At 45.5% G+C, this 276,825-nt stretch overlaps 3 protein-coding genes, 3 long non-coding RNA genes, 1 other non-coding gene and 1 pseudogene across 12 annotated transcripts; 1 reads left to right on the top strand and 7 right to left on the bottom strand.

Moving 5' to 3' along the window:
* The first annotated feature begins 31,483 nt into the window (after positions 1–31,483).
* Positions 31,484–46,853, top strand: LOC105493548 (basic leucine zipper ATF-like transcription factor 3). Of its 4 annotated transcripts, none has more exons than XM_071080266.1 (4): positions 31,484–31,946; positions 34,983–35,087; positions 45,811–45,852; positions 46,342–46,853. In XM_071080266.1, the coding sequence occupies exons 1-4, from the start codon at positions 31,797–31,799 to the stop codon at positions 46,528–46,530; spliced, it is 486 nt and encodes a 161-aa protein (XP_070936367.1). In that variant the 5' UTR covers positions 31,484–31,796; the 3' UTR covers positions 46,531–46,853. The 4 variants fall into 4 exon arrangements, with proteins under 4 accessions (XP_070936367.1, XP_011759575.1, XP_070936387.1 ...); XM_071080286.1 differs by lacking the exon at positions 31,484–31,946 and adding an exon at positions 32,175–32,311; XM_011761273.3 differs by lacking the exon at positions 45,811–45,852 and having other exon boundaries at positions 31,529–31,946.
* On the bottom strand, positions 39,598–39,701 carry LOC112428862 (U6 spliceosomal RNA). The gene has a single exon (XR_003020929.1). It is a non-coding gene; the product is annotated as a U6 spliceosomal RNA (small nuclear RNA).
* Positions 46,854–79,809: 32,956 nt separating the features above from the next.
* LOC105493745 (riboflavin kinase pseudogene) lies at positions 79,810–83,508 on the bottom strand (annotated as a pseudogene).
* Positions 83,509–97,488: 13,980 nt separating this feature from the next.
* On the bottom strand, positions 97,489–101,410 carry LOC139358697 (uncharacterized). Its single transcript, XR_011613985.1, has 3 exons — positions 101,140–101,410; positions 100,475–100,627; positions 97,489–98,421 (listed from the first exon to the last, which is right to left on the bottom strand). It is a non-coding gene; the product is annotated as an uncharacterized lncRNA (long non-coding RNA).
* Positions 101,411–102,946: 1,536 nt separating this feature from the next.
* On the bottom strand, positions 102,947–105,255 carry GARIN4 (golgi associated RAB2 interactor family member 4). The gene has a single exon (XM_011761277.3). It carries the CDS (start codon positions 104,840–104,842, stop codon positions 103,058–103,060), a length of 1,785 nt encoding a protein of 594 aa, XP_011759579.2. The 5' UTR covers positions 104,843–105,255; the 3' UTR covers positions 102,947–103,057.
* Positions 105,256–108,928: 3,673 nt separating this feature from the next.
* On the bottom strand, positions 108,929–162,741 carry LOC105493551 (activating transcription factor 3). Of its 3 annotated transcripts, none has more exons than XM_011761279.3 (4): positions 162,617–162,741; positions 114,433–114,676; positions 111,467–111,574; positions 108,929–110,348 (listed from the first exon to the last, which is right to left on the bottom strand). In XM_011761279.3, the coding sequence occupies exons 2-4, from the start codon at positions 114,670–114,672 to the stop codon at positions 110,151–110,153; spliced, it is 546 nt and encodes a 181-aa protein (XP_011759581.1). In that variant the 5' UTR covers positions 114,673–114,676; positions 162,617–162,741; the 3' UTR covers positions 108,929–110,150. The 3 variants fall into 3 exon arrangements, with proteins under 3 accessions (XP_011759581.1, XP_011759580.1, XP_011759582.1); XM_011761278.3 differs by lacking the exon at positions 162,617–162,741 and adding an exon at positions 120,657–120,898; XM_011761280.3 differs by lacking the exon at positions 162,617–162,741 and adding an exon at positions 115,629–120,007.
* Positions 162,742–166,684: 3,943 nt separating this feature from the next.
* Positions 166,685–168,950, bottom strand: LOC139356615 (uncharacterized). The gene is made up of 2 exons (XR_011608715.1): positions 167,254–168,950; positions 166,685–166,803 (listed from the first exon to the last, which is right to left on the bottom strand). It is a non-coding gene; the product is annotated as an uncharacterized lncRNA (long non-coding RNA).
* Positions 168,951–171,854: 2,904 nt separating this feature from the next.
* LOC105493552 (uncharacterized) lies at positions 171,855–222,332 on the bottom strand. The gene is made up of 4 exons (XR_011613963.1): positions 221,715–222,332; positions 179,653–179,725; positions 174,005–174,041; positions 171,855–172,233 (listed from the first exon to the last, which is right to left on the bottom strand). It is a non-coding gene; the product is annotated as an uncharacterized lncRNA (long non-coding RNA).
* Positions 222,333–276,825: the final 54,493 nt, after the last annotated feature.

The following is a 276,825-nucleotide window of genomic DNA, read 5'->3' as shown; positions in this document are numbered from 1 at the left end:
AGTGGGCCAGGGACTGATAACTTTTGATAGAAACCTTATAGATTTGCTTTTTTAAATTAAGTGCATATGGTAATTAAGGGAAAATAAATTTGGTTTTAAAATCATTGTAGGACTGTCTCACAAATACAAGTTAACATGAATGACCTACTCACTATCTTTCACTCTTCATATCATTGAGAATTAGGAGACAAATCTTCCCCTAGAACCTTTCTCAGGGTTTCAGTTTTTCAGGGTTTCAGGTTTTTCAGGGTTTCAGAAGCTTTCTCAGGGTTTCAACACAGGCGCGTGCCACCGTGCCTGGCTAGTTTATTTTTTTTTAGAGATGTGGTCTCGCCATATTGCCCCAGCTGGTCTTGAATTCCTGCGCTCAAACCATCCTCCCGCCTCAGCTTCCCAAAGTGCTGGGATTACAGGAATGAGCCACTGCACCTGGCCTATCACAGTATATTTCAGATAAGACTTCTTTTTTTTTTTGAGACGGAGTCTCGCTCTGTCGCCCAGGCTGGAGTGCAGTGGCCGGATCTCAGCTCACTGCAAGCTCCGCCTCCCGGGTTCACGCCATTCTCCTGCCTCAGTCTCCCGAGTAGCTGGGACTACAGGCGCCCGCCACCTCGCCCGGCTAGTTTTTTGCATTTTTTAGTAGAGACGGGGTTTCACCGTGTTAGCCAGGATGGTCTCGATCTCCTGACCTCGTGATCCGCCCGTCTCGGCCTCCCAAAGTGCTGGGATTACAGGCTTGAGCCACCGCGCCCGGCCAAGACTTCTATTCTCTGTTTTTGGCTGATAATTCTAGTTTTGCTTTCTTTGGGGTTTTTTTTTTTTTCTTTCCTCCCCTCTGACCATTTGTTTTGCAAATAGATTATATTATGAAAGCCTCTGTTTACAAAACTGAAGAAAACAATCTCTCTCTAGAGAACCACTGACGGGGGTTCTTGGGGATTTTATATGAAAGGATTTGAGAAAAGTAATGTTATATTCATTTGATGCTTCAGGGGTGAAGAATCCCTTGTAATTCATTGCTGTGTCTCTACATTGCTTGTACTCTGCCCATGGGATCCCCACTAATATTAGTTGAATGAATGAGTTCATATTGCAAATTTCTAACTTGTCAGTTTCACTGGATCACAGTCTCACACATTAATGGATTGTGGCATTTACATTAGTTAATTGAACTTAGAAGGTGAGTGTGGGGAGGGGAGAGGTAAAAACCTGAGGACAGATCACTGGGAAACTGACCTGAATTAGGACTCCAGAGTCTCCAGGCTACTAGAAGTAGGTCTAATTCCCATACCCCTGCAAGACATAAGAGCAGAGGATGGCATTGACATCCCTCAGTGATGTCACAGTGCTAGCAGGTATGGTTGCCTTCTGATCACCTTTTCCTTTGGTCACATCCTCTGGCTTCTGGGTGGCCTGGGATAGCTAGAGAAGAAAACTCGACTTCTCCCTGCAGGCCTTCTGCTCCAGCTGACTCCTGTGCCTGTGTAAAAGACTGGGCATTTGTATCATCACCTTGACTAGCCTTACTCAGAGAATGGCTCCAATGCCTTTGGGCTTATACTGAGTTGCAGATTTTAAGACCTCCCTTGGTGCCCATTCATGTGGCTTTGTGACCCACATCTTCTACAATGATGGCAGTAGAGTTCTTTTGTCCAGTTATGCACCTGATGCCACCTCGATGGGAATGCCACCCTCTATGCAACTCTTCACCAGTCCATAAATACCTGAGACTTGAGCATTTAATTCTTCTTTTTTTTTTTTTTTTTTTTGAGTCTGTGTCACCCAGCCTGGAGTGTAGTAGAGCGATCTCAGCTCACTGCACCCTCCATTTCCCGGGTTCAAGAGATTCTCGTGCCTCAACCTCCCGAGTAGCTGGGATTACAGGTGTGCGCTACCACACCTGGATAATATTTGTATTTTTAATACAGATGAGGTTTTGCTATGTTGGCCAGGCTGGTCTTGAACTCCTGACCTCAGGTGATCCACTCGCCCTGGCCTCCCAAAGTGCTGGGATTACAGGCGTGAGCTGCCACGCCCAGCCCATTTCATTCTAAAAAAAAAAAAAAAAAAAAAAATTCCTTCTGGAGGTTTAGTTTCTCCACAAGGCAGCTTCTGGTTACCTGCCCCCTCAGGGTCCTTGCTGGCTGGGTCACCCCAGCAACCCCTTCATCCACGCATCACTGCCCTTTGCAACACCAGCTGATTACATTGCTTTTTCCATGTTCCAGCTGTTTTTCTTTTGAGCCATCTCCACCAGAAGAGCAGATAGGAAAAAGGAAAACAGAGGAGGCCTTGAACTTGGTATCTTGCTTCATTTCCTTCTCTGACAAAAATTTGATGAAGAAAAGGTTAAAATAAGTGTTCGAATTCTCTCTGACTTGTCATATCTGTCTATGCCCTGTGTGCCTGCCTCTGATCCTGAGGAAGTGTAGAAATGAGGGGATGACACTGGCAGAATAATAAAAATGAGCAAAGTTGTAGGCCACCCATGCTCCAGGTCCCACACACCCCAGCCCCAGAGCCTCAGGATCTTTCCCAGCCATGTAAAATTATTTTTCATAGCCACACCTTTTATTACACAGATACTCAATGAATCTAAATACTGTGCTTAGAGTTGTGTGGATGTACACCTGTAAACCAAGGCACAGATGCTGCCCACAAGCAATTTGCCATCAGTTACGGGAGCCCTCAGTAGCATCTAGGGATCCATTAGAGGGAAAAGAGGGAGCTGAGGAAGAGGCTAGGAGCCCAAGCAAACCTGCATTTCTGCTCCTAGAGGGAACCTGAGAGTGAAACTCATGGGTTTGGAAACTTCTGTGGAATTAGCTGCTTGCAAGAAATGATTTTGTCTGGTTTTAGAAACTATGATGGAACACTAAGATATTCCTGTAATTGACTGGCAAGTTTTAACACTTACTGCAATTTATTTCTGTTGTAAGCCCAACCTGAGAATTCTTCCTTTAAAAAAAAATTTCAGATTGACAAATGACTGCTTCTTTAGAAATCCTCCTACTAAAATTACTCCTCATTTCTTTTTCTTTCATATTCAAAGGGAATAAACTTTCAAACACACAAATAAACACTGCTTGTTGCCAGAGTGGTGGACTCTGTGGCCTTGCCACCCCCAGCACTCCCAGTCTTGCCTTCCTGCAAACACTAGACTTAATTTTCTCTGCGCTGAGGGCCCTCCTTGAGTCAGAGTGAGAGGAAACAGAGAAGGGAGAAACTGTGAAATATGGCAACAAAGGGGACCGTGATCAGATTTATCCCCAATGTTGTCTGTGAAGGTATTCCATTCTCCAGAGATCTCATCAAATGGTATATGTGATGTGCAGATAAGCCTGTGGTTCCTTTCACTCATCAGATCAGAGCCTCAGAATTCTCAGAAACCATTTTTTTTCTAACACAAAACTCCTTTTCTCATTTATATCCCTCTGTAAATCTGATTTGAAAAAATCGTTTGAACAAACCCACAATGTCAGATTTGTTCCAGCTATATGAGCTCACGATTCATCTACTCTTGGTAGTTCAACATAAAAGGTTACCCAAAGAAAAGGAAGAGATTGAGTAAAGCCACAACTGTAATAGTGTCCCAGATTGAGTAAAAGGCCATTAATAAATAGCGTGAATTGTAGAAGTGTTTAAAACAGCATATTTTAAAAACAGGCATATAAAGAATCCACTTTATGCCTGGAATTGTACAAAAATACTTTAAATAAATGTTTATGTATATAATGTTATCAACTTATTTGCTGAAGGTAATAGCAATATAATACCAGTAGTTACCATGTATTGAGTGCTTACTACATGCCATGATCATGCTAAAAGCTTCACGTGCATCATCTCTTTTAATCCTCAAGGCAATCCATGAATTAAGGGCTATTATCATGCCCATTTCATGAGAAAGAGGTGGAGATGAGAAGGGAAGTGCCTGGCCACCTTCCCAATGGTCCATAGACCGTGTAGATTAGAGCGAGGCCTTCTGACCGCAAGCTCTGCTTCCACCTTCTCTCTGTGGTTCACAGCAAAGGCCTCGTCCAGAGTCTCAGACGCCCTCGCCACTACACCACAGCGACCTCGCTGGTTCTTCTTACGTTTTTTCAATGACACATAGCGACAGAGAGTATCAACAAACATTTTAAAATTTCCCAGCAGTTAATGAATAGTGAATATTACCAGGTAATACCAGCATCTAAGAAAGTTCCCAAAGTTGTTTAAAGCAATTTATTATCTTAATGAGGTTAAATATGAACTTTTGCTGTTAATTTCTTGGGAAATATAAATCATCATAGCTAGTCATTCTTTCATAGTGGGAAGTTAACAGTCCTGACTGTTCAGGATTATAATTATAATAAATTCTGAATTGGTGATGTGTGAATTTAAGAAGGTTACAAAACAACTTCCAGACAACTGAGTCATACAGTTTTTGAGAGAAGTATGTGCCACATGTTTAATTCATTGTCTTTTCTCTCCAGTGGCATAGTTACGATATTAACCTAAATTGCAAAAGGAATCGTTTTAGTTAACTGCTGCTTGAAATTGTATCACTTTTCCAAATTTAGATAGTGTCTGTTACAAGGAGAATGTTTTGGAAACATTAACTTCACTGGTATTTATTTCCCTGGTTAAGGGAGCTTCCTGACCTTCCTGCCATGTACGTAGCACCGTGGCTCACTGCCCCTCAGTAATTTGGAAGGGGATCCTGGACCCTGCCTGGAACAAAGGATTGTGAAACAGCTCTGAGTCTCAAGGCAAGTCTTGAAAGCCATGTATAGTTTTCAGAAAAAGAGATTTTCTAAATTCCATTCACCCCCATTTAACACATTAGGAGCCAGGCCTGGTGGACTAGCTCTAGGGGCAGTCTAGGAGAGAAGGGGATGGGGGAACCTTCATCCCTTCTGCCTCTGGTGAACTGCGCAAGAAGAAGAGGATGAAGCTGGGTGACCCAGAGCCTGCCCTCCCTCTCTGGACAGTCATCTCTAAGGCCGGAGTAGACTGGACTGGAGGGTCTCTGAGAGGACACAGCCAGGAAGCACACTGTCTCCGTGCTCTGCACCCACCCTGAAGAGACAGGACAGGAAAGTCCATGCTGTGCTGGTGTCCATCAGAGGGAGGGACACCATTCAGCCCCTGGGACCGGCCTCGGCTCTGTTGTTGCACAGAAGGCATTTGGAGATCCCCACGTGCCACGTGGAGGATTGTGGGAGGAGCCCACCGAAGTGGCCGGCAGTCTCTCCCGGACACCATGGAGAGTGACCCAAACATCCTGTATTTGAGGGCTGCAGAGTGGCTCACCGGTCTGGACATTGAAGAGGAGCCAACTTCAGGGGTAACGCAGTGCCGCTGGGAGCTGAGATGAGCCAGGCGGTCGGTGGGGGACACAAGCCCAGAGCAAATTCAATAAACTAGCCACAGAGGTTATCATCAGATGTGCCCAGAGACAAGGTGGACAGGGGCATTTTGCTATGGAGACCAGAGGGCCAGAGAGAGTACAGGTACCTGGGTAGATGGCTCCAGCACCTCTTCTTCTCCCTACACCCATATGCCATCTTGATAAAGAGCAGGGAAATCTGAAAAATACCAAGTCTTCCAATAGAGACAGTGTTACCTCCCAAAAACTGTTTGAATAATTGGCTTGAACTGGATTTTCTGAACTGAACTAATGCTATTGTTTTGTGGGTTTTTTTCTTCCTACTGAGTAGAGTAGTCATTTATGGGGGACATCTGATCCTTTCATTTTTTTCCAGAGAGTTAACCACCTGTTCTGACACCATTTATTGAATAGTACCTCTTTCACTCCACTGATGTGAGAGGCCACATTTTTCATCTAATAAAATCGAATATATATTTACATCTATTCCTAGCTTGTTCTTTTCATATGCTCATACCGTGCTGCTTTAACTTGTATAGCATCATGATAGATTTATTTTTTCTTAGGACTATCTTCCTCCACTTGTTATTACTATTTTTCCATAAAGTTCCTGGCTACTTTGGCTTATTTATTTCCCTATATGAACTTTAATATCAGCTTGCCTGAGATGCCAAGGATATCCTGTTGGTAATTTTGGGGGATTGCATTAATTTCATAGTTTATTTTAGGGAAGATGGACTTGGTAATTCTTATCTAAGAACTTGATATGGGCTAGGGTTTTTTTTTTTTTTTTTTTTTTTTTGTACAGGCGAGGTCTCACTGTGTTGTACAGGCCGATCTCGAACTCCTGGGCTCAAATGATCCTCCGGTCTTGGCCTGCCAAAATGCCTAGGATTACAGGTGTGAGCCACCACACCTGGCCTCTGCTTGATTTTAAATGTCTAAACATGTATTCTATTAAAGTATCTTGAAACTGCTTTGGAAGATCATATATTCCTTGCCTGTCTTCAGAAGTGATGAGATGTTTAAGTTACCAGTTGCTCGTATTTAAAAAAAAAAAAAAACAACCCCAAACTAGTGGCTTAAAACAACCAAATGGCTATTTGCCCACAATTCTACAATCTGAACTGGGCTTAGCTGGATGGTCTGCTGGTCTTGCTGGTGTTCACTCACGTGTCTGTATTCAGTTGGGTTGGCTGGAGACTGGGTTCTTTGGGATACTGGAATGTCTGAGCTTCTCTCCCTTTCCCTGTAGTCTTAGGGCCACTCCCTTTCAGAGTGGACTCCCCACATGATTTCTGCAGCAGAGTAGCAGGTCTTTGCTCATGGTAGCTAAGGGATCTCAAAATCATAAAAGCAGAAACTGCCAGCTCTTCTTGGCCTTACCCCTGGAATTGGCACAACACCACTTCTACTGTATCCTGTTAATTAAAGCAGATCACAGCCAGCTCAGATTCAAGAGGGGTAGGGGACTACATAAGGGTATAAATACTTAGAGAAATAGTTCAGTGTGGGCCACCAAATTGGTGGTCCACTACAATAATCTTAAAAATTTCAGCCGGGCACAGTGTCTCATGCCTGTAATCCTAGCACTTTGGGAGGCTGAGGTGGGTGGATAACTTGAGCTCAGGTGTCTGAGACTAGCCTGGGCAACATGGTGAGACCCAATTTCTACTAAAAATACAAAAAAAAAAAAAAAATGGCTGGGTGTGGTGGTGTACACCTGTGGTCCCAGTCACTTGGGAGGGAGGATCACTTGAGCTGGCAGGTGGGGTGGGGGAGTGGGGGGAGTGGAGGTTGCAGTGAGCCAAGATCACACCACTGCACTGCAGCCCGGGTGACTTTTATATATAGATGTGTTATATGAAATTTGCCTGAAATCACTTACTTTACAAATGACATAAAGTTCTAGCTCTTGGGAGCTTGGTAAAAATAAAATTTCTCAAAGAAAAATTCAATGGTCACTACATCTCCAGTACCTAACAGTGCTTGGTTCATAGAAGGCTCTCAATAAACATTTGTTGAATGAATACAACTGAAGGATCTGGCTAATGTTGCACATATAAGCAGCACCACTGGAAATATAGAACAGGTTCTGAAGGCAAAGTCTGAGCAATTACTTATAAAGTCACACCTGTGGCAACAGCCTTTGCTGCTGATATGTTGGGGTCATTTGCACATTAAGCTGGTCACCATCCTACTTCTCAGAAGTCATCATCTGTGAGTACATTTTTCCTGAGAGTCTAAAAACACGCGTTAAACTAACAAATAAATTGCAGCATTTATGTTCTGTGAAAACAGAAAAGGAGTTATTTAAGGAGAGTGGTTAGTGTAGAAGGAAGCCAGGAAGTTTCATTGTTCTTCTTAGTCAGGGAAGACTTCCTGGAAGAAGTAGTTTCAGGAACCCTGAGAATGATAAGAGAAGATAGGGGTTGATTGGGGGTGTTCTCAGCAAGTGGTATGAGCTTAAATAAAACGTCAGAGGCACAAGAGCAAGATGAATAACAGGGGAGGGGTGAATAACTTTCCAAAGAATAAAGGGCCAATTTTGGAAGGTGTTTGACAGACTAGTCCAGGCACTTTCTGCAAAAGTAAAGGCCTTGAGTTCCTCTGCAAAGGTTGAATATTGAGGAGCCTGAGCTCTCAAAAGAAGATCGTTTTGGCCCCATCACTCCACTGCTAGGGCTCCCTCCCACTCTGGCTTCCCAGTTACTTCTGGAGAGATTCCACGTGAGGCACAGAGTGAGCACGGCTGTATTTCATAGGTTCACCGGCACTGGGGTGCAGCAATACACAGTCTCAATGCCATCACACTTAAAAGTGGCTTCCTTAGAAAGAAACGAGCAAATGAGGAGTCCACTTGAGTGAGTCCCTCTACCTAGATGCTCCCTTCCAAGCTGAGTAAAAGCTGCCCCTAAGAAGCCTGAGCTCCTTGAGGAACATAATCCGCAGGACACGCTCCCTGTTAGGGAACACATTGCCTGGGGTCTCTGGGGTCTGTCATACGGTCTCTGGGACCATCCCTCTGTGACCAGGTGCATATATGGAGAAGTGGCTAGGAACTGGGCAGCAAGCCAGCATTATTTTCCCTGCTGCATCCACCACTACTGAGTAACCAGCAAATTCCTGGAACTGCTTTTACTGTTTTTTTGTGACTGTTATTGGGAACCACACTCATGAGTCATACAACCAGTAAGACTTACCAAATATTTGCCATAAGCAGAATCCTAAGCCAGGTCCCAAGAGGGCCCACATAAAGTCAGAAATGAAAGGAAGCCCCCAAAGTTATCTGATCCAGCTTCCTGCTTTCAGGTAGGTGAATGTCAATAAAGTGAGCTAGTTGTTAGAAGAAATATGCCTTGCGCTCAGCCTCTCAGAAGGTTCAAGGGATGCCCCAAAGTGGTAAAACAATTGGAGAATGAGACTCACATGCCAAGAGGAAAGACACTGAATTGATTCACCCCTGAGGAGAGCAGGTTAAGGTATGGTAGTTTAGTTCTGTAGAAAAATCATAGGCAGAGCTCGAGGCCAGTGCTTCTCTGCCTCTGTTGGGGAAAGAACAAGAGGAAATGGGTTTGAAGAACAATGTGTGGGACCAAAAATAAACACAAAGAACTGCCAATCATCAGTGTTGTTAAGTTCTAGAACGCTGAAAGCAGTGCAGAGTCCTTCATTAAAAGAAAAACAGAAACCAAACCTCAGGTATACTCTTGCCTAGACACAAACCAAAAAAGATTTAGGACAATCTCTCTAAGATCTATGTTATTAGCAGTTGTCTCTGGGTAAACGGATTATTGGTGGTAACAATAACTTAATTATTTTAACTATTAATTAAATGTATAATAATTTATTATTAATGATCAATAATTATCATTGCTGTTTTCTAAATTTTTAAATTTTCTGTAATGTCCCTTTTTATAATAAGATGAGAATCTCTGTTTTTAGGAATCTCTTCTAGTCTTCTGTGACTTAAAAATTTATGATTTAATTTTTAATAAAGTCTGGAATTGCCTGGTATGTAAAATTGTACCCATGCAAAATATAAAAATTCATGGCTACATTTATATATAGATATGTTGTATGAAACTTGCCTGATATCACTTACTTTAAAAAATGACATAACATTCGAGCTCTTGGGAACTTTGTAAATAATAATAATAAAATAATAATGATATAAAGGTGTATTTAGACTTATTCTTTGTAAATCCCTTTATATGATGCAGACCACTGAAATTATCAGCTAACAATAATTACTCCAAAATCTGCCATGAGCTAACTAGCTTGAAGATACAGAAGTTCAAAATTCAGTGGAGTGTTGCCCACTTTGACTCACAATAAAAGTCAGACTTTGTTTTTGAGACAGAGTTTTGCTCTTGTTGCCCAGGCTGGCGTACAATGGCGTGATCTCGGCTTACCGCAACCTCTGCCTCCCGGGTTCAAGCGATTCTCCTGCCTCAGCCTCCTGAGTAGCTGGGATTATAGGCGTGCGCCACCACGCCTGGCTAACTTTGTATTTTTAGTAGAAACGAGGTTTCTCCACGTTGGTCAGGCTGGTCTCAAACTCCCGACCTCAGGTGATCCGCCTGCCTCGGCCTCCCCAGAGTGCTGGGATTACAGGCGTGAGCCGCGGCACCTGGCCAAAAGCCAGATTTTTAAAATAGCTTTTTTGAAATGCTCAACACCACTAATCATCAGAGAAATGCAAATCAAAACCATGATGAGATACCATCTCATACCAGTAAGAATGGCTATTATTAAAGTAAAAACAACCAGATTTTGGTGAGGTTTCATGGAAAAGGAAATGCTTATACACTGTTGATGGGAATGCAAATTAGTACTGCTCCCATGGAAAGCAGTTTGGAGATTTCTCAAAAAACTAAAAGTAGAATTAGCATTCAACCCAGCAATCCATTACTGGGAATATACCCAAAGGAAAATAAGCTATTCTGTCAGAAAGCTATCTGTATTCATATGTTTACCACAGCACTATTCACAATAGCAAAGACATGGAATCAACCTAGGTGCCCATTAATGGTGGATTGGATATTGAAAATGTGCTACATACACACCACGGATTACTATACAGCCATAAAAAAGAATGAAATCACATCCTTTACAGCAACCTTTACAGCAACATGGATGCAACTGGAGGCCTTTATCCTAAGCAATTTAATGCAGAAACCCAAAATCAAACGAATTACCATGTTCTTACTTATAAGTGGGAGATGAACATTGGGTACACATGGACACAATAAACCCTGGGGATTCCAAAAGGAGTAGGGGAGGGAGGGGGAATGGGCTGAAAAACTACCTATCATGTACTATGTTCACTACTTGGGGGATGGGATTCTTAGAAACCCAAACCTCAGCATCATACAATTTACTCATGTAACAAAGCTGCACACATACCCCCGAATCTAAAATAAATAAATACACATATAAAATACATTTTTTCAGTTGTTTTGCTACTGATAGTTCATCTCCCACATCTAATTGACATGTATGTGGAAATCACTTCACAGCATGAGTTTATCAGCATTCTGAATAATTTATTCCTCCAGTCTATCATATTAGTAATATTTCTGCTGAACAAGTTGGCAGTTTGCCCGATACAACACTTTTGGTGGATACAGTCATTTGAGATGGAATTTTAACAATGTTCACTACATGAGTTAGAATATTAACAAAAGAAGCCAGGCAGCACAGTGGCTCACGCCTGTAATCCCAACACTTTGGGAGGCCGGGGCAGGCAGATCACCTGAGGTCATCAGAAGTTCGAAACCAGCCTGGCCAACATGGCAAAACCCCGTCTCTACTAAAAATACAAAACTTAGCAGGGCATGGTGGTACACACCTGTAATCCCAGCTGCCTGGGAGGCTGAGGCAGGAGAATCACTTGAACCCTGAAGGCGGAGGTTGCTGTGAGCCGAGATTGCACCACTGCACTCCAGCCTGGGCGACAGAGTGAGATTCCATCTTAAAAAAAAAAAAAAAAAAAAAAAAAAAAAAGAATATTAATAAAGGAGAGGCACTTTGCCTACAAGCCAATAAAATAGATATAAAGTAACAATAAGACACTTCTGTTCTGAATCACTGAGACCACCCAGTGGTTTCCTAGATGTGTGCATTATGATACCAAACCATGCAGTCATTATACTACAGATGTTCTATAATCAGTTGTTAAGAGGAATAAGGCAATCACTTCCAGTTGGAATGATCAAGAAAGTCTCCATAGAGGGAGCATTTGAGCCACATTTAAAGCACAAATGGGATTTTGGTTGACAGCATTGTAGTCAAAGAAAACGACATGGCCAAAAGTGTGGAGGCAGGAACAAGCTGAGCTGGGAAACAGGGAGGCACTGACACAGCTGGATTAGGTAAATTTAAAGTGTGCCATATACAACTTAAAAGTCAGCCTAAAGTTTTGGATTGTATTTGTCACAATATGGGGAATAATTGAAGGGTTTTGACCTAAGTATGTGTCTAATTGCTTGTAGTACTGTCCCAGATAGAGATACACAAGAAGAATTACCCATCTCTATTCAGATCCATTGGCAGAGGTCACTACATATGTAAAAACAAGAACAAAAACAAAACAAAAACAGGAAAAAAAATAAGGAAAAATAAAGCAATACATTTGAATAATTATTAGGTTGGTACAAAGTAATGTGGCTTTTGCCATTACTTTCATGGCAAAAACCGCAATTACTTTTGCATTAACCTCGTATCATTGGTAAAGTATCAATGATATATTTTTAAAAGTACAATTAGGGATAAAAATATAATTTGATAACCAATCTCACCAGAACTCAAGGAAATGCAAATTAAGATCACAATAAGATAAGATTTTATACTTCCTAGATGGGCAAAAATGAAGAAATCTGACAATGGTTGATAGAACCACTAAACAAAAAAACCAGCAAGTCTATAGATCTCAGCAACATCATCAACAAACAGGATCAAATCTATATTTATAGAACACCCAATGACAGAAGAATACACATTCATTTCAAGTACCCGTGAAATATATACCAAAATAGACTATATCCTGGGCCATAAAACAAACCTCAATAAATTAAAAGAATTGGAATCATACGGAGTGTATTCTCTGACCACAATGGAATGAAACTAGAAATCAATAACAGAAAGGTAAGAGGATAACAAGATAACACTCTTCTAAATAATCCATGGGTCAAATAGGAAGTTTCAAAAGAAACTTCTTTTTTTTTTTTTTTTTTGAGACAGAGTCTCGCTCTGCTGCCCAGGCTGGAGTGCAGTGGCCAGATCTCAGCTCACTGCAAGCTCTGCTTCCTGGGTTTACGCCATTCTCCTGCCTCAGCCTCCCGAGTAGCATATGCCACCTCGCCCGGCTAGTTTTTTGTATTTTTTAGTAGAGACGGGGTTTCACCGTGTTAGCCAGGATGGTCTCGATCTCCTGACCTCATGATCCGCCCGTCTCGGCCTCCCAAAGTGCTGGGATTACAGGTGTGAGCCACCGCGCCTGGCCTATGCACTTTTCTTCATAGTTAACATTATCACTGGTGTTGTCACTTTTATTTTTTTCTGAAAATATCTCTTTTAGAGTCCTACATAGTCTTTTCCTTTTTTTTTTTTTTTTAAGACGGAGTTTCGCTCTTGTTGTCCAGGCTGGAGTGCGATGGCGCAATCTTGGCTCTCTGCAACCTCTGCCTCCTGGGTTCAAGCAATTCTCCAGTCTCAGCCTCTGGAGTAGCTGGAATTATAGGCATGTGCCACCTCGCCCGGCTAGTTTTTTGTATTTTTTAGTAGAGACGGAGTTTCACCGTGTTAGCCAGGATGGTCTCGATCTCCTGACCTCGTGATCCGCCCGCCTCGGCCTCCCAAAGTGCTGGGATTACAGGCTTGAGCCACCGCGCCGGGCGAAACTTCTTATAAAATACCTTGAAGTAAATGGAAATGAAAGCACAATATATCAAAATTTGTGCTACAGCAGTGCCAGAGGGAAATTTATAGCACAAAATGTTTCAAAACATTCACCATAAGAACCTAGAAAAAGAAGAGCAAAATAAGCCCAAAGCAAGCAGAAATAAGAAAATCATGTTAAAAGCAGAAAGCAATGACGTTGGTAAAAAATAAATAAATAAAGCAAACCACTGAAACAAAGAGTTGATTCTTTGAAAAGATCAATGAAACCTCTAACAAGATCAACAAGGAAAAAAAGAAGACAAAGGACACTAATATCAACAATGAAACAGGGACTATCACTAGAGAACTTGCAGATAAGAAAAGGATAATAAAAGAATACTAAGGACAATGAAACACACATAGATTTGACACCTTAGATCAAATGGACCAATTCCTTGAAAAACACAAACTATCACAACTCACCTAATATGAAATAATTTTAATAGTCCTATTACAGCTAAAGGATTTGGGCAATATATAGAATTCAGCAGTACATATATATTAAAAAAAAAAAAAAACTGGCTGGGCATGGTGGCTCACACTGTAATCCCAGCACTTTGGGAGGCCGAGGTGGGTGGATCACCTGAGGTTGGGAGTTCGAGACCAGCCTGACCAACATGGAGAAATCTCATCTCTACTAAAAACAAAATACAAAATTAGCCAGGCATGGTGGCGCATGCCTGAAATCCCAGCTACGCGGGAGGCTGAGGCCGGAGAATCGCTTGAACTTGAGAGGCAGAGGTTGCAGTGAGCCGAGATCTCACCATTGTACTCCAACCTGGGCAACAACAGCGAAACTCCATCTCAAAAAAAAAATAAAACAGAAAAACAATTTATAACCAAGCAGAGTTTATTCCAGCAATGGAAGTCTGGTTCAATTTTTGAAAATCAGTGTAATCTACCATATTAATAGGCCAGAGAGGAAAAATCACATGATCATATCAATTGATACAGAAAAAGCATTTGAAAACAAAATCAACAATGATTCATGATAAAAATTCCCAGAAAAGTAGGAATACAGGGGGAACTTCCTCAATTTGATAAAGGACAGCTACAAAAACCCCCACAGCTAATATTATTATACTTAATGATAACAGATGGAATGCTTTCCCGTCTAAGATCGGGAACAAGGCAAAAATGTCCACTCTCAGAAGTTTTATACAACATTGTGCTGGAATTTCTAGTTGGTGAAATAAGGAAAGAAAATAAAAGAAAAAGTATATAGATCAGAAAGGAAGAACTGAAACTGTCCTATTTGCAGAAGACATGATTGGCTATACAGAAAATCCCAAGGAATGCACCAAAAACTCCTAGAACTTACAAATGAGTTTAGCAAGGTCACAGGACATAAGATACACCTACAAAAATCAGTTGTATCTCTCTATACTAGCAATGAACATGTGGACACAGAAATAAAAATACAATACCATTTGCAATCACTCAACAAAAAGTGGTTGGGTGTAAATCTAACAAAACATGTATAGGACTTAACATGCTGAAAGCTACAAAACATTGATGAAGGATGTCTAAGATATAAATAAAGAGGAGACACAACATGTCCATGGATGGAAGACTCAATCTGGCCAATTTGCTCCAGATTTAGACACATGTTTAAAGTAATTTCTATCAAAATCCCAGTAAGTAAAATCCCAAAATATATACACACAAGATTATTTTAAAATGTATATGGAAAGCCAAAGGAATTAGAATAGCTAAAACAACCTTGAAAAAGAAGAAAGTAGAGGGAATCAGTCTATCCAATTTCAAGACTTCTTATATAGCTATAATAATGAAGACTGTGGGATATTGGCAGAGAGGTAGACACACAGATCAAGAACACACAGAATAGTGAACCCAGTAGACTCACACAAATATGGCCAGCTGAGTTTTGTCAATGGGGCAAAAGCAATTCAAGGAGGAAAGATAAGTCTTTTCAACAAATGGTACTAGAACAATTAAGCATCCATGGGTAAAAGAAACAAACAACTGGCCAGGTGTGGTGGCTCATGCCTGTAATTCCAGCACTTTGGGAGACTGAGGCAGGTAGATTCCTTGAGGTCAGGAGTTCAAGACCAGCCTGGCCAAAATGGCAAAACCCCGTTTCTACTAAAAAAACAAAAATTAGCCATGTGTGGTGGTGCATTCTTGTAATCCCAGCTACTTGGGAGGCTGAGGCATGAGAATTTCTTGAACCCAAGAGGCGGAGGTTGCAGTTTGAGCCTAAATCAGACCACTGCACTCCAGCCTGGGCAACAGAGTGAGACCCTGTCTCAAAACAAAACAAAACAAAAAAACCAAAACAAAACAGTAAGGAACATCCACCTAAGTCTCATGCTTTATGGAAAAATTAACATGGGTCACACAATTAAATATCAAATGTATAACCGAAACATTTAGAAAAAATGGAGAAAATCTTCAGGATCTAGGGCTAAGCAAAGAGTTCTTAAACTTGACACCAAAAGCATCATTCATTTTTAAAAATTGATAAATGGGATTCTTTAAAATTAAAGAGTTTGGTTTTTGAAAGATGTTGTTAAAAGGGTAAAACGATAAGCTATAAAGTGGGAGAAAATATTTGCAAACCATATATCTGACAAAGGATTAGTATCTTGAATATATAAAGAACTCTTGGCTAGGCATGGTGGCTCATGCCTGTAATCCCAGCACTTTGGGAGGCCAAGGCGGGAGGATTATTTGAACCCAGGAGTTCAAATAGTGAGACTCTATCTCTACAAGAAGTAAAACAAACCAAAACAAAATTAGCCAGGAGTGGTGGCACACAGCTATAGTCCCAGCTACTTGGGAAGCCGAGGTGGGAGGATCACATAAGCCCAGGAGACTGCGGCTACAGCAAGCCGTGATTGCACCACTGCACTCCAGCCTGGGCAAAAGAATGAGACCTTGAAAAAAGCAAGCCTCTCAGAACTCTAAACTGCAAAACAGCAAGCAACATAATTATAAAATGCACAACAGACATAAGCATTTCACAAAAGAGCATATATGGATGGCAAATAAACACATGAAAAGATGTTCAACATTAGTAGTCAATAGGAAAATGCAATTTAGAACCATAGTAAGATGTTATTACACACCTATCAGAATGAATAAAATAAAAAATCATGACACTATCAAATGCTGGAGAGCATGTAGAGAAATTGTATCACTCACATATTGCTGGTGGGAATTAAAAATATACAGCCACTCTGGAAAACACATTGGCAGTTTCTTAGAAAACTAAATGTTCAACTAACAAGTGTCCCAGCAGTTGCACTCTTGGGCATTTATCCCAGAGAAATGAAGACTTATGTTTACACAAAACTCTGTACACAAATTTTTTTCGAGACAGAGTTTCACTGTGTTGCCCAGGCTGAAGTGCAGTGGTATGATCATGGCTCACTGAAATCACCTCCTAGGATCAAGCAATCCTCCTGCCTCAGCCTCCTGAGTAGGGTCTACAGACACGCACCACCATGCTTGGCTAATTTATTTATTTATTTAGTAGAGACAAGGTCTCACTATATTGTCCAGGCTGGTCTAGAGCTCCTGAGCTCATGAAATCTTCCTACCTTGGCCTCCCAGAGTGCTGGGACTTACAAACATGAGCCACCATGCCCAGATACACATGTTTATAGCAGTTTTATTTGTAATAGCCAAGGACTAGGAAACAGCCCAGATGTCCTTGACAAGGTTAAACAAACTTTGGTATATCCATGCCATATATGGAATACTACTCAGCAACAAAAAAGGAGCAAACTATTGATACAGGCAACAACTTCCGTGAAATCTTCAGAGAATTGTGAAGAAAGGCCAATCTCAAAAGGTTATGTGCTGTAGGATTACATTTGTATCATGTTCTTGAATGACAAAATTACAGAAATGGAGAACAGATTTGTGGTCACCAGGGGTAAAGGAGCGGGTAGGCAAAGCATGAGCAGGAAGCGGTTGTGACTAAGAAAGGGCAACAGGAGAGATCCTTGTGGTGATGGAAACGTTTTGTGTCTCGGTTGTATCAATGTCAATATCCTTTCTGATTGTGATGTCATACGGAACACAGGTTTGCAAGATTTTACCATTGGGGGAAACTGAGTATAGGGCATGTGGGATTTCAGTGCAAGAGAATCTACAAGTATGTCAAAATAAAAAAGTTTAATTTTTAAAAAGTGACAAAAGTATAAACACAAAATTTAGGATAGTCAGATGGGGGAAAAGGCGCTGGAATAGTGAAGAGAACAGAGATAAATAAAAGGGATTGTCGGTGTTCTGATTCTTGGATTAGGTGATGGGTTTAGAGATGTCTGTTATATTATTAACAAGCAAATGAGTAATAAATAAACACAAGAAGTACATTCATGAAACAACGATGTCAGAGTATCAGGAACCAAGGATAAAGGTTAATTCAATTTTGCCTACATGAGGTCTATTAGAGGGAAATAACAAACTGGCTCTGCTTTTTTTGAAAAGAAGACTGAGATGCTAATTTATTTATTTTTTCCCTGAGACAGAGTCTCTGTTGCCCAGGCTGGAGTGCAGTGGCGTGATCATTTTCTCCAACTCCTGGGCTCAAGCGATCCCCTGCCTCAGCCTCCCAAGTAGCAGAGACTACAGGTGTGTGCCAATTTTTTGTAGAGATGGGGTCTCACCATGTTGCATGGCTGATCACAAATTACTGGGCTCAAGCAATTCTCCTGCCTGAGCCTCTCCAAGTGCTGGGATTACAAGCGTGAACCACTGGCCTAAGGCTCTTTCTGCCCTAAACTATCAAAGAGCACGGGCTATTGTTAAGAAAGAAAAGAGATTTCTTGAAACAGCCCCAGTCATCCACTTTGAGTGTTAGGAGGACCACCAAAGTTGTTAGTGTCTTTCTAAGAAAATCTGCTGCCCGTAGAAGTCATTCGTGGTTTTATTCACTCAGCAGATGTGTGACCAGAATTGTGAACTCAGCTCTGTGCCAGGCACAAGAAGTTGGAAATGGATCCAAGGAAATGCAAATTAGTTGTAGGTGGTAGTAGGTCCTACTGGAAATGAGTGAAATTATTTTTTTAATTACATCACAAATGACACGTATCTTATTCATAGTTTAAAACAGAATTAATGAGCAACCTCTTCAGATACTACACTACTATAATTCCTATGGTGTGACATCATTTAGGGCTTCAGTAGAAACCAGCATTGCACGACTTTAGCAAAAACACGTTTTTGCTAGGCACCTCTCCCTTAGAAACAAAATTGGGGGAAATAAGAACAAATAAGTTATTGCTGCGTGCGGTGGCTCATGCCTGTAATCCCAGCACCTTGGGAGGCCGAAGAGGGTGGATCTCCTGAGGCCAGGAATTCGAGATCAGCCTGGCCAACACGGCAAAACGCTGTCTCTACCAAAAATACAAAAATTAGCCAGGCGTGGTGGCATGCCCCTGTAATCCCAGCAACTCAGGAAGCTGAGGTACAAGAATCACTTGAACCTGGGAGGCAGGGGCTGCAGTGAGCCGAGATCCCACCATTGCACTCTAGCCTGGGCGACAGAGCAAGACTCTGTGTCAAAAACAATATAATGATAATTTCTTAATTTTTGAAGTATGCCACCATGATGCATGTAGAAATCATTAAACATTCTCATGTGTACTTTGATAGTATGTGCTGAACCTCTTTTTGGGGTAACTCTTCTACTAATCCAAATGTTATTTACTGCAACATGACTATGTATTCATTACTGACCAATTAAAACTTTATTAAGTGCATGCTCTGCCTGAGTTTGAATCTCAGCCCAGTCACTTCTCTGGGTAACCTGGGCAAGTTTCTTAAATTGTCTGTGCTTCAATGCCATCATTTCTAGTGCTGGTTATTACCACAGCTAGCACTGGGTTGGGAGGGGCCAGCTTAATGAAGACATTGCTTTTTCCTCATATGGTTTGTAATCTGGGAGGAGGAGACAGATTTGTAAATGAGGAGTGTGTGTGTGTGTGTGTGTGTGTGTGTGTGTGTGTGTGTGTGTATATATAAAAATAAAAAGTATAAAATCTGGAAGGATGCACACCAAATTAATGACCAGGATTGAAAGTGATTATCATAGCTGGGCACGATGGCTCACCCCTGTAATCCCAGCACTTTGGGAGGCCGAGGCAGGCTAATCCCTTGAGGCCAGGAGTTCGAGACCAGCCTGGCCAACATGGTGAAACCCCGTCTCTACTAGAAATACAAAAATTTAGCCGGGCTTGGTGGCGGGCGCCTGTAGTCCCAGCTACTCAGGAGGTTGAGGCATGAGAATCGCTTGAACCCGGGAGGCAGAGGTTGCAGTGAGCTGAGATTGCACCACTGCACTCCAGCCTGGGCAACACAGTGAGGCTCCATCTCAAAAAAAGAAAAGAAAGTGCTGATCACTTTCAATTTATCTGTAATAAATTCCATTTTATTCTGGGAATGCATTAATATATTTATTTTTAAAAAATGCTTTCTGTACTTGTTTCCTTCACATATATTTCTTATTAAATAAAAACAAAAATTTTAAAACTTTACAACAAAGTATAGTGGAAAAAAGAAATATGTGGTTAATTCTATCTGATTGTCAAGGAAAAGCTTTCTGGAGGGAGAAATGTTGAAGCTACTTCTTCTTGAAGGAGGAGTACATGTTCATGAAGCCGACTGAGTTAGGGGTCGGGAAGGGATAAGCGCAGAGAAAAGAAGAGGGACCGAGAAAAACAAAAGCCATAGAGAGTAGAGACATCTTGGTGTGGTCTGGAGGTTCCCAAGCAGTCGTTCTATTTCATGAGCATGAGGGTGAGGCGAGTCAGGGGAAGGGAAAGTCTCTAGAGAAAGCCCTGGAGGCCAAGCAGAGCTGCTGGGCTACATCCTGGCGACAAAGGGGGAGCCATGGAAAGGTTTTAAACTCTGGAGTCACATGACAAATTTGGGATGGTCCAGAGGCCCTTGAGAGCAGAAGGAAGGCCTGTCACAGGGCTGTTGCTGTGGCCCAGATGAAAGAAGGAAGGAAGGAAGGAAGGAAGGAAGGAAGGAAGGAAGGAAGGAAGGAAGGAAGGAAGGAAGGGAGGGAGGGAGGGAGGGAGGGAGGGAGGGAGGAAGGAAGGAAGGAAGGAAGGAGATGAAAGGAAGAGGAATACAGATGTTGTGAAGATAGAAGTGAAGATGGAAGATGGACTCACTGTGAAGCTACTAATGTTTAAGCTTCAGCCTACCCATCACTTAAAGCCACTTCCCAGGCCCTGGGACAAAAATTTTTTTTGCAAAATTTGCAAAAGAACGATACTTTGACTACAACGAATTAAGACTGCTGTCTCTTTCCACTCCAGCTTTCCCTTTGACATATATTCTTTCTGGGCAGGTGGCATGGGTGGCCATGGGCGTTTTTGAGAGAATGAAGGGGAGTTGAATTGGTATGCAGTGAGTTTGGGTTTCACTTGGGAGTAGAGTTGCTATTGCTAGGATACTGGTGAAAGCGAAGCTTCCAGGATACATACTCCTAATGAGAAGTGACAATGTGCTAGCAGCCCTCACTCTCAGCGCCTCCTCGGCCTCAGCATCCACTCTGGCGCTGCTTTAGGAGCCCTTCGGCCCGCCACGGCACCGTGGGAACCCCTCTCTGGGCTGGTTGAGGCCGGAGCCACCTCCCTCTGCTTACAGGTAGGTGTGGAGGGAGAGGAGCGGGTGGGAACCGGGGCTGCGCGCCGCGCTCGCGGGCCAGTGCGAGTTCCCTAGAGCGCGGGCTCCGCGGACCCCGCACACGGAGCCGCCAGCCGGTGCCGCTGGCCCAGGGCAGTGAGGGGCTTTCTGCAGCTGCTGGCCCGGGTGCGACACTCAGATTCTCGCTGGGTTTAGCTGCCTCCTAGCGGGCCAGGGCTTGGGACCCGCAGCCCGCCAAGTCTGAGCTCCTCCCTCTGTGGTGGGCTCCCACGCGGCCAGAGCCTCCCTGACGGGCGCCGCCCGTGGAGCCTGGTCCCATCGATAGCCCAAGGGCTGAGGAATGTAGGTGCCACTCGGGACTGGCGGGCAGCTCCGCCTGCAGCTCCAGTGCAGGAACCACTGGGTGAAACCAGCTGGGCTCCTGAACCTGATGGGGACTTGGAGAACTTTTATATCTAGCCGGAGGATTGTCTGTGCACCAATCAGCACTCTGTGTCTAGCTCAAGGATTGTAAATGCACCAATCAGCACTCTGTGTCTAGCTTAGGGTTTGTAAATACACCAATTGGTACTCTGTATCTAGCTAAGTCTGTATCTAGCTAACTAGCACTCTGTGACTGTGTGTCTAGCTCAAGGATTGTAAGTGCACCAATCAGCACTCTGTCAAAACGGACCAATCACCTCTCTGTAAAGTGGACCAATCAACTCTCTGTACAATGGACCAATCAGCAGGATGTGGGTAGGGCCAGATAAGGGAATAAAAGCAAGCTGCCGCCCTTGCACACCGTGGGATCTTTATTGTTTTGCTGTTTGCAATAGATTTTGTAGCTGCTCACTCTTTGGGTCAACACCGCCTTTATAAGTTGTAAGACTCACCTCGAGGGTGTGCAGCTTCACTCCTGAAGTCACCGAGACCACGAACCCACCAGAAGGAAGAAGCTCCAGACACATTTGAACATTTGAAGGAACAAACTGCAGACACACCATCTTTAAGAACTGTAACACTCACCGCAAGGGTCTGCAGCTTCATTCTTCAAGTCAGTGAGACTAAGAATCCACCAATTCTGGACACGCTGACACACTAAGCCAACTTACCTGGCATGGAGATGTTGAGGTGTAGGGCCAGAGATGATTGGACATGAACGTGTCATGCAGTGCCAAAGCCAGAAGTAAGCGGGCAGTGGAGGTTTGAAATATATGTGGTGGAAGTTAGCTGGTGGCAGAGGCTTCCAATAGCTACATGAAAATGTAGGATTGTGGTTTTTTTTGGTTTTTTTTTTTTTAAAAATGGAGTCTCGCTGTTGCGCAGGCTAGAGTACAGTGACACGGTCTCGGCTCACTGCAACCTTTGCCTCCCAGGTTCAAGCAACTCTCCTGCCTCAGCCTCCTGAGTAGCTGGAGTTACAGGCACCTGCCGCCATGCCCAGATAATTTTTGTATTTTTAGTAGAGACGGGGTTTTACCATGTTGACCAGGCTGGGCTCGAGCTCCTGACCTCAAGTAATCCACCTGCCTTGGCCTCCCATAGTGCTGGAATTACGGGCATGAGCCACCACGCCTGGTCTAGGCTTCTGTTCTCATGGAAGCCTAAATAGCAAAAAAGTTCTCAGTTGCCTGGGATACACTTGACAATGTAGCTGATACAATTATAAATGCATATACTTAAAAACATTTTATTTTTAGACAGGGTCTTGCTCTATCACCCAAGTTGGAGTGCAGTGGTGCAATCACGGCTCACTGCATCCTTGACCTCCTGGGCTCAGGTGATCCTCCTGCCTCAGCTTCCTGTGTAGCTGGGACCACAGTTGTGTGCCACACGACACCCGGGTAAGTTGTTGACTTTTTTTTTTTTTTTTTTTGGAGACATGTGGTCTCACTTTGTTGCCCAGACTGGTCTCTGAACTCCTGGGCTCAAGCAATCCTCCTGCCTCAACCTCCCAAAGTGTTGAGATTACAGGTGTGAGCCACTGTGACTGGCCTGCATATACTCTTTGATGGCAATCATAGAAAACAGCATTGATCAGAATTCCTGAATTTTGGTGAGTGAACAGCACCAGAGATTCTATCTCTGGGTAGAATCAATCACATGATTTATGTAATCTCGAATATCAAAAATACAATTTTAATCCCAAGAATTATCTTTCTATTCTCTCTATAAAAATAACTTTAAAAAGCATTGTTATGTGAAGAGGTGTTCAAAGAGTGCGCCGCCAAAAACAGACACAGTGGAGTGTGTTAACCATTAATGAAAAAAAAGTATGCAATCTTCTGGAATTTTATATTTGCAATATTTTGATAAGATTTGTTTTTTCATTCTACTTAACATTTGACTTGCATATCTAGATTTGAATGATTTTTCTTAAAGAGGCAGCCCTTAGTAGTATCAGCTTTAGGCCCCACAAAACCTGGCTCAGCCCCAGAGTAGGTGCTGTAGCTATAGAGACTTGAGTGTGGGGTCCGCAGAAAATGTGGCCATGCCCTCTGCCCCGGTGGTGGGCAGCCATTGGCACAGGTCCCTGGGATGGTGCATGAACAGGAACGTATTCGGTTTGATAATAAACTTAATGAGCATGCTGAGTCTGAGATGTCGGGATATCCCAGGAGAGGCCCAGGAGAAAGGTCGGTCTCCTTGGGGACAGGGAAGGAGAGGGAGGGAGGGTCAGAGGGAAAGAGAGAGAGGGAGAACACCAGAACTGAGAACCAGTCACTTAAACTTCCCAGTCTCTATTCCAGAACTTTCTATGGCCCAGGTAGAGTCACTTGCTGGCATCCCACCATGAATACCTTCTTTACTGTCTTCTTCCCCCCCGCACCCACTTTTTTCTCCTTCAGATTTTTCTTTTTTCCTTTATGCTTTTCCATAACCAATGCAATGCATAGAAGTAAGAGGATAATAACCTGACCTAATGTGATTAAGTGTTCTCCCCCAAGTCCCTCCCCCATTCTTTAGCAGAGGTGAGATGAACACCCAGGTTTGACTTGCTTTCTTCGTAGTCTCTCCTTTGTGAAAGTGGGAGAGAGAAGCCTGCTGAGAAGTTTGGATGGAGCAAATGTGATGCATTTTGGATTAGGCTGCAGAACTGAGAGAGTCAGCCTGGGTTGCCTGGCCCCTGGAAAATCCTGGGCTCCAGGGACACAGCCTCAGGGAGTCAATGTAGAACTTGCCTGTGGAAGTTGGATGGGGGCGGAGGGTGGGGAGGTCCCCATCGTGTATTTATCTGTTCCTGTTTTCTTCTTCTTCATCAAGATTCAACAAGTGATCTGAGAAACAAGTTGAGTTCTTCTGATCTTGAAATGTAGCCCACCTAAAAATGTTACCTAATTAGTAGGATTTTCACACAGTGCTGGCAGGACTCTTAATTCCAAGGCCATTTGGTAATATGTGTCCAATACCTTGAAAATACAAATATTCCTTATTCTCAGCAATTCTATTCCTAGTGATTAAACCTAATGCTTGCCTGGGTGTGGTGGCTCACTCCTGTAATCCTAACACTTTGGGAGGCTGAAGAGGTTGCATTCCTTGAGGTCAGTAGTTCGAGACCAGCCTCACTAACATGTCCAAACCCTGTCTCTACTAAAAATACAAAAATTAGCTGGGTGTGAAAGCGTGTGCTTGTGATCCCAGCTACTCGGGCAGCTGAGACAGGAGAATTGCTTGAACCCAGGACAGTGGAGGTTGCAGTGAGCCAAAATCATGCCACAGAACACCAGCCTGGGTGAGACTCCGTTTCAAAAAAATAAATCCCAGCACTTTGGGAGGCCAAGGCTGGCAGATCACAAGGTCAGGAGTTCAAGATCACCCTGGCGAATATGGTGAAACCCTGTCTACTAAAAATACAAAAGTTAGCCGGGCATGGTGGCAGGTGCCTGTAGTACCAGCTACTTGGGAGGCTGAGGCAGGAGAATCACTTGAACCTGGGAGGCAGAGGTTGCAGTGAGCAGAGGTTGTGCCACTGCACTCCAGCCTGGGCAACAGAGCGAGACTCCATCTCAAATAAATAAATAAATAAATAAATAAAATAATTTTTTAAAAACCCCTAAGGCCATAATCAGACAAGTGCAGACATATGTGAGTACAATGATATTAACAATGATGTTTCATCATATGTAAAAATTAAAAACAGAATAGTAAGGACTTAGACCATCTATGACATATCTCTGCTATGGAAACTGTGTATTTAAAATAATGACAGATGTATATTTATTGTCATGAAAAGATGCTCTATAACACTAAGTGAAAAAGCAGCTTAGAGTATGATTTCCTTTCTTTTATTGAGATGGAGTTTCGCTCTTGTTGCCCAGGCTGGAGTAAAATGGCGCGCGATCTCAGCTCTCCATAATCTTTGCCTCCCCAGTTCAAGCGATTCTCCTGCTTCAGCCTCCCGAGTAGCTGGGATTATAGGCACGTGCCACCATGACCAGCTAATTTTGTATTTTTAGTAGTGATGGGGTTTCTCCATGTTGGTCAGCTGGTCTCGAACTCCCGACTGCAGGTGATCCACCTGCCTCGGCCTCCCAAAGTGCTGGGATTACAGGCGTGAGCCATTGTGCCTGGCCTAGAGTATGCTTTCATGCATATAAGTACATATGTAGTATATACTTGCATAGAAAGAAGTGGGGGCCGGGCGCGGTGGCTCAAGCCTGTAATCCCAGCACTTTGGGAGGCCGAGATGGGCAGATCACGAGGTCAGGAGATCAAGACCATCCTGGCTAACACGGTGAAACCCCATCTCTACTAAAAAATATACAAAAAACTAGCCGGGCGAGGTGGCGGGCGCCTGTAGTCCCAGCTACTCGGGAGGCTGAGGCAGGAGAATGGCGTGAACCCGGGAGGCGGAGCTTGCAGTGAGCTGAGATCTGGCCACTGCACTCCAGCCTGGGCGACAGAGCGAGACTCCGTCTCAAAAAAAAAAAAAAAAAAAAAAAGTGGGAATGCAATAAAATATTAGCAGTTATCTCTGTGTGGATGCTTGGATTATGGAGAATCTTTTTCTTCTCTATGCTTTTCAATTGATTCTAGATTGTACTATTAGGTATGACCAAGTATAAAAATATGGACCCTTATGGCTCACATCTGTAATCCCAGCACTTTGGGAGGCCGAGACAGATGGATCATCTGAGGTTGGGAGTTCGAGACTAGCCTGACCAACATGGAGAAACCCCGTCTCTACTAAAAATACAAAATTAGCTGGGTGTGGTGGCTCATGCCTGTAATCCCAGCTACTTGGGAGGCTGAGACAGGAGAATCACTTGAACCTGCGAGGCGGAGGTTGTGGTGAGCCGAGATCACGACATTGCACTCCAGCCTGGGCAACAAGAGCAAAACTCCATCTCAAAAACAACAACAACAACAGACAAAAAGAATTGACAGATTTGGAAAAAACCTTTTTTTAATTTATGAGTTGTAACATTTCAGGGTATTTCATATTTTTCTTTTCCAGTGATTCATTTTAAATATTCTTAGAATTGATGACACTCACTAACCAATTTGTTATAAATGTCCTCATTGTGTTCGCATATTATGAGCTTGGTATTATCCTCATCAGTGTCAATATTTCAGCTGAGAGCAGTAATAATTGTAAGTATTTTCCCGTTGTGTTTATATGATCCATCCTTCCTCATTATCGAATCATCAAACAACCCAAAATCCTGTTCATTGCTTCCATTTGACATTTATCTTTTTCTCCGAATAAACCAGTGCTTCTAGTATAATCTGAAATGTTACAAATTGTTTATTAATATCAGACACATTTCTATTGATTTTAATTGTTTATCCTTAGCTCTTTCTTACATTTCATTAATTACATAGGTTTTTTCTTTCAGTTCTTTAACACACACATACATTTAGAGATGAAAAAGGATGGTGCTCTTCATATATGAACAAATGTTTCAAAACACATTTCCAATAGCGGTTAAAATTTCAAATATGCAACTCCAGATAACAAAAAAACCCTCTGGGTTTTTCAAAATGCAATTTGTAATCGTATAAGTTGTATTGTTGCTTTCATTCCCGACAGGAGATAATTTGGTTTTGACTAGATGCAAACAAGAAATGAATCTTCTGTTTAGAACTTAGCACGTATGTTGATTTGAAGGATTTTCACAGACTGCTTCTGGGGCTCCCCTCCACCACCTTGATACATATATGTCTGGTGCAGGGCAGTATAGGATATATTTATGTCTTAGTACAATAGATGTTGTCGAGTGAGTTAGCACAGTGGGCAGTTGGAATATTCCTGGTGGCCATACAAAATGTGTAGCAAACGTGACTGTATACAGGAGTTCCTGAAACCCACATACCCTACTATATTAACATATCTGATTAAACTTTCTTTTGCTGGGTCCCTCAAATGTCCATAGCCATTGCAATACCACTAGATATGAAGAGACTGGGGGATGTTGGGGTGAAAAACAGTGGCCTTCACAGCTTAGGGTTTAAATATCCTGTTTTTGCGAATTTTATTAAAACATATCACCATGTGGACACATTGCTACGGCCCCTTCTGAGCTGTCATGACAGAGGCCTGTGTAAGTGAGGTGTCCTGAAGCTTAAGCTCTTTAACTTCCTGGCAAATTTGCCTCGGCCTCCGCATTCCCAACATCTTCCAAGCCCCTATCCCAGCTATCCTGGATTATTGCTGTCATTTCCTGTTTCTTCCTTGCTCCTCTCAGTCTGTTCTTTGAGTGACCAAAGCAATCTCATAAAAAACTCGAGTCAGATCACGTCATACCTCAGCCCAAAGGCTTCCAGTGTTTTCCATCTCATGCCCAGTAAAAGCAAGTAGCCCAGGAGGCTCCGCAAGATCTGGCTCTTACCGCCTTTTTGACCTCATCTCTTGGCCTCCGCCCCTTCCTCACTCCGCTTCAGCCACGTGAGCCTCCTGCAGTTTCTGGAGTGGCCAGGCAGGCTTTCACAGGGCTTTTGCATTTGCTGTTGGTGCAGCCTGGACCGCTTCTTCCAGGTATCCAAAGGGCTCCCTCTCTCACCTCCTTCACAGAAGCCTGGCTGGACCTCCCTGTTCAAAAATGCATCTCTCCCCACACCTGGTCCCTATTCCCTGCTTTGTATTCTGCCATAAAATGTACCACCCTCTGACACACTACTAAATTTTTTTTATTGTCTGCCTTCCTCCGCTGAAACGAGAGCTCCGGGAGGTGTGGATGGTTTTTTGTCCACTGCTGTATCCCAGTGCCTAGAACAGGGCCTGACACGCAGTGGCTGACTTCTGGCAAACACAGCGGATTCTGCCTTCAGCGTTCTATTCTCCATCCCCACCAGCAGCCCACAGGACCACCTTCTAAGGAAGGGCAATGAGAGTACAATGACTGAAAGGCCAATTTTTCTAAAAGAGAAGAGCAAAGGTGAACTAGTGACAGTGTTTGCTAGCACTGGAGTGATGCATTTTTATCAAGAGCTGTCTTTTGTGAAGTGAATCACCAGAGGGTTTGGTCACTGAGCTATAAACCTCTGGCACCTCCTCCCCGCCTTCCCAAAGATGTAATCCAGGGTAATTGTGGTATTAATCAGAAATTGCCAAATCATATAATTTCTCTTCCCGGTTCAAGGAAAATAATACAAATGAAAAGAAAATAAAAGGTAGAAGAAAAGGAGACATTTGAAATGCTTATTCTTTATCTTTTCTTCATTTTTTTCTCCTTCTGACTAAAGAGAATAAAACAAACCAGAAAATATTACAGAAAAGCAAGGAAAAGTCTGTTATTAGAGCAAACGATCAGAGAAGTGCTGGCATTCTGGTGCGGTCAATGAGCTTAGTGCCATATAAATATATCACTTTTACATATGAAATGTTTTAAGATGCTAACAAAATAAAAACAATTTTTCAACAAGTACAGGTAAAAGAAATTATAATGTGAACATGCGAGAAAGGCTACCATCAGGGTACGTTTTCTTCCAATCTTATATGCATACATTCGTACATACTGTTCCTGTCATATATGTACTTTTTGTATCCTGATTTTTTTCTTCAGATCAAATAAACATTCCATGTGGCAAATTTGTCTGCATGTTTGTAATTTTTTTTTAAAGAGACAAGGTGTCACTCTTGCTCAGACGGGAGCGCAGTGGTGCAATCATGGCTCACTGCAGCCTTGAACTCCTGAACTCAAATGATCCTCCTACTTCAGCTTCTGGAGTAGCTGGGACTATAGGCGAGAGCCACTGCATCCAGCCTGCATGCTTGTAATTTTAAAGATACATAACATTCTATCCTGTGGCAATAACATGTTTTGTTTAGCCATCCAACTATAATTGGACATTTAGGTTGCTTACATTTTTCACTCTTAAAATGTTGTTATGAACTTTTAGTGCATATAGTATTTCTCTCCCTAGTATTTTCAATGATCTTCCTAGGATGATTTTCTGGTAGTAGGAAAATTGAGTCAAAAGTGATGACTCCTTTATGGTTCTTGAAAGTGAGAGTAAAACTGCGTTCCAGCAGGTTTGTGCCAGTTTACAATGAAGCCAGTGAAACGTGTGAGTACGAATTTCACCATACTCTCGCCAGCATTTGATATTACTACTTTTTATTTTGCTAATTTAAAAAGGATTCTTATTTTGATATGTATTTTCCTATGTCTATTTTCCTTGATGATTTCTTCTGCTGGGAAATGCCATTTCATGTCCCTTCTGCAATTTACCTTTGCGGGTTGTCTAAATACTCTTTATTTTTTTTTCATGGGCTGTATATTAACCCTTCCTCATATGCACTGTATTTATTCAATCTGTTTTACATTTCTGGTTATACTGTCATCTAAAACAATTTAGCACTTTTATACAGTTCAGATCTTATCAAGTCAATTTCTCCTATTACATGTGTTCTTTTAAAATCCTCTCGTCTTATCTCCACAACTTTATTTTATTTTATTTTATTTTATTTATTTGAGATAAGGTCTTACTCTGTTGCCCAGGCTGGAGTGCAGTGGTGCAATCATAGCTCATTGCAGCCTCAAACTCCTGAGCTTAAGTGATCCTCCTGCCTCAGGGTCCTGAGTAGCTGGGACTACAGGTGTGCACCACCACACTCCGCTAGTTGATTTCTTTTAATTTTTGGTAGAGATGGGGGTCTCACTATGTTGCCTATGCTTTGTGACTTAAAGAAGAATTTAATTCTGCTTTAGCTTTCTGATTTTCATTTCTGTATCTAGCTATTTAATCCATTCATTTTGATGTATGATCTTTACATTGATCTCTATCCTAAGTGCTAACTAGTTATCCAAGACTAAATATATTTGAAGAAACCCTTGTGTAACACAAGACAGTAGACTATGCCTATATAAAGAGTTCGTGTGTGCTGGGGCATGGTTCCAGGTTCCCTGGGAAGAGACAGGGAAGCAGCAGCCCCAAAGGACTTAAAATGTGATGTTCAGTGAGAAAAGTGGGTATGACTAGAATAAAGCATGGGAGTGCATGGGAATGTTCCCGAGGTGTTTCTACCTTGCCCTTTCCGTGCATAAACAACACTGGAGAATGAAATCACTTCCGAAAATGGTAACTCCTTGACCCAGAGGTTTTCCTAGCTCGGTAGAGTCCTTTTAGTGCTTCAGGAATGAGGGCTCTCAGCTGACCGAGTGCAATACATATACTGAGCACCCGTTGAGTGTATGTAGAGTGCTATGCTAAGCACCTTGTGTGGGTACCTTGTGGGATGCAAAATAGTCCTGGGGCAACCACGAGTTAAGCTGAGTGATGAAATAACGGAGATGAGAAGATTAATCCGAGCAGATAACCCAGCGTAGCCCTACGCTGGCTCTGCTGCGCAGCTTTGCTGGTGTGGAGTGAGTGTGGCTCTGCACCTCTAAAGGGCTGCGTCCACCCTCTGTCTTCCTCCCTACCTCTCAGTTGGCCGAAGCTTCTGATCACACAGACAAGAATCTCAGTTTGCTTTCTTGCCGCCAGGAAGCCAAGTTCACTCAAGCTCTCCCAAAGCTTTTGCAAGAGTGGGTCTTAAATCCTGGCGGGGGGCACGTGCACTCATTTAAGATTTAAAAAGGCATCGGAAATGCCTGTCCCCGATGCCCACTGCTGGCCACAAACCTGAAGACCCAAGCGACCACACTTGGTAGGCACTTCTGCCCTTCTGGTCTGGTTCCCACCCGCCCATCCCGAATCGCGGTTATTTTTCCCGGTGCTCACAGCATGCAGACCACAGCCTGTGGCCGCTAGTGTTTCCTTTGCTAGGACCACGTGTAATTGTCTTGGCTTCTCATCTTTTGACGGGCAGGCAGGTGGACAGGGACTTGCCCTATATCAACCGGGTCCCCAGTTTGGCAGGAGTGGATAAATCTTGAAAGAGAAAAAGGATCTGGGCCATTTAACCGTGGCATGGCAGCTCCAAATCCCCAAACGTGTCACTAGTGACGTCCCACGTGGCAGATTCGCTCTCAGGGAAGCCCGGCACCGTTTCTGTCCGGGACACCCTCCCCCTGCCCACCCTCCGCTCCCGGAATTCACCCTCGGGGCCGCCCCGCCTCGCGCCTCGCTCCCTCCCACAGCCCGGCGGACCGGGGACGAGAAGGGCAGGCGCTCCCTGCAGAGTCCCTGGGGCGCCCGTGGCTCGGGGTGCGCGGTGGGACTCGGTGAAGCCGGCGTCCTCGCCCCAGAGCCGCGGCTCCGGGGCCGCTGGAGGAGCCAGAGCGGCACCCAGATGACTGATCGCCGCGGAGAAAGTGCCCCGGGACTGTGACCCCCGCGCCGGGGGGCGGGCGCAGGGCGTGGCTGAGGCGCAGGAAGATGCCGCGATGGGACCGGGAAAAAACCACCGACCCCAAAACACCCACTGTGTTTCTCAACCTGAGTTCCCCGGTAGCGGCCGAAGGACCCCAAAGGCTGCATGGCGCCCCCCTGGCCCCCACCCACCGGGGCGTCGCTTCGCGTGGGTGGGCTTCGCGTTCCCTCTGGGGTTTCAGAGCCACCACGTGACTTCCACGAAGCGCGGGGCGCCGGCGGAAAGTCGCAGCAGGGGTGGATTTGGGACCCCGAGGTGCGGAGAGAGGGCGGGCAGAGGAGGAAACGAGGCGGGGGTGGGAGAAGGAGGGCGGGGCAGAAGTGGGACGGGAAGGACCGCTGCCGGGACTGGCGCGCTGGGACACCCGGCCCACGCGCGGAGGAGCTGGGAGAGCGGGAAGCCCGAGGGGGCGGGGCTGGCGCGGGGCCGTGGGTGCGGCACGAGGATGCCCGCGGCGGGACAGCGCCCGTAGGCAGCCCCGTGGGCAGGGCGCGCTGGCGGGCCGGGCCGGAGGAGCGCCCGGCATGTCGCAAGGGCTCCCGGCCGCCGGCAGCGTCCTGCAGAGGAGCGTCGCGGCGCCGGGGAACCAGCCGCAGCCGCAGCCGCAGCCGCAGCCGCAGGTAGAGGGCGGGAGGCTCAGGGAGGGTCGTGGGGTGCGGGGAACCGGCGCGCCGCGGGGGGCGAGGAGGTGGGTGCCGGAGTTCCGTGGTGGTGACTGCGGAGGTGCAGAGGTTGCTGGTGCGGCCGGAGACAAGCAGAGGTAAGGGCGTGGGGGTGTGGGGGGTGTGGGGGCGTGGGGGCGTGGGGGCATGGGGGCGAGCCAGGGACCCCGGCGTGCGCACAGTGTCCGCGGCGCCTGGAATGGCTCCTGCGTCAGCTCTTGCGCCCTCTGGGAGGAGAAGCCCGAGGGCGCCCACGCCTGGCTGGGCCGGGCATGGCCGGTGCTCCCCGGCACGTGGGCTCCGCACTGCCCTGGGGGCCGCCCCATCCTCGCGCAGCCAGCGGCTACCACCCCACCGCCCGTGCCTGTAGCCCCTCCGGGCTTCCCCGGGGGTGGGCTGCCGCGGGAATGAAGAACGCGGGACTGGTCAGCCTGGGCGGGGGGACCTACAAAGGGCCGACTCCGCCCCCAGCTGGTGGAAACCCTTTGCCCCTTCCCAGTCCGCTGTCCCCTAGCAACGTTTACAGCTGAGCACTCAGGAAACAGACCAGGCTGGCCACAGGGACGGCCATCTGGAAACTTTGCCTGGGTCTTGGCCACCTGCCTTACGACGAAGACTGGGTCTTTTCATCCTTACTCCCCACCTTCCCAATTCAGCGCTGGGCACATGTCATCAGGTGACGCTGGAGTGTCTCAGAGATCTGAGTTTGGGCTTCGGCTTTGCCACACACAGGCTGAGCAGCCTTGAGCAATTTGTTTAACCTCTCCGACCCTCCGTTTCCCCATCTGTAAAATGAATATAATAACATCGATCTCTCAGGATCTTTGAGATTGAATCAGATACGATTAATAACGTAATACTATCTCTAACTTTTGCTCACCTCTTTCTGTCTTGACTAAATGTTTTTGCTGCGTTGGCAGGTGTGATCATGGTGATGAGTCCAGTTTAGAGTCAGCTCCCCGAGGGCAGTATGCAGGCTGCTTTCTTGTGCTTTTTTCTGTGACTTTTTGATTACGGAGAGCAGAGGCATGAAAAGCACTATGCAGAATACATATTTTTTTAAGTAGGAACTTCAACAAAGGCAGGTAACTTCTTGAGGGCATACTGTGTGCTGGGAGCTTTAGGACAAAATCTCATTTCATCGTATCCCAATCCTAAGCATTAGGCTGTTAGCACTAAGTCTGCAGAGTTCACTGACCCTTTGTTTAGGGCTTGTATCCCCAGTGTCTGGGACAGTGTCTGGCACATGGTGGGTGCTCAGTTAATACGTATTGAAAGAATGAATGAATTATGTTTGCAATAAATGAGAAAACTGAAAATTTAGAGAATTTAAACCATTTACACAAGGCCATGTTGACACTAAGAGACAAAACTAGGATCGATGTGATTCTAAAGCTAAAGAGCTGTCTTCTAACCACATATTCCCCTGTAATGTTCTGGTTTTGTTTATCAAGACTTCTTTGCCTCTCTAGAAGACTGTATTTTCATACTTTGTCTCTGTTCCCTTAAGCTTCTATTTGCTATGTATGTTATTTATTCTTCTCTTTTTTATACCCTTATAAAAAATTCTTACCTGTAGTAACTTGGGAAGATGTGTGTCTTATTTGGAATACAGGACAAGATCAAATGATAACTGAAAATATCCATTTTTGTGTTATTAATATTTGCATCCATGAATATTAATAACTGAGTGGTTTTCCTGTATTTGTACCTCTTGGCTCTTAAACTCTGTAAGTGTGGTATTTTTCCCGCTTGGTGGTGTCTCCTCATGGGGTTCTAGAAAGCAAATACTGCTCTACTTTTTCATGTTTTCTATAGCTGATTGAAGTGTTTTTACCACGGTCGGTACATTTTCCTGCCTGCCTGTTTCATGATCACTCTTGAGGGATTTGACTGAATTTGGTTAAATCTTATGTATAGCTAACAGCTTTCAAGGCACATCAAAAATTTGCTTTCTGATTCACTCTGACTTCTGAAACAAAATGTCAGCCAAGCATTGTTCAAATGAGTACATTGTCAGTGGGGTTTAAGATCATTTGGTGTGTTGGTAGAGTTATGTGGTGCAATTAGTTATAAGTGTAATCATGATTTGCATGCAGCATCAAAAGTACCTTTCATGCGTGGTGGTGTAAGGACTGGCAAACAGCAAGTTCCAGATAGCAGATCTCTCCACCGCCCAACAGCAAGTTCCAGATAGCAGATCTCTCCACCGCCCCCTGCCCCGCCCAGCTTTCCAGTCTCAGATGGACAACATTGACACCACAGCTCTTCCAGGCACACGCCCTGTGGGCTAGAGGTTTATGAACGTTGGTTTGGAGACCAACAGACCTGAGTTCCACTTCCCACTCACCCACTTGGTGGCTGTAATACCTGGAGCAAGGTCCTTAACCCCTCTGAGTTTCTTATTCCTCATCTTTTAAACAGCAGTCACACCACACACTTCACACACTCACATGGTGAGTGCTCCTGGGCGAGGGGCTGTTGTGAGCCCATTGGTGTAGCAACTAGTGCTGCTGTCTACTGCAAAGCAAATGGTGAAGCTCTGTGAACAACGCTGAGTGACGAGACAGGGCAGAGAAGGGTAAGGCGAGGGGCCACGACATCACGCCCACCCGATGTTTTTCCCCAGAGCCCTGAGGATGATGACAGGAAAGTCCGAAGGAGAGAAAAAAACCGAGTTGCTGCTCAGAGAAGTCGGAAGAAGCAGACCCAGAAGGCTGACAAGCTCCATGAGGTGAGACCATGGTAGGGACAAGCCACCTGAGAGCCACACCACCTCTGCCCTTGCACGGGAGTGGGGGTGATGACATCACTGTTCTCTTTATCACAATTTCAGCAACACTCATATCTAATTTCTGCCAGGGTGTTCTCACTGTTTGCTCACACACATGTTCGTTCCTCCCTCATCTACCAGGTGCTTTTCATGCTCAAGTTTCTTTCATTATAAAACAAAACAAAGCCTCTTCTGGACCCTGATTCACTTTCAAGTTCTTGCACCATTTCTTTCCTTCCCTTACATCCTTGCTTCTTGTTTTGCATTTTTTTTTTTTCCTCCAAAGTAATCCTTTAACTTCCTTGCTTCTTAAAAAAGAGTAGTTACACCTGTTGTCTCTGTGTCCCCGGCTCCTGGTTATTCCCCAATCCTCTGTGATTTAATTTCTGCTACCTCCTCTCCACCTGACACACATATATGCGCACACAGACACACACATCCACACATGTACCCAACGTGCATATGTACACACACACACCCCCTACAGAAGCTGCTCCCACTGCAGCCACCTGTGCCCTGGCACTGCCTTATCAAGGACCCTCTTTCTGGTCTCATCATCCTTTACCTTGTTAGAACATTTGACACTTTGGACCCATCTCTTCTTAAAGCTTTCCCCTCTTTTGCTTCTAAAAGACCACATTTCCTAGTTTTCCTGATCTTCTTCACCAGTTTGAAACGAGTGTTTCAAACTCTGCCCTTTTTTTTTTTTCTCACTCTAGGAGACTTAATCTATTAATCTGCTCTCCCAGCATCAGCTCCCAACATTGATTACTCCAGGCAGGCCCTCTGTCCTGGATCCTAGACCCCATAACTTCAGCGTCTGCTGAGCTGTTTCCCCATGGGTCCACTGCAGGCTGCTGTGATGTACCACATCCATAAAAGAGTGTTATTATCCATTTACCCGGAGACTTTCTCTTCTCATTGTCTTCAAACTGTAGTTAATGGAGCGAACCATCTTTCTCATCACTCAAATCAGAAGCCTAGGATTTATCCTAAGCCATTCCTTTTCCCTCCACCCTCATGGGTACACCTTCGTAATCCTGCAGTTGGGACCTGGGGCTGCGCCATACCAGGAACTGGCCTCAAAAGCATCCGAGGATCTTTTTGATTGGAATGGGCCACCGTTCCAAGTTCTTGTCTTTGTCGGGGTTGGTGTGCATAATTAAAGATTTTAGTTTAGCTCTTTCCTGCCATACTTTCTTATTTTTTTGAGACAGGATCTTGCTCTGTTGCCCAGGCTGGAGTGCGATGGCATGATCATGGCTTGCTGCAGCCTCCGCCTCCCAGGCTCAAGCAATCTTCCCACCTCTGCCCTTAATTTTGTCTTTTGTTTTGTTTGTTTTGAGACAGAGTCTCACTCTGTTGCCCAGGCTGGAGTGCAGTGGCACAATCTCAGCTCACTGCAACCTCTGCCTCCTGGGTTCTAGAGATTCTCCTGCCTCAGCCTCCCGAATAGCTGGGACCACAGGTGCCCGCCACTACGCCCAGCTAATTTTTTGTATTTTTAGTAGAGACGGGGTTTCACCATGTTGGCCAGGCTGGTCTCGTACTCCTGACCTCATAATTCGCCCACCTCGGCCTCCCAAGTGCTGGGATTACAGGCATGAGCCACCGCGCCCGGCCATTTTTGTAGTTTTGTAGAGATGGGGTTTTGCCATGTTGCTCAGGGTAGTTTCAGACTCCTGGACTCAAGTGATCCACCTGCCTTGCCCTCACAAAGTGTTGGAATTACAGGCATGAGGCATTGTGCTAGGTCTCCTGCCATGCTTGTCTCAGCAAGGCCATTCTGGGGCACTGGCAACATGGAGACTCTGAGGTGTGTTGGGGAGAGGAGAGGAAAAGGGCAATCTTAAAACTCTAACAATGAACAAAGAACAAATTTAGAATGCACATACTCCACAGAGAGGTGACCTTCCGATATAAATTCACAGTGTGGCATGAATCATAAATGTCAGATTCTTTCCTGAAGTAAGAAGGCTGGGCCCTCGAAGGAGGCTAGGATCTCTAGACTAGTGTCATGGAAGGTCCCTCCCAGCCTTCATCCTGAAGAATTTCCACAGAAGAATGGTAATGCCCTTTGCCTCCTTTCTTTCTTTCCCCTTGCTCCTGAAGCAATTGTGATTCTAGCATCATGTTACCAAAATAGCCCCCAGAGGGGACCTGTGGCTCCCAGTTAGTGCATGGCCCTATATTCAGACCACATGTGCTGCTGGATGGCCAAGGCATTACTCCTGAAGAAGCTCCTAGTCCCAGCCAGGTGCATTAATATTTTTAAAAACTAGTTTTAAAAACATCAGTTTAAGTCTGGACTGAATATGTATCCAGAGGACAAGATCTTGGACAAGATCTTTCATGGAGCACGGTCAAGTAGATCCATTTCACAAATACCAAGCATTGCCATTGGGTCACAAAGAGAGGAGGAAGATCTCATGCTTTACCTGTCGGTGGGAAACCTGGAATTTCCCAAGGAAAGGATGTTAATTTCCTACTGCTGCTGAAACAAACTGTCACACATTGAGTGGTTTAACATTTACTATCTTACACTGTCTTACAGTTTTGGCAATCACACATCAGAAGTAGGTCACATTGGGTCAAAATGAAGATGGCAGCAGGGCTGCCTTCCTTCTGGAGGTTCTGGAGAAGATTCGTTTTCTTGCTTTTTCCAGCTTCCGGAGGCTTCAGTGTTCCTGGGCTTATGGTCTCCTTCCATCTTCAGAGCCAGCAATGGCCAGTCGCATCTTTCTCAGGCTGCGTTACTCTGGTGCTGTTTCCATTGTCACATCTTCTCTGACTCCCCGACACCCTCTTTCACTCACAAGGACCCTTAGGATTGCACTGGGTCTGCCTGGATAATCCAGGATAGTCTCCCCATCTCACGCTTCTTAATCACATCCGCATAGTCCCTTTAGTTATGTAAGGTGACATAGTCACAGGTTCAAGAGAGTAGAATGTAGACTTCTATGAGGGGTGGATCGATTATGCTGCCTACCACAGAAGGTAATGTAAATACAGAACTTTACCACAGTATCAAGAAGAGTACCTGCATGAAGCGTTGGTTCTCTCGAACTTTCTGTCACTGCTGCATTTGATAACCGAGTGAACCAGGTGCCTGGGAACTTCAGAGTGGTGCCACGTTTACCCCTATCTGATCCCTCTTGGAACTGTGGGGTGGAGACTCCTTCTGTAGGGTCCCTGGCCTGCTCTCCAACCCAGAGACTGTGTTGCATGACAGTCGTGCCAGCTGCCCTTTCCAGAAATGGGGCGGGTTGATCTGAAGCCCAGACCCTCCATGGAAGAGCACCCCCTTCCCCTCTCTCTCTGTGGGGCTGAAGGAATGGGTCAGGATTACACACCACTGGCAGATCACCTCAGCAAGGCCAGTTTTATTGAGAAACACAGGGTCAAAGAGGCTAGGACAGCGGCTCCACCTGTATACAGACCCCAGAGCTGTAGCCCTCACCTTAGCTTCACTATCTCCACACAAGTGTCACTGGTCACAAGTGGGTGTGAGGAAGCAGGCAACTGGCTTAGGAAAATGGAAATATATCCCAAACCTTCTGCAGAACCAGAGGAACATCATTTCTGAACTGAATCATTACTCACCATGTGAGTAATCCCTTCCCTGTTCCTTCTAGGAAAGCATTGTAACTGTAGGGATCATTGGATGATTAAATCTACTATTGGAGGCAAGGTATCTGGTTTAAAAATGGTGTAAAGAACCCTTTTGCCAAGCTCCAGTGAGTTGAGCACAGAGCACCTTGCACACTGCTTCTGGTCATGACAGCCCGTTAGGACCCCTGGACCTCTCAGGCCAATCTAGCATGGGGACACCATGCATAGGAACCTCCTCCTCAAATCTGGAGTGAGGCCAGCTCATTGGGAGACACCAGAGGGCCCAGAAAACAGCCACTGACAGCCACTGCCTGCTGCTCCCTGGAGACTGTGGTGCATCCAAAGGGCTTTCTTCATCTGTTCCTCTATACCACACTGCAGGGATTGCATTTCTGAATATCTCAAAGTAACTCAAGCTCTTTAGTTGCATTTCTTGCATATTGTGAGGGGGGATATTTGGAGCAAACGTGTTTAAAGTTTCCACTTTTTGGCCAGGCACAGTGTCTCATGCCTGTAATCCAAGCTCTTTGGGAGGCTGAGGTGGGTGGATCAACTGAGGCCAGGAGTTTAAGACCAGCCTGGCCAACATAGCGAAACCCCATCTCTACTAAAAATAGAAAAATTAGCCGGGTATGGTGGTGTGTGCCTGTAGTCCCAACTACTCGGGCGACTGAGGCAGGAGAATCGCTTGAACCTGGGAGGCAGAGGTTGCAGTGAGCCAAGATTGCGCCACTTCACTCCAGCCTGGGCAACAAGAGTTTCCACTTTTCTCTGCTCACCTCACTCACATACTCCACCTGCACTTGAGCCTCTGGTTTTTTGGGTTGTTTTTTACTCTTTCGTCTTCCTGGGTTTTTAAAAAAATATGGAACACTTTATGAATTTGCATGTTATCCTTGTGCAGGGGCCATGCTAATCCCGGTGTCATTCCAATTTTAGTGTATGTGCTGCTCAAGTGAGCACTTGAGCCTCTGTTGCCTCCAACGCCCTGAGAAACTTGCTCCAACTGCAGCTCTTAGGAGTTTTTCGGCCACCTCCCTCCCCTCCTTGTTCTCCATCTCCAAAGGCCTAGGAGTGTCCGTCAAGGCGAGACCTCTGTGGAGGGGAGGATGGAGAAAGAGGCTGCACAGGCCAAGCCAGAGAGGCAGCAGCTGGGGTTCCCCTTCACATAGAGTTTTCTGGGCAGTGGTTGCTGGCAGTTGGACTACGGTGATGAGAAGTGGTTCTTAACATGTGTCTGTAGACCTCAGAGTTCACTGTGGGCTTTCAAATCATCCCTCCAACCCGCTCACACCTCCCGTGGGGATTTCGACCTGCATTCATCTCTGAACACTAGGCGCATGCCAAAGTCCACACTGCCAAATGAGAACCAAAGTGAATAGGCAGGGTCTCCTCTCACCCAGGCTGAAGGGTGGCTCAGAAGTGGGTCAGACTGGTTCGACCAGACACCCCAAAGGTGTAAGACTGAGAAAGAATTTTGAGTCAGAAAAGGAAAGCAGCAGTGCCATCCTGAGGAGCCCCAAATGTCACAAACTGGTGAATGACTTGGGCAATGTGATTGTGTTGTGTAGTCGCCATGGTTTTTTCAGATATTGCATGTTCTAAGAGGAAGCTTCATGCCAGCACCCGTGTGGCTTAGAAACTGATTATGACACTCATTTGTACAGCCCTTGCTGGTAACAGTTTTTCTGCTGGGAAGTGCATCAGTGAAGGCTTGGGAGTAGACTTATTCTAAAGTACTGAGATCTTACAGCCTCTTACTTCTGGTAACCATCATGGGGAAATCTGGACCCAGGCCCTGCCAACCAAACGCAGAATTGTTGATGCTACAAGAGAGCTGCAGTGGACCTTGAAGTTAGGAGTCAGATCCCAAGTCTGTGTGACCTTGGAAAAGTCACTGTACCTCTCAGAGCTTTAGTTTTCTAATTTGTGAAATGGGGTCTGTGTGTGGCTGTGGCCTCCTGGTGGCCTGTTCCTACTTCTTTCCTTATCACCATAGTTGTCATCTCTGCTCCCTGGTACTCACTTTTTTACCAGTCCTTGATCCTTTCCTCAGCCTCAGAGGCACCCTGGACCCTGTGTATCCCTAGGCAGCCCCTTGATCCCAGTCACTTGCTCCTAGATGCCCAGAACAGGGTTTCTCAGCCTCAACACTGTTGATGCATGGGGCAGCATAATTCCTGGTTGTTGGGGGTCTGTCCTCTGTGCTGTTGGACGTTGAGCAGCATCCCTGTCCTCTAGCCACATGATGTAGTAGCACCCCCCACCAGCTGTGATAACCCAAACTGTCTCCATACACTGCCAGTGTCCCCTGATGACTGCCACAGTTGCCCTACTTGAGATCCACTGCCTTAGGCAGCTTCATTTCTGAGGCAGAACTGGGATCCACAGTGATTTCACCACCTCTAATTTTTAGGTGTCTGCTTTGAAACTGTCCCGGCAAATACCCAGAGAGGGAGTACAGCAACCTCAAACCCTCCTGTAGCAAAGGATTTGGAACTTGGCAGAATTAGAGCTAGACGGGTCATATGTTTGGAAATAATGAAGGGTTTAATGGTCTTTGCTTGCTTTTTGTTTGCGTTTACTCCAGGAATTTCTTCTGGGTGTGAGGTGGGTTTCATTTCTTCCCCCTTTTGCTGCTATTCGGTGTTCTCTGGCCTCTTCTTTCTTCCCTCCCAGCTCCTCTTTTTATTTTCATAGGACTGGTCTCACCTAAAGATTTTGACTTCTTCTCTTGTTATTCTCTCAGCTCAATAAAAGTCCCTCAGCCGGTTTATAAGTAAAGCTTAAATCCTGGAAGAGAAAGTCCCTGTGGAGAAGGCAGATGAGGGGCCCATGGGGCACCTGTGACGGGAAGCTCTGACGACTCTGAGCAGGGGTTGGGGGAGGGCAGGGGACCTCAGGGAAGCCTCAGGCCACAGGGCTGCGCACACGGCTTCCAGAGACAAAGCCGCGAAGCTCAGAGCCTCTTGCTGTGGAATTCAGTATATGTAGAAAGGCAGCTTGGAATATTCTACCAAAGGAAGAGGGCTTCTTGTCCTTTGGAATCTACTTAAAATGTTAGCATGTTGGAACTACTCAAACGTACTCCCCGTTTTACTGGAAAGTGAAGGCATTTCCAGCTGCAGGCTGGAGTGTCTGTGAGTGTGTTTATGTGAAAGTGAAGGTGTGGAGTGTGGATGTGAGTCTGTGAGTGTGTGTGACTGAGTGTGTGAGGTGTGTGTATGTGTGTATGACTGTGTGACTGTGTGACAGTGTGTGACTGTGTGTGTGTGTACATGTGTGAGAGTGTGTGTATGAGAGTGAATATGTGTTTGCAGACGTGTGTGAGTGTGTGGGTGTCTATGTGTGTGAGTGTGTGTGAGTGTGTATGTGTGCGAGAGTGTGAGTGTGTATGAAAGTGTGTGTGTTTGCGGACACATGTGTGACTCTGTGCGTGTGTGTGAGTGTGTATGAGTGTGTGAGTGTGTGTTTGCAGACGTGTGTGAGTGTGTGGGTGTCTGTGTGTGAGTGTGTGTGAGTGTGTATGTGTGCGAGAGTGTGTGTGTATGAAAGTGTGTGTGTTTGCGGACACGTGTGACTCTGTGCGTGTGTGTGAGTGTGTATGAGTGTGTGAGTGTGTGTTTGCAGACGTGTGTGAGTGTGTGGGTGTCTGTGTGTGAGTGTGTATGTGTGTGAGAGTGTGAGTGTGTATGAAAGTGTGTGTGTTTGCGGACACATGTGTGACTCTGTGCGTGTGTGTGAGTGTGTATGAGTGTGTGAGTGTGTATGAGTGTGTGAGTGTGTGTTTGCAGACGTGTGTGGGTATCTGTGTGTGAGTGTGTATGTGTGCGAGAGTGTGAGTGTGTATGAAAGTGTGTGTGTTTGCGGACACGTGTGACTCTGTGCGTGTGTGTGAGTGTGTATGAGTGTGTGAGTGTGTGTTTGCAGGCGTGTGTGTGTGGGTATCTGTGTGTGAGTGTGTATGTGTGCGAGAGTGTGAGTGTGTATGAAAGTGTGTGTGTTTGCGGACACATGTGTGACTCTGTGCGTGTGTGTGAGTGTGTATGAGTGTGTGAGTGTGTGTTTGCAGACGTGTGTGTGTGCTGCAGCTTTTCTCCTCCCTCTGCTGCCTGCAGGATTTCCTTGATGCCTCGGCTTCCATCCCATCCTCCCATCCAGATTCTCCCCTTGCCCATGGAGGGCTTGTTGCTGGGTTTGTAGACAGAATTCTGACTCCAGAACTAGAGCTTGTCAGAGGCCAGAGGAGGGCATGAGGGCTTGGGAGTGGGAGGCAGGGAGGAGGATGGAGGCAGAATGGGGCCGGTATACTGGTGAAGCCACATGGCCCCAGAACAGCCTGCTGCCCTGGAGAGTGCTCCAGAACACGCTGGGAGCCTTCCTGGGGAATGGCTCAGATAGACTCTACAGGCAGCCCCGCCAGACCCCTTGCTTCTGAAAGGGAGGAAGATGCCGAGAGTCCATTATAAAGGAAAGGGTGGAGTTAAAGAAAAAGCAGAGGATGAGGGCTGAGGAATCACTGAGCATGTGGATGCTGGTGGTGTGGTGCATCAGGCGGGGGTAGAGGAGAGGAGTGGCAGAAGTTCCTAGGTCCTTTACATTTCTGATCTTTGGGGAGAGACGTTACTTAATATGAGTGAGATTGAATATGAAACAAAATAGAATAGAACACATAATAAAAGATGTGGTTCCTGTAGGTACTGTGGTCAGGGAAGCCTTTCTGGAGGTGGTGGGCTTGAGCTGAACCCACGCAGAAAAGGAGGAAGGCAGTCCAGTTAAGGATAACTGCATGAGCAAAGGGGCAGATTGATAATTTGCATGTGTCTTTGGGGGCTATAAGATCAGATTTCTTTAGTGATACTCCCTTAAAATTACTACTCAGAGAGAAAGTGTGAAGAGTAACACAATTGGGCCCTGAGCTTGGGAAATGCATGGTGTGCATGATACAACAAAGCCTTACTATAAACTAGAAATGAATGAAAACATTTCAGCAAGATTTAAATGAGATTGCCAGCCTAGAGAGGGTCTCTATTGGCATGCCGTAGAGCTCTGCTATTGGCTATTTATTGTAGAACTTATTAATGACTTGGATGAAGAAAAGGAAGACTTGCGTGTTAAGTTAGTGGATGGCTTCAAGCTGTGTGCTATCATCATTCATGAGACAATGCAATTGAGATTCAAAAAGATTTTGCAATTTTGCTGGGCTGGAAGATGTCCAAATAAGGAATGAAATTCAGTGGAGATGGATGTAAAACCCTACCCTTAAGCCCTGTATCATCCATCATCATCCAAGGACAGACAAAGAAGCAGCACAGGCAGACAAATCTTGCATTTCTCTGCAGGCTCAGGGAGAATCCTCAGCAGCTTGGGCCCAGCACAGGAGAGGTCACTGCCACACATTTACCCTTGGCATGGTCTCCAGAACCATGCATTGCATCCTGGGAGCAACATTTTCTGAGATATTCTGGCAAATTGGAGTGTGTGTTGGTGAGGGTCCCCAGAAGGGCAAAGAAAAGCCTGATGCAAGGAACTCAGAGGACCTGAGACAACTGGGCTCAGAGAATACATAAAGGGAAGTGGTACAGGGCTGTATCCTAACATTTCAAGAAGTGCGATGTTGAAAAAAGCATTGGATCTACTAGGTTTGGTTATATTAAATAGAACCAAGCCCAATAGGTACATTTGAAAGGGGGAGAGTTTGGATCAGTACAAATAAGAGCTTTTTCTTTTCTTTTCCCTCCCTCCCTCCCTCCCTCCCTCCCTCTCTCCCTTCCTTCCTTCCTTCCTTCCTTCCTTCCTTCCTTCCTTCCTTCCTCTCTCTCTTCTTTCTTTCTTTCCTTTCTTTCTTTCTTTCTTTCCTTTCTTTCTTTCTTTTCTTTCTTTCTTTCCTTCCTTCCTTCCTTCCTTCCTTCCTTCCTCCCTCCCTCCCTCCCTCCCTCCCTTCCTCCCTCTTTCTTTCTTTCTTTCTTTCTTTCTTTCTTTCTTTCTTTCTTTCTTTCTTTCTTTCTTTTTCTTTCTTTCTTTCTTTCTTTCTCTCTCTCTCTCCTTCCTCCTTCCTTCCTTCCTTTCTTTCTTTCTTTCTTTCTTTCTTTCTTTCTTTCTTTCTTTCTTTCTTTCTCTCTCTCTCTCCTTCCTCCTTCCTTCCTTCCTTCCTTTCTTTCTTTCTTTCTTTCTTTCTTTCTTTCTTTCTTTCTTTCTTTCTTTCTTTCTTTCTTAATTTCTTTCCTTCCTTCCTTCCTTCCTTCCTTCCTTCCTTCCTTCCTTCCTTCCTTCCTTCCTTCCTTCCTTCCTTCCTTCCTTCTCTCTCTCTCTCTCTCTCTCTCTCTCTCTCTCTCTCTCTCTCTCTCTCTGTTACCCAGGCTGGAGTACAGTGCTGTAATCATGGCTTATTGCAGCCTCGAAATCCCAGGTTCAAGCAATCCTCCTGGCGGAGCCTCTCAAGTACCTGGGACTATAGGTGTGCATCACCATGCCTGGCTAATTTTTAAAAAAATTTTTTAGAGATAGGGTCCCACTGTGTTGTCCAGGCTGGTCTCAAACTCCTGGCCTTAAGTGATCCTCCCACCTTGACCTCCTAAAGTGCTGAGATTACAAGCATGAGTCACCATGCCCAGCAGAGAGGATTTTTCTTTTTTCTTTTTTTTTTTTTCTGAGACAGAGTCTCGCTCTGTCGCCCAGACTAAAGTGCAGTGGTGCGATCTCAGCTCACTGCAAGCTCCGCCTCCCGGGTTCACGCCATTCTCCTGCCTCAGCCTCCCGAGTAGCTGGGACTACAGGCGCCCGCCACCTTGCCCGGCTAATTTTTTGTATTTTTTAGTAGAGACGGGGTTTCACCGTGTTAGCCAGGATGATCTCAATCTCCTGACCTCATGATCCGCCCGTCTCGGCCTCCCAAAGTGCTGGGATTACAGGCTTGAGCCACCATGCTCGGCCCCTAAAGAAGATTTTTCTAGTAGAGCAGCCCAGAAATGACAGTCTGTCCATTGAGGGCAGGAGTGCCCAGAACAAGTTGGATATGGATGGTTTCTACATTGTGTGGATTGGGCTAAGGGTTCTCTCTGATCCCCTGCAGTTCTACGCCTCTGTAAACTCTGATGGAGAGGAAACTGAACAGGTGAGTGCTGGAGCAAAGCCAAGGCAAGGGATGTTTTCGTTTGTTTGTTAGTGCAATCAACAAACATTTGTTGTGTTCCAGGTACTGTTCTAGGTGCTGGGAGTATAGCTGTGAACCCAACAGAGATCTTCGGAAGCACATCAGCATTTGGGGGAACTAACTGCACAGGGGCATGAGGGAGCTTTTTGGAGTGATGGCAATATTCTGTGTATTGATCAACACAGGTGTATACATTTGTCAAAACTCACTGGATCATACTTAAAATAGATGCATTTTATTTTATGTAAGTTATACCTCAATAAATAGTTTCTCCCAGTGGGAGGGGAGAGACACTCATCAAATAGACAAATACCTGAATATCTGAGTGGTGGAGGGGACATGCGTAATGAGACAGCTTTCATGGGCAAGAGGCAAGCAGCGCAGCACAGGAGGACGGAGGAAGGGAACACCGCATCAGAAATGATGTTGCCCATTCTTTGTCTCCTCCAGGAATATGAGTGCCTGGAGCAAGAAAACACCATGCTGCGGAGAGAGATCGGAAAGCTGACAGAGGAGCTGAAGCACCTGACAGAGGCACTGAAGGAGCACGAGAAGATGTGTCCGCTGCTGCTCTGCCCCCTGAACTTTGTGCCAGTGCCTCCCCGGCCAGACCCCGTGGCCAGCTGCTTGCCCCGATGAAGCCGAGGACACTCCTCTGCCCAACAAGGAGGCTTGGTCATTTTCATACAGGGAGGAAGGGTTTCCCTTCACAATTGTATACAGGGGGCACCTGTGGCCAGGCCTCCTCCTGGGAGCTCCAGGACCAGCCAGCTGTGTCCCCTGCAGACTGGGCTCAGCACGGCATCCAACAGGCGCAAGACTCACAGAGCCCTTGTGCAGATCCAGCATGGAGGCCACCCTCAGGAATGACTTCTCATCCACCCTGGCAGCTATTAGGTTCTGCTGTTATGCAGAGCCATTTCCTCTAGAATTTGGATAATAAAGATGCTTATTGTCTCTCCCTTCTCCAGTTCTTGGAATTTAGAGGCACAATACACTTCCTTTTCCTGGAGAGGTCATCTTCTGTCTTCTCCGGGTGTTCTGTGGCGCATGGGTCTTGCTTCCCTGCCTGGCTACTCTCCCACAGCCACCTCCATGGCAGACAGGGGAGGTGGCTTTAGGGGGCTGTGTTGGAGCATAAACCAATGGGACTTCCTTGCCACTTCTAGGCCTTCAGAAGTCTTTGACCCAGCTGGGTCACAAAGGTACATGCTGGGTGTGACCCGTGTCTTTGTCATGCTCTGCACAGCCTTCCACCTTGGCCAACTCTCACACCCATGCTGGACTTGCGTTGGTTGGTTTTCTCAACTGCACCGTCCACTCCCAGGCCACCTTCTTGTTCTATAGTAGGTGTAGGATAGGGGAGAAACTTAGTATTAGTCTGAGTCACAGCTGAGTGGAGAAATTTGTCTCTTTATTTAAACAAATATTTGGGTAGATGAGAAGAGCAATTTCTTTTCAAAAAGCCCTGTCTGCCCGACTCGTCTTTTGGGAAGAGCAGAACCAAGCCAGGTTGAAGTTGGCCCCAGCAAGGAAAGCCAACCGGGAAGACACTTCCCATCCTCCAATTCTCTTTTTCCCTGGAAGAGAGGTGGTTCTGGAGGGTGGAGCCATTCCATCATAAAGGGAACAAGAAATGGGAACAGAAAGGAAAGTGCTTGGTTGTAAATGTAGATTAAAGAAGAAAATGTAGGTTAAAGAAGAAAAGAAACAAGAAAGAAATAGAAGGCAGCCCCCTCCCAGGGGTGAAGGACTTGCTGACTCTGGGCTACTCCTCTCAACGCCCCCTTTCCTAGGGAGAGTTCCCCTTCCTACTGGAGGCCTGCCTGGTCTCTAACACTCACAGGCCGAAGGCTGCAAACTTGCCCTTGTCAGGCGTGTTGGAAGGCTGCTATTAGCAAACAGAACTCATGCCTGCTGGGAGTTCAGGGGCAGAAAGCATGATGCAAGATTTTAGAACAAGAGACATTAAAATAATTCATTCTGACCCCTCCACTTTGCAGAGAAGGGGCTCAGGTGCAGCAAGGGGAAGAGATTGCTCAAGGTCCCCCATGGGTGAGCAGCAGAACAAGGCTGAGACCTCAGGTGGTCTCCCACCTGATCCTCTGTGAATTGAGTCAGGTTGATGCAACAAGGAGGTAAACTGAGTGTGGCTCAGCTAGTGTCGAAATGTGGCCTGTTTTTCCTTCTGCACGGTTCAGATGAGCACCCTGTCTGTGGTGGTGGACTTAGAGCCGGGGCCCCAGGGGTCTCTGCAGTGGTGAGTAGGAACATACGAAGTGTGTGCCTGGCACATGCAGGAGTTTTGCTGCTGCTGACTTTCAACTCCAGGAATTTGTGGCCCTGCAGGAGTCTCAGCCTGATCCTGCAGAACTTCCAAGTTCTTCAGGCTCGTGGTCCCCTCTGACTGACCCGACTTCCAAAATCCAGCTGTCCTGACTGTCCACTGACCTGCTCTGACCCTTGTGGTCATTGCTGTTCTACTGTATGCTCTCCTACTCCACTGCTAACTCCAGGGTGTCCAGGCCTGCTGGCCCCATTGGCCTGCTTATCCGTAAGCCCTATCCAGCCTGACTTCAGGTAATCCCCTGGCTCCACGTCATAATCATTAGTCCCCTAGCTTCCATTTGCTATGCACCCTCAAGGCCTTGCCATCCCCCAGCCCCTCTACTCTGGCTGGGAGGCTGGGGAGGAGAGGGTCCATGCAGGATGAGGCTAAGGACTATGTCCTGGAGGTGATGGTGCATCACTTCCCCACAGTTCAATGGCCAGAACTCGGTCACCTGGCCCCATCCAGCTACAAGGGAGGTCAGGAAATGAAATTTAGCAAAGCGCTCAGTAGGAGGAAGAACTGGGTTTGGTGAATATCTGTCAGGCTCTATCATAGGATCCAGCCTTTTCTCCCACCCCCTCACTGAAATTGCCTCCTTGGAGTTTACCAGTAAGCTCTGGTTAGTAAATCTAACGGTCACATCTCACGTCTTATTTTCCTTTACTTCCCAACAGCCTATGACAATGGCTTTTACCTTTGTTCTTTGTTCTACCTGCTTCTTCTTAGCCACCATCTATCTCTACGCTGATAACTTTCCCATTTGTATCCTGAGCCCAGTTATCTCTCTAGGGGGCAGCCCTGTGGATCCATCCAGCTGCCTGTTAGGTGTCTCTCAGAGGATGTTTCACGGCATATCCCACTCGATGACTCAACGTGGCCCAAGATACACTCATGATCTCATCGTCTTCCCCTCAAACATGCTTCTTAATCTGTTTTTACCTATTTAATCAAGGGTCCATCACCCACCTGGCTAGAAACCTATTGATTTCTCTATGTTCCCAAGCTAATCTACCAAGTCCTGTCCATTGTGTCTCCTAAATATCTCCCAGATCCAGCTGCTTTGCTGCAATATGTTAATTGCTTTATCTGTGATCGAGAACTTTATTCAAATTAGCCACTGAATCAGGCGTCCTCCTCCCTAGCTGCTGTGTTGAGCTTGAGGTTGAGCTTGAATTTTGGGAGGATCAAGACTGCCTCTACTTTCAATGTGAAAGCAATACATTTGGAAGAAGAGAACCAAAACTAAGGCAGTCCATGGTGCTGAGGGTCACGTCCCCTCTGAGATAACTGGAGACGGGACCAGAGTCCTGAAAAACAAATGTCCCCTGGGCTACTCCTACCTGAAAAAGTAAAACTTCTGCAGAGTATAAGCATGAGAAGGTGCTGTATTCTTCCAGGAGGGACTAGGGGAGTAGACAAGCTGCTGAGGACTGGATTTGCATGGTTCTATTTGTACTGCTGCTGGGCACCAGGCCTTGTGCTGGGCATCTGTATCTCAAGTCTCAGAGTGGCTGCCTGCTGGGTTTGGAAGGAAGGCAGCCTGAGAAAGGCCCCTTCGACATAGAAAGTGTCAGAGAGGGAGGAAGTCCTTCCTTCACACCCACACAGTCACACCACTTCCTGTCCGCAATCCCGCCCTATATTGCACCAGCCAGCCTTGAACCTTGGGGTTTCCATTCAGTAGTCAGGACCCAATTTTGACCCCAGATCTTGGTAAAGAATGATGACTCTAACAGACAGGAAAGCGAGAGTCCCAAAAGCCCCTCTCTTCTTTCCCACCAATGCTAGGGTCTCCGCCACCCGGGGGATATTTACTGACACAGGGCTGTGGGCTTTGCCCCAGCAAGAACTAGAAAAAAAAAAAAAAAAAAAAAAAAAAAAAAAAAAAAAAAAAAAAAAAAGGGAGGCCCCAGCTCTCAGTGAAACACCTTCCCTCTTTTGAGGTCCAAGAAGTCCTGGCAGGGTCATCCGTGCTGCATGAGGGAGGCTTGTAGAAGAGAGTCAGGGAGCAAAAAGAAAGAAGCAAGAATGCAGAGGAGGAAGGGAAAGAAAGAGGGATGGAAAAAGGAAGGAGGGAATGGGGATCATTGTTCTCTGAATCTAACTCATCCCTTCTCCTGGGGAGGTTTTGCTGAATCCACAAGAGGGTGTGCTGGAAGTTCCCCCACACTCCTGTAATGCTGCATAATTTCGGGTTTGAGGGTGTGGCCAACCAAGGCCCGAAAACTGCTGTGTGCTTGGAGTCATGGGAACTTTTCTGGAGTGCCCATTTGGAAATGGACCACCTTGATGAAAGTGTCCCACCTTGTCTGTGTGAGACAAAGGAGACAGGTGTGGTCAACACCACCACCATGGACATCATGGCCATTAGCGTGACCCACACCAAAAGTTTGTATTTAGCAGTGGTGGTGCGCTTGGCATGGTACGCTTGAAGGACTTGAACCCTAAGTCCAAGGCTATGTTCATTACAAACTGCCCCTTGAAATAGCTCACCTGCTCTCTTGGCTGTTCTAGCATCACTTTTTTCTGGTATGATATTCTTAAGAAGACCAGAAATATCATCACAGATCTGAACAAAGGCTACTAGACCAGAATTCTAACCACAGCTCTGAGGGAAAGTGCGAGGGAGAGTCCATTGTTTGCATTCTACCACACCATCCTGAAAGGCCAGAGATGGGCTCTGGAACTTCCCTGATTTCCCTTAATAACCTGCTGCTTATCTATTCATTTCTTCGTCAAGACTCATCTGGAACTGGGTTAAGTTTTCAGTTGCCTTGTGTAGGATATAAGCTTCTGCTGTGCTCTGAATTGGCCCCTGTGTTGTCTGAACTTGAGGGTGGCAGGTTGTTGGACAATGTGTAATCATTACTGTTGCCCAGAAGCCTGAGAGGAAGGACCATTTTCCAAGCATCCTCAGCTTTCACAGAGCTTCCTTAGGCTTTCCTTCATGCTAATGGCAAGACCAAAAAGTACCTTCCAGAATGTCACAAACCCAGAGAAGGCTCAATTCACCAGGCAGTACTTTCTGAAATTGAGAAAGCAAGAAAGTTTGAGAAACACCAATGGCGGCCAGCAACCTGAGGCTGAGAGTGGAAAGAATAAATGAAAGTACCTCCCAGAAGTTATTTAATTGTTACAACTAATTTGCAAATTACTAATAATTCCAAATTCCCATTTGGAATATGGAATCTTTATTAGTAATAAATTATTTATGCTAATCATAAATCATATTAATTATAAATATCTAAATATTAATCATTTATGCAAATTATAAATAATAACCATATTACTTTCAATAAACTAATTTTTATAAAAATAAAGGCTAATAATATAAAATAATTAAAATACTGATTAGTTATTCATTTACAAATTATTGTTCAAACAATGAAAGGTTAAGTCCCCATTGTGTACATCGTGGGGAAACAAGACACACAAGAGAAAGACACATCCCTCGCTCACATACACCTTAAAGGGCCCCCTTATCATACTGCTTCTGAAATGTCACCTCCAGACCTGTCTCATTTTGATTAGAGGAAATCTAATGCTTTCCCCATCTGTTCTGAACAGGGAACATGCCTACTGAGATTGTAAGCGACAGGTCAGAGAGTGTTTTCTTCATTCCTATATGCCTGGTTGCTTAGCACCATGCCTAGCACATGGTAAGCACTAAAAAAAAAAAATCTGGGTGACTGACTGACTGAATGGGTACTCCCTCCCTAGTTATCTTCATCCCAGTTAAGCCTTTACCCCTACTCCAACCCCTACAAAATCACTTTCATATTTGTGATATGAATTTCTCATTGTTGTTTCCCCATTTAAGAGCATGGACATAACCTACTTTCTTTGCTCCTAGAATTCATCATCGAGGTCAGTTTGCCTGTTGTAAATGTGGAGTTCCCACAAATTAGTGAAGACGTTGCTTAAGAAAGGCCTTGTAATAACAGTGATGAAAGTGACAATAGGCTGATGATGACGATGGAGATGTGAGACAGAAATAGACACAGGACACAAATCTCTTCAGTTGTTAACTTTAATTTCATTTAAATGCTGTAAATACAGTCATCACATTTCTATCTGTTCTACATCATTACCGTGTAAGTCCTTAATATTTGCTTAGGATTACTTCATTTATCATGTGTGCACAGAGGAGTTGGGTATACAAATCACCCGTGGTCCTGGCCAGAGGAGACAAACAGCAAGAGAATTTGACAGGCTGGCCATGTAGGGAAAATGTGCAAGAGGTAACTATGCATTGTCTAGAGGACACCCCTCAAGTTATCTGATAAGAGTCTTGCAGTGTCTTTGAGCTTTGACAACTCTGTCAATTGTAGCTGATTCATAACAATGCAAAGTCATTATCTATAGACATGCAAATTATGTCCTCCTGTAGATGATCAATTTATTTTCCTTCCTCTCCCTTGGAAAGACCAGATTGCCTCCATTTGCACATTCATGTTGATATTCCAAATCTGGAAACATGCCTGTTTTTCAGATTATCTTTTGAACTGGTTACAACCGCTTGGCTCCCTCATTGATTAATGATTTCCAATAAATAAAAGTCTTAACACTTGTATATTTCATATATAAATAAGAGCATGATTTTGCCTTTTTAAAAACATATTTTTAAACAGTGTCAAATGAAGCTAGTGTTTTTGGAAGATGTTTATTTATCCCCAAATGCACAGAGACACCGAGAAAGTCAGGGCATCGTGTATTGACTGTGTAATTTCCAAGGAGCAGAGAGTCCCTGGGCCACCTCACCTGTTCCGCTGTCCTGGGCTGCCTTATCCCGAAGTAGGCCCTCCTATCTGCTATTCCTCCCCCTCATTTCTGTCCAACTCCTAAGCACCTTTAGGGCACAGGCTAGACGCTGCTTCCTCAGAAGACTTCTGTGATCTCTGACAAATTTGCTTAGAGGCTTTTCCCATGTGCTTCCCTTGACTCTGAATCACAGCATGCATCCCATTATATTGGTTGGGTTTTTTTGTTTGTTTTGTTTTGTTTTGTTTTGTTTGAGACAGAGTCTTACTCTGTCACCAGGCTGGAGTGCAGTTGCACGATCTCAGCTCACTGCAACCTCCACCTCCTGGGTTCAAGCGATTCTCCTGCCTCAGCCTCCCAAGTAGGTGGGACTACAGGTGCGCGCCACCACGCCTGGCTAATTTTTGTATTTTTAGTAGAGACGGGGTTTCACCATGTTGGTCAGGCTGGTCTTGAACTTCTGACCTCAGATGATCCACTTGCCTCAGCCTCCCAAAATGCTGGGATTACAGGTGTGAGCCACCGCACCCGGCCATATTGTTGTTGTTTATTTAAGTAAATAAGTAAACAAATGACTGTGTCCTGATGTGAAAGATGCCACAGCATCTTGTATCCACCTCTTCCAGTGTCTGGTGTCTGACTTCAAGGAGAAAAACGCCTTGGGCCTCAGTGAAATCTTTGTGGTAGCATTTCCCTTTCCTCTTCCTCAGGGGACGCATCACCTTCTTTGTTTATTATGTATTTCCACATGCTTGGGAACCCTTACTAACCACCTGTTCCACCTTTTCTTTTTCTTATTTTTCTCTTTGTCGTTCTTGTTTCCCTCCTTTATCCTCTTTAAATAAACTGCAGAACACATATTCGAACATGTATTTGTAACCAAACACTTTCAAGGCAGCAAGATCCCAGTCTCTGTCTGTCCTCCCAGAGGCCAGGGACACTTCAGGGGCACAGTAAAGGAGCCAGCAACTCCCTGAGCTCGGCCTGTGAGTGACCTTGAAGCCAGTGTGAACAGGCCCTTCCCACCTGCAAAAGAAAACACTAGCATGTGCTCCTGTGAGGCATCTGACCCTGTAGAAACTAGGAAGGTAGAAAATTGTAGAAAACTAAGAGGCCCTCTGGGACCCAGAGCTGACTTAGCAAATCTGTGCACTTACCTGGACCAATTCTTTACATTGATAAGGAGAAAGATGACACATTTTAGAAATATCGGGACCCCCTTTCAAACCGGATTCCAGAAAGGCTCTGCGGTGCAGCCCCATTTCACCCCAGAGCTGTGCAAATGTGGTTGGTGGTCACTGAAGCTTCTTTGCCTCCAGCTTATTGGGTGAGAAAATATGGAATCCTGCATCTTTAAGAACTGAAACCATCTAGAAACAGGATTTGATACCCTATAGGAGACAGGAGACTTCCCTTTTGCTGTTCAAGTTTCATCTTCAGTTATCAGGAACTGAGCAGGGGGCACCAGGACTTGGAGCTACAGCAACACAGGTCTGTGAAGCTGCTGCTCTCTGGAGATGAATACTCTTGTTTCTTTTTTAATGTACCTCACCACCGTGAAAAGTACGTTTAAGAAAAGTCCCTGGTTGACTCTGCATGTCCCATGGGTTTGCTGGAAAAAGGAACATCAACTCTAGTCCCAGATGTTGGCCAGTCCCAGGCCTCCCTGGCACTCCCCTTGCCCAGCACTCCTCCTGTCTGCCTGGGGTTGAGCCACAGTCTGTGCTTGGTGGGAGGGCCAGCTGACTTACAGCAGAGTTGGGGGACTCTCTGTGGAAGGCCACAGTGTTCACTCAACTGAATGGTCCAGCCTACTCATTTGGCAGCCAAAGCAGTCGAGGCCTAAGATGCCAGCAGCATGCCTCCCAGGACACGCAGTGTGCGTAGGGGTGGGGATCCAAGAGTCCTGACTTCTGTGCTATGGTTTTTCTGTTATTCCTCTGAGTTACCCATGCCCCTGCTTTTACACAGGCTGTGTTCCAGTGTGGCTGTGTTGGTATCTTGCTTGCCCCTGACCCCACACACCTGGTCCATTCGCCACTCCTCTTTGCTCATGCTCCCCTGATCGCTGGCTTCCAATCACCATTAGCCAGTGGGAGGCACCAGTTGGAGACTGAGAGGTAAGGAGGGTGGTGATGGGGTGTATTTTTTGTCTGCGCTCCCTTGATTCAGAGGCTTGGCCTGGCAGTCGCTGCATTCTTCCAGGAGCCCAGCTCCTCCTCTATGGCTCCAGTCTCCACTGGGCCTCAGTAATACCATCCTGTGCCTCTGCCCCTTCTGGCCTCCATGTGGTAATAGCTTCCACTGTGGAGAGCTCCTGGGTGCCTCCACATCCCTGGTCAGCTCCCTAACCCGGCTGTCATCCCTGGAAATATCCCTTTATTAAAATCTCTTCAGTGGAACAATGTGAGTAGAATCCTGGAACTAGACTCCACGGGTCAAATTTGTTCCGGCATTCTAAACCGAGGGACAATTGTCTAGGGGCTAACAAAGTCTATGCTAAACAACACCACCATGGAGAAAATTGCTTTATAGTAGCTCAGAGCCCTAAGATTCAGCAGCTGTCCAACAAATGCTCAGAGCACACCTTTCTCAGCAGCAGGGTCTGCCCCATGGAGGCAAAATCTAAAGGGCAGCCGGGGTCAGCCTGTCTCCAGCTCTCTGCCTTGCTGGACCCACTTGGGGGGACTGAGTTTCTGAGCTCTCTGGAGGGTGTGTAGAGATCATTTTTCTCTCAACCTCTCTCTCATCCCCACTGCCATGCATAAAACTAATCTGCTTTCCATTTCCCAAATCCTGGAATATGAAATCATTATCCACCCAGCTGCCCAAGATGGAAACCAGAGTTAATTGGATTTTTTCTTCCACCAAGTCCAGTTGGTGTTCATATCCGTCCTCTCTTCCATCTGCTCTCCCTTCTCTGTCCCCACAGGCACCACCTTGTTTGAACCTGTAGTTCTCAATCAGGATCAAGCAGGGAGTTTGTTTTTTTTTTTCCCAAAATTCAGATGCTTACCTGAGCACCCAGATACCGGTGCTGTTCAGTCATCCCCTTTGAGGCGCCTCCCTTGAGTCACCTAATCAAGCTATTCTTTCTTCCTCTGCGCTATTGCAGAACCTCATGTGTGTCTCTGTCACAATCTTGGTCTTATTTTTTTCTATTTTAGATTCATTGTATTATTTTTAAAATTCTATCTAAATTTATATGTCAGAATCAGCTTGTCAACGTCTAAAACTCCAGCTGTTTTCACCCAGGATTGTGTGAATATAGATTCTATATTGAATCTATAGATCAATGTGGGGGAAACTGACATCCTGCTAATAGTGAGTCTTCACTATTCATAGACGGTGATACAGTTTTTCATGTATTTAAATATTCTTTAATTTTTCTCAGTGATTTTTTTTTTTTTTTGAGACAAGTTCTTGTTCTGCCACCCAGGTGGGATGGAGTGCAGTGGCATGATCTCCTAGGCTCAAGTGATTCTGTCGCCTCAGCCACTGGAGTAGCTAGGACTTCAGGTGTGCACCACCATGCCTGGCTAATTTTTGTATTTTTTATAGAGATGGGGTTTCACCTTGTTCGAGACCCAGGCTGGTCTTGAACTTCTGCGCTCAATCCATCCACCCACCCTGGCCTCCCAAAGTGCTGTGATTACAGGCATAAGTCACCATGCCCAGCCTCAGTTATGTTTTATAATCTTCAGTGTAGAAGTCTTACAAATCACTCATTAAACGTATCCCTAAATATTTCATGCTTTCCAAGGCTATTGTAAATGGGATTTATAAAATTTTAATTTTCAGTTGTTTGTTGCTAGTATATTCATTTTTGTATATTACCCTGGTATCCTTTAACCTTGCTGAATTCTCTTATTAATTATAGGATTGTGATTTTTTTTTTTTTTAGATTCCATAGGATTATCCATGTAGATAATCATTTTAACCTGTAATTAGAGAAAGTTTTACTTTTTCTTTCCTATCTTTTATGCCTTTTATTTCTTTTTGTTGCCTTAAACATTTCTAGGGGCTCCAGCACAATATTTCATAGATATGTTCAGAGCAGTTATCCTTTCATTGTTCCCTATCTTAGGGGAAAGCATTCAGTCTTTCACAATTATGTTGTTAGCTGTAATTTTTTTCAGATTCGCCCTTTGTCAAGTTGAAGAAGTTCCTGTCTATTCTTAGTTTGCTGAGAAGTTTTATCATACAGGAATATTAATTTTGTCAAATGCATCTTCTGCATCAATTGAGATGATTATTTGATTTTCTCTTTTATTCTGTGGAGAATTATTAATACATTGTTTTTTTTTTGTTGTTGTTGTTGAGATGAAGTCTCGCTATGTTACCTGGGCTGGAGTGCAGTGGCAGTTCACAGGCGTGATCATAGTGCACCACAGCTTCACACTCCTGGGCTCAAGTGATCTTCCTGCCTCAGCCTCTCAAGTAGCTGGGACTATAGACATTGATTGATTTGTTAATGCTGAGTCAACTTTTCATTTGGTCATGCATATTCATTTTATATATTGAGGATTCATTTTGCTAATATTTTGCTGAGAATTTTTGCATCTATGTTCATGAGGGATATTGGTCTGCAATGTTTTTCTTTTTCTTTTCTTTTTTTTTTTTTTTGAGACAGAATCTTGCTCTGAAGCCCAGGCTGGAGTGCAGTGGTGTGATCTCAGCTCACAGCAGCCTCTGCCTCCTGGGTTCCAGCTATTCTCCTGTCTTAGCCTCCTGGGTAGCTGGGATTACAGGTGCATGCCACCATGCCTGGCTAATTTTTGTATTTTCAGTAGAGACAGGGTTTCGCCATGTTGGCCAGGCTGGTCTCGAATGGACCTCAGGTGATCCACCCACCTCGGCTTCCAAAAGTGCTGGGATTACAGGCGTGAGCCACCGCCCCCAGCCTGTAATGTTTTTTTTTAAATGGTTTTTGTCAGATCTTAATATAAAGTTTTATTTTTTATGTTACAATTTAATTTTTGATTAAAAAATGCATAATTTAAAAATGTATTAAGGCTTATGGAACAATTAGAATTACTTTTAGCAACAAATAACAGAAAAATCCAAAATATTTGTGCTTAAACAAGATATGTATATATTTTCACATAAAAGCAGACTAAGAGGAAGAGAGCCAAGCTGGGAGGGCAGCTCCACTGTGTCATTAAAGGCCCAGGCTCATTTTCTTTTCTGTTCATCCTTAAGGTCACTACATATTCCAAGATGATTGCCAGAGCTCCATCCATCAGGTCCACATTCCAGGGCAACAGCAAGAGAAAGGAGAAGAAAAAGAAAAGGAAGTCTGCTCCTCACTTTTACAGAGGCTTTTCCAGAAGTCTCACATGACTTTTCTATTTATGCTTCATTGGACATCATTTTGTCATATGGCTACATCTAGTTGCAAGGAAGGCTGGGAAGTGTAATCTTTCAGCTGGGGATATTGCCCAGGATGCAGTTTCTAAGGAAGAAGGAGAGGATGGATGTGATATCATGCTGAGCAAAAGGAGCCAGGACACAAAAAGAGTACATAGTGTATGATTCTAATTCATAGTGACAGAAAATAAAATCTAACTTATAGTGACAGAAAACTCATCGTTGATTGCAGACCAGGATTGAATGAGACAAAGTACAAGGAAACTTTTTGGGATAATGGAAATGTTCTGTGTTTTGATTGTGGTGATGGTTATATGACTATATAAATTTGTGAAAATTCTTCCAAATGTATACTTAAAATAGATGCATTTTTGCATATAAACTATACCTCAATAAAGTTGATTTTTATAACTATGGAAAATCCCAATGCTGTAACATAACTACTCTTAAATTTTGTTCATTTTTAAGTCTTTTTAAAATTTGCTTATTTTTACCTAGTTGAAATTGGAATGCATGTACTGACTACGGATGTTTGCTTTTCTCACTTTACATCATAAAAATTTTTCATGCTGCCATATTAATCTTCATAACCATAATTTTTAAATGACTGTATAATCCTTTGGGAATTTAAAATGTAATATATACATTACATTTATATTTAAAAAAATCAAAAGTACCAAATAATACACTGTGAAAGTAATTCTTCTCCCAGGTCCGGCCTTTAAGACCCTTTACTTCATGGCTCATGACTGTAATCCCAGAACTTTGGGAGGCTGAGGTGGGTGGATCGCTTGAGCCTGGGAGTTCAAGACAAGCCTTGTCAACATGGTGAAACCTCGTCTCTACCAAAAATACAAAAACTAGCCGGGTGTGATGGCATGTAGTCCCAGCTACCTGGGAGGCTGAGGTGGGAGGATTGCTTGATCCAGGAAGTCGAAGCTGCAGTGATCCATGTTCATGCTCCTGCACTCCACCCTGGGTAACAGAGTGAGATCCCATCTAAAAAAAAAAAAAAAACCCTTAACTTAGAAGCAGTGGCTATTCCAGGTTCTAAGATATACAACCAGCAATATTCTGTGCACATAAAGACTATACATGAAGACCGTTTCCTCTTCTTTTAGGCACAAATGAGGTGATACTAGATACAGTTGGCCCTCTGTATCTGAGAATTCCACATCTGTGGATTCAACTAACTGTGAATTGATAATATTTTAAAAATCCAATATAATAATAAATAATACAAATAAAAAACAACATAGTATAACAACCACTACATAGCATTTACATTGTTTTGGGTATTATAAGTAATCTAGAGATGATTTAAAGTGTATGGAGGATGTGCATAGGTAATATTCAAATAGTATATATCATTTTATATAAGGGACTTGAGCACTTTCAGATTTTGGTATTCTTGCATTGTTCCTGAACCAATCCCATGTGGATAGGGAGGGACAACAGTATTTGCTTTCTCATGTAATGCATCCTGGACACTATCTCATGTTCACACATCGAGACAGGCCCTATTCTTTTTAACTACTGCCTAATACTCTATGGCATGGACATTCTATAATCTATTGAACCAATAATTGGTAAACATTTAGGGTTTTCCCAGTTCTTTTTCTGTTATACATGCCACAAGATGTAATATTGAAGTTTTGAATCAGCTACCAAGTTATAATAGATGCTGCTTTCTAAAGGAAGTGCTAGGCTGTATACAAAATTTACTACAAAAGAAGTTTAAGACCGGTTACCTGACTGTTGAAACCTCTCAGTTATACTGAAGATATAAAAGAGTGGAGACAGGAGAAGATTGCAAAGAGATTCATGAGGGCTTCCTCCTTCCCCTGAAGTCAAGAAAGGGGTATCCAACAGGTAGCTCAAGAAATGTCCTTGTTGCTCCTACTGATCTGGAGGCCAGCTGCCAGGGTTATGGTGTGTGAACCCACCCACTTGATCTGTTTTTGAGGCCAAACCCCAACAAGGTCTAGTACCAGCTGTCCTCAGAACACTGCCACTTGCTCAGAGAGAACCAGCCCTTCTAGCATCATTGGGAGCAAAGCAAAAACTCTGCAAGTCAAGTCATTGCCCATGAGGACAATATCCAACAGGTGCTTCTTGAACTTCAATGTGCATTGAAAGCACCTGGAGATCTTGCTAAACTGCAGCTCCCGGCCCAGGAGAATCAGGAACTGAAGAGTCTGCATTTCAATCAAGCTTCCAGGTGATGCCAATGCTGCTGGTCTGCAGACCAAACTTGGAACGTAGAGGACTTACAAATATATCCCAAATAATACATTCCAAAGCCAAAGTCACTTTATAAAAGCATTCTTTTGGGTTATCTCATTCATTCAGAATAATTGAGGTAGGGAAGATATTCTGAAAATTTGAAGAAGTAAATTATTTAAAAATTGTAAAACACAAGTGCCTTTATTTTATTTTTTTTGAAGGCTATATATTTTCATTGCATAGAGTGACAGAGGTTGACAAGAAGGGGGTTCTGTGAATCTACCTCAGTAAAGAGAAAAGAATTATTTGAAATTTCTAGGTCTGTTTTTTTACTAAACTCAAGACCCTCGAAACAACTTGAAAATGCCAAATTCTCTCCCACAGGCTAAAGTGCTACAGCTGATACTTCATGCTAATAGCCATTTTTAGGGTTTTTTTTTTTTTTAAGCTCTCCTTTATTGTGTTCTCATGTACACATCGAATAAATGAGCAAATAGTTGAGTTCCTTTGCTTATAGATTAGTTCCCTCATAAATGGCACAAAAGTAATCTTTGGTTCCATCACTAAGTTGTTACAAAGTCTGTGCGCTGTCCAGATGAATGACACTTTTCTAAGACCTGGGCCAGCCTGACACCAGTTTCCTTCCCACGCCCCACACCCCCAAGAATAAGCCAGGGTTGGGAGAGTGTGTTCTCCTGAACAAGGCTGAGCAATCATTCTTGCTGCCCCTGCAAAGACAGCTGGTAAGAGCCTGCTTATTATCACCTCCCCCTGCCTGTGTGGGGGTGCAAGTGGGTGAGGAGGGTTGGCAGGGAAGTGAAGAGGCTGCTTCTGGAACTTGCTAGGTAGATTACTGTGTGGCTTCTCCCTGAGTCATCAGGGCAGGGATGAGGCTGGAGGAGTGGGGTTTTCCTACCAGTATTTGAGTTTTCTTTAGGTGTGAGAGGACACAAATGGTTCAGGCAGCCAGGCCCACAGCTGCTGCCTCATTTGCATGATGATTTACATGGCTGAGGCTTGGACGCCCAAGGGTAGGCATTTTTCTAGGGTGTTTAGGCAGATTCATCCTTTATGCATATGTATGCAAGTTAGGAGTTGTTGGGGGTGAAGAAGGATCAGGGCACTCTGTTTTTGACTGTTTCCCCATTTCTGCATTTCCACCAGCAGTGCCAGCTGCTGATGTCATCCTAGCTGTGAAGCCCAGCATCGAACCAGAGCCTGCCTTACCAAGAGCTTTATGTGGGGCTCTTGGGGTTAGAGAGGAAGGACGTGAAGAGAACTAGTGAGCACAGCCTTGACTTTTGAGGAACTGACAGGCAGGAGCAGAAGCAAATACAGATCCTGAGAACCCTCATGAAGGAGCTTCTGTGCAAATGGGTGTAGAGGGCACAAGGGTGGTGACCACATAGAAAACTTGGGTGCTATAGCCTGGGGAAAAGCAGAGATGAATTCACTGTGGCCTCTAGGTCTCAATTTCCTCCTGCTACAGTAAGACTAATAATACCTACCTTGCTCTGTTGCTTTGAGGATTAAATAAGATCATGAATGTAAAATGCCTAGAACAGTGTCTGGCTCTAAGTGATATCTGTCATAATATTAATTATTATTAATAAGACGAAACCATAGAGCAACCAAGATCCTGTCTTGCATATCCTACTTCTTTGCTGCCTTTTCTATTGTGAGAAAAGCCTGCCTTGAGCGCCCTCACTCCTTCAAACCTTGGGTTTTCTTTGGGATCTGTAAATATCAACAAATGACTGGACAGACTGCAAGGTGCCATCTGTGGCCCCCAAACAGGACAGGCCAAGGGGTGACCGAGTAGCTCACTTGAGGGTAAAACCTGGGACTTCAGCCTCAGGGACAGCGTAACTTCCCACTCTGCAACCAGCAGGCTGTAATGAGTTGGGAAATTGGGGCTCCATGGGTAGAGTAAAAAGAATGCAGAACCAAACTACATTCAAATCTCGGCTCTGTCACCAGGCGTATAACTTTGAGCAAGTTGTTTAACCTCTTTGTACCTCGGTTTCTTGATCTGTTAAATGGGGATGATAATAGTACCTATTATCACACGCATAGGGATGTTGTGTGAATCAAAAGTGTTAACACATACAGTTGTCTCTCAGTACCTTCGGGGGATTGGTTTCTTTGGGTAAAGAGAACCCAAATACTGGCAGGAAAACCTCGCTCCTCCAACCTCATCCCTGCCCTGATGACTCAGGGAGAAACCACACAGTAACTTACCTAGCAGTCTCCATGGACATCAAAATCCAAAGATGCTCAAGTCCCTGATATCAAATGGCTTAGTATTTGCATTAACTTATGCACATCCTCCTGTTTACTTTAAATCAATACCAGATTACTTATAATTCCTAATACAATGTAAATGCTATGTGAATAATTGTTATACTTTATTGTTTAGGGAATAATGACAAGAAAAAATGTCTGTAGATATTCAGTACAGATGTTTTGTTTTTTAAAAATATTTTTTATCCACAGTTGGTTGAACCCACAGACATGGAAGGCTGAATGTATGAAGTACTTGGAACGGTACCTGGTCCAGAGTAAACGCAAGACAAATGATCAAATTTGGCTTTTGATAATTTTTGATTGGGGGGGGTGACTAGGGTGTGAAGGGTGTGTGGCCAGAGGACTGAGGACAGCTGGGTGGGCAGACGGAGACCTCCACTTGCCATGGTTTATGCGTCTTTAGGGAAGGAAAGGACAAAGATAGTGGCTGGGATGGAGAAGGACGCGCTTCTGCAAAGTCAAACAAAACTCCAAGGGACTCCCACTAATATCCTAGGAGCTTCCACAGGATATCAGGGCTCTGCCCAGGCCACCGTCTCCTCATCCCGCAGAGGGAGGATGGCTTCTGTCTGCGTGACCCTTCTGTGAACCACACCTGCCAGCTGCAGCCTGTGCCGCCCAGCCCCGCTGGCCTGCTCCTCCTCGGGTACATTGGTGCATGAACCTTGCCCTGGGGATGTCTGACTTCTCTACCACTATTTTGCCTTCTTTTCATTTCTGCTTTGCTTAAAAAAACTTGCTGAATGATTTGTATTAATATTTGTATAAGCCATCTTAAGTTATTCCTGGAATAGGCAGAGAAATAAAGAAATAAACCACCTAGTTCCTAGTGTTTTTAACTTTCTTAAAGTTTTTATAGCAGTGGTTTTCAAATTTATTTTTTTCAAAGGATCTCCCTTTTAAAAAATGAAATATTTTCTAGAAACCCTAACATATGTCAACAGCCTGATCAGGTTAAAGCAGGGAAAAAGACCTCAGCACCCACCCGCTGCTCACCCCCTGGCCACTCCCTGCCCGCCTTGCCTACCCCCTTGTCCCCCAGGGCGTCTTTATCAAGTCCTATCTCTGAGGGGCACTGTTTGTAAACCATGAGTCCCTTCCATGGAAACCACACTGCAATGTTTGGTATTTCATTTTGGTGCAAAAATAAGGAAGTGAGATGGTTTCCTATGACCTTTTGGACAATTTCCTAATTATTGCTGCTAAACAGCAATATCTATACCTGCTATATCTATGTCTGCTATATAGACATTAACTGCTAAAGAATGAATATTAGTTAACCTCTAACAGGAAATAACAAAAGCAAAAGTCCTGTTTACCTTTCTATTACAGAAGATAATCATTTGTGAGTTTAAGTAACAATTGAGCTTTAATTATCACTGACAGAATGAAAACAAGTAACAGCTAGATGCAGATCTTCAATGTGAAATACAAACAAAATACAATTCAAAAGTAGTTTAGAAACTGAGTTTTAACTAATAATCAGTACAACTTCTACATCAGCTACCCCCAGTCTCCACCAGTACAGGGAATTCTCCGTTCCTCAAATTGTCTCTACTCTCCCATCCTTTTGTGTTTAACCCTCTCCTCAAATCCCAGCTCCTTCATGAAGCCTCGTGTGATCTACCTAGTCCAAGCCCAGTGGCACTTTATTAAATACAGTCTGCTCTTAGGGTGTGGGCTGAGTCCCCTCACTGAGGGGGCTGACGTGGCATCTGGGCCACTTTCACACAGTGGTCAGCCCTGCCGAGCGCAGTGGACACCCAACCACTGCTCCTTCCATTCTCTCTCTCATTCTCCCTGGTACTCAAGACGGTGCCTGCTTCTGAAAGAGTTAAACTTTATATGACTGTGTTGGTAGAAAGACAAGTACGTTAAATTCTCTTTCAACATCAAGTTCATTTTTTTCTGATTTTAAAAGAAATTAAAATATTTACATAAGCCCCTAAAAGCATGACGGGCCCTTGGCGATGCTACTGTGCACGTAGATAAAGCTGCCACTTTACTAGCTATGTGGACTTGGGCAATTTACTTAACCACTCTGGGCTTTAGTTTTCTCATTTGTAAAATGGGGATAATGATAGTGCCCAATCCACAGAACTAAATGTCAGCTATGACTTGCCTGCATTGCAAAGTTAAAAATAGGGACACACAAAGGATAATATCTTCTTGATTTCTTTTTATGCTCTGATCCAATATCAAATTAGCTTTTCAACTTATTTTTGGCAAACATAAACTTCCTATTTCAAAGGAAAAGCACTAGAAAGAACAAATGAAACCAAACCAAAAGCTCTTCCGAGACATCCAAGGACTCTCGCCAAACTGCAACTTGATGAGTTCACAGTAAATGAATCAGAGACATATGGTTTAGATTCCCCACTCAAAGTCCTCAGAGGGAAACAGGAAGGCCAAGGACTCCAGAGAGCAGCTGGCCGTGTCATCCCCACTCTGCCAGCTGAGCAAGAGATTACGATGCCCTGGAGCCCCTCAGGCGTCTCCCGGATGGTCCTTTCCCCTGGGCTCAACTCACGTTTCTCATTTGACTCTGTCTTCCTCCGGAAAGAAGATGTCATCCAGGAACTCTAACTGGAAACCGGATAGTTACCAGGGCACCCAAAACCCAGTATTTGATTATTACTTCATCCTTGACCTTCATTCCATTCATTCCCAGCTGCAGACAGTAGGATTTCTAAGAAAGAGTTAAGAGGGTAGAGGTGATTGTTGTTTTCCAGGAACTCAGCTTGTTGCCAGAGAGAGGTCACACACTAGAATGTTCCCAGTGACCAGCAAGGGAACTCTGGAATGACTCATGTGAGGACCTGCACCAGGAAAGGGAGGGTTATGGCCTAAAACCACACCACCCCCCTCACTGTATCAAACTGCATCCTTTTCAGTGACAACTTCAGCCCCTGCCCTTCCCCCACCAGGAAGCCTTCCTAGATGAACCAGAAGCACTTTCTACCCCAAGCCACCCTCACACCTCCAACACTTCATTTGCATATGTGGTTAGCTTTTTAATGATATCAGAGCAATCTGTGAACAGCTTCAGCAGGGGGCCCTCTGACATAATTGAATAAATTGGATGTTAAAGATCTGATTGAGGCCAGGTGTGTTGGCTCACTCCTGTAATCCCAGTGCTTTGGGAGGCCTAGGAGGGAGGATTGATTGAGCCCAGGAGTTTGAGACCAGCTGCAGGCAACATGGCGAGATCCTCATCTCTAAAATACAAAATAAAAATTAGCCAGGTGTGGTGGCGGGCACCTGTAGTCCCAACTACTCAGAAGACTGAAGTGAGAGGATCGCTTGAGCCCCAGAGTTCGAGGCTACAGTGAGCTATGATTGTGCCACTGCACTCCAGCCTGGGCAACAGAGTGAGACCCTGTCTCAAAAATTTAAAAAATATATATATGACTGAGAGCCAGCTTGGTGAAGCCTTCAGAGCCAATGTGTCTGGCAGTCAGTCAACACACATGGAATGATTGCGCACTGGGGAACTGCAGTGCAAGACAGAGATGTGGAGGAAAGACCTGACTCTCAGAGATAGAAGAGTCAGGAAAGACACAAATAAAAACCCCAAAGAACTCCCAGACACAGACCTCTACAAATTGACTTGTTAACCTTTTGGACCCGATCACAGCGGAAGCAAGGGCTTCACACCATACGAACCTGGGTCAAGGCTAAGGTGTCGGGGCAGGTTCTTCTCCTCTGCTCAAGCAGGCTTTATGTGGCGCACACTCTCTCCAGGACACAAAACAAGCACCATATCCCCCCCACCCTGGCCCCCGTCATCCTCTCAGAAGGGGATCCCTGGCCTAGCAGAGAGCAAAAGGCTACAGCTCTCACCACTCAAAGCTGGGCACGACCCACCTCAAAGCTGGGCACGACCCGCCCCAAAGCAGAGAAGTGGAGGTGAGGACACTCGATAACTGCGCCAGCAGGGCTGTGCGTGAAGCCAGCACCTGAGAGAAGACAGGAGGGAGGCAGAATTGAAGCCAGAGGCTGTGGTTTGTGGTGGTCACTATGGCCCACTCTGATTACTATGCACCAGGCGAGAGCCTGTGCTGGGTGCTCCTGAGCATACAGATATGCAAGACACGGCCCTTGGGGGTGGGATGTCCTATAGGAGAAATTAGCCAAAAACACAAGGCTGCCTGCATTGAATGCCAAATGATGGACACACACCATGACTGTCAGAGGAAAAGAAATAATATTTACTGAATACTTACTATGTGTTAAAGCATCTCTAAATGGTTTAGATGTATTTAATTTTTCCAACAGCCCATGAAGCGATTGCTAGTATTATTTCCACTTTATGGATGAGAAAATTGAGGCTCAAAGAGTCCTAAAGAACTTGCTTGGTGTCACACAATTTTTCATGGTAGATCCAGATTTTCAACTCAAAATTCTACCTCTCCAAGTGCGCGCGCGCGGACCCACGCACATGCATGGTTTTCCTGGTGCGAGAGGACTTTGGGAAAGAGAGGTGACACCAGGCACAGGACTCTGGCTCCTACGCATAATTTATTTTTGACACATAGGGGGAACTTCGATGGCTGAGTTTTCAAGCAGAGGGATGTCTTCTAACGAAGAGTTCATTTTTGATGTTTAGTTGTGCAGTCGTTAAGTCTGCGAGTTGCGATGCTGCTTCAGTTGTGCTGTGGGAGAGCAGTGGCCCAGGACTGACCGGCAGGGCTGGGGAGGAGCCCACGGAAAGAGGAAGGGAGGGCAGGGGAGGGGAGAAGCAGCTGTCCCCGGGCTGCCTGGGAGTCACTGGGGAGTCCCAGCCCGCCCTTGGGCCTAGGGCTCCCCGATGGTGCCTCCACTCTTCGCAGGGCCAGGGGGCGAGGAAGGAGGAGGGAGGGAAGAGGAATCCCGGTGGGGAGTGGGAGAGCGTCCTCCGCGACCGCTTGGGTCCTCCGAGGGGCAGCCTCGGAGAGGGTGGCGGCAGCGCTCGGAGTCTCCTGGATCTCAGCGCCATCTCGTGGCTGCTGGCAGGTCTGCCTTGAGCCCTCTTGGCGCACACGGAAAACCGGAGCTCGTCCCATCAGCGGCAGGTGCTCTCCGGCCAGCAGTGAGCCCCAGGGGGCTTTCTCCTGCGTCAGGGAGCCAGGAGGGGAAGCGGGCATGGGTGCTGGGACCAGATTTGCCTGGCTCTGTGCTCCTGGGTAAGGACTGATTGTCAAGAGTGGGCCTCCAGTTCTACCCCAGGCCCTGAGGGCCTTGTCCTTTTGCTGGAAGCCCCCACCGTTCTCCCCTACTCCCTCCTGTCTTCTCAAAGGATAGCATAATGGAAGAAATAATCTTTCGAGTACGCAGGCCAGAACCCTGCCCCGTTGCTTATAAGTTGTTGTCCCCGCCTCTCTCTGGGTCACAACGGTGTCATCTGTTAAAGGGCATAATAACACCAGGAGGAGAATATATTGTAAAGCCTCTGGCACAGTGCCTTCAAGTAGTAGGAACTTAATCCATCCTTGAAGGCGACATCATCATCAGTGGTTACAACAGGTCTCAGTGTTGTGGACGCTCATGCTTAGCAGATGGTAGGTGCTCTGGGAATATTGCAAACGAGTAGCCACGCCTTCTTAGCTCCAGCCCAGGAATGGGACAGTCCTAGTGCTAGATGTTTGCCTAGTCCCATAGATGATAACAGTCCAGCTGGTCTTGCAAACCTAATAAAAATAGCTGTCTATTCTACCCATCAGCCCGGGAGAATGCTCCAGTGTCACTAGTGACTCCTGCTCCCACATCTGCCTGCAGGAAGCCCTCTTGGAACAAAAGTATCTCACTTCTAGGAGGCATCAAGGCAGTGAGGGGAGAGGGCAGTGGTGTGGGTTACATAGACCTGGGGCTCCCTTACCAGGTGAGGACCTGGGGCAGGCCACTAACCTCACCAAACCCCATGTTTGTCCTCTGTAAATCAGGGGTATGATTCTACTTCCCACCTCTTTAGGCTTTTATGGAATTAAAAGAGATTATTCATGTAAAACACTTAGCATAGTAGTTTTAGTGTGCATCAGCATCACCTGAGGATTTATTAAAACAAGAGTTGCTGGGCCCCACCTCAAGTTTCTGAAGCAGTAGGACCGTAGTGTGGCTCCATAATTTATTTGCACTTCTAATTTGCATCTTGGGGGATGTTGGTGCAATCTGTCCAGGAACCGGACTTTGAGAAGGACTAATCTAGCACATACTAGACCTTCAATGAATTTTTATTGTCATTCCCCACTTAAAAATCAAAAGAGAAAATGAGGACATACGAGGAAATGCAACCCAAATCCGGTCAAGTAAAACTATGAAACCCACATCTAGCTAGACATAAGAACAGTTCAATTTAACAAATGTTAGTTGAATGCCTTTTTCTATTTATTCCATGTATTTTGTTGGGCAGGGATTCACTCACATGCCCCATCTCTTTCGATGCTCATAACAATCTTGTGAAGTACATCATGATCTCCATTAGGAGGTGAGTGACTTGCTTACAGGCACACAGCTCTGGAAGGCAGAGCACAGTCTCAGTTGGAATCTGCTGACCCAGCTGGGCCCTTTGGAGTGCGTCTCAGACACCTCTGCATGCTGGTGGAGGCCGGCTGGGCTGATGTCAATCTGTCTCAGGTGCTGTCTTCTGAGGGCTTCTGTCTTGACTGACTTTCCTGGCCAAGCTCACTCTCTTAACCAGCTCACATTGCTTTGGGGTCAAGTGGGGATTGGTTTATCCTTGCCAGGCTCACTCGCTCTCTCTTCTCATCCACTGAACACTTGGTACTTTCAGAGCATGGCTCCTGGCAGAAGGATGCGGCCATCAGGGCCTGGGGTAGACTGAAGGCTCACCCTTGACAATCAGTCCTTATCCAGGACCTCTAGGTCTCAGGAAGAGTCCCCTTCTCCCCCATGCTGGGCATCTGAGAGGCCTCAGTAGCAAGCCACCTGGAGATGTGGGAGGAGCTGCCATCCTTCCCTACTCCGTGCCTCCTTTGCCTCTCCTAAGTGGGGTGAAGGAAGGGAAGTGCACTACACCTGGGTGGACTCTGGGACGCCAGGATTTTCTCTTTCAGTTTCCTCCTACAGAACCCAGATGGTTTGGGTATTTATGGTTGGTGGAACGAACATGGCCTTAAGAGCAAAATGACCTGATTTGAACCAATGCCAGGTCTCTGCTACCAAAATACTTGGTAGCCATTAGGAAGTCTCTTAATTTCTTTGTGTTAGTTTCATCAGCAAAAATAGGCACAGGAGGACTCGCCTTTCAAAACTGCTGTTTGGTTTGAGTGACATCTATGTGTTAACGTTGCTGGCACCTAACGAGCAGTGTCTTAGTCCGTGCAGGCTGCTGTAACGAAGTACCATAGAGTGGGTGGCTTACACACAACCGGAATTTGTTGCTCACTATCCTAGAGGCTGGGAAGCCCACAGTCAAGGTGCTGACAGATTCAGTGTTGGGTGAAGCCTGCCTTCTGGCTGTGTCCTCACATGGTAGAAAGGGTGAGAGGTCCCTCTTCGGCCTCTTTTATAAGGGCACTAATTCCATTCAAGAGTGCGCCACCATAATCACCTCCCAATGGCCTATGATTGGGAGTTAATCACCTTGATAAGGCCCCATCACCTAATACCATCATGTTGGGGTTAAGATCTCAACATATGAGTTTTTTGGGGGATGGGGGGGCACAAACATTCAGACCAGAACAAACACCAAATAACTCTATTTTCCTTCATTTGGTATTTACTAAGCACTTACTGTGAGCCTATCCGTGGGGGTACACAGGTGAGTAAGCCAAAGTCCTTGCCTGCTGGGAGCTTCTACCCCATACCCTTGGCCTGTGTGGACAATGAGGCAGGCCTGAGACCAGATCTCACTGGGGGAGTTGGGTGTAGGAGGCAAGGCTGCTGGTCTGGGGATGGGCGCTCAGGGTGTGAACTCTGCAGCCAGGGCGACTGAAGCTTGCTCTGGGCCTGCTGGACTTGATTCGCAGCTAATGGTTTTCACAGCTTTGCCTTGGAGGCATGGAGAGCCCCATGACTCACTGAAGCCTCCTCCACTCAGCAGGCTCTGCTCTGGCATCCTTCGTTACATGTCCATTTTCCCATTCATTCATTCATTCATTCATTCCACAAACATGTGTCAGGAACCCAAAGTGTGCTGGACCCTGGGGTCTGGAGTGTGGAAGACAGACTTGATGGGGAGGCTGAGCGGGGATTATACCCCCCACCCATCTTACCTCTCCTCACCAGGCCCTAAGAGGGGTTGGGGGTAAGGGAGTAGGAGCTTTTCTCCAAGTTCTCGAGGCTCATCTCATGGGGTTCAGGGAAGCCTGATGAAGGAGAAGTTTCTGAGGTTAATTGGGCTGGATGTGGCTCCAGAAGGGATATGGGATGAGGAAGGAGGAGGCATCGTGCTGGGGGACCAAGAGAGGAAGGTGCCACTGACACCTGGCTTGGAGGGAAAGGAAACCAATTTGGGTTCAGTGTAAGTGTTCCCTTGAATGTCTTTTATTTTAGAAGACGAAAAAAGAGTGAAGAGGCACAGAGTGGGGAACTGGTGGATAAAAGTGAGCACAGAGAGAGGGCGAATGCTTCCAAGGCCCTGCTCCCTCGAGCCCTCATGCCCTGTCCCTCTGTCTCCTCCACCTCTCTTCCTCCACAGGCCATCCTCTACTCTCTCGTCTCGTCAATGTCCCCCCTACCCTCCAGACTATGTCTGAAGCTCCCAAGGAATAACTGAAAAGTGCAGTGACCCCTAAACCTGCTCTCTCCCATCCCACTCCACCTCTGCATCCAGATTTTGCTTCAAAGTTCTGTCCCAAGACTTATATCCAGAAAAGAAGTCCTACTTAGAAAAACAAGCTGTCTTGATCAGAGGGTGGAAGGAGCAAACAGCCTCCTTCACACTGAGTTACGGGTTACTCTGCTAGTGAGCTTGTGAGCTGTTGTTAGTGGGTTGTCAATGCCAACTCCAAACCCCATTTACATCCTGGGGAATAGGGAAATTGCTCTTAGAGGTCTCGTTCAAGGTTAGCTGACAGATGGTGACAGTTGAGTGACTTGTCTAATGATACGCCATAAAGATTTGTTCTCTCCTCTTCCTTCTCGAATTTCCTTAGTGAGGTCCCAGCCATTCTTAAGAGCTCCCTTGTCATCTCTGTGGCCACAGACCAGCTTCTGACCTCTTCCCCAAGCACCAGGGCCTCATGGTGGTTAGGAGCTTTGGAGCCAGGGGCCTGGGTTCTTATTAGCTGTGGGGACTTGGGCAAATACTTAATCTCTTGGAGCTGTAATGTCCTCATCTGTAAGATGGGGATAAAAATATCTACCCTGGCCGGGCGCGGTGGCTCAAGCCTGTAATCCCAGCACTTTGGGAGGCCGAGGTGGGCGGATCACAAGGTCAGGAGATCGAGACCACAGTGAAACCCCGTCTCTACTAAAAATACAAAAAATTAGCCGGGCGCGGTGGCGGGCGCCTGTAGTCCCAGCTATTCAGGAGGCTGAGGCAGGAGAATGGCGTGAACCCAGGAGGCGGAGCTTGCAGTGAGCCGAGATCGCGCCACTGCACTCCAGCCTGGGCAACAGCGTGAGACTCCGTCTCAAAAAAAAAAAAAAAAAAAAAAAAAAAATCTACCCTTTGGGATGCTATGAGAATTAAATGGGATAATGCATGTGAAGGGCTTAGCATGGTGCCTGGTAGAGAGTAATCTCTTAATGTTTGTCAGCCAATACTAATGATGTAATAACATCTCCACTTGGATGACCTACAGGTACCTTGAACTCGGTATTTCTTCCCTATAAACCAGCTTCCTGGCCTCCGTTTCTAGTTCCCTGTGAGGGAACCAGCATTCTTCCTACAAGTCTTTGGGGACAAGGTCACCTGGATTCTACTTTGTGCCTTTCTTGTGACTTTTCTACCATTCCTTTATGGCCATGTTCAGTCCTTCATTATGTCTTCCCTGGAGTCCCTGATGCCAGTCTCTCCATTCAATCCTGTCCACATAGCCATCAGATTTGGCTTTTGGATTATGTCGCTCTCCTCTTTAAGAACCTTCAATGGCTCTCTAGTGTCCACTACCAAAGTAACCACATGCTTCTTACACTTCTCTCCACAATATGCCCCGATACACCTGACCACCCACCTCCATGCCCTTCCCCTTGCCCAGCTTTTCTCCCTGGAAGTTTACATAATTGTCTCCACGACCCTCTTGTTCTCCAGTATGTGCATCACCAGCAGGACAGACTTGCAGCACCTATTCTGGGTGAAAAAGAGAATCTTTTGGTGCTACCCTCAACCAACCTGGTCCTTTCTCCACTTGGATTCTTCTCAACATTGACCCTCTTGAAAGGATCATAAAAACTCACTTTAAGGCAATATATGAGGAGTTTTGTCTCCCAGGAAGGTTTGCATTGTATCTCTAATGGTGGAGTCTCAGGCACTGACTTCCCAGGTGAAGGAAGGGTGCTTTTGGGCTGGGGCCGCCTTCCTGAAACCTCTGAAGAAACAGCACACCAGCACCTCAGTCAGCCAGCTGCATCCAGGATCAATGTTGCCCCTAGATCTGGTTCACTCTTTTGAAGCTTTGTAAGGCCCAGAAGTGAATTCCTAGCCTTTCTTTGAGCTGTCTTTGTCCAGGCATAGCTGTAGGAAAAATTGTGAAGTGGCGTGAAAAAAGTGAAGGGTTTAGTGTAGTAAATTCTGCAATTTTTCTTTAAAAAAAAAAAACCACTGCATTTAAAAAAATAAAAATACTATGTCCTATTGAAGGTAAATGTATTTCTACATACACATATACACAAATATACTTAAGGGATAATTCAGTTGAGAGTCGTTATACATCTTTACCATAAAAATCCTTGGTTTACCCAAATTAATGTTTCTCCTGAAAATGAGAATTCTTGAATTACATTGGATTTGGGGGAACAACTACTAATCTATAGGATGTGAGCATCTGGTAGGTACCCAATATATTTTTTATACACCTGCATATAAAGTGCAAATACTCTGGGCTGGGCAACATGGTTTTCAGTTGCACGTGCGCACGCGCGTGCACGTGTGTGTGGTAATACATTCTTATGCATTCTATCCAAATGGTATTCTGAAACAATACTGTGGCTTTATTTGATGCACTTGTATTTTTTTCCCATTATGGTTGGTTTTGAATATACCCACAATTACTGTTGTCAAAGCAGTTCCCATTTCACTCTATAAATGTAGATTCATACAGTGGTGAAATTTATACAGTTGTGATTTCACAGTGATGAAAATCGACACTGAAGAGCTGTTTCAGCCCTGTTCATCTCACCTGCTGACTACAGGTGTACAGGAAGAATGCTGATTTCCTCTGTGCCAGCCTGGGCATGACTGGTTACCCAGACTGGGCTTCCAAGGCAAACTCCACTGGTTCTAGTTTGTAAACTGTAAATGGAAACGGCTTTACTTCCTTACATATACACTTTCTACATAAAGCCCTAAAAAGTGGAAAAAAAGAAAAAAGAAAAAAAGAAAGGGCATGAAACCAACCAGAAACTGCAAAAAGGACTCATCCATGAGAGGAAGAGGACGTTGCTGCCAGGCTAGTGGGGAAGCAGGAGATCCTAGAGACTCAGGGAGGCTGAAAAGTGGAACCCAGGGCAGAGGTTGGTGTGTGCCCACGTGCACACACACACATGCACACACTCAGGCATATAACAGGAGCCCTGATAGAAAGAGCTGGAAACACAACTCTGGCATCTTAGGTGTCTCAGCCCACAGCCTTGCCCAAGCCCAGCAGAGGCTCACTCTGCCCCTTCTTATTTGCCCCTTTGCCCATAATTCTCAGATGTCAGAATCCAGGCTCTATCCCTATGGCTCCCTGTGGAATGTCCTGGGCACCTCCTCAGGGTGTTGGGGAGACCACCATAGGGCAAGGCTCATCACAAGATAAGATTCAGGAGGCCTGGGTTCTCCCTCTGCTTCTGCCTCCATATCCGACTCAGATTCTTCTATTACAAAGAAACTCAAAGATCTCCCAGATCTCTTCCAGCTCCAACAGCAGATGATTATTTGGGAAAATAGTGAAATTCAGAGAATCAGTTTTTCAGAATGTTTTGGCTGCAAATAACAAAACACTTAGTATAAGATAACTAAATGACAAGGGCCGATTCATCACAGAAAATCCACAGTTCAGAGGGAGGTGATTCCAGGGTCATTGTGGTGGCTCTGAGAGATCAAGGACCCAGGCTCCCTCTGCCTTCTTTAGGGCTGCTGCTGCCTTCCTTCGTGGTGGCAAGATGGCTGCAGTGGCTCCAAGCTTTTCTTCTCATGTGGCAGCTTCTCAAGCAGGAAGACAATCAGTGAGGAAAGCCTTTCCCAGAAGCTTCCAGTGCTTCCCCTCAGGTCTCTTCGGCTAGAGCTGGGTCACAGGCCTAACCTTAGACCTGTCGCTGGACAAGGCGATAGCACTGACCAGTCATGGTCCCTATACTTGGGCCAGGTAGAGATATGAAGAAATAAAAACTTGGGGTTCTATTAGAAAGAAAGGACAGGGGAGCAGCCATTGGGTGACCAACAGTGCCTGCCATAATCAGGGGGAACGTGTTCAGGAGCAAGAAACCAAGAATATCTGGTTGTTGTAACCAGGAAGGACATTTATTGGAAGAAACGTGTGGTGTGAGTCTGGAGGAAACAGTCTGGAAAAAAACCAGGAAGCACAATAAATGCCTTTTAGCCGGAGTGGCTTGGTGTGGATTCCTCATCACAGTGAAAGAATTCTAGTGCTTCTGGGCTATGCGTCACTCATTCAAGATTGAAGTCTTGGCAGCAATACAGTATTGGCTCTGGCTGGGGTTCAGGCGTATGACCTGGATAGCTGAGTGCAGAGAGAAGGAGGGCTTGGCCTTTTTAGTCTCCGAAGTGGCCACCCACCAAGACCTTATATAAAAGATTTCCCTCCAATAGGAAAGAGAAGTTGGATACTACTCGGCCAAAACAAAGCCAGATGGCCCAACTAATATCCAGGAATTTGAAAAGCCCTTATTGAGCCTGTGGCCTGGGAAATGGGAAAGCAATGGCTGGACTGACTTATGGCCACCATGATTAATTACCAGGAAGCAATTCATGACTATATGCTTCATATGATTTTGCAAGTTTTATTAACAGCTGGGTAAGTTTACTTTGATTATAACATGACTATCTATGTCCACTAACTTTGTAGTGTGGCTAGTTGTTCACAATTTTAAGAATTATAAGAATAGAGTCGTTAAACAAAAAAAGACTTAGAAGGAACATTTAAAAAGTTACTTAGTCTCAGAGCTTGCCAGCTGGATACATCACACCTGAGTGAAGCTGTGGAAAGGCTCCGAGACACCAGAGCTGGAAACAATGCCCTCAGCTCCTGAACACGCTTGCGAGTCCCTGGAAGATCTGAGGTTCCTTTTTAAGCAGAAAGATAAGTAATGCCTTTTCACCTCAAAGTAAGGCCATTAAGCTCCAGATGATCCTCAATAAGGGACACCGTCCTCTCAATATTCAAGAATCACCTTCTACAGGGGCCTCTAGACTGCCCATTGTGGGATATGACCTAGGCGAAATCCTGCTTCTGTATTCTTTGGACTTGGCTCGATACCACTTTCAGCAACTCATGGAGCCAACTCAGCCTAGACAGTGAGAGGCTGAGACTCACAGAACCACCACCGCCCCTCGTCAGCAGGAAACAGTTACAGAAGACTGGACTTCACCCACTTTCCACCAAAGATTTGGGGTCTTGGACTCCTAAGGCAGGGGTAAATGTTACAGTAGGTAGCTAGTCAGGTATGAGCAGGGCAGGAGAAGGCTCCCCACCACACACACACCAAAGTGTTGGGCAACCATCAGGTGATGGCCAGGTGGTTGTTAACAGTTTGTTTAAAGTAATAATTGGTCACAGCTGGCGCCAGGGAACGGCAGACTCCTGCTAGATAGAAAACACCTGAAACTGATCAGCAGCTTCCCAATAAGATCCTGGAAGTATGCCAACAAATCAAACCCCCAAGTCAAGATGTCAAGCTGTGCACTTGGTTTCTTGAGTCGCCTGCTTGGCCCTCTTCCAAGTTGTACTTTCCTTCTCTCCTTTCCTGTTTTTCCTTACTGGCCTAAAGCTTTTAAAATAAACTTCCACTCCTGCTCTGAAAAAAAAATTGCTTAGTCAAAATTTATTTCAAGGCCTGAGAACATTCAGACTAATCAAAATGGCACTACTGTAACTTCTTTTTTTCTTTTTCTTTTATTTTTATTTTTTATTTTTTTGAGACAGAGTCTTGCTCTGTTGCCCAGGCTGGAGGGCAGTGGCGCGATCTCGGCTCACTGCAACCTCCACCTCCTGGGTTCAAGTGATTCTCCTGCCTCAGCCTCCTGAGTAGCTGGGATTATAGGTGCACGCAACCACACCCGGCTAATTTTTTGTAGCTTTAGTAGAGACAGGGTTTCACTATGTTAGCCAGGATGGTCTCAATCTCCTGACCTCGTGATCCGCCTGCATCGACCTCCCCAAGTGCTGGGATTACAGGCGTGAGCCATCGTGCCCAGCCTTGTAACTTCTTATAATAGATAATTAATATAAAACTTTGAAAAATGTAGATACAGTTAACTAACCTCTACTAACCTCTATGCACCACACCATTCCATCTTAAAAACAATGGCTGTTTAACAAAATGGAAGGTGACAACAAAGTATCAAAAAACATTCACACACTTAGAGAACATAATTAACAGCAAGCTAGTCAGACAAAACAAACACAAATGTTTTCACATTTTTCATGTTTATTTTTAACTTTGCTTCATAAAGTCACATATAATTGAGGCTTCTTTCAAGTATAGGATTTCTAATATTAAAAATAATATTTTCTACATAGCTCTATAAAGAAATGAAAAAAGCCACAAGCTGCATTGTTTACCATAAATTCATACACCAAAAAGTAAAACACAATCCAATTAAATTTATACATGTTTTCCTTTTGTCCAACAACTGTTTCAGATGTTTTTCTATGTACTTTCAAAATATTTTTATTAAAGTCAGTTCAAATTCATTTATGCAGATTAGGAAAAAAATGATCCATAGTGAATTATTTTAAAAATTACCTTCTATATACTTCTATCCCTCCACCAAACCAACCACCAAATCTATTACTAAAGTGAACAATAATGCAATATACTGTTTGAAGGGGCCCAACGCAATCTGTAATCTTAATTTTCTAAATATCCAAAGATTTCAACTTTCTGCCAATATCAACAAAAAGACTCAAGTGGCCAAAAATCACAGTCAGTAGGATGAAAAAAATCTACAGTATGAAGATTGTTTAACAAAACCTATGCCTTTCTCTCAGGCTACAAGCATTCTTAGACTAGCATTAAATTACATTGTGTGTATACAACTACACCGGTTTAGATTTGTCCTGGAACATATAGTTACATTAACAATAAATAATTTTATAAGTATTTTATAGTTTAATTGGCTCTTAGGCTAGAGGGAAAACAAGCAGTGTGTGTGTGTGTGTGTGTGTGTGTGTGTGTGTGTGTGTGTGTGTGTGAAGAAACTGGTACATATAAACGAACGGCTATGTGTTCCTTTAAATTTTTTTTTTTTATGTGTTCACTTAAATCTTGAGGAAACCTAAAGATGAAGTCTGTTGTATCTTTGTTTTTCCTAAAAAAGGAAAAAAAATCAAAGTCAAGAAAAATGTTAAAGTCTTACAGATATCTACAAGAATATCTACTCTGAAGAAGAAAGAAGTGTTATCCAACAAAAAGGAGATCTATAGATTAAAAAAAGTTTATCTTACTGTCTTAACAACAATAAAGATCTGCAGAGGGAGTCCAGACCACTTGGAACTGAGGCAGCTCTATACAGAAATGAAAATGGTGCAACGATGTGACTGCCCAGATAATGACTAAAGCCAGGTGCAGTGGCTCAGGCCTGTAATCCCAGCATTTTAAGAGGCTGAGGTGGGAGGATTGCTTGAGCCAAGAGTTTGAGACCAGCCTGGGCAACGTAGGGAGACCCTGTCTCTACAGAAAGATTTTAAAATTTAGCTGAGCGGCCGGGCGCGGTGGCTCAAGCCTGTAATCCCAGCACTTTGGGAGGCCGAGGCGGGCGGATCACAAGGTCAGGAGATCGAGACCACAGTGAAACCCCGTCTCTACTAAAAATACAAAAAATTAGCCGGGCGCGGTGGCGGGCACCTGTAGTCCCAGCTACTCGGGAGGCTGAGGCAGGAGAATGGCGGGAACCCGGGAGGCGGAGCTTGCAGTGAGCCGAGATCGCGCCACTGCACTCCAGCCTGGGCAACAGCGTGAGACTCCGTCTCAAAAAAAAAAAAAAAAAAAAAATTTAGCTGAGCACAGTGGCTTCCCCTGTAGTCCCAACTACTCAGGAGGCTGAGGTGAGAGAATTGCTTGAGCCCAGGAGGTCAAGGCTGCCATAAACCTGGATCACCATTGTACTCCAACCTGGGTGACAGGGCAAGACCCTGTGTCAATAAATAAATAAATGACAGAAAGAAAAAAAAAAGAAAATGACAAAAAACAAAATTTCACAAATGTCTTCATGCTTATAATAATATATTAATGCATCATATATCACAAATACAAAGTCTGGAGTTTTCCCCTTAGGCTTATAATAAACTATAAAATTCCTATTTAATGTATTTACTTTTATAAGTCTTCTCTGTTTAGGAGTATATGCTATACAAGTACATACATGCTGGGTTTTTGCCATGAGAACTATAGTTCTCATCTCAAATTAGTGACTTGCCTTTTAGCCCATACTTACATACATTTCATTTCCATTATAAGACACTTAATACCCTTCTAGTGGTACATTCTAATCAACATATTTTGAAAATCTTGATTTTTAAACAAAGCTTGTTATGTATTTAAATAAATGAAACCTGTTAATAATTTAACAGTTGAAGCACAAGATAGTAATTAAGTTGTTTTGTTTAAACTAGTTCACAGCTGCAGGAAAGTGTTTGATTTTACAACTATGACCGAGGTGAGACTGGACAGTTTTAAGCAGTGAAATACTAGAATACAGTGAATGAATAAATAAATAAGGTTTTTTTTAATCAGTGGCCATTCATTAGTTTGCTTTTAGGAACCTGGAAGAAATGGTCTTCTTTAAGTTTCAAATGTTCTGGTAAATGTAGGCGTTTCTTAGCTTCCTCAATATCACCTTGAACTGCTGAAAAAAGTGACCCTAAAGAATCAAAGTTCTTTCAGGTCTGAGGTAGCCAAGGATGGCCACATTGAAGATCTCGCCGCAGAAGTCCTCTTTGAAGATACCCACGATATGCCTTTCCATGGCCTTATTTGTGTTCTTAGAGTATGGGTTCCATCCTATCCTCATGACCATCTTATAGACATCTCCACTTCCAGCACTGGCCCAACCATAATAAATGCCAGTGCATGCATCAGCTGGAAGAGTACTACTTGTTCAGGAAAGTTCGCTGTGGCCATGCCCAGTGCTTGGATCCACAGCACCTGGCCTGGGCAGAAGTAGAGCAGGTGCCTCAGAATGCAGTCTGCTCGCTCGGGGCACGGGCTGTGGCCCAGTCCACGCGTTGCCCAGACCCCCGCACAAGGGGGTCCATCGGGGTACTGGGTGTGAACTCTGTGCTGGGGCAGACACCCACGACACGTGGTGGTGGGTGGGTCTCTCACGCCGCCGACCCCAGGAATAGTTTCTGAGGCAGCTGGACTAGGGAGTACTGTCATCTGCACCTGCTTCTCCCACACACTTCTCTGATGGAGGCCCCCAGGGACGACACTGATGGGAGCAGAGGCTTCTCAGGGATGATTTGGGGATGATTTGGATGGGGAAGGCAGAGAGAAGAAACAGGCGGTCTTGGATTATGCAAGTTCTACTGTATTGATGCAAAACTTCAATTCGTCTGCACCACCTCCATTTAAACTGAATCAAACACGTGTTCGCACAGCATCAGTTTCACTATGTCTGAGGCCCCAGACCCAGGTTGGGGAGAGGTTTGCCTAAGCATGCTGCAAGACCACGCACAGCCAGCGATGTGCAAGTGCACACCTGCACCCACACAGGCGAACACAGCCCAAACATGTGCAGGCGCACAGTGCCGTCTCTCGGCCGACAGACTTCGAAGGGAAGTGAAGTGGGACCCGAGCTGGGTGCCAGGCCAGTGAAAATCCTGAACTGGCTGCTCCTGGCTCTAGAGAGTGCAGATTCATAGGGTATGTTGAGGTGAATGCATGGGTTTTAATGTGTGCTAAGTGACCTCTTTGATGGAGATTTCAGGGTAAGGTTCAATCCTTACACTTCATGACAGCCCTGGCTCCCACCTCGGCCATCATCTTAGGACAAGTCAAACATCCTCTCCAACAACCACTACAATTCAGACACTTCAGATATTTAAGTTCTTCCCCTTGGTGCAAACAAACCCAGCAATGGCAGTTATTGCATCATCTAAAAAGAAACATTCTCTTCTCAATTAAACTCATTCTTGAGTATTCAAATCCAGTGACTAGGCAATTTTAATCATCTTCTCTAAAGCAAACAGAAATTTCCGCCAGATTATCAGGCCCACTTAACTTCCTGAAGCCAGTCCCTGAGGGAGCATCACCAAGTCTCCTACTTAGACCACCGGGCTTGAGGCAGCTCTGGACACCTTGAGCACAGTCAGGGAGAGTGGGAGAAGGGAGCAGAGGGACGCCACCTGCTCCTGCCATCTGGGTCCCTCTGCGTCTCAGTCCCCTTCAGCTGGAGCCCTCCCACTGCTCGCATACACCTCATACTCAGATTTCCAACTGAAATCCTCTTCCCCCTCTCTGGCCAGGCCACAGGCTCTTTCTTGTCTTGGTGAAGCCACAGGTGTGTGACAGCTTGGTCTCCATTTGCCCACCAAACCCAGCCTCCTCACCACTGGCCCCTCAAGTCCTGCTCTCCTCAAGACTTCTTTCCTGACTATCCTGCCCCCAGTCGACCCTGCACCCCAACCTTGCTCTCTTCTCCACCATCACTAAGGAAGGCTTTTCTTGCCTACCAGACAACAAGCTTCTTCCCCGGGCAATTTATTTTCCCTAGCTCAAAGGTTACTGTTCACCCTTGGTGTTTATTGACATGATTTCACTGAACTACAGATGTAGTATGTGTGGCAGCTGGGGTGTGGGGGAGAAACAAAGGTGGCCTATACCATCTACATGTGACATTCCTTTCAGTTTTCCTTCCCAGTTCGTTTGTTTCTTTGTTCTTGCATCAAACATTGCCCATTTATCATTTGTCTGGTATTGTGAAAGACATTGGGCATAAAATAAGATAGATAAGACACAATTTCTCCCCTCAGCCCCCAAGGGAGCTCAGAGTCTAGTAGGACAGTGGTTAGAGGTTCACAGCAGATAGCTACAATACAGTGTAGTGAGTACAGTGATAAGGGAGTGATGCAGAGGGGGTCCGAACCTGGGTGGGGAGGAGGCTCAGCTGAACGTTGAAGGATGAGTAGGCAATAGCCAGGGGAAGGTGGGGGCAGGGGAAGGGAGATCGAGGGATAGCGGTGTAGCAGGGAAAGGAAACTGTGGAAGGCACCATGACGTGTGCTGAGAACTGAGGGTAGTTTGGAGTTGCTGGAACTGAGGTTTGTGAGCGATGAGGCCAGAACTGCTCTAACTCTGGGGGGTGCCATATATACTGCAGTCGTCATCATAGGTAGCCCCTGTTGTGCACAAATTTTGTGGCTTTAGTCCATGGCCCTGAATGTGGCTGAGAGGTAAAGCTAAGCTTGGTGTTAAGGACTACAATCTGATAAGGACTGAAGAACTTGAACTTCAGCCTCATGCTATCCCCGGGTAACTGAGCCCCCACCATGCTGTGTCCCTCTGGGCACCCATATGCTGGTCTTTTCCTTCTCACCCCTTACTCCTTAGATCACAGGCTGTTAGAACTAGAAGAAACTTTAAATGCCATCAAAGGCAATCCCTTCTTTCAACAAATAAAATAACACTAAAGCAAATAAAGGCCCAGAAAAGGGATTGGTTTGCCAGAGGTCACATAGTCAGTGGTAAAATCTTCCAGGTCTGTTCTTCCCCCAGACCCACTTACCTACTGGCAATATCCCCAACATACACCCTGCCCCCCGCAACTTCTCTTGGTGTTTTCTTTCAGGCGTTTGGATGTGGCTGAGGCTGATTTGCCAAATCCCCTCCCTAAACCTTACAATTAATGAATTGGGGGTGGGTCCTGGCAGTTGGACAATGAGGCCCCTGGAGAGGTTTATTGGGGAACTGTAGGAAATGCATTTCCTTCCTGAGCAAACTTCCAGAAGTGCCAGGTGCTCCTGGATGTGTGGGAAGGACCTGCACACAGCCACTGGGTAGAAATTCTCAAAGGAAGTTTGGAAGAAGGGGAGCCTTGGGAGACACACAAATGTAAGGCAGCAGAGCTCCCATCTTTAACATTTCCCCTCACCCCTTTGGGAAAGACTGCCAGAGACACCTGTGCAGCCTGGTGTGTGGTCTGGGGTGACTGTAGAGAGGGGCAGTCAAAGGAAGAGAGACTTTCCTGTTGCCACCTACTTGGTAGTGTCATCGGGGTTGGGGTCGGGGGCAAACACTTGGAATTTCAGGCCATGATCAGGGAGGGAGCAGTGGTCCCCCCACTCCGCCCTCATGATGCTGGGAGGGCTGGAAGGAGCCTAGAATGCTCAGAAGCCCCTGGTGCCTGTGCAGCTGTAGGCCCGGGTTGCACATGTGTCAATTCTGTGTATCAACAGCAGGTGTTTATCCTCTCTTCCCCTATTTTCTCTCCCCTTGATGTCAGGCTGTCCCGTGACTTGTTTTGGCCAATGGAATATGAGAGCAACACTAGCAGGAGCTTTAAATGGGTTTGTGTTTTGGCTTCATCTCCTGAGCTTTCCGGGTTATGGGGAGAGCTTGTCCTGAGTGTCTGCTAGTTCCAGGACGAAGACCCACAGTCTGAAGCAGAGCCACAACATCCGACGTGCAGGCTATTGAATGAGAAATAAATACAATTGCCATCTGAGATTTCAGGGTTGTTTGTTAAGCAGCATGGTCAGAGCAAACCCTAGCATACAGTTATTTTGAGAAAGACTGAAAACACAAATGACCAGTGACTTAACACAAAAAGGTTTTCTTCTCTCATGTAAAAATCCAAAGGTAGGCCATCCAAGGAGTCACCAAGACCCAGGACCCTTCCAGCTTTCAGTTTCATCCTCTCCAGGTTGTGGCCTTCATCTTCATGATCCAAAGTGGAGTGAGTGATCAGAGTCCACATTCTAGCCAGCAGGAAGTAAGGTTGAGGGAGGGCAGAAGGACATGCCTGTCCCTTTAAGGAGACTTCCTAAAAGTTTTACACAGGGAGTAATTTTGAAAATATTTAACGACCAGTAAGGCGTGGGTTTCAGTTAATCAGAATGAACGCCAGCTATAAACAACAGGTACATCTCTACCTGGGCATGTGGGGTAACTACCAGCCCTGATCACATCTTTCCACTTACAGATCTCATTGGCAGATCTTAGTCACATGACCACACATAGCTTCAAGGAAGCCTGGGAAGCACAGTCTTTACTCCAGACAGCCTTGGATCCAAACACAAGTTGGAGGTTCTAGTATCGAGGGAGAAGGAGAAGGTATTTACAGTGGGACAGCTAGTGTCTCTGCTATGCAATTAAAGATACTTAGCAGATCTCTTGGTACAGGTCCATAAGCCCTTTCCACAATTTTAAAAAGAATTTTCCAAGTTTCTCTGAAAACTTTCATGAAAAAGTATTTTTCATAAATCATTAGTCAGCAGAATCTGACCTGATGTGTCTATTCAATTTGGGGCGAATATTCATACATTTGCTGCAGAAATATAATGTGTTTGATTATGAGGTACTATCCTGGATCCCCCTACATACATACAGTATGTATACACATACGCATATATGCATGTACACAGTATTACCTTTATAAAATCTAAAAAAAGCCTGAACTTGAAGCACGTTTGCAGGGTTTTGGATAAATCAGGTGATCATACATCCCAGTTTTACAATTGTAGTCCTGGTGAAATTATTGATAGCTCCCCCACCCCTCCTTTACACTTTCAAAATTGCCTGGTTTGCATGATAAATTATATGGTCAACCTGTGGATAAGGGATTGTGTATCTGTAAAAAGTTAAGCTCTCAATAAACGGCAGCAGTTATTACAATTCCCAAGTCGAGCTCTTATGGCCCCTGTGTATATACAAGAATATACTAAAAATTTTTAAGGTAGCCATTCAGTTCCTCACACCCAAACAGTACCCTCATCCCGATTTTGGCACCATTCTTTATGAATTGGCTTCCAAGACTGCGTGGCAGCCAACTTCATCCCAGTTGTCTCTTAGTGGTCACAGGCTTGGAAGTAGTGAGCACTAAATCAAGGCTGTTTTGTTGAAGCAGAAAAGGGACTAGCACATTTTGAATGTTGACAGGCTTTTCTTTCTTTATTTATGGTGAATTTAAAAATAGGCCTGGAGATGACTTTTCGCAGCTGAATTCTGCATTCATGGTATCCCCTTTCCACAGGAGAGATGTGGAGAACATCCGACTGGAAAGTCCGTTTCTTGATTTGAGGTTCTTCCCCCAGGTTCCACAGTCAGGAGCTCAACTCCTGGGACAGGCGCCAGTGTCTGTCTAAGCAGGGCCAGGCCTGAGCAGCACTGTAGATGGTCCCTTTCTGTTCCCTCCTCCCTGCATTCCCTCACCATCCCCGCTCGACTTACCCTCTTCCAATTTCCCACAGCAAAGCACAGTGTGATATTTCCCAAACTTGACTCATCTCCACTTGCATCTGGGGGTGTTGGAAAACACAGATTGCTGAGCCCTGCCCCCAGGAGAGTGATCGAGGAGGCTGGGGCCAAGGCCACGAATCTGTATTTTTAACTGTCCCCTTGGTGATTCTGAAGAGCACCCTAGATCAAGAAACACTGGGCTGGGCACGGCGGCTCATGCCTGTCATCCCAGCACTTTGGGAGGCCGAGGTGGGAGGATCACTTGAGGTCAGCAGTTCGAGACCAGTCTGGCCAACATGGTGAAACCCCGTCTCTACTAAAAATACAAAAATTAGCCAGGCATGGTGGTGCACACCTGTAATCCCAGCTACTTGGGAGGCTGAGGCACGAGAATCACTTGAGCCTGGGAGGTGCAGGTTGCAGTGAGCCGAGACCACGTCACTGCACTCCAGCCTGGTTGACAGAATGAGACTCCATCTCCAAAAACAAAAGAAAAAAGAAAAAAAAGAAACACTGGCATAGTGCAATGAGCAAGGGCTTTGGAATCAGACTGGAGTTCAAATCCAGCTTCTGCCACTGTGGTCATGGGCCATTACTAAGCTTCTCTGAGTCTCAGTTTGCCCATTTGTAAAAGATGAAAATTGAGGAAAAAAACAACAACAACTATATATAGTTGTTGTTATTGTTGTTTTGAAGGGTAGCATTTTGCTCTGTTGCCTGGGCTGGAGTGCAATGGTGTGATCAGCTCACTGCAACCTTAAACTCCTGGGCTTAAGTGATCTTCCCACTTTAGCCTCCCATGAGTAGCTAGGACTACAGGCACCTGCCACCGTGCCTAGATAATTTTTTAAATTGTCGTAGAGAGAGATTCTCACTATGTTGTCGAGGCTAGTCTTGAACTTCTGGCCTCAAGCAATCCTCCTGCCTCAGCCTCCCAAAGTGTTGGGATTATAGGTCTGAGGCACCACACTCAGCCAAAACAATGTATTTAAAGATCCTGAAAGCATAATTGGCAGATTAAAAGGACTCAATAAATATTAATTCCCCCCAAGTTCTGAATCACAATAAAGCATAATTGATTAATAAGACAGTTGTTGGTTACTCTTCCAGAGAGACCAGCCCAGCATTTAAAGGGGGAGGGACAAAGTGTTAAGACCAAGAATCAGTTCTCTCGCTGGGTACAGTGGCTCAGCACCCATAATCCAAGCATGTGGGGTTGCAGTGAGCTGTGTTTACACCACTGCACTCCAGCCTGGGCAACAGGCTGTCTCAAAAAAAAAAAAAAAAAAGAAGAAAAAAAATTAATTATTCCCTAGACTTTGGTGGAAATGTTTGAGGGGAACAGGAGAGATCTTCCTAGCCCCTGTAAATTATAAAGGATTTCATATATATATTTATATATTTAAGACAGAGTTTTGCTCTTGTTGCCCAGGCTGGAGTGCAATGGCATGACCTTGGCTCACTACAACCTCCACCTTCTAGGTTCAAGCAACTCTCCTGCCTCAGCCTCCAAAGTAGCTGGGATTACAGGTGCCTGCCACTACGCCTGGCTAATTTTTTTTGTATTTTTAGTAGAGACGGGGTTTCACCATGTTGGCCAGGCTGGTCTCTAACTCCTGATGTCAGGTGATCTGCCCGTCTCGGACTCCCAAAGTGCTGGGATTATAGGCATGAGCCATCTCGCTCAGCCGATTTCCTATCTTAATGGAAAAATTTTAAAACCTTTCCCCTTTATTTTTCCCTTCTTGCCAATAATCCTTTTCCTGTCCCTCATTTCAAAATCAGATTGGTCTGATTCTATCATGCCAAAACTACTGGCTAATTTTAGCTTATATTTGATAGAATGACAGCCTGTGGGGGGAAAGTTGATTAAGTCTGTTTCTTTTGTCATGATCATAGTATAGTCCCTATATGATATTTACTCAGCTCTCTTTGCCTTGGGGCAGGGATGACAGGATGCAATGGTGAGCTATCAATCACTGATAATGGCTTTGGTAGGCTTTCATGATGGCCACAACCATGTTCCATGTCCTGTAAATTCATAGCTCCACATCCATGGGATGGACCCACAGGTGGAAGTGGTTCTTGGAGGAAGGTGGTGGAGAGGACTCTTTTTGGCATGAATGCTGAAAGGCTTTCTCCAGCTCTCCAATAACAACAAAAGCAGTTTTGTCTCCCATGTTGTTGTATGCAGTCAACAAATATTTATCAGTTGCTTGTTTGATTTTATGTTTTTATATATGCAATTTCTCTAAAATCTTTAGGAATCTAAAGTTCTTGGTTCTAGGAATCTAGTTCTTGGTTATGGGAGAGGCATGGAGGGGGAGAGATGAAGTGTGAGATTAGATAACATTTTATAGTTTAACTTTTACATTTCTGCTATATTGTGTGGCTATATGGCTTAATGAGAAAAGATGGTCTTTGGAGTTTGACATGCTTGGTTTCAGATCTTGCCCCCACCATGCTATTATTGAGGATAAACTCTCAGTGGCATAACCCAGTGAAACTTTATCTCATCTAAGTCATAGTCTAGTGCAGGGAGCAGAGGGCAGGATGAAGGGTGCTCTGCTCCATGTAGTCATTCAGGGATCCAAACTCCTCCCGTCTTCATCACATGGCTCCATGGTACCCGGGGTCATCCAGATAGTGATGTGAAAAAGGGAAGTGGAAGCTCATCTGCAAAGTCTTTATGGGCCAGGCCTGAAAGTGGAAAAAATCACTTCTGTCCCCATTTCAGTGGCCAGAACTCAGTCATGTGGCCTGCCTAACTGCAAGAGAGCTAGGAAATGTAGTTGAGCATGTGTCTAAAAATGAAGAAAATGGATACTAATGAGCATTAAAAGGTTCTGCCACAGCTATTCATCAGCTTTGTGACCTTGAGCAAATGACTTCAACTTTCTTTTTTTTTTTTTTTTTTTTTTTGAGACGGAGTCTCATGCTGTTGCCCAGGCTGGAGTGCAGTGGCGCGATCTCGGCTCACTGCAAGCTCCGCCTCCCGGGTTCCCGCCATTCTCCTGCCTCAGCCTCCTGAGTAGCTGGGACTACAGGCGCCTGCCACCGCGCCCGGCTAATTTTTTGTATTTTTAGTAGAGACGGGGTTTCACTGTGGTCTCGATCTCCTGACCTTGTGATCCGCCCGCCTCGGCCTCCCAAAGTGCTGGGATTACAGGCTTGAGCCACTGCGCCCGGCCGACTTCAACTTTCTTAGCCTCAGTTCACTCATCTGTAAAATGGGAGTAATACAGATCTCATGGGACTGTTGTGAGACTTAGAGGAAATAGTATACATGACGTGCTTGATACCCAGTGCGTCCTTCCCATTTTAAATATACAGATAAGCAGTTTTTCCTTCCTCTGGGCAACTCCAAATATTGACTAGCTGAAAGTTGGCCTTCAGCAAACTTTTGTGTCATTAGGGGAATATGGATCAGTACCCACAGCTCCTATGCCCTGGGAGTAGAGGGTTGAGTTTGGGTGATCTCTCAGGGAGGCAGCAAGGTGGTCCCTGAATCTTGGGGGAGTTTGTCTTAAGGTCTTTTCGCAACATATGTGAAGGTTTTGCTGAGCTATTATCTGAATAACCAGGAACAGTGGTTCTCTAGTTACCTCAAGGAAAGTACCAAAACAAAATGATTTCCATGCAGCATCAAGCATTTATGTTAACAGAGTAAAAAAATCTGATGGAACTACTGGACTATTACAAAGACTTTGGAAGAATCTTTCCTTCTCTTGAGATCTTTAAGAAAAGGTCAGTTTCTTTTTTCTTTTTTTTTCTTTTTTCTTTTCTCCTTCCTTCCTTCCTTCTTCTGTTTCTTTCTTTCTCTTTCTTCTTTCTTTCTTTCCTCCCTCCCTCCCCCCCTCCCTCCCTCCCCCTCTCTTTCTTTCTTTCTTTCTTTCTTTCTTTCTTTCTTTCTTTCTTTCTTTCTTTCTTTCTTTCTTTCTTTCTTCTTTCTTTCTTTCTTTCTTTCTTTCTTTCTTTCTTTCTTTCTTTCTTTCTTTCTTTCTTTCTTTCTTTCTTTCTTTCTTTCTTTCTCTTTATTTCTTTCTCTTTTTTGACAGGGTTTGGCTGTGTTGCCCAGGCTGGAGTGCAGTGGTGTAACCTCAGTTCACTGCAACCTCTGCCTCCCAGGTTGAAGTGATCTTCTTGCCTCAGCATCCTGAGTAGCTGGGATGACAGGTGCCACCATGCCTGGCTAATTTGTTTGTGTTTTTGTAGACCGGGTTTTGCCATGTTGCCCCAGCTGGTCTCGAACTCCTGTGCTCAAGCGATCTGCCAAGTGCTAGGATTATAGGCATGAGCCACTGCTCCTGGCCAGAAGAGGTCAGTTTCTATATTTTGGGGCTGTTCAGCACATTTCTTTTTGGATCAGAAGAATGGGCTGAGGCTTCTGGGGCCACCTTCATCCCTCCTGTCCTTTCACGGAGTGGTCCTTTTCTCCCTTCTTCAAGAAATGAGGCACCTAAGCCTTTGTGGCTGAGTTGATCTGCCCCTTAGCCTCTGAGGCCTGCTTTATAGGAACCTCCAGAATGCCCAACCCCTGATCGGGTTCCAGAACAATGTCCTAGAACATACTGTGCACTCGATCAGCCATACCCAATGAGAGCCGAGTTCAAAAGGGACAGTGTAGGGAGATGCAAGGTGAGAGGAGAATAGTGAAGTGCTGTCATGGGAAGTAAGATATAAATAAAATGCCCCTGTTTCCAAAGAAGCAGTACAGCCCACAGGCTCTGTTCTCGGGCGTGCCGTGGAGCTAAACCAGAGCTCAGAGTCAAGACAGGAGAAAGAAGGCACAGGCTTGGCAGCCAGATGCTTTTTCTTCCTCTGCTTTCTGTTGGGTGGCTTAGAGGATGCACACGGAACCCAGACTATGCTCTTTCCTCTGAATGACTTCTGGCCACATCCCTCCCCGACCCCAAACTGAAAGCCATTCTATTTTAATATTTCTCTTGGGAAGTAGATTCCAAAATTTCCCTAAGTCTTCCTGTAAGAGGAGACTCTGATTTCCAGTAAATCCAGGGTCACATAGTTTTCTATATTCGTTTGCATTTGGTTTGCATAAATTAGCATGCTACCAAACGCTGGACTCTGAGTCAAAGCAAGCCAGGGAATTAATGCAAAAAGACTCAAGCTTCTGTGCCCCTAGGAAATGGCAGAGGAAGACAGCTTCAGCCTCAGAGCACACAGCACTGAGTTGTAAGAAACAGGTCTCATCATCCCTTTGGCCAGCAGATTTTCACCCTGGGCCCACTGAGAAGCCTGCCAGGGGGTCCTCTGTTGTCTGGACCCTGAGGCTTCCTCCTCAATGTGTTGGAGCCTAGGAGAGAGGATTAGAGTTATGCGGTAGTTGTGGGAGCTGTGTGTGATGGGATAGGAGTTGGGTGAGGAGGGATCCTCGGTTTTGGGTAAAGGCAAAAAGGCAAGGAAGCCAGGAAAAAGCAAGGAATTGGAATAAAGACAGAGTGTGGGAGAAAGGGAGTGAGCTGGGTACAGGGGTGGGAGCAGATGTAGAAGGAGGAGGACAGAGAGTCTGACTCAGGATTGAGACAACCCGTGGGAAGTGGACCCCTAGTGTAGAAACAGGAGAACCAGAAAGGAGAGGTAAGAGGGGGCAAGAGTCGGGGGAGTTAAGTAGAGGCAAACCAGCAGGCAAGCACTGCATGGTTAGTTGAGAATGGAAAGGGGACGTAGTGATCTAGGAAGTTTCTGTTTAAAGGCAGAGAGTGTATGGTCAGGCAGTTTCTCCAGGGGCTGTATCTATTTTCTTGTTTGTTTTTTGTTTGTTTGTTTGTTTTTGTTTGTTTGAGACAGAGTTTTGCTCTTGTTTCCTAGGCTAGAGTGCAGTGGTGCAGTCTCCACTCACCGCAACTTCTGCCTCCCGGGTTCAAGCAATTCTCCTGCCTCATTCTCTCGGGTAGCTGGGATCACAAGCATGTGCCACCACTCCCAGTTAATTTTGTATTTTTTTTTTTTTTTTGAGATGGAGTCTTGCTCTGTCGCCCAGGCTGGAGTGCAGTGGCGCGATCTTGGCTCACTGCGAGCTCTGCCTCCTGGGTTCACACCATTCTCCTGCCTCAGTCTCCCGAGTAGCTGGGACTACAGGCGCCCGCCACCAGGCCCAGCTAATTTTTTGTATTTTTAGTAGAGACAGGGTTTCACTATGTTAGCCAAGATGGTCTCGATCTCCTGACCTTGTGATCCGCCCGCCTCGGCCTTCCAAAGTGCTGGGATTACAGGCATGAGCCACCGCGCCTGGCCTGTTTCTATTTTCTTTTGCCAGACAGGTTATGTTAGACTGGGGTTTCTTGCTGGGGTCTGTCCTGGGACTGTCTGAGGTGTCACGAAGAGCCCACAGGTACAGATGACAGATTTGAAAGTGACTCCAGGCGCAGCAGATGACAGCAAGATGGGGCTCCAAGTTGTTTTTGTAGAAGTAACAAGCTGCTGCACTACCTACACATGTAACTCATTTTCCCCGTGGCCAAGACACTCCTGTGCCTGAGGGAAAGGCAATGTCTGCGGCAGAAACGGAGCTGTCCCCCAGCCAGGGGAGAGAGTGGCACCTGGTATGGTGCCCAGTGCTCTAAGGCATGGAGCTTATTGACTGCTGACTGTAGACCAGCCACTCACCACAGTGTAGGTTGGAAGCCTCCTAAGGCCATGCATTTTGCAGAGTCAGCCCATGGTGGGGCCAGGAGTGTGGGTTCCAGTGTCACCCCTTTGGGATTTAATCCTGGCTCCACCTCTGAGGGCCTTGGATAAGTTCTTGTAACTCCTCTATGCCTCAGTTTCCTCATCTGTAAAATAGGAACAATAATGCCTACTTCATAGAGTTGTGGGGAAAGAACCAAGCACAACAATCCCTGTAGAGTTCTTAGAAGAGTGGCTGGCAGAGAGGAAACACTCAGTACAGGCTATGATGACACACGGCAGCCCTGATAAGATGCAATAGAAAGATTGCAGAGGTTGGAGAGAAACACCGGATGGGCTCCCAATTGCTTGGCTCCGTGCCCGACGTGGCAGCTGCTCTTACAATTTCAACTTCAGTTGCTGCAGCCACGGCAGCAGGCTGTGTGGATGATGGCCAGGTTCAGGCTCTGGCCAACCACAGGTTGGGAAATGGCACTGTTAGCTCATGATGTTTCATCTGGTTTAATGATGTTTCTTCCTGTTTTAAGTTTTCCTTTCCTTTTTTAGGGGAGTATAAGGGAAAGAAATTGCCCCTTCCTTTCTTTGGAGAGAAGGAATCCATGAGCTGGAAGGAGGGACCCTGGCACGAAGAAAGGCACAGGCCCCTCCATAACTTGTTTCTACCACTCCCCTTGGAGGGCCCTTGGGGAGGGTTTGTTAGTCTTGAATCTGTGGCCAGGAGAAGCCAAAAATCCTTCGTGGGGTTTCTCCCTGTCCTAGGCCTCCTGTCAGAGCTAGCGGAGATCTGCTGGAAGGAGGCCAGGAGGAGGGGATGTATGGATGCCATCATGCCTGGATGGAGGACCAGAAGGTCTTTATAACAAATATAAAAAATATTTGTGGAGCTCCTAATATGTGGCAAACTGTGGTAGACCTGGATACCCAGAAACACGGCCACTCCCCTAAAGGAGGTTGCAGGCTATACTAATTAAAATAATTATTTCAGTACCTTCTTATCAACAGAGTCCTCCATGGAGACTATTTCTCCCCCTGCCCCAGGCACACAGAAGCCTTGAGGTTCTCACTGTGGCCCCACGGTGACAGCACACCCAGGTGGGACTCTCAGCTTATCACTGATTTGCAGAGCTGCTGTCTTGCGGCTAAAAGCAATGTGCTGGTGGATTAAAAAAAAAAGTTCTGAGAGGCTTCTTAGAAGGTCATTCTCCACATCATTAACTATTCAGATTCTGGAGCACAGTGCCAAACCCCTCTGTTTACCACAGCCTTGATCTTCCTCTCAAGATCCAGTCGCTAATGCTATGGGATGTCTGGTGGCCCCACTAGGGCTCCCCCAACCCCCACCTTGAGCCTTAGCTTCCGCCTGTTTGGAGCTGTTATCAGAGGAAACAGACTTGAACATGACGGAGTTGCTGCCTCTTGGGCCTGACCAGAGAGTTGTGTTTTCTTGGCCTATATCACCTCAGATTTATCCTCAGCCTGACCGCAGTCATTATCAGCTAAATTCACCATCTCTAGATGCCCAGATGATTTCAAAAGTGGCCTGTAGGCTGCCAGTTGGTGTTAGAGTTCAGAGAATCCCTGGACTTCAGCATTAGAAAGGAGCAGCTGCTGTGTCGGGGGTGTCAGGGGCTGGATGCAGGGGCTGTTGCACTGATCCCAACTTGCTCCATTCACAAGCCCCTCATCCATCTCTGAAGACTAGACCAAAGCCAGGGCTGGGGCAGGCCTCTCTGGGCACAGGGGCTTGTTAGCATTAGTTTCATTCCTTCACCAAGAGGCCTAAAGACATTGGAATGATGAGGCAATTAATGTGAAACGGAAACAAGCGGCTTTAGTTCCAGGCATTCGAAACCGAAAGGAAGCTGTTGACATTCTTTGAGACCCACTCTAGGCTATGCTTTATGCTGTGCTAGCCAGAACTCTGCTACTTACTTGAAGTAGGACCTTGGGAAAGTCCCTTCTCTAGGCCTCAACTTCCTCATATGTAAAAGTGCATCTGGGATTAGTCAAGCCCCTTCCAAGCCTGACATACTATGGGTCTAAGTATCTCAGTAATCTCTCTGTCACCCAGGGATCAAAGATTTACAGATGTGTAGGAGAGATGGGGAGGAACGGACTAAGACATGTCCTTATGAGTTTAGTTAACTAAAAGGTTTGGGGAAAGAAAGGGAAATAAGAAAATAAAGTGAAAAGGGGGAAGAAGGCAGAGTGTAAAAGAGGGAGCTAAGGAAAGTACAAAAGATAGAGATGTCTGCTGCAATTTCTCAGTACTCTTCAGATACATCCTGGCCAGGTTTACTTTCTTAGGGGGCAGGATAGATTGTGAGGGCGTGGAAAATGGTATTTTTTCTATGAGAGTCACAATAGTATTGCCATCCCACATGCTCTTATATGATGTGACCTTGCCATTTCTCTACCAAGATAAATGCAGTCTAGTTTCTCTCCCTTTAAATCTGAGCTGGCCTTAAGACTTGCATGAACAACAAAATGTGTTGTTATTCCAAGTGACTTCTGAGGCTTGGTCAGAAGCAGCTTTCCCTTAGTTACTTTAAGACGTTTGTTCTGAGGGAAGCCAATCTGACCACCTGAGGCCATTGTGCTGGAGAAACCACACATAGGCATTCCTGTTGACAATCCTAGCTGAACCCTGCCTTCTAATAATTTCCCTCAAGTCTTATCAAATAAGTGAATGAAGCTATCTTGGACCCTCCAGGCCAGCCCATGCTCCAGCTAAGTATTACTGATCAATTTCACTTTATACCACAGGGAGCAGAAGAATCACCTAGCTGAGCCCTACCCAAATTCCTGCTGTGTTTGTGCCTAGATTTTTTTTATAAAACTAAAAGTACTGGAACAGGATGGTAGGAGATTTTTTTTGTTCGTTTTTTAACGCTTGTTTCAAACAGCAATGAAAAATCCTTTAAAATGTATAAATAAGACTTTGAGGTTTTAGAGGTGTGAAATTTCAAAAGAAATCTGGAGGCCGGGTGCAGTGGCTCACACCTGTAATCCCAGCACTTTGGGAGGCGGGCAGATCACGAGGTTAGGAGATTGAGACCACGCTGGCTAACACAGTGAAACCCCGTCTCTACCAAAAATACAAAAAATTAGCTGGGCATGGTGGCAGGCACCTGTAGTCCCAGCTACTCATGAGGCTGGAGCTGGAGAATGGCATGAACCTGGGAGGAGGTGGAGCTTGCAGTGAGCCAAGATCGCACCACTGCACTCCAGCCTGGGCGACAGAGTAAGACTCCGTCTCAAAAAAAAAGAAATCTGGAAGCCAACTTTTCATTTGCCCACTAAGGACTTTAGTACAAAACTACCATCTTCTGTAGGTCATCATATCATTTTTGTTTTTGTTTGAGACAGAGCCTCACTCTGCCACCCAGATGGCAGTGCAGTGGCGCAATCTTGGTTCACTGCAACCTCCCCCTCCCAGGCTCAAACCATCCTCCCACCTCAGCCTCCCAAGTAGCCAGGAATGCAGGTATGCACTACCATGCCCAACTAATTTTTAAATTTTTTTTTAGTAGAGATGAGGTCTCACTGAAGCAGTGTTGTTGTCTGGGGTAAATACCTGGGTTCATAATCTGGAGCCAAGAAGATTAAGGACATGAACACACACGAGGAGTAAGTTTAGTAGCAGAGGTTTAATAGGCAAAAGAAAGAGAAAGGAGGGCCGGGCACAGTGGTTCACACCCCTAATCCCAACACCTTGGGAGGCCGAGGTAGGAAGATCACGAGGTCAGGAGATCGAGACCATCCTGGCTAACACAGTGAAACCCCGTCTCTACTAAAAATAGAAAATTAGCCAGGTGTGGTGGCGGCTGCCTGTAGTCCCAGCTACTCAGGAGGCTGAGGTAGGAGAATGGCATGAACCCGGGAGGCGGAACTTGCAGTAAGCCCAGATCGCGCCACTGCATTTCAGCCTGGGTGACAGAGCAAGACTCTGTCTCAAAAAAAAAAAGAAAGAAAGAGAAAGGAGAACAGCTCTCTCCCTTGTGAGAGAGAGGGCCTCCCAAAGGGGAAAACCCAGCCTGCAGTGGACTACACCTGATTTTATAGGCAGGCTTGAGAAGGCAGTGTCTGATTTATGTAGGGCTCACAGATTGGTTTGACCAGTATGATGTTTACATAGTATTGGGGGAATCTTATTATGTAAATGGGGTCTTTGCCTGGCTGGTGCTGTATTGTCTTCTCCTTACTGCACATGTGGTTTGACAAAGGGAAGGGAAGATGGAGCTGCCATTTTGAACATGCCTCGTCCCAGGTAGTTTTTTCCTGTTGGCACAACTGCTGGCATTCACCTGTACAAGCTTCTGGCTTGCTTGTCTATGTCTGCAGCTTGATTTTACAGGCTGCTCTTTGTAGAAAAAAAAAAAGAAACTATTTTGGGACTGCTTTTCATGAAAAGAAAAACCTTACCAAGGACTCGCAGTAAGAAGAAATTAAGCAATTTCTTCTTAACTCCTATATCATTACTATATTGCCCAGGCTGGTCTCAAATTCCTGGGCTCAAGTGATCCTCCAACCTCAGCCTCCCAAAGTGCTAGGATTACAGGCATGAGCCACTGTGCCGGGCCATATTGTATTTTTTTAAAGTACATTTTATCATGAAAAAGGGAGAAAAGGGACTACATCCTACCAGAATGGCTAAAATGAAAGAGATAAACACTATCAAATTTTGACAAAGATATGAAACAACCAGAGCTCTCATATATGCCAAGGGGCGGCGTAAAATGGCATAGACACTTTGGGAAATAGCTCGGTAGTATCCACTAAAGCCGAAAATATGCATATATTCAATTCCATTCTTAAGTATATACCCTACAAAAATTTATGAGCATTTTAACCAAAAGATCTGTGTACTAATGTCCATAGCAGTAATCTTTTCTTTTCTTTTTCTTTTTTTTTTTTTTCTCCAGTCAAGTGAGAAGCAGTGATGTTTTAGTATCCAAATGCCCATCAACAGCAGAATGAATAAATAAATTGTACCATATTCACACCATGGAATGTTGTACAGCAAACAGAATGAATGAACTATTACCAGAAAAGACATGGACAAATCTCATAAACATGATGGTGAGAGAAACCACAGTCAAAAAAGTACATTATTATGTGATTCCATTTATATGTAGTGGGAAAAGGAAGCAACATTAATTTATGGTGTTAGAAGTTAGGATAGTGGTTACCCCTAGGAGTAGTGACTGAAAGAGATCATGAGATGGTTACTGAGGGTGTGCCATGATGTTTTGTTTCTTTATCCGGGTGCTAACTGCCTGGGGTTGCTTACTTTGTGGAATACCATTGAGTGGTATGCTTCTGACCTGTGCACTGCTCTGCATGTGTGTCATACTTCAAAATAAAACAGTAAGATACAGGAGGAAGGACATAGTCTCAAAGGAAAGGACAGGTTGTTTTGTTTTGTTTTGTTTTGTTTTGAGACAGAGTCTTGTTCTGTTGCCCAGGCTGGAGTGCAGTGGCGGGATTTTGGCTCACTGCAACCTCTGCCTCCCAAATTCAGGCGATTCTCCTGCCTCAGCCTCCTGAGTAGCTGGGATTACAGGTGTGCACCACCAGACCAGTTAATTTTTGTATTTTCAGTAGAGACAGGATTTCACCATGTTGGCCAGGCTGGTCTTGAACTCCTGACCTCAGGTGATCCTCTTGCCTTAGCCTCCCAAAGTGCTGGGATTACAAACATGAGCTACCATGCCCGGCCAGAACAGGTCTTTAAAAAATATATTTAACTTTATGAAAAGTTTTATGAAAAATATACCATATTTGTCCACATTTTTCTCATCTCTCCTTGAACCAGTATAAATTGCTTTAAGACAGGGTTCTGGGGCTATGCCGATGTCAGTGGGAAGAGAAAACAGGGGTGACAAGATTGGCATCAACTGATGCTGTGAGGAACAGGCCAGCTCTTTAAGGAAGGTGCCTCTCAGCTGCTCCTGGCTTCTGCGCTCATAGTTCACACGCACTGTGTTGTGTGCATGTCTAGGAAGATGCTTCCCAACCCTTTGCAGACCATGGCATACGCAGAAAATGACAACATTGGAATGGCACACTGGCGTACCAGTTGGGGCTCCTTGCGGTCAATGCTGACTGGCCTCATCCTTCAGCCGCCCCCGGGAAGAGAGATCAATACATTGGCACATCTGTGGGAAAGCTCCCATTAGAGAGTGTGGGGAAGACATGGGCCTTCATGACACATTTCAGGTTCTCTAAACTGGCAAAGGGGAAGAGTCTGGGCTTCCTTTGACCTTTTGTTCTCGAAGAGCCCAGCTGTGCACACCCCTCACCCCTGCACTATAGCTCCCATTTGGGTAGTGAAAAATCCCAGGACTCAGGGGAGTTATGCAGCATTAGGGAATGGAGACCTGGAAAGCCATACGCTCCTCCTTGCTTTCCCGTGAGCCTCCTCTCTTCTTGCTGTCCCCTTTACAACCAACAGTCCCTGCAGGGGGAAGGCGCTCTGCTTTAGTCAGTTCCACCTCCCTTCCAGAGCTCATCCTCCTTCCAGCCTAATTTTCCTCACACTCTCATGCTTCTTCCCACTGCTCACCCCCCACCGCCGGCTCTCCTCCAGCACATCACACATTGCACCCAGGCACGCTGAGCTTGTCTGCCATCTGTGAACAGACCCATGTCGCCCAAGCCCTTCTCTTTCCCTGTCATGCCATAGCCTCTTCCAGGAGTGCTCAGCCTGCTGTTTCCGCTCAGACCTCCCCTCTCAGCAAAGCCTCCTTCTGCGTGCTGCCCGAGAGCCATCCCTACTTGGGTTTGTGTTACTGCTGTGTATGGCAGCATCTTCACAGTGCCTGATTTCCCATCTTGGCCCATCATAGGTGCTCAACAAGTGTTTCTCAAATGACCACCAGCCTGCAGAGGGACCCCGACACTAACTCCACCCCACCCTGACTCTTGGCAGTCACTCATTGTCCCCTTGATGGGAGCCCAGCCTCTCGGGGGACCTGTCTTGCGGCCATTCCACGCTCTGTCACCTCACTGCCAGGAGACTAGAGTCACACTGCCTGGATGAGACTCATCTTTACCAGCTCGCAGCTCTCCCGCTGCCTGCTCAGGGGTGGCCGCCAGCTGAGGGATTGAGCTGATTACAAGTGAATCAGCACCAGGCTGATAGTGGTGTGAAAAAGGGGAAGGGTGACTGTGTCTTAGCCTCAGTCCTGGCTCCCCTCCTTCTAGCCCTGACCTGCAGTAACAGCACATGGCCACCAGAGGCTCTACTGGGCGACTCATGCTCCGCGGAGAAGAGCTCAATGGGAGAGCATCTGACCCAGCTCCCAGCAGATGAGAAAGGAAGGAGTAGAGATTAGAGACCTCCTCTACTCTCAGAGGTCTCTAGAGCTGAAGCCCCGCAGCCCCACCCGGCTGCCTTATCCTTGTGTTTTGCCCCTCATGGGTCTAGAAGCTGTTTTCTCACACCTTAACATCTTCCTCCTTGCTTGCCATGAGCTCCTCTGCTTGCCGCCCCCTTTACAGAACAACAGTCATGGTAGAGGGAAGATGTCTCCACTTTTGTCAGTTCTGCCTCCTTTAGGAGAGTGTCAGGCCTAACCCATGTGTGCTCTGTCTTTCAGGGCATGGAAAAGCCAATTGTTCTGTTTCATCTTTTCAACACCTCTTGACCCTCTCCCCCGGTCTCCTAACAGCCAGCTAGGTTCAGGGCCTCCCATCTCTGGCCAGGATTAGTGCAATGGCTTTCTGAAGGGTCCCAGGCTCCAGGAAGCCCCTTGCCCATCAAGTCTCCACCCTGGAGCCAGACAGCCCTCACTGCCATCAGACATCAGCCTCCAGTGGCTCCTAAAGGCTGGACATCCACACAGCACCCCACGGCCCCAAGATCTGGCTACTTGATTTTCCTGCCCTGTGTCCCTCCTCTCCCCTGGCCCTCTACCCAACAATCGCCCCAATACACTGTGATGTTTCAAGTCTTTGTACTTTGCACACATTTTCCTCCGTGGCCTAATTCCCTCTCTCCACCCCTCACTCCACACCTCCTCTACCTTTACCCTTGCTCCCCATTCTTTCTTCACCTGGCACACAGTCCTACTTATCCTTCAAAACTGCCACTTCCTCTGTGAAGCCTTTCCTGACTCATGTCCCAAAATCCCTCCTCTGAACAAATCCTGTTCCCTAAACATGCATCTGTCATTGTATCCGTCACTCAGAGTTGCAATAATTACTCACACATATGCCTGTCCTGTGTCCTCCACCGGCTCTGTACCTCCATGTGGGACCCGTGGCCAGCACACGTCGGTGGTGCCCAAAAGCTGTTGCACTGGAGTTGTTCCCTCTGCCCCATCACCTCCCACCTTGAGCAAGTCCTTTAGACAACCTGATCTGCAAAATGGAGAGATGTGAGAATCAGAAGAGAACACGTAATTCAAGGGTGTTATAAACTGCTAAGGGCTGTACAAATGTTTGTATTGCATTTTTGTCTTCCAGACCAGTGTTTACCTACAGTTGCCTGTGTGGAAATCAGAAGATTAAAGGAATGCGATGTGATCTTTTTGTAATTTCCCCACTTGGGTCAAGGGAAAAGCTGGTCGAGAGTAAACCATTAATTCATCTGCCTGCAGGCCCCCCAATCTTCTCTAGAGTTCTGGGTTAATGATTCTGAGGTTGTTTTCCTCACAGAGCCAATTCATGTCTAATCTTTGGCATGTTCTCCCCTTTGTTAAGAATAACTTGACTCACTCCACTAATTCCTCATCTTGGGGTCAGGAGCCTTGTTTTGCAGAAGGAAATGGTGGCTGCGTGTAAGTCTTGGGCCTTCTTTCTTTTTCAACCCCCTTTCTTTCATAGATTCATGCCTACAATTCCCTCTATGGACAGAAGAGACCTCTCCTTACCTTCATAATGAAGTGTGTGACTTTTCTCAAAAGTAGCTTTAGGAATTAACTATGGAGGTCCAAGTAGCAAGGATGCTGTGACCTAACTGGTAACCACCTCATGTGTGGTTTAATTGCCTTTGGAATCCCAGCAGAAGAAATTTTCTGAAGATCTGGTATGGAGAAACCATTCTGGGCCTGGCTTTTAAGTGTTTTATTAGCAGCTGGGTGAGGACTGGGCTGCAAAGAGATACAGCCCCCATCAGAAGCGGTCCCTTGTGGGGAGCAAAGCCTGGAATTCCAGGAGGGAGGTCTGTTTCTAGCTGAGGCAGAGGCTGGGGAGCGAAGCCTGGGAGCCAGACATGGCTTAAGGGTGGTCTGGACACTCTTGAGATAAGGCCAACTAAGGACTCTGAGCTCACTGAAGTTCCAAAGCCAACTCACAGCAGCTCACCACCAGGCATCTCCCCTGCCCCCACATTCCCTCCTCTCAATCCAGGAATTTTGGTGCTCATCTCTATAAAGTTTAGACCATGGTGGTAGGAACTTGGTAAGTCTCAGGTTCTTGTGTTGCCCGATTCTCCTTGGATTTGCTGGTTTTGCTTCCTTCCCATGTCTCAGGCAGGTCTTTGCATAAAGAAGTGGGCTGGTAGATCTGCAAAGGTCCCTGTGTGACAGGAGCAAGTTACCCTCTTGAGCCTCAGTGTCCTCTTCTGTAAAATAGGGATATCATTCTTTCTTTCCCAAGGCTTTTTGTAATAATGTCATTCACATCTGAATCTTAACCAAATGGGCCTTTCAGACTTAGATCACGTTTGTGCCTGCGTAAAAATGAAAGCATTAAGGAGAAGGAATTGGCGAATATATGTCTGGAGCAATAACTTCATCAGAACTGCCACGGTGATTGTAGGACCATTCTGATTCCAGAGGTATTAACATGCAAAACTCAATATTGAAATGCAAAACCCAACAAAATAATAAACATCCTTGTACCTACCTCCTTGCTTAAGATCTAAAACAATTCCCAATGCCACTGAAAGACTGTGTTCACCTCCCTGATCCAATCTCTTGCCTTCCCACCCCAGAGAAAGTCACTGTCCTGAATTTTTTCCCACTCCCTTGGTTTTGTTTTACCAAACACGTATCACATATGTAACATATTATTTGTATTTGATCTTGTTTTTGAACTGTCCTATAGGTAGAATTTTATCTTATTCTGCAATTTGCTTTTTAAAGTTTTTGAAAGAGCAAAACTTATCTATGCATATAATATATGTAGCTGTCATTTTTTGTCACTGCATATACCCCTCTCAATTCTGTTGTCAGAAATTTAGGCACTTTCCAGTATTATTTTGCTATAAACATTCTCATGACTGTCTCCTGGAACATGTGTGTTTCTTGGGAGTATAATTAGGAGTGGAATTGCTAAGTCTAGACAATGTTCCTCCCTGCTCTGGTTGCCAACACATGCTGCTGCTCCCTTACTCCCTCCGCTGAATAGTGCAAGGGGGTGAGAGTTCTGTTCTTGCTTTGTCTTTGTATCTTCCAGGGCTCGGGGGACAAGTTTATAAAAAGGATGGGGAGATGGTGGAGGTAGAGCTTCCAAGCTCCCAACCAGACTTTCAGCCATAGTCCTGGCGAACCAAAGCGAGGAAGAGGTTGAGGAAGGCTGGAGCACTCATCTAGGCTCTGCTGAGCATGGGTGTGAGGTGGGGCTCCCCTTGACTGGATCCTGGGGTCTCAGGCTGCAGCACAGTTGACATCACAGAATCCACTGTGAGGTCACTGCTGGGCTGTGGGACACAAAAATTCAGCCAGCAAGCCACTCTCAGATGTATGGTTCTTTATTTAAATGGCAGTAAAGAATGCTGGAATAGGCTCTCCAGGGACACTCCTATGAGCTCTGGGCTCCTTTACAGCTTCCATCTCTGGGTCTTATTTAATGGGTTTCAAAAGTCATTGTCTCCATGATGTCCGGTGTCATAGAACCAACCATCTCCAGCCCCTGGCCACCTTCTGCTGTCTCGGCGATGGCCACGTTGGTGCTCCTCTCCACCGTCTTAGCCATGATGTCCACATCTCTGCCATGTGGTGTGCCCACTGCTTTTGTAGTAAGGTTGGCTCTGACGTTCCTCAGGAAAGAGCTGATCCTGCCAAGTCTCTTGCTGGATCCGGAGCTGGTGGTCGATAAACTCCTCCCAGATTTGTGAGAGGTCCTGGACTCCTTTGAGATGGGCGTGTGGCTGACACCTTTATGCGAGTCCCCGTGCCTGCTGCTCCCTGGGCTGCTACAGCCTTTCTCCTTTTTGTCATCTCTACTGGCTCTGTGGCTGAATGAGGACCTGCTGGAGGACTTTCGGGCAATCTTGTCCCCCCTTGTTTTGTGGCGGCTTTCACCTGTCCTGCGGCGACGGGAACTCCTTCCAAGAGCCTTGTCCTTTTCCCTTCTTTCCCTCCCCTCCTTGCAAGCTTCAGCACTGGCCTGGGTTCGCTCCCTTCCATGCTGTCCACTCAGGCTGCTCTTGCTCTGCCGGGTGGAGACAGGAAGTCCCGCTGCTGCATCCATGTCTGTTTCTGCAGCAGTCCTGCTGGTCAGTTCTACTCCTGCAATGGCCAGGCTCATGCTGCCCTCTCGGGAAAGGCTCATGGACGTGCTGGAAACATGCTCTGAGGACTTGCCTGCAGCCCCTGCCACGGCCACCTTTGTGCTGTTTGGAGCCATGCTGGCAGTGCCTGCAATGGCCATGTTGCTTTTGCTTCCTCCTGCACCTATGGTGGCCACCCCAGCTATGGCTACGCTCACTTGTCCAGGGGCAGAATTGGCTGCTGCCACACTCAAGGCACCTGCTACGGTGCCTGTTGCTGCCCCTGCAGCTGCCCCTGCTGCTGCTGCCTCTTTAGTCACCCCTGTTGCAGGCTCCTCAGCAAGCTCCGTAGATGTTTTGGGGATGGATACATTGAGCACATTAGTGGGTTTGTGAAAGTCATGTTGGAGTCCCTCCCCTCCAGCATAAGCAGCAGAGGTGGCCCCACATACCTCAGAGACCATGTGGAGGCTCCGGATGCTGACCTGGTCCTGATCCCCCTTTCCTTGAAGATCCACGGCTTCTAGGCTCCTCCTGTCTTCCTGAAACACAGGCATCCACATCATGTCTTCAGCTGGAATGCCACAGGTACTGCTGTTACTCTCCATAGGTGGCCGCAAGAGGTAAATTAGTTTTTCCCAATAAGCAAAGAGGTCATCCCGTGTATTGAGAGCAGGACACAACTGCAGATAGCAAGATCTGCCAGTGGCAAACTTCAAGCGCAGCTGTTGTTTCTCATGGTCGTGAACAGAGATCCGTACAAACTTCAGGGGGAGGAGCCTGGTGAGCTCTAAGTTCTTGGCTGCCTTGCGTTTTTTTCTCTTGGTGGCCTGGCCGTGTCCAGCATACTCTTCGCAGCCGGTGGCTGGTCGTGCCAGCAGCATGACATCTGGGAGTGGGAGGATGGGGCTGGTTCGTGCAATGCCCATGGTCACCATACGGACACGGTTGTGCACATCAATCACTTCTCCCCTTTTGGTGATCTGGATAAAGTCGCTCTCAAATATCGGTGCATATTTGAATATATCATACTCCCCCTTGTACAGTTGTCGCTGCAGTCTCCCCATGGTGGTGTTGAACATGCTCATGCTGGAGCCACTCTGGGCCGTATAATACGGCAGCAGAGAATCACCATTCATGGCTGTCTTTCAGCACGATGGCAGGGCTGGTGAGGCAGGTCTCTGGGTCTTCCTTGGCCTCGGTGGCAGATGAGGGACCAGTGGTGCTCCTGGGTCACAAAGATGGCTCTGCAGCTTGTTTCTCAATCCCACCCCACCCCACAGGCCCCTGCTGTTGCCTGAGAGCCTCCCAGAGGCCGGGGTGGGGGTGGGAGTACAGATGATTGCTATGGGGGTTCTGTGGGGTGCCTGAACTGCAGACTCTTCCAAGATGTAGAGATGCAGGGTGGGCTCCAGAGAGGTTTTCTTCTGGGTCTAACCCCCTGACCTCCACCTCTGATTTTTTTAACTACAGTTTGTAGTCTCTCTCCCTGAGAGTCTACAAACTGTAGTCCTAGTGACAGTAAGTGATCACCCTCTCTGCCTAAACCCCCTTTGCGGCCATATTTATCTTCTGCTTCCCTTTGTGACCTGTTGCTGTCACATAGCCCTTTGTTGTCATCCCCCAGGCCAGGGCCATGATCCCCTCACTAATACTCCTTTGCTCCCATAGAGGACAGCCCCACCCTACCAGGTACTCAAGTGGGTGCCAAAATAAAATTTTTTCAAATGAGAAAATGTTGTGTGGTTGCTTCCCTTTCCTCACTCCCAATTCAAAAGATTCAGTAACTAGACAGGGTCTATAGGAATGCAAGATAATGGGATAAATTTGAACCATCTGAGTACATGGTTTAAAATTTTTTCTAACCTAGAATTGGCAGTCTTGGTTCTTAGCCCACTCTTCCATAAAGATCTCAGTTCATGCTGACAACGGAAAACTTTAGTAATAACCTCAACCTTTAATAATAACATGAGAGATTGCTTCTCCTAGGTGCCATACTATGTATCAAACTCCATTCCAGTTTGATACTAGTGCAACTCTTCTCATCTTACAGGTAAAAACACTGAAGTTGTGTAACTTACCTACATTCGTAGAACTTGTAGGCAGTGGAGGCATTATTTGAATACAAGTGTTGCTGCTTTTAATGTCTTCCTTCTGAACCACTACAGAACTTACAAAAAAAGCTTGGGCAAGCCAAATAAGTTGCATAATTAATTCTCTGTGTGTGTGTGTGTGTGCATGTTATGGAGAATCCAGGACAACCACTTCAGGAAGGGACTGCGCTGAGTTGGGGATTAAATTATCCGGGGGGCCACCTCTATTCCTCCCCTCCATCATGTTTATACCAACATCCTGTGTCAGGGAGCCCAGATATTTTCTCAAGGCCCCCAGTGTTTGCCCCATGCCTCTTCTTACCCCCTACCCTGTGAAATGCCAGGAGAAGAGGGTAGGATGGAAATTGTGAGCTTACATTCCGGGAGCTTACCAAAGGCCCTCCTCTACTCACCTCTCTACCATGCAGAAGTAGTTTGGAAGCCATTTACACCCATGGGGAACAGGTGCCACTATACCTCCTGCCTTGCCGTGCCCACAGAGCTAGCCCAGGAATAAGTTATTTCCAAGCTGTTCCCTGGAAGTTCTGAGAAGGAGCCCCTGCTTCCAACTGTCTTTTCTCCCAGCTTGATAGGCCCGAAATCCTACCTTAGAGATTTAGTCCTTGAAGATAAAGGCTAGCTCTTTCTTAACATACACACACCTGTCTATCGACTGATGGATAAACAAAATGTAGAGTATCCATATAACAGAATACCATTCAGCCATAAAGAGAAATAAGGCACTATTACATAATACACTAGGCTGACACTTGAAAACATTATGCTAAGTGAAAGAAGCCAGCCATATTGTTTGAAAGGCCACATATTGTATGATTCTATTTACATAAAATATCCAGCACAGGCAAGTCCATAGAAACAGAAGATAGATTAGTGGTTGCCAGAGGCTGGAAGGAAGGGGAATGAAGAGTGACTCCTTAATGGGTACAGGATTTCCTTTGGGGACAATGAAAAAGTTCTGAAACTAGATAGTAGTGGTTACACAGCATTGTGAATGTACTTAATGTCACTGAATTGTACACTTCAAAATAGTTACAATGGCAATTTTTTTGTATATTTTACCCCCTACACACACACTCACAAATGTATATACTCTTGTTTGAAACCATTGCGGTTGAAAAAAAGCATAGGCTTCAGCTTTGGAAAGATCCACTGTGAGACCTCGAGCAAGTTACTGATCTCTCCACTCCCTTATCTGTAAAATGGGGATAGCAGTTGTTGTGAGGATTAAATGAGATAATACATGTGAAGTGTTTAGTGTATTGTCCTACTCAATAAATGTTAGCTTCTGTTAGCATTAGTCCTCAACAGTCCTTTTAAGTGTAAATTCCTTCCTGAAAGCAGTGTTTGATGAGACCATGTTAAAATCTTCTGGAGTGAGAGCCACCATAAGAACACAGGATGCTCAGTGGGCAAATGTGGCCTCATTTCAGGCAGATTCTAATTGGAAACACTGTTCACTCCACAAAGAAACAGTACATGAACCTAACCAGAGGTTATGGGACAGGGAAGAGAGGAGAAAGCTTGACATGGGCTGGCGTGTTGAAGGTTTATTCAAAGCCCCTGGGGAGAAATTAGGATACGGATGGAAAATAGTATTTCAGTTAACAGAAAGTGGAAAGATTCCATTCCAGAACTCCTGCCCTGGGCCAGAACCCTTTAAAAGCTCTTGACTCTGAAAGAGGTATCAGGCCAGCTCTCAGGGAAAGCCAGGGGGGCAGGTGGAAGGCAAGAGAGGGAAGGGAGGGTGGCTTTCCACACCCTGGCAGTGTGACATCACCACTACCAACAGGAGACAGCTCGGTGCAAAGACACTGTCAAACCGGGTGCTTGACAATGGTGGTGGCCCCATCTAAGCTTATTCTCTCAGATCCCCCCACCTTCCCTTTCCTCTAAATGTGAAACAAAAGAAACGAAATAACTTGATGGTAAATGCATAGTCATCATCCTTTTTAAAATTAAAGTATCAAAACATAACCTTGGCTACATAAAACAATTTTTAATGCATTTGTGACAGAACTTCATTTACACTTACCATACACATCAAGTTTTCTTGCCACAGCCACCATCCACCCCCAACTTCCTTCCTCTCTAATCCATTGTTGTCCATGGCAGCTTACAAATTGTCTTGTGTTTTATAATGGCTGGTGGCTGGTGCCTCTACCCATAACTAGAAGGTAAATGCAAGGGACGTTTTCCCCTCCACCAAGGAAAGGAACATAGATTATCTCCTGAAAGAAGTGGTGAATGGTATTAACATCAGATGGCTCTTGACAGACTAGGAAAGACCCCTGATGTGCGATTAAGAGAGTAAAATGAAGACACCTGTGTCATAAGTGATCATTTAAAGGAACCATACATGAGGTCAAAGAAGTAGGCACAGAATTCGCACGAATGAATCTGACATTTAATGAAGACAGTGACTCTCTGAAGAATGGCACCAGTGGCAAGTGGCCAGTTTTTATGTCTAGCCTGTGAACGTTATAGAGAAGCACAAAAAGCAAGGGGGCCTGGCTCTCTTGCAGGCCTAAGGAATCATATGCCCTGGAAATTCCAGGAAATTCAGTGGAATACCTTTCTTTGAATTATCACACCCATGCTGTCTAAAACGGTTCTCTCTTTCTTCCTCCAGTACCCCTTCCCATTCTTTTCTGATATGTATTTGCCAACAATGAGACACACATTTAGACATAACAGATGTAACTCAAGTGAGTAACTCTCTGAGAGGAGTTCTGTGGCAGAATGTTAGGGGTCAAAGGTTCAAGCTGAACAGTAGGTGTATGTTTCAGGTGTTTGTACATTCTGAGAAAATAATTAAGGTATCTAGCAATTCAGATTTTATATCAAAATTCTGAACACCAAACTGTTGATCTAAAGGATATGTTTGGTGCCGTGTTTCAGGGTTTGTCAATGAGAAATTGAGCATAAGGTGCCCGAGACTGAGGAACAGGACTGAAAGTCAACTATCCCATCTAGTGATGCCCCAAAGAGCAAAGGATGACATCTGGAGAAGTTTAAAGCTAGGCAACCCCCATAATGGGGAGGGAAAGGCAGGGAATGGCTAGATCTCAACAACCAACAGATTTAAATGAACAGAAACCAACACAACACGTGTTTACCATGTCTTGGTTCCAATATTTATTATTCTGTCAGGTTAGGAATACTAGGATAAATAAGTAATATTTTCTCTTACAGAAAATTGTAATGATACTATTGAGTACAATTAAACACTCTGAGAATTTCACAGAAACATCAGAATTTTAACAGACAGTAGCCAGCATCCTTGTGGCCAGTGTGAGTGACTTCTCACAGCTGCAAACGCCCTGGGCCAGATTTCTTAAAACAGCTACATGACAAAAACAATACTATCGACATCCAATAATGCTGAAGCCTGGGCACCACCTAGGCTCCACTGACTGGGGTTTCCAAATATGTCTCCACTGACTGTGGTTTTTAACCACAAGGAAAGGAAAATGGAATATTCTTTGGCTTTTCCAGCCTAGACACAACTCCTGACCTAAGTCATTGAGTGGAGAGTCCTAACCCTTTGGAAGTTGAACTTTCTGCTTTCTTCCTGTGACTTTGGAACTGAGTTTGCAACAGAGGACCTGCCATCATGCTGTCCATGGATTTTGTGTTAACACTGGGAGAATTCTGTTCTCCAGGGGCTGACAAGCTCTTCTGGCCACCTGAATATCTTGAGATACTGCACGTGGTGACAGCCCCGCACCCCCCCAAAACTCTTAGAAACCAGATCTGAGAAAAAGCATATAAAAGTCACATCAGTGTTGTGTGACACAAACATCAAAAGAGCACATTGCCTAGTTTTCTCGCACACAGAATTTCTGGACATAACAGCATATTTGCTAGAAAGCACAACCCTGGCCATTGCACAACTTCACTAAATGCTGTTCTCACTCCACATCCCCTACGAGTGACAATGGTAGCCACGGTGAAGGAGATGGCCCCATCCCTCCCACCCAAGGTACAGACACTTCTGCATGAATCCTATGGGTGGGCATCCTGGTTTTTGTAGAATCCAGATGAAAGGCAGGCAGGACGCTAGCTGGGGGCCATCTGGAACATAAGAATGGCCAGTGTGGTAAGGCCTAAATCCTGGAGTTGAGGCAAGGATGCACTTGCCCTGGTCCGAGACCCACTCTGGGGCAGAATGGGAAGGGCCCACTGAGTCATTTCAGGACCTCCCGCCTTGTTGGTTCTCTGCTGCTGGGATCCTAGAGGTACACAGGAAGACAGCTCTTCAATGGCTTCAGGGTTTTGGGTATAAAATGAGGATTCAGTGAGGACTCCCCAACTGCCCCCATACCACGGCTGCTTAGCTCTGCAATGTTCCTTCTTTTATCTGTTGGATAAAGAGGTTTCTCTCATCTTCTGGAGTCCTCCCATTCTGAGCCCGGACAATACACGTGGGCCGATGAAGGTTGAGCATGTATATCAAATGCTGCTTCTCATTCTTGAGTTCCTCAATCTGAGCCTTCAGTTCAGCATTCACACTTTCCAGCTTCTCTGACTCCTGGGGGACAAGCAACAGAGGCATCAAGGGCCAGTGAGGAGGGAGTGGCCTGGACTGCTGCCTGGATGCAGGGGTGCACCTGGGACACCCTGGGGCCCATCAAGCTGGGAGAGGAAGATGGGAGATGGGAGAGCAGCACTAGGTTTAGGAAAATGCAGACCCTCTTCTTCAGAGAAGCCCTGGTGATGCCACAGAGGCGGCCTGTGACTCTACTAATACTGAAGCTGCAGAGGAACCAATAGTTCAGATACCTCATTTGCATGATTCAACAGCCCATATGCAGGTATTCTGGAACCCAAAAGGGCCTTGGGAGCTGGGGAGAAATCCAGACTCAGGGAGGCTTAGTCGATTCTGAGTCACAGATCTCAATGAGAAGCTCATCTCCTCAGAAAAAATGTATATGGCAACACACAAAATTCCCTAATTTTCACTGATCCCCTGAAGCAATCAACATAACCCTTTGGGGATCTGTGGGACCTGGGTTAAGACTCTGCCCTGGCCTAACCACATTTGGAGGAGGGACACAACCACTGGAAAGACTGCTGGGCACCACCGGCCACCCTGCCTACCCACAAAAGCTCTATCTCTCTCAAGGCGGGCTGGCTGAACACAGCCAGGGGCTCAGCTTGCTGGCTAAGCCAGGGAGAAGGACTGTAGAGTTAGGAACCAGACAAGAATGCAAAGCAAATGTAACCACTGCTTGTGGATTAAGGAAATTACTTGTTTGAAGAGATTAATTAAAGGCTATTCATAGTGAGCCAAATGAGAGCTGGCAGCTTCCTTTTCTCAGGAAAACAGTCAAGTGAAGCCTCTTTAACTGGGTTGGCATGTCCTGCAGCCTGGAAGCTGATGGACATGTATGAACTGGCCGAGGCTGCTGGGAGTCAGGCATCAGACGAATTCACACACCTGCTTTTATATATCCACAGTCACATCCATTGTGTTTACTGCTTTGCCACCTCCTTATTCTGCAACTGGCATTTCTGCTACCAGCTACAAGGCCCTTCTTGGGAAATTATAACCAGGTAAGGGGTTTTCTAACTCTTCTTCTGACAGCCACATGAAGCTGGTGAGGATAGGCATGAGCGAGAGGAAGGGGAAGGCTAGAAGGCACTTACTTTCTGCAGGCACTCCGTCTTCTCCTTCTTCTTGTTTCGGCACTTGGCGGCTGCAATCTTATTTCTTTCTCGCCGCCTCTTTTTCCTTTCATCTTCTTCAGGGGCTACCTATAAAATCCAAAAGGGACACATTTAAAGGGTAGTAAGAAATGCCACCTATCTCAAATACACTGCCTTTTACTGCCAGCAAAAGCTGGCAGACAAGGTCCAGTGCTAGCGCTAAAGGACCCCAAAAAAATAAAGCTCTAGACTTTTGTGTGAAAACCCCTACACACACACACACACACACACACACGTGAGTGAAGAATAAAAATCAAAGTTAAAATTATACCAGCAATATATTAGTAAAAGTTAGCCAATTTTGAAAATGCATTTGGATTTTGAGATGAGGATAATATGCAAATTGATAACTATTGGTACTAACTGTAATCATTTAAAGCTGAAACAGATTCTGTTTGGTAAACATCTCCTTTCTTTGGGAACCAGGAACGACCTCAGGATCATCACGTAGCCACCCTCTCCCGGCCTCTTCTTCGATTTAAGACCCAAGGGCAAACCCCATTCACCTCTGACTTCACCTGGAGCATCAGAGCACCAGCTTCCCAAATTTGGGAGAAGCCCATGATGCTCCTGCAGAGAAGGCACCTAAGCCCATTCCCAACCAAAGTGGCATTAATCGGCCCATGTTGGGGTGCCACCTGCAAGTGGTGAACTAGGACCATCTTTTAGGTCAGTCTCACTACTCCTTGCCCAAAGGCTGCAGTCATGCCAGTTTAGTAAGCGTGAAACACTTCCACTTGCCACCACGAGGAAAAGGCCAATAAAATGGTGGAACCTCAGTTCTGACATCCTTAAGCCACTATGACATCACCAGAAGCCGCCTCCCAGACTTCTCACCATGTTTATTATTCCAGGGGTCTTATGCAAGGTTGCCAAGTGTGGAACAGTGCAAGTGTGTAAGACAGAAGTGAACTTGGAGCAACACCTGGTCCCAAGGCTGTGAACACTGCTACAGGGAAGGGTGGGGCAGGCTGCCTGGTCCTTGCTCTACCGTCTGGGTGCTTGGGTCCTAGTAGTGATACAAATAGGGACCACCACACTCCATGCTTCTTCAGAACAACTGGACACAGAAGGTGGCCTCATCCTGACTCATGGCTTTTAAGTGCCATCTATATGCTGATAATTTCCAACTCTATTATCTCTAGACCAGACTCTCCTCTGAACTCCAGACTCACATATTCAACTGCCTGCTTGACATCTCCACAGGGGTGCAGAATAGGACAGATCTCCTGCTCTTGCCACCACCCTAACCCCTATAATCCCAAATCTCAGCAGCAAATGGACGCTCCATTCTTACAGCTGTGCTGGCCAGAAAACTCAGTCACCCTTGAGTCTTCCCTTTCTCTCATACCCCACATCCAATCTATCAGCAAATCAGCTTTACCTTCAAGTCAGATCCAAAGCCAACCACTTCTCCGCACCTGCACTGCTCCCTCCTGACGCAGCCCCCCGCCACACCCACTCACGTGGATTCCTGCCATGGTCTCCTTTCTGCGCACTCAGCTTCTGTCTTGCCCCTACTGCCCATTCTCAACATGACAGCCAGGGTGATCATTTAAAAATATAAATCAAGGCTGGGCATGGTGGCTCACGCCTGTAATCCCAGCACTTTGGGAGGCTGAGGCGGGTGGATCACCTGAGGTCAGGAGTTCGAGACCAACCTGGCCAACATGGAGAAACCCCGTCTCTACTAAAAAAATACAAAAAATAGCCAGACATGTGGCGGGCACCTGTAATCCCAGCTATTTGGGAGGCTGAGGCATGAGAATTGCTTAAACCTGGGAGGCAGAGGTTGCAGTGAGCCAAGATCATGCCACTGCACTCCAGCCTGGGTGCCAGAGCAAGACTCTATCTCAAAAAAAATGTACGTGTGTGTGTGTGTGTGTGTGTGTGTGTGTTGAATCTTGTTGCTTCTCTGCTCAAAACCCTTCTGTGGTTTCCCACCTCACTCTGAGCACAGGGCCACATCTATACAACAATAGTCTGTAAGACTCAATATGACCAGCCCCTATTTATCTCCCACCCCCATACTCTGTCCCACTGTACAGCCCACCAGGCACCAATACTCCCACCTCAGTGCCCTGAATTTCTTTTACCAGATACCCACATGACTTCTTCCCTCTCCTCTTTCCTTCTTCCTTTCCTTTTGACCTCTGCTCAAAAGCCACTCTCAGTGAATCCTTCCCTGACTTCCTAATTTAAAACAGCAACCCCGGCTGGGTGCAATGGCTCATGCTTGTGATCCCAGTGTTTTGGGAGGCTGAAGCAGGAGGATGGCTTGAGCCCAGGAGATTGAGGCTACAATGAGCTGTGATCACCCCACTGTACCCCAGCCTGGGTGATGGAGCAACACCGTCTCTAAAAGCAAAATGAGTCTTGTTCCATCACCCAGGCTGGACTACAGTGAGGTGATCATGGCTCATTGCAGCCTCAACCTCCTGGGCTCAAGCGGTCCTCCCACCTCAGCCTCTCAAGTGGATGAGACTACAGGCATGTACCACCTTGCCCAGCTAATAATATTTTTATAGAGATTGGGTCTCATTGTGTTGCCCAGGCTGGTCTCAAACTCCTGGACTCAAGCGATAATCCCACTTTGGCCTCCCAAAGTGCTGGGATTACAGGCGTGGGCCACCATGCCTGGCCTGAAAAGTTTTTAAACCCACCAACCCCACCCCTACCTGTTCTCTCTGCCTCACTCCCTGCTTTTTTCTCCTTTGCACTCATCTCTTAATGTATTTACATGTTATGTATTGTCTGTCTCCTCCCAGGAGAAGGTAAGCTCCCTGAGGGCAGGGGTTTCGTTTGTTTCACTCTCAACAACAGCCCCCTGCCTAGAACATGCCCAACACACAGTGGCTGTGAGCAAAACATGTGCTAAAAGAATGAACACCTGTGGTAGAACCCACCTCGGCTTTTGTGACAGACACCCCAAGGGGTCTGTCGCTGACCGTGACTGACTCCAGCGCAGAGGACATCCGGTGGCAGAGGTGCTTGTTCTGGATGGCAAACCTCAGCTCTTCCTTGACAAAGGGCGTCAGGTTGGCAAAATCCTCAAACACCAGTGACCCAGGAGGGGACAGGCAGGGGACGATGGCAGAAGCACTCACTTCCGAGGCAGAGACCTGGCCTGGGTGTTGAAGCATCATTTTGCTGAAAGACACATTGAAACCCAAACTGTTTCAGGGGCTCTGGGGCATGGGATCAAGTCCCTTTCCTCCACCAGACCTCCAACACCAGAACTCCACCCTCAGAGAAAAGTCCCATAAGCCATTGGGTTTCTGTTTTGTTTTCGTTTCATGCCATCCTCATCTTAAGTAAAACAGGTTCTTAAAATACACACAGCTCAGTGACATGAACAAAATGCTTATTTGAAGTTTATTAGGGATGATGTTTCAGGCTACTCTGAATTCACAAGAGCTATGAGTTTTGGCTGGTGTGCCTATGTGCAAATGTGGCCTCAAACAGTCCTGAAAGAGGAAGAACATTTTTAAAAAATCAGTGAGGCCATTTTAAAAATCATGAGTAACCTCATTTTCAGCCTCTTTTGCAAAGAGGCTTGACATCAAGTTGAAACTATCAGTGAGTGGAAGTAAAAGCAAAAAGTGGGGAATCCTTGAATTTAGCAAATACATCTCTGAAGCTTCTCTCCCGGAAGTTGGGCCCAAGCAGTGGGAATGAGAAAGGTAACTGTAGCCAGGTGCGTTTCTTCACCCCAGATTTTGGCAGGGGATGGGGAGTTGGATTCTTAAGGTTAAGGTTGGCAAAGCAAAAGGCCTTAAAGAAAAGTGAGGTGCCGTATTGTGTGGGAGTTGTTCAGACCTGTGGTATAGGGAGAGACTTAGGCTGGGTGTGGGGACAGAGAACCCGGGGGCTGGCTCTGGCACTAAAGAGCAGTGACTTGAGCCAGTCACTTCAGCTCTCTAGGACCCAGTCTGTGTCTGGTAAATGACTGAGAGCTCCTCCAATGCCAGCACTGAGTCTACACCATTGCTTTACCCAGAGCCTGGCCCAGCACCTGACTCGCCATGCCTCACTGGCCAACTGAATAAATGAAGTGGGGATGGGGCCATCAAATCAAATGCCCCCCATAGTCCAAGATTACCTTTCTCATTCCCATTGCTTGGGTCCAACTTCCAGGGGAGAAGCTTCAGCGATGTAGTTGCTAAATTCATCTCCCTCTATTATTCTATGGCTCAGTGAACCCAAAAGGATGACAAAAGGAAAAAAAAGAGTAGAAATAGTGACAGTTACACAGACCCAATTTGGAAGAGTCCCCCATAAGTCTTGGCCTGCTGTGTACTCCCTCCAGCAGTGGCCATTCCCCCTCCTCCCTGCAGTTGGTTTCCAAGGGGCAATGAGTATAGGGATGAGTGTAGGATGAGTGTGGTCTGGGCATTCCTCTCACCAGGGATCTGTGGTCATTAGCACAGTCCAGACAGCGAAGAAGCCCTCTGGCAAGTCTCAAACATTTAAGGAGTGCCTCCTTCATACCAGAAACCTTAGGGGCACTATCTCGTTTAATCCTCATGAGAACCCAGTGAGTTAGGATTTAGCCCCCTTTTATAGATGAGATAACTGAGGTTTAGACAAACTAAGTCATTTGTCCAAAGTCACAGAATTAATATGGGGCAGCATCAGGATTTGGAATTAAGTTAGTTTGGCTCCAGGATTCATGCCCTTAATTTGTACATTGCAAAAAATGAACAAATATTATTACACATTACAAAAACAAACCAGTATTATGTTATATTGCACAAACAAAACAAAAAACCAGAGCAAATTTTTGGGGGATAGGCCTTAAGGTAGGTGGGAGGCCTGGAAATGAAGTGATGGAGGCGAGGCTAAGTAGAGATTCCTGGGGATAACTTGAACTCTGTTTAATGAACTGCTAATCTTTATGTCAGGGTGCACACCCAGGCTGCTTGCTACCTGCCCTCTGGGAGTGTGAGCAAGTAGGTCTCTTATCCACAAAATTCTCATACTGGGGTCAGAAGATGAAAATCTGAAGCCCACTTACTCCATCATGTGTTATCATTGTACCTCCCAGTGGCTTTTTCTCCTCTGTTAAAGAGGGCTTGTAACAATCACCCTATTTTCCCATAATATCCTATGAGGAATTGAGGAACTAATACATGAATATGCCCTGGAAAACATTCCTTTGGCCAGGAGCTCCATGATTACTAGGCCTCCCAGAGATCTCTCCAGCCCAGGGATGGCTCTCTGACAGAGGCTCTGTGGGGTCCAGGAGGGAGGGCGGCTGGTCACCCTCTTTGATCTCAAAGGCTTCTGAATAGAATACCCTGACTTCAACTTCCCCTAGAGATCTAACATACACCAATGGAGGCAAGACTTCCAGGCCAATGAAAGCTGCCCTTGACTAGTCAAAGAAACCCAGGCTATGTATGTAATTCTTTTCCCAAAGAATGAGTCAGAACTGAAGTTCTTCTCTCAGTTTAATCCTATAATCTTAGGATGCTGGGAGGATACTTGTCACTGTCAGGCAATAAACTCTGAGAAACTAGACTTCTAAAGCCAGAGGCTTAAGATTCTCCCATGCATTCATGTTTCCCTGCCCTTTCCAACTGTATTAAAAACCCAGTGATTCAGGGATGACATTCAGAGCTACCACTGGGCTAGTCTTTGTTCGGAGGCCTGGATGGCTCCCTTCTACATGGTACTTTGAATTTCACTGCAGTAGAGCGTAGTTCCATTTTGCCACCCAACTAGGTTTATTAATGAGATCTCAGGGCTTGGGGTCTGCTGTTTGTGACTCCCATCCCGACCCTTCTTCTTATGTAAAGTCAGCAGTCCCAATGAAAGAAGCTGAAGAATGTCAGTGGTATGGAATGCTTTTATGGAAAGCATTGGGTGGGCTTACTTGGGGACAGAAATGGTTGTAAAAATGTTAGAAGTCTTTCAGAAAGTAAAACAGATGTATCTGTAGATATCTGGGTTTTCTTGGCACTAGGCTAAAGCTTAACTTCTTGGGATACTTTCTAGTTATTCTTTTACTCAGTCTCTTGAGTTATGATTCAGCCTAGACTCAGGCTGTGAAGGAAATGAAGTTAAATCATCAGACAATTTTTCAGAAAGTTGAGATCCTCAAACATCCTGATCATTGAAAAAAATTGTTTGGGGACCTCAGATCAGAGTTTCTATGCTGATCATAAAATTGTTCAGACTTGCTACCAAGAACTTGCATTTTGTTTCTGCTTGATTATTTCCAATCAGAAATCATGTTGTATCATTGGTAGTTACATCATTTTCAAGAAAGTGAAACTACTCATGTATTCCTTTAACTGGAAATTCAGCTCCCAGATTTTTATTTCCTAGTAGCTACAGCTACATTGAATTTTCACTTTTAATTTTCATCCTCTTTCCACTAAGCATTGCTCGCTAACCATCTTATGTTACTAGGAAGCCAATACTGGCCTTTCACTAACTCTTCATATCTTGGTCTTCCTCCCAGACCTCTTGAAGATTGTAGGTGCAAAGCTGGGCATCAAGGGCCAGAGACAATGTTTCTGAACCTATCAGCGCCAATCACAAACTAAGCACTCACCAACAAATCACTTAGGCTTTCTGGGCCTCTCATTCTCTTCCTCTGTAATTTGAGATCAAAACTGCCTGCCCCAAAGGGCTGTTAAGAAGGATATATGAGATTTACATATACACTGGGTAGTCATTATTACTGTGACTCCATCTTCTCCATTTCAGGAAAAACTCATTCTGTTGTTATCAATTCAACAAAGCCCCGTTAGTGAGGAATTAACTAAAACCTTCAAGAAATTCAGGTCATTCAGAGCCTCTTTTGTACTCTGATTGACCCCAAGTTCTTCGCAGACCAGGTAGATGTCACCCCACTATTTGCTGACACCAGCATTTCTCCATTACATATTTGAAAGAAAACCAATTCTCACTTATAAACCATTTCTCCCTTGGAAAGCTTCTGTGGCATCTTGACTATGTCCTTCCTCCTCCCCTGGCTGGGTAACACTTGAAGCCACTGGCCTTGTCCCATGCCCAGCCAATTTTAAAAAGAAAGGAATCATGGACTCTATCTAATGGAAATCACACCCTCTCAATATTAGAATCATCTAGGTCAGATTTTCATTTTGTAATGAGTACACTGGTCCAGGGACGTAAAAATGACTTGCCTGAGGTCATAAAGCTGGTGAGTGGCCCATCCCATGCCAAGCTGCTGACCACCCACCAACTGCTCATTTTGCTCCATCACCAATAGGTATCACCACCTCAAGGGATCAACCAACAAGGCAACCAGAGAACAGAGCCATTAGCCAGGTAGATAAGGGGTCAAGAGTCCTGGCACTTGGTACCAACCACAGAGGAGACTTTGACAGGACTGAGATAGGGAGGGGCTATCGAAGAAAAGAGCCATGGAGAGAAGGGAATTCTATAATGGCTAAAGGGCAAGGAGGAAGAGAGAGAGAAAGAAGGCTCCCAGCACTGCCACAGATGCTGGGTGCTGTATCTTAGCCCCACTGCGGGCGTGGGGTGCTGCCTTCTTTGCTGTCTCTGAAACAATTCTGACAGTAACTGCAATCCTCACCACATCCCATCTTTGACCAGGATATCCTCAAAGCAGGAGCCTGTATGTTGTAGCATTATTCTACAACCAATGCTAACTGCAAAACAACGGGGACAGTAATACCAATTTTTTGCCTTCACTTTAAATTGTGGAGACAGAAACTTCGAACAGAAGATATGACTGTCACCTACAACGAAAGGGGTACATTGAGAGAACATCCAGATTTTCTGGCTCTCCTTTTTTTTTTTTTTTTCTGGCTTCATCAAGGATTTAGTAACTATTTTATTTGTAAGAAAGCATACGTGACCTCTGCAATGAAATTAGGGAAAAGAAAATGTTTAGGAGGAAAGGAAGTAGATGAGAGACAAAAATGGGGATAGGAGGAGCACAGAAGGAGAAGGAATCCAGTGGAAAGAAAACTGGTGAGGGAAAAGATGCCCTGCAGAAAAGTCCCCTTTCCCCCACTGTCTGGACACCGGTCAATGACATTAGATAGAGACCCACAGCATTCAAGTCCCCTCACTGGCTCCTTTTCTTCCCACTACACCACCCTAGAATCTGAAAATCTCCAGACAGAAAGGACCTTAGCAGTTATCTGGTCCAACCACTGCATTGTGCCCTCCAACACGCAGAGGGGGCCGGTACTGCCCATGTGCCCCTATTTCCCGGCTCGGCATACTGAGGCTCAACAACATCGATTGCAGTGTAAGCGCTCAGAGTCCTGGCACTAGACCACAAAGCCATTCTCTCAAATATCTGCACAACTGGCTCCACACCCTCGCTTCCCCGCCACGGTGGGTCTCCCGCGGACCGGCCGAAGGAAAAGCCAGAGTGAGAGTCCCAGGTGTGTGGGAGTCCCGGGCTCGGGTTCCAGACACCAACCGGTGCCGGGAGCCCTTCCCGTCGTCCGCCCCGGGACAGCGCGACACCAGCGCTCTCCACTTCCAAACTTATCCCAGCTAACTTTTTCTCGGGGTTGCCTTCACGGTCCTGCCGCCAGCGCTCCGGGGTGCCCAGGGCGACCCCCAGCGGCCGCGCACGCGACGCCGCCCGCCCTCCTGCCCCTTCCCCATTCATTCCTCTCGGCGCGTGGGGCAGCCCTCCCGCAAGCCTCCCGCCTTCGTGCCTCTCTGCCAACCCCGGGAAGGATCGCTCCCTCAGTGCCGTGTCTCGAAGCGAGGGATGCAGCGGGACGGCGAGCTGGGCAGCCTCGGACACCCCAGCGCACCCGCCCACCCACCTCACGCCCTCTCCCAGCCCCGCAAGCCAGCGCCGTCTGCGGAGAGAAGCGGCGCTCCAGGCTGGCGGCAGAGTGGACGCCAGACCTCCGTCACCAGGAACCTTTCGCGCCCCAAGTCAAAAGAGAAAGTTAGTTCTTTCGCTTTGCGGGAAACTTTTCAAAGCGCCGAGGAGCAGCGGTGGCTTAGAAGAAGTTAAAGCCAGAGTTATTTCCAAGCGGGAGACTGGGGGCGCGGATCTGGGGTGGGTCAGGGGTCGGCGGACTGGTTACTTAGAGGGGCGCGAAGGGAATGAAGGCAAGCCGCCCTCGTCGCGCTCACTCCCTTGGCTTCCAGCGCTCACCTCCAGGCTCCGCTCGGGGCGGCCAGGGTCCGGAGGACGGGCAGGGTCGGGACGGGGTCGGGCGGGCTGTTTGTCTGGCCGGCGGGCGAGCACCAAGGACTCACGGCCGGCGCGCGGGCTGAAGGGTGCGCTCGGGCGGCGGCGAGAGAAGAGAGCTGTGCAGTGCGCGCCTGGCTGCGTGCGACTGTGGCTTGGAGAGCGTTGCATCACCCCTTTTATAGCCCTCAGGCGGGCGGCGCGGTCGTTTACTCCGTGTTGCCAGTCCCAGGCTGACGTAATGCTATTAATAGCTTCCCGGGAGAACCGGCCGAACGGAGCGGAGGAAGGGGGTGGGGGAGGGGCCAAGGCGGGGCGGAAGGCGGGTGGAGATGGGGGGGCACTGGTGATGCAAGTTCGGGGAGGAGCCAGCCGAGGCGCGTTCCCCCAGCCTCGCTTACTGAGACACACACCAGCCCGCCCTCTCTCTCCATATCAGGACCGGAGTCGCCTGGGATAGCCGCCAGATGTGCGTACTCGCTGCTGCGTGTTCCAGGCATGACCAATGGTGCCCAAGCCAGCGGCATGACTCCACCGCGCTGGCATCTCTCCCTCCGCTAGGTTGAGGAGCGGGGGGCGGGGAAGGTGGGGAGGCGGGTCCCGGCCCCAGCCCAGACTAGGTGAGGCTGGGAAGCGGGCACGACCTTTCTCTAAAATGCGTGGTCATTTTCTGGAGCTTCAGGGAAATACCCCCTCCCCCACTGGCCTCCTACTTCTCTAGCAGGGACAGAATAGGGGCAGAAGCGTTAGTCTGTGATGTGGGGAAGGTGTCCAAAGTCACTCTTCGGTGTATCCACGCCGTTACCCGCCGGGTGTGACCTCCGCGGCGGGGACCGCGAGAAGCCCGCCGGTTAACACAAAAGCGGAGGGCAGCCCTCTGCTGGCACCGTGCGCCGGAGCCCACGGCCCCGGACCCTCCACATAGACGCACACGCAGGACAGCTCCGGGCTCCGAGACTAGGGCGAGTGGTAGGACCGTATCGGTTCGATTTTTCTTCTTTTTTTTCAATCACAAAGCGTTTGAAATTGACAAGAACGTCTCAGTGAAACCAACAAGAGCGTGAAAAGATCGGAGTCCCGGAGGAATCAGAGGCAGCCCGGTGGGAGCGTAGGAGGGGGCGGAAGCCAGTGGCCAGGACTAGGGGGAAAGAGAAGGTGCTTTGGGGTCCGCGAACCTGCCCAGGCCTGGGGGTCGCCCCGCTCTCAGGCAATATTTAGGGAAAACCCATCTTCAGCTTTCACGGGTTCTTCTGCTCCCAGAGCCTACTGGACTGGGACCAGACGGCCCGGAATGGGGACGCACTGACCACAGGCGGAACCCGCAGCAGAAATCCCCTCTGCCCTCAAGCCAGGGTGGCGGGAAAGGCGGGGCCCGGTAGCCGAGATTCGAGCTGAGACCTCAGCAGAACTGGGTTTAAACCTTAAAAACGATTTCCTGATTCTTATTCCCCGACCACAACAGTTTCTCCTCAGAGAGTGGCAGAACCAGTAACCTTCTTGACTGCCTGTGGATGACTATTTGTGGACATAAGTGTGGCCCGGGACTTTCGCACCTGCCTGGGAGGGAGACTTGCGCGGCCGCAGGGTGTGGGGGCACGGCAAAGGGCAGAAACACCTCCTTTCCACCTGCCTCTGGGAGAGAGGCGGCCGAAGGTCATAGTTTGGTAATTTGGGGTAGAAATTAGAGGTGTCTGGAGCCCGGGTCTCACTTGAAGTCCCCAGTTCCCCCCACCGGGGTTCCTCGCCGCCTAGCCCGACCTCACTCAGAGCACCCCTCTCCCCATGGGCCTGGGAACACGCGGAGGGCGGCCTCGGAAGTCTTTGCGCCCCGGCGGGCCCTGAAGCCCTGGGGTTCCACGCGGGATCCTCAGAGATCTGGCTCTGCACCTGACCCGATTTCCAGCGGCGTCGCGCGGGAAGTGCAGGGCGGGTGTTTTCGCTTTACTTTTCGCCCTGGTAACGGCTCTCCCGGCCCCACCCTCCGCTCCCACGCCCTCACCCCCGCGCGCCGCGCAGCACACCTCCACAACCCGCCCTCCCGCTGGAGTGCGCGCAGGTAAACCCCGGGCGTGTCGGAGCAACCCCGAGAACACCGGGCGGGATTAGATGGAGGAGTGTTTGTGCATTTGAATGAAGTTATTTGGTATCTCTACTTAGCTATTTTATCTACTTATAGATTGTCCTGGAATAAATAGCACCATTATAAAATGAAGCAAGGAGAGGAGGGAGAACACGTGAAACTTTTTACTCTTTTTCTGCTGTGAAACAGAAATCTTTCACCAGTTTACAGCTTGAACTATGATTCCATTAATACACGCAAGCCAAATCTGTGGAGATCTGGTCCCGTCCTTAAGGGGAAATTCCAGTTAGGTCGTCAAGTAAATAAACAGCCAGACCGGCCTCCACAAAACGTCAGGGGCTCTGCCTTGGGAAGGAAAGGGTAACTGGGGTGGGGGGAGAAGCCCCTAACACCCTGGTCGGGTTATTTTTATTACCATTGTGCCTCCAGTTCCTTTTATTAATCTTGCTTCATTCTAATTACTCTTAGTTTGGAATCTCCAAGTTACACCTGGATAGAAATGCTGTCCGCTGTTCACAGAAGTCTGATCCTGACATTCTCAACCCTGAAAGTGATAAGAATCTTGACAGAGAACTAAGTCCACTCCCACTTGAATGAAACTCTTATCCAAGGAAAACAAAAGCTACTCCTGCCTGCCTCCCTCCCCTCAGCCCCCAGGAGAACCGTGAAATGCCTGCTGAATTGAGAGACTGGAAAAGAACAGAGCAAGGCAGAGCCCCTGAGGTCTTTGCCACAGGAGAGTGATCAACATCTGAGTCCTTTGCTTCCTCATTTTACCCTGACTTAAGTTAATGCCACCAATGTCCAGTGTGCACACTCTCAGCACACACACAGCCAGTGCCATGCAGAGGAGTGCACAGAAAAACTTTCCACACCAAAACTCCTCTCGACGCAAACCAAAGAATGGCTGTCTTGCCTTAGAAGGAAGCCCTGGCTAGGGTGATTTCAGGGGTTAATCCTCAATGAAAGACGGTTAAGCAGAGACTTGAAGATTGCTGAGGTTTTATGCTGGTGAACGGCCTGGGGAATCCACATTCGGATCAGCCTTGGTATGTTTTGCTGAGTGAGATAAGAGTTGGAGACTTCATGCTGGGACATGTGCAAAAGGAAGGGAAAAAATAAAAAAGGGGAGGGGAAGGAACTAGGTAATTGAAAACAGCCCACTCGTGGCAACCAAATCTAAACAGAAAAACATTGCAGGGAGCCAACGCGAAAAAAAAAAAAAAAAGTTCGAGATATTTAATGGTTCTAGCAGTTTCTTAGTTCAGTGCACAATCCCTTCCCACATTCCTCTGCCCCATTACTCTGTTCTGTAAACCCTAAGACTGTATTCGCACCCAGAATGCTAGAAACACAAGGTAAGATCCACCAGAGGAGCGGCAGAGTACTACCAGCCCTGTCTGCCTAGCTCAACCTACTTCTTCGCTTTGAAACGGGAGTGGAGTCGATTTTCTTATACTTTATTCTGTTTCTGAAGCCCACTCTTTCTACAAAGTCAGTTTGAATGTGGTGACTGCTAGTTTAATAGCGTCCAAAATGGGCATTGTCAGGAAACAGGTGCAGCATCACACAGTAGGCACCAAAGTGTGGAAGGCACTTGGATTCTGGATTCAGCACTTAGATGCTGTGTCACCTTAAGTAAGTTATTTCTTCAAATGAAAAATGGCACTAACAATAGTGCCTAATGCATAAAATTGTTATGACATTTCTCTGAGGATGTGGCACCCGGTCAGCCCTCAATAGTGGTATCATTAGTTAACTATGAATCAAGAAAAGCTTTCTGAGGTGCCCCTGAATCTCTCCAGGAACTCATTCAGTACCCCTTGTCAGTGGCAAATAGTGGATGAAGTCGAGCGATCTCCAGGAATGACAATCATAAGGGGGTGGGAATGAGAGCCCAGGCAGACACCGATGAGAACGGTCCTCATTCCCCATCACAGCAACTCCACCACACACCTGGGGCTCTCCTCAATGCTGGGTGGCCCTGCCAAGTATCCTGGGCTAGGAGGAGGGGATTTGGGTTCAGGGTCTGGTTCTGTCTTTGATATGCTTGAGCAAGGCACTCCCCCTTTCTAAGGCTCCCAACTTTTCTGAAGTGAGGAGCCTTGGACTGAGCTCTGATGGTCCTGAATGGGGACCCTCTGCCAAAGCCACCCTATGGGCCTCTGGCAACTTTCCCTAAGAGAGATGGGGAGAGAGAAGACATCATAGGTAAGGCACTGAATACCACAGGGGCAGACCCATTTATGCAACCTTTCTTCCCCTCCAAAAACTAGAGTTAAGAAATGCTGTCCAACTTAAACACAGCCTTTCTCCCACCTCCAATACTTCCAAGAGTTTTCATCCCCATGGACTAGGTGCCTTGTGAGAGAGGGGCGTGGCAGAACACCCCAGGCATGGATTACATCTCTGGGGACTTCTTACATGTAGCCCATCATCAACAACCATAGACATCTACCTTGGTCTACAGGGCCAAAACCCAGGTAGCAGATACTCCCATTTGAGAGATTAAATCCTGGAGACCCCAGAATCCAAAATGAAGTCCTGGAAGTCAGGGGATTAGCAGGACTCAGGAGACCTGGGATTCATTCACAGGTTTACCTCCAGTCAACTGAGTAAGTATACAGTGAGTATACAAGTCATAAACATGATGTCTCAGTTTCCCAGTCTATAAAACGGAACTACTTAGCATTGACTCCCCCTAGGTTGTTGTAAGAATCAAATGAGATAGTAGATGTGAAAGTGATTTGAAAATAAAAGATTTCTTTGGGGAAAGTTTTACTATAATTTTTTTGTCATTATGAAAATTTGGGAAACAGACAAGAAAAAAATATTACCCACAATCTCAACACTGTCAGCACTGTAGTGTGTTTCCCTCTAATCTTTTTTCTCATGTACATGATTGTAAAATATAGTTACGATTTTATATTGCATGCACCTTTGAAATTTGCTCTTTTTCTTGTTACCTTGAATGGTATATGGTCTTTCTTCTTAAAAATATGTCATTATAAAGTATACCATATATGCAAAAGATTACATAGAACACACACATATATACGTATACATTTTGATAATAAAACACATTGGGAACCCACCACTCAACAACTAGACCCCTTTGCCTCCCAGAGGTAACCACTATGCTGATTCTTATTACCATAACTTGCCAATGGATGTTGTATGATTTATTTAATCATTTCTCTACTTTTAGAATTTAGAGTGTTGCTAATATTTTGCTTGAATGCTATACACATTTAAATCTTTTTATAAGGGAAGGGGCATCAAATACCATCATTGCTCAGGATGCTTAAACGGGGTTAAAGAATGAGTCTTGATGCCTACCTTCAAATGCTACACAGGGCATATATATGGTGGAAGATGGAAGGACCCCCAAAGATTGTGACTACTTGTGCATTTTCCTTGTTTTCTAACATCCAAACAAAAAATCCTGCAGGCGCTTTTTCCTTCTTTTTTAATCCCTGCCCCTCTCTACTTCCCAACCTCCTTTATTTTCTCTTCATCTAGCTTGAAACAGAAAATGTAGTCTGCAGCATGGGCTAGTGGTACAGAATTAGTGCAGCCAGGCTCTGCTTCTCCCTGTGCCTTCAGGCAAAATTCTCACTGTAGCTCGGGCAGCTCTACCATCTCTATGCCAGTTTGGTGACATGAGTGGCTACCAGGTAGCTGGTCACCTCAGTCTGCACCTGAACAGGTGCAGATGTTTGGTGGTGATTCTCAGAACTAAAAGACACCATAGCAAAAAGGACCCTAGAAGTCATTCACTTCCATCTTTCTCAAACTGGACATGAGCACACACACAGGTGTACCAGGGCCATGAGATAAACAAAGGAGTTCTTACTTGAGTGTCTGCCTTAAGTAAAAAATCCTTAAAATGTTGTGTTATATTAAACATATATAGATACGTGGAATTTGAATGTAAATCATACAAGGATTTCTAAGGAAAGAGAGAAGATATCAAATACATTCTGTGTTTAGCATCGGCTGCCAAAAGTTTTATTCCTGGGATCTTGAGAGGATTAGTTCCCTCCCTTCTTTTTTTTTTTTTTTTTTTTTTTTTTTTTTTTTTTTTTTTTTTTGAGACGGAGTCTGGCTCTGTTGCCCAGGCTGGAGTGCAGTGGCCGGATCTCAGCTCACTGCAAGCTCCGCCTCCCGGGTTCACGCCATTCTCCTGCCTCAGCCTCCCGAGTAGCTGGGACTACAGGCGCCCGCCACATCGCCCGGCTAGTTTTTTGTATTTTTTAGTGGAGACGGGGTTTCACCGTGTTAGCCAAGATGGTCTCGATCTCCTGACCTCGTGATCCACCCGTCTCGGCCTCCCAAAGTGCGGGGATTACAGGCTTGAGCCACCGCGTCCGGCCCCCTCCCTTCTTTCTAAGTGTAAAATGCTGCTATGTAGCATTCTGGGTGTTCCAGGCTATGTACTAAGCCCTTCACATACAGTTAATGCTTTTAATTATTGTAGCCACCCTTTGATGGACCTGTGAACATCTCCATTTTATAGATGAGGAAACTGAGGCACAGACAGGGTAAATAACTTGCCAGAAGTCACCTAGCTAGTGAGCAGTAGAGCAGGATTCAACCCAGGCAGTCTGACTCACAAGTCTGAGTGCACAGCCACGATACATACTACTTCCTGGCAAGTGCTCACGGGAAACTTGGGATGCTCTGATGCAGTTCAGGGCCCTCATTTGATGGATGAGAAAACTGAGCTTACAGAGGAAATGTGGCTCTCCATGGTGTCAGAATCATAAATTCTCATACCAAAAGGAACCTTAGCAGCCATTGAGACTCGTGAACCCCTTTTTTTCCCTCTGCCCAGGGAGATGCTGCTCTTGCTAAGATTAGGGTCAAGGTGAAAAAAGCTGATTGTGAGAAGAGCACCCTAAAACATTTCAGCGGCATCCTTAGCTAGTGGCTGACAAGGTATACTATCCCTGGGGCTGAAAAGGGGGTGGTGCAGGGTAGAAGCCAGGGATGGCAGAAAGAACCTGTGGTCAGATAGAACTGAGTTCAAATCCTCCTGCTGCCACCACTTATTTTGTTTTGAGAAGGTCCTATAACCTCAGTTTCTCCTGTAAAATGAGGATAATATCTATTTCCTCATTTATATCTGTTTCCTTAATCATGGGATTAACGAACAATGCACCTTCATTATACATTGTATACCTGTATCAAAATATCTCACGTACCCAATAAATATATACACCTACTGCATAACCCCCAAAATTAAAAAACAATTCACCCTCAAAAGTGCCATTAAATAAATATTACATTTTTCCCTCTTCATGCCTTACCCTTGAAGCTACCAAGTCATGTGGAAACCTGAGACACCAAAGTGTCTAGACCCTTATGGAAAGTTCTGTCCCTCAGGCTGACTTACTGACTGATTTGAAAACAAATTTAAAAATCTTGATGTGTGGCCAGGTCATATTTAGTAATTACTATTTACTGAGCACATACTACATGCCAGGCACAATAGTAAGCACTTTTAAAAATACCCAGTATCTTATTTCATCCTTATAATAACATGTGAGGTAGGTTTTTTTTATCTCGGTTCTACAGATGAGGAAACCAAAGCACAGAAAGGTTAAGAAAATTGCTTGTGGGCACTTGATTTAAACACAGATCTGACTTATTTCAAAACTTATATTAAGCGATACTGTCCTCAGAATCTTAGAGAGCATGACGTGTGTTTACTTTTCTTTAGCGTTGCCTCCCTTGTTGAAAATGAGCACCCTCGCTTTACCGAAGTCTTGCTGAATGCACAGATGCTTCTAGAGTTGACCTTACCAGAAAATTCTTACTCCTGATGTCCCAGAGGATTCATGCTTAATAAATTCCAGATCCCTGTGCCCTCAGGGATACTTTCCCCTCTGCCAAATTTGCAATTATTTCATAATTTGCTTTAACCACAAACATAAGCCCTGTTATCGACTGAGTAAACTGAGTAGAGCTTTTTGGACTTTTATTATTTTCCCAAAATACGATGAACTTGAATCATCAGATGATGAACTTGTACTTGAAACTAGAGTGGCAGAGGGCAAAGTGAGTCATTCCAGTGAGTTTATGCCTATCAATCAATGCATCAAAATTGTGTCCTATTACCAGACACTGCTCTCAGCAGTCTACTTAGGCACCTTGGGGATAGAAGGGCAATACAAGAGCATTTCTTGACCTGAGGAGTTAAAAATCTTGTTTAGGTGGCAAATTAATATACATGAAGCAGATGTGCAGCAATATAGTAGGTATTATATATATATATTATATATGTATGTATGTATGTTTAGTCCTCCAACATTTTAACGAGCACCAACTATATGCTGGATACGGTGTCAGAAGCTGCAGGTACACAGTGATGCATATCTGCCTTCCAGGTGCTCACAGCTCATGGGGAGACAGACTTGACAACATATAGTTACAGCTTGATGCAGCAAGGGCTAAAGTGGGGCAGGATGGCTCTGCCCAGGAGAGCTGGCAAGAGCTGATGGCTGAGGTGACTATGGAGCTGGATGTTGAGTTGACCATTTTCTAGGCAAGGGAAGTGGACAGGCATTCCAGGCATAGAGAAAGTCATATGAAGAGGCTGTCAGTGCCAGGAAGGGGCTGTGCCCTACTCATCTCTGTCCTTATTTCCAGCTCTTTGCACAGTTCCAGGCACATGCCAGACCCACAGTGAATATGCATTCATTCAGTGGATGAAAATACAGAATGGAGAGAACATGCAGTGTGTTTGGAGAACAGTGAGGCAATTGCTGAGCAGGAGTATTCATGAAAGAGAGGGGACGTTAGGGAAGCAAGTCGGGGAAGAACAGAGTGTGATAGGCTTTGAAGATGTAATAATCAGTTTGAACTCTATCTCCAGAGACAAAGGGAGGGGGTCACAGGGTCTGTCAGTGGCAGATGGACACAAGCAGATGTTTTTTGAGAAGACTGCTGGTAGAGGGCTGAGGGTGGGCTGGATGGGAGAGAAGATGCCCATGGAGGGCCATCAGGAGGCTGCAACACTGGTCAGGTGAGGCCATCGGAGGCCGGATGAACTGAGAAGATGGTGGTATCCCTACTCTCGTATGTTGTTCACTCAAAATAAAAATTATTCACAAAACATAATGCTCTTATGCGTACTGAAATTAAAAGAGCCTTTTCCCCCTGGATCTTGTCATTGAAAAATTCAGGATTGCTTCATTAAAGCTGGGCTTCCCTCACTTTTGGGGGCCCTCCCCATTACAGGTACCCTAAGCAGGTACCTGGTCAGTCTTGGGAGTACAGCAGTGTTGCCTCACCTGAGGCAGGGCTGGTGAGGAAAACAGGAGGGGATGATTTGGGGAAACTTCCAGGCAGACATCTTTGGATTTTGGCAGCAGCTTCGTTGTTAGGGTAGATGGAGAGGGGAGGAATCCCCCTATCTCAGATGTTATATAGCATAGCATTGGGGTGGGAAGAAACTGATTGGGTATTATAGGGAGTAGAAGTGAGAAGAGACTAATAAGTGCATTTTGGGACAAAATGCTTAGCAATGGGATGTCAAAGAAGGGAATGGTCCCTAGCCATCAGCATGTTGGGGATATCAAAGTAATGGAAAGACTCAGGGGGGAGAGGAGAGAGAGGGAGGAAGGAGAGCCAGGGTGGGGCCTAAGGCGTAATGTAGGAGTCAGTGTCAGTGTGGATTATTGGAAATTTACAGATAATTACCAAGTACCATGAAAATCTACGTCACTGGTTCACAGCTGTAATCTGTGCTTTCCCTCAGGCTTTGGATAACAATATTTGCCCCAGCTAGCTTTCTTATAAAGTGATTAATGAGGACCAGGAATTGTCCTTCAAGAACCAGGAAAAGCCAGTGATCCTCAGCCTGGCAATAATTGAGAATTGACAAACTAGACACTTATTTAAATAAGTCTTTTTTCAGTGCTATGCCACTATTTTAAAAGATATTCACAAAGAGGTTACAACTTAAGGAATGCTGTAGAGATAATGTGAGTTTTAAAGGCAAGATACATATCGTTTCACCTCAGTTAAAATGGTTTTATCCAAAAGACAGGCAATAACAAATGCTGGTGAGGATGTGGAGAAAAGTTAACCCTCATACACTGTTGGTGAGAATGTAAATTGTACAGTCATTATGGAAAACAGTTTGGAGGCTCCTCAAAAAACCAAAAGTAGAGCTACCATATGATCCAGCAATCCTACTGCTGGGTATGTACCCAAAAGAAAGGAAATGAGTATATCAAAGAGATATCTGCACTCTCATGTTTGTTGCAGCTCTGTTCACAATAGCCAAGATTTGGAGGCAACCTAAGTGTCCATCAACAGATGAATGGATAGAGAAAATGTGGTAAAATAAGCCAGGCACAGAATGGATAGAGAAAATGTGGTAAAATAAGCCAGGCACAGAAAGACAAACATCATATGTTCTCACTTATTTGTGGGATCTACAAATGAAACAATTGAACCCATGGACATAGAGAGTAGAAGGGATGGTTACCAGAGGCTCGGAAGGGTAGTGGGGGTGGGGGAAAGTGAGGATGGTTAATAGGTTACAAAAAAATAGAATGAATAAGACCTACTATTGATAGCATCGCAAGGTGACTGTAGTCAAAATAATTTGCTTGTACATTTAGAAATAACTAGAAGAGTATAATTGGATTGTGATACAAAAGATAAATGCTTAAGGGGATGGATACTCCATTTCCCAAGATGTGATTATTCCATCTTGCATGCCTGTATCAAAATATCTCATGTACCCCATAAACATACACACCTACTATGTACCCATAAAAATTAAAAATAAATAAATTTTAAAAAACGAGATACATATCAACACAGAACAATCATAACTCAATAAAAGCTATAAATAAACAACAAAATACATAGAATAAGGGAAATAAAGAAATTTCCATAAAATATTAAAAGTAGTTGTTGGAAGTATGAGTGGGTAACCTTTTCTCTCTTCTACTTATATATTTCTGAATTTTCCAATTGTTTTATAGTGTGGTTGTGCTAATTGTTAAAAGATGAAAGCATAAACTTTCATGAAGGCAAAAACTAATATTACTGTGTGTCTTTCAAAGAGTGTATTTGCCTACTTTTTTCCAGTCCTGCCATTAAGGGGTACTTAAGACTGAGATTCCATCCAAATCAAATCCTAGCTTAATTAAATGTATCAAGCACTCCTTGAACGCCTACAATGTGCCAGGGGCTAAGATGGAATCCAGGAAAAAACAAAATCGTTTCTAAGGTAGGAGAGGGAATGATGAATTAATATTCAATAAGCTCAGTTTTTGTCCTGCTAAACCTCACAGTGACTTACATAAGCGAAACAGAAAGAAATCCAAAGTGTTCTAATCTACACTGAGAACACTGTGGTAAGTGGAAACAACACTGGGCCAAGGTTCAATTTCTGGTTCTGCACTAACTGAGAAACCTGAGGTCCCTCTCTGAGGGTCAGATTCCTCCTGTGTTAGTCAAGGAGGTTGTGCTAAGGGAAGGGCTCCAGAAGGCAGCCAGAGTCTCAACCTCTGCCACTTGCTGGCCTGGGACATTGAACGTAAAGCCAGTATGACCCACCTTGCAAGGCTCATATGGGGCAGGGGGTGAAAAGATAGATAGATGATTGCTAGATAGATAAATGGATGGATAGCTAGCTGGCTAAATATATATATAGAGAGAAATAGAGATAACTCAGTACCCAGAATATAACAACACATTAGTAAATGGGAGTTTCTATTATTATAAATTCTGAAATTCCTTACAGTTCTTCAATTTTGTGATTGTAAGCGCTGTGTCTACAGTCGATGATAATGAGGATGATGATCATGATGGTGATATTACTTTCTAAGGGCCTCTTTTTTCTTGTAGTCATTCCCTATTGACCAAGGTTCTACAGACAAGACACATACCTGGTCACATAAAAGTGAGTCACTGAGGAGGCCCCATATTTTCTCTGTATTGGATGTGCCTTGCTGGACAAATCACCTCTTTCCCTCAATTTCCAACACTTAGTCTCTGTTTTCTTATCTGAAAATTTGCCCCCGCCAACTTTATTCCTTACATAAAAGTGCTGTGAGGAATAAATTCATACACTTATTAATCACGTATGTATTGAGTGCCTACTGCATGCCTGGCATTGTTCAAAGAGCTGGAAATCCAAGAATGAACAAGACAGAAAGAAGCTCCACACTGGGCACTTAGCAGATACCCCAACATTAATTTCTCCTCTTAGGCTTAATTTAAATGGAAATAAGACAGCAGTGAGAATTCAAAGAGATTCTCAATTCAGAAGAACAAGTGTTATCTCTTCAGCATTCCTTTAAAGAATTTGGGAACAAAACACTGACTGTTAACTAGTTCACCATTTATGTGCTAGAGGGAAGCCACCTTCTTTTTCCCCCTTCGCATTGGCCTTGAAAGGGAGCCCGTGGGTGAGAGGGGACCTTGTCCTTTCTTTCTGACATACAGAGCGTTAGCTTTAACTTTCACGTTCCCCACAGCACTCCACTGCCTTGGCTCTGTTACATGTCCTGACATGTAGAACCAAAGGAAACACAAAGTGAAAATGAAACAAATGTTCCACCTGAGTCACTGTCTGTGTTTCTCTTTTATCACCAAAGCAATGAACTCCCACACAACTGAGGCTTGTTCTATTTAGGTTGTAAAACGTCACCTTTGTAATTAAAGCACACTATTATTGTTATAAAGTAAACAATTGGAAAACATGTTCTTAGAAACATCTCTCTGATTCATAAATATTTGGGTGGTGAAATCACAGAAGTGGAATGCTAACCTTGCTAACACGCTAGTGATAAGATCAGTAGGCACTTATGTTACACGGGAAAGTTAGCCTTAGTGTGCAGTAGAAAAGTGAGATGGAAAAGAGGAGTTATCTTGTAATGGCCATTTGGAATCACGGAGGTTTAAAAAATATAAACTATTTTTTCTTATGTTAAATTTCACTTCACTTGTGTTGAATATTAATTCATTGAAGGAATATTTTGTTCCCACTCCACTGGGGCCACACCCCACAGGCACTTTAAGCCCCAACCGCTTGAGGCGCTAGTGGTTTCACTTTCTCATCAAGCCTCTCACATCCAACATTCTTGTCGATGACAGAATTTCCTCCTCCTCCTGCCATCCAAACCTTTCCATTTGCAAAACTGCTGTTTCATTTTATCTTTCAAAATCCAGTTTCAAAGTCACTTCCTTGTGTAGGTAAAATAATGTTAAGTCACATCCAGGACTAACCATGTAATTAGCGGGGCCTATTAACTAAATGCAAATGGGGAGCCCCTTGTTCAGAAATTATTGAGAATGTCAAGTCAGTGACAACAAAGCATTAAGCCAAAGTGAAACCTGTTAAGGGTGGGACTGAACAGGTCATCCGGCTTGTGAAGCTAGCCATGGACACACCTTTTCTGTGTTCCCATAGTTCTTAGAGGATATTTTTGCTTCTTGGCCATTCAGCATCTATCCATCCCAATCAGGTAATGGTTTCCCAGTTTTCCTCTGGGAAAGCCACTCCCCTCACATTTCTGGTCCCTGTGCATTGGGTGACCAGTCAGAGCAAACGAGGCCAGGGACCACTGTGGTTGGTCCAGGAAGGGGTTCAGGATCTATGTAGAGCCACTGTGCTGCGGGAGTACAGGGCTGGGGCTGCTGGAGGCAGCTTACTAGCTGGCCTTGAAGGCAAGGGGCTGTAGCCTGGGGCTGCTGAGGTTGCCATGTGCAACTGGAGAAAAAGGACAGAGTCAAGAGGTTCTACATCAAACTGGGTGGCAGCCACATTTTCTGCAGAGTTTTCAGTTGTACGAACCAGCAAGTCCCCACTTTTTGTTAAGCCATTTTGTACTGTTTTTTTCTAACAAGCAAAAGAGTCCTAGGGGCTACACATCTATTTGGTCTTTATGTACATATTTTTATACATGTGTTTCCCTACAGTTTTATTAACTCCTTGGGAGTAAGTATCCTATTTTGCTCATCTTACCATCCTTAGTGGTTGAGATATTATTAAAATATCCTTTTACTTTTTAAATAAATAGAATTGTAATAGTAGATGGCAAAACAATAATTGACAACCCTGCAATTATCCTCGATTTCTGTTGTGAAACTTAACCAGTCTGTAGAATCGGAATGGCTGTGAGCCCCTGCACATGTATTCAGTTCAATACATGCTAAGTCCAGGTGGCCAGGCAATCAACCAATGGGTTAATTCTGCTCAGAGGTGCTGGCAACACTCTCTTCTTTCCCCGACCTGTAGGCCTGTAAGGGGCCCAGTAGCTTCAGCCCACAAAGCACATTCACACCCATTAGCTCGTCTGCATCTCCCACAACCCTAAAAAGGGGTCAGGCAGGGCGCTTCATCTCCATTTTACAGACTGGAGATTGAAATAGAGTCTGGGCAGTTTCAAAAACATGTTCTGTTTGTGTCTATAGACCCAGGCTCTCCTGTACCCCCTGACACCCTCATCTGAGACTCTTCTGCCCTCTGCCTTTGCTCTGTCTTCTCCCTCCTTGCTCTTTGACCCTTCCACCCAGTAAGGCAAAATGTGTAAGAGGTAGAGTGACTTTTTAAATCTGACACCAGTAGGACTCTGTTTATTTGTAACGGCACAAAATAAGCACAATGCCAACTCTGGAAAATTGTTAGTTTGTCTGTTTGTTTAGTTCATAGTCTCTGAATATTTACTTTTTATAAATAAGTTATTTGTATTTAATTTTAAAAGAAAAATAATGAATTCCAGCTAGAAACTTACAATAAAACATGTTATAGTCCTTGCCAATCTTCCATTACATTCATGAAGCATGTAGACTACCTAGGATGTGTCTTAGCCTCATGCATCATTTCTCCAGGCCTCATCTACAGGGGCTGCTGGCCAGCTGCTCTTCAGCTCCACCGAGCCCCAAATGGGAGGAAATGGAATTCAACTTCACAGGGAAGGCTAGACCAGACAGAGGGAAGACTGATGCTCTGTGAGTGCTCAGACATTGGAGCAGGCTACCAAGATGGGTGGGTGACGATTCCTTCTAGGTGCATGTGTGTGCCTGAGTGGGCACCCATATGCAGGCAACTCAAGGACTAATTGGAAATAGGGAGCTATCTTACGTGAAATCTGAGAGCTCAAGAATTCTGGGAGTGGCTACTGAACATCACAGATTGAACAGGGACTTTGGGGAGGTTCTAAAGATCTACAGAAAAATAAAGACAACCCTAGGGCTAAGAATGGTGACTGATATAAATAGAGACGCAGACACATAGGTATGCTTACAATCATTTACAAAGTCTTAAGAACACTTTTTTTGTTTTTAAAGAGACAGGGTCTCTCTCTATAATCCAGGCTGGAGTGCATTAGGGCAATCATAGTAGCTCACTGCAGCCTTGATCTCCTGGGCTCAAGTGATCCTCTAGCCTCAGCCTCCTAAATAGCTGGGACTATAAGCACATGCCACCATGCCCAGCTAATTTTTAAATTTCTTTTTTTTTTTTTTTTTGGTACAGATGGGATATCACTTTGTTGCCCAGGCTGGTCTTGAATGCCTAGTCTCAAGCCACCCTCCCACTTCAGCCTCTCAAAGCACTGTGGTTACAGATGTGAGCCACCACAAGCAAGAACACTTATTTTTAAATGCCATATTATCAATGGGTGTATTGGGCTGGCAGCACCCAAACCCATAGATCTGTTTTAATATCTCAAGAATTGAGACCATCAGATACAAGGGCTTCTTGTTGTGATGTAATAGAAAGCGCACAGCCCACCAAAGGGGTTGAACCTGAATGAAATCCGGCCCCTAGATCTGACTATTTGTTTTTGTGAAATTCAGAGGATAGAGGAAATGGTTAAACAATGCTGAGGATGTAATCAGCCAAATCCAGAATGAGGAAAATTCTACAGAACAAATTACCTCATTTCTTCAACAAATAAATGGCATGAAAAATAAGGAGAAAGAATATAGTAGGTTAAAATAGACTTAAGAGACGTATCAACCAAATATAGTGTGTGGACCTTGTTAGGATCCTGATTCTGTCAAACTAACTGTAAAAGGATATTTAAAGACATACTTTTGGAAATGTGAATCTAGATTAGCTAATTCAATGGTACTAGAAAACTGTAATTAAATTTGTTAGATATGTTGTGATTATTATCTTAAAAGCCCTTATCAGTCTTTAAAAGGAATAAAATACTTAGATGAAAGTTGAAAACATTATAAGTGAAATAAACCAGATTTTTAAAAATGCTGTATGATTTCACTTAGATGAAGTGTCCAGAATGGTCAAATCCAGAGACAGAAAGTAGAATAGTGGTTACTAGGGGCTAGGCTGAGGGAGAAATGAGGAGTTATTGTTTAATGGGTACAGAGTTTCAGTTTATGATGCAAATGTTTTGGAGACAGATGGTGGTGATGGTTGCACACAATGTGAAGGTTCTTAATGCCACTGAATTGTACACTTACAAATGGGTAAAACAGAACATTTTCTGTTATGTACATTGTACTGCAATTTTAAAAGAAGTCCTTATCTGTTAGAAACATACTCTGAGATGCCTATGATTTGCTTTAAAATACTCCCACCCGACAGAGGTTGCAGTGAGCCAAGATCACTCCACTGCACTCCACCCTGGACAATAGAATGAAACCCTTTCTCAAAAGTAAATAAATAAATAAATAAAAATAAATAAAAATTCCCACCCTACCCTACCACCCCATAAAAGAAAAGTGTGCGGAAGGGGAGATGAAATAAGATAGGCAAAGTATTGATAATCGTTAAAGCTGGATTTCATGTATATGAGGATTTATGTGTGTATGTTTGCAAATTCCCATGATTAAAAAGTTTAAAAATGACTGCAGAATGCCTCACTATCAAGGATAAATGAATACAGTGCAAATCTGCCCACAAACGTAGCTGAGCCCAGCTGATTGGAGGAGCGCACACAATGGACTGGGGCCAAGCGATGGAGAGCATTCCCCATGGCCAATCCTTGGCCATCGGGTGTCTAAAGAGCACCTATGTTTTCAAAACTACATCCCGACCTCTGCTCTTGCCAGAACATCCCAGTGACCTTCTCAGCTGGTTTCCTGAGCTTCTGGATTATATTTTTTCAAAAAAAAGCCAAGATATCACTTTAGATTTTCTTGCAAGAGGAGCCTGGTGGCAGTTGTTGAATATAGTTGAGGAACAGAAGGGCACAGGCTGGTGAGAACACTCAGGAAAGGTCCTCTCTGTCTAAGGAGACTGGAGAGACTGTGGTGCAGGAGGCTCCGTTAGGAAGAGGGGTCTTAACACATGCCCTTAAGAAGGTGGGGAAAAGTATTCCAAGTAGAGGACTCAGAATATGCAAAGATAAGGAAGCATAAAAAGGAGTATGTCTCTCTCCAGAAAGGGAGAGCAGCCACATGTCCCTGGTACAGGATACAGGGAAAGAGGCAGCTGGGAAAGTTGGGATCAGATGGTGGATGGTCTTGTATGTATTGCTATGAATTGTATTCTTTCAACAAATGGAGAGGCTACCAAGGGCCGTGTTCTTTGCAAAGATGTACAAGAAACCAGACCCATGAGAGAGGAATATTTTTCACTTCTGTGCAGTCTTTCTTCCTCATCTATGTGGTTGGTGCACTTACCTTATAGTAAGAGCCATGAAAGTACATTATCCTGCTCCCCTAATGCTGCCCATATCCAATGCTAACTTGGTAAGTCTTTCAACAGGAGACTCATTAAGCTTATATTACCACTCAAAGTGGTGCCCGGGAAATGTGCAATTTCTGATGGCACAATAATACAGATGGCCACTGAAAAATGAGTATCTGCATTTATGGCTCCTGTGTTCACACTGAATTCAATTTTTGAGTATTTCCACCTGTTACATTTTAAAAATTAAAGTAATATATGCACAAGAGAAAAGAAATCAGATAATAAGGAAGTGTTTATATTGAAAACTAGCAGGGCTCACCCCACACACATGCCACCTGCCAGAGACTACCACCTTTAACGGCCTCTTTTTAAAATTATTTGGATGGCGAACTTCCTAACTCCAAAAAATATGCTTATGTGACTTTTTAAAAACAGTTTCTTGGTCAGTTTAAGACATTCTTTTGTTCTTCTTTTTTTTTTGTGAGACAGAGTCTCACTCTTGCTGTGCAGGCTGGAGTGCAGTGGTGTGATCTTGGCTCACCGCCACCTCCGCCTTCCTGGGTTCAAGCAATTCTCCTGCCTCAGCCTCCTGAATAGCTGGAATTACAGGCACTCTTTTGACTCACCTCTATAAAATAGAATATAACTTCCTATTCCCTTCCCCCAACTTTTTTATTTATAATTTACTTCTACTATGGGTTTCCGCTGTACACTTATATGATATACTTAATCTTCTATTTCTTTCTCCATCTGGAAAGTAACTTTTGACTCCCTAGTACATTAGCTGAGGATATCAGCACAGTTCCCTTCTTTCTGTCTCTCCCTTGCTCCCATTATCTGCTATTTGTACCTTTAATTTTGCATCAAGAATGAAAACATTTACAATGAGCTCTGTTTCCATTCTCATGTCTTCCTTGCTTTGTGGGTAGGTTGATTTTAAGAGTGGAGAGCTAATAGACAAGGTTTGCATTATTATGACTATGTCAACCCAGGATTGCTGTGATGCCGAGGAGTATGCTAGGATCACATTTCTCCACCCGGCCACAGTCACCATTCATGGCCACTTCAAGGAGAATGTGCCTGGTGAAAGCAGAAAAATAGACTCTCTCTTATGATCTGGGTTCAAATGTTCAAAGTGATGCTATATTTTAGATGACTTTGGATTGGGAGAATAATTTTGTTTTAAAAATGTAAATACGCCTTCATATTCACAGAAAAAATGTATATACATGTATACTTATATTTTTGAAAAGGAAGTTATTGCCAAGTATGAAGGTGACTAAAATATGGCATCATTTTGAGCATTTGAAGGAGTGATTATGTGGATGGTGGAGGAAAAAATCAAAATTCAAAATGTCCAAGATGAGAAATAAATAATGTCCAAATGGGAAAAAGCAGGAAATAAGCAGTATACACACATGATTGATAAATATGGAGAAGAAACAGTGAAAAGAATAGAAAGCAACTGCCTTCAGGGAGTGGGAATCAGGTGTGGGCTTGTATGGGCTGGGAGACTGGTTTTTGTTTTTTGTTTTCCATTATAAGCCTTATAGTATTGTTAGAGTTTTTAAGCTTTGTACATGTATTACTTTGATTAAAAGTAAATTAAAATTTAAAAAGAGAGTAATTGTCCTTCTCATCCTACCCACAAGGTAATTACTGCTGCCCCAACATGATAGGCCTTGGGGCGCTAAAAAGATAATCCCAAGCTCTAAAACAATAATCCAAAGCTCTTTGTGCGAAATGAATCATGTCTCCCAGTGGTGACACCCTAGGGTGATGAGATGTGATTCTTTATTGGTAGACACAATGTCAGTAAACCTGTCTTTACTCTTGAGCCAACTGGGTCTACCTTTTCCCTGGTGGGAGCTGGCGGAAACATGCCGGGTTAGGGCTATTTCTGAGCAGGGTGGGGAGTGGAGAAAGTGTTGTTTCAATTAGTCCCCTTGACTAATCCACGCCCTGCCTGGAGTCTCCTAGTCCTAAGCCTCTTCTGTTGGGTTTCAACATCTCCTTAAAACAAGCTTCTCAAGGCGAGAGGGGTAGACTCCCGGCTGCAGGGGTAGAAGAAGCTACTGAGGACAGCCCTCTTGAGTCAGGCTTAATGGCTAATTTTCCCTGATCTCAACATCCCCCCTCTCATTCACCTCCCACAATCACTGTCACCCCACATGCTGAGTCTCACAGGGGTCTACAGAGGGACTGCACCACCCCCCGCCCCGCCTGCCCCTGCCGCCCCAGCAGGTGCCTTGCTTAGACTGCTGCATTGCTAAACTAAGTACCGGCACCCCATCCCACACTCCCCATTTTCCACAATTCTGTTGACATCCCTTGTCTGCTGTTATCTGTCTTCCTGTTCTGTCATTTAAGATAATTCATTTTTTAAATCCCTGTAGTGGACTTGGGAAGAAAGAGAGGAGATACACACATATGTGTGAATGAATGGTTAATGCTTCACTTTAACTGAAGTTACAACTGACTTTCAAATGGAAAGGCTGGATTTTATCTGCTGTTTTCTGCCCTCTGTTTTAAGTTCATATTCTGGGGTATTTCCATGTTAGCAAAACTTTGTCCTTTGACCAATGGCAGCGTCCCTGAGTCCAGCCTGTGGGCTTCTAAGCATGTGGGTTGGTCACAAGAGGTGCAGACTAGAGATTGTGGTTTGCGTCACATAACCCAACCCCATGGCAGCAATCCTGACTTCTGCAAAATCCCACTCACAAGTCAGTTGTTTGGAATGCAAAACATATTTTCCCATAGAAACAACATCATAAAGGAATATTTTAGTTCTCAGGTCAGCTTTCCAAAAAGTCTGTCTGATGCAGATAAAAACTCATAGGTACAAATATTCTTAATTTATTAATGTATTATTCATCCCCACCATTTATTGAACACCAATTATGTGTAATTTAAGCATGATATTATTATTGCAGGATTCTATCAAACACAATCTTTTAAATACATCACTTTCCTCTATTTTTTAGCTTCCATTGTTTTTAACTTGGAAGCTCTTCTCCAAAATGTAATCTTCTTCTCCCGCCTTCCCTCTAACTCACCCATTCCACTTTAAGAGAAAAAGGCAAAACTTGTGTCAGAGTCAGTAAAAACATTCATTTGGTCAGTGCAGAAAGTTCCCAGAACTTCTCTGCACCTAGAGGGCTCCTCTGCCCTGTGGAGGGCCCAGCCCAGTGTCACTTTCACAGTAAGAAGCTGCTCATTGTACTTTCCCCAGGGCCCTCCAGGGACTTAGGTAAAATTGAGAATTGGCTCCCCGTCAATTATCTTTGGGATTCCTAAGGTTACAGCACTGACCTGAACACAAAGTCACTTTTTAAGGCTTAACGTGATAACTGTTGGCTATTTTTTGCCTTCCCATAAAATTCAAAGGTAACTGGAGCCTGTTGCCAGTTCAGTGCTTCACATGTTTATTTTCTCCTACGTCAATTCATGTCTGGCTTCCAGAGGGCTCATGCTGTCCACTCATGAGGCACGGGCGACAGCTACTTTGTGGTGGAGATTGGAAACTCTCACCAAATGAAGTTCTTTGGCACGTTCTCCAAAGTTATTCAGGGCAGGAATATTATTCAAGATGGCAAACTCATACTGATGTAGTCATTCATTCATTCACCAAATACTCCTTTAGTGCTTACTGCATGCCAGGCACTGTGCTTGGTCCTGAAGATGCCCCGTGGAGTCACTGCTACATCATTAACTCTGCACTTTGAGCAGCAAAGAGGAAGGAAGTGCCATGTCCTAAGAGGAGTATTCCCTCCCACTGACTTGCCCCAAATAAAAATTCACCAGCTTAGGAGAAAAGGGAGAAAGGGGAGAGGGAGAAATAAGGGAGCTGCCTGTGTGGGTCCTCCTTCCCCAGTCATGCTCTGGGTCAAGAGATAATAGAAACTTCACAACTAATTAGGGAACCCCAGGATGGAGGTTCCCTGAGCCCCCTTCCACAGGTGACCTCCCCCAGAAGCCTGTGTGTGAAGGTAGAAGAGGCATGGCTGAGTGAGGCATCCAGGCAGATGGGCTGAGGACAGACTCACAGTCTAGTGCAAAAAGAGGAGCCAAGACCTCCCCTGCCCACGGGCAGGACCCCGGAGGGTTGAGAGAGGCTACAGGACCCAACAATTTTGGGAAAAGGAGAATGCCAAGGCCACTGGAGACCACAACAGATCCTAGGTCATTTGGAAGGAAGTCAGGAGGATGGGTGCCAATGACCAAAGGCCCAGGGGACTCCACACTCCAACAAAGCCACTGTGGACAAAGAGCAACAACCATAGAGCAGGTGCTCCTCTCTCTTGGCACCAGGGCAAAAATAACCCTCATTTTACACACACACACACGCACACACACACACCCCTAGAACTAAGAGCCCCTCTAGGAAGAATGTGAGAAAATCTGCCTAGGTCGATAACCGGAAATGACCCTGTAACCCTTCATTTGGCTGAGGTTATCTGAAGAAGACTCTGTTTTCTGTGACAGAGGGAGGGTTCAGAATTTAAGAATTACAAAATATAATCTATTACAGTTTTGCACACATGAATATGTGGCCTATGAAACTTACTCCTGCTTCACACACAAATAAATGTTTAAAGCCACATATCTTCATAAATTCTCAGGGAAAGCAAACAGGTGCTGAAACAGAGGGAAGCCCCTACATTGGATGGGGTGGTTTGAGGTGGCCCCTCCACGGAGAGCTCCCCTGATGGTGAAGCCTGAAGGAGAAGGTGCCAGCCAAGCAGAGAATCCTAAGGAGAGGGCTCTGGGCAGAGACAACAGCACCAGCCAAGGTCCTGAGGCAGGAAGGGATTCAGCTGTTTGAAGAACTGAAGGAAGTTCGCCAGGACTGGCCATGGGGGCAAGGCAGAGAGAGCCAGGCTGAGTCTGGAGAGGTCGACAGGCAGGAGGCCCCAGCAGCGCCTTTGCATCCCCAGGGCTCAGCAGCCCCAGAGCTGCCACGCACAGGAGCCCCACTTGCCTTTCACTCCCCGGCTGTTAGTAATCCTTCCTCTCACCATCCTGTGGATCGGCCTCACTATTCAGGCACTTCTCCCTGTCCCCGTAGAGGCTCCCTCACCCCCTCGGCCCTCAGAATACATCTTATCTTGTAGGGTTTCACTTCTCCTTTTGGTACCTGACAGGTTGGAGAGGGGACACCATAAGGTGATCACAGGACTGGAGAATGGGCAGCCACAGGGCTGTGTTTACCATGCAGATTCCTGAGTCTCTGTCCCAGGTATCCTCATACACAAAGCCTGCCTGGGGTCCTGCGATCTGAGTGACCAGAAATTTCCCACAAGAGTTCCATACAGGTGGCCTGGGAGCCGCAGTTGGAGAGACTCCAGGTGAAAAAGAGAGGCCATGTTAGGCAGGAGGGGGAAGTGAGGGGCAACTTTATAAAGAATTTTAACTCCAGCATAGCATGATGATGAATTTTATGTGTCAGCTTGACTGGGCCATGGGGTGCCCAGATATTTGGTCAAGCAAGATTCTGGGTGTTTCTGTGAGGGTGTTTTGGATGACCTTAGCATTTACACTGATGAACCAAGTGAAGCCGATTGTCCTCCCTGTGTACGTAGGCCTCATCCGGTTGTCTGAAGTCCTGAAGACAGCAAAAAGACTAAGTAAAAGATAATTCCTCCTGCCTGACTGCCTTTGAGCTGGGACATCAGTTTTTTCCTGCCTTTGGACTTGAACTGAAACATCAGCTCCTCCTGGGTCTTGAGCCTGCCAGCCTCAGACTGGAACTGCACCACTGGCTCTCCCCAAGCTTGCTGACTACAGATCTAGTGGCCCATCAATCTCTGTAATTGCATGAGCCAAGTCCCTTACAATAAATATCTTATACACATGCGTCTTACTGGTTCTGTTTCCCTGGAGAACCCTGAGTAACACAGGGAGTAACAGCTGTTTTCTGCTTTCAGGACGCTCAGAACTTTGTATTCCGGTGGGAGAAAATCTGTCCGGATGGTAAAAGTTGTTCATAAATACATACTGGTATAAGAAATCAAGAAGTGGTATGCAGCATAGGTCTCTTTGGGGGACTTTAAGAAATAATTATAGCTGCTCTTTACAAGTACTATGAGTACCCTGTGTGTGAGAGGTGATATTTTATCTCCTCCCCCTTGTAAATACTTATGTAACGTCTGGCTTTCTTGCGTTTCACCTACCATGAGGGCAGAGATACGGTCTGTTTTGGTCATCACTGTATCTGTGGGAGAGAGCCCAGGATATGGTAGGTACTTGGAAAATACCTGTTGAATGCGTCAGTCCATGTATTTCTAATCTTTACAACAATGCCACATGGTAGATACTATGATCCCCATTTTAAAAAAAAAGGAAACTGATGCCCAGCGGGAGTGTTGTTAGTCTCCAATTACTATGCCCCACCCCTTCCATCCACTTCCTGCCCTCCTCTGTGCCCTGAGGGGCTAAACTCTACAGACTTATAACCTGTGCTCCTGGCTAGGGAAAGAGAGAGGTCAAGGTTAGGACCTCTGTTCCAGGGCATTGTTCTGACAGTGGCTGTGTTTCTCCAGGGCCACAGCCCCTGTCAGATGGCTCTTGTCCATGATGCCAGCTTTCAATAGGATCCAATAAAATATTCCCTCCTCTTGCCCCGTAAACCCGGGTGGTGATGGCGTTCTGCGATTACTAGTTCCTCAGTGCTTCACCATCCCCTGTGGGTTCCTGTAATCCTGCCCAAGCCTCAGTTAATAGTCCCTTTGCTAAACTCTCCTCAGTTAAACGTGCTGTGTGTGCCATCAATTTCCTGCTGGCATCTTGACTGATAAAGAGAAACGAAACCCAGGAGGCTGAAACAGGAGGATCACTTGAGCCCAGGGGTTCCAGAGAGTAGTGCACTATAAGCATGCCTGTGAACAGCCACTGCACCAGCCTGGGCAACATAGCGAGATGCCATTGCTTAAAAAACAAAAACAAAAACAAAAACAAAAAACAGAGAGAGAAATTAGATAACAAAGTCACACAGCTAAAAAGCAGTGGAGGCAGGCGTCAGACACTGAAGTGTCTAGCTATGAAGCCCATTTTCATTTTGTTATACCTCATATTCTTCTCTCAGAAACTGGTTAGGAATGAGCCTGCCCCGTGACAGTCTATGTTTTCCTCTAGACTATTCCATAACCCTGGCATTCTTTAGCACTCTCCCTTTCCCTAGAGAGACGAAGGGTGGCAGCATGGAAATAGGGCTCAGCCTTTTGTAACCCAAGAGACCTGGATTGGAATCCAAGCTCTGCTACTGATTTTGTGACTCGGCAAGGGCTTGACTTCTCTGAGCCTGTTTCTCGGTGTGTAAACTGAGAGTCATACTTCAGCGGGAGCTAATGAGGATTAAGTAAGCAAATGTATTTCTATCAAGAGTTCAGTCAAGTTGGCCTTTCTTCTCCTTTCTCCTAAGCACAGGTCTCATGGAAAGGCCGGAATACTTGCCTGAAATCACTCAGTCTCTGGTTTAAAGTGCTGCTCAATCCCTCTGCCGGGAGAGATGTCAGGAGCTTTGACAGTTGGAAAAAACGCACAGGCATGTTTCAGAAGGTGGACTGCAGAGCGCTCAGTGCAGGGGACCGAAGCCCAAGCCTTCTTTCAGGCATTGTTTTACTGACTTTCTTGCGACATGGCAAAAGGTGAATCTCATGACCAGTGTGTGTTTTCTCCAGCACTAATGACTGTGACTAAAATAGAGCTTTGTGGGGGAGAACCCACACAGCCCTCCCCTTGGAGAAGTTCTGAAGGCTGCCCTACTTTGCTTTGCCAGGGTGCATTGGGTTTGAGAGCCATTGGTTGGCAACTTCAGTCTCTCTATAAGCCTCAAAATGTGCAAAAGAAAATGCATTAATACGGGCTCACCAATACAGAATTTACAGAGGCTGGCCTGGTTCCTTTCCAAAAGGTGGTGCACAATGAAGGTTAACTTCTGAGGTGGGAAGGGTTGCCAGATAAAGGATAGGGTGCTCAGGTAAGTGTGAATTCCAGATAAACCGCAAATATAAGTCCGTCCCACTCAATGTTTGGGATATAGTACACTAAAAATTCTTTGTTTCTATTTGAAATTCCTGCTTACCTGGGCCTGGTATATTTTCATTTGCTAAATTTTGCAATCCTGTAAATGAGGGGAAGGGAGATGTTTCACTGGCTTACAAAACATTGTTTTCAAGCATTCTTCACACATTTCAGAAGCTTCATTTTACTCAGAAACCAATGTGCTTGTTATGAATTGCTTTTTTATACTCACTAAAAGAGGACTCTAAATAGCATCCTATCAACTGAGTTCTGATGTCTATTCCTTGAAATAATAAAACTGTATTTCCTTAAGAATATGCAATTATATCCTTTATCTAGAAGCCATGTATCTGAAAACCTCAAATATCAAAATGCTGACAAACTTTTATTATATCTGTGTGTAAGATATTTCACATGTATGTATTAAGTATGTCTTTGGGTACTCAGTAATTATTTTATGATTTTCATTTTATGAAAATCAAAGTCACCATTGTGTGGTTTGCATTTTCATAGTATGGACCATATTTTGCTTATGCTGTTTATTTCTCTTCAAACCATTAATAACTATATGATAAAGTATAATTTTATTGCAGTGCAAGTGTCTAAGGAACCACAGACAGTTTTTGTATTTTAAATTCCATAAAACATTCTTCCATTGACAAAAACAACGTCAACAACAACAAAATAAAACTCCTACAACACCCATAAGAAATGCCATGGGGTTCATGCAGTTCACTCAGGGTACTGCTGAGCTCTTCTTACATATCTACTCAAAAAGTTCTTGGTTTTTGGACTTTCCATCTCAAGCAGGTAGAGGGGAGCAAACTAGGAATGTGGCTAGGACTTCCACTAAAGTCAGGTACACCGAGAGCATAAGAGCAGAAGCCCCACTGAGACACAGGACCAAAAACTCCAAGAGTCCTGCAGGGGCCGGCAGATCTGCGCACGTGCCAGCCCTTAGGCAGCACTGTGTTACTGAGACACATAATCATGTTGCATGTCCTCATGAAAACTTTAAATTACATCCAAGTCAAAAATTTTGTCTTCCCATCCCTCTCTGGAAAAGGTACCATAGCACTTTAAAATATACTATTCTATGGCCAGGCGCAGTGGTTCACGCCTGTCATCCCAGCACTTTGGGAGGCCAAGCTGGGCAGATCACTTGAGGCCAGGAGTCCAAGACCAGCCTGTCCAACACGGTGAAACCCTGTCTCTACTAAAAATACAAAAATTAGCTGGGCATGGTGGGGGGCACCTGTAATCCCAGCTATTCAGGAGACTGGGGTGACAGAATCACTTGAACCCGGGAGGTGGAGGTTGCAGTGAGCTGAGATTGTGCCACTGCACTCCAGCCTGGGTGACAGAGCGAGACTCTGTCTCAAAATAAATAAATAAACAAACAAAATGTATTACTATAGTTTTGGGAATCCTAGACAATGTCACAATTTTCTCAGAAAATTAGAGTGCTGCAAATGTAGGGTAATTAAAACTGGATTTTAATATGCTTGTCCTTAGTAGTGAAGATAGAGTGAAGAATGACTATCACATATTACATAAGCAAGTGAAGGCTAGGTATGGTGGCTCACGCCTGTAGTCCCAGTGCTTTGGGTGGTGAAAGCAAGTGGATCACTTGAACTCAGGAGTTTGAGACCAGCCTGGCCAACAGTCTCCACTAAAAATACAAAAATTAGCCTGGTGTGGTGGTATGCACCTGCAGTGCCAGCTACTCGGGAGGCTGAGGTGGGAGGGTCACTTGAGCCTGGGAGGCAGTGCAGTGAGCAGAGATCGTGCCACTGCATGGGCAACAGAGCAAGACCCCATCTCAAAAAAAAAAAAAAAGTAGAAATTTGAAATAAAAGAGTAGTGAAAATGAAAGCATTCTCCTCCCAATAGAGTTCACACTCTGTTGAGAAGGATACAAGTAAGTAATTGTGTCCATCAGGATAGCTTAAATTATGCTGCAGTAACAAAGAACTCTACAATTGTTTCTTTCTTTTTTTTTTTCCTGACCTTGTGATCCACCTGCCTCGGCCTCCCAAAGTGCTGGGATTATAGGCATGAGCCCGGCCTACAAATCTGTTTCTTAACCAAGGTAGTTTATTTCTCATTCACCCTACTCCATATCGGCTGGGATCTGCTCTGCTTTTCTCCGAGCCCAGGCTAATGAAGCAGCCATCACATCTGGATACAGCATTGTCATTCTTCCATGAGATGCTCATTTTATAGAAGAGGAATCCTGGATTTAGGATGATTAGGTGGCTTAACTAGGCAAGAGCAGAACCAGCCCTGAAACCAAGGTCTTTTAATCCCTACACCAATACTTCTTCTCTTCTACAGATAAATTGTGCTGTGTACTAGGCTGACTGTTTCCCAGAGGGACTGGGAGTAAACAAAGCTCCAGGTTAAACTCCAAAAGTTCAGTCCTTCAGTTTTTGATATGTTAGCCATCATTCATTGACTCAGTTTACCATGTGTTGGCACTATTTTATGCACTGGGGATACGATGGTGATTAAAAAAAGATATACTGCCCTGGTCCTTGTGGTGCTTAGAGTTTTATGATGGGGAAGGTACATGGAACTGAGCTTCCCAAGCTTGGAAAGGAAGACTAAATAAAACGGCTCTAGAAGGCCGTGAGCAGTGGCTCATGCCTGTAATCCCAGCACTTTGGGAGGCTGAGGCAGGTGGATTGCCTGAGGTCAGGAGTTCGAGACCAGTCTGGCCAACATGGTGAAACCCTGTCTCTACTAAAAATACAAAAATTTACCAGGCGTGGTGGTGCACGCCTGTAATCCCAGCTACTTGGGAGGCTGAGGCAGGAGAATCACTTGAATCTGGGAGGCAAAGGTTGTGGTGAGCCAAGATTGTGCTGCTGCACTCCAGCCTGGGCGACACAGCAAGACTCCGTCTCAAAAAAAAAAAAAAATAAAGAAAAAAACTCCAGAGAGTTGCCTGAGGCTCTAGCTCCTAGAAGTTTCTTGCCTAGGGGTGTGGGAGGACACAGACACAGCCTGGTGGTTGGGAATGAGTCCACGACTGGGTCCGCTCTGTCCCTATCATCACTGAGCAGCAGTAACCCTGAAATGCTCCCAGAGACTCTGGTTCTGGGTCGGGGAGCTGGAGGGCTGAGTGGACCACTGCAATAGTGGAGAAGAAGGAGGGATGAGCACTGAGTGAGGAAGAAAAAGACAGAAAACCAAACCAAACAAACATCACTTTCCCCTGAAATGAGCCGGCAAACTCAGCTTTCAAAATACATGAAGAAATCTAATGCTAAGGAAGACAGCCAACAAAGTGAATAGTCAGGACAGGATTCTACTCCCGGTTAAAAGTAGAAAAAAGATCCAACTAAAAAAAACCTCAGAAATGATTAGTATAAACATTGGAATTTAAAATGCACCAGATAGAACATTTCTGGCCTGGATAAAGTTGAAGAAGGCATTAGTGAAGTGGAAAAGGGTGCAGAGGAATACACCCAGAATGCAGGCAAAGATGAGAAAGTATTAAGAGACATGGAAGATTGATCACATTGTACACTATAAATACATATCATTTCATCTGTGAGTTAAAAAAGATTAAAGAGTTAAATGAATTTATCTACAAAGGAATAAAAATTAGTCTGACAGCAAGCAGCCTTCTCATAGATACCAACCCTCATGTAATAAAAATTCTGAAAGAAAAGAGGAAATGACAGTGATGCAATATTTAAAGAGATAATGGCTGAGAATTTTCTAGAAGTGAAGATACATTGCAATTGAATTGCAGAACACCGTGGATAAAGAGATAATTGTAAATTAACAGGTTGGATCACCTCACTCGTCAGAATGACTCTTATCCACAAAAGATAACAAATGTTGGTGAGGATGTGGAGAAAAGTAAACCCTTTCACACCGTCAGTGGGAATGTAAATTGGAACAGCCATTATGAAAAACAGTATGGAGGTTCCTCAAAAAATTAAAAATAGAATTACAATATGATCCAGCAATCCAACTACTGAGTAATAGGTTCAGAGGAAATGAAAACAGTATGTCAAAGAGATATCTGCACTTCATGTTCATTGCAGCATTATTCAGAATAGCCAAGATACGGAATCAACCTAAGTGGCCATTAACAGATGAACGAATAGAGAAAATGGGGTATACGTACACAATGAAATACTATTCAGCTGTGAAAAAAGAAACAAATCCTGTAATTTGCCACAACATGGATGAATCTGGAGGACATTATGTTACGTGACATATGCCAGGCACAGAAAAACAAATACCATGTGATCTCACTCGTATGTGGGAACTGAAAAAAGTTGATCTTACAGAAGTAGAGAGCAGAATGGTGGTTACCGAGAGCTGGGGCTGTGGTCGGGGTAGGATGGGGGTGGGGCTGGTGAGTTGAAGAGATGTTGGTCAAAGGATATAAAGTTTCAGTTAGAAGGAATAAGTTTGAGATCTACTGTACCACATAGTGACTATAGTTAATAAGAATATATTGCATTCTTGAAAAATGCTTAACAGAGTGAATGCTAAGTGTTGCCAGCACAAAAATGATAACAATGTGAGGTAATGTACATGTTAATTAGGTAGATTTAGTCGTTCCATGTTATAATTTTACTTTAAAACATCACATTGTACACTATAAATACGTATCATTTTATCTGTGAGTTAAAAAAAGGTTAAAGAGATAAATTATTTTATCGACAAAGGAATAAAAATTAGTGTGATAGCAGCCTTCTCATAGACATCAATAGATTCTAGAAGATAATAAGGGTAATAAGTTGAAAGTGCAGAGGGAAAACAATTATCAGTCTAGAATTCTATACCCTGAAAAATAAAGAATTTCAGGCATCCAAAGATGAAGACAGTTTACCAACCACAGACTGTCACTTAAAGAACTACTAAAGAATATTTTATTTTGGGCCGGGCTCGGTGGCTCACGCCTGTAATCCCAGTACTTTGGGAGGCCAAGGTGGGCAGATTATGAGGTCAAGAGATCAAGACCATCCTGGCCAACACGGTGAAACTCTGTCTCTACTAAAAATACAAAATCTATCAGCCGGGTGTGACGCCACGTGCCTGTAGTCCCATCTACTCAGGAGGCTGAGGCAGGAGAATTGCTTGAACCCGGGAGGCGGAGGTTGCAGTGAGCCGAGATCACACCACTGCACGCCAGCCTGGGTGACAGAGCGAGACTCCGTCTCAAAACAAAACAAAACAAAACAAAACAGAACAAACAACAACAAAAAAAAAAACAATATTTTTTAAAAATAACTTTTATCTTTAAAAACTTTAACTCTGGAATAAAAATAAGATGGGGAACAGGGTCCACATGTAATTAAAAAGTGCTGAGGTCCTTGCTGTAGTCAAAAGGACACGTAAAGTTCTACTTAAGAAAAAAACTAGTAAAAGCAAAATGAAAAAACAAATTAAAAACAGCACAATAAGTAAGTGTTCAACTTAAAAAACTAGGCAAGAACAACAGAGAAATCCAAACTAGAAATAGGAAAATAATATAAGAGAAGAATGAAAGAAATTATATTCAGGGAAGGTGAATAAAACACAAAGTTAGTTTTTTAAAACAACTTACAGAAAAAGATAAACCCTGAGCACAACCAATCAATAAAAAAGAAAAACACAAACAGAAAGTGGGAATAAAAAGGGATAGAAATAGATACAGTGGAGATTTTAAAATACATAAAAGAATACTATTAACTCCATCTGAATAAATATGGAAACTTAGAAGAAATAAATAATTTTCAAGAAAGAAATTAAAATTTGGTAATTTATTCAGATAAAACCAGCACAAAGCCTTAGCTACTAAAGACATTAAATTATTAATCAAAAGTTCTTCCATCTCCGAAGACACCAGGCCCAAATATTTACCAGATTTTTAAAAAATAGATAAGCCCTGCTTTAAAAGACAAAAATTCTTTCAGAGGATGGGAAAAAGGAAGAGAATTTCCTAACTTATTTTTTGAGATATTAAAGCCAGACAGGGACAATCCAAATAAGGAAAATTATAACTTAATCTCATTTTTCATGTAGATACAAAACCTTAAAGAAAATATCATGACCAAGTGGAATTTCATCTCTAGAATGAAAGAATAATTCAAGATTCAAAAACTTATTAAATTAAAAAGGAAGGCCTTTTTCCTTTATTTTTTATCTTTTTAGTGTCTCAATAAATGAAGAAAAGGTATGGACAGAATATAGCATTCATTCATGGTTTTAAAAATCTTAGTAAACTAGGTATAGAAGGCAATTTTCTTTACCTGACAAAGGCTATACATCAAAACTCTACAAGCAAATATCATGTTAACTGGTACTATTTTAGAGACATTTTCATTAAAGTCAGAAATTACAGAAGGATGTAAGTTCTAAGCCTCTATTCAGCATTATACTGAAGTTCTTAACTGATGTAATATAAAAGAATGGAAAAAGAGAAAGATTAGAAACTGTTCTTGTTTGCTGAAAATGTGATTGTCTACATAAAGAACTCAAGAACATTTACGTACTCTTAGAACTAAAAACTATCCAGCAACGGTTGCTAAATACAAAAAAAACATGCAAAAATCAATAGCATTCTTAATAGTAATAACTAATTAGAAAATATATTGGAAAAATCCCATTTATAATAGTAACAGAAATTATATGGCATCTAGAGATAAATTTGTTAAAAGGTATGAAAGACCTCTAAGAAGAAAACTACAATAGTATTATTGAATAAAATACAAGAAGATCTAAATAAATGGAGAAAATTACTATGTTTATTGATTAGAGTACTCAGTAATATAAACATGTTAGCCATCTTGGTGGCACCTCTGGTGCAGTGGTATCACGCAAGATTCCCATAAAAATGTTAGCCATCTCCATATTTGTTTATAGATTTGATGAAATTTTCATATTAAAAATCCTCAAAATGGGCACAATTCTTAAGAAGCTAATTCTAAATTTCATGTGAATGGGCCAGGAAAAGCCAATAAAATTTGGAAGAAAAAGAAGAGAGGCTAGCAGGACTTGTCTTGTTAGATATTTAGACTTACTGAAAAGATTGTGGTAGTATTGGCATAGGGAATAGAAATAGACTAATGGAACCGAACAAAAGCCCATAAATATCCTATGTACACGAGGAAGCTCTGTACGTGACTGAAATAGCCTCACAAAGCAATGGGAGGAAATTGTGGAACTCGGATAACTGGTTATCCATATGGGAGTAAGTGAAATTAGATTCTCACTCACATCAGCCATAAAGATTAAAGACACAGATGTGAAAAGCAAAACTTTGCAACCTTGAGAAAAAACAACATATAGGAAGATACACTCATTATCATCAAGTACAGAAATTTTTTATATAAGATACAAACATACAAACAATAAAATAAGAGGGATATATTGGATCACATTAAGACAAAAAAACTATGTGTTAAAAAAGACAATATAAACAAAATGAAAAGATATTATAGAACAGGAGGAAGTATTTGCGATGAATATACCAAAATGGGAAATATTTCAAGAAACAAAAATTATATAAGCTTGATTATTTGATCACAGTGCAGTATAACTAGCTATTAATAATAGAAATTAAAACAAAAAATAAAGCATAAGGACAGAACAAAGATTAAACAAAACAAAAATTAAAGTATAAGAACACAGCAGTTAGAAGATAATTAAAATAAGAGCACAATATATCAACAGGTGTGAAATATTGTCAAAGTTGTACTAAAAGTTAAAGTTACAATCTTATTTGTTTTTATTTTCAAGGAAAGGAAAAATAAAAGCTTTCAACTCAAGAGTTTATAAAAACAGCAATGACAACAAAATCCCTAAGAAATCAGTAGAAAGAAAAGACTAAAGGCAAAACCAAAACTAACTGAATTAGGACACAGGAAAACTTACAGAATTAATTTGAGAGCACTTTTTTAAAAAAGTAATAAAGTAGACAAATATTAGAGAAACTAAAGAAGAAAAAAAACCCTATGGATAATAAAATTAGAAAATAAAAAGGGGAGGTTCTGCACCAGATAAGGAGATATTTTAAATACAAGACAATACTTTGCAAAATTATAAATTCTAAATCTGAAAACCTAGATGAAACGAATAGTCTGAAAATATATACATTATCAAAATTAGAAGTATAAAACCCACATATGCCAATCATGGCTGAAGAACTTAAAAAAGAAAAAAAGGAAAGATTTCCCTCCAGGAAAAAAATGTGTCTAGGCCTAGAAAACTTTATAGGAAAAAAAAAAAAAAGAAAACTTTATAGGAAAAAAAAATCTTTCAATTCCTAAGGAATACGTAATCACTATGTTTCAGTAATTTCAAACATTGACAAATATGGAAAATTTATCTAATTTACTTAGCAGAGATAACCCTGATGTAAAACCCTGAAAAAGACAGCTCAAAAAAAGAAGATAATAAACCTATCTAAATTGTGAACGTAGAAAAGAAAATCCAAATTCAGGTAACAGTATGAAAATAACCCAAGGAGCGTTTAATCTAAAATAAAAAATTTTATGTTTTAATATCTTTAAAATCCAACAGTGTAACATATGACATCCACAGGCTAAAAAAGAAAATCCAAATAAGATTCTCAATTAATGCAGGAAATACATTAGAATTCAACAGCTGGTTCCTATTAAAAAATAATTACAAATTTAAGAACTTTTATTAACATAACAAAAAGTGTTTATTTCAAATAAAGTCATCTTTAAGGATGAAATACTAATGCAATATTATTAAAATCAGGATCAAAACAAAGATATAGTTTGTTGCCAGTTTTACTAAATTTTGACCTGAAAGTTCTAACCGATGAAATAGGGCACTTATAAAAATAAGATGCACAAACACTGGAAGGGAGAAAATAGATTTGTAATTATTTGTATATGATATAATTACATTCCCAGAAATTCAAAAGAACAATTCAACTAAGAATTATTAGAATCAATATGAGAGCCCAAGAAAACTGCTAAATATAAAAAAGACACAAAAGCCAGTACCTTTTGTATATACAAATTTTCTGTATAAAAATTTGTATATAGAAATTTGCTACATTGCTTTTCTATATAGAACTATTATCCAATTAGAAAATATAACTTTTAGAAAAGATAAAATGACAATAGCAAAAATCAACAATGATGACATTGGAAACTTCTGTGGACTGCCTTGGAAAAGCTATAATGAGAATGTGAAGGACCCATATAAAAAAATTATACAATGCTGTTGGAAAATGTAGAAGCTTTGAATACTGAGCTTTATGGCAACGACATCAGTGCTTTGCAAATTAATTTGAATGGTCAATATAATTTCAATAAAAATCTCAATAGTGTTCTTTTCAGAATTTCACAAAATCATTCTAACGTTCAACCAAAAGAATAATTAAGCATGAACAGCAAATAAAATGTGGGGTTTTTTTTGTTTGTTTGTTTTTTGAGACTGAATTTCACTCTTGTTGCCCAGGCTGTAGTGCAATGGTGCAATCTCGGCTCACTGCAACCTCCGCCTCCGGGGTTCAAGCCATTCTTCTGCCTCAGCCTCCTGAGTAGCTGGGATTACAAGCATGCACAACTACACCCAGCTAATTTTATATTTTTAGTAGAGATGGGGGTTTCTCCATCTTGGCCAAGCTGGTCTCCAACTCCCAACCTCAGGTGATCAGCCTGCCTCAGCCTCCCAAAGTGCTGGGATTACAGACATGAACCACCATGCCCAGCAGCAAAGAAAATGTTGAACATGAAAAGGAATGATGAGACAGGGGCCTTGCCAGCTCTTAAATCATTTTTAAAAGCAAATATAAATAAGAGTATGGAACTGACAAAAGAACAAGTGTAAAAATGTACATATCAAGACATAGAAGAGATATTCTGAGATCACAGTACATATGAGAACTCTATGGTAAATAAAGCATCACAAATTAGCAGAGAATAAAAGTATTGGCCAGGTGCGGTGGCGCACACCTGTAATCCCAGCACTTTGGGAGGTCAAGGCAGGGGAATCAACTGAGGTCAGGAGTTCAAGACCAGATGAAAATGGCCAAAATGGTGAAACCTCATCTCCACTGAAAAATACAAAAACTAGCCAGGCATGGTGGTGGGAGCCTGTAATCCCAGCTACTCAGGAGGCTGAAGCAGGAGAATTGCTTGAACCTGGGAGGCAGAGGTTGCAGTAAGTCGAGATTGCACCACTGCACTCCAACCTGGGCAACAGAGTGAGATTCCCATCTCAAAAAAAAATATATAATAACAATAAAAGTATTATTCAATACATTGTTCTGGGTTAACTGATTATTTAGAAAAAAATTAATCTAGAGATTTACCTCAAATCATAATCAAAATAACTTTTGATGGATAGACATAGTTAGATGTAAAATACATACACATTAAAATAAAATAAAGAAAAATCAGAAGCACATGAAAAAGTGTTCAATAACTTTATCAAGGGAATGCAAATTTAAATTACAATAAGCTACTACTGCACACCTAACAGAATGGCTAAAATAAAAATGTCTGACAACACCAAATGTTGACAAAACTTTGGAGCAACTGAATTCTCATGCATTGCTTGTGGGAGTGTAAAATGGTATAACTCCTTTGGAGAAAAGGCTGGTGGTTTCTTATAAAATGAAGTATACATCTATCCTATGGCCAGAAATTCCATCCATAGGTATTTAAGAAAAATGAAAGCATATGTCTATAAAAGGACTTTTACAAGAATGTTCACAGTTTCATTATTCATAATGGGACCAAACTGGGGACAGCCTGGTGTCTATCAATAGAGGAATGAATAAACAAACTGTCATATAGACATACTATAATGAAAGCTTACTTTTAGTAACAAAAAGACACAAATTCCTGAAGCTTACCAACACAGATGAATTTCAAGAACATTACGCTGTCAAAGAAACCTTATGCAAAAGAGTTCATGCTGTGTGACTCCATTCCACATAAAGGTCAAAAACAGACCAAACTAATGATGAAAAAACTAAAATTTGTGGTTGCCTATATAGGTAGTATGGGAGTGAGGACAGGCTGGGAGAGAACACGAGGAAGCTTTCCAGGATGATGGTAATTTTTATTTTTTAAAAAGGTCTGTAGATATGATCTACATAACACACTTACTTAAAGGGTACAATTCATTGTTTTTTCGTATCCTCATAGATATGTGCAACCATCACCTGAAAAAGTCATACCCTTTAAGTTCTATATCTTGAAAAGCATATGCATCTGTCATTTGTCAAAACTCACTGAATGATCTATTTAAGATTTGTGCATTTCCCTGTAATTACATAAAATATGGAAATTTTATCTTTAAAAGGCTGTTTTCTATTAGAAGAAAATATGAAATAGTTTTTAAAGTTCTATATGAGAAAAAGTCATTCTCCAGAAAAAAAAATTGACAGATTCGATTACTTTAAATCTTAAAATCTCTCTGTGCCAAAAATATATAAATATAACTTCCATTCAAATGTAAATGTCAAGCCAGGGAATTATTATTATTCAAAAAAAAAATAGGGAGGTCTTTGTTGATATATCTTATATATGTATAAAACATTTTAAATCACTGCAGATATTAAGATTCCAACAGATGTACAGGCAAAGGCTCTGAACAGAAGATTCATAAACAGAAAATAAACTAGTTAACAAACATGGAAAAAATTTCTTTGTGTTTATAGAAATTAAAATTACATCAAGAGCTACATATATCAAAGACTGTATGATTCATATATTATTTAGTTTATTTATTTTTGAGAAATATGTTGATTCTTTTTGAGGAAATATATTTAAAGTAAATAAGAATTGCCATGAACGTAGATTTAGCTACAATAATGTTTATTACAGTACTATTTACAATATTGATGAATCAGATATTACCCAAATATTTAACATAGAGTATTAGTAAGGTAAACTACAGTACAAAAATATTACATTAACTTGGGACTCTTGTACAATCATTAAAAATTATGTTGTAGAAGAAGAAGAATTCTTATGAGGTGGAAAGAATGAAGTGGGAAGATGTTTACATTTCAAATGAAAAGAAAAAAAAGCCAAAAAAAAGTATTGGTTCTGTTACACTAGCTCTTTCCCCTGCATCTCCACTGTGGACACACAGGCATTGAGCTTCTGTCTACCATCTCCCTTCTCTTTTCCCCGTTTCCCTTTGGAAGCCATTCCTGTCTTTCATCCTAGTAAGAAGGAAATAGGCTCGCATTAGAAAAGTGGAAAAATGAAAACAAGAAGGATGTACAACTCTGTTCTGGTTAACTTTTTTATTGGGCAAAAAGTATTGCCATGATTAAAAATTCAAAGTCAGAAAGTGTATACGATGAAAAGTCTCTCTACCTCGTCCTAGGCTCTTTAATTAGTTTCTCTTATCTCCTTCCAGACATACTTTTTAGAAAGACATTTAGCAAAAGCAACAAACAAACAAATGAAACACAAGACAATAAAAAGAAAAGAAGGCAGGGAGGAAGAATATGGAGGGAGAGATGGGAAAAGAGGGAAAGAAGAAAGAGTAGAAGAAATAAAGAAAAGGGTACTAGGGGAAAAATTCAAATAAGTTTATTCTGTAACGGCTCTAAACAGCCAATGTTTATTTTAGAATATATGTTAAACATTTGGATCCTTCAGCAACCTGCTACTAACTTAAAAACACTATTAAATTAGTATTAAATTGTTTACAAGTATTTTTAAAATAAATAAACCAGGATCAGAAGTAAGGAGCCTTTTTACTTGAGATGCCTTAAGGAATAGTCGTCCACACCCAAATTAGGATGCCGGTCCAACAAACATTAATGAACTACAGTAACGACGGAGTTGGGGAGGTGAAATTACGACTGTATTGGACATGCAACTTTGAGAGAAAGACAGCGGTGGAGGTTTAGACATTAGAAATGCCTGACCCTGCATTTACCCCATTGGAGAACTGGCCTAGGACAGAAATACCAAATGACAGTCACCAGGAGGACACACTAAATTTGCTTTCTGGCATCATCTTCAAATATTTGGGATGGGACCACAGATCCTGACTCTCCTTAACGGCCATTTTGGATTGATTTGCCGTGAATGGACTGGCTTAGATTTACTGCTTGAAGTAAGCCTAACAATAATTATTAATGGGTCCAGGATGAAGGGATCACTCAATACAAGTAGTCCACAAAAGCACACCTGAGCCTCTTAGTTCAGGGTAGGTCGATGTTTTTGGTGTGCTCTTTCTCCGGGGCTCCTTCTTTTTCCATGAGGGCGCAAATGTGGAGCATGCAAAGGATGTATACTCAAGGGACAAGGCTTAATAAAATTGTGTTGGTCATCAAAGACATTCTTAAGTAAACAGAAATACTTTTGTGTGTAATTCAGCTTGGTAGCCCCAAAATAATAACCAATTTGTTTATGAATAACTTATGTATAAGTGAATGTATAATTAGTTCACAATTTTTTTCTTAACACATTAAAAAAATTATTGACCACTCTCCATGAGAATGACACCTTGCTAGATGCAATAGCAAACCACAAGAGCAGAGCTCTGGCATTTATAGCTTTTATCTCATTCGTTAATTCTGCAAATACTTACTGAGCACCTTCTATGTGACAGCTCTAAGTTAGACACTGGGGCTACAGTAGTGGGCAGACCCTGTCCCTACCCTACAAAAGTTCAAGGCTCTTTTTCTGATGTAGGCAGAGAAAGTGTTATTAATATTCTCACTATGAGATGAGGAAATTGAGACATTCCCATTCCAATATTCAGTTCTGGAACAGGACTGGAGCCCAGCTTTTCGCTCCTGAGGTCTAAATACTTGGCACACTGCACTCCATGTCTCTCAGAACTTTTCCCATAATAATGAGACAAAGGAGCTTTAAGAAGACATTCCCCAGTCCCCCTCTCCATGGGCTTCTGCCCCTGTCTTTAAAACTGGGGGAAATGGGTTTTGTCCTTGTTCCTGTTTTAGAAGCAGCAGCACAGCCTTAGAATATTATTATAATTATTAATACTGGTAACATCATAAAAAATAAATAATTTGCTAAAGTCTTTAAATCCACCTTTCCCTAGAGTTGGGTAAATGGAAAATAAGCTATAAAGACATTTTTTTCCCCATAAAAAGATCAGACATCAAGGCATTCAGATAACAATGCTAGATCTGAATTGGTTCTTAGGGAACTCTAAGTTCACCTGCCTTTCATGACATCTGAATCCTTTGCACAGAAACAGACACGAGACAGAAGGGTTGTTTTTCCTGAGAGCATTTTCTTATTCCTTCACTCATTGCAGCTGTTAGCAGCAGCTGGTTACTTGAGTGTGCTGAAATGCCCACTGCCGTGTAAACACTCTCTCTAACACCCTGCATTACTCATAGTTTGAAAATCACTTTGACTCCTGAAACATAATTATGTTAATGTCAGATGAGTCAGCAGGGGGACAACATGCTGCTCCTACGGCAGCTGCACCTCCTGCCAACCTCCGAACGTATCAGAGCCTGGGGCTTCAAAAAAAAAAAAAAAAGAAAGAAAGAAATCGAAAAGAAGGAAAGAAAGAAAAAGAAAACCCCTTTCTGTGGGTGGGAAGAGAAATTATATTTATGGCTCAAAGAACAGCTTCAAAGAAGTGGCCGATTTCACTTTCCCTGCAACATGAAAGGAAGAGTTAAGTAAAATCGCTACCCCTAGGTTAATCTGTTTATGTGAAGAATAAACAGGAATTTGGAAACTTTCTCTAGGGAATCTGTGACTTTCCCTCAGAGACGGTTCAAGACAAGTCACTCTGGTCACTGTTCAGTCGTGATCCATTAGTCGCCGTACGAGGAGTTTTCACTTTCCCGGGAAGTGATGCCAGGCAGTGCAGAAGGTGCATCCTCTTGGGCACCAATAGGAACCAGGAGGTTGCTCAATTTTCAGGGGTCCTCAAACCCTGGATGGCTTCCCAGCACACGCTTTGCTCCGGCGGCATGACCCCCTCAGACAGTTTGCAGCCACTTCTGTGAGCTGTTTTCAGCGTCATTTATAACCTCTCAACTATTTTCCCTCCCTCGGCTGCTGGGGAAGGAACAGGAACTGAGTAGGACAGGGCTAGGGGATTCTATGGCCTGGCTGACCATGACCTCCACCCCATCTATGCCCCTGGTCACAGTTCAACCTGCCAGTAACCCCAAACATCACCCCTCAGCCTGCCTTACTCCACCTGCCCTGTCCAAACTCAGGGTGTTGCTTTACATCCACATCGTGCCTCCGAAAAGGCTCTCAGCTTCCTTACCTCACTGATGTCTCACAAAAATCCATATTTTATAAATGGGAAAATTGAGTTTCAGAGAAGGGGTGTCTTTGTCCACGGTCGCACAACAAATGGCAGAGCCAGACACTCAAACTTGTGCCCTTTCTGGGCTGCCAACAACAGAACCACAGATCCACATTTAAAGGATGGAAGAGGACCAGTGGGGCTGGAAGAACCCCAAGTGCACACGTTTTTACAGATGAGAGGAATAACCAAAATCCAAAGAGAAACAGTGACTTGCCCAAGGTCACACAGCTTTTACTTGGCAGAACTAGCTGCCAAACAAGATCTCTTGACCCTCATTCCAGGGCTTTTCCTCTCTAACATCTTTACTCCCTCACTCTGGACTTACTCCGTTTAAGCACAGGAAGAACCAGCTCTCCCCATACCCAGCCTATATCCAGTTAACCTATCCATGTTACACTGCTGATACAAAGCATTCTATTCCCAAAACACAAGGGCCCCAGAAGAGGTAGGAAAGTCAAGAAGGAGAACACACTAGAAGGAAGGTGTTAACCAACTCCAATTGCTTCCTATTATGAATAATCAATGCCTTACATCGACTACAGCACTGACTAATGGTATCCCCAAATCACGGTTTCATCCAGGATGAGACCGAGACCACATCACTGCCTCACTGGGATGCCACAGGTCATCCCGCAGGTGTTATGTAACCTGAAGAGGGGTCAGTAAAAACCTTAATCCAACCTAGAGCTTCTGCAGCACTCTAACTCCTGGACTTTTTGATCCCTATCCCTCAGATCACTTCACTGAGTGCCATATGCACCGAACTGCTCACTTTCCCACCCCTCTTCCGGGTGTCACCCACCCAGCAGGGCCACAATGGGTACTCCCCCAGCTGGAGGCTTCCTGACCAAACACCTTTCTCCTGTAACATTTTTCCCACTTAGCCCCAAAGCCAGAGAAAAAGTCAAGACTCACATTTTGGGGCGAGGTGCTGAAAATCCTTAGGAAATGGCAGAGCATCCTATATAGAGGAGGATTTCTCTTCTTGTCACATCTTCCCATCTGATCCCATCCAATTTATCCTCAAGGCATGGTTGGTCAACTAAAGCTAACCCCACCTCTGCCCCCCAAAGCAACCAACAGCTGTTACTATATTGAGTGGCAATATGATGTCATATCATAGGTGACTAACCCACCAAGGCTTCCCTGCGAGCCATCATCTAAATATGACAGCCTTCCATCATCCTGACCTTTTCACGGGAGAAAGCAGAGTGAGGGGCTTGACACTGATCCGGGGCTCCAGTGCATGTCTGGCCTTCTGTAGCCAGCACCTCTGGGGACACACATGAGCAAATGAGGACACACAGGCCCCTCATGCACAGATTCTTTTCTAGTAGAAGACACTTTCACCCAAGACAGCTTTCTTGCCCTGGCCTGACTTTGAAAATAGTAGCCATCAGAATAGATAAGAATCACAGTCATAGGGAGGAATGAGGAGGCCTGTATATATTTACCATGCTATATATCCAAGTGCTGGATTAGATTCTTTACATACAGTTTTGCATGTAGCTCTCAAAACACTCTGAGGAAGGCATTACAATCTCTGTAAAGTTAGAGAAACTAAGATTAGAGGGGTAAGTAACTTCCCCCAGGTTACAGGGCTTGGCTCAGATTCCAGCCCAAATCTGTGTAACACTACAGTGGAATGAACTCTACAGAAAGGTGTTAGCACCTCACTTGGCTTTCTTAAACATCAACTTTATTGTGTAGAACAGTTTTAGATTGACAGCAAAATTAAGCGGAAAGTACTCAATTTCCCACAGACTTCCTCTTCCCACACTTGTATAGCCACTTCCTTTATCAATATCCCCCACCAGCTGGTACGTTTGTCACAATCAATTAACCTAATTAACAAATTATTCATACATGAAATCCATAGTTTACGCTGGGGTTCACTCTTGGTGTTGTACATTCTATGGGTTAGGGCAGATTTTTAAACACAAGTATCTACCATTATTGTATCCTACAGAATAGTTTCACTGCCCCAAAAACCCTCTGTGCTCCACCTGTTCATCATCCCCACTCCTCAACCCCTGGTAACCACTGATCTTTTTAGTTTCCATAGTTTTGCCTTTTCCAGAATGTCATATACAGTCATTCATCACTTAACAACAAGAATATGTTCTCAGAAATGTATCGTTAGGTGATTTCATTGTTGTGCCAACATCATAGAGTGTACTTACACAAACCTAGGTAGTGTAGCCTACCACACACCTAGGCTATATGGTATAACCTATTGCTCCAAGCTACAAACCTGTATGGCATGTTACTATTTTGAATACCGTAGGCAACTGTAACACAATGTTAGGTATTTATGTATCTAAACATATCTAAACATAAAAAAGTTAATAGGTTGGCTGGGTGCAGTGGCTCACACCTGTAATCCCAGCACTTTGGGAGGCTGAGGTGGGCGGATCACAAGGTAAGGAGTTCGAGACTGGACTGGCCAACATGAAATCTCATCTCTCCTAAAAATACAAAAAATAGCTTCGCATGTTGGCAGGCATCTGTAATCCCAGCTACTTGGGAGACTGAGACAGGAGAATCACGAATCTGGGAGGTGGAGTTTACAGTGAGCTGAGATTGTGACATTGCACTCCAGCCTGGGCGACAGGGCAAGACTCTGTGTCAAAAAAAAATAACATTAATACGTTTCACTACTATGTTATGACAACTGTATCACTAGATGACAGGATTATTTGAGCTCCATTATATCTTTTTGCTTTTTTTTTTTTTTTAATTTTTATTGTTGTTGTTTTGATACAGAGTCTCGCTCTGTCGCCTAGGCTGGAGGGCAATGGTGCAATCTCAGCTCACTGCAACCTCCATCTCCCGGGTTCAAGCTATTCTCCTGCCTCAGACTCCAAAGTAGCAGAGATTACAGGCACCTGCCACTATGATCAGCTAATATTTGTATTTTTAGTAGAGACAGGGTTTCACCATGTTGGCCAGGCTGGTCTTGAACTCCTGACCTCAAGTGAGCTGCCCGCTTTGGCCTCCCAAAGTGCTGGGATCACAGGTGTGAGCCACCACTCCTGGCCCATTATATCTTTTGGGACCACTGTTATATCTGCGGTTCATTATTGACTGAAACGTCATGTGGCACATGACTGTATGTCCATGTGTTTTCTATCCAATTACCACGCAGGTTTACCTTTTTTTATTCCATCCATTCATACATCCAATATTTATTGAGCACTGAATAAATGGAATGAATGTTTGTGTCTCCTCCAAAATTGTATGTTGAAGCCCTAACTCGAAGTCTAATGGTATTTGGAGGTGCAGCCTTTGAGAGATCATTAGGTTTAGATTAGGTCATGAGGATGGTGCCCTCATGATGGAATTAGTGCCCTTAGAAGAAGAGGAAAAGATAGGAGAGCTCTCTCTCTTCACAGGCACAACACCAAGGAAAGGCCACGTGAGGACACAGCAAGAAGGCAGCTGTCTGTAACCCAGGGAGCCAGTCCTCACCAGACACTAATCTGCTAGCACCTTGATCTTGAATTCCCCAGGCTCCAGAACTGTAAGAAATAAATATCTGTTGTTTACACCACCCAGTCTATGGTATTTTGTTATAGCAGCCCAAATTGACTAAGACAAGCACCTACCATATGTTCATCTTAGATAACAAGTCCTTAGAGGACATTGAATCTGTTTAGGTAAGTCTCTGCGCAGAGTTGCACCCATTACAGCACCTCATCCATTAATAAATGCTTCCCCCGCCCCTTATCTTCACTATGACACTTAAAAAAATTTCTGGCTGGGCGTGGTGGCTCACACCTGAAATCCCAGCACTTTGGGAGGCCAAGGCGGGCGGATCACCTGAGGTCCAGAGTTCGAGACCAGCCCAACCAACATGGAGAAATCCCGTCTCCACTAAAAATACAACATTAGCCAGGCATGGTGGCACACGCCTGTAATCCCAGTTACTCGGGAGGCTGACGCATGAGAATAGCTTGAATCCGGGAGGCGGAGGCTGTGGTGAGTTGAGATCATGCCATTGCACTCCAGCCTGGGTAATAAGAGCAAAACTCCATATCAAAAAAAAAAAAAAATCTTTAAAAATTGAGATGAGGTCTCACTATGTTGCCCAAGCTGGTCTCAAACTCCTGAGCTCAAGCAGTCCTCCTGCCTCGGCCTCCCAAAGTGCTGGGATTAAAGGCATGAGCCACTGCTCCCAGCCAAGAGATTCTTTTTGATTGGGGCTGGGGAGAGATGGGTGGGGGGATAAACAGAAAGCTAGTGAGTGGTTGAAAATATGAAGCCTGTGAGGCCATCTGCATGAATAATTATCATCAAACTGTAATATAATATTTGTTATGTGTAACAATACAGATATCAAATTATTGTGATTATTATTATAACAAACCATTATGCAGCACTTCCTGTGTTTTAGAATTTAAGAGTTTTTACATAAATGGTAAATCTACTTGTTGCCTGAAAAGGCTGTACAGGCTGAAATATAAATAGAATGAAAGTTTCAAATAAATTCCTGGAGGGCAGATCCAGAACAAGTTATTAAAGTGGAGTTAGAAATAATCAGGGTGCATTCCTAACCTATGAGAATGATGTCATGAAGGGCAAGTGCCATAATCCAGCCCAACCCATGGTAGTGTCTCCATTGGAGGCAGAGCTCATGGCCATTGCTAAGGAGTTACTATGGAACTGGATTCCACCAGGGACCCCCGAGCTTCCAGCAAGCAGGGAAACCCTTCCACCTCTGTCAGGGTGCAGACCATGTGTGTCTCGCTGCCCCATGGCTCTCCTTCCGCAAAAGTGGAGCTTTGCTTTGTGTCACACAATGAGTCACAGGCACAGTTGGACACTGACCCAGGATTCCTGTTCTTTTGCTTGCCAGGGCTGTTTGCCGGAGATCACAATCCTTCCACATTAGTGGCCAGTTACATTTATGGTTCTTAATGACATTTAATGGGGCTTCTGGGATAAAGAAATGATGGAGAGTAAAGACTGGAAGATAAAAAATTAAAATTGAAATGACAAACAAGATTTTTATTACTGAAGGTTTAAAAATGGCAATCCACTTCACTGTGTCATTCCACTGGGAAATGATTCCTGGGTCTGAGGAGGAACAGCTCACCTGTCTTCAAACAAGGTGGGAGGCAGAAGGAAAGAGGAAGTGGGAATAGCCAGTGGTTATCAGAAATCGTGTTCTCCAATTCTTCCCTATGATTTCATGTCTATATTTACTTCATATCATTTGTCTTCCCTTCCATCGTATATATGACATGTTCCCATTTGCCATGCACATTCATGCCCTTTGTCCTACCTGCATCTTATAACAGTGGTGTGTGTGTGATCCATGGAAAAGAAGCAGGCTGGAAGTCAAGTAACTAGAAATCTCTACCCCTAACAGGCCGTAGGACCCGGGGAGGCCACCTCACCTAGACCTTAGTTATAAAACAGGGGCTTGCCTGGTTGGCCTGGAGGTAGCATACCACTCTAAGTTTCCATGTGTGTGTGTGTCCACCCCGAATACAGAGGAAGAAGTTCCTGTCCCCACAGAACCCCCATCCCCCCACCCCCAACAATACCTGAGGCTGCCAGCAGTTTTTCTCTCCTGAGGAGCACACACAAGGTGTTTGGTCACAGGCACTAGGAAACCTGTAAGAACTGGAAGAGCAGTGGGCAATGCTTCTATCAGTATGAGGGGCAGGAGCTGGGGACACCAAGGAGAGAGCCTGCTGGTGGCTGGAGACTGGGGGCGGGTGGGGAGAGGAGTCAGCTCTAAACATCTCCCAGGAGTCAGCTGGAGGTGGAAGGTGCTTCTGGTACACCTGGCATGTGTAGCCTGAGGAAGGGGCTGCAATAGTTAGCCAAGGACCAGTAGTGATTGTCAGACGGTAACAGTGACAGTGGCTCACTCACTTTGCTTCATTTCCAGGACACAGTTACCATCACTTTGCTCAAAATTTTGCGAAGTAGTTGTTTCTAATTTGTTTTTGGCACAATCATGCTGTTCCGATGGGAAACTTTATGTTGTTTTATGCTTGAGAGGGGACGATGATAGAGGAGATAACAAAGTGTTTCTTCTGCACTTGGGCACATCTGGTCGCTGGTAGGCCAGGTGAGGACTCTTTAAGTAGAATGGCCTCTCGAGTTTCCAGAAAGGAAACACAGAGTCAAGGGTGGGCCTGGCAGGGCTGGGATGGAGAGCCAAGTGGGGTGCCTAAGATGCAAAACTGAAGGCGGTGCTCATGGTCAGGCTCTGCAAGCACAGGGTGGGCACTTGATGTGATGCCTCCTCATACACCTTCCCGTGTCTGGGCCCTGAGGTCCGCCACCTCCATCTCTGGAGATCTGGTCTGGCACGGGTTACCTGCTGAAAGGCACTGAGATTGTGTTACAAGTGGAAAAGCTGGGTCTAGGGGACTCACATGCACAGAATAAGACACACATTTCACAGCCCACCTTCATCACCAAAACCATGAACTTTGGAGCCTGATGACCTGGGACTGACTTCCATCTCGCCATTCATTAGCTGTGTGACCCAGCGAAACATGCTTAATCGCGTGCCTTGATTTCTATCCTCATCAGTAAAATGGGGAGGACAATACCTACCTCAGAGAAGAGGATTAAACGACAGGAGGACGGAGGCTCATGAAAACACCTGGCACAGAGCAAACCTCAGTAAACTGTGAGTTCCCTGTAAGGCTGTCATGTTGTTTACAATGATGTGTTGGCCAAGGATCCTGGCCTCTGGAAACCTTCATTGGCAATATTAGCATAGTAGGAGGGTTTGGAGATCAGTCCACGAATTTACCACCCAAAGATATTAACTGGTTTCTGGTCACACCACTAATGACAGTTTAGACACAGTTGAAATAGTGATAAATGGGCCTAGTTGGCCGAAGTTGATGGATTCAAAAATAAATATTTAAACTACAGCTTTTCTCTGACAGCAGAGGCATCAGACAGCAGAGACGCCATAAGGGAAGGGTTAGAGAGTCAAGGGCCATAGAAAACTCTTCCTGACACTTGCTTCAGGCTCAGAGGGCAACTGAAATGTCCATCTGGTTAACCAAGGAGGGCTTCCAGGAAGAGGTTCTGGGACTTCAAAGAGCCTCCAACTAGGCTCGGTTGTTCTACCGTGTTCATCATCATCTCAACAGTCAACTCTCTTTAAGTATAAAAGGGTACAAGATGGGTTCTGAGCCTGCAGGTGTGTGAGTGGAGTCATCTCCCCAGAAGTTTCACGATAGCAAGCCTGGCCCCTTTAAGGCATCGAAACTCAGAACATTCTATCAGCTGCCTCGGCCTCCCCGTGGCGCGCTTACGTCACCCTTCGGGGAAGCGCCTGACGTCAGCGCGTTCTTGGCGACTGGGGCGGGGCCGGTGAGTCACCCGGACCGCGCCCCTTGCTCCCCGCCCCCGCCCGGCCGCGCGCACGTGAGCGCGCGCCGCGCGGGTTGCTAATTTTAGCTCCAGCGGCTTCCCTGGGGTCCCGTGAGGTGAAGGCGGATAGAGGGGACGAGGCGGGCAAGGAGCGCGGCTTTCCTCGTCCATTCCTGCTCCGCCGTGGGTCTTCCTCGAGGACCGGGTCCAGCCCGAGGGGTGGGGGCCCACGGGCGACTCGAGGTGCTGGAAAGCGGGCGCTTACCGAGGCGAGAACCGAGGGGTCTCCCCGCTTGGAAACCCCTCCCCTCCCTCGGCCCTGGACACAGTCGGCGCTCAATAAATGAATCGAAGTTTCTTCCTGGACAGCGACCCTGGGCTTTCGGAAGAAAGCCAGAGGGGCAGGGTTCTGGAAGGTTCCCTGGCGGCTGGGGTGCGGTGCGGGCTGAAATCCGAGCAGGAGCGGGGCGCGGCCCTCGGGGACCAACTGTGGGGGGCCCCGCCGCGGGAGTGGGGCAAGGGCGGGCCTGGACCCTTGGGGCCACCGCGTCAGTTGGTGGGGCCATGGGAGGGACCATGCCCGCCCGCTGTGAAGGGCGGTGGCCCTTCTAGGGTCAGGCCAAGCTCAGAGGCCTGAAGGTCACCGGGTGAGGAGCCAGCGTGGGTGCCGCAGAAGCCAAGCGCCGCGTCCCGAGTCCTGCGCGAACCTGGATGACCTTCCAGGAACCAGATGAGAGCTGCATATTCAAGAAGCAGTGCCAGACACCTTGGGAAATCGACACTCTCCTGTCCTCGAGTGGGGGTGGGGGTCCTGGAAAGAAGCTCTGTCAGCGTAAAGTGAACTGCAGTTTTGACTTTGCAGAGGGATCCGCCGTGTCACAGTGACCCGCATTCCTGTCATTGGTGTGGTGTGTTTCACAGTCACTGCCTCCCTAGGTAGACTGTAAAACGGCGTTCTTCGTAGAGCCTTTGACCTCCTCATAAGATTATGTTGGAAATTACATGATAGTAAACATAATGATAAACGGGGAATGTTAAATGTTAGTATGGGAACATTTTCTAATGGTTGCATCCTTAAAATTTTCTATTTCAAGTTTTTGAAGGCTATAACCTTAAAAAAAGCTGACCGTAGAAAAATGGTGGAAAGAGTTGTGGAATAAAGGTGGCTTTATTTATGACATGAATAAATGACAGAAATTGGTATGTGTCATTTTCCTTTGTTTTCCAAAAATATCACATTGGCCTTTGTAAATTGGAAGTTTTTCAGGTGTCAGTGTGGAACCTGCAAGATTTTTAGGGCTTTATATCCATCTTAAAACTGGTTTTAAAGGATTGGCAGTTACAATCTAATACTGGTATTTGTAACAAATACGTCCAGAGGTAGGCATACTGGTTTTTTTATATTGTTATATAGCAACAAAGGTCTCTTTGTCCTAATTTTTAGGACAAAGTTGCAACCACATTTGCCTCAATGTAATGCTTATAGGAGGAGGGTCTTAAATTGATTTGAAAGCAGGTTGTATTAGGGTTTTCCAGAGAAACAGTACCAACAGGATATACAGGCATGACTTATTTTATTGTGTCTCACTTTATTGCACTTTGCAGATAATGTGTTATTTACAAATGGGTACCGTTGGTACCGTTTTTTCCAGCAGCATGTGCTCACTTTATGTCCCTGTCGGCATGTTTTTAGCAAGAAAATATATTTAAATGAAGGTATGTACTTTTTAAAGACATAATGCTATTGCGCACTTAAGACTACAGTGTAGTATAAACAACATATATGTACTGAGAAACCAAAATATTTGTGTGGATCCCTTTATTGTGATATTTACTGCAGTAGTCTTGAACCAAACCTGCAGTATCTCTGAGGCACACCTGTGTGTGTATTATATGATTTATTATAAGGAATTGACTTAAGCAATGGTGGAGGCTGGCAAGTCCCAAGATCTGCAAGGTAAGCAAGCTTGAGACCTAGGAGAGCTGACGGTGTAGTTCTAGTCCAAGTCCAAAGGCAGGAAAAATCCCGTGTCACAGTTAAAAAGTAGGAAAAATTCTCTCACTCTGGGGAGGGCCAACCTTTTCATTCTATTCAGGCCTTTAAATGGTTGGATAAAGCCCACCTGCGTTATAGAAGGCACTCTGCTTTATTCTATCAATTGAAATGTTAATCTCATCCCAAAACACCCTTACGAAGATACCCCAGAATAATGTTTGACCAAAATATCTGGGCACCCCATAATCCAGTCAAGTTGGACACAGAATTAACCGTCACACTGACCTGTCTGATTTCCAAAGATCTTGGCTGTAAAATTGTGACTTTGGTCTCTAAGGCAATTATGAGGGTGAGTTTTTCGTAAATGGTTTCTTGGATGTTATTTGCTTCTATTGAAACCTTAAGAGGACCCATCATTTAATTACCTCTTCCTATGTTCTTGATAGTCTTTATTTTTAAAATCTAGTTCAGTTGAATGTAATAATTTCTTTCACCTTTTTTAGAAGCTGAGCTACAATTATGTTTTAGGAAGCTGGTTGATCCATCAAGTAATCTATCAAGTAATGTTGATCTATCAAGCAAGTTAATCTATCAAGTAATGAAGCTAGCTGGTATTAAATAATTCTTTGTTTTTAACTATTAAATATAGGGCTTTCGGTATATAATATAAGCAGCATTATGGTAATATTCTGGAAGTTTAAATCATTGCAATGATTAACAGCATTAGAGTTATTTTGTGTTTGAGATATTTTTAAAGATAGCATTGCTTCAGCAACATTGTAGTCATAATAAATATTTTGCAGTCTAAATCCTTATTTTTAAAAATCTCATAACTTTTTATATCCTATTTAAAAGTATTTATATTGATATATTGGATTGGATTATTAGCTTTATAAATAAATACAATCATTGGACCTCTGTCAGTCCTGAAAACAAAACTTGTTTTGCACCTAAATTGTATATTTTATTTTATTTTATTTTTAGCTGAGTAGTTAAGATTTCAGGCCTTTTTAAAAAGTCATGTTTAGTCAGGTATAATTTACATGCAGTAAAATTCACCCTTTTAGGTTTAAAGTTCTGGAATTTTGACAAACATAGTAATGTAATCATTACCACAATCAAGACAAAACATTTCCATCACCCCAGGAAGTTCACTCGTGCTTCCTTGCAGTCAATCCCATTCCTGAAAATAAAATTTTAAATAAAATTAATAAATAAAACTTTCTAAAAAACATATCTGGTTCATGCCACTCTCTGTCACCATCATAAATTGACTTATTTGTTCTCCATATGGAATTCACAAGTCATAGCATCACATCAGTTGAATAATTCTTTATATTCTTGCTGATCTAGTCAAAGTGAGATCATTCAATGCTCAATGGATGGCTGCATAGAAACGTTTAAGACTTGAGATGTTACAGCACACCTGGGGGACTATCATGATGACTATTAGATAGGATTTGGTATTTAGAATAATACCAAAAAACTGCAGCGTGTTCCTTAACAGGAGCTCCAAGGGACCAAATTGATTCAAATCAAACAAGTCAAAGCTTAGGTAAGTAATATCGGCAGTTCAACAGTATTTGAATCCAGTTGGCCATAATCCTTATTCAAAGTGTGATGGTGGCCGGGCGCGGTGGCTCACGCCTGTAATCCCAGCACTTTGGGAGGCCGAGGTGGGCGCATCACGAGGTCAGAAGATCCAGACCATCCTGGCGAACACGGTGAAACCCCGTCTCTACTAAAAATACAAAAAATTAGCCCGGCGTGGTGGCGGGCACCTGTAGTCCCAGTTACTCCGGAGGCTGAGGCAGGAGAATGGCGTGAACTGGGGAGGCGGAGCTTGCAGTGAGCCGAGATCGCGCCACTGCACTCCAGCCTGGGGGACAGAGCGAGACTCCATCTCAAAAAAATTAAAAAATTAAAAAAAAAAAACAAAGTGTGATGGAAATTAAGGACCACAGCTTGCTATAGAATGATCTGATTTAAATAAGTATCCAGTTTTGTCATTAATTTAATAACACAAGCCATAGTAACCTGGAGACCCACTAGAAGAACATAAAGATTAGAAACCTGCAACCTCTGCCTCCCGGGTTTAAGCCAAGCTTGCCATCCACCACTCAGGATTCCTGCAAACCAACTGTTAGCTGCTGCCCTGGACACAGCATTTGTTCCTTTCCCTTAAGAAATTTCCTTCATGTATTTGATGGTAGTGTCTGAAGAAACAGCAGTTTCAGTCAGCTTTGTTTTTAGTTAAGCTTCCTCTACTAACAAAATTAGGGGAGAGATAGGCACAATATTCAGTTTTGTCAATGCTATATACAAGCCTCCAAGTTGAGCAAAAAGGAGCTCTAAAGCCACATGATGTTCCAGTAAATATTTTTTCTTAAAACATATATGCTGGCCGGGCGCAGTGGCTCACACCTGTAATCCCAGCACTTTGGGAGGCTAAGGTGGATGGATCACAAGGTCAGGACTTCAAGACCAGCCTGGCCAAGATGGTGAACCCCGTCTCTACTAGAAATACAAAAATTAGCCAGGCGTGATGGCACGCACCTGTAATCCCAGCTACTGGGGAGGCTGAGGCAGAGAACTGCTTAAACCCTGGAGGCAGAGGTTGCAGTGAGCCAAGATGGCACCACTGTACTGCAGCCTGGGTGACTCCATCTCAGAAAAAGAAAAAAAACAAAAAACAAAAAACACATATACGTGCTATCATCCACCTTTCAAAGGATGACTTCTGCCCATTTGAACCTCTAGGAGTTCTGGTTAACCACAAAGTCCAGGATTTTCCCCCAATTTATGGATTAGTTTCAAATTCCATATGACTGATGCGCTACTACTGCCAAGAGTGGGCCCTCAGGAACCCCACTGAAATCCTTCCTCAGTGGAAACTAGCTTATCTTCATAAGCCTAACAGTTGCTCTGGTTTTTTGCTAGAGCATAAGCCTTACCTAAAGCCATCCATAGATTATGGTTCCATGGATTTTCCTGTAAGGAAAAGGAAGTAGTTAGGACATAAGGAAACAGGGGAGAAAGGAAAAAGATCACAGTAAACAATTGCCAGCTGAGAATAACAAGACTTCAAATGTTCGTGGTTAAAGATCTGATGAGAGTTCATTATGATGATAACACAATTGAGAAGAAAATTTGGTTATTTCTGTTGCATGCAACCAGAATTATGACTGATAATGTTATACCAGCCTATCAAATTTCTATGAATTTCATATAATTTCTGAAACATATTAATAACACATTCACACAAATATAATCCAAAGAAGGTTAGCATTACTTATTATTTGGTAATGCTTCCCATATAATTTAATATACCAAGTAAGCCCAATTAGCTCAATATTTCTCTTTTCATAAGGAGAAAATCAACTTACAAAGGGCAGATTAACGGGAGAAAAAGCATACAAACTTATTAGCATGCATAGGGGAACTATCACAGAGTGATTATGCCACCACGCAATGGGGCACAGATGCTTGTATATACCCTTCTTCTTAGGAGAAAGGGAGGTAGGGGAAGTGTGGATGATTTTAGGGTAGCAGTAAATGAATTTTGGGGAATTCAATAGGCATGAAGAACATACAATGGCCTGAGACAAAGTCTGTTGGGCCTGCAGAGCAGACAATGGTTTGTGACAAAAGTCTGTCCAGATTTGTTGACAAACTTCAGTTTTTCTTCCTGTGATATGAGTTCGGTTACTGAAAACTCAGGGAAGGGACCACAGGTAATTGTTTTCTTCTTTGGTGGGTCCAGACTTTAGGCCAATCAGGGAACTTCAGAGAACAGATTCGCCCTGTGCTCTGGGAGAGCGAGTGCAGAGAGGGTTGGGGGCATGTCAGAGAGACCCTGAGAGGCTTCATCTGAAGTTCAGCATGTTAAAGTGCCATACTTTAGGATGTTGGTTTCTGAACCCCAGCACCATTGAAGGAATTCAGGAAATGCCATCCCAAAATATGTATATTGGTATATATATATATATATTTTTTGGTATATTGATTACTTTTAGCTAAAGGCACTTGAAAAACTGCAAAACAGAGAGGTTCTCTGAGTTTCCCTCCATCTGCCTAAAGACACATGCTACAAGATGAAGTCAGTTGTCACCAAATCTCTGAAGATTAACTCTTATCACAGAAGAGGAGGCCAGAAGTCCACCACACCCAGACCCTGTCACAAACCATCGTCTATTCATCTAAGGACTCATTCATCTTTCCCCAAAACCAGTGACTCTGAAGATCTTTCTTTTCTTTACCCGCTGGTCATTTTACCCATTCCAGTAGCGGAGATGAGTCAAGGGACCCTTGCCCTTTTCTTTTTCTTTTCTTTTCTTTTTTTTCTTTTCTTTCTTTCTTTTCTTTCTTTCTTTCTTTCTTTCTTTCTTTCTTTCTTTCTTTCTTTCTTTCTTTCTTTCTTTCTCTCTCTCTCTGTCTCTCTCTCTCTTTCTTTCTTTCTTTCTTTCTTTCTTTCTTTCTTTCTTTCTTTCTTTCTTTCTTCCTTTCTTTCTTTCTTTCTTTCTCTCTCTCTCTCTTTCTTTTTCTTTCTTTCTCTCTTTCTCTTTCTTTCGTTTGTTCCAAACAGTTTTGCTCTTGTCACCTAGGCTGGAGTGCAATGGCGTGATTTCGGCTCACTGCAACCTCCGCCACCCAGGTTCAAGGGATTCTCCTGCCTCAGCCTCCCACATAGCTGGGATTACAGGCGCCTGCCCTCATGCCTGGCTATTTTTTGTTTTTTTTTTTGTTTGTTTTTTTGAGACGGAATCTCGCTCTGTCGCCCGGGCTGGAGTGCAGTGGCCGGATCTCAGCTCACTGCAAGCTCCACCTCCTGGGTTCACGCCATTCTCCTGCCTCAGCCTCCCCAGTAGCTGGGACTACAGGCGCCCGCCACCTCGCCCGGCTAGTTTTTTGTATTTTTTAGTAGAGACGGGGTTTCATCTTGTTGACCAGGCTGGTCTTGAACTCCTGAACTCAAGCAATCCACCCATCTCCACCTCCCAAAGTACTGAGATTATAGGCATGAGCCACCAGGGCCTGGCCCTTCTTGATTGGCCCTTTTCTTGATTGGCCTGCCTGATTATTGCCCTACGCGATTATTAGCTAGGCTGCTCATTGCAATCTCCGTCTTTGCCTTTTATAATAAAATTACTCCACACTGTGGCAAACAGAGCAGACTGAGTTTGGGGCTCCCTCTCTGCCAACCTTGGTTTGGCAGTGACTGTCTTCCTCTACCTAAGGTCACGCTACCCACACAACTATAGCTCGCTCTGGCTTCTGAGAAGAGCTCTTTCTCCTGGCCTTTTCAGACCTGGGGGTGGAAAGGCTTCTTGTTCTAAGGATTCCCTGGCTGTTCCACCATATATAGTCGGTTTTCCTTAGCCCTAGCCTCACGTTTGTAAACAGTCACTTAATTGAATCATTTAAATCACACTTGAGGAGTTTGCTCTTGTAAGCAGGGCCTAAAGCACTCTTTTCCCATCCATGTCTATCATTCCACAGAAAAAGTTTCATTAGGGACCATGGAGCAATAAAAAGCACTTTTATGTTTGGTTTGGTTTGATTTTAAAACTATTAGGTTGGTGCAAAAGTAATTGCAACAGTAATTTTGCCATTGAGAGTAATGGCAAAAACCGCAATTACTTTTGCACCTACCTAATAATAAATGTCTAAATTCACTAGTTGAAAAGCTAAAAGTAGTGCTCGCTTTGGCAGCACGTATAGTAAAATTGGAACAATACAGAGAAGGATGAGCAAATTCGAGGAAACTAAAAGTAAAAAGTATAAAATGTAGCAACTATGAAAAAAGAGAATACTTCAAGTCCTTACTGTGGCCATGAAAGTGGGGAAGAGAGAAAAGAGACAAAGCAAATATGAAGGGGAAAGTGACACTTCCATAAAGGTAAAGAGAGAGGAAAGGGGATAACAATAACCCCAAGACAGAAGCACCCAGGCTTTGGAGTGTTAATTAAATGATTTAACTGTACCTTGCTCTCATCACTCTGAAATGCTAGTTCTTTATCTTTTTACCCTCAAAATCTTCAGGAATTACCTTTAAATAGAATACCACAGCTGCCCCTGGTAGAGGAGAGAAGAATTGCCTTTTGGAATGGAGATGCAGGTTACTGAAACTGGCCTGTGGGCTCAAGGGGAATAATCACTCTCTGATTTTTCTTTTGGGTAAATACAGGTTTTCATATATTGGATTTTCTCAGAGTGAGAAAAGAAAGAGTGACAATGAAGAAAAATGAAACAAGATGGAGAAATTGAGCAAGAAAATTGTTTTTTGAACCAATGATGAATGAATGAGTAAATCGTGAGGGCAAAACACCAAAAAATAGTAACATCATCCTACAACCTACAATATATGCCATTTTGTCATATGTCACTCATAATAAAAAGAGAAAAGGGACAGGTGTAGTGGCTCACACCTGTAATCCCAGCATTTTGGGAGGCTGTGGTGAGAGACTCTCTTAAGGCTAGGAGTTCAAGGCCAGCCTGGGCAAAATAGCAAGACCCTGTTTCTACAAAAAAAAAAAAAAAAAAAAAGAGGCTGGGCGAGATGGCTCATGCCTGTAATCCCAGCACTTTGGGAGGCCGAGACGGGTGGATCACGAGGTCAGGAGATGGAGACCACGGTGAAACCCTGTCTCTACTAAAAAAAATACAAAAATTTAGCCAGGCAAGGTGGCGGGCGCCTGTAGTCCCAGCTACTCGGGAGGCTGAGGCAGGAGAATGGCGTGAACCCAGGAGGCAGAGCTTGCAGTGAGCCGAGATTGCGCCACTGTACTCCAGCCTGGGGAACAGAGCGAGACTCCATCTCAAAAAAAAAAAAAAAAAAAAAAATATATATATATATATATATATAAAATTTTCATTTGTTTGAACCTTATATTTTCAGCATCCAGAATCTCTCAAATTCTGTGCTATGTAAAAAATACCACCTAATAGAGCAATTAGTTAACTTGTATGTAAATCTATAGCCATAGGATATTAATAGCAAAAAAACGGACTCATTGCCTTCCACAATTCCATCAATATTTAAAAGTATATACTAATGCTTCAATTTAACTGGCTAAAGACTCTTGTATATATTTATGTCATCTAATTATGGGGAGAACCAATATTACTCCTTGTTTGACTGACTTAGTTTCTCAGTGTTAAATTCATTTTGTGGATGGAATAGAAACAAAATATTCTAAAACATTTTAGAAACTGGAAATTTGAAGAATTGCTAAGTACAATGTTTAAAAAGGTTTTGCTTTCTAAAAATCAACTGTCCAGTTAGCTGTACTTTTAGCATATGACACCAAATCTGCTTGTTGCCTGACTTACTTATATCTTCCTCTAGACTGTGAGCATCCTGAATGGGAAATTATGTCTTTTCATATTTGAATACTTTGTGCTTAAGAAGCAGAAAGCACTCAGTAAATTCTTGTTGAGTGGATTTGACTAGCAAATCACTACAAAAGGTGAATTATAATCAGCAGTATTTTGAAATGAATCAAATAAGACTCTCTACTCTTATCCTTTCTCCTACACTCTCTATTTTATACCCAATAGGCATGGTCTGTTTCTGTCTATATGGTGTGCGTGTGTGTGTGTGTGTGTGTGTGTGTGTGTGATGTGAATGTTTCAATGCCACCCTTACAGTCTTGGATCAGAAAGATTTAAGGGACAGCCATGATTTTCCCACTTCTAAAATAAGTGTTTTCACATAATTTAGATGTACGTTAAACACTTTTCTCACGTAAAGATATGTGATTCTGATTCCTTTGTGTTAGATGTGTAATTTCATACAATTAGAAGAGAGAAAAGTTGAACATAAAGTCATTGTTTTAAAGAGAGTGTTGCCATGGGATGGAGTAAACATCAGATGACTGGAAATAAATGCTCTGTGCGGGGAAGTTCAGTAGTACAACCCAGGCACTGACTGGGGAGATCTGGATTCTAATCCCATGCTCCTCTGACTTGCTGTGAGAGCTAGACTAGCCTCTGGGTGCGTGTTTGTTTCTTCATCTGTAAAATGAAGATGCTTCATGACCTTTAAGATTCCTTCCACTTCTATAGTTCTATGCTTTGAATTACTTTTAAATAACAGACCACTTGAATTGCCAAAATTTAGGCCTTAAGTCTTTTTTTTTTCCTCTGCTCTATTGTGCCTTCAGTAAATCATTATGATGCAAACGTGAGTTTTTCAGAATTTCCATTTTTCAGATGGGAGTCTGAGCCGCCTGACTTTGAGTCATGTGATAGATTGCCTAACCTCATCTAAGGCAGTTAGCTCCCTTGGAGGAGGAAAACAAGCTAGACTCCTCAGGACAAAAGAGCTTATTCTACATCACTGCAATGCTGCTCAATCTGTTATTCACTAATTTTTTTAGATCAAATTGAGTAATTTCACTTTTCAGATTTTCCTCCTGCCTGTCTTATATTCAAACAAACCAATGTTTTTTTGGAACAAATGCAATGTAAAAATCACTGTTCACGCTTTCTGGTATTCCAAACTCCTTCCATAATTCCTTTTATTCTCCTCAAGTGGCTCCCAACTTTTGTTCCCTTTCCAACATTAGAGCATTCTCCTGGATTCTTGATGTTTACCCACCTCTTTTCTATCCTGAACACTGGATCTCCACTCCTTCCATCAGCATTTTAAAGGCTTTGAGGTACAGACACCCCTAGGTAAAACACAAGGACACCAAACATTGCAAAATGACAAAGATACTTGTAAAACTTTCTTCTCTAAATGAAAATTTAAAACTTGTCTCCTTTGAGCAGCATATACTACCTGATTTATAACCATCATCTAACACCATTACATACCATACTTTAAGTTTTAAGATAAACAATAAATACAAGTCAGAATTACATTAGAAACAAAAAGGATTAAAAGAGTACCAAATTGAAAGCAAAGATTTGGTTTTGGTACAGGCTCTGCCACTTGAACCAAGCAATCTGTAAGAGCCATCCCCTCAGAAAGTCTGTGATTCTGTGACTTTCTACGTCTGTGTCTACGCATGAATGATAGAATCCTCCAGAATCACGATACATATCCAGGTGACTCTTCTGTTAAAGAAAGGGAGGAAGGAAACTAATATTTTTGAGAGTAGAATGCACCCCATATCTGGTGTTGATCATGATACAGAATTATCTCATTTAGGTGTTTGTTTTGTCTTGTTTTTTGAGACGTCCCCCAGCTTGGAGTGCAGTGGCACGATCTTGGCTCACTGCAACCCCTACCTCCTGGGTTCAAGCAATTCTCCTGCCTTAGCCTCCCGTGTAGCTGGAATTACAGGTACATGCCACCATGCCCAGCTAATTTTTGTATGTTTGGTCGAGATGAGGTTTCACCGTGTTGGTCAGGCTGGTCTTGAACTCCTGACCTCAAGTGATCTGCCCTCCTCGGTCTCCCAAAGTGCTGAGATTACAGACATGAGCCTCTGCACCTGGCCTCATTAGTTTTTTTTTTTAAAGAACTTTAGCAGATAAGCCTGTTCCCTGTGTGATGACATACAAATATCTTCAAGATGAATTGTTTTTAAAAATGGTAAGATACATATAAGCATCCATGACATAATCTCATTAATGAAAAAAAAAATTAGGTCTTGCATATGCCTAGAAAATTCTGGAAAGCTACACAAGAAAATATTAATAGTAGTTAGCTCTGATAAATATTATTGGGGGTTAGGAATAAAAAGAAGATTTTTACTTTTTCATTTTATATTCTTTTGCACTTTTTAGAAAAACCCAGGGCAGGCACTAACCTTGTTCTTATATCTGCTTTAGGAGAAAGGAAAGAAGAGGAGGCTTTGAAGATCTAAGAAAATCAGTATTCGTAGTGTAACTTATTTTATTGTTTTCTTCATCTGTGATGAGAATGATATTAAAGTATAAGAAAATACATTTGCCTAACTGTAGATAAACTCATAAAGTTTTCTTTTACAGGAATAAGTGGGGAGATACTAAGTTGTCTTTGCGCTGTCTTTGGAATGTAATGTTCAATTTTTTGGTTAATGTAGCTCAGAGATAAACGAAAGTGGATGAAATAAAGACTTGTGTGTAGGATGTGATGCAATTACAATCATACTTCGCTTAATGACAGGGTTATGTTCTGAGAAATGCATCATTAGGCAACTTTGTCATGAAGTATCCTAGAGTGTATTTACACAAACCTAGATGGTATAGCTTACTACACACCTAGGCTATATGGTATAGCTTATTGCTTCTAGTCTACAAACCTGCGTGACATGTTGCTGTATGTCTTCTGAAAAGGAGTTTAGATAACCTCTAAACAAGGTATTTGATTCAGATATAATCACAATTGTGAAGGGACATTACAACAGAATTTTACCATTCTCTAGAAAATAGCTGATACGCACATATGTAGGGAACTTGGAAGTATTAGTTGCCAAGATCTAACTAGGGCAAGGCTGCAGTTACTGATGGTCTTCCTCACCACAGATAACTTTCTTTTAGTAATGAGAATTTTCCAAGTTTTTACAAGAAAGAGGGAAAATGTGTTACACTGAGAACTATAGTGTATGAAAAGTTTAGCAGTAGGTTATCTAATCCTTTCCACTCATTATACTAGGAAGAAAACAGACTCAGAGATAACTCAGAGATAAGATAGATAACTTGCTAGAGATCACACAGTTGATTACCAGGAAAACCAGTACTTGGTCTAGGTCTCTGGCCCTGAACCCAGTATTTGTTTCCATGTGCTCTGCTGCCATGGCCACTTTATTGAACCATTTAGAACCTGAATTTCTGATAAGGACCTAAAACACACTGAGTAGAGGAACATCCTTACTTCCAAACCAAACAAAACCTAACAAAATATCCAATATTGTGACAATGATCATTTCTGAGTTCTATTATTCTGTGTTCTGAAATAGTACAAATAGTCCAGAATTCAACTAGAATGCCATCAGTGGGAGCCACCAATTTTTCTCTCTCTTTCTCTCTCTCCCTTCCTCTGCATCTCAGCAAGATAATATTCCAACCCCTCCATCCGTCTTCCTTCTGTCATTGTTTATTCTTTCTTTATAAAAACAAAAAACCTGTAAGCACTTTATAATCCTTCTCAGTAAAATATTCTAATACACTACAGCACTTAAATCAGAAACTTCTTTTTGAAGTCTAACCTAGAGCACTCCAAAGGAAACCCCTTTTAGATAAGTATATACGTATCAAAAGAACACAGGAAAACTAGAAAACTTCCAGTGAACAGAAAAGGGATGTCAGCCATAGAAGGTAACTTCACTTGGCTTCGTGCAGACTATATAAGGAACTGAAACATAAAGGAAAAGGCGCAAAAACTGGAACTTAGGTCAAATCCACCAAGAAGAGAAATGAAGCAGGGCAGAACAGAAGGCTCCGTGTGAGAGAAGCAGAAATCCCAAAATAGGAAATGAAAGTCAAATGACAAAAGACAAAGGGAAATTAAACATTCTTTACATAAGGAACTAGAGGAAGAAAAAGGAAAATATTGCCTTATTAGGTGTTGGAGGAGGACATACATACTCACTAGCCTGGTCAACACAGAGAGATTCAGAGGGAGTCACACTGCTCTATGGGAACAGGTGGGCTGCCTGTCTCCCAAGAGGACTTTCAGCCTGCCATTTGTTACTCCTGCGGAATTATTTCAAAAAGCCCCAGTTTCCTGAACTTTAAGTTGAAGGTAGTAATTGTGCCTTCCTACAAGGTTATTCTAAAGGGCCAATCATACAACATTTAAAAAGCACTTATCAAAATGCTTGGCACATAATAAATGCAGGGTAAATAAAAACTGTTATTAATAGCATTACAAATTTATTAATCCAAATTTTTAATTTTTCCTTATGTTATTATTTATTTATTTTTACTTTTTTTTTTTTTTTTTTGAGACAGGGCCTCTCTGTGTCACACAGGCTGGAGTGCAGTAGCGTGATCATGGCTCACTGCAACCTCCAACTCCCAGGCTCAAGTGATCCTCCTACCTCAGCCTTCCAGATAGCTGGGACTACAGATGCATGCCACCATGCCAGGGTAATTTTTGTATTTTTGGTAGAGGCAGGGTTTCACTATGTTTCTTATGCTGGTCTCAAACTTATGAGCTCAAACCTCAGCTTCACAGGGGTAAGCCACCGGACCCAGTCTTCCTCATGCTATTATTTATTATAGACATGGTATTGTAGCTATAAGACCTATAAAGACACAAGTAACTGCCTTCCCAGTATATAAGGCCATTGTTTCTAATAATCTGTTTTAATCAACAACCTGATGATGAACCATTAGTGACAAATTTTACTATCTCAAATTCATAAACAGGGAACAGATGTGGCTTAAGCCATTTCTCAGTGAGATACAGCAAAGCAGTGGCTTAGCTGAATGCAAGACCTGCACCTCAGAGTCCTGTACTGTGGCCAGGAAGTCCTGCTAAGACAAAAATAGCCACTTTGTTATTTTACATTCTTATTTATCATCTGTATCATGTAAGCAGTGACTTAGACTGATTTAATTATAGAAAATCTACATTTGCCCTATGGCATTAAATATTTTTTGAAAGGAATGTCTAAAGTACCACTTATGTTTGCAAACTAAGGGCAGCAAAAGTTGAAAGGACAGAAGCATGCAATTTTAAAAATTGTTCATATTATCACAAAACAAATCACTCACAAGTTGATATACTCATTAGAAAAACTTCCTTCTATATTTATCATTCTAAAAAACTGTATATTTTATTTGGCCTTATTTTCTGCCCCTCTGTAATACCAACATAAATACTAGTGATATTAATGTTAATAGTCGGCCAGGCGTGGAGGCTCACACCTGTAATCCCAGCACTTTCGGAGGCCGAGGCAGGCAGATCACCTGAGGTCAAGAGTTTAAGACAAGCCTGACCAACATGGCGAAACCCTGTCTCTACTAAAAATACAAAAATTAGCCAGGCGTGGTGGTGCATGCCTGTAATATCAGCTACTTGGGAGGCTGAGGCAGGAGAATCACTTGAACCCAGGAGACGGAGGTTGCAGTGAGCAGAGCTTGCACCACTACACTCCAGTCTGGCGACAGAGTGAGACTCCGTCTCAAAAAAAAAAAAAAAAAAATTAATAAAATAAATAAATAAATAATAGTCATTATTTATTCCTGCTTCCCTGGCATGCCCCTTCTCTCTCTTTCGGTCTCCAGCTTTCAGTTGTAAGATACCACATCAGAAAAGGGTGTAAATTGGTAAAGAGACTACAGAGTAAGCATTTACCCATCCCATATACTACAGTAGGGACCAGTAAGACCAGAAAACTAGAGACTGAAGCCATTCAGATAGGGGTTTCCAGATTCAGAGTGCTGGGCTCTGTAAAATTTTAAAATATTGGGGGAAGATTGGCGTAGAGATAATTAGAAAAACTTTCTTCCATATTTTACCCTTAAATTTTGCCACATAAGGATATTTAAACCAACAATTGCTACCATACACTGACAACATTCTTTATTAAAAGCCAGAGTGTGTCAACTTTAAGAAAAACCTGATAGGCAGGACAAAAATATCAGAGTCAAGGCAGTTCACAAGAAGTGACCAATGATCACTTTAAACCATCTCACATGTATGCATGAATGTTTACTCAATTATTTCAAAAAATAGTTTCTTCTCTTTTTGCTGGAGACCAGTAAAAATGGGCTGGCCTAGTTCTGTGGAATGCTGTTTGGGAGCTGCTCTACAGACTGCTAACTAATCCATTTGGGGGCTAGGTAAATGTGAAATCCAAAATCAAGCAGATGACCTTCATTGAGGAGTTGCTCTAATTCCAGGCCCTGTGCCCAGTGCCTTGCTTGCCTGAGGAGGGATGAGCTCCCCGTCGTATGTGAGTAGAGGAGTCTGCTCCTGCCTTTGTCTGGTTCTGATCACCACGACAACCACCACAACCCAGAAAAACTCACTGGTGAGTTGCTCTTTCCAAAAACATGATCACTATGTGAAATTTTAAAACTCCAATGTAACAAAGCCATGAGCAGCGTTTTGGAGGCTGCCACAGCAGAATCTAACCACACTGGGATTCGATGTTCTTTCACAAAGGGACAGAAGGTTGCCAGGTTTGTGGGCACAAGCTTCTGTGCCGTGTGACAAAGCACTGCTTTGACCATTGTGCTGGGCCTGGTCTGAGACCACAACAACCAACCAGTTAGGACAAACCCAAAATAGCCCCATCTTCTAAATCAAGACGCAGAGAATGACCACCCTGAGTCACCCAAGTTCAATTGTTACACATTTTATTTTGGGGTAGCTTTAGTGGGCACAAAGTGTTTCATTTACTGGTTCTCTCCAATAAAAGTACAAAGAAAGGAACTAAGTCATGTGGTTCTGTTTGACTTACCATGAAGACTGCAACTAGTATGGATGATATGATTCCTCAGCTTTGGAAAGCCCATGCTAATTGTTTAGGACAGTATGTCTCTCTAACGTACTAAACTGTCAAAAAGATCTTGGCTCACAATCTGTTGCATAAGCAATTTTACCCCCAGGAATGTATGCATGTTATCATTTCAAATCTTTGTTGCCATTCAAAGTGACAAAACACAAGTATATGAGAGTTGGCTGTGGAATAGAATGGAATAAAGAGCTTATTTGCCTTATTTGGGCATTTTTCCTGTCTATTTAAGATATTCCGTTAATTTTATGTGTTTATAATTTGCACTGTAAATTTTCTAAATGTATTTCATCTTATCAAATGTATTACTATCATCCTTAAAAATTCTTTTCATGAATACATGTAATCCAAATTATTCACCATCATCTGGTCCTCCTACCACTCCAACCTTGTATTTTATTGTTCTCCTTCCATTCACTGCTCCTCATCATTCTCTTTGTTCTTGTAAAATGCCAAGATCGTTTTCGCCTTAGTGTCTTTGCACTTGCTTTTTCCTCTGCCTGCAGTGTCTCTGTGATCTTTACACAGCTGGTTTCTTCTTGTCACTTAGGTCTCTGTTCAAATATCATTCCTTGGAGAAGCCTTCTCTGACCGCTTTTGCTGAAATATCCCATCTCCATAAGTCACTCTGTAACATATCATTTTATTTTGTTATCTTTATAGCATTTACGAATATCTTTTTTCTTTTTTTTTGAGATGGAATTTCACTCTTGTTGCCCAGGCTGGAGTGCGGTGGCACAATCTTGGTTCACTACAACCTCCACCTCCTGGGTTCAAGCCATTCTCCTGCTTCAGCCTCCCAAGTAGTTGGGGTTACAGGGGCCTGCCACCACACCAGACTAATTTTTGAGACAGGGTTTCACCATGTTGGCCAGTCTGGTCTCAAACTCCTGACCTCAGGTGATCCTCCCACCTCGGCTTCCCAAAGTGCTGGGATTACAGGCGTGAGCTACCGTGCCCGGCCGTGAATATCTATTTTTAAAAATCTTGTTCGCTTATTTGTTAACTTGCTATTTGTTTGCCCTCTCTAGACAGAAAGCTCCACAAGAGTAGGGACTTTGTCTTGTTTATTCTTTTTTTTTTTTTTTTTTTTTTTTTGAGACAGAGTCTCGCTCTATAGCCCAGGCTGAAGTGCAGTGGTGCTATCTCGGCTCACTGTAACCTCCACCTCCCAGGTCACAGTTCAAGTAATTCTCTTGCCTCAGCCTCCAGAGTAGCTGGTATTACAGGCACACGCCACCTTTCCCAGCTAATTTTTGTATTTTTAGTAGAGACAAGGTTTCACCATGTTGGCCAAGCTGGTCCTGAACTCCTGACCTCATGATCCGCCCACCTCAGCCTCCCAAAGTGCTGGGATTACAGGCGTGAGCCACCGTGCCTGGTGCCTTTTTTTTTTTTCTTTTGAGACAGAGTCTCTGCAACCTCTGCCTCCTGGGTTCAAGCGATTCTCCTGCCTCAGCTTCCCGAGTAGCTGGGATGACAGGCATCCGCCACCACACCCAGCTATTTTTTTGTATTTTTAGTAGAGACAGGGTCTCACTGTGTTAGCCAGGGCAGTCTCAATCTCCAGACCTCATGATCCACCCGCCTCCGCCTCCCAAAGTGCTGGGATTACAGGCCTGAGTCACTGCACCCGGCCATCTTGTTTATTCTTATAGCTCAATGCTGAAATAGTGTTTGGCACATAGCAGTACTCAATAAATATTTATCAAATGAATGAATAGATGATGAATGAAAGGATAGGCGAATTCATGAGCATTTTCATATTTTGTCACCTTTTCCCAGAGATTTTGTGTCTAAATGGCACAAAGGCTAATGTAGGTTCACCAATTCTCTTGATAATTTTATCAGTAAAGATAGACCAAATGACTCATGATTTGAGTTATCTGGCTTGGCACTCTATAACTGATCCCATCACCAAATAGTTGCCAATCTCCACTTCACTTAAGTTATGTAGTTCAGTTTGACAGAGCAATTTAATAAGTGTGCAAATAAAGTTTTAATATAAAAAGAAACAATTAGATGCGATTTCATGATTTAGAATAGACAAATGCTTTTCAAAAGGGTTTATTTCAAACCAACAGCTAACATAATAATTGCTAGTAGGAAAATAAAAAGAAAAACCCACTAAGGCAAAAGGCTTATTATTCTCATTTTTTAAATATTGATCTGGAAGTTCTAACCAATGCAATAAGATAAGAAAAAGAAAGAAATGATATAACTATTTTAAAGTAGAGACAAAATTATCTTTATAGATAATGATAATCTATCAGGAAAACTCAAGATAACTTTTTTTTTTTTTTGAGACAGAGTCTTGCTCTGTCGCCTAGGCTGGAGTGCAGTGGCACGATCTCGGCTCACTGCAAGCTCTGCCTCCCAGGTTCACGCCATTCTCCTGCCTCAGCCTCCCGACTAGCTGGGACTACAGGTGCCCACCACCACGCCCGGCTGATTTTTTTGTATTTTTAGTAGAGACAGGGTTTCACCGTGTTAGCCAGGATGGTCTCGATCTCCTGACCTTGTGATCCACCCGCCTCGGCCTCCCAAAGTGCTGGGATTACAGGTGTGAGCCACCATGCCTGGCCACAAGATAACTTTTTTAATGGACCAAGAATGGAATTTAACAAGATAGAGTTAAAAAATAAGCCAATAAAAAGTGATAGCTTGTAGAGCAGCAATAGTTGCTTATGAAACTACAAAGGCCAAAAAATAGCTAACGAATTTTATGGAGGCTGGGCACAGTGGCTCATGCCTGTAATCCCAACACTTTGGGAGGCCAAGGCAGGCAGATCACTTGAGGTCAGGAGTTCGAGACCGGTCTGGTCAACATGGTGAAGCCCTGTCTCTACTAAAAATACAAAAATTAGCCAGGCGTGGTGGTGTGCGTCTGTAATCCCAGCTACTCAGGAGGCTGAGGCAAGAGAATCTCCTGAACCTGGGAGGCAGAGGTTGCAGTGAGCCGAGATTGTACCACTGCACTCCAGCTTAGGCAACACAGCATGACTCCATCTCAAAAAAAAAAAAAAAAAAAAGAAATTTGTGGATGTTAATATACCAGCTATAGGTTTTTCTTTTCCTAAGATCCAAAATGGCATTATCTTAAACTGAGGAATATAGCCATGGATTTTAATGTAATATTTATTTTCCTATGAAAAAGCGTATCTTATCAGTTGTTCATTTGGCTAATATTTATATTCCTGCTCTATTTATAGTTCTATACTAAGAACTACGGAGAAAACAAAGGGAAAGGAAGAAAACATTGCCTCTGTTTTTAAAGATTTTGAAATCCAGGCCGGATGTGTTGTCTCACGCCTATAATCCCAACACTTTGGGAGGCCGAGGCAGGCAGATCGCTTGAGCTCATGAGTTTGAGACCAGCTTGGGCAACATGGCGAAATCCCATCTCTACTAAAAATATAAAAATTAGCCAGGCCTGGTGGCGGGCACCTGTAATCCCAGATACTTGGGAGGCTAAGGCAGGAGAATTGCTTGAGCCCGGGAGGTGGAGGTTGCAGTGAGCCGAGATCACACCACCACACTCCAGCCTGGTTAACAGAGCGAGACTCAACCTCAAAAAAAAAAAAGATTTTACAATGCTGTTGGAAAGAGATATTGTAATGTATGCATGCAAAATGACTAGGAAAACATTTCTGACAACAATTATTTGTCAGCAATAAGCATTTACTTATTACTGACAAAAATAAGAAAATACTTATTAAGCATCTGTAATGAGAAGGTTCCTTTGCAAGTTGTGTGCAGAGTGGTGAGTAGACTTACTATAAATATAAATAGAACCAAGTCCTTGCCATTGGTGCAAGATATTAGGGAGAATAAGGCACAAATTTTTAAGTTATAAGGCCATTAAACTGAACTTTGAAAGAGGAAAGAAGGCTTTCAATGAACAGACCACATGGGATTCCAAGTGGAAAGCATAACTTTGGGTAAAAAAGCATGGGATGTGTTTGTGAACACGGAGTAATCCTGTTTGACTGGAAGACAGGTAAACATGAAAGGGGATTAGGAGGCCGGGCGCGGTGGCTCAAGCCTGTAATCACAGCACTTTGGGAGGCCGAGACGGGTGGATCACGAGGTCAGGAGATCAAGACTATGCTGGCTAACACGGTGAAACCCCGTCTCTACTAAAAAATACAAAAAACTAGCCAGGCGAGGTGGCGGGCTCCTGTAGTCCCAGCTACTCGGGAGGCTGAGGCAGGAGAATAGCGTGAACCCGGAAGGTGGAGCTTGCAGTGAGCTGAGATCCGGCCACTGCACTCCAGCCTGGGCGACTAAGCGAGACTCTGTCTCAAAAAAAAAAAAAAAAAAAAAAAAAAAAAAAGGGGATTAGGAGATAAGACCAGAAAGAAAGATGGGAGGTCAGGCCTCAGATGGGGTCTTGAATTCTTTTTTTTTTTTTTTTGAGACGGAGTCTCCCTCTGTTGCCAGGCTAGAGTGCAGTGGCGTGATCTTGACTCACTGCAACCTCTGCCTCCCAGATTCAAACGATTCTCCTGCCTCAGCCTCCCGAGTAGCTGGGACTGTAGCTGGGACTACAGGCACACCACCATACCCAGTTAATTTTTGTATTTTTAGTAGAGACAGGGTTTCATCGTTTTGGCCAGGATGGTCTCGATCCCTTGACCTCGTGATCCGCCCACCTTGGCCTCCCAAAGTGCTGGGATTACAGGCGTGAGCCACAGTGCTCAGCCTTGAATTCTTTACTGCAACTAATATAAGAAAGCAGCCTTACAGGAATATTCGTCTGATAGCGGCATTTGGGCTGAGTTGAAATGTGGAGAGACCGTTTAGGAGGGGCCGTTAGGAAGCTTGAAGAACAGGGAATAGGGACCTGTACTGTGCTGGAGAAGCCTTGAGAGGCACTGCAGAGGTGGGCTTGACACTTTGGCACCCAGACAGTGCTTGGCCTTTAGGAGACAGTCAATAAATATTCATCAAGTGAAAGAATAATTTTTCTGTCCTGCCTTTAAAATAAGTTCTCAGAGCAGCATCTAGCTTTCTTTTCAAGCACTATTTATATGTGGTCATAAACTTATTTGTGAAATTGTTTGCTGAATGTCTTTCTCCTGTTAGACCATAAGCTCACCTTGTCTCTCTCTCTCTCTCTCCTTTATTTTTTCCACACTACATCCCCTGAGTCAGGCATATAGTAGGCATTCAATGAATGCATGTTGACTCTGTAATTAGTCAACTTATTAGATATGGGCTCAAGAGAGATGGAGGAGTGAAAGATGTTCTGTTTTAAACCTTATTTCAATGTTAGCGGCTTATGTTCTTTTACAAATATTAATAACGAAGTGAGGAGGAGGAGATAACGAAGTTATCTTGGAGGGACAAGATTATTTGTTCTCATTTTAACCCCTGCATTTGAAAGACTAGGAGAATCATCTAGATGAAGCCATCCAGCAGACAATTGAAAATATGAGCCTGAGCAACATGACAGGACTCTCTACAAAAAAACAAAAACAAAAATTAGCTGGGCATGGTGGTATATACCTATAGTCCCAGCTACTTGAGAGGTGAGGTAGGAGGATCACTGAGCCTGGGAAGTAGAGCTGCAATGAGCCATATTGTGCCACTGCACTCCAGCCTGGGCAATACAGCAAGACCCTGTCTCTAAAAGAAAAAAAAATACAGGCTGGGCACAGTGGCTCTCGCCTATAATCCCAGCATTTTGGGAGGCAGAACAGGGCAGATCACCTGAGGTCAGGAGTTCGAGACCAGACTGGCCAACATGGTAAAACCCTGTCTCTACTAAAAATACAACAATTAGCTGGGTATGGTGGTGCATGCCTATAATCCCAGCTACGCCGGAGGCTGAGGCAGGAGAATGGTTTGAACCTAGGAGGTGGAGGTTTTAGTGAGCTGAGATCGTGCCATTGCACTCCAGCCTGAGTGACAGAGTGGGACCCTGTCTCAAAAAAAGAAAAGAAAATTTGAAACTAGAACTCTGTAGATATTTGGCCTAGGGATAAAGATCTGGACTAGGATAACATCTGCATGGAGGTGTTAATTGAGATAGTATGGGTACTTGAGATCATCAGAAAGGAAATATAGAAAAGGAAGAAAAACAGAATTGAGGAGAAATCTCGGGACACACCTGTGTTTTAAGTAAGGCACAGATGAGCCAACAGGGAGAGAGAAGTAAGTTAGTGAGAGGTGAGAGGCAAACTGTTTTCCAGTCACTCGAAAGATAAGGGAAGAAAATTTTCAAGGAAATCGTGAACAGCTGCATCAAACTCATTAGGAAAATTAGCAAGGATAAAATTCAGGAAAAGCTATTACATAGATGTGAGCAATGTCAGAGTTTGCATAAGTGTGGAGGGAGCATGGGAAGTGAAATCGGATTTAAATGGACAAGGTGTGAGATCAAGGCAGTAGATACAGATTACTCTCTCAAGAAATTTGATGGGAAGGAGTGGGAGGAGAGAGAAAAGATAGAGTTGTCTGACTTGTTGTTTTTGTAGACACCCATTATTAGGTAAATAATTTGCCGAAAGTATTGAAACTACACACCAGTCCAGGTTAGGATCTGTCTGTCACGTAACTTCCCATGATGCGTTCTGTTCTCAAGGGCCAGTCAACAAACACTTGCTAACGACCTCCTAAAGCAGCAGCGGAGACTGGGAGCTATGGAATGAGATGCAGAGGTGCAGACATAAAGGGGTGACAAGAGACAGCAGGTGGGAAAAGACCACCTATGTAACACTCACCTTTCTAGAACAGGAGGAAGGAAAAGAACTGTGGCAAGGGTGGAGCCAGAATTCATCAACTGGGTTCACCAACATCATTGACCATTGTTCTGTGCCAGCTTTGGTATCTGGGTAAAGGAAGATTTGGGGGAGGGATGAATCAGGTCTCTGCCTAATGGTGGGATCAGTCTACTCGTTATCGGTGGAGGGTGTCCAGATTCTTGGCATTTTGAACAAAGAATTGGACAAAATGCACAAAGCAAGGAAAGAATGATGCAACAAAGGCAGAGATTTATTGAAAATGAAAGTATCCTCCACTGGCTGGGAATGGGCCCAAGCATAGGGGCTCAAGAGTCCCCTTAGAGAATTTTTGGGGGTTTAAATACCCTCTAGAGGTTTCTAGTGGTTACTTGGTGTACATCCTATATAAACGAAGAGGATGAAGTAAAGTTACAAAGTTATTTACTCGGCCTATGCCCTATGTAAATAGAGAGGATATTTCCTGTCATAGCTGAAGTATTCCCATTTGATTTAGTTCTAGGAAGTCCTTATGTTCCTGTCTCCAAACCCTATTCTCCTGCCTCATACTGACAGGTTCTCAATTGGAATAAAGAGGGGCTGGAATAAAAGGGGAGGTATCCATCCCTAAGCTGAATTTGAAGGTTGGTTTGAAGGAGTCAGAATGAGTAAGAGAAGGCAACCTTCAGCCTGGGGACAGACTTGAAGACAGCACAAGCATGAGGACTGCCTTTTGTGGGCAGTGAAATTGCCTGGCTGCAGGGGCCTAAGGGCAAAGGAGGTTACAAAAGTGATCTTGAAAGTCATTCGCTGACCTGCGGAGGGAGCTACCCTTCCTTAAAGCCTGAAGAAAAAGTTTATTTTCTGCTCCTTCCATGTTGCTCCCACACTATTTCTCTGAGCTGGAGGTGGAAATAGACTTCTGTGTCATGATCACACTACTAGTTAAGAAAACATTTTCCACCAAAATAAAAAAAAAATACAATCTCATAAGATCCAGTCTTCATAGATCTTCACAATGTCTGATATTCATGCGAAGGACACTTTCTAGACCATGCAACATCCGGCCACTCACCTTTTTAGAATAGGAGGAAGGAAAAGCTCACCATAGTCATCAGAATCAACCCACTCTCTCACCCACTGACTGCAAGGCAGATACAAATAGGCTTCCCAGATGCCCTGTCATCTTGTGTCATCTTTGTCATGAGACCAGGGACGGTGTCCCTCAAAGATGCATGTGACTTCAGACCTTCTCCTGCCACGTAGCCCTCATCATCACGGTTGTAGTTTTAAAGAAACTGGTTGAACTTTGTCCAGTTTACTCCATGATGAAAAGCCTAAAGATACAAGGAAAATAGGCCTTCCAAAACTTATGGAGAGCATAGTTATAAAGAGTGACTTTATAATTCTACAAAGGGCTGTTACTTCCTGAGGGCAAAACAAAGGGAAGCAGAAAAAGGAGGTCCACTGAGGTTGAGGACTGTAGGTGCAGACAGCAATTTAGAGGACCAATGGGAATTCCTTTCAACTATGATATTCCAGAATGATTATCCTTGAGTTTAATGCAGTATTTTGCACATCTTCCCTGATTAGAAATTTACTAATACGTGCAAATTTGCAGAAAAGTCCTGAGGGCTTAGAAACTGTGTAATCAGTATGAGATATTCACAGAGGAATGGCAAAGGATCCTGTCATCCAAGGAGTCTGTAATAACCATGAAATGGATGGGCTAACAGCTGCTGTCTGGAAAATCATGACCACTCCAACAGAGGGGTCAGGCTCGTGAGTTTTGAAATATCCACAACGTGACACTTCCATCCACTCTGGCTTGGAAACTAGCTTCTAGAAGCTCTCTGTCTAGAAATAGACAAGTTCTTGTTCACTTGGGAGTTTTAGTCTATAAAATCAGGGAGCAGCTATAGGAAAACACCTAATATCTAGGGGCAGACACAATACAGTCTTCTTAGTGTATTTATCTCAAGTGGCCTCTGTAGAAGGGACTAGGTGGGTGTGTATTTGTTTTTATTCTTCAAACTTACCAAGCAATTTATATCAATGGCTCAAGAACAAATGGTGTATTTGTGCTATGGTGATAAGCACTCTGGAGATAGATGCAAAGAACAGTTTCTTTTGGCATAGTTGTTTTTGGTAACTGTAGCCTCATGGCTCAGGTATGCAGGTTGCTGTGAATGAGACGAGTGATATACTTTGTTAAAACTAGCCACGGTTCCCAGGTAGAGTTTGGATTTGGATTTCCTTAGCAGAGACTGAAACCAGGAAGAATTCTCACTTTCATTTACAACATGGCATTTCCTGATTCCTTTACTTTATTTTTTTTTCTCCTTTGTACAGCAAAATACAGTCATGTTTTGGTATTTGTGGGGGATTGGTTCCAGAACCTCTTTAGATATCAGATGCCAGAATCCGCAGATATCAAGTCCCTGATATAAAATGCACATCCTTCTGTACACTTTAAGTCATGTCTGGATTATTTGTAATACAGACATGTATTACACGTACCTAATGTAATGTAATTACATGTACCTAATACAGCGTAAGTTCTAAGTAAATAGTTTTCATACTGTATTGGTTAGGAAACAATGGCAAGAAGAAGGTCTGTACATATTCAGGACAGGCATGCTCTTTTTTCTGAATATTTTTGATCTGCGGTTGCTGGAATCCACAGATGCAGAACCCATAGGTAAGGAGGGCAGACTTATTTGGGATAGTCAACCACAGAGACTCAAGGTTCTTCCTCACTTTGTATTATGAGTTTTTCACAGTCCATCATGTTTTACAGAGGAAGCAGAACCAGAGAGAAGACTACACATGTGAAAGGAGGTCATACACACATGTTAATCCCTCAGTCATTCACCGTACCCAATCACCACAAACCTCTCCATTCCACAGACTACCCAATGACCTTGTGTTATTTATTTTCTCCCCAAAATTGGTGCTTGAAGTTTATTTTAACCCAATTTCACCTAGATACAAGTGTTATTGTGAAGAAAGCCCATTTCTAAACATGATAACTTGAATTTTTCTTTAATGACTCAAAATTTATCATTTATTTGATACACTTGCTTTTTCTATATATACATTGTTAAAACAATCATTAAAGTAAAACATGAACACATTGTCCTTTTTAAAGAGTATTAGAACATTACAGATAAAGCTAAGTGCTATTTTCCTGTAATAACATAATCACTCCTTACCTCCACCCACCTCCTTTCCATTTCTTTCTCTCCCTCTCTCCAAAACTGCCACATATAATCAACTTTGTACGTAGTCCCACAGTCCTTTAAAAAATGCTTTTACATCTGTGTATGTCCAAAGGAGATATGCATTATTGATTTTTATTTTTCAAGAACTTGAAGTTTTCATACTGTCCAAATCTAGAATTTAGGAACCAATGGAGATGTAGAAGGGGACAGGTGTGCTCTGAGTGAAGCTTTCCCCATTCTCAAAAAAATAAAAAGGGGGCAACTCTTGGGTATGCTTCAACCCTGGGTCAAGTCTGGAGTCCTAAGGCTTTACCTTACCACCTGCTTCAGTGTAAGTTTGATAAATCCACAATAGGAGTCTCTGAGAGATTACCGAGGTTCTCAGCTACTCAGTTTCCACCAGCGTAAAAGTGGGAGCACTGTTCCTCCTCTCTTGTGGTTATGATGAGAATTGTGAGCCAAGGTGTTTGGCAGTGCCTACCATGATGCTTCTCGAGAGTCTGCTTTGTCTGAGAGCCTCGGTAATCTCTCAGAGACTCCTATTGAGGATTTATCAAGCTCACACTGAAGTGGGTGGTAAGGTAAAGCCCCAAGACTCCAGACTTGACCCAGTGGCTGAAGCAAACCCAAGAGTTGCCCCCTTTTTATTTTATTTTACTTTTTCTAGAATGGGGAAAGCTTCACTCAGAGCAAACTTGTCACCTTCTACATCTCCATTGGTTCCTAAATTCTAGATTTGGACAGTATGAAAAATTCAACTCTTTGTCAGCTTCTCCTTGAGCTTCAGAAGGCATTCTTTCTTCTGAAAAGTGCTTGTGATGCTGCAAGTGGAGAGTGACACATTGTCTTAGTATCCCGAGGAGTATGGCTAATGGGAAATGACTTCAGTTTACTGCATCTTCTAGTAATCCTGTGATGCCATCGCAAAACAAAAAGCACATGACTACTCGTAAGCCCACTGCACCTGAAAAAGAAATTGGATTCTACTCGGAAAAACAGGCTGTAAAGCTAATCACTCTGATCCAATAACGTGGCCCTGCAGAGTGGCATCATCAGCCCAGAGACGCAGAGAGGAGGAGGGAGAGCAAGGAGGGAGGGAGAGCATTCAGGGAGGCAGCTGCCCAGCTCTCCAGACACTCAAGCCAATAAAAAATTCATAAGGAGATGTTTTATAGCCAATGTCTAATACCCCTGCTGGGTCACAAGCCTATCTGAGCCAATCAATAGTATTCATAATGCTGAAAGGAGCTAGTGATTGCATGTTGATGAGAACTGAGGTTTTCCAAGCCAAGGCCAGTTTCTGGTTACTTGGTATGTGTCACCCTTAAAAATATAGAACTTATTTTGAAAATGGAACCCAAGACCTTTTAAAAAATACAGAGTGGGGAGAAGGAGACATACTTTTCAAATCTAGGGGGAAAGGGATGTTTGAATTCTTTTTAAGTCAAACCAAGGACTACTTTTAAACTGGAACAACTTTTTTGTTTCAATCCAGGTGGCCATTCCTTGTATATGATTTCTTTTTCTTTAGCTCCAGAATTTTTTTTAATAACACTTAAATAACAGCATCTGTGATAAACCCCTTCAAATACAAATGGGAATATATGAAATGAAGTCATAAGAACGAAAGTAAATGGAGTCAACTGTCAACTTTGTCATTACATACCACTACGTTCCAGGTTGATTTTATCTCTAAAAGCTTTTAAAATTATAGCAACTTCAACTTGAGTTTAAGGGTTTGCTTTCTACACAGGCAGTGATGTAAGGGCAGAGTGAGGTAGAGAGACAGCAGGATGAGACTTAGGAGCTGTGTGCTCAGAGATCTGCTGAGGATTTCAGGGGATTCCACACTTTTCCCTGGTCAGATGGGAACAGCTCGGGGAAACTTAAAGCTTTCACATGTGTGTTTCAGGCGTGGGTAAATTATAGCCCTCCCTGAGGTCTTCAAAGCAGATCACATCAGACATCATCTCTTCCACTCCCACCAAAATTGTTTTAACAAATTTGAATGTTGAATCCTTGATGTTGAATTAAACATCAATAACTCACAAATGGAAAGTCTTGGAAAATCAACTTGTGAGCTAGCAAGACAGGAGAGGAGGAGGGTCAATGGGATAAAGAGAGGTTCATCCTTTCCCTGTCAATGGTATCAGGAAAAAGCTGTGCCTTGCATCTTTGTAAGCAAATAAGATCTCTTTTCATAGCTGTAAAGGTACCGTTCGATGTGTTTGAGATACAGAAAAGTAAAATCAGAAAACAAAAATCATTTATGAGCCTCACATCCTGAAAAATCCACTTAACAAGATGGTGGATTTTCTTGTAGTCTTTCTCTCTCTCTCTCTCTCTCTCTCTCTCTCTCTCTCTCTCTCTCATACACACACACACACACACACACACACACACACACCCCTCTACCAAATTGGCATCTTATTATATACAGTTTCATATTCTGAGTTCAATGTATATTTATTTTGCAATCATTTTCACATCTCAAAATAGTGAGATGTGGCGTTTTATTGTCCAGTGAGAACTGTACTAAAGGAATGTGTCATTAGGTGCCTTTCATCTATTGACAGACAGATCATGCATTTTGAAACCCTGGGACTTTGCTGATGCAGGCCTATGGCATGGCCTGCCTGCCCTCCCACCTCTGTCCAGTGAACCCTGCTTGATGTTTCGTTCCAATGCCAACTATGCTGAAGCATAGTTCCCTGGCTGGAAATCATCATTTGGGAATCAGGGGTTTTGGGCCTTGGAGGCTGACAGGCTTGGACTCCATACGTGGAGCAATGCTTACCAGCTATGTGACCTCAGGACACCTTTTAACTAAGCTTCAGTTTCCTCACCTATAAAGTGGGGATAATACTCCCTTCCTTCAAGTGTTAATATAATGATTGAGAGGAATGTATGTGTTTGTTTTCTCCCCTCCACCCTTTTTTGTTTTCTGGTTTCTCTCCAAAGCAGCTATAGAGTAGTGGTTAAGAGCTTAAGAGAGCTTGAGCAAATAACCTAGTCTTTCCGTGTCTCAGTTTCTTCATCTATATTATGGGGATAATAGTACCCATCTCTGCAGGTTTTTAGGGAAGATTAAATCAGATGCTCAATGTAAGACCTCTTTTTTTTCTCTATGAAAATGCTTTAATAGAGGTGTCTTCACGGCATGCAATGTGAAGACACAAAGACCAGCAAGTGCACACAAAATGAGACGTGGCTACCAGAGAAGAGTTTGTGAGTGAACGAAGAGTTCTCACCGCTTCCACCCTTTGCTCAGTAACAGAAGGCTGTTACTCCTCAAACTCTCTCTCCTCAGCAAAGGCATCCTGGTACTGTCGGTGCCTGGCACAAGTAGGAGCACAATCCATGTTGGTTCTTCTTCTCTTAAAGTCTTACGGGCTCTCGCATGGGTGTTCTTTTATTGTCATCAGAATGTGGCTTTGCAGTGGACAATAAGGTCTTCCCTGTTGGCTGCCTCTTGGGGTCTTTGTCTAGTGAGCTTCTGAGCAACCCAATGCCTGGGACGGGTCCCTTCGTCCCTGCTGACCATACCCTACAGAGGGCTGGGGTCACCCAGACGTCCTTGCAGTCCCTGCTTGATGGATACCCTGGAATGAGGAGCCCTTCTGAACTAGTAGCCTGAAGTGGGAAGAACCTCCTCAACCACTGCTCAGTAGCTAGGTATCAAACCAAAAAAGAAAGTTTGTGAGAGAACTGCCGGAGAATTGATTCTTTTCCCAGAAGAAGGCCCTGAGAAGAAGGCTCTCTCCAAAAGTGCCACGTACAATCAGCTTTGTACGTAGTCTCACAGTCCTTTAAAAAATGCTTTTGGCCGGGCGCGGTGGCTCAAGCCTGTAATCCCAGCACTTTGGGAGGCCGAGACGGGCGGATCACGAGGTCAGGAGATCAAGACCATCCTGGCTAACACGGTGAAACCCAGTCTCTACTAAAAAAAATACAAAAAACTAGCCAGGCGAGGTGGCAGGCGCCTGTAGTCCCAGCTAGTCGGGAGGCTGAGGCAGGAGAATGGCGTGAACCCAGGAGGTGGAGCTTGCAGTGAGCTGAGAGCCAGCCACTGTGCTCCAGCCTGGGCGACAGAGCGAGATTCCGTCTCAAAAAAAAAAAAAAAGCTTTTACATCTGTGTATGTCCAAAGGAAATATGCATTATTGATTTTTAGTTTTCAAGAACTTGAATTTTTCATACTGTCCAGATCTAGAATTTAGGAACCACTGGAGATGTAGAAGGGGACAGGTGTGCTCTGAGTAAAGCTTTCCTCATTCTCAAAAAAATAAAAAGGGGGCAACTCTTGGGTTTGTTTCAACTACTGGGTCAAATCTGGAGTCCTAGGGCTTTACCTTATCACCGACCTTGACCCTGAGTGTCCAGGTAACCTCCAGCTGCTCACCTGGCCTCCCTGGGCCTCATTTCCTCATGGACAACATGACAGTAACTCTCCTACCTTGAGGGCTTTTTATTTTTTTTTTTTCTGTTTCCGTGAGTTCACATGAAGAATCTACAGGATAATTCCAGGTCTGCTCCCGTGGCTCTGAGGCTACTGGGGGGGGGTTAGAGCCACATCTGTGCTGTGACCTGGCCAGTACCAGTGCAGGGGAGGCAGAGCACGCTGCTGCTTGCTTAGGAACCCAAGCGGGTCGCTGGCATCAGGCATCAACCCTGGCTGGCAACTGAGGCTGCTGCCTCTGGCCTGCCTGGCTTAGAGGCTGGCCAGACCTGGGCCGAGCAGTGGATTTAGCAACTGAGCTAGGGAAGTAGAGAGAGGTTGAAAAGCGAGGAGGGGGCTAGCATCAGAGGCTGAAAGGATAGGAAACCAGGCCGGGTGAGACTTGAGCACCCAGCAGGATCCTCAGGCAGGAGATAAAGGTTTGGTCTTCTTTTTCTCAAGGGCAGGTTTGGACTCTTCATTTGTGGGTGGTGACTCATCTCCACAAGGAGTTCTTGCGGCTCTATGCTGGTGTGCTCCACGGTCACTCAGATCTCCGTTCTCACACTGTTGTATTCACAATGGCTCCCTAATGCCACGGCAAGCCCCCAGCCTGGTCATTTTCAGGGGTGAGAGGTGCTTTACCCCTGCACACACATTCCTTCTTCTCACACCCAGCTGGCTGTTCTCTCCGAAGCTTTCTCGTTGCCAAGTCCTGTCCGCAAATCTTGGGATCCACCTTTATTGGAAAGTACATCATGTTCAATATTACCCAGCTAATCCTCCAAGCTTGTCATTCACACTTGCATCTCAGGGAGATTTGGCAGCACAGCACCTCCCACACTCTCACAGGTGCCCTCTGACATAGTCGTCTTTGTCGCAGGTCATGTGCTTAATCGGGCTGGGGGTTGCGTTTATTCGTCTTTCTGTCCATCACAGATTCTAGCTCAGTGCCGGTCCTATGGCAGGTGTTCAGTACACTGGGGCTGGGTGCGAGAAAGAGGAGGAGCTGGGCCAGACACTGCGGAGGGGTCACCCAAAAGCCTCTCCTGGCCTTCTCCCCTAGCCTTCTTCTACCAGCGTGGAAACAAAACCTCAATTTCCCAGCTACTCTTGCAGCTAGTGAGACAACTCTGGCCAATAAGCTATAAGTGGAAGTCTTTGAGGAACACTTTCTTTCCAGAATAAGAAGTAAACTTCTCTAAGAGAATGCCTTGGATCCTTTTGCCATCCCCCTTCCTCCTACCTGGAATGCAGATGTGATGCCTGAAGGTGCAACAGTCATCTTGCAACCACGAGGTAGCAAGCCACAGTCAGACTGGCCAAGGGAAAAAGAAGAAAGTACCTTGGTTCCTGATGGTGAACTGATGACCATTACTGCTAGGCTGACCAACCGTGTGGAGGTTTCCCAAGATGCTAAAACAGGAATGGTCCTCGGCAAATCTGGACATTGGTCACCCTACCCCAGCCCTGGACTTACTGACTCCAGAAACATGTTATACAGTGAGAAAAATAAGCCCCTATTTATCCCAGCCATCTCGTCAGGTTTCTCCATTATTTGTGGTCAGAAGCATTCCTGCACATGAAAATCATTATTTCTAAGATTCAGCAAACAGACACACAGAGAGTTGTAGGTCACAGGTGCCAGCTGGCTTCCCAGAGGTTATCCTGGTTGAGTCCAATAATGTTTCTTTATAAAAGTTTAATTATACTCATTTTACAGATGAAAATAACTGAGGCACCAAGAAGTTTAGCCCAACTGGAATCTAAATCCTGTCCATTTCATGCCATGCCCTTTCCCTCTGCAAAGCCACTGTGACTCATTTACTTTTAGTTCAATATGTGATCATCTAATGTTATCCTAGGCATGGGCCTCATGCTTTTCCGTTGAATAAAATTACTGTGAGACGTAATCACTGCCTTTCTTTTTATGATTTCTTGACTCCAAAACATCCTGATGATCTGATTTGTCTTTACATGATTGAATAATAATGAGTAAGTGCATGTGAGAACTGATTTACAGAATTTTTAAAAAAATTGTTGTTGTGGCCAGGAGCAGTGGCTTACACCTATAATCCCAGCACTTTGGGAAGCGGAAGTGGGCAGATCACTTGAGGCCAGGAATTCAAGACCACCTAGCCAACATGGTGAAACCCCAACTCTACTAAAAACACAAAAATTAGCCGGGTGTGCTGGCACACGCCTGTAGACCCAACTACTCCGGAGGCTAAGGTGGGAGGATGGCTTGAACCCAGGAGGTGGAGATAACACACACACACACACACACACACACACACACACACACATATATATAGTTGAATGGTTCAAAAGGTACAAAGGAGAAGGTGATTAAAAAAGTCTCCTTCATGATACCTGTTGTTTTACAGATGAATACTAGGAAAATTTCCATCAGTTTTAAATGGATAGTTTTGATTGTGGACAACAGTGATAGTTCCATAAATTTGTATTCCGTTTTTGATATTACAGAATACTTTCAAAGACACTCATTTTCTCTTGCCAGTCAGTTGGGAAAGTTTTCTTCATATCCCCTTCATAGTCACAGATCTTCCCCTGAGCCCCTTCCGCCCTCGCTCCTGAGGTTGACTTCCCCCTGGGTCCCCTGCCCCTTTTGTAGTGATGCCCTTGGGGCCTCCTGGGTACAACTGTAGGCTCTTCTCGCTCTCTGTCCTAAGAACAGGCCTCTCCCAAAAGATGCTGGGGGTGGGCTGCTAAGGCTGTCCTGCTCTTGTAGGAGTGCAGCAGAGGAACCCCTTCAATCAGTGTCCCTAACCCTCATTTTCTCTTACAGTGCACATATTTATTTACATTTTGCCCTTTAATGTTTGTGAAGATTCTATAATAGCGTATAGTTTATAATAGCATGAAAGATAGTTATTGCATTAATTGAAAAAGCATACTATTTCAATTACATTAAGTAACCAGATTAATTAATTGAATTACTGCAATTATACTAATTGGAAAACCATCTAGGTGTATGTATATATATCATATAATCAAGACCCTCAACAAAACCTATGTTTAGAAAAATTCCTAGAAATAACTTATTCTTTCCTTCCTCTCATCCCAGCTGTACCTCTTCCCACAGATTCTCTCAGTTGAAATCCACCCAGCTTCCCAAGCCAGACCCCTTAGCATTATCACCCTCGACTCCTTTTCCTAGACTCCCACCACCAGCACCCTCACCACCCGCCAATCCTGACTGTCACTAAGGTGTGTCCATTCTACCTCCTTAACCTTTCTCCAAACCCACAGCTACCACCCTAGTCCAGCGCCCACCATCCCATACCCAGGTTTCTGCAACAGCCTTAAAACCAGCCTCCCAGCAGCCTCCAGTCTTATTCTGCTTCAACCATTCTTTACATTTCAGTCAAGGTTCTCTTTCTTTTCTTAAAAAAAAAAATATGACAACACACGCTGCTTACATTAAAGGTTCTAATTATATCCTACTGTCCTCGGAAGCAGTTGGATTCGTTTGGAGTTCTGGCCCCTGCTCGCTTCTCCGGCCTCCTCTCTTGCCTCTCCAGATTCTGCTCATGGCCTATGAGCTGCTGCTGAACCACTTGCATTGAGCCCATGCCTTCTCTCCTCTAGGCCCTGCACAGGCTGTTCAGCATGCTCTGCACCCTACCCTCGATGAACTCCTCCTAATCCTCCAGGTCTCGGCCTCACCAACTTCAAGGCAAAAGGTTAACACAAAAATGTCAACCAAGTCAGCTGAATAGTGATGATGTGTTTTCACTCTCATGTATATATAACTCAGTCAATTCATTGATCATTCATTGCAGAATCATTAATCCTGTACAATTTGTTAGGCATATTTCATCTAGTGGCCCAGGGCACCACTGATTCTAGGTGAACCTATAGCGAGAGTATCTTTTTGCAGACTTACTCATTCATTCATTCAATATTTCCATCTTTTGTTTATATTTATTCAACAAATACCATACAAAAATTAACAGAAAGAAGTCTCTGTTCTCAAGGGGCATGATCTGGTGGAGGACACAGACTCACTAACAAAACATTGCTCCACGCAGTTAGTGCCACAAAGAGGAAGACAAAGCACCACAGTGGGTCAGAGACAGTCTCATGGTAGAATAGAAATTGAAGTGGCAGGAGAGAAGAGTTTAACAGGTAAATGAGGCATGAGAGATGGGGGACAAAAACACAAGGGAGGGAAGCTCTTTCCAAAAGAGGAAATAGCAGGTACAAAGGCTGAGAGTTAAAACCTGGCTTGTACAAGGACCCAAGTAACGTATGCAGAATGACCAGAGTGCCAGGGGTGTGGGCAGGGTGGCCCTGGGAGCCATGCACCCCCAATACCCTTCTGCTGCTTAGTATACCCTCAGCCTCCATCAGACTGGAAACCCTTTCTCCTTCCTCTCCCTCTAAGTCCTACCCATTCTCAAGACCTATTTCCTTCAAGAAGCCTTCTCAGACTAGGTACCAAGCAGATGAGCATTCAATTCCATTCTGTTTTGTACATGACCATGCAAAGATTTCATAATAAACCTTACCTTCCTGACAAATTGTAAACTCCTTAAAGGTGGAGACTGTGATTTACACTTATTATTTTTCTTTAATTTTTTTTTTTTTTTTTTTTTTTTGAGACAGAGTCTTGCTCTGTCACGAGGCTGGAGTACAGTGGCGCAATCGTGGCTCACTGAAACCTCTGATTCCCAGGTTCAAGCAATTCTCCTGCCTCAGCCTCCCGAGTAGCTGGGATTACAGGAGCCCACCACCATGACCAGCTAATTTTTGTATTTTTAGTAGAGACAGGGTTTCACCATGTTGGCCAGAATGGTCTCGATCTCTTGACCTCATGATCCATCTGCCTCGGCTTCCCAAAGTGCTGGGATTACAGGCGTGAGCCACCATGCCTGGCGGATTTACACTTATTCTTAAATTCCTCTGGACATTTGGGTAAGAAACCGAGTATTGCTCTGTAACTATTCAGAGACAACACCAGCCTGGACTCTCTTAAAGTCAAAGTCCTGGACAACGGCCATGGACCCAACATCAAGCAATGGCTGGTGAGTCTCTTAATACATACCTCTTATCCGTCTTCATGTACCTGCTATAATATTGGATTATAGGTTTGTGGTGAGCATCAGTTAGATGCCTTAGCCTAATTTTCTTATTCTTGGAGAAAAGTAATAATGTTATGGAATTTAAAGCGATTCTCATTAGAAGTCCCTACTTTTGGCCGGGCGCGGTGGCTCAAGCCTGTAATCCCAGCACTTTGGGAGGCCGAGGCGGGCGGATCACAAGGTCAGGAGATCGAGACCACAGTGAAACCCCGTCTCTACTAAAAATAGAAAAAATTAGCCGGGCGCGGTGGCGGGCGCCTGTAGTCCCAGCTACTCAGGAGGCTGAGGCAGGAGAATGGCGGGAACCCGGGAGGCGGAGCTTGCAGTGAGCCGAGATCGCGCCACTGCACTCCAGCCTGGGCAACAGCGTGAGACTCCGTCTCAAAAAAAAAAGAAGTCCCTACTTTTAATCAACCTTTGAATTTTGTCTTTTGTTTTTTCGAGATGGGGTCTCACTCTGTTGCCCAGGCTGGAGTGCAGTGGTGTGAACATGGCTTATTGCAGCCTCAACCTCCTGGGTTCAAGTGATCCTCCCGCCTCAGCCTCCTGAGTAGCTGGGACCACAGGTATGCATCACTACACCCAGCTAATTTTTAAATTTTTTGTAGAGATGGAGTCCCACTATGTTGCTGGTCTTGAACTCCTGGACTCAAGTGATCGACCCACCTCAGCCTTGCAAAGTACTGGGATTACAGGCTTGAGCCACCACGCCCAGCCTGAATTTATTGTTGATTAACTTTTCACCTATGGAAAGTAACAGCTGTTGCCATCTGTGAAGCCCTGGACTCTTAGAAGAACCAAGTCTTTGTTCCATCTCTATTGTGTGTCAGCCTTGTGACTTTGGGCAAGTCATCTATGCACTTTTAAACCAAAGTTTCCCCTATATTTCAAATTGAGCTGATAATACCTCACAGGGCTATTGTAAGGAATAAATGTAGTAATGGATTGTGAAATTAATTGGTAGTATATGAAGAGTTATTTTAAACATCAGAGAGTATTTTAATCTTTATTGTAAACTAACGCTCTCTTTCCTTCGTTTTATTCCTAGCATTCAGAATCCCAGTGCAAAATTCCTTCCCTTTCCACAGGGAAGTGAGTGGACTGTACTGATTTTAAGGAGAGAGAGTGTTCGTCATCTCATATCTGGGAGATCTAGGAAATCACCTTCTCAGGCGATCTATACATGTTGGAATAATTATGTCTGCCTTACTGAGGATGGCAGGTTCTCTTGGCAGAGGGAGCACAGGCTAGGTAAGGAGCCCTGCCAGGTGCACCACCCCAAGGGCATGGCACCAGCTGAGGAAGCTGCCCAGGCTAAGCTCTGAGAACAGTAGTCTGTCCCGGAGAGAATTCTGTATTCCAGGCTGTCCTCGTCAGAAAGAGGGTTCTGATTAGATTTGTCAGGGGAGATTGGTTAAACAACGCAAACAAAAAAAGTGGGCTCCAAAGCAAAGACCCTAAAAAAAAGGAGGCGAGGATGGAACTATGGAAGGAGAGAACAGTCTTATGTACACAGCAAACACCAAGCTAACCTGCAGTCAGAGGCTTGAACTCAAAGCCTGTCTCTGATACTAACTGGCTGTGTGACTTTGGAAAATTCACCCATCCTTTCTGAGCCTCTGTAAAACTGTGCTCTGTAACATGAGCGTAACAATTCCTAGCTTTTGGTGTTATTTAAGGATTACATTTGTGGGAAAGAGCTTGACAAATTGAAAATGCTATATGACTATAAGCCGACTATAAATTATACGCTATGTAATAAATTACTATAATAATCATTCAGACAGCCCATATGACCTGTGTGTCTCTGGGCCTCCAGGGAGTTGTCCATAAAGAGGCCTTAAGTAGAATTCCAACAACCCTAGGGACTGAGAAGGCATCTCCTGCGGGTGAGGTGTGTGCATGAAAGCCAGTTGGTTCCCACTGGTAACTCAAAGGCCACCCCCAGGGAGCTTGTCATTGTTTCTGATGCGCATCCCCATCCTGGGGGGCACTGCTGCATCCCCCTCATTCCCACCTACACTACACACTTTAGGGTTCAAGGCCCTTCCTCTTGCTCTACCTTTTTTTCAACTTATTTTTATTTATGTTTTATTATTGTTTTTTAATTCTGGAGACAGGGTCTCACTCTTCCCAGGCTGGAGTGCAGTGGCAGGATCACGGCTAACTATAACCTCAAACTCCTAGGTCAAGTGATCTTCCCACCTCAACCTCCCACATAGCTGGGACCACAGGCATGTACCACCATGCCTGGCTAATATTTTTATTTATTGTACAGATGGGGTCTTGCTATGTTGTCCAGGCTAGTCTTGAACTCCTGGCCTCAAGCGATCCTCCCACCTTAGCCTTCCAAGGTGCTGGAATTATAGGCGTGAGCCATCACACCCACCCTTCCTTATCTTTTTGAGCCTCCCAATAAACCTGTAGCTTAGCAGAGCAGATAACAAGCCCTGCCTTCACCTACACACACTTTTTATAAGTGACTTTCCTGGGGCCACAAAGCTCAAAAGGACAGCTGGAGATTTTTAGCCTCTGCAGCCTGGAACCCACAGCTTGGAGGGTCAGCTGAGATTTGAACCCAGATTCCTAACAGCCTTGCTCTGCTCATAGCCCAAGCTGCTGCCTTCGGGGTAAACAGAACCCCCATTAGCACAAAATTCCCTGGCAACCTTGACTAGGCCTGGACACCTGCTTCTACCCACAAGTGTTTATTTTCTTGTGTTGTCTCCAAGGGGACCAGTAGGCACTCGCTCTCCTGTTTTGGTCCTCACTCCCCGTGTGTAACTGGGGAGCCCTGTTGGCCCCCATTGTGATGCACGGGCTTCCTCAGGCAAGCAGGCAGTGACTGAAGCCCTGCCAGCCGCGTGGGCCGTTCCTCTGCAGCACCGCACTCAGATGCGATTAGGCCTGTGTGTCACAATGCTTGGCAACAGTTCCGGGAGGCAGGAGACCTTTGCTCATGCCATTGTCCTGTCAAGTGACTACAATTTCATTTGGTGGTCGGCTAGCTTGGCCTTTTGCATCATCCTGTCCTGCCTCCTCTTCCCTCTGCTAATGGTTAGTCCATCATTCCAGATTGTTGAGGGGGCACCCTGGGTGGAAGTGTGAAGTTCCCACGTCTTTCCCCCTGAAGCGATTTCAGAATGATCACTCTGGATAATGAAAAACTGCTACATGTTTTAGGAGGAGACTTCCTCGGAATTTCCTGTTCCTGCCGTGGTAGACTTTAACCCCAGCACCAGGCACTCTGAGCTAGCCGTAGAGCAGGACAGGGATTCAGACGTTCATTCATTCAACAGTTTTTACTTTTATTTTTATTTTTTGAGGCAGAATCTTGCTCTGTCACCCAGACTGGAGAGCAGTGGTACAATCATAGCTCACTCTAACCTCTGCCTCCTGGGCTCAAGAGCTCGTCCCACCTTAGCCTCCCAAGTAGCTAGGACCACAGGCGTGCGCCACCATGCCCAACTAATTTTTAAATGTTTCATAGAGACAGAGCACTGAGATTACAGGTATGAGTCACTGTGCTTGGCCCATTCAACAAATTTTAGTTGAGCACAATCTACATGCCAGTCGCTGCTCTAGACTCTGGGAATACTGCCGTGAACAAAACAGATGAAAAGCCTTGCCCTCATGGGGCTGACATTCAGGGCTGGGGAAGGGAGTGAAGAGAAGAGACAGGCGGCCAGATGCAGTAGCTCACACCCGTAATTCCAGCACTTTGGGAGGCCAAGGCGGGCAGATCACCTGAGGTCAGGAGTTTGAGAGCAGCCTGGCTAACGTGGTGAAACTCCATTTCTACTGAAGATGCAAAAAATTAGCTGGGTGTGGTGGCACATGCCTGTAATCCCAGCTACTCAGGAGGCTGAGGCAGGAGAATCGCTTGAATCCAGGAGGCGGAGGTTGCAGTGAGCAGAGATTGCACCATTGCACTCCAGCTTGGGTAACAAGAGCGAAACTCCATCTCAAAAAAAAAAAAAAAAAAAGAGAGAGAGAGAGAAGAGACAGGCAAACCAACTGAAAAAATAGATATGTTACAAGATTCTGGGAAGAAAAATTAAACAGGAGAAGCTGACCATAGAGGATGGTCTTCTCAGCACCCACACAGTGCCCAGCACAGAGCAGGTCCCTGACTCTAACTGACCTGGCCAGCTCCTCAGGGTCAGGTCTAATTTCCCCAAGCCCCTGGCACAGCTGGTGAGGGGCTGCTAAAATGGAAAGAGCCCCTAGAATCAACCACCAACACTGATGGCAGAAGTATCCCCAAAGAGCCAGATTCCACCCAGTGTAGCCACCTCCATCCAACCCTGCCAGGATGTCCTCTCTTCCACATCTTCCTCTGCCCTCCTCCAAATCCTGGCTACCTGAACCCAGTCATTAGAACCCGCACAGTCCTAATGTTTTGCTGGGAAACCAACCAGCAAAAAGACTGTGATAGTACAGAGACGAACAATCTGCAGGGCCTGTGCAGGGGCTGTGGGAGCCCTGAGGATGGGGGAAGCAGTTTTTGTAGGGTTCTGCCCTTTGCATTGTAGGATGATAAGCAGCATCCCTGGTCTCTTCCCACTGGATGCCAATAGCAACCCACCCCCAAATTGGGACAACCAAAAATATCTCCAGACTTTGCCAAATGTCCCCTGGGTGGGTTGGGGTAGGGGGGCAAAATCAGCCCTAAGTGGAGAATCACTGGTTTAACTCAAGGTCAATTCAACTTATTTTACCAAGAAGCACCTTTTATTTATTTTGGAACTTTTATTAACGCTGCATGTAACCTATATTATTCTCAACACTCTGGGAAGTGCTGGTTTCCAGATAAAGCTCATGTTCCCTATCCCAGGGTGCAGGACCTTGGGATCTGGGCCCTGCCTGACCCTCTGGCCACACCCTGAACCACCCTTTTTGCTTCTCTACTTTTGGCTTCAGTAAAGGCCAGCCATAGTTGCCTTCAAACACTGCATTTGACATTCTGGGCTCAGGCTGCTTCTGCTGTCTGGAATGCTCTTCCCACCCATCCTCACCTGGCTCACTGATTCATTCTTCAAGTCTCCACTTGGGCATCATCTCATCAAACTTTCCTGAAGCCCAAACAGTGCTGAGCAACCCACACTGCTCCTGAGCTCCCGTAGCATCTGAAGCACTACAGTCCTACAGTATGCATAGTTTAAGGTTATGGACTCATTTCTCTATTTGACCCGCAAGGCAGAAACCCTGTCTTTTCATCATTGTTAGCTCCAGAATCTGGTAAAGTGTCTGGCACAGAGTAGATGCTCCATACAGGTCAAAATGAATTGAAAAGTAAATAGAACTTTGGAAGGCCAACGCAGGAGGATCACTTGAGGCCAGGAGTTCAAGACCAGCCTGGGCAACACAGCAAGATCCTATCTCCACAAAAAAATTAATAATTAGTCAGGTGTGGTGGCGCATGCCTGTGATCCTAGCTACTCGGGAGGCTAAGGTGGGAGGATCACTTGAGCCCAGGAGTTGGAGGCTGCTGTGATGGTCGTGCCACAGCACTCTAGCCTGAAAGAGTGAGATCTGGTCTCGAAAAAAAAAAAAAAAGAGAGAGAGAGAAAAGTAAATAGAACACAAAGATGCGTGAGATAAAGATACAGGGAGTGAGGGCGGGAGAGCGCAGGCTCGGGGAGGAAAGGAGCGGAGGGGTATCTTCTTCATGCAACATGGGAAGAGATGATTAAGTTGCCTGCTCCTGCTCCTCATTTTTTCCTCCTTCCGGCTAAACAGTCCTAGTTGCCTTGATCTTTAATCTGATGTCCATCTCATTTTCCAACCCTCTAATCATCTTCGTCATTGGCATCACTCCGTGCTTCTCCACATTTTCTAGAGTTGCTTTTGTGTGTAAGACGATGCGTTCAGAGCCGCAGGAACACACAGCCCCAGGAGGACGGCTTCCACTTAATTAGCTTGATTCCACAATTCCCTGAGCCTCACGTCGCCCGACCTGGTGGCTGTTTAGAGGAGCCCTGCCTCTGGGCACCGGCAAATTATTTTCACAGGGAAGCTAGTGGAGAGAGTGTAATTGATGATTATGCTAATTCCTTCCTTTTCTATGTCAGGGACTGCTCCGCAGGGAGGCCAGGCTCCCGGGCGGGTGTGTATGAAGGTCTAGCAAGTTCTAGGCTCCTTCCTCCACAGCAGCCCTCCATGTCACAGGCTCTGAAGCTGTGCGGAGACCGCCCACTGGTGAAAGGACCTCCCCAGGGTCACCCTCGGAGGAAAGACACGGCCCGCGTGCGAGGGCGGGGTGGGGCGGGGGGACATTCCACCCTAGCTTCTGGAACTCCAAGCTTACACCTATCCCCCACCCCGCAGCTCCCTCTCGGGGTGTCGGTGACAGCAGGGGAAGCCAGTCCCTTAGCAGCTCTGAAATCTTGTGACAGGCCGGGCAGCCTTGGACTGCCCAACTGTGGCCCCTGGGCGGTCTGTAGCATCTAGGGCCCGCCGCCGCTGGAGCGAGTGCTCTCCTGAGCCCCTCACAGGAGCCCGCCTGGGGAGCCACTGGGCCCCTCAGCTTCCTCAGCCCGAGCCCAGCACAGTCTGGCGGCGCTGGCTCCCGACGTTTCTGGCTGCGTCTGGCGCCTCCAGTCAGCGTGGACCTGGCGGGGGCGCGCGGCTCGGAGCGTGGAGATGGAGGGGCGTGGGGCACCGCGGGGGCTGGGAGGCTGCGGCGGGACAGGGCACTGCAAGGACCTTGCCGGCTCCAGGACCCGCCTGGTCCTCTAACGAAGTCCCGGCTTCATGGCGGACCTACAGAGGGAGCCTTGAGGTGTGGAGTCTTGAAGACGCTGTCCCAGGCTGATGCCACCTCTGTGTCCCCAGGATGCGTGGCGGAAGCAGGAGAGGCTCCTCCCTGACCCACAACCGCCCCCAACGCAGAAGCTGAAGGAGGCTCCGGCCTGTTTGGTGAGAGGACCAGAGGCTGCTGCAGGAAGAGAGGGCTGCGGCGCCCGTGGTGGTGGGGAAGGGTCATTAGGCTTGGATGTGGATTCCAAACTGCCCTAGCCGGCTGTATCCTCCCGGATGGAAGGCAGTAGGGCAGCAGCACAGGTGGGCGCCAGGGAAGGCGGGGGCAAGGGGCGGGAGCTCTCTGTGACTCCTTTGCCTCTGGAAAACCGGGAGGGCATGAGGCCTCGTCTGCAGCAGTGTCGCGTGCGTGAGCGAGATGTGCAATGTCAGCTCCGGAAGCGACAGCTCGGCTGCCTCACTGCCTGGCCTACGCCCTCCACAGGAAGTCCTCCTTCTGCCTTCCCCTTCACACCTCCTTGGCAACTGTCCAGAGTCCAGGGAGTGAGCTGCCTGGGAAGAATGCAGCGACAAAAATACTTAGCCACATCCAGAACTTCCCTGGTGGCAGCTGGTCCCCGACCATGGGCTTCCCCTGGGAACTGTTGTGTTGGGGAATGAATTCCCAGTCTGATCCTGGCTCTGGCACGCCCCTGGGCGGGGGGGGCTTGGAGAACTCACCCAAACTCTCAGCCTCAGTTCCCACCCCTGTCAACTAGGGCTAATAATACCTCCCCCAAATGCCCCCTGGGGGTATTAACTAATATAATGTCGATGGCCACCTTTCTTTACTCAGAAGAGCAATGAGAGGATAGAGTGCCACAGGAAGCACGCAGGGCGCCCAGTAGCGGTGCTGAGTGAGCTACCAGGAGGCACGTGGCGCTTGCCTGGAGACCGTAGGCCAGCAAACAGCCACTCGGGGCGCTTGCTGGGCGCCGGCACTGTGCTGAATCTCTAGGTAAACCCCATTAGTTAAGCATTATCCCCATTGCGCACATGAGGGAAGGAGACCCTAGAGAGACTAAGGAACCTGTCTGAGGTCACCCAGCGCCAGGATTCAAACCCTAGCTGTCTGCTGCCAAGGCCCCCGCTGCCAGCCACTCCACGGTGCTACCCGCTGGGGGTGAGGTGCCAGGGTCTGTCCCAGCCAGCCCTGAGTCACTAATCTTCCCATATGATCTCCCTGGGACTCCACGCCCTTATCTGTAAAGTGGGCATGATCGTGCAAGCTCCAAATGGATGTTGTGAGGTCAACTTGGTGGTCCTCACCCCTCTGTAGTGCGCAGCAGGAGACACTTTATAAACAGAGGATTACCTCTGCTGCCTTGAGCCAAATGGCTTGCCCTGCCAAATTGTTGGAATGGTTCAGTGACAAGTGTGCTATTAGGAAGAAATTTATGATGCTTCATTCAGAGTGAGTCACTGAATCCCTGCGGTGAGGGTCATCAGCTAACTGGGGAACCCTGGCCCCAGCTGCCTTGGGTCTGGTTACCTCGCCACCAGAGGGTCAGTGGTGGCCAGTGACACAGGTAAGTGAGGACAGTTGGAGAGGGCAGGCAGCCTCCAGTAGGGGAGGAGGTGGTGCCTGCAGTGGATCTGCTTAGACCTCACACTATGTGCCACGGGCTCCAGAATTCCCTTTCTGCTTGCCACCAAGTGTCCCAGGATGCCCAAGTGCGGCTCCAGGCCACTTTTCTGCTCCTCTCCACCACATTTGCTCAGCCCTCCCCAGGACTGGGTCAGCCAACAGATATTTCAAAGTGTTTGGGTGAATTCTCTTCTCTCTGCCTTTGAGTCACAAAAGAGGATGATGATAAAGAACTAAACTTCAGGGGCAAGAAGATTTAGCTCAGATGTTGCAGTTCTGCTGGGATTGTTGTTTGTTTGTTTGTTTGTTTTCCTTAAAAACTACAAAACACTATGTTCACGAGAAAAATCTCCAGCCTTAGAAGTTGGTCATAAATGTGACTGTATGAGAAGAACCAGTGTAAGAAAACACCTTCCGGAATTGCGGGTTATCTTAGACAGATGTCACTGCAACTCGCCAAACAAATCTGATCCTTCCCCATCTGCTCCCTGGGGCAGTATGAGGGATTTCTTTGATATACCCAAACCCAGAGGTTAGGATGAGGACACATAGACTGCCTGACAGACACTTAAATATATCTGTAGTATGCACAAGGTGAGAACCTGCTCCCTTCACTGGTGGTTGCCTTTCTAGTCAACCACATTTTCCAAATGGCTCATGGCCAGGCAGGTTGCAAAAGCAGGTGGCTAGGCAGTGAAATGGGGTCCGTAATGTCATTCACTGTGAAGCACACTCCCCCTCCCTGACAGGAGAGCCCCTCTGGCTCTTTCTCAGATCCCTTTGACTTCTCCTTTAATCTTAGCCCCATGAGGCTCACCCACAGGACACAGGTTAATAACCAGAGCTGTAGATGTAGAGACAGGCACACCTAGGAGCTGACCTCCTGAGAGTGTGAGAAAGGGTCAAAGAACCCTAAAGAAGAGACAAAATGGCTTTTCACACTGTGGCTGATCCCTGTGGGAGAAAATGCACCCCACACCTGACAGGTGCCATTCATCACAATGGCCCTGTTGGAGCCAAGCTCATGCTTGGTGCCGTGACCTAAGAAATCAGGGATGCACACAAAGCATGTCCTGAGCATTTGTGATGTGCCAGGCATGCTTCTAGGTGCATTTTCTGCTTGAATTCATTTGATCCTCACAGCAGTCCTGTAAGGTATTATGTGATGGAGCCTGGATTTAAATTAGACTCTCAAATTCCATCTCCAGTGGTTACATTATTAGAGATGTGAATTTGTCTCCAAAAAAAACACTTAACAGTACTACTATTATTTGATCCCTTTCCCAGTGCCAGACAGTGTGCTAAGTATGCATTTTACATATGTTAATTCATTTATTATATGCAAAACCTTTTTTTTTTTTTTTTTTTTTAAGACAGGGTTTCCCTCTGTCACCCAGGCTAGAGATAGTGGCTTGATGGCAGCTCACTGCAGCCTCAGCCTCCTAGGCTCAATCCATCCTCCCATCTGAGCCTTCTGAGTAGCTGGGACTACAGGGGCACACCACTATGCCCAGCTAAATCTTTGTATTTTTCATAGAGATGGGGTTTTGCCATGTTTCCCAGGCTGGTCTCAAGCTCCTGGGCTCAAGTGATCCACCCACCTCAGCCTCCCAAAATGCTGGGATATAGGCATGAGCCATTGTGCCCAGCTGCAAAACCACATTTTATAGCTAAGGAAGTTGAGGCTCAGAGAGATTACTTACTCAAGGTAATAAGGCTAATAAGTAGTGAAACTGGGACTTGAACCCAAGTTTCTCCAATTCCAAATCCTTTAATGAGAATTAGTGTGTTCTGCTTCTTTCCCCAGTATGAGGTTGTGGTATATGTATTTGTAACTACCTAAAGCCATGAGGGTTTGGTTAACAAAATTCTATAAAAGGTCTTGTATGAGCATACAGGCAATACAAAGAGCATGCGAAGACCTCCCGCTAAACGTGGTGGATTGACATTCTACATGTATCTTTTCTCACTTTCTTACAGATTTTTCACAAAGATAGCTGCAATAATTTCTCCTATTCCTGAAACAAGCCTCTTTACAGTGTGATTTTGTCAGTCCTCCCATTAAGATAAAAAGCCTTGAATCTGATCTGACTTGCTTTGGCAAACATAATTCAGGGGAAGTGATGTTGCCTTTAACTTTTTGGAACACTGCCCTGAGACCACCGTTTAAATAAGCTAGTCTAACATATTAGAAGATGAGGGGCCAAGCGGGGAGAGCTGAGGAACCCCAACCAACAGCCAGCACCAATCACTAATCATGTGGACAAGACCAACTTGTATTTTCCAGGCCAGCCAATGCTAACTGAATGCAGCGGTATGAATGAACTCAGGTGAAACCAGCAAAGGCGTCACCCAGTCAGTTCCTAGAATCATGAGAAATCGTAAATTACAGTTGCTTTAAGCCACGAAGTTTGGCATGATATATTATGTAACAATGGATAACTGATACATCTTTCCAAATCTCACCTCACTCGCCTCTCTGCAAAAAAAAAAAAAAAAAACAAAACAAAAAGAAAACCATTAATAATGGAATTATAAATCCATTGGATCAAAAAGATGAAGTGATAAGAAGACAACCACTGGGGAGGAAAGACTTCCAAACATTTTTATCGATAGGCAGGTAGGTAGAGGAGCAGTCTCTGCACAGAGCTGAGGAAGTCACACCCCACATGCACACAAGAGAAGTGTATAATGAGAAGTGAACTAAGGTGCTCCATGGAATCTCCAAAAATTTGATGCTTAAAGGCACCAGGTACCACAGAAAGCAGGGGTGAGACCCAGGGCTAAACAATAGGAGGCCACCCCCTCCTCTCTTTTTACATGGAAGAGACCAGAAATTTATTATCTGGAGAAGTTGACCTGGAGATGCTGTGAGTCAGGTCTGGAACTCAGGACACTAGTCACAGCACAGCTTGACAGTGAGGCAGGAGTTTGAAAAATGGGAGAGTAATTTAAAAATATATATAAACTACGGACTCTCAGATTCTTTGGCTGTTCCCAGAACACTAGCAGCTAGGTGTCACTGCCTTTCCAGGCAGGCAATTGGAAGATTCTTCTCTAGATAGATTGAGCTTCTTCTTCACCCACATCCTCCACTCTTAGGAAAAGATCTCCACAAAATAATACTTGAAAGTTCTCAGTAAAACAGCCTTCTAGCCATCTGGTCACCCTACTATGGTGCTCACTAGCCTACAAGACTTCCTTGCTCTTAAATATGAAGGGTCACCAGATATTTGAAATGAGACAGGTCAAAACAAACAGAAAGGCCAGGCACAGTGGCTCATGCCTATAATCCTAGCACTTTGGGAGGCCGAGGTGGGCAGATCACCTGAGGTCAGGAGTTTGAGACCAGCCTGGCCAACATGGTGAAACCCCGTCTCTACTTAAGAACAAAAATTAGCCAGGCGTGGTGGCGGGCGCCTGTATTCCCAGCTACTCGGGTGGCTGAGGCAGAAGAATCACTTGAACCCGGGAGGCGGAGGTTGCAGTGAGCCGAGATTGTGCCATTGCACTCTAGCCTAGGGGGCAAGAGTGAGACTTCGTCTCAAAAAAAAAAAAAGAAAAGACTCAGAAGAATCAGACACTGACAATATACAGCAGGTAGAAAAACCTTTAAAAAACAAAAAGGAAGCTATAAATTAGTAATCTTGGAAAAATACGACATAAAAGGAACAGTCAGAGAAGAAAGCTCTTTGAAGCTTAAAATATAACTAAAGCAAAAAATTTTAATAGAAGCTGTCCAGTACAGGGAGATTTAAAAAAAAAAAAAAAAAAAAAAGGTTCACACCAGAACACATCAGTATCAAATTTTAGAACCAAATGATCAAAAGAACATCCAGAAAGTCCTAGAAAGAGAAACACACCTAATAGACAAAGGAATGAAAGCAGGAAGGGCATAGAACTTCTCATCAGAAGCAATAAACAGAACACAGTGGAGAAATGCCTTCAAAATTCTGAAGGAAAATGATTTTCAACTCAGATTCAACCCAGATATAAAATTCAACCCAGAATTTTATATCCAGCCAAATGATCTATCAAATATGAAGGGAAAATAAAACCATTTCTGGAATATAGGACTCAAAAACTCAAAGTCATGAAAGAGGAAGCCAAGGCCTCCGGGAACATGGGCAGCAAAAGATAAGTAAAATCTCAGGGCAGGGAGAGAGTAGCCAGCTCAGCTACTACAGTAGGACAGAGAACTGGGGAGGGAAGTCTCGCTAAGTGACCGGGAGATGGGAAGAACTGGTAAATTATATGGCATGTATAAGTAGTGGGGCATTTTATTGCTATACCTTTGATAGACCCAATAAAGGAATTGGGGGAAATTGCAATCAGTAAGAAATGGGAAAGGGAGTGATGGTGTCTTACTTATTCCAGAAAAAAAATTGTCTGAGAAATGGCACTTAACTGAACATTTTGAAATCTAAAATAGGGCCAGGCGCGGTGGCTCACGCCTGTAATCCCAGCACTTTGAGAGGCTGAGGCAGATGGATCACCAGAGGTCAGGAGTTCAAGATCAGCCTGGCTAACATGGTGAAACCCTGTCTCTACTAAAAATATGAAAATTAGCTGGGCGTGGTGACGGGTGCCTGTAATCCAGCTACTTGGCAGGCTGAGGCAGGAGAATTGCTTGAACCCAGGAGGTGGAGGTTGCAGTGAGCCAAGATCATGCCACTGCATTCCAATCTGGGCAACAGAGTGAGACTCCATCAAGAAAAAAAGAAAAAGAAAAAAAAAAGAAATCTAAAGTAAAGACAGAAAAAGACATCTGCCTAGTGGAAAGTGGTGCTTCAGAGGAGCAGGGCAGAGGAGGCAAAGAGTCGGGGCTGTCAGCTGCTGGTTTTTTTGCTCTGCCTTTTAGCCCTATTTGCTTTTTAACTACGGGTATGGGTCACCTTAATAAAATATAACATTAATTTTTATGCAAAAATAACGGGCATGGGCCTGAGAGGCATTGCCTGGATTCAAGTCCCACTCTGCAACCCTTATTGGTGGCAGAGCCTGGGTCAAGCCACTGGTCTTGCTGAGCCTCAGTTTCCTTATCTGCCTTCTAAAATGGAGGTGAAGATGAAATATAAGTGAAATATAAGGTGTAGATGAAATGTAATGAACACAATGACTGTTAAGGGCCTGGCACAGGATATGTGTTTACTAAATTATAGTCATTGTGATTTTTAAGATTTCTGAGAAATTCCAGGGTATAAAAGGAAAGCGAAATCACTGTCCAGGGTTTGGGAGGAGTCGAGAAAACCTGGTTGAATGTCACCCTTGCATTCGTCAGTAAGTTCTCTGTCTGTTAAGCAGCAGCTATTCTGCAGCCTCCCGCCCAGCCCCTCCATGCCAGTTAACAGTGATGTCGTAGTCAGCCTTCAGAGCGGGTTATGAGGAGCTAGGATTCCGCAGAGACTGGCTCTTCACATAAAGGCCCAATTCATGCCCAGGGACATGCTGGAGGGTTTTCCTTCTGACACAATCATCCCATACAATAAGCTACCTCCAGGGGATGGATCAAAAGCAGCTCCAAGATGGGCATTTCGTGCAAAGCTGGAGGAAGGCAGCCCCGGGCTCAGCTGGGGGCTGGGGAGCACAGTGGAGTCAGGCAGAAAGGTCCTGCCCCTGACCTTCCAAGGTCCTGGGCTCCGAGCAGCCAACAGTGGTCTTATGCCCCACCCAAGGGACAGGCCTCTATGGAAGGCCTAAGGCTGAGAATGCTGACCCCTTGACCTTAATATATGTACATGTATATTTAAACAAATGTATTGAATGGGGAAATGTCTAGAAAGAGACAAACTCTAAAATGTTAACCATAGTTCTTTCTGGATGGTGGTATTGGGGCTGATTTTAATTTTTTTTTATTTATCTGTATGTTTCAATTTTTGTACCAGGATTATACATTCCCTTTGAAGTTTTGATTAATAATAGCAATAATGAAGTAGGAGGTGCTGAATCCCTGAGCGTGGGGAAGGTAGGAGGGAAAGTTCCAGGGCCCCTAAAAGGAACAAATGACAGTCAGCCTGAGAGACTCCTTAACAGCAGGGAACATGCCACTCCTCTTCCAGACAGAATTCTTAGAATTCAGAGAGGCTGAGGGTTGGGGTGTGCAACAAGGCAGAATAATAGAAAACAGCTAATGCTTTGATAACAACGCATGCAATGTGTTGTTCTATTCTTTAGCTCCTTTAATCCTCCCAATGGCCTCATGAGATAGGGTCAATTATTCTCCCTATTTGACACATGAGAAACTGGGGTCCAGAGAAGCTAAGTGCTTGCCCAAGGTTCCTGCTGGAACTAGAACCCAAGCATCCCACTGTAGGGTCTTGGCTGGTAACTGCTACGCTTTAATGGCAGCAGCACCATTATAATCAGAGAGAATGAGAGAAATGCTTAAATCACAGGGGCTATCACTCTTTTCTGAGAGAAAAGCTACTTTTTATTTTCTGGATGTCTTTACTAGTACCCCTCTTTCTGTTTCACTGCCTAGGCCCCCAGAGAGAAGAGCAAGGTCACAGCCGTGGACTTAGAAATCAACCACAGCAATATAAAGGAATGAACTAATGGTATTTGCAGCAACCTAGATGAGATTGCAGGCTATTATTCTAAGGGAATGGAAATGGAATGGAAAAACCAAACATCGTATGTTCTTAATCATAAGTGGGAGTTAAGCTATGAGCATGCAAAGGCATAAGAGTGACACAATGGATTTTGGGGACTCAGGAGAAAGGATGGGAAGGGGATGAGGGATAAAAGACTACAAACTGTGGGCTGGCCCTGGTGGCTCACACCTATAATCCCACCACATTGGGAGGCCGAGGCAGGCAGATCACCTGAGGAGTTCGAGACAGCCTGGCCAACACAGTGAAACTCCATCTCTACTAAAAATACAAAAATTAGCTGGGCATGGTGGCAAGCACCTGTAATCTCAGCTACTTGGGAGACTGAGGCAGGAGAATCACTTGAACTTGGGAAGCGGAGGTTGCAGTGAGCCGAGATTGTGCCACTGCACTCCAGCCTGGGAGACAGAACAGGACTCCATCTCAAAACAAAACAAAACAAAACAAAACAAAAACTACAAACTGGGTGCAGTGTATACTGCTCGGGTGATGAGTGCACCAAAATCTCACAAATCACCACCAAAGAACTTACTCATGTAACCAAACACCACCTGTTCCCCAGTAACCTAAGGAAATATTTTTTTTAATTTTACATATGAACACTTAAAAAAAAGAGAAAGAAAGAGAGATCAATCACTGCAACCTGGAATTTACATTCCACTTATACCTTCCAAGCACACCCCACTGGACAATTTTTAAATGCATTAACAATCGCTATCTATTTAATCCTTACGCATACCCTGTCGGGTCAACCTTGACACTTGGTTGGCCCCTTATCAACCTTCTTGTGCTTGTTTCGTGTTTCTCTTCCCCATCAGACTGTAAGTTCCCTGAAAGCAGGGACCTGGTACCCCTTATTTGCCTTGTATCACAGGTGTCTGGGACTTTGTCCTGTGCTACCCTGATTGTAAACACTGGCCTCACTTTGCCAGCAAGGAAACTCAGACTCATAGACATTATGGATCTTGCTCAAGATCCCACAGTGAATAGCACTGGAGCTGGGCTTCCAGGCTGGAGTCTGACCCTGTGAACCATGGCTCACACTCACCCTTCTAGATAGTGCTGTTTCAAAGCACACGTATCACAAGAGAGGTACACCTGTGGCCATCTGGGAGCTGCAATAGTGGCCAAGCCTTCCCAGTGGGCAGCAGCTGGGGTAGGGAAGGGGCAGCCAGTCCATGAAAAGGCTGAGCACAGAGTGAGGCCAAGAAGCATCACTGACAGGAGGTAGCATAGACTCTGGGCTAGACGTCCAAATTCTGGCCCTACTTAGGAACCATGTGACTCTGAGCATCTGCCTCTTCACGAATAGGTCAATTTCACTGATTAAAAGTAAGAGACAGCTAAACCCTCATGTGGCCATTCATACAAGTGAGTTATTCTGAGCTTCAGTTTCTCATTTGTAAAATGGGAACAATTCCTCATGGGGTTGTCATGAGGATTATATGGATTAATACTTATAGAGTACTTGGTACAGTAACTGGCCCACAATAGTAGGAGGTTGGGTGGAGTAACAGACAGCACCAAACAAGTAAATATCCACAGGATGGAGTGTGCATGCACACAGACCAGCCACCTCAGCATTCCCAGTTATGAAGAGTGAGAACGTGTATGGAAATTCCCAGTGATAGATCCATTAGCCAAATATTCTGTATCAACTTTTACTGCATAAAAATCCACCCCAAAATTTAACGGCTTAGAACACTCACTCTCTTATTGCTCATAATTCTTAGGTTGGCATCAGCTGGGCAGTTTCTGTTTGTCTCACCTGGGTTCACTCACAGGGCTGCAGTCAGCTGGGAGGTCAGCTGGGGGCTGGTTGGTCTAGGGCAGGTTATTCAACCTCAGCACTGCTGACGTTTGGGACCAGGAATTCTTTATTATGGGGGGACTGTCCCGCGCATTATAAGATGTGTAGCAGCATCTCTGGCCTCTGCCCACTAGATGCCAGTAGGACAGCCAAAAATATCTCCAGTCATTACCAGATCTTCCCGGGGGGAACAAGTCGTCCTTTGGTTGAGAGTAACTGGGAACTAGTGGAACTCAGCAGGCCTGACTTGTCTTTGCTCCCTGGTCTCACCTTCCAGCAGGCCAGCCCAGACTTCTTCCTGCAATAGCAGAAGGGGTCCCAGCAGCAAGAGGGAGCAAGCCCTGATGCACCAGTGCCTGTCAAGCCTTTGCTTGTATCACATGTGCTGACGTTCCATTGGTCAAAACAAATCCCATGGTCAAGCCCGGAGCCAGTGTGGGCAGGGACAACACAATGATGTAGAAACAAGGAGGCGTCTTGATTGGGAGCCATTGCTATAACAATCTTCCACAGTCATTTTTCCACCATAACAAGGATCCGTGTTGCCAGTGAGCACATGGTAACAGGGAAGATGCCACGTGAGCTAGGCTCTCTATCTCTCTGTGAGCTCATCGGCATAATAAAGGAGGGGCTGATTCTGAGTGGTCCCTGGGCTCTGAGACATGGCTGATCTCACACAGCCAGTGGGTGCCACCCCAGGGGAGCGCTGGTCCTAGCACAACCCAAGCTGGTGTCACCTGCCCCACTGGCCCTTCCAAACGGCCTTCTCAGACTGCAAAACGTGGGATTTAAAAACAGAAGCAGTCTAAAATACCTTATAGTCCTATACTATCTTATAGTTCTTAAAAAACTTCCCCATACTTTCTGAGGTAACATCCATATTCTCTAAGGTAACATAACGCTTAAACCCCCAAACTACAGAGGCTTACTACAATACAGAAAACTTTTTGTTGTGACAGAGTCTCGCTCTGTTGCCCAGGTTGGAGTGCAGTGGCGCAGTCTCAGCTCACTGCAACCTCCACCTTCTGGGTTCAAACAATTGTCCTGCCTCAGCCTCCCAAGTAGTTGGGACTACAGGCTCCTGCCACCATGCCCAGCTAATTTTTGTGTTTTTAGTAGAGGCAGGGTTTCACCATGTTGGCCAGGCTGGTCTTAAACTCCTGACCTCAAATTATCCACCCACATCGGCCTCCCAAAGTTCTGGGATTACAGGTGTGAGTCACTGTGCCTGGCCCACAGTAAAATCTGATGTAGTTCACTGCATGATGTAGCTGACCCTGGTTGTGGGGGGAAAATGCTGTCATTCAGGAGCCCAACCTGAGAAGACACTCCCCTTTCTCATACTTGAGCAATGACATCCTATGGCCAGACAAGAGGAAAAGGCTGAGAGCCACACGGGAAGCTACCGTGAGTGGGACAGGCCCGGGAGTGGCCACCTCCCTCTCCCCACATTCCACAGGCCAGACCTCAGTGAACATGGGGCAGGAGGCTGGAAATCAGAAAAAGGAACTCAGAGTTCCTCAGAGATGTTTCTGCCATGAAAATACATTTCCTCAATGTGTCCCCACAAGATCTCTAGAAGGAGGGCATGTTCCTACATGTGCCCGGCTGTGGTCTCAGTGTGTGGATAGAGTAGAGACTGAATCCAAAAGCCAAGACAGAGCTTCTTTGTCTTTCTACCTGATTAAACACACACACACACACACACACACACACACACACACACACACACACACGTTTGTATGTATGTATGTATCCAAACCCTGTAGGATTTCTTTAATTTCTGTGACCTGGTTTCTGGCATTCTCACCTCATCAGTTTCTTCTGTGCTCTGGGGTGAGGCCTGGGTTGACTCCATGGAGTGTGGTATGGCTGGGAAAGGGACTGGGAGGAGCCATTTCTCTTGGTAGCACTCCTGCTGTCCCCTGCTCAGGCTTAAGATGCCAGTGCTATCATTGTCCTTCCTTCTTCTCCTCACCCTTGAAATCTGAGTGATTTCATCTCCTCAATACTCCTGCCTCAGCCATCTCCTCCATTCCCACTGCCACTATTCCAGATCACACCACCATTACCAACTCCAATCCACCTTCCTCCCAGGCTTTGGAGTCAGGTATCAGCCCTGCTGCTTGTTATTTTCATTTTGAGCCTAGCAATAGAGAAAGGCCTTTAGAATGCGCTAATAAGGAGAGGAAGCAACTCTGAGTGCTGCAGGGAGGTGGGTTGGGGCAGGCGGGGAGGAGATACTTCCCAGAGCAGGTCAAGAGAGCCAGGCCTTGAAAAGTGCTTGGAATCTCGGCAGGTGTGGTGGTGGGGAGGCCGTTGGGGAAGGCAGGAGGTGTGATGCCGCATTGTGGTTCAGGGAGGGTCAGCTGGTGTATTGCTGAAGGGCAGGATTTCCACTGGCTCATCTCTGCCTTCCCAGATGAGTTCCTGTCTGTCCTGCCCCATGCTGAATGTCACAGGGCCACTGAGCATCAGGGGCACCATGCCAGTGCTCTGCCCTGTGGTATCTCCACCTCCCCACCATCTCCCTGAGTCATGCCCATGGTGCATACTTCAAGAGTTTCCATTAAATAGCTGTGGGCAGCCCACAAAAGAACTCCTGGGCCCGGTTCAACTCTGTCAGAGGCCTTCTCCTCTGTGGGCCTCGGTTTTCCCAACTGTCAAGTGAGTTGACTTCTGAGGCATAAGGGAGCCCTATGCCAGGAGGGTGAAGCCCACAGGCTACAGAGTCAAGATATCTGGGTACAAATCTCCAGCTTTCTGAGTGACTCTGGGCAAGTAAATTAATACCTCTAAGCCTCAGTTTTCTTGTTTGCAAAAGATACCAATACTCCAAAACCCAGTCAGAACACCTTAAGTAAGAGCCAAAGAATTCAATTTCACAAAACTTGGAGTCTCCTTATGGTGAGAATAAAGAAGAGATGTGGAACATGGAGTCAGTTGTGTTGTATCTGAATTCAATTATTGTAAGCTTTTATAGTTGGATTCTTGTGGATAAAATGTGTTATATGTCAAATGCTTGACACAGTGTCTTAGTCTGTTTTCTGCTGCTATAACAAAATACCACAGACTAGGTATTTTGTAAAGAAGATAAATTTATGACTTCTGGTTCTGGAGACTGGGAAGTCCAAGAGCATGGCACTGCCATCTGGCAAGGGTCTTCCTCTCATGTCATCGCATGGCAAATAGGCAGAAGAGCAAGAGAACATGTGTGTAGAAGAGAGAGAAAGAGAGAGAAAGGGAGAGAGAGCATGCTTTTTATAACAAAGCCACTCCTGAGATAACTAAACCATTCCCATAATAAGGGCATTAATTCATGTATAATGATGGAGCCCCCATGACCTAATCACTTATTAAAGGCCCCGCCTCTAAATACTATTGCAATGGCAATTAAGTTTCAACATGAGTTTTGGCAGGGACATTCAAACCATAGCATACAGTAAGTATGCAATGAAAGTGACTAATTAGTGGTAGTAAGACAAGGGCTTTCCAACTGAGCTGAAGTGTGGGCACACTGAGAAACAATTCAAGGTTCCATTTGGGATCAGGTCAGGCTCAGACCCTGGCAGGGCCAAGCTGGCACTCTCAGTCCCAGGAGCCTGCAGGCCTGACACTCCAGTTGTTTCCAGCTGCTCTGTCCATGATTAGATCCTAGAGGTCCTAAGGAAAACCCTGACTTGGGTGTTATGTCTGGGCAGGCAAAGAAGAAAGGTTTTTCAAATTCTCAAGGTGTTGGGGGGAAGTGAATGGAGATATCAGTTAGAGACCGCTCTGCTCCTTTTTGTTAAAAATGCTCAGAACTATGTTCATGGTTAATAACCCAAGCAGTTATTCCCCTTTTGGTTTCTGTCACAAGAGAAAACCTAAGCTTCTCTTTGTCCAAGGAGGAAAGCAGTATCAGGACAAAGCTGGCTCCTGCCTCTCCAGCCCTAGTGAAGCACACCCCTTGTCCCATCAGCCTGGGGCCCTCTCCCCTCCACAGGAGGAACAGGGCTGCCAGCCTCCTGCTCCCCACACTCCTCATTGTGACCAGCTGTGGATGCCAGCACGCCAAGGGACACCTTAAGTTAGGAGCCTAGGTCCCAGGAACATCCCAGAGAAAAATTGGGAGGGGACCCTGAAGGCCCCCTTTGTTGCAGACAAACTGAAGCCCATGCTTCCCTGGCTGATTCTTCTCTCCCTCTTTGCTGGTTTCTTCTCACCTCCTCGCCTGCTCTCTGAATGTTGATGTGCCCCAGAGCTAGTGCTTGGACACACACACACAGCCCATCTCAGCGATCTCACCCAGGACTGCGGCTTTATGTACCATGTAGAGGTACATGCAGATGACTTTCAAATGTGTATGACCAGCCCAGACCCTCTCCCGAATTCCAGACTCATTCATCCAACTGTCCACTCATGGCCTCCACAGGGAGGTTGAAGAGGTATCTCCCACCTCACAGGTCTAAAACAGAGCTCCTGATCTTTCCTCCTCCTACAGTCTTCTCTACTAGAATTCATGGCATTTCCATCATTGCTCAGGCCAAAAGCCTTGGAGTCACACCTGGCCTCTGTTACTCTCATCCCCACACCCAATCTGTCAGCAAAACCTTTGGCCTGTATACAGATTCTGACCGCTTCTCCCCATCTCCCCCACCACCCCTGCCTGGTCTGCAATACTCTCCTTACAGGTCTCTCGGCCTCCACGTTTGTGCTTCTGCAGTCGGCTGTGAACTAACTCAGCAGCCAGACCACCCTGGGAAGGCAAAAGTCAGCAGAGGTCCCTCCTCAGCTCACAGCCCTCCAATGGTGTCCCCTTCCATTCAGAGTAAGAGCCAATGTCATCACAACAGCCCATGTTCCCTCTCGCTTTCAGCACCTAGCACTGTCTCCCTGCTCACTCTGCTCCAGCCACAGTGGCCTCAAATCCATCAGGCTCACTCCTCCCTTGTGGCCCTTGGCATTGGTGTCTCCTCTGCTTGGGACCCTTCCTCCCTGTATCTGTGTGGCTATCTCCCTGCACTACTGGGCACAGCTTCATTTCATGTCTTTAGTCAAATACCACCTTTTGGCCAGGCACAGTGGCTCATGCCTGTAATCCCAGCACTTTGGGAGGCTAAGGTGGGCAAATCACTTGAGATCAGAAGTTTGAGACTGACCTGGCCAACATAGCAAAACCCCATCACTACTAAAAATACAACATTGAGCCAGTTGCGGTGGCATGTGCCTGTAGTCCCAGCTATTTGGGAGGCTGAGGCAGGGAAATCACTTGGACCCGGGAGGCACAGGTTGCAGTGAGCTGAGATTGCGCCACTGCACTCCAGCCTGGGTGACAGCGCAATACTCCATCTCAAAAAAAAAAAGAAAAGAAAAAAAACCCCACCTTTTGGTGGGGACTTCTCTAACCTCCTTAATTAAATTGCACCCTTCCTCTATACCCGCCTTTTGATTTTTCTCCAAGACATTTATCACAATCAAACATACTAAATGCTTACTGCATTTTTTTATTATTTGTCTCTTCTGACTTGAATGTAACTTATAAGTTATCTGAGAGTAGAGATTATTGTCTCACACATAGCAAGCACTCAATAAATATTTGTCAAGTGAATGAATGAAATCAATGGCTCTGGTGTATCTGTATTGAGTTTTCCCTTGAATACAATTGCACTTAGCACGTCAAGCTGGGTGCCAATGAATAGAAGGACAAAAGAAACACCTTACACCATCATGTGCAGTTGTTCCTTTGGATGAGGGATGCTGAGGCCCTGCAAGGGGGAGGATATCCCAAAGCATCACAGCACGTTGCCTTTAGAGCTGGGACTGAGACCTCATCCCCAAGTTTCCCGGACAGGGCCTGTCCTCTGGTCCCCCTCCCGCCCGTGACCACAGAAAGGTCACTGCTTTCTGACAACAATTTCCAGTCTCCTGAGCTATAAATTTAGAATGAGGAACCTACAGAAAACAAGTAAATTAAGTATGAGGAGGGGGTATTTTTAGCTTTGCTGGTTTCCAAGTGCATGCATCTATACAAAGCTCTGTAAGTATGGCTATATATAGGCATACTTATCAGGAAACCAGTTGAGTGAGTGGTGGGTCAGCTTTTCTGGGGGTGGCTGAGTGAGCCTGTTGCAACACAGATGGTTTTGAACCAGAGTGGCTGATTCCAAGGAACTGGCCCTGCTTGAGTCATCTGGAAGCTCCACACCTCACTGCAGGAGTTCAGAAAGAGTGAGAGGAGCTAGATCCTCTTTTTCCTTCTCAATCAGCCAGAAGCACCAGTGAAACCCCAAAGTCCACCCAGCTAGTGACTGACAAAAGCTTTTATGGTCAAAATCTCCCTAGTGCTCAATTGTTCTCTCCTTGGGGGCAGATGAGGATTCTGAAGCAGGGGTCTGAGCAGAAACCTGGAGCTTCTGCATCCCTGATTGACCCGACAAGCCTCTCTGGGCTTTGGTTCCTTTGGCTACCAGGACATTTCTCAGATTTCAGATCAAGCCTGGGTGAGCATGGAGCACTACCTATCAGCCAGGCACTCTGTCTGCATATGTGAACTCATTTCATACAACTCTACAGGGAGATACTTTTATTACTTTTATTATTGTCCCCATTTTACAGTTGGAGAAAGCATGGCAAAGAGTAACATGCCCACAACTCACAGCACAAGGGCAGACGCAAACCGTCTAGCTCCACAGCTGCTGCCTAGAACTATCAGCACAAGCCCCTGACTGCAGGGCACGCAACCTGAGTCAAAGTCCAAACTGCATGCAGCCTTCATTCCTTCAGCAAGTGTTTACTGAGCATCTACTATGTTGTAGGGCATTTCTGAGGCTCTGAGATTCATGGCTGGATCCAGGGTTGGATGCTGCGAACCTTTGGCTGGACACTGAGCTAAGTAATGCATGTGGAACAATCCCATTGGCTGCTTGTGGAAACTGAATGAGGGCAGGACAAGTTCCTCTCATTTGGGGCAGCCTGAGCGAGGTATCCTGACCAATGCAGTAGAAATATAGGCTAGTTACCCCTGTGCAGAGCCAAAGCACCAAGCATTGAGGTTGGAGGAGACTTATGTTGGATATAGTGTGGGGAGATAGGATACGAACACAAACAAGTAAACAACATACTTAAAGATGATTATAAAGGCTGTTAATTAAATGTAACAAGGAAATGAGACTGTTATGGGTCGAACTGTGTTCCCACAAAATATTTACATGTTCTGCACGAACCCCTAGTACACTCATTTGGAGACAGGATCTTTCTTTTTCTTTCTTTTTTTTTTTTTTTTTTTTTTTTTTTTTGAGACAAAGTCTCGCTCTGTGGCCCAGGCTGGAGTGCAGTGGTGTGAAAAGATAGGGTCTTTACAGAGGTAATCAAATTAAAATGAAGTCAGTAGGATGGGCCCTAATCCAATACGACCGGTGTCCTTATAAAAGGGAAATTTGGAGACAGACATGTGCCAAGAGGAATGCATGTGAAGATGAAGGTGGAGACTGAAGCAACGTGTCTATAAGCCAAGGAACACCAGAGATCGCCAGCAAACCATCAGGAGCCAGGAGAGAGGGCTGGGGCAGATTCTCCCCACAGCCCCTGGGGGACCAACCCTGACCTTGGACTTGGAATTCCCGGAATTGTCGACAGTACAGTTCTGTTGCTTTTAAGTAACTCAGTTAGTGGCAATTTGTTACAGCAGCCACCACAAACTAATATAGGGACAAAGAGTGTCAGGGGAAGAACAGGATTTTGGCTACCAGATCAGATAAGGTCTATCTGAAGAGGTGACACTGGGGCTGAGACCTGACTTTTGAGAAGGAGATGGCCGTGGGAAGAGCTGAGGAAAATCCTCATTCCAGAGATGTAAACAAACCTGCCCTGACTGCAGCAAAGCTGGAAGGTGTGTGTCTGGAGTCAGATGAGGGAGGGTGGACAGGTTCAAGGTGAGGGCAGAAGGAAGGCAGGGCCCCGGAGCAGGTAGGGACTTTTACGGGTCTTGCTGGGAAACCAAGGAGGGGAGTGGTTTTAGGCAAAGAGTGATGTGAGACCCTACTTTCCCCTTGAAAAGATCCCTCTGGCTGCCCCATGGAAAGTGGACTTGAGGGTGAGGCAGGGGAAAGCCGGCTGGGAAGGTCAGGCTCAGGTTCAGCTGCAAAGTGATGGAGGCTCAGATGAGGGGTCTGGTGGAGGAACAGGGAAGTGGTGTGGTTGGTGATAAACTCTGGAGGCAGAATTCCAACAGGACTTGCTGGTGGACCCACTGTGTGATGAGACAAAAAGAGGAGTCAACTGTGACCCTTACAATTTAGGTCTGAGCAACAGACTGGACAGCACTGCCTTTTACAGTGGGATAATGAAGGGGTAGAGTGGAGAGTTGTTCTGAAGAGGGACAGCTGGCCTCAATCCAAACATGACTTCTAAAATGAGGCCAAGTTGAAGACTGAAGAAACAGAGTTCCTGTCCTAGAACTCAAAGCCTGAGGGACACAGATGTGTAAACAATAGCGATACAACATGTGAAGGAGCAGGTGACACTCACAGCTGTGGGAGTGATTCTGGGGAAGTTGGACAGAAGAGGAAAGGTTTTTGTTTTGTTTTGTCAAAAACCATTTCTGAGTTACATAAGTGTTGCAAAAACAGTACGAAGAATTCCCGATACCCTTCACCCACTTTCCCCAAATGTTACAAATGTTAACATCTTACACATTTACAATGCATCATGGAAACCAGGAAATTGACATTAACTACAAACCTCATTTGAATTTTGTCAATTGCCCCACTAATGTCCTTTTCTGACCAGGAGCCGATCCAGGATCACATAGAGCATTTAGTTGCCAAGCTTCCTTGTCTCCTCTAGTCTAGGATAGCTCCTCAACTTACACTTTCATGACCTTCAAACGTTTGAAGAATACTAGACACTTATTTTGTAGAATGTCCTTCAATTTGGATTTGGCTGGTATTTCCTCAGGTTGTGAATTATTTGTTTTGTTTTTTTTTTTTTTTTACTTATTTATTTATTTTGAGACAGGGTCTTGCTCTGTCGCCCAGGCTGCTGTGCAGTGGCACAATCTTGGCTCACTGCAACTTCCGCCTCCCGGGTTCGGGTGATCCTCCCACTTCAGCCTCCTGAGCAGCTGGGACTACAGGCATACTCCACAGCATGCTACAGCTAATTTTTAAATTATTTATAGAGACAGGGTCTCCCTATGTTGCCCAGGCTGATCTCAAACTTCTGGACTCAAACGATCCTCCTGCCTCAGCTTCCCAAAGTGCTGAGATTACAGGCATGAGCCACCAAGCTCAGGAGGATTTTTTAAGAGCACCACAGAAGTTGATGTTGTGCCTTTCTTGGGGCATCATATCAAATGGTACATGAGGTTGCTTTGCTCTATTATTTATTATATTAACTCTGATCACCTGGCTAAGGTGGAGTCTGCCACATTTTTTCTACCATAAAGTGACTACTTTCCTCTTTGCAATTACTAACCATCTTATGGGAAGGCGCTTTGAGATAATGTAAGCGTCTTGTTTCTCTACAGTTTCACTCATGAGTGTTTGTTTCTATTGATGATTCTTGCTTAAAACAGCTATAATGGTGAGTGTTTGCCGAGTGTTTTCTATTTCCATCATGCCTTCTAATTCCTAGTAGTTATAATCCTACTTTAAGGAAGAACTGTTCCTTCTCCCCTGTTTATTTACTTTTTCAAATATTTACCTCTATTGGTATAGACTCATTACTTCTTGCTTTATCCTTATGCTATAAGTTATCGTCTGTATAACTTCAGCCCCTTCAGGTTGGCTCCTGGGTTCAAGAGGAAAGTTCTGAGCTAGGTCATGAACAAGGTATGGGGGCTTGTTAGAGAAGAGGGACAGGAAAGGCTTCCAGGCCTGAGGAAGCCTTGAGGACAGGCAGGGGCTGTATAGCTAGCACATTCTGAGGATGTTGGCTGCCTCTGAGCTGGCTGGTCCTCACTACAAGGGCCAGGAGGATGCAGCTCGGGTGGACACATCTTGCTCGGGTGGACAGAGCTCCACAGAATGCCATGTCCATGTGGGCTTCACCCGCAGCAGGACTTCCTCAAGGATCTTCTGGAGCTGCAGCCATGAATTCCCAGCCCTCAGGGTGTTAGTGTATCCACCTGGATTTGCTCAAGAGAAGCCCTCCACCGTGTCCATGAACCCCTCCCACCACCTCCTGCCTGCCATTGCTCTGCCAGACTGGATATCACCCAGGGCTGTGGTGTCCCCAATGCTCTGCCTGTGTCTGAAGGGTGTTTCCTGGACTTCTTTGCCTGAAGAACTTGTACCAGGGGAGGCTATGGAGTGGCAGAACCATGTGTCGTACAGATTATTTAGCACACTGGCTGTTGTTTTGACTTGTACGTTGTCATTTTCTCAATCCAGGGCCTCTGTGAAGCCTTGAGTGGTTGCCCAATAGGCTAAACAGAAGGGAGTGAGTGAAGGGGGTGGAGGAAAGGCAGTTGCAGGACCACCAGTCTGGTCAAGGCCGCAGTTGGTAGGGATGGAGCTGGGCCCTGGAGGGAAAATGGCTTATCTAAGGTCACAGGGACAGCTGGTGGCTAAGCAGAACTAAAAGCCAGTGTCCAGGTCCTTCTCACCATTCCACATTCCCAATCCACTCTGCTTCTTGTTTATCAGCTACTGATGAGGCCACAGTCCGGGTGTACGGGTCCATTTCTCTCGTTTCCCCTGCAGGCAGAGAGATGGAGGCCTACCTTCTGGCCCCTTTCTGGGCCAGGGCCTCTAGGCACATGGGCAGCGCTGACCACTTGCCCACAGGGAAGGGGAATGTCCTGGGTCACGTAGCAATCGCAAGGCTGAGGGCAAGTCTGGGATCACCTTGCAGCCTCTCCACTGTAGGCCCATGACCTCACCCAGACCAGCACTAAGTCAGCCACCCCTTCTTCCATCTCTTCTTCCTCTTCCTTCCATCCCAGAAGGGAAATGGGGCCCATCTTTTTTTATTTTTAAATTTCAAATTAAGGGCTGGATGCTGTGGCTCAGTTATAATCCCAGGAATTTGGGAGACTGAGGCAGAAGGATCACTTGAGGCCAGGAGTTTGAGAGCAGCCTGGGCAACATAGCAAGAACCCGTCTCCATTTTTTTAATTTAAAAAATTAAAAATAAATAAATAGATTTCAAAGTAAGCTTACAGTAGGTTAAACATTCACATGATTCAAAATTCAAAACATACAAAAGTTATGCTGTGAGAAGTCTCCTTTCTGAGCCTATCCTGTGGATACTCCCTTTCCAGCTGTGGTTAGTTCCTCCTGCAGCTTTTCCAGAGATGTCTGCATAAGGCCTCACAAATGGTTTCTGTAAAGGGCCAGGTAGAAAATAAGTTCAGTTTGAGAACCATAGGCCTCCTCTCACAACTTTTCAACTCTGCATGGTAGTGCAAAGGCAGCCGCAGATGACACCTAAACTAATTAATGTGGCTGTGTTCCCGTGAAATTTTTTTATGGACACTGAAATTTGAATTTCATGTAATTTTCATGTATCACAAAATATTATTCTTGGCCAGGCACAGTGGCTCACACCTGTAATGCCAGCACTTTGGGAGGCCAAGGCAGGCGGATCACCTGAGGTCAGGAATTCCAGACCAGCCTGGACAACATGGTGAAACCCCATCTCTACTAAAAATACAAAAATTAGCTGGGTGTGGTGGCATGCGCCTGTATTCGCAACTACTTGGGGAGACTAAAACACGAGACTCCCTTGAACCTGGGAGGTGGAGGTTGCAGTGAGCCGATATCAGCCACTGCACTCTCTAGTCTGGGTGACAGAGTGACACTCTGTCTCAAAAATATATGTATAAATAAATAAATATTATTCTTAATTTTCCCTTAAACTTTTAAAAATGTAAAAACCATGCTTAGGTCAAGAACTGTACAAAAATATAATATTTCAGTGTATGGATTAGACAAACAATGTCCCATTAATGGACATTTAGGCTGGTTCTAGTTTTTTTTTTTTTAATCACATCTAATACTGCAGTGAATAAACTCACCCACACATAATGTTACATGCAGGTAATGTATCTATAAGATAAACTATGGGACGTTTGATCAAATCTGAACAGACTTCCAGGCCCCTCCATCTCCCTTCTCATCTTGCTCCCTTGGTACCTGCCAGTTAACATCAAATGTACTAAGAGCCTCACAAGTTCTAGCCACCTTGCCAGGTTCTGAACACCAGCCAATAGCCCAGCAGGACTGGTTTCTTCTTTCCTCATGTCACATAAACCCTGAAGTCTGGTGGACCAGAACTTGCGTTGCAGCTCCTCACCACACCTCAGTTTCCCAGGCTCCTTCAACCCTTTTGCTCGCCATACTTAGGATGTGATGTGACTTCCATCTTCAAGGTTGCCATATGGTCGCGACAAGGCCACTGTGGCTCCAGACACCATATTCTCATCCCATAGAATAAAAGAGAAAAGAGGATAAGAGGCAGCAGAGCACACATCCGTTGAGTCAGCCTCCTTTAAAGGGCTTTCTCAGAAGTCATTCCCAGATGATTCCATTTTCATCTGATTGGCCCTACCTGTGACCCATGAGCCCCCAAATGCCAGGAAGCCTGGGAGGTTTGTTAGCTGAGCACATTGCTCCCCAAAGCAAAATTGGGATTCTGTTAGCAAAGAAGTGGAGGAAGTAGATACAGGATGGTTAGTTAGCTGTGTCTACCACAGTTGGGATAATCCGGAAGACTTCGTGGAAGAAATGGGCATCAGTAGAATTCAGACAAGAATTTCGCACATGCCAAGAACTTTATTACGTGCTAGATACGTGGGGGAGGGGAGGCTCCTTCTGTTCAACTCACATGTGAGGGAACAGTTTCAGTTCCTGTTTCGAATATAAGGCAAACAAAACCTAGAGCTGTCCACTCACTCACTCAGGGTCACACGGCAAGTAAATGGCAGAGTCCAGCTTCCAACTCCAAAACCCAGCAGACTTCCTTTTCTCTGCTGGGCTCACCTCCCCATTCCAGTGAGTGTACGTAGAGGGGAAAGAAAAAGATTCCAAGATGGGGAAGTTCGCCATGTATTTCCAGGACACACTGACGGGCTCTAGGCCTCAGAAGGGAAAGGAAAAGCAGAGTCTCCGATTGCCCAAAGCAGGCATTTCTCAACACAGAGACCTTATTTACTCACGGGATAATTCCCAATAGGATGGAGTCTTTTTTACGTTTACAAAATGAAAGTCAAAAATGAAGTGGAAAATGGAAGGAGACATTTTGGTGGTGGGGCGGGGGGAGTTGAGAGCCTTTTGTTGGAGACCCCGGAGGCAGGGCAAGGCAGGGGGTGGGAGGCAGACCCCAGGCTAGGAGGCTGGGACTGGTGAACAGGGGGCGTCCCTGCTCAGGACCATTGCCCTCTGCCCTCCAGCAGCAGCCAGCAGAGGCTGACACCTGCCAGGAGCCGGGCAGAGGCCAGATGGGTAAGGAGTGTGGCCAGGCTCTTCTGAATCCTGGGGACATCCTAGCCTTGGGTGAGGGGCCGTGCTCCTGCTCTCAAGGTCATCTTCATGCCTCAGTGAGTGGAAAATTGCCTACCCCCACAGCATGTCACAAAACCTAGGGCCTTGAGTTTCACCCCAGACTTGGCAGCTCAGGGGGTTAGACAATGTAAGGGGGACAGCAGGAGGGGTGGGGATCCCTGGGCAGTAGCTGTGGCCAAGCACCCCCCCCCCATGAACAACAGGACCCCAGGACTGCAAGCAGAGCGAGTTGGGGTCAGATGCGACTCCACCCCTTAGGAGATAGGTGACCTACAAGGTAAGTTAACCTCCCTGACTGTCACCTTCTGAATCTAAAAACCTAAATAATTAATCCTACCCTGTGAGGTGACGTACACAGAGAACCAGAATCCTAGCAAGTGCTTAGAACAGGTAACACACTCATTTGACTAACGTAGCTATTATCTTTGTTGTTAACATCTTGCTGTCTGGTAGATGATACCCCATTAACTAAAATCCGGAATATGGAAAGAGGAACAGGTCAGTGGGTGCCAGGGGAGCCTAGAGATATCGGTTATTTCAAAGAGAAGATGGAGCCCATCCTTGACCTCAATCAGTTAATGCATACAACGATTGAAAATGGAAAACAGAACAAAGCATATTCCAGTGCAGTACAGATTCATTAGTAAACAGGGATTTGTTAAGCCCTCCTGATGTGCTCTGTACGACTCTAAGCTCTCTGTGAAATACAAGAGAAGTAGAGAAAAACCCAGCTAATGCATCCACTGGGAAATCGTGGCAGAGGAATTTTCTGGACACTATCCACACACACTTTTAACAGAATTTTTGAAATGTTACATATTTTGGATGAAAATAGTTTTTAAATGTGCTGCGCTCATCCCTGGCATCTTAGAGGCCATTGAACATATTTGTTACAAACATCATCTATTCTGCTGTCTTGTAATGTGGTGATGGCCTTGGGAGTTGTGGCTGTTTGCTGCCCAGCTAGGTAGTCCCCAGGTGTTACTTTGTCTTTGCATCTACTTTTATACTTGTTTCTAGGTGTTCCCTCACCACCAGGCTTTCATGTGTGAGTTTTCCTTGCTGTTTTTGAGCTGCCCTTCTAGTACTTTCACTTTATTGCTTCTAATTTGCTCTGAGATTAGAGACCAGATATAAATGATTCATCTATTGATAGCACATCTTGGCCCAAAAAGGAATTAAGGCTACTATAATGATTTCCTAAGTACCTACTATGTGCCAGGCATTTGACCAGCTGTTTTGCAGCCATTATTTCATTTTTCACAACAGCCCTGTGAGTTGGGCATTTTTATCTCCATTTCAGAGATGTGTAGACTGAGGCTCAGAGAGTTTGAGCAACTTGCCCAAGGTCGCACAGCTGCTAGTGAGTGGCCAGGCTAGAATTCAGATGCATTGGGAACATCCGTGCTTCTCCCCCGTGCGGCATTGCTGTTCCGGTGTTTTGGTGGATTGCATGCTGTTCTCTATTGCTTGTTATTGTGTTGGGCTGTGGCCGTTTTATTTTCCTGAGTAGAACTTAAGCTCCTTGAGGACAGTGACCTGGCTGTCCACTTATGAACTGCTCACATCACTGGGTCCGGTGCCAGGATTCCAGGTGGTCAACAGCTATTTTGCAAAGAGTGGGAGTCTGGAAGAATGGGGACAAGAGAAAGGGGAGGGTCTGCTCCCATCGCAATGCCTCATTACCTTTCTGCTTCCTAAAATTCGCAACTTGCTACCAGGCATTTTTCTGAGCAGAATGCTTTGTCTGCATAAATCCAAACCCTTCCCTTGGCTTAAACTAGTAACCATTGAAGCCTCTACGTGGGACACTCTAGTCTGGGATGAAGGAGTGGCTGGTTCAGGCTGCCTGCCTCTCCCTGGGGGCAGACATGAAGGCCAAGCCCACACAAGGAGACAGCAGCCCAGTAGGGAAGACTGAGGTTGAGTTCAGGATTTTTGCTAAAGAAATTCTAGAACTGGTGCCTCTGAGAAAACCCTTTCATAGAGAGCTTCTTTCCTGGAAGGAGAGTGGCTGAAATTGCAGTGGAGCTGACTTTCCAGCCAAAGCAAAAAGCAGGCCAGAATCCCAGCAGAGCCAGATTCTGCTAAGTAATGCTTGCTCTCAATCTTTGCTCTGTGGCTACAGCTTTGAAGAGAAAAACTGTTCCATCACATGACTTACAGAGTTTATTGTGACAGGACAGTTTCTGTTGTGTCTTGGTTGCCCATCAGAAACACTGAGCTCAGTGGGGAAAGCCCCATGTGACCAGGGCACACGGGCCAGGTCACGTGGCCAGAGATGCCTGTGAGCCAAGCATTTCTCCGGATGACATCACACCCTTGCTGATTGCCCAGGTGTTTCATGGCCTCCCAGGGCTGACACGGAACTTGCATCATTTCTGATGCTTGGCTCTTTAATTTGTTTGTTTTTGGTAAACAGTAAACCCAGACTGGGATGGGGGCAGTTTCCGAGATAAGCAGGCTGTAAACATATTCTACAGAGGACTTGGCAGGACTTGGACGTGGGGCCATCTCATTTCTTGTGGGCTGACACCCTAAGGCAAAGGAAATGATGGTGTCCAGCCCCTCTTGTGTCAGTCCCCGAACATATTTAAGATTCTGAATCTCTTTGGATCAGCCACAAAGGCCCAGGGCCAGGCCCTGCTACCTCATATGCTTCTGTTTACCTCTTTTCCCCTTTCCCCTCTTCAGGTGGGCTGGTACCGGAAAACCCTGGATTCCCCTCCTTCCCTCTGCTTCTGTCCATTTATTTTCCTGGAATCAAAGCATAGCCTTGCACCCACATAGTCACTCTGCGTCCATGAGCAAATCATTTCACAGGCCTGTGGAGGGCCAGGATGGGGGTGCTCTGCAGAGCTCCTACCTCCTCCATGACCTTATAGGAGAGGAGACCAAGGCTGGCAGGGCAACTTCCCCAAGTGCCCAGAATGAACTACTTAACCCTGGGCAGGGCTCTGGAACGCTCTGCTTCAGCCTACACATTGAACGTGAACTTGGGCTGGATCATCGATGGTTTCTGAGCAGGAGTGCTGGGACCAGAGCTGGACCAGAGCTGTGTGTTAGAAAGTGGATTCTGCCCGGGCGTGGTGGCTCACGCCTGTAATCCCAGCATTTTCGGAGGCTGAGACGGGCATATCACCTGAGGTTGGGAGTTCGAGACCAGCCTGACCAACATAGAGAAACCCCGTCTCTACTAAAAATACAAAATTAGCCGGGTGTGGTGACGCATGCCTGTAATCCTAGCTACTCGGGAGGCTGAGGCAGGAGAATCGCTTGAACCCAGGAAGTGGAGGTTGCAGTGAGCCGATATCACGCCACTGCACTCCAGCCTGGGCAACAAGAGCGAAACTCCATCTTAAAAAAAAAAAAAAAAAAAAAAAAAACAGAAAGTGGATTCTCACTCTGCAGGGAGGAGGACGCAAGGGGACAGAGCCAGGAGGCAGACACTAGTTAGAGGCTGCCTGTGGAAGACATTACTAGGCCACAGTTGGCAGGCCTTTGGCACCAATGGGCTGGGAGCAAGGAGGAGGAGAGAGGCAACACAGTTTCCTCAGAGCATGACCCCAGGGGGCCTGTGCAAGATGTGGCCAAGGGCACTGGCTGTGGGGAAAGGAAGGGAGGCCCCTGTGAGAGGTTTGCTGTCTGAGACCCCTTAGACACTGGTTGGATATAGAGAATGGCTTTAACCTGGAATGCTCTCAGTGCTTTAGGGAAGAAGAGACGTTTGGTGTAGGGGTTGAGTGTGCTTAATCTTAGGGGCAGGTGGGACATATTGACATCTAGATGACCAGTTGGTCATTCCACAATGTATCGTGTATCAAAACATCACATTGGCAGCACAGTGGTATGCACCTGGAGTCCCAGCTACGCGGAAGCCTGAGCAGGAGGATCACTCGAGCCCAGGAGTTTCAGGCTGTAGTGAGGCACAAAGGTACCACTGCGCTTCAGCCTGGGTGACAGAGCAAGATGCCAACTCAAAAAAAAAAAAAAAAAAAAAAAGACACATTGTACGCCATAAATAGATGTAATTATTATTTGTCAATTAAAAATTAAATTAAATTTTAAAAAAAGATGTCCAAGCCAAGTGCCCTACATAGAAAGTGCCCAATATGCACTGGAAGAGTAAAAGCAAGGACTGGAGAACCGAAAAGCATCAGGCAGAGAAGGCTGAGATGCCCAAGCCTGTAAGAGAATGCAGTGCCCTAGCCCCCAGCGGTCACCCCAGGATCCAGATTGTGCATGTGAGCATGGTGCCACACTTGGTTAGGGCTTCCTGGGGAGTGGAGAATTCTGGTCCATTCCACCAAACCCCATCCCCTCCCAGAACCTGTCTCCCAACTCCTTCCCTACTGATCCCCGTGATTCCTGATCTTTGCTAGGACTGGGACCTAATAGGACTGTTCTTGTATGTGCCCTGCCGCCTAGCAGACCAGGTGCTTTCTGAGCCTGGAGCACTGTCCCCCTTCTTCTAATTCCCCACAGTGTCCAGGACAGAGCCCACATGTGCTGGGGGCAGGCGCACCACAGGATACTCAGAATGTCCAGACAGGGTGCCTGAGGCCCCATTTCCTCCTACCAGGAATTTGTGCCAGGTCCTGCCAGCATAGACAGTGACTTCCCTGACTTCCTAGTTTGGACAAGGTCAGTCGGTTCAGGTGGCTGCATGGTTCCCCCTAGGCTATTTACCTAACCTGCTGCAAATAGACCAGATGCCTAGATTCTGGGTGAAGGGGCAGGAAAGGGTTGTTTTTATTCAGACCTGCTCAGCCCACCTGTCCCAGAGGCTCCATGTTATCAAATGTTTTCCAGTTCCTATGGCAACAAAATCACAGAGCCAGGATGTGTTATTGTTCCGGGGAGAAAAGGGAAGGGCCACACCATAGGACTGACGTCCATTGTCCATCCGTCAGCCAGCAGCTGAGTCACCCAGCCATGGTCTGGTGCATCCACGCAGTCACTCCTCTGTGGTCTGAGGCTCCCACGGGCCTTCTCTCTTTGGCAAGAGGTTGGTCCCCTGTCTGTGACTGTCAGCAAGCATGCAACAGAGCACCCCTGCTGTGCCACATGTTGCTCTGGGCACTTCAGGGAGGCTAGCAAGGTAGGGAGGGAAGCTACTGGGGGGGCACAGTCCTACCTTAGAGAGTCAGAGCTTATGGGGAGGCATGGTCCCTGTCCTTTTGGAGCACCCGTATGTATTCACAGACAGTTTCTAGGGCCACCTGTCAATTGGCTTACTCAGTGACCTCAGCCAAGCCACTTGACCTCTCTAAGCCTTCATCTCTTTATGCACAAAATAGGGAAAGTAGTACCATTTCATCAGATGGTTATGGGAAAGAAATGAGAATGCCAGGGAAGTGCTTAGCCCCGTCCCCAGCATTCTACAAAACACTCAATCAATAGCCGTGTATGGTTGTTGCTGATGGGTAGACCTGGACTACCTGGAGGTAAAGCAGACGGAGTTCCTGCTACTCCCCAAACACATGTGCCACCCACCTCGCCTGCAGAGCAGCCATGGGAGGCCACGATGCACACAACCAGCCCCATCGCCCACCACCAGAACTTGAAATAGAAAGCTTCAACTGTGCAGACATAGATGAGGACAGAATAAGAGATTTGACAGGTCAGACAAAGAGGTGGGTCAGCACAGGTGGTGAGGACAAAGGAGGCTGGGAGGCAGGCATTTCGAGAGCATCCTGGAGAGATGCTCAGGCCTCCCGGGTGCACAGCAGGTATCTCCGGGCTTCTCCTAACTCCCTTGCTCGAAGACTGTGCTGGCCAAGCACCTTCTGATGACAGTTTGGCCTTCTGGGTAGAATTCCCTACCAGAGAACAAGTGCTGATGGGTGAAGCCCACTGGGTGGCTGGATCCTCACCGTGAACGACTGAATCAGCACTCTGATATTTACACTTGGGCTGCAGTGTGAGTCACCCCTGAACCTAGCCACCTCCAAGGTTCCTAACCAACTTGGATTTGTAGGCCTACAAAGTGGAAAACTGGCCCCTGGAATGTGATGACTACAGGGAGGAAATACCCTCTAGGGGAACCCCCCCAAAAGGAGCCTTCCCCAAGGAGAGCCCCAGAATGCACCCAGGGCCATTTTCCATACTGACCTCTGCTACACGCTATAGCCAGCCCAGCTAAGGCCACTCAACCTGGACTGGCCCTAATGCAATGCCTTTCAGACTGTGGATCAACACCCACAAGAGGGTCATGGAGTCACTTTAGTAGGTGGGATGAGCATTCTTTAAAAAGTCCACAGAATAGAATAACATATTAGAGGGCAGGGCGTGGTGACTCACGCCTGTAATCCCAGAACTTTGGGAAGTTGAGGTGAGTGGATCATCTGAAGTCAGGAGTTCGAGACCAGCCTGGCCAACATGGTGAAACCCCGTCTCTACTAAAAGTACAAAAATTAGCTGGGCGTGGTAATGGGCACCTGTAATCCCAGCTACTCAGGAAGCTGAGACAGGAGAATCACTTGAGCCCTGGGAGGCAGAGGTTGCAGTGGGCCAAGATCATGCTGTTGCACTCCAACCTGGGCGATAAGAGTGAAACTCTGTTTCAAAAAAGAAAAAAGAATAACATATTAGAGTGTCTCACAGCCGAATAAGGGTGAGCATTACTTCATGTGTATATGTATCTGTGTTGTATGTGTGTATGACACACATACACAATACATGGATACACTTGAGCCAATGCCCCTGAAATAGAAAAACAGCACATTCTAATTGAATAGTTTCTCGGAGCATTTGATAGACAGTATTTACAAAGATGGGGCAGGGTGTGGGTAAATCATAAGGGACAGTGGGGCTCACTTATCACCTTTAGGCTTGAAGGCTTGAAGGAGGAAAGTGTTTTCAGAATTGGAGGCAGAGGATGATGTGGAAAGAGCGGCGATCATCAGGTGAAGGATCAGCCAGCCTATGGCAGCCCCACTGAGGAGTAAATACTTCCTCCTTCTCCCTCAGCCAGGCCTGCCCCCTCACTGAACCCTAGGGAAGCTGAGAGCAGGGGAGCCAGGGAGGAGGTCATTCGGTGGAAACATCCAGTATATAATGTGTGCACAGGGTGCAAGGTAAAATGCAAGTGTTTTTCACTATGGGTTTCAGTTAATGACTTTTATTTATTTTTATTTTTTATTTTTTATTTTTTATTGTTATTTTTGAGACGGAGTTTCGCTCTTTTTGCCCAGGCTGGAGTGCAGTGGCGCCATCTTGGTGCACTGCTATCTCCGCCGCCCAGGTTCAAGCAATTCTCCTGCCTCAGCCTCCCAAGTAGCTGGGATTACAGGCACGCGCCGCCACGCCCAGCTAATTTTTGTATTTTTAGTAGAGATGGGATTTCACCATGTTGGTGAGGCTGGTCTTGAACTCCTGACCTCAAGTGATCCAACTGCCTCGGTCTCCCAAAGTTCTGGAATTACAGACATGAGCCACTGTGCCCGGCCAGTTAATGACATTTGAAAAACAATACCCTAGAGGCCTGTGTCTGCCACTGAAATTACTGCCAGGAAGAAGCCAGGCACTTCTGAATGCCCCAGGTCAGGGTCAGCCACGTTCGGGAAGGCTTTGGGTGGCAATGCTAATGCTGGCCAGGAAACGGCAACTGAGAGGGAGCTCACCACCACATTCTCCAGATGTGCCAGCACTGAGCAGCCACCTTCACCCAGACACCACCCAGTGGCCCTGAGCCCTGCCCACAGTCTCCAGGGGCCAAGGGCCGAGGGTCACAGACACGAGGAAAGAGCGGGAGGGTGAGTGGGAGAGAGGAACAAAGGGGCCTGTGGTCACGAACACCCACGCCACGCCAGGCAGTTGCCTCAGCTCCTCGAGGACAAAGGGCAGAGTTCTATTTCTAGCTCCCTGGAGGAGCAGAAGAAAATGATGCTCTTGTATTCCGTATACTTGCGGTTGGCTCACTAATCCTTGGGCTACGGGTTGTGGTTCTGGGCTCCCACCATGCTATCTCTAAGCCTCCATGTCCACAGCCCACATGGCTGCTTGAGGCTTGGTCACATGCTGGGGATCTCATGTGTTCTTGACCAAGCATGGCCAGGCTCAAAGGCTGAGTCACCTGATGCCAATGGCTGGGCCCAAACACGTGTAGGGTTGGAGAACCTTAGACCATCAACCACAAGTCCACTTCACATCCTTGCCAGGTGGCCCAGTCCAGAGCTGGGTGTGGAAGGATCGCAGAAGAGAGACTCTTGTGGAAAGGAAATAATTTCCTCTAATGATTAAAAAAAGGGAGAGGAGACAAGAATAATCCATGTTCAGGGTAACAGAGAAATCTCATTTTCCCTTGCTGTTTCCTAGAGCAATAGAATGTAACTCTGCCCTTAATAGAGTCGGGTTCCTCCTGGGTTACTCATCTGTCCTTAAGGACGAGTTGTTTATTCAAGAGTTAATAAAGTTGAGAGCTTTTTGCCCTTTGAACATTCCTTCTCCTTCAGAATCTCTTGGTTTCCCTCTGCCATGCTCCTGTCACTGTTCAGGGCTGGCAGGAGCCTTAAGACCACAGGTAAAGGTGGCTCCTGGACCGTGTCCTCTCCTCCCCTCAAACCCACAGGGCCTTGGGCTGGATCCTCCAGCCAGATCCTGAAGATGTCCTGAGGAAATGACTCACCCATGCCACGTTTTTGAAGTCTACCAAACAGAAAATAGTTGCTTTACTACTTAATCAATCTTAACCAAGACAGGATTAAACAATATAGTAAGGGAAGAAGTCCAAGAGGACCAGTCTCTTCCGGTTGCCACTGAAACCAGAGTGTCCGGTGTCAACATCTGGCTCCCATCACTTACAGCCTCACTTTATTCTTCCCTGCTCTGCCAAGATCCAAGCGGTAGCAACTCCCTCTCTGCACCTTGCACCTCCGACCACACATAATCTCTCCGTGTGGTCTGTCCGCCCCAATAAATTGGAGAGACCCGTCAGACAGCAGCAGCTTTGCCTTCTTCACTTCATATTGTCCCCATCATCTGCAACAGTGCCTGGGCTGTGATAGAGGCACTGTAAAATATGTACAGGGTAGGCCGGGTGAGATGGCTCATTCCTGTAATCCCAGCACTTTGGAAGGCTGAGGAGGGCGGATCACTTGAGGTCAGGAGTTCAAGACCACCTGACCAACATTGTCTCTACAAAATACAAAAATTAGCTGGGTGTGGTGGCACGTGCCTGTATTCCCAGCTACTCAGGAGGCTGAGGCAGGAGAATTGCTTGAACCCAGGAGGCAGAGGTTGCAGTGAGCTGAGATCTCACCACTGCACTCCAGCCTGTACAACAGAGCGAGACTCCATCTCCAAAAAAAAAAAATATATATATATATATACACATATATATATGTACAAGGTGAAAGAATTAATTAAATATTCATTACAGTTAAGTTTTTCCATGTAAAGAGGAAAAAAATGAAGAGTCAACCTGACTTTAAAACCTTTATTTTTTTGGCAGTACAAACCTTTCCTTCCATGCATAGCTGCATTTTTATAAAACAAACAAAGCAAAACAAAACACCTTTCTTATTCCAAGAAAATCTAACCTAAGACCCAAAATAAATTTTTTTTCTTTTCTTTTTTCTTTTTCTTTTTTTTTTTTTTTTTTTGAGACAGAGTCTCACTCTGTTGCCCAGGCTGGACTGGAGTGTGGTGGTGCAATCTTGGCTCACTGCAACCTCCACCTCCCAGGTTCAAATGATTCTTGTGCCTCCACCTCCCAAGTAGCTGGGATTGCAGGCACGCACCACCACGCCAGGCTAATTTTTTTGTATTTTTAGTAGAGATGGGGTTTTGCCATGTTGGTCAGGCTGGTCTCAAGATCCTGACCTCAAATGATCCACCAGCCTTAGCCTCCCAAAGTGCTGGGATTACAGGCATGAGCCACCACACCCAGCCTAAGCCCCAAAATAAATTTTTAAAAAGCAGCATACTCAAGTAAGGTTGCCATATTTAGCAAATAAAAATACAGGAACAAAGGAAAAATAGAATGGTTTCTCTATTCACATAACACTTCTGACATCAAATGTGTGAGGTTTTCACACCAAGCAATTCTCTAAGTCTCTGAGGACACCGAGTATCCTACAATTTAATTCAATTCTGACACTATGCAAAGTCAACACAGACCCCACAGGCTAAGGACTCAGTCCCACAAGACTGTGCCCAGTTCCGACACCAATCACAAGTACTGGGCCCCTACGTTATCCACACCTGGCTGCAAATCAGGAGTTCTCACAACCTCTTCCTCAGGTTCAATAATTTGCTATCATGGCCCACAGAACTCAGAGAAACACTTTACTTACCATAATGGATTTATTATAAAGGATATTATAAAGGAACAGCCAGATGAAGAGGTACTGTATATATCACCTCAGCTACTCAGGAGGCTAAGACAGAAGCATACCTGAGGCCAGGAGTTCAAAACCAGCCTGGGCAGCATAGCAAGATCCCATCTCAAAAAAAGGAGGGAAGGTACTATACATACAGGGAGGTCCAGGGTCCCAAGCAGAGGAGCTTCTATTCCATGGAATTGGGGTGCACCACCCTCCCAGCATGCAGACGCATTTGCCAACCCAGAAGTTCTCTGAGCCCTGTTATCTAGGGTTTTTATGGGAGATCCACTATGCAGGCATGATTGGTAAAAATTATTGGCCATTGTTGACTAACTCAGTCTCCAGCCCCTATCCCCTTCCTAGATTTGGGAGGTGACTGAAAACTCTAATCATTCTTTGGTCTTTCTGGTGACTGCCTCCCAAACTGAAGCTATCTAGGGGCCCCCAGCCACTAGTTATCTCACTGACATACAAAAAGACACTCATCATTCTGGAGATTTCAAGGGTCTTAGAAGCTTTGTGTTAGGAACTGGAGACTGAGACCAAATAGTACAAGAGATGTTCCTATCTCCCCAGTCACTCAGGAAATTACAAGCATTCAGGAGCTCTGTCCAGGAACTGGGGATGAAGACCAAATATCTATTTCTTATTATATCACAGTGTCACACAGGACATCCAGTTAAGTTTGAATTTTTTAAAAAATAAAAAATTTGTAAAGATCCCAAATATTGCATGGGACCTATTTGTACTAAAATTTTTTCTGATTTTCAAGTGTAACTGAGTGTCCTGTTTTATCTGACAGCCCTCTACCCAGGGCTGTGCATGCGCGGGGTCCCAAATGTGCCTGGGGTCTGTGCAGTCTGGTTTCTAAACCACAGTTTTAGGGAAAAGTGTGGCTCTCTCATTCTGCTTCCCTCTCCTGTCCCTGGAGCCGTTCTGCTCCTGAGCAGAGCTAAGGCTTCCTTCCTCAGCAGCAGTGCCTGAGACCCCAGCATCTGTGTGGGCTTCCAGTGGAGGAAAATCTGTGAAACAATGGACTCAGTTTCCTGAAGCGTTGCAGTGTTTTCTTTTTTCTTTCTTTCTTTCTTTCTTTTTTTTTTTTTTTACCTGAGACAGGGGCTCACTCTGTCACCCAGGCTAGAGCTCAGTGATGCAATCTCAGGTCACTACAGCCTCGACCTCCCAGGCTCAAGCGATCCTCCCACCTCAGCTTCGGGAGTAGCTGGGATTACAGGCGTGAGCCACCATGCCTGGATGGAGTGTTTTCTAAGGGTCAGAATAACTCCATACGTAGCCAACATTCATGACAAACAACTATATCAGTTCACGCAATCACTTCAAGTGAAACAGATTGCTTCATACCCTGTTGCCACGGAAGTCCTCCTTCTCCCTGATGGACAGCCACCTGTCCTGGGCAGGCACATTAGAAAACTGCAGCTGCCTTGCTTTCCCCTTCCTGCTCCCCAGCCCTCTCCTTCTGAGGTGAACAGAGGAGTGACCACACTCAAACCATTCATCCTGGTTCTGTTGGGTGGATAGTGATGACTTCTGTAGGAACCAGTGCTAGAGATGACGGGGCAACTGACTCATCTCTCTCTCTTCACTCCCCTCACCCCAACAAAGCAGCAAAAGGACTTTTTGGATACTCAAATGAACTCCTGAGTGCCTTCCAGATTTAGCTCGTTCTAGAGAGGGAACCAGTGAATCTCATAGAGGACATCTGTTGATTTTTGTCTGCCCACATTTGAGTCCTTCCTATGTGGGGGAGTCCTCCAGGGAGTGGTCTTGGCAGGAAGCAGACAGTTTTCTAGGGCCCATGTTCGACCCAGGCTCAGCCCGTGGGGTACTCAGGCTGGGAGCTTTGACTCTAGAGGGAGAGAAAGGTAATTAGAGATGGTGCACATCTGTAGTCCCCGCTACTCAGAACTCTAAGGTGGAAGGATTGCTTGAGCCTGGAAGGTCAAGTCATGGCAATGGGGTTGAGAGTCCAGCAGTCCATGGCAACCAGTAGCCGAACTCACACGGGCATCCTGACCCCGAGGCTGAGTGGCTGTGACTAGGTTCTTAGCTACCTGGCCTTCAGGGTGTTCCCTGCCCATTTTCCCAACCCTGGTTTGCCAGACACTAATCAATTCTGTAAACCATCCAATATTCTTTCTCATCAGTTCGTTCCTAGCTTGAGTTAGCCAAAGTGAGTTTGCAGCAAGAGCACTCACAGATACGACCTACATACAGGTTGTCACACTTCACCCCTTTCACTCACTGCCCCGCTCCTTGGTGATGTTAAATAAAATGTATAGGAGCCCATTGTTTTGGACTGAGGTCCTGCACTAGGCCCCAACAGACCAAGCCAAAATGGAGTCACTCATGCTAAGTGCTGCATAATCAGCCTGAAACTTTATGAAGCAGGAAAATCCCCTAACAGATCACGTTTTCCTAAAAACAAGAGATTTACGGCAACCAATTGGAAAGAGCCCAGTCAATCTGAGCTGGCAAGATAAGACAGTCCTCTTTCCTTTAACCCTTATAAGGAAAGCAACCTGATGTTAACTCATCTGCTTTTTTGTGGTATTCTGTTTCCTTGTTCCTGCTCAAGCTACCTTACAATGGATCTGTCGTGCCGAGTGGAACTCCCTCTATTTTGGAAGAGATGCTGTCTGATTCCTGGATCCCTAATAAAAGCCAATTAGGGCTGGGCACAGTGGTGCATACCCACAGTCCCAGCTACTCAGGAGGCTGAGGCAAGAGGATCACTTAAGCCCAGGAGTTCAAGATTGTAGTGAGCTATGACTACCCCATTGCACTGCAGCCTGGACAACAGAGTGAGACTTTGTCTCAATTAAAAAAAAAAAAAAAAAAAGGTTGGGTGTGGTGGCTCACGCCTCTAATTCCAGCACTTTGAGAAGCCAAGGCTTGGCAGATCACTTGAGCACAAGACCAGCCTGGGCAACATGGCAAAACCCCTTCTTTTACAAAAGAAATAGCTGGGCTTTGTGGTGCACACCTGTAGTCCCAGCTACTCAGGAGGCAAAGGTGGGAGGATCGCTTGAGCCTGAGAGGTCAAGGCTGCAGTGAGCCGAGATGGCACCACTGCACTCCAGCCTGGATGACAGGACAAGATCCTGTCTCAAAAAAAAAAAAAAAAAAAAAGCCGATTATATGTTTCACTATGTTGAAATTTTATTTTTTAACAGAGCCCTTGGCTGGCCAGCTTAGTGCATAAAAGTGAAGATAGCGTGGCAGATGCCAAGAGACCCGCAAAGGGACTGTGCAGATTCCGGGAGTGAGATGTGGCGGTGGCGGTGTCGGGAAGGGCAGAGCAAGAAGAGCAGGAAGTCTGGGGTTTCCCAGGCCAGATGCTTGTCTACCCTCTACTGCTCTCTAGTGGTCAGAGTCGGAAGCTGGGCAAACCTTTCAGCTTTCCTCCTTAGAACAAGGTCAGAGCAAGTGGGGAGCACAGAGAAGAAGCTCCCAGCTCTACAGGTCAGAGCACACTGAGCGTCATAATTCTTTATAATGGGGCCAGATCAGCTGGCAGGAAGGTGACAGGCAAGGCGCAGGGAATGGCATGGGCAAAAGCATGGAGACTTGAGATTATATTGCACCATCAGAGAATGCAAACTATTTGGTAGGACCAGAAGGTAGGGTATGGAGAGGATGGTGAAGAATGGGTCTGAGACCAATGGAACAGAACAGAAGCCTCAGAAATAACACCACACATCTACAACCATCTGATCTTTGACAAGCCTGAAAAAAAAAAAAAAAAGAAATGGGGAAAGGATTCCCTATTTAAATGGTGCTGGGAAAACTGGCTAATCATAGGTACAAAGCTGAAACTGGATCCCTTCCTTACATCTTATACAAAAATTAATTCAAGATGGATTAAAGACTTAAATGTAAGATCTAAAACCATAAAAACCCGAGAAGAAAACCTAGGCAATACCATTCAGAACATAAGCATGGGCAAAGACTTCATGACTAAAACACCAAAAGCAATGGCAACAAAAGCCTAAATAGACAAATGGGATCCAATTAAACTAAAGAGCTTCTGCACAGCAAAAGAAACCACCATCAGAGTGAACAGGCAACCTACAGAATGGGAGAAAATTTTTGCAATCTACCCAGCTGACAAACGGCTCATATCCAGAATCTACAAAGAACTTAAACAAATTTACAAGAAAAAAACAACCCCATCAAAAAGTGGGCAAAGGATATGAACAGACACTTCTCAAAAGAAGATATTTATGTGGCCAACACACATGAAAAAATGCTCAGCACCACTGTTCATTAGAGAAATGCGAATCAAAACCACAATGAGATACCATCTCACACCAGTTAGAATGGCAATCATTAAAAAGTCAGGAAAGAACAGATGCTGGAGAGGATGTGGAGAAATAAGAATGTTTTTACACTGTTGGTGTGAGTGTAAACTAGTTCAACCATTGTGGAAGACAGTGTGGCAATTCCTCAAAGATCTAGAACTAGAAATATCATTTGACCCAGTAATCCCATTACTGGGTATATACCCAAATAATTACAAATCATGCTACTATAAAGACACATGCACACGTATGTTTATTGCAGCACTATTCACAATAGCAAAGACTTGGAGCCAACCCAAATGTCCATCAATGATAGACTGGATTAAGAAAATGTGGCACATATACACCATGGAATACTATGCAACCATAAAGAAGAATGAGTTAATGTCCTTTGCAGGGACATGGATGAAGCTGGAAACCATCATTCTCAGCAAACTAACACAGGAACAGAAAACCAAACACCTCATGTTCTCACTCATATGTGGGAATTAAACAATGAGAACACTTGGACACAGGGCGGGGAACATCACACACCGGGGCCTGTCAGGGGTGGGGGGCTGGGGAGGGACAGCATTAGGAGAAATATCTCATGTAAATGACGAGTTGATGGGTGCAGCAAACCAACATGGCACCTGTATGCCTAGGTAACAAACCTGCACGTTGTGCACATGTACCTTAGAACTTAAAGGTTAATAATAAATAAATAAATAAATAAATAAGAAGAGTGGGTCTGAGAGGTGGCCTGAGGCTTTGCCTCAAAGGGAATGTAGAATGCATCATAGACCATGGAAAGCCTTCCAAAGGTTTAAGCAGGGGTATAGCATAGGGATTCCTCCTAGAAAGAAACATAATCAAATTTGCACTTTAGAAAGATCATTCTAGCAAGAGTGTGAAGTATGGAATAGAGAGGCTAGTAGCTGAGGCCCTGCTCTGAGTAATGTTAGTGGGGACAGAGAAAGGAGAACCCATTCATCCTTTATTCATTCATCGAAGACATATGCTGAGCATGCTGGAATTGCAAAGCTGCACCCGGAAACTCACATTCTCCCCTTTCTGCACAATGTGGAAGAAAGCCACAGACCTGCCCACATACTTGGAGCCCCAAAATCTTGACCGTCGCTGGCAAGGGTTGAGCCTGATTTGTGTGGGCAGTTCAGCTGCTTTCTTTTTTAGCATCGATAACTAGCATACTGATTAGGTAACAACTCTAAGAATTGAATACTATTATATTGCCATTTTATAGGAATAAGGAAATTGAGGCATAGCAAGGCAGATTCCACCCAAGGCCAGCTGGCTCCTGAGTCTATCCTCTTAACCATTTGCTATTCCTGCCTCTTTGTGCCAGTCACACAGCAATGCTCACAATGCTCAGAACAGCTTTGGGGAGTGTTTTGCCTCTAAGTGTCCTCTACCTTGTTCTCTAGCCTCATTCAACCTGTTTCCTGTTCCCTGAAAGTCATTTTATGGCTAAATAAATCTCAACAAAATGTTAACTCTGAAGACAGGCACCTCCTACCTTCTCCCCTAGACCCCTCATTCTGATTGGAGTCCTGGTGTTTGCCACAGTGTCTGTATTTTCAGAAGGTTCATGGGTGCAGGATCCCACATTAGGACTCACAGGGAGGGCTCAGCCTCTGACCTCAGAAAATTCAGGTCCCAGGGGGAGTCAAGACAGATGAACTATTCAGTCTGTTCCTTACTCTAACGATCAGCATCTTCAGCTAACCTGATGTTTTTCAATGTAGTTTGAGATTCTCTAAATTGATTTCATGACCCACTAACTAGCATCTCTAATCACATTTTATTTAAATGAAATTGAATGAAATACAAAATATGAAGTGTATTGCATATAGTAAATTAAGAACTGTTTCAAGAAAATTTCTGTTTTAGTTGTGTGTATCTGAGTATATATGTGTGTGTGTGTGTACATGCTTGATTACAATATAAAATACATTTCTTACTGTGAGACCAGTCAAAAAGTTAAAGCACTACATATCTTCATGTTTTCTCCCTCTGGCTTCGCAATAATTGTTTGCAGCAGTTTTACAACCTATGGTTTGTTAAAGGAAATATGAAAAAAGAGTTTTGATCCGAGGACCCGTGAGGAGGAGCCAGGCTGAGCCAGCACACGAGGGAAGCCCTTGGCTCCAGACACTGCAGCAGAGCCAGGGCTGGCCAAAGGGCTGCATGGGCAATAACTGGCTCACACTGAGGGCCCCGCTCCTCACCTGCCTATCTTAAGCCACCTGTTCTCTCTCTCTCTCCCTCTCTTTTAATAGAGATGGCATCTCACTATGTTGCCCAGGTTGGTCTCAAAACTCCTGACCTCAAGCAATCCTCTAACCTCAGCCGACCAAAGTACTGGGATTACAGGCATGAGTCACTGCACCTGGCCCAGTCACCTGTTCATGAAAACCCCAAGGCTCGCTGCTACCCAACCCGAGGTCAAGACTGGCCAGAAGGCGTGCAGATGCCCTCTTGCCTATTCAGCTGTTGCCTACTGGAGCCTGGTCTGCAGCTCCCACTGCATCGCTCAGGCTGCCAAATGGGGAGGAAAAACCACGGAGTGGTCATAAGCTGTTCTTCCACAGGCTCTTAAGCATTTGTCTCTAACCAACCAGGCCTGGCATATGTATTGACTTTATTTATTTATCATTATTATTGTTACTTTAGAACTGGAGGTCTTGCTTTGTTGCCTAGGCTGGTCTCGAACCTTCTCATTCATTGCTTGGACCAGCTGGCACCCCTCGGGTGTACCCCCAGCAATCCTCCTGCCTCAGCCTGCCGAAGTGCTAGGATTACAGGCATGAGTCACCACGCCTGGCCTTGAATGTATTGAACTTATTCTTCCATGTATCCCCGGCATGCACCCACTTTCTGTGAATGGGAGAGTTGTCTGGCCATGGCTCACTGGCCTGTGGGTTAGCAGGACCCATTTGGCTGCTTCTCAGAGGCTCATCCAACCAGAGTTGCATCTTCATTCAGGGAAGATGACCTTCTCCAACAGGGACCCTCTCCAGACCTTACAATCACAGGTATGCCTCTGTGTGGAAACCACATAAATGCATCATCTTTCCTCCACAAAACTGAAATTCCTGACACCCCCCACTCCCCACCAACTGGGCAGGATGGTTTTGTTTTTTTCCAAGAAGCAAATATTCTAGAAGTCAGAGAGAGTGGGGCCCGGAGTCAGGCAGCCTGGACTCTCATCTCAGATCTGCTTGTGAAGGAATGTCTGTGGGCAGGTTGTTCAGCCTCCCCAAGCGTCAGCGGCCTCCCCTGTAAAGCAAAGGATAATAATAGCTCCTATTTCAGCAGGTTGCCATGAGAATAAAATGAGGTAATACAGGGAGGCTGGTATCCCAATACTCAGCATATAGTAAGTGCTCACTAAATCCTACCTACCATCATTGTAATGACTGTGGTTATTATGACAGTCTCCAGGCAGCCCTAAAGCGGCCATAGGTCTGAGAGCCCCACAGGGCACCTCCTGGTTGATTCCCCAAATCCACTTCTCCATCACCCTCACTGACCTTCTTCCACTGTGAGGCCTCCTGCCTCCCACAAGACCTGCCTGCTGTCTCACCTCTTTGTAGCTCACCTCTCTTCTCTACCCCAAGGCTGGCTTTGAGGGATGCTGGCTGCACAGTCCTTGCCACAGTATGCACAAGATAACATGGGGTCTGGCACGAAAGAACCTGGGTTAGAGTCCTTGCTCGGCTGCTGCCTGTAAGGAGGCATGGCTACAGGCCGGGCGCGGTGGCTCAAGCCTGTAATCCCAGCACTTTGGGAGGCCTAGGCGGGCGGATCACAAGGTCAGGAGATCGAGACCACAGTGAAACCCCGTCTCTACTAAAAATACAAAAAATTAGCCGGGCGCGGTGGCGGGCGCCTGTAGTCCCAGCTACTCAGGAGGCTGAGGCAGGAGAATGGCGGGAACCCGGGAGGCGGAGCTTGCAGTGAGCCGAGATCACGCCACTGCACTCCAGCCTGGGCAACAGCGTGAGACTCCGTCTCCAAAAAAAAAAGGAGGCATGGCTGCATCCTTCAAGTAAATCGGGATGGACCGGAGACGGGTACCAAGTCTGAGACCCCACCAACGAAGATGGTCTCACCCATCAGGCAGGGCCCAGGGCCTAAGGTGTGTGACCATGACTCCTTGCTGCAGATGGAAGTAGCAGCTAGCGTCCGGCAGGCAGAAGGATGTGTCCTGGGACCGGGGAGTGGAACCGGGCGCAGGCAGGCAGCCTCTGTCCATCTCCAGGACCAGGTTCAAGGGACACACAATGGGAGCAGGACCTCAGATGGAGAGAACTGAGGCTGGAGCCCAGACATACAACCTGGGTGGGGAGAGTTTCTGTGATGTCTTGTTTTCATGGAAAAGTCTTGGGCGCACACACTGGTAGCTGAAGGTTCACCATCTGCGGAATCCACATGGGGACAGTCTATGAGCACAGGTGATGATGAGCCCAATGCTGGGATTTGCTGCAGCGACCCACCCGGGCCCTGAGTCCTGGGTCAGCCTGGAGGGGCTGAACCCCTCCCTGCTGAAGCCGCTGTGTGGGGAGGGGCTGTTCTGTTCCTGGGGCTTCCTGCCTGAAGATGGGTGTGGGCCAGTCGGAACAGAGCCTGCAGCTGGCTCCGCATTCCCAGAGCCAAGAGGCGGGCATGGGAAATAGGCTCACAGAATACTCACTGTATACTAAGAGATATTTGTCTCCTGAGCCCACTTTTACTCTTCTAGAAGGCGGGAATGGCGATGATTTCCAATATATAAGTTCATAGGCATGTTACGAAGTGAATACAAGGAGTGGTTTGCAAACAGCTAAACTAATGTTCTTATAGTGTTATTAATTATCCCTGGGGTAAGTACACAAACCCTTTTCATGTTAAGGATTTTACAAGAATCACTACCATCTAAAGATAATACAACAAATTGGGAAAGTGACAAAGGTTTCTGAAATCAGAAAAGGCTTCCGAGCAAGAACAGCATTGATTATTACTCCAGCCATGGTGGGGATGAGTGCCTGCATGGGGGAGGAGGGGGCAGAGTTATTTTGGCTCCAAATTGGCAACAAAACAGGGCTTTTAGTTCTTCTGAACCAGATGATTGCTGGCCCCAGGGCTTGGCTAGTGTTCAGGGATGGGGTCTCAGTGGTCAGTCAGAACCACAGCCTGAGACCTCCCTGTCCTGAGCCAATCCTAGGACGTCTGGGGAAGGCCTTCGGCCAACATGGGCAAGGTCAATGGTGGAGCAGGGGAGCTGGGCTCGACACCACCCTTGGGGTTAAATGAGCTGAGGCAGGGAAAACAGCATCAAGCCAGCACTTCTCATACGTTGAAGAGATTTTTGTGATGTTGCAGTTATTTTCATATCTCCCCATGCCTTTCACCCTCTCAACAAGTCTGCCTAATTATTATCCTTTTTATTATTATTATTATTGTTTTTCTTTTTTTGCAACAGTTTCACTCTGTCGCCCAGGCTGGAATGCAGTGGTACGATCTTGGCTCACTGCAACCTCCACCTCCCGGGTTCAAGCAATTCTCACACCTCAGCCTCCTGAGTAGCTGGGATTATAGGCGTCCACCACCATGGCTGGCTAATTTTTGTATTTTTAGTAGAGACGGGGTTTCGCCATGTTGGCCAGGCTGGTCTCAAACTCCTGACCTCAGGTGATTTGCCCGCCTTGGCCTCCCAAAGTGCTGGGATTCCAGGCGTAAGCCACCGTGCCCAGCCCTATTATCTCATTTTTAACGGAAGAGACAAATAAGACTCAGACAGAGTGATTGGCCTAAGGGCACACAGCAAGCTACTGGCCAAGTTGGGATGAGAACCTCTCCCCGTGGTGTTTGGAAGGACAGAGTCCCAGGACCAGGGCAGGAACAGACGTGGGCTGCAGTTAGGAACTCAGTGGAGTTCAGTGGACCGGGGCCTGGCAGGTCTGCACCCAAAGGCAAATGGAAAATGTCTCACTGGATTAATACAGCATCTGGTGGTGGCAGGTGGGAGATATGTCCTTTCTTTTTTATAGTTTTCTGTATCGATCTGGAACTTTGTACAAGCAAGCTTTCCATTTACAATCAGACAAAATAATCAGATTACACTCCAGGGGTCAAGGGGCTGGAGATCCCACCCACATGTGGCCAAGGTAGGGCCCTTCACCCACCAGCAGCTGCCCTTGTGGGCAGGTCTCCGGTCTCACCATACCAGAGCCCCCTGGAACGCTCTTTTCCTGAGACGACTTCCAACCTCCAGTTCTCTCAGCTCAATCTCCCTCTTGGCAGTCATGGCTGCCCTCCCTCATTCCTCGAGGGTTTTCCAGCAATCCTTTGCACACAGTTCCTTGGCAGAAGATTGGGAGATCACATGGCTGAGTGACGGTGTTTTCTGACTCATGGAATGGAAAGAAACACTACACACAAAAGCGGCACACAGGGCCTCTGTTGCGAGCTGGGCTAACTACTTAGTGTGGGGGAAGTGATTCATCCGAGACTGCCTGGCGAATGCACGTGCTCTCAGGGCAAGGGCAGCGCAGCACTGGGCTTCTCAGGCCAGGCCCCTCCCAGGCAGACCAATGAGACCAGCAGCGCTGCCCGCAAGGGTCCGGGGCTGCCATGAGCTGACCGAGAGGTTTCTGAGGAGGTTGCAGACAATGGCTGGAGATGGGAGGTGAAAAAGTTAGAAGATCCAGGTTGGGAAAATTTGAGGAAGAAAGTAGTCAGATAGGTGTGAGCAGAATAGGTTCAAACTCTCCTGCAGACCAGGACACAGGCTCTGACTTCACACCACACCCCAGGCCCACCAGGTACAGCAAACACATGCTCGCCATCATTGGAAAGTTTCTAATAAAACATTTATTTATTTATTTATTATTTTATTTATTTATTTATTTGAGACGGAGTCTCACTCTGTCACCAGGCTGGAGTGCAGTGGCATGATTTTGGCTCACTGCCACCTCTGTCTCCCAGGTTCAAGCGATTCCCCTGCCTCAGCCTCCCGAGTAGCTGGGACTACAGGCGTGCACCATCATACCCGGCTAATTTTTTTATGTGTTTTAGTAGAGACGGGGTTTCACCATGTTGGCCAGGATGGTCTGGATCTCCTGACTTCGTGATCCACCCGCGTTGGCCTCCCAAAGCGCTGGGATTACAGGCATGAGCCACCACACCCAGCCCATTGATTTATTTTTAATACAAAGGCCAGGCGCTATCTAAGTCCTTGACTTGTGCTATCCCACTTGATCATCCTAACATCCCCATGAGAACATCAGTGAACCCATTTTGCAGATGAGAAAATTCTATCCAGAAACACAAAATAACTTGCCCAAGGTCACACAGCTACTAAAGAAAATCCTAACCCAGATCATCTGGCTCCAGAGTCTGTACTTTAAACACAATGCCTCTCCACAATGCCACCTAGAGAGCTCCTACTGTGGGCCAGACACTGTCCTTCACATACCTTACTGATTTAATCCTCACAGAGACAATGCAATCAAAGTATTATTGCCCCATTTTATTTTTTATTATTATTTTATTTTAATTTTTGTTTGTTTATTTGTTTTTGAGACAGAGTCTCACTCTGTCACCCAGGCTGGAGTGCAATGGTGCCATCTCAGTTCTCTGCAACCTCTACCTCCCGGGTTCAAGAGATTCTCCTGCCTCAGCCTCCCGAGTAGCTGGGACTATAGGTGCCCACCACCACACCCGACTAATTTTTTTGCATTTTTTAGTAGAGATAGGGTTTCACCATGTTGGCCAGGCTGGTCTCAAACTCCTGACCTCAGGTGATTCACTTGCCTCAGCCTCCCAAAGTGTTGGGATTACAGGTATGAGCCACCATGCCCGGCCATCCCATTTTAAAGATAAGAAAACTGAAATTCAGGCTGGGCGCAGTGGCTCATGCCTGTAATCCCAGCACTTTGGGAGGCCAAGGCAGGTGGATCACCTGAGGTTAGGAGTTCAAGACCAGCCTGACCAACGTGGCAAAACCTCATCTCTACTAAAAATACAAAAATTATCTGGGCCTACAGGCACACGCCTCCAGTAATCCTAGCTACTCGGGAGGCTGAGGTAGAAAAATCACTTGAACCTGGGAGGTGGAGGTTGCAGTGAGCCGAGTTCGTGCCACTGCACTCCAGCCTGGGCAACAGAGTGAGACTCAAGAAAGAAAAGAAAAGAAAAGGAAGAAGAAAAGAAAAGGAGAAACTGAAGTTCCAAGAGGTTAGGTATGTTGCGCAAAGCCAAAGCCACACAGCTAGTAAGTGGTGATGGGGAGACTCACCCAACTCAGGTAAAGTCCGTGATCTTCACCACAGCATCTGTGTTCTTGTCACTTTCTGGGACGGTGTTTCTCTCTTCTGAGTCCTCCACCCCCTCACCTGTGGTTTGGATTGGTTGGAGTTCGACTGAGTAGTAATGGCCACTTGGTTGGTTTCCATGGCCTGGCATGTGCTATAGCTGTAGGAGAGGGTTGCCTGTATCCGTGAGAACAAGGAAGCCTTCAGGAGAGAACTCAGCCACTGCCACACCCCAGTCCTTTAGGAGGCAGTCAGGCTGCTGACAAAGGGACCTCACGCTCCTCCCACGCATTGCCTGGACCAGCTGGCAGCCCACGGGGGTGGCTTCAGGCAGCCTCCCCAGCAAGGAGGAGAGGGATGGAGGGCTGGCTGGAGGAGCACATGGGGAGCACTCCTCAAACACTTCCTAGAGGTCATGGAACCAGTGCCAGAAGCAGTTCTTATTAACCCAGAAGAAGAGACTTCTGGCAGGGGAGAGATGCCTCGGGACAGCGTGGTGGTCTTTCAAGTCACTTCCTGCTGCACAGTCCTCACTCCAGCTTTCTCACCAATCCTCCACCTACACCAAAAGATCATCTCTGGGTTCAGGTCACCCACCCAACTCCACTGATGGATTTAGGCTCATTTAATTCAAACTCGACTCCATTTCAGCCAGAACCAGGCATCTCCAGAAAGGTAACTTTGCAGCAAACAAAAATGTATGAAACCAAATAATGCAACCCACAGGAAGAGAGCTGGCTTGAGATTACCTGCTGCTTGGGTTATCTCAGTCACTGATGCCCACATTGGTGGAAAATTAACTCCTGAGTATGTGATTTGGACTGTCACCTGGCAATGCATGTTAACAGGCACGCCTACAGGTAGAATGACACTTCAACACAAGTCCTTGGCTTTCCCAAGTTAGGACTTCTTTTACTGGGCCTGGTTTCAGAAGGAGCCAGAGACTGTTGTTGAGCAGGGAGGAGAATTTTCATTTTCTTTGTACATTTGCTGTTTGCATTTTTTTCCCCTGCCAGCACGTATGACTTGTATAATGCAAAGATATTTTAAAGACGCCTGACAGAGACAGCAGCCCTGGGTGCATGTGCGGCCTGCAGCTCGCTGATCTCCAAACCCCTGTCGGCAAGGCTGTCAGGCCTTCTGTAGGGAGGATGGGGGAAAAAGCAGCCTAAGAAGGAACTGCACGTCCACAACTCCCTCCTGGGACCTGCAAACCCGTTCTTTTGCATTCCTTTGCAGGTCACTCTAACTGCCACATCCAGCTCCTGATCTGCCATCTGCTTCTTTTCCATCTCTTGTGGGGCATTTCCCAGCCCACCACTGATGTGAGCTCCTCCTGAGTCAAAGGTTCTCCTCTTGCAGGCCTCCTGCTCGGCTGACATCCTGGACCAGGCAGGCCACCCTCATTCCACTTCCCCTGGGAAGACACCTGGGTCTGGCGCCTGCCCTGGATTAGGGCTGGCAAATTAGTTCATCCAGGACTAGAAGAATGGAAACAAACAGACTCATGTCTTGGGGCTGACTCTGAAAGGTCCAATGTTATGCCCAACAGAAAAGCTCACCTTCCTCCAAAGTTCCTGGAGCCATCTCAGGATGCCCAGGGCAGCCTATTCCATTCCTGACAAAACCCTAGACGCCCACACACTGCCCAGGTTGGTGGGTCTGGCCGTGCTACCGTTTGGATGTGGGTTGTCCCCGCCAAAACCCATGGTGAAATTTGATCCCCAGTGTGGTGGTGTAGTAGGAGGTATTTCTGTCACGGGGCAGATCCTTCGTGAATAGATTCATTGGTGCATTCTGGCTCTCAAGAGAATAGATTAGTTCCCGAAAGCAGGATTGCTAGAAAGAGTCTTGCTTCCTCAGTTTCTCTCTCTTGCTTCCTCTCACTCCATGTGATCTCTGTACACACACTCACTCCCCTTTCTTTTCTCCATGAGTTGAAGCAGCCTGAGTCTTTCACCAATGCAGCTGCCCAATCTTGAGCCTTCCAGCCACCAGAATTGTGAACCAAATAAGCCTCTTCCAAATAAGTCTCGGGTTTTTTTTGTTTGTTTTTTTGTTTTTTGTTTTTTTGTTGTGAGACAGAGTCTCACTCTGTTGCCCAGGCTGGAATGCAATGGTGTGATCTCAGTTCACTGCAACTTCGCTTCCCAGGTTCAAGTGATTCTCCTGCCTCAGCCTCCCAAGTAACTGGGACTACAGGCACGTGCCACCAAGCCCGGCTGATTTTTTGTATTTTAGTAGAGACGGGGTTTCACCGTGTTGCCCAGGCTGGTCGAAAACTCCTGAGCTCAGGCAATCTGCCCACTTTTGCCTCCCAAAGTGCTGGGATTACAGGCATGAGCCACCACACCCGGCCTCTTTTTTTTATATATATAAATTGCCTAGCCTCAGGAGTTCTGTTATAGCAACACAAAACGGACCAAGACAGGCCGAGACCTCCCAAGCGAACCCTGCCCATGACTAAGTTGGTGACTCTCCCATTCTTCTCAAGCTCAGCCCAGAAGCACCAGGCCAAGGACTGCCCCAAATACCCCAGGAGAGCCCTGGCCCTCCTCCTCAGCTGGGGACTGTGACAAGAGCCACAGCAGCACCTTGCATGTCAACAGCATTCAACAGTTTTCAGAGCACACTGACAGCTTCAGAGTGTATATAACCCAGTGAGGAAGGAGAAGCAGGGGTGTCACCTCCATCTACACAGTGAGTAAACTGGGCCCCGTGGCTGGTGAGTGGGAGCTAGACTCTAGCCCGTGCCTTTGGACTCCTAGGTGAAGGCTCTTTCCTTCAGAAAGTGGCACTTCCTGGTGTATGTCATGCATCTGGGATCCCCAGCCCCCTGGGCCTGAGGCCAGGGAAGCGCCAGGGTCCCAATTCTCCACACTCTTCTGGTGTGGCCCCCGTGAGCGCTTGCCTCCTTGAGCTAGGCCTGAGCACTGCCTTCTCCAACTAGCGACAAGCAGAGGCTCAAGGCGGGATTCCTGCAGAGACATGGCCACTGGTGTCCCAGCTTCCAGAAGGCGAGCATGGGCTCCTCCCTCCAACCCTCCAGCCCCTGGTTGACAGCTGTGAATATGGCAGGAATAGAAGAAGGCTGTAGGTTTAGGATAGAGTGAAGGTTTTCTTTTTTTTTTTTTTTTTGGAGACAGAGTCTCCCCCTGTCGCCCAGGCTGGTGTGCATTGGCAGGATCTCAGCTCACTGCAAGCTCCGCCTCCCAGGTTCACGCCATTCTCCTGCCTCAGCCTCCCAAGTAGCTGGGACTACAGGCGCCCGCCACCTTGCCCGGCTAGTTTTTTGTATGTTTTAGTAGAGATGGGGTTTCACCGTGTTAGCCAGGATGGTCTCGATCTCCTGACCTCGTGATCCACCCATCTCGGCCTCCCAAAGTGCTGGGATTACAGGCTTGAGCCACTGCGCCCGGCCAGAGTGAAGGTTTTGTAAGCTTTGAGGCCACAGAAGCACATTTTTCAAGTTCAACTAAGCACAACAGCCTAAATAAAATTGGAGGAGCTGCTTGACTGATGTAGGTTTGGGGCTGGGCCCTGCCTCCCCCACCCCAACAAGGCACCCCCTCACTCCCCAGGCCCTGCAGTCACCTGCAAGGAATCCCTAGACCACGTCATTGCATAGTTTGAAAACCATCCCAAAGTCCTCCTGGCCGAGAGCTCCCTGCCTTGGGGGAGCTGTGTTTTGTTTAGGTTCAGCAGCTCCTCTCTGCCAATCAGAGTCCTTGAAACCCCATTTGGGGTGACCTCCTTGGGCAAACCAGGCCGCAGTGGGAGAATGACAGAAAGTCAGGGGGTGCAGAGGGGGGTAGTTCGCTAGTTGTTCTCCCCCATAAATCCTGCCTGGGGCCCAAGGTGTCCCTTCAGCCATGACTTCAGGACAGTCAGTCAGGACCATAGATCAAAGGTCCAGAGGAAGGAAAAGAAATGATGCTTGTCCCTAGGAAGCTCCGATGATGATGGAGAGTATGCGCAGGCACAGGCACGCACGCACACACACACCAGTTCAAACAAGAAATCCCACAGAAGCAAGCCCAGAACCCAGAGCCTGCAGGGCAACAAGCCTCCGAGTGGGCTGCTGACGCGAAGGCAGGGGCTGAGCCGGATGAGGCAATTGGAGAAAAGTCTTCAAGGAAAGGGCATAAGGTAAGAAAAAAAAAATGCCTGAGGCCGCCCCAGCTACCAGGAAGGCAGGTGCTACACATGGCCGGGGCCAGAGCATGCCAGGCAGAGCGTGCCCTGTGCCGGAAGTGAGGTGGAGCACTTTCCGGGAGGTGTCCAAGATGATCCCGGTTGGGATGTGTGAGGGGCAGCAGTGGGAGACAGGGCAACTAGGCAGAAGGGACCACAAGCCAAGGCATTTATCTGGGGGAGAAATCCACTTGCACCCAGCCCCTGGCATGTAGCAAATGTAAATGAAATGATGTTTGAATGGGGGAAAGCAGAGAGGGAGGGAGGGAGTGGATCCTTTAGCCAGATAATCCTTGTCCTTGAGGGAGGGAAGGAGGAAATTAAACCATTATCAATGAGGATTTATTTTTTGCTGAATGACTTTACTGAATAAGCTGTTTGGAGCTTGTAAAGATTAAACCCTTTAAAAGAGACAGAAGGGAGAATTCTAGAGAGATAGTTCAGGGAGTTTCCGTTTTGGTGTCAGTTCCCTGCAGCTTCTGAGTAAACACCTCACCCTCCCCAGAGGATAACCATAACCCAGTGACAAGGGCTTCCCAGATGAGCCACCCCTTTCCTCCCACACAGGTAGCTGGGGGCCCAGGAAACTGGAAAGGTAATCTGACAGGAATCTGAGCTTCCTAGGAGGACAGGCCGCGGATGTCTCCAGAGGCACTGACTGTCAGAGCTGGCATGCATAGAGCAGCTCAGAATCCCCCTTCCCCAGCTCAGCTCTGGGGCCTTCTTACCCTCACACCTCCTTCCTCCCCAGGGCTGAGAAGGCCCTGGTCCTCCTGGGAGCCAGTCCTCAGCACTGCCTGGCCAGGACCCATGACCTCCTTTGAGCTTCCTGGAGAAAGAATGTTCCCTATGAACTCTGTTTATCTACTTTCAGAACAGGCTGGATCAGGTAGAGGATGAGGAGTCAAGTCAAACTTGGGGTGTTCCTAAGGGCAAGAAGGCTGCACTGTGCCTTACAGAGAGCGTCCGTGGGTTAGGTAAGCTTAGATCAGGCATGAGTTACAGCCCAACGTTCATGAGCCAACAGTAGAGAGTAAATGAGGTGTCTTTACATGGAAACACACAAAGCAAGGTTAGGTATTGATGAGTAGTCAGTATCTTCTGGGCCCCAAACCACAGGCTGTGCCTCATGCTCCTTCTGAGCCACTCTCCATCCTCACTGCAGCTGGACCTGTGGGGACAGGGCAAACAAGAGTGTCTGAGGCAGGCGCAGGGTGTTCAGCCACCTGTCAGCTCTGGGTGGGAGAGGGCATCCCAACGATATAGTGTCCAGCTCCAGTGGCAAGAGTTAGCAAGGCCGTGAAGAGTTTGGCCTCAGCTTCGGGTCTTGTGTGGATCCAGATTTGCAACCTGGGAAACTCCTACAGAGCTGCCCTGAGGCTGGGGCTCCTCTGCCCGTGCCATGACTTTAGACGATGTGCACGGCCAAGTAGGGCAGCAGGTGGAGAGAGGCTTGTGGCTGCAGAAACCTTCCTTTCTTCGGCCCCTCCTCACATATTCCTATCCACTCCCCACCGCCCTGCCCCAGATGCCTGTAACCCCTCCCCACTGAAACCCTGACTTTGGCTTCCACCCCATCTTCCACTGCCTGTCCAGGACTCTTGCCCTCACCTTTCCCTAGAGATTCCTGGAGGAACCCCTCAGTCCCAGGACTGCAGGAGAAGCAGAGGGCGCCCCTCCTTCTCGCAGCCTGAGCCTGAGCCCTGCGGGGGAGGCTTGCTGGGGTGGCTTCAGGTGTCGTGGGTCCCACAATGCCTCACTGACACGTGAACCGGGTATGACTGGGCCTCTGTGACCCAAGCTGAGGACTAACCCACCACTCATAACACGGTTTCTATGGGAAAACCAAGCTCTGATTTTTGAATCATCAACCCACTGAGGGTGGAAGTCCAAGATCTATGGTGATTTGCGTGCTGATGCAAGGGTAGAAGTCACAGCCCAGAGCCCTCAGCGGCTGCACCGCTGGGTCCCCGGTCCTCGATGGCACCAGCCAACCTGCCCTCTCGACCCTCCACAGCAGCTCAGGCCCCCACTCCACGGCTCCCCTGCACCATCCTCATGCCCGGCGAACTCCTGCTGCCAGTTGCTGTGAGACCAGCACACCGCTGGGCCAACAGCTTGCAAAATGCAGCCCATGCTCACCATTCATGGATTCTATACATACAAATTCACCTACTTGCAAAATTGTATCTGTGACCCCAAAATCAATACTGGCTGCACTTTTGGGGTCATTCTCAGAAACACACAGAGTGGGGAAGAATGAGGGCTGCTCAACACGCACATTCCCAGCGGGGATGGAACAAGGCCCGCTCAGCCTGCTGGCTTCAGCTCCCACAATGCAAACAAGAGTCTTTTTTGCAGGCTATTTGGTACCACATTTTTCATGTTTTTGTGCTTTGTGTTGGTGATTTCACTGTTTAAAATGTCCCCTGAGCATATTTGAAGCAACCTGGATGAGGCTGGAGACTACTGTTCTAAGTGAAGTAACTCAGGAATGGAAAACCAAACATTGTATGTTCTCACTCATAAGTGGGCACTAAGCTATGAGGATGCAAAGGCATAAGAATGACACAATAGGCCGGGCGCGGTGGCTCAAGCCTGTAATCCCAGCACTTTGGGAGGCCGAGGCGGGTGGATCACGAGGTCAGGAGATCGAGACCATCCTGGCTAACATGGTGAAACCCCGTCTCTACTAAAAATACAAAAAAAAACTAGCCGGGCGTGGTGGAGGGCGCCTGTAGTCCCAGCTACTCGGAGGCTTAGGCAGGAGAATGGCGTGAACCTGGGAGGCGGAGCTTGCAGTGAGCCGAGATCGCGCCACTGCACTCCAGCCTGGGTGACACAGCGCGAGACTCCGTCTCAAAAAAAAAAAAAAAAAAAAAAAAAAAAAGAATGACACAATGGACTTTGGGGACTCAGGGGGAAAGGGCGGGAAGGGGATGAGGGATAAAAGACTACAAATTGGGTTCAGTGTACCCTTCCCAGGTGATGAGTGCACCAAAATCTCACAAATCACCACTAAAGAATTTACTCATGTGATCAAATGCCACCTGTTCCCCAATAACCTATGAAAAAAAAATTTTAATGTCCGCCAAGCAGAGTGCTGGTGTTTGTTCCTAAGCACAAGAAGGCTGTGATGTCCCTTACAGAGAAAACACGTGTATCAGACAAGCTTCTTTCAGACACAAGTTATGGTGCTGTTGGCCATGAGTTCAGTGTCAATGAATCAACAGTAGAGAGTAAAGAAGGTGTCCTTAATAGAAACATACATAAAACAAGGCTATGTATTGGTTGTAACCAGAGGCAGGCAGGAATCTAACCCTGTGTTTCCCCTAGGAGCAAAGGTTCAGTATCTGCTCATTTAATGTTCAGAGACTTCATAAAACATAACTACCATGAAGAATAAGAATTGACTCTACAGATACCTATGCACCTGAGCCCACCTGAATTTAGTGAGTCAGAATTCCCTGGGCTTAGGCCCTGGCACTTGAGTTTTTCAAAGTTTCACAGGCAATTCTGATGCTGGGCCTACATGGGAACCACCACAGTCCAATGTCAAAACAGCCTGCGGGTCCCTGGACAGAGCCAGGTGACAATCTCAAAGCATAACTTTTGGCCACAACCGTGAGGTGGCGTGTAACACAATGTTGTGTGGTGAGCATAGGGCTGACTCAGTGTGAGGGATCTGGAGACTCTGAGTGACCTCAGGCAAGTCATCCAACATTCAGTCATCCAACACTCAGTTTCCCCATCCACAACATGAGGATAACAACACCTGTGCACAGTGGGGTGTTTGCGTAGGGAAGATTCAAACACATCTTATGGGCTGGGACCCCAGGAGTACACTGGTGTGAGAGACTAAGGATGAGAAATAACTCATCCCAAGAGAAAGACTAGAGGTCTTGGCCCGAGAGTGATGAGCACCTTGCCGGGGAGGTCCAGGAGGAGGGACAGCTTGGAGGACCACTTGGTGCTGGTCACTCAGGTCAGCCTCTAGCCTGATCCTTGAAGGCTTGAGCCTAAGGAGTCTACAGGGAAGGCTGCTCGCTCAAGAATCTTGGTAAGACCCAGGAAGCACACGTCCACGCAGCGTCAGAACTGACATGTGGCCGAGGGCAGGTGCACGCGTCTCCCCTCCAAGGAGGGCGCCATGCACCACAGCAGTCCGGGACACTCTGTGGGGAAGGAAATCTTCACAGGCAGCATCCCTCCCTCCACCTGTGATGTGGCACCTTCTCAGGCTTTGGAGGCACTGACGGCAGCTGCTGCAGATCACCCCAGATGGCTGGAGTTGGGCAGGTGAGGAGTGAGCTCAGGTGGGATGCTTGCTGGGACAAGCCCAAAAGGGAGACCTGGAGACGCTGCTGAGAGACTGGGACAAGTGCAAAGCCTGAGAAAGGCTGTAGTTCCTGTTTATGTGACCGGTTTCTACCCTAGACGTGTATGGCTGGGGAGTGGGGGTCAGAATCAGCCACCTGTCAGCTCTAAGTGGCTGATTTCCACCTGATGCCTTTAATAACTGCACTGATCGCTATTGAAGAGTTTTAAAATGGTGCAGAGAGGGCCACACATCGGGGCATTTTGTATCAGTCCTTTCGGACACACCCCTGGCAGAACAGGCAGAATTGACAGCAGGCTCCGAACTCCCACTGGTGGGCCTGGGTCCCACTGCCTTCCTCTACAAACCAGAACCAGGTGGGACCTATGGGTCTGCAAAGCACTGACAAATTCCCCCAGTGAGGCTAGTGCTGGCAGAAGAGGTGTGCCCAGGGCGTCACGGTTCTCTCAGAAGCCTGATCTGTACTGTATGCCAGCCATTGTTTACCCTCCTAGCCTGCCTTTCTGTCAACACTTATATTTTGCACAATGCTTCTTTGTTTGCTTTGGGTTGAGAAACTGTATTTTTTTTTTTTCTTATTCACAATAGCCAAGATAGGGAAACAACCCAAATGTCCATCAACAGATGAATAGATAAAGAAAATGTGACAAATACATACAATGGAATATTATTCAGCCTTAAAAAAGAAGGAAATCCTGCCAATTGCAACAGCATGAGGAACCAAGAGGGTATTATACTAAGTGAAAAAAGCCAGACACGGAACAACAAATACTGCATGATTCCACTTAAATGGGTATCTAAAATAGTCAGACTCATAGAAGCAGAGAATAGAAGGGCAGTTTCCAGGGGTTGGGGGAAGGGGAAATGGAGAAATGTTGCTCAATGGGTATAAAGTTTAGTTATATGACATGAGTAAGTTCTAGAGGTCTGCTGTACAACATGGGGCCTGTAGTTAACGATACAGAATTGCACCCTTTAAAATATGTTAAGAGGCTAGATCTCATGTTTAATGTTCCTACTACCAAAAACAAACAAACAAACCAAAACACAAAAGAACACAAGAAAATTTTTGGCGGTGGTTTTTAGTAACTAAATTTTGGTGATGCTATCACAGGTGTATGCATATGTCCAAACTCATCAAGATGTACTCTTTATATGTATGCGATTTTTTGTGTGTCTATTATACTTCAATAAAGCTTTAAGAATGATCAAAACAAAACGAAACTGTGTTCCCACACACACACACACCACCCCCATACAAACACGGAAGAGCTAGGCAAAAAGACAATCTATAATGGCAGGAAACTGCTCTGATCCTACCTGGTGGGCCACCTGCTTTGTGGAAGTTTTCACATCTAGTGTTCATTATTCTTTCTTCTGAGACTGTCCTCCTGGCCCCTCCCCGCCTCCTCCTCAGCTGCGCCCCCATCAGCCAGAGCTGCTCAATCAGTCCTCAAGGGCCATACATGTGTGCAGGGCTCCCAGCACTTCCTGCCACATAGCAGGTCCTCTGTGGATGTTGGGTTCCTTGTCCTTTCTTTTCTTTTCTTTCTTGGGTTCACCTTGCAAAGGGGAACCAGTCAAAGACTCAGTCAAGTTACTTCAGGGAAAAGAGATTTTCTCCGTGAGAAAGACACTAATGGGGAAGGAAACAGAAACCCACTCTATCCGAGGCAGCCACCTTCTCTGTACCCTCTCCCAACGGCCCCAAGTTCTCCCACTCAAGTTTCTCTCCTTCCTTGGCCCAGCTTCTCCATCAGTTCTGCTCACACTTGAGCGGGGGCATAGAGAAGGCCATGGCCTCTCCTCCTGGGAGCATTTTGAGGCCAGGCCAGGCCACAGGTAAGGTGCAGATCAGCAGGGAGGCAGAGTGGGAGGCGTGTGCTAAGATGACTGGAACTGAGATGGCACCTGTCCTTTCTCCCTGAGATGTGGAGGCCCGCACATGGAAGAGCTGAGAACAGAATTACTCGCCTCTCCAAGGATAAGCCAGCCCTTCTTTCTCAGAGTAGAGCAGTTACTAACCACCGAGGGGTTATACAACTGCTTTTGATCTCCCTAGGGCTCACAAGGGCACAAAAGGCCCCCGTAGTCCAGGAAATTCATGTTAGGGGTTGGGATCCCTTAACACTAATGTCAGAGAATGTTAAGAAGGTATCATGGAGGAAGCATTACCACCCCAAGGGCGAGGCAGCAAAGGGGTGCATTTGCAATGATTAAAACTTAGAGACAGGAGCATCTTGTGGGGCTGGAACCAGACATGTGGTGAGGTAGGGGGTGCCTGCCGGCTGGTGTTGGCCTCTGAGTTGGGGGTGATGAAGTTAGTTCTACAAGTGTTAGAAAGATTGTAAACTGAATCTAGCTGCTGCTATGGTAAGGAACTGCTGCTGCCAGGGTGAAGAAGTACTACCGAAGCCGCTTACAAGAACAGAAGTAAACAAGAAATAGGTTTCCCTCCAGCCTTCCAGTACCCCTTCTAGCGCCCCCTACTGGCTGAATCCGATAGGAAGCTGCCGCCAAAGCCAAAAGTGGTTTGCCAAGTCCCAGCCCTACCATCACAGAAAAGAGAAGAAAGACTAGAGTGACCAGGAGCTGAAGCCTGAGCCTGCTCCCATGCACGTGTGTGTGTGTGCACACATGCCTGTGCTCACAGGTATACACCCACACCTGGATCACAAGCGCCCTCCCCACAGATTTCATTGTGGGTCCTATGCCTTGGGTGTCACACAAAGTCAGCAAACCTCAAGGCCCTGACTGCAGAGACTTTACTGATTCTCAAACTCCAGACTCAAACATCACCCATCATCGCCCCACCCCCAAACAGCCACCAGTTTGAGTCCTTTCTGTAAAAAGGAAGCTCAGAGTTCTCCATCTCTAGAGAGATACATGGGCTCTCAGGGAGAAAATGTCAACAGCAACCACCCCATGTCCTGGAGGGGACTCCAGCAGAGGCCCGGGGAAAAGCAAGCTCTGCACCAAACTGCCCAACACATAGTGAACACAACAGAGCTCATTTACCAACAAGAGGCACACACTAAAAACATTCTTCTCGTCTCTGTTTAACCCAGGTCATTCTGTCTTATTAGGTCCCTCTGCTGTCCTGTTGTTTTCCACCACTGTGCATTTCTGTGTCTTTCAGAGCATGTGTCACAGTGTGCATTTTTTTTCATCATGTGCTGACTGCCTATCTCCTCCTCTATATTGCCAACTCACAAGAGTGGGGCCATGCCAGCTTCTTCCACCCTTATAGACTCAAGGCCTGGCACATCATAAGACTCAAGTGTTTGCCAAGTGAGTCTATTAAAAAATAGAAAATGGCTCTAGAGGCATTGAGATAAATGGACAGGTGATGGACCTGTAGATTGGGGTGTATGTGACATAACAAACTCTGAGGAATGTTGTGGAAGGCAATTGCTCTCCTGTCCTACAAACCATCTCCAGATCAAGAGGACAGCAGACAGGAAGGCAGGATGACTGTTCTGCCATCATGGTGTTTCTGCTGTGCTGTGGCCCTGTTCAGCCCTGTACACCTGTAGAGATTAGGGCCTGAACCCAGGTTTCTCAACTCATCCCAACTTCACCTCTGCTTCTTGGAAGGCATGGGGCTCATTGAGTGTTAGAGCTGGTGGGACCCCATAGATTACAAAGGTGGCTCCACATCACCATCACCCGGGGAACATTTAAAAATATCAGTGTCTGGACATTACCACTGGTTTCAATTCTTTGAGGTCCACAGTTCAGTGTAGCATAGTGGATGCCCAGAAACATGAACTCAAGTCCTAACTCTGCCACACACTGTATGATCTTGGCCAAGTTACTTGACTTCTCTCTACCTTGATTTCTGTAAAGTGGAGATGACAGCAGTATCAATATCATAGGCTTGTTGTGAGGATCAAAGTCAACAATGTATGTGAAGCTCTTGGTGCAATGTCTGGCTCAGAGTAAATACTGAATAAATGTAGCTATTATTGAAATTATTATCTCACAGCTACTTAGCGGCTGGCGTGGGACGAGCCTCCTGATCCTGGATCCAGTGTTCTTTCCGACACGTCACTCTGAATGTGCACACAGCCTGAGGTCAGACTCGGCAAGGCAAACACATAGTTGCTATCCCTGGGATCCTTTAATTAAACTGTATGGAATAGAGAACTGCCCCTGAGAACCAAGAGCAGATCTGACCCTGGGAAGCAGAGAGCTGGAGAACACAGGAGTTTGGCAGTGCAGCTTTCAGGTCCTTTGGGAAGCCATTTGGCTGCCTCTGTTAGCATTTCATTATGGAAATACTGGGAACCAAAAATAGAAGTTCTTGAGGGAGCTTAATCCTCTGGGCTTTACAAAACAGCTGCTGGAGAGTTCCAGGAATTGACCACCAGGGGGCACTGTCGTCCCAGGCAGGCAGCTGCTGGTGGGTCGGACCAGGACAGAAGCTTCCGAGAAAAACCCAACACTCTTCCGCAAGCTCCTACCCCAGCCTGCCTTGCTCAGGACTCTATGGCTGGGATCCCTGTAGATCTCCACAGCTCCTGGTCCTAGAGAAACCACTTTGCAACTCAGCCCACTGCTCTCCTCTTTGGGGACCCTTAAGAGCAGAGCAGGTTCCTACATTTACTTAATCAATCCTTCCTCCCCCCCACCCCAAAACCAGGACCTAGGGCAGTGCTGCACATATAATAAGCAAGAAATATGCATCTTCTTTGTTGATTAATGGATATGTGAAATCAGGTGTGATTGATAAATTGTGGGACATCTCAAGTAACACAAGTTCAATAAATTGAGCTGTAAAGGTCTAGTTTGCCTTTATTAGCAATTCATGAACTGGGCAGCATCCAGTCCACAAAATAAAAAGGAACTCCCATGAACTGAGCTAAGGGCTGAGCTTTACAGGCAGAAAAGGCTGAAGAAAGTCAAAACAAGGAATAAGATGCAGATTGGCCGCTTCAAAGTTACTTTCCTTATTGAGGATCTTGTTAGCTTAATGGGATATGACTATCAACTCTCTCCTGATTTCTCAGAAGCTCAGATCTTACAAGTAAACGGCTTTGTTTTTGGTTTCGTGGTGTGGAACCTTAGCATGAGTGACTCCATTTTGAATGGGTCTGTTGGAGCCTAATGCAGGAGGTCAATCCAAATAATGACCTCCCATACATTTTATTTAACAGAAGGAAACTGCTTGATCTTTGAAGGAATGGCAGAGAGAGTGCAGTGGTATGAATCAGACAGAGGTTATGAATGACAGTTAAGGGGAGGGTCACGGATAAATGGGAAAGGGGAAGAAGTGAGAGGGCTCAGGTAGGAAGGCAACAGATGTATTTCAGGGATCCTGAGTAGTAAGAGATTCCTCAATGTGGAGGCCAAATCCAGAAATCTGGGGGAGATTAGACAAAGGAGTCCCAGCCACAGCTCGCATGGCCTCCAGGTGGGCATCACCGGCCACCACAGCCACTATTACCTCTCGTATCTTTGGGGTGGCTTGCAGCGGCCACCAGCAGGTTCTGAGCTCCCACAGATGGGCCTGGGTCCCACAACCTCCCTCTGGGTGATGCCATGGGGCTTAGTACCCTGAGCCTGTATCACACATCCTTAGTCCGAGAGAACTTCTCTCAAATGACAGCAGATCTTGTTCACCACAGAATTCTGTGAAGACTAGAGCACAAGAAATACTTGTTAACTAAAGGATTAAATTATGTGTTTAAAAAAAAACAAACAAAACAAACAAACAAAAAAAGCAAGGCTGGGTGCAGTGGCACATGCCTATAATCCCAGCACTTTGGCAGGCCGAGGCAGGAGGATTACTTGAGGTCAGGAGTTCAAGACTACCCTGGCCAACATAGTGAAACCCCGTCTTTACTAAAAATACAAAAATTAGCCAGGTGCGGTGGCAGACGCCTGTAATCCCAGCAACTTGGGAGGCTGAGGTAGTAGAATTGCTTGAACCCAGGAGGCGGAGGTCGCAGATTGTGCCATTGCACTCTAGCCTGGGAGACAGAGAGACAGACAGACACACAACACACACACACACACACATAACACACACACACACAGAAGTAGAGTCTCTCTCCACAGAACCTCCAGGTACCTTCCCTTGCTACGATTTTACAATATCTGCCACCAGCTCAGTGTGCCACATTCTAATTCCAATGGCCCTGGGGTGGGGCTCCCTGGAAGTCTCAATCTTCAGGCACAACATGGCAGAATGGAAAGTGCCCAGGCTGGAAGGAAGATTTGCCTTGGAATCTCAGCTCCAGCACCTCTCCTCTCAGTTGTCAGAGGTGTAGTTTCCATTGCAAGTTACTTATGCTTCCTAAGACCCAAGCAAATGTTAGTACCTCCTTGAAGAGAATCAAATTAAGCCGCAAACATGGCATGCCAGCACCTGGCTCATGCTAGCCCAGTGCCACTATTGCAATGACCATCAGCACCGACTTAGACGAGAGGCAGGGGTAGGGGCAGTGAGGCAGGAAGTAGGCTTCAGCTGGGAGAGGCAAGGACAGGGTAGAGGTAACCACAGCCAAGGGGAGGCAGCGAAACTCAATATTCCAGGAGGTTGGGGGATGGCAGGGGAGCAAAAGCCTTGCTCATGCACAGGGAAAAGACAGCAGTAGCCTGGCTGATCAGGCTACTCTGAAATAGCTGCACCCACCAGCCACCCACTGGAGACCTGAGGCTTCCGCTCCCTGACACCTCAGGGTCACACCCACTCCAGGTTCTGCCTCCAGCCCCGCTTAGTGTCTCAGCTGCTGGATTTTCCCTCTCTCAGGATCTCCTAGAGCCTGGCTTCCTGTGGACAGTTTGCAGCCAGCTTGGCAATGCTTTCCAAGCACCCTCCCAGCCCGTGCTCCCAACTCTCACCCCACAGTTTTAGCATGCAGAAGCCCCATGCCCTCTAATAATCCCAGAGAGGAGGTGGTGGTGACAAGATCCGAACCTTGGGCAGCACCTAGAGTCAACCTTGGTGGAGGGGTAAACTTGCAAGAGCCAGGCCACAAGCCCGGCTGGAGGGCAGGGAAGCTGAAGACCTGGGCAGAGGCCAAAATGTCACGAAGGGGCTTGGTCAGCCCAGCACAAGGGGTCCACACAGGCACACATGATATTAGACCCTGGCAGCAAGGCTGAGTCTCCCGCTGGCAGCTTCTGAAGCCCTCTGACTACCCAGATAAGGTACTGGACAGGGCAGGGCAGCCAGAAGAGGCCCTTGGTGACCCTACAGAGAGGGCACAGGGGCAGCAGCCCAGGAACTGATGGGGCAGATGGTCTGGCTGATGGAGCAGCTCCTCCAGTCCATTATTTCCCTTTGGGCTTCAGAGCAGGTGGTCTCCAGGAAGCCATGAGACTAGGCGAGGCAGCTCAGAGGGAACGCTGGCCAGCCAAGATTCGGTGAGTGAGCAGTGAGGGCGGAGTTTGTTTTCCTCCCAGCCTCGAGGCTTTCCTGGACCGCCCACCGTGGTTACCATTTGCTGTGGTGGTTGCCAGGGGAACCACTTACTATTTTTATATATTCCCCAGATGATGAGGCTGCAGAAATGCTCAGGCGAAGTTGGTCCAGGAGTAATCCTGGAAGCGATGCCCAAGCAGGCTCTGCTGGAAACTTGGCTGGAGAGTGGGAAGCCACTCTGATGTTTCAGGAATCAGATGCGCATCCCTGAGTAAGGGGTGAAGGAGGGTTGCAAGGAAGGCACGTGCCCTGGGTGAGGGAGCACCAATCCATTGACTCATTCATTCATTCACCGCTTGTCCATTTGCCCATCCATTCACTTTATCTCACATCAAAGGTGCTGGGCTTGTGCTACATGATACAGCAGTGAATAGGGCAAGTGTGTCCTAGCCTGGTGAGGAGGAAAACACAAAGTAAATACAATTACGGTTCACTGGGATCTGATACCAAAGGGGCATGTCAGGTACGTGTGCCCACCTTGGCAGAGAGGGGTCTGAGAAAGCTTCCTCAAGGAAGTAATATCTAAGCCAAGATAGGGTTTTACATGCAATGAGAGCAAGTAGAAAGAACATTCCAGGCAGAGGAACAACAGCATGTGCAAAGGCCCAGGGGAGACTGTGAATACAGCACGTTCTGGAACAAAAGTCACTTAACTTCTGGAGTCAGGGCTAGGGCCCAACCCAGTGGGAGGAGGAAAGCTGTAGAGACCCAAACCATCAGGGGGTTGGGGGTGAGACAAACTGCACCACAGTGGGACCCCCAGGCACACCTGCTATTAGGCCTCTGGCAGCAAGACTGCAGTCCCAGCAAGGCCCCTGTGGGAGAGGAGCAGGCTTCCCCATTGCCCTTGGGACTCTGGGAGAATCTATAGGGCATCAGGGAAACCTGAGACCCTGAAGGTGTACAAAGGAGGAGCTGGGTTAATGCTCTCAGTTCTTGGCTGGGCGGGATGTGTCCAGGGATGAGGAAGAGAGGGGGCGCTGTTCCTCATCCGGACTTCTTAGCCGGACTTCTTCCAAACTCCAGCCTGTTGTCAAGACCCTGGACACATGCCTAAATGCTTTCTGCTCACTTACATCCCTGCATCTGCTGGGAAGTCCAAGATGCTCATTAGTGTAGGAGGTGGGAGGTGGGATGGAGTAGAAGAGGAAGAAACAGAGAGAGGCTGATCCCGCAGGTGTCAGTAGCCTGCTGGGCATGTTACACACACAACTGCATCAAATTCTAGCACCAGCAAGGGAAATGAGTATTTTGGCTTCATTGTAAAGATTGGGAAACTGAGGCTTAGAGAAGCTAAATTAGTTCTCCATGATCATACAGGTACTAAGTGATGAAACCAGGATTCAAACGTAGATCAGTCTGACTCTAAAACCTGTCTCTGTCCACAAGGCAAATGTGATTTACTGCATGCACACCTGCTACTTGACCTCAGCACTGCAGATTCAAAGATTAGATACAGTCTCTTTTGTGAGAATCAAAGGAGATAACATGGGAAGTAACCATGGTGGATTGTATTTTCCCAAAATGGCTCCCCGCCCCCTGACCTTAGGTGGGACTTTGTGCTTACCTGCCTTGGTGAATAGAAATGATGCTGCCTGACTTCAGAGGCTGAGGAGGGACAGTCCTGCCGCCATGCTGTGAGAAGTTACTCATGGAGAGGAGTAGAGCTTCCGGCAGCCAGCATCACTCACCAGAAATGTGAGTGAGCCCTCATCATTCCATCTGACACCTGCCACAGACATCAGGGGCAGAAAGGCTATGCCCACTGCACCCTCTCAGTCCCCGGCACACAAAATCTCTGAGCATCATGAGTGGCTCCATCCTGAGTAATGTCATCATAGTGATGCCACTGAGTTCTGGGGCAAATGGTTACACATCTGGAATGAGAACTTTGTAAACTATAAAGTGCTATACACATGTAAAACGTTATTAGTAAACCTGAGCTTGGCACAACAGGATTGTGTCAGTATCTGAGGAAGTAATCTTGTGTCTCAGGCTGAGTTCTTCCCAAAAGCAGAAACTGCAACAAAGGTTTGTGTGCAGGAACACACATTTAGGAAGTGATCCATGGGCTCAGGCATAGGGGACTGGGAAGAATGAAACTGGGAAGGAGGCTCAGCCAGTCCAAGGCTGTGTTGTTGAGCTGACACCACTGTGGGCAGCTGAGGCTCAATATCACTGGAGGCCTTCTGAGGAACCTGTAGAATGAGCCTCAGGGCTATGGGGAGACTGTGTCTACCCATCCGCTATCAGCTGTAGGTTGCGCCCAGAGGATGTTAATTCCTTGCACCTGCCGGTTTGCAGATGTCCCAGAACAGCTTGAGCAGCTCTGCCTGGCAGGGAAGCCCAGGGAAGAAAGCTAAATTAGGCACTGAGAGATTACAGCTGGACTGACAGGCTGTGAAATGGAGCATAAAAGATGACCAGCACAATGTGGCATTAAATAATCCTTCAGGCAATGATTGCATATGATGTCCTGGACAGAGGCTCACAGGGATAACTTCTGCCTGGTCGGTCACTTTGCCCACTGGCCTGCTCAGGCCTCTCCGGTCAAGCCTGTGCAGTTCCAGGCCTGCCTGAGCAAGGCCCTAGTGTGGCCCTAGTGTGCTGGAAGCCACCATCCATCGGAAGGGCCAGCTGCCTTCTCTGGGCCCTGTGGGCGATCTCTGG

The sequence above is a fragment of the Macaca nemestrina genome, chromosome 1 (assembly GCF_043159975.1).
Source record: "Macaca nemestrina isolate mMacNem1 chromosome 1, mMacNem.hap1, whole genome shotgun sequence".
In the NCBI taxonomy this organism is placed as follows: Eukaryota; Metazoa; Chordata; class Mammalia; order Primates; family Cercopithecidae; genus Macaca; species Macaca nemestrina.
The sequence above is the reverse complement of the archived record's forward strand: the minus strand, read 5'-3'. Positions and strand labels throughout refer to the sequence as shown.

Bases quoted from the DNA above. Each gene is read 5' to 3' on its own strand.
- LOC105493551 (XM_011761279.3), bottom strand. From the start codon at position 114,672: ATGATGCTTCAACACCCAGGCCAGGTCTCTGCCTCGGAAGTGAGTGCT. The intron at 111,575-114,432 runs GTGGGTTCTACC...TGGATTTTATAG, and splicing joins TGTCTGTCACAAAAGCCGAG to GTAGCCCCTGAAGAAGATGA. The intron at 110,349-111,466 runs GTAAGTGCCTTC...CTTGTCCCCCAG, and splicing joins AGACGGAGTGCCTGCAGAAA to GAGTCAGAGAAGCTGGAAAG.
- GARIN4 (XM_011761277.3), bottom strand. From the start codon at position 104,842: ATGAATGGTGATTCTCTGCTGCCGTATTATACGGCCCAGAGTGGCTCC.
- LOC105493548 (XM_071080266.1), top strand. From the start codon at position 31,797: ATGGCGCCCCCCTGGCCCCCACCCACCGGGGCGTCGCTTCGCGTGGGT. The intron at 31,947-34,982 runs GTGCGGAGAGAG...GTTTTTCCCCAG, and splicing joins GGTGGATTTGGGACCCCGAG to AGCCCTGAGGATGATGACAG. The intron at 45,853-46,341 runs GTGAGTGCTGGA...TGTCTCCTCCAG, and splicing joins ATGGAGAGGAAACTGAACAG to GAATATGAGTGCCTGGAGCA.